This window comes from Sturnira hondurensis, unplaced genomic scaffold (assembly GCF_014824575.4).
Source record: "Sturnira hondurensis isolate 20B ecotype Veracruz unplaced genomic scaffold, ASM1482457v3 Scaffold0021214, whole genome shotgun sequence".
Classification (NCBI taxonomy): Eukaryota; Metazoa; Chordata; class Mammalia; order Chiroptera; family Phyllostomidae; genus Sturnira; species Sturnira hondurensis.
The window spans coordinates 7,459,150-7,703,224 of NW_028093845.1; the positions used below are offsets into that span (position 1 = coordinate 7,459,150).

The 244,075-nt window shown below is 43.2% G+C and overlaps 1 protein-coding gene and 1 long non-coding RNA gene across 4 annotated transcripts; one reads left to right on the plus strand and one right to left on the minus strand.

Annotated features, from left to right (window-relative positions):
* Positions 1-112,384: 112,384 nt before the first annotated feature.
* Positions 112,385-116,444, minus strand: LOC118977108 (uncharacterized). The gene is made up of 3 exons (XR_005064458.1): positions 116,292-116,444; positions 114,181-114,326; positions 112,385-113,768 (listed from the first exon to the last, which is right to left on the minus strand). It is a non-coding gene; the product is annotated as an uncharacterized LOC118977108 (long non-coding RNA).
* Positions 116,445-121,604: 5,160 nt separating this feature from the next.
* On the plus strand, positions 121,605-235,539 carry LEF1 (lymphoid enhancer binding factor 1). 3 transcript variants are annotated; one of them, XM_037031846.1, is made up of 12 exons: positions 121,605-122,238; positions 124,743-124,809; positions 126,266-126,399; positions 200,751-200,883; positions 206,621-206,711; positions 208,357-208,440; positions 210,492-210,614; positions 211,889-212,051; positions 217,280-217,387; positions 221,591-221,639; positions 222,304-222,344; positions 234,793-235,539. In XM_037031846.1, the coding sequence occupies exons 1-11, from the start codon at positions 122,026-122,028 to the stop codon at positions 222,336-222,338; spliced, it is 1,200 nt and encodes a 399-aa protein (XP_036887741.1). In that variant the 5' UTR covers positions 121,605-122,025; the 3' UTR covers positions 222,339-222,344; positions 234,793-235,539. The 3 variants fall into 3 exon arrangements, with proteins under 3 accessions (XP_036887741.1, XP_036887744.1, XP_036887742.1); XM_037031847.1 differs by lacking the exon at positions 121,605-122,238 and adding an exon at positions 123,151-123,549; XM_037031849.1 differs by lacking the exon at positions 222,304-222,344.
* Positions 235,540-244,075: the final 8,536 nt, after the last annotated feature.

The window sequence follows — 244,075 nt, forward strand, 5'->3', positions numbered from 1 at the left end:
AACAAGTCTATGGAAAAATTATAGCATCATTACTAACCAAAAAAATTCAAGTTAAAGCAACAATGGGGCACCATTTTCCAAATGTAAAATTTACAAACATTGTTTTTCGCTGTTGGTTAATGTCATAATGAAACCGTACACTCATATATTTTTGGTATCAAGGTAGAGGAACACAAATACTTAAGCCATAAAAATAAACTTCATCTGTATAAAAAACCTTGAGAATGGAAAACACAAAGGTGTTTATAGCAGTGTTTTAATTTTTGATAAAAGTTTTAAGGATTATCTAAATGTCTTAGCATAACAATGCTCTAGGAATGTCTCTAGCAAGCTTTGCCTCACTTCCTGGCCTGCTGTTTCTTTACCTTCAGATACCTCAGTATTTCGAACACTCACATGTCCAGAGCCTTTGGCACAGGCCCTGGCACACAGTAAGGGTTTAGTCATCATTGAGTGAATGAATGAATGAGTGAATGGATGAAAGAGTGGGCAAATAAAATGAATGAAATCCATGTTAAACAGTAGCAGATTGCATTAGTATGGTTCTTGATGAAATATGAAACTATTAATTTGTTAATTATGAAAATTATGTTACAACTTGGAAAAGGCTTCAGTATAGCAGCAAAAAGTGGGGAGAAAGCAGAATACATAACTGCACATATTTGATGATTGTAACTAGATAATTGTTGTAAGCACATGGACAAACCATGGGAGATAATAGGTAAATTTAATGGTTTTTGTTGGAGTCATGGGATTGTGGATATATCAGTTTTCCTATTTTTAAAAGGCATATTAACTTTTTTTTCCTTTTAGAGTTGAAAAAAAGCAGGGTGAAAAATTCACAGGCCTTGAGTCAGAATACTTGGGTACCAGTCTTGACTCTGCTATTTAATAGCTTTCTGACCTTGGACAATTTACTGGAACTCTTTGAGCCTCAGTTTCCTCATCCATTAAATGGGGACCATAATAGCAACCTCTCAGGGCTGTTGTGGGATATAAATGGCCTAATGCATGTGAAAGAGTTTTATAAACTATAAAGTGCTGTGTGAATGTGATGTCATTATTATTAAAGTAGCCTCTGTTTCCTAAGAGAAATAAACTTTATACTTCTTCCAAATGTCTATATTTGGTCATTTACACACCATGCAAAAACAATTTCAATTTCCTTGAACTACACACCATCCTGTGTTTCACGAGCTAATTCAAAACCAGCCCTAAATCTGCCTATTGGCAGTAATGGATTTCCAGCTGGGTAAGTAGAAGGGACATATGAGAGGCTGGGAATGCATGGGAACAGAGCCCAAAGTGAAATAGTTTCCCCAAGTAATCAAGTCAGGAAAGTCACAGAAATCTATCACCAACTTTTAAATGTTAATTATTTATGTTTTTGCTTAATTCTTTTTTATTATTGTTATTCTATTACAGTTGTCCCCACTCCCTTCCCTCTCACCCTCCTCTGCCCTGCCCTCCCCCAGTTCCCACAGTCAACCCTCACACTGTTGTCTATGTTCATGGGTCATTCATGCATGTTTTTTGACTGATACCTCCCCTTCTTCCCACCATCATCCTTTTCCCCTTTCCCCTCTGGCAGCTGTCAGTCCGTTACCTGTATCCATGTCTCTGGTTCTGTTTTGCTTATTATTTTATTTTTTTTCATTAGATTCCTCTTATAAGTGAAGTCATATGGAGTTTGTCTTTTACCACCTGGCTTATTTCACTTAGCACAATGTTCTCCAGTTCCATCCATGCTGTCACAAAAGGTAGGAGCTCCTTTCTTTCTGATGCACAGTATTCCATTGTGTAAATGTACCACTGCTTTTTTTATCTGCTCATCTAGTGATGTGCACTTGGGCTCTTTCTAGCACTTGAGCTCTTCCCAGCACTTGGCTATTATAAACAGTGCTGCTATGAACATAGGGGTGCCTAGGTTCTTTTGAACCAGTGTTTCAGGATTCTTAGGGTATATTCCCTGTAGTGGAATCACTGGGTCAAAAGGCAGTTCTATTTTTAATTTTTTGGGAAGACTCCATACTGTTTTCCACAGTGGCTGCACCAGTCTGCAATCCCACCAACAATGCACTATGGTTCCCTTTTCTCCACAACTTCTCCAGCACTTGTTGTTTGTTGATTTATTGATGGTAGCCATTCTGATGGGTGTGAGGTGATATCTCATTGTGGTCTTAATTGGCATCTCTCTGATGGCTACTAATGTTGAGCATTTTTTCATGTGTCTATGGGCCCTCCATATATCCTCCTTGGAGAAGTGTCTGTTCAGGTCCTTTGCCTATTTTTTAATTGGATTGTTTGTCTTCCTAGTATTGAGTCTCGAGAGTTCTTTATATATTTTGGAGATTAAATCCTTGTCAGATGTATCACTGCCATGTATATTCTCCCATACAGTCAGTTCCCTTTTAATTTTGCTGATGGTTTCTTTAGTCATGCAGAAACTTTTAATCATTTAATATTTAAAACCAAAAACCCTAAGAGAGAAGTCTTCCTTCCAATCTGTTCTTGGTCACTCAGTCATTCCTCTTCCTCCCAAATGGTGACTATTATTATTTTATTATGTGTCCTTCCAGATTTTATGCATATGTAAGCAAGCATAAATATATTAATTTTTCCTTTTCAAATGCATCCTGGTGCTTTTTACCTCTTGGCACATAAAGAGTTTCCTTACACTTTTTTTGCAGCAGTGTTCTATTTCACTGAATAGATATGCCTTTATTTTTTTTTATCAGGACCCTTTGAAAGAACACCCAGGTCATTTCCAGTCACTTGCTCTGCCCCTAAGGAAGGAGGGTCTCATCCTGCCTTAAGCAGTGACAAGGAGCAGCCATCTAGAGAGCTCATTGCTTGCTTCTCTTCCAAACAATCAACAATTGTTTTAGGCCTTTAAAACAACCCACTCACTTATTTTTCTTGCCCTGGATTGAGACCACATGGTTGGGAGAATCTATTTTAGTTAGCCCTTCTCATAATAGTCAGTATAATGCTGTATGTGGAGTCTGAAGCCAGACTACCTGGTTCCTATGCCAATCCTTCCCACTTATTCAAATTCTCTCTGCCTCAAAATGGGGATAATAACAGTATACACAACACAGGGTTTTATAAGGCTTAAGGGAGTTAACATGTGCATCAGTGACCCTTTTTATATTCAGCATCTTTCAGAGGGTAATTGGAAAGGAGCAACCAAAACAATAAAAGGTGTTTTTATCTCAAAAAATTATGCCCTAAATCAGTGGTTCTCAAAGGATGGCCTAAGGGCCAACAGTATCACCTGGAAACTTGTGAGAAATGCAAACCTACTGAATCAGAAACTCTGAGGATGAGACCCAGCAATCTGGGTTTTAACAATCCCTCTAGGTAATTCTGAATGATTTGAGACCTATTGCTCTAAAACGTACGGTTTGGCAGGGCAGGGTGGTTTTAAAGCCCATTTAGATCATAGAACACCTGAAAATCACGTTCTCCGTGGGACACCATGAATTGGTAACATAAAATTTTATGCATTTTACTAATGGAAAAATATGCACATATTATTTTGTACACTGTTTTCTGCATCTCAAAATATATACACAACTGTTTTCCAGTTTTCAATTTTAAATGTGATTTAAATTAAATCACATTTCCAGTTTTCTCTTAGCATCTGTTTGCTGCTAGTTCTGTAGCACTGATAAATTAAATAGTGGCAGGTGTCAATATATTTTAATTAAAATACAAAAGGGAAAATTCAAAACTGAAAAAGTTCTAACTATTAAACTCACTCTGTAATTACAAAATGAAATTTAACCACTATGATTTAACTTTAGTCTTTTTTTATTTGTTTATTTATTCAGCAGATGTTTTCTGAGCTTTGACTACATTGTCAAAACTGTGCTGAACATTTGGAATTCTAGTGAATAAGACAGGCTGGAGGAGATGACCTGTCCATTGATCTATCATATCCAGAGAAAATCACAGTCCAGCCTGTACTATGCCCATGTTTCCATGCCACTGGGCAGAGTTTACAGAAGGGAACAAGCCATTACTGTTCTCGTTTCTCCCTGGATTCAGCACAGTGGTTTCCCCAATGAAGAAATGCTACTGTCCTGTAGCATAAACCAGGACAATTTCAGCCAGCTGGTGGGGCCTACCTAGACCATTATTTTCAGAAAGATTCTGGGACAATATTCTGTCTGGGCAGGAAAGAGTGCTATGCAAAAGAAAGAAGGGAGTACCAACATAAGGGCTCTTCTTATTTACAACCCTTGAAGAGTGTACTTTTTCTTTCTCTTTGGAATAGGGGAGGCTATTTCTAAGCATTTCTTAGATTATAAAATCATACCATTTTCCTTGTCTACCCCTGAGGGCTCTAATATTGTTGGCCTTCTCCTTTCCCCTGTTACTTTCTTTCCCCAGAGCCATTGGGAATGACCTAGCCAAGTTCAGAGTCAGTGAACAGTGGTTTCCTGATGTCAAGCACATTAGCATGAAATGATTTTCTCTGTGGTGTTTGGGCTAAGGCCCAAGTGCCCAGCCCTGTTGCTTTCTTCCATTGGCTTCAAGTCACCTGGCTTGCTCCTGAGCATGAAGCAGCAGGATTTGTTTTGCTGAATAAGAGAGCCCACACTTTCTCCTTTACTATGCAGTTGGCATTGCACAGATGTGAACAAACCTCCCTTCATCTTCCACCTCCATGCCAACCAACCTCTTGCGGTAAACATAAAGAAGATTTCCACTGCGAGCTTTGTACAAGAGAACACAAGAGGAGACAAAGTGGGCATTATAGTCAAGAATCCACTGGTTGGGCTGGTTTTCCATTTGCTCTACAATTAAAAAGGTGTGTACAGCATTTCTAGATTGCTTTTTATTTGCTTCCATGCCTCTCTTACAAGGTAATCATGAATCTCTATTTAGGATCTATCAGGCTCATAGCTCTAGGGAAGTTTGAACCAGATCAATCTGGCTCATATGGTCAGCTAAAGCTTTAATAATACGGGATGTGTGGTGTAGAAAACCCATTTCATGCTTTAAGAAATAACAAAGACCCAGGCCCTGTCCAGGTAGCTCTGTTGATTACAGCATCATCTCTGTACACCAAGGTTGTGGGTTTGGTCCCCCGTCAGGGCACATGCAAGAATCAACCAATGACTGCATAAATAAGTGGAACAATAAATCGATGTCTCTCTCTCTCTTCCTCTCTTCCCTCTCTAAAATCAGTGAATAAAAATACTTTTTAAAAAGAAATAACAAAGACCCCGAAACTCCAAGGATTTTTTTAACCGATTTTGTTTAAGAAGAGCCAATAGGAAAGCACTATGAAGAGATTTTTCAGTTAGTCCTACTGAGAATACATGGAGATTGTATTTATTCTGATTTGCTAAAGACGTTACAAATCACTTTTCTCTCCCCCTAAAATGCTATTTTTCCTCCTGTTTTCCCTTATTTGCCTCTTTGTTCAGATCCAAATAAATTTATGATATGTACTCATCCCTTGATTTTTCAGATATTATTTGGACTCCCTTTCCTTCGCCTCCCTTTCTAAATATTTCTGTTTTCTTCAGATGACTTGAATATGCTGTATTTAATCTCTTTATTTTTCTTTCCATTCATGAAAAGGTGCATATATATGGGGTTATCTAAGTCTAAATTCTACCACAAAATGATGCTTTATAATTTCTGTGAAGTTATAAATTGGGAGTCAAACCAGTGCTCCTCACAAAATAGTTAGTTGTAAAAACATTAGGTCTTTGCCTGATGGATTCTAATTTTATACAGCTGTGACATCTGATCAAAAGATGGCCAATTAGAGACTTCCAGCCAAGATGGAGGTGTCAGTAGATACACTGTGCCTCCTCCTACAACCAAAAGAAGGACAACACACAAATTAAAAAAAATCAACCAGCACTGACAGAAAATTGATTCATGTGGAAGTCCAACAACCAAGGAGTTAAAGAAGAAACATTCACCCAGACCTGTAGGAGGTGGGGAGATGGGCAGCCAAGATGGAGAGGACTCTTGGCATGGCAGCAGCTGGGAGACCAGGCAAGGCAGTGGCTGGAGGACCAGGCAGTCCCACATGTGTGTGCGGTTAAACCTGGAGGAACAACTGGAGAGCAAGACAGACCATGCAATCCAGGGTTCCAGCATGGGGAAATAAAGTCTCAAAACTTCTGACTGAAAAAAACATGCAGGGGGTTGTGGCGATGGGAAAAACTCCCAACCTCACAGGAGAGTTCATTAGAGATCTACAGAGTCCTAGAACATACACAAACCCACCCACCTGAGAATCAGCACCAGAAGGGCCCAATTTGCTTGTAGGTAGTGAGGGAAGTCACTGAAAACTGGCCAAGAGCTGAGCAAGTGGCACTGCTCCCTCTGAGACCTCTTCCCCACACACAGCATCACAACACAGCAATGTTTGTTGCCCCAATCTAGTGAATACCTTAGGTTCTGCCCCTTATTACATAACAGGCAAGCCAAGAAAGAAAATGGCCAAAATGAAAGAACAGATGAAAGCTTCAGAAAAAAATACAACTAAGCAACGAAGAGATAGCCAACCTATCAGATGCATAGTTCAACACACTGGAAATCAGGATGCTCACAGAAATGCTTGAGTATGGTAATGAAATAGAGGGGAAAGTGAAGGCTATGAAAAGTGAAATAAAGGAAAATGTACGGAGAACCAAGAGTGATGGGAAGGAAGCCAGGACTTATATTGACAGTTTGGAGCAGAAGGAAGAAAGAAACATTCAACTGGAACACAATGAAGAAACAAGAATTCAAAAAAATGAGGAGACGCTGAGGAACCTCCAGGACAACTTTAAACATCATAGAGGTACCAGAAGGACAGGAGCAAGAGCAACAAGTGGAAAAGTTATTTGAACAAATAATAAAGGAGGAATTCCCCAATCTGGCAAAGGAAATAGACTTCCAGGAAGTCCAGGAAGCTTAGGGAGTCCCAAAAAAGTTGGACCCAAGGAAGCACATAACAAGGCACATCATAACAACATTACCCAAAATTAAAGATAAGGAGAAAAATCTTAAAAGCAGCAAGAGAAAAGGAGACAGTTGCCTACAAAGGAGTTCCCATAAGACTATAAGCTGATTTCTCAAAAGAAACCTTTCCGGCAAGAAGGGGCTGGAAAGAAGTTTTCAAAGCCACGAAAGGCAAAGACCTACCTCCAAGATTGCTCTATTCAGCAAAGCTTTCACTTAGAAGGGAAGGGTAGATAAAGTGCTTCCCAGATAAGGTCAAGCTAAAGGAGGTCATCATCACCAAGCCCTGATTATATGAAATGTTAAAAGGACTTATCTAAGAAAACGATAAAAAATGTGAACAGTAAAATGACCACAAACTCACAATGGTCAAAAACCGAACCTGGAAACAAAAACACACAAAGCGAACGACTAGAACAGGAACAGAATTGCAGAAATGTTGATCACATGGAAGGTTATCAGCGGGGAGGTTGAGGAGGGAGAATGCAGGAAAAGGTGCAGGGAATAAGAAGCATAAATGGTAGGCACAAAATAGGCAGCGGGAGGTTAAGAATAGTATAGAAAATGGAGAAGCCAAAGAATTTATATGTATGACCCATTTATTGGCATGAACTAAGGGGTGTGAATTTCTAGTGGGGAGGTGCCAGGTGGAAGGGAATAAAGGGGGGAAATGGGACAACTGTAAGAGCATAACTGTAAAAGATGGCCAATTAATTAATTCTAATAATAATCGATAGAAAGAGTACTGCAAGTTAAATTAAGCCAGAGATTACTATTTTTTATCATAATATCAATCCCTCCCCCATACACACCAGCAGGCAGGAGTGACATTAGGGGAAAATTGTCTGGCTTACTTTTTGTTGTTTTTCTTCCTGTTTCTTTTTGGAAAACAATAAACAAAGATAGTGATGGGGAGGGGAAGAGTAAAGGATGAATATCAAGAGATATATGAAAATGCCAGGAACTATCCCTAGAGAGTAAAAAAGTTGGCTTTTGTTGGGACTTTCAAGATTGTGGATGTAATATGCCATGTCCATTCACTGGCTTTAAGTACAGTTTTTATAGCCAGTCATAAAATGGAAAGTAAAGGTTCATTGTGAAACAGTTGGCACATGTTTAACAAAGGTAAGACAAGCTGGCACCACTGTAATTTATGCCCATTAGCATGGGGCTCAGTGGTGATCCTGTGGTAAAGGGCACAGCTAATAAAGAAACTTCAAAGGAAGAGAGAACAAATTATGAAATGTAGATTAGTGTAAGCAGTTTACATTTTCAACTATGGTGAAACTAAATTTAACTTGCAAAGAATAGCAAATATCACTATTAGTTTATATAAATAACTTAGAAAACTATAAACAAGTACAGATTTCCTACAAGTCCTGCCATAAAAAGACCCAATTTATCGTACCTAAAATCTATACTATTTAACTTTTTAGAGAAATGAAATGATAGCTCATGAGAGCACTTAAGAAAGGTTACCTGTCAGTCCTACACTTGTAAAGATCTTCCTTGTGAAGACAGAATTACTGGACCCCTTTGCCTCCATATTTCTAAAAATGGGAACTGACTCCATAATCCTTGGTTTTACAGTGAAAGAATTCCATCCCCATCAGCTTTTTCTTGTAGCATCCATTTTCTATATATTTGGTTATCTGATTACTTTTCTCTGGATCTTTTTCCCACTCTCACTTTTAAAATAAAATTTGGCTTCAGGAAAGATCCTTCCAAACCTTACCCAGAAACATTTGCATGTTTTCTAACTCTGTATTCTTTTCTTTAGTTGGGACAGTTCCACCAAAAAACATAACCAGACACACTTTTGAATTCCTAAGAAAAGAGATGAGAACGCAAGTCAAAGATGACAACCAAACCTCTAAAATCATAACAGCACTAATTCCTCTGTTAGTGGATGGAGGGTGTGCGAACCACATGCACTCACACTGGAGAGTGTGGCTGGAGAACCTGTGAGCTACCAGCGTTACTATCAGATAGTCTCGCTGCTTGACTTGGGTCCTGCTGGATCACCCAGTGTTTCATACAGGGTCTCTTCCTCAGTCATTCATAGTTTTGATTGTTATGTTCCACCCCCTGACCCTGGAAATTGAGTCTGCTCGTGGAAATTTTGGAATACTAGACTTCAGAACAAGCCATTCAAGTCTGTCCTATTAAGCTTCTTTCTTTTCTCTTTTCCTTATAATATAGACTTTAGAATTTGCAGTTCAATCCCCATAGGAGTGATGTTGGAAAGTCTTAATATACTTGAAACACATAAAATAGTTCCTTTTAAATTTTACCCTGCTCTAGTTTTTAAGAACCAATATTAGAAATAAAAGGTCTAGTGCACAATTTTTTCTCTTTATTCCAATAATCGTTTTCATTTCCATGATTGTACTGATTTTGTACTCATTTTAAACCTATCTCAGCTGCATTTTCAACTCATGTATAATTTGAAATCTATAATGTATCTGTTATTTGCATAAAGTGAGCCATATATTCACCTTTCCTTAAAGATGACAGCAGACAAGGAGGGGCCACATCTGGGGGTCACACAACAATTGAGCTCTGTGGCAGCCTCTGTAATATCTGGGAAAGCAGAGAAAGCAGGAAGATGTGAGAACAACCTGCAAAGAAGAAACTGAGGATCAGCTTCCTATCACTTTCTATGGATCAAGGCCAGTCCTTAAGAAATTTGTAAGACTGTGCCTATTCTACTGGGCCGACCAAGGCTAAGTTGCCAACAATGACTATGGGAACAGATTCAGGAGCGTATAATTAGATTTCTGACACAAGGCCTGAAGGTATTGAACATTGCACACCAGTGTTAGCATATACCAGAAATCCTAGCATTTATTAAAACATACAGGAAATTAACTTACTGCAAATAAGATAATACTGAAAGTAACAGAGTCTCCATATCCTAAATCTAAGTCCTAGGATTGTAGTTTCTCCATCTCCTCTTTGCTCTCTGGATACACCTAAGAATGATGCTAACTCTTCGGGGAGGCTGGATGTCTCAGAATTGTACCCCTTTAGATGAGACAGCAGAAGCCATCTTACCACCCACCACCCATGACCTTTGGATTTCTCATGTCTACCCTCTTAACCCTTTATACTTCAGTTTCTTGAATCAAGACCATCTTTTTGTTTTGTATTTTTCACTGGCTGAGTTTCTCCTTCTCTAACAGTTCTAATTCCTAATTCCAAAGAGGTAGTTTTTGTTTCCCTGACTTACGCTTAGATTAGGGTTGCACCCTCCCCCCAACAAAAGTTTACACCTTTAGAGAGATACCTCTGTTAAATGTATGGTTTCATTCATCCAGTAAAAATAGATTATGAACAGGCAGCAAAATGAATATGTTCTCTTCCCTATACCCTTCCAGCTGCCTCTTACCTACTTCTCACAGTAGGAACTGCCTTAACCAACTTTAAGTGTTGGTTAAATATGTTTAGCCATTTTTGCTCAAAGAAACAAGTCAATGCAATGGGAAAAGTATATTTTTGATAACATATCAGATTCCTTAACACATATATATATGTATGTATATCCTCAAAATATTCCATACAGGACAAATTCATGCAGAAGAATTGAGTTTTGACCAGAAACCTTTGCCCATTGATTTCTTTGGTTTAAATTTCCGATGTAGAAGAGGGGTGAGCAGATACTGTAATGAGGATACTTAACTCAGTGGTTTTTAGCGCATTATTTTAGTCGTGAGAAAGCTGAATAAGTTGAGCTCTTTCTGAGACCCTAGAGATCAAAGAGAATTCCATTAAAGGGCAATCGTTTGAAGAGCAACAACTATACTATTTTTTAGCAGAAGTTCTGTGAAATGCACACATTTCTGTGACTCCTATGCACTTGTCAATCCCAAGAAAATCAGTTGGAAAATGTAGATCTAGCCATTTAAAACTTGTATAGCCTGTCATTTTGTTTCATGACAGTAGGCTGCACCGTTATGCGAACTGAAGGTATATATTTGATGTTATTTACTAGTATAGCAATGGTCCCATCAGGCATGCCCCTCATACACACTACTGTGAAATGCTTGGTAGTCAAACGAGACTTTATCTTGTTTAACCTCAGGGACTATACTTTAGAACTGAAAGGAGAGCTATAATCCAAAAATCATAAACCCCTCTTCACTTGTCACCTGTCTTTTAGTACCCCCACACTCCAAGTGTGGGCCCCACACTAGCAGCATGGGCATCACTTGGGAGCCTGTTAGAAATGCAGAATTTCTGTCCCAACCTCAAATTTATTAAATCTATATTTTAACTACATTCCCAAGAGGTTTGTTTGCATATTGAAGTTTCAGGAACACTGCTTAACAGACAACTTTCTTTTCTTTATTTAAAAAAATGAGCTGTAAAATGATTTTTTTCATCTAAAGTTCCCTCACCGGGAAGTTAAAAATGCTAATTTAACCAAAATGTATTAATTACAAGTCTCTTGTAAGGCCATCGGCAATGCCCTCCATCTTTGGATTCATAGGGTGGCCTGTTTCACCCGAGCACTAAGGCCTGGAGGGGGGAAAAGAGTTAAAAGACAGCTCTTGGCAAGACATCAGATATATTCCCTTCCATGTTTTACCTTGTCTAGTGAGGAATCTCCCTAGAATCAGCTTCTTTATTTCATACAGTTTTCTACCATTTAGAGTCTAGAAAAACTTCAAAGGAGAGCCAGGTGCTCTAAGATTAACAGCTGTTTATTATTTTAATTAATTAACTGAAAGAGTTTAGTTCCAAAGAAGTCCCGGGGAGATTCTGAACACAACTGGAAGAGCAAGCAGCCTGTATGCCTACTCAGCACAGATCAACTCTACCCCACAACCTACAGCGAGAGCACCATAAAGGTGGGAGGAGGGGAGAATCTATTCCCAAAAGTTCTTGAAACCGTCCCTCACCTATTTCAATAACACAAGTACGGAACTGTGGGGGTCTAACTTCAGGCAGAGTGCCTCTCTCAGAAATGCTTCATGACTTCCAAACCAGCCTGGGGGTCAATTTTCTGTGACGTCAGGCACCAGGCAGGACCTCCATGGACAGAACATTTTAAGAGTAGGGTATGAGTTCTGGTGGAAAGGGGCAGATATCTAAAGACAAAGTTCCAAAGGATGTGAGAAGTAATTTCTCACAATTCTAGGTTACTTTCACTGGGAACACAACAGCAATTAGTGGCCACTCTTGCTAATTTCCCAACCTATCCCTTTTCAGAAGGTTCTTAGAGATTTTCAGGCATTTCAAGGAATCATTCATAAATGGGCTTTTAAATTTCTCCTTTGGTGTTTTTTTCTGCACAGCCTATACTGTGTAGAGGATCTGCAGACACCAGTCCGAGGACAAGTACATGATTCCTTAACATGGTACTTCCTGAAAAGTGGACCAGGAGTCACCTGGACCAGAATATTCCAGAGTGCTTGTTAAGATGCACTCATGAGTCTCCCAATCTACTTGGGAGTTGGGTCTTACAATTTACTTTTTCAACAGCCCTCTGGGTAGTTTTAGGCTTGTAAACTACTGTTTACAGTTTAAAGTAAGCTGAGTTTTGTACTATGAGAGCACTCCAGCTTGCATTAGATTCCATAAATATCTCCAACAGTTAGCCAGGGATCTCAATGAGCCTGAGGTGGTCTTACCATCTTGAGCAATCCTAACTCAGCCTAGATTTTTTTCTCCATATAGAAGTGTTAGGGGAAGAAGCAAAGTATTACTGGTGGATACCCCACTACACTGAATTGCTTTCCTGGTGTTATATTGTAGCTTCATGGACCTTCAACCCAGACACTCCCTGCACAGTTAAAAGATGTTTCCACAGCCAACTAGTTCCCAGGAGATTTTCTCAGACAGTGGGATGAGAATAATCCATGCAGGAAACAAGTGGTATGTCAGCTAGATGGACTGTAGAAACCCCCCAAATTTCACCTAGATTACCTAGAAACACACAGCATTCCAGTTAGGTATCTAATTGGTCCATGCCTGAACTCCCCTTGCAACAGATCTTGGGTTGTTTTAGAATTTGCAAAGCCACCAGAATTGTGCCTTCATTTTTTAATTTCTACATTGAAAATAATTAGATTTAAATTTCCCATTAGGATGAGTAGTGGACAGCTCTGGTTGAGCGTGCCTATTCGCCAAGCTCTAAATTTCACTGTGTTCTTATCACATTATTGGAATTTCTTTTGTTTTTCCCTGGTAGAAAGGAAACATTTATATGAATACAATGAAAAGGCAGTCCTGAAAGAGAACCACTACAAACAATGTTCTGAGTGTCTCTGAGTTTTAATACTCGATTTAATTTAAGCTCCAAAGACAATAAACAAATCAACTAGCACAAATTTTTAAACCACTTATATAGTAAAAGTTATCTTTAAATTCTATTTCTTATCAACTTAGGTTCAGTCTTCCATTGCAATAAGCAGTAATGTAACATGTCTGGCAGTGTTTTTCCACCAAAAACATATACCCAGCTCAGATTCATAAGCCGTCATCTGGACACCTACATTTTATGATCAATAGTTAACCAGTCTCATGTTTCACTTAATGTGAGACTTCCTCTTTGAGGTCCTGTATTTAAAAAGAAATACACAAAGAATTAAGTTTCGCTTCAAAGGCATAGTAAAAGGAATGTTATGCTTGGCCTAAGAACTAAATGATTTCCATTCCCATGAAAAGCAGACAGCCACAGGTATATAACCAAGTTCCTAATAGGTAATTATCAGTTTTTCTCCCTAAAATGATTGACTTTTGTCCCTATAAACTACTCAGAACAAACTACCTCAGAATGAGGTAAGCTTGACATTTTCATGGCAGGAAGTGAACCTTGAGTGACTTGTAGCCACTCTCACATTTTAATCCTTTATTGCTTGTGCTCTTTAATATCATTGATATGTAAACATAGATTTATTCTGATGACTCAAGAAAAATCTTAGTTACCCCCGTGATCTACCTATTTAGTGTTTGGTATTTCTGGATCTGAAATGTCCAGATAATCGGCCAATTCATTTAGAATATTTGAACACAACTTTGTATTCAAGCAACAAAAGGGTAAATGATGTTTGACGGTTAGTTAGAGGTTTCAAAGATTGCTTTTTTCAACACAGGCACACGCCCACCACAGTCAGATGAGAATGAGGACGGTGCTGCCTGCTCATCGGGAAGCTACACGGAGCGAAGGTGAGTGCTTGCTCCAGGTTCCCACTGCGCCTGGGCCAAGTGTGCAGTTCTCAGTGCTCATCAGTGAACAAAAGGACCGAGGGCTTGTTGGCACTTAGTTTTCCAGAGAATTGGTAGGAAATAAAATCAAAGGTTATCACTACTTATTAGATCAAAAATGAAAAACTTTTGAAATAAGCTGAATTTGCCTCTGGTTATATAATAATTTTGTGCCAAGCCTAGATTAATACTCAGATTCATGTAGAGAGGCCTAGGAAGAGGGCACAGAGTGTGTCCTCTGGGCCAATACTCTGTTATCAGCAGGACCTCATATATCATTCTTACAAAAATCCTGGGAGGTCAGTTTTCTCATACCCCTTTTACAGATGAGGAAATGGGGGCTTAGCTACCTTCCCACACCACTGGAAACTCTCAGAGCCAGGAATCAAACACAGGCCTTCTTTCTCCAAAGCCCATGTAGGTTAAGCTCTACATCTAGTTTCCCAAAATATAATGTGCACATCACTCCTCGGTGGTACATGGCAGATGACTAATGTGGCAGTTCGACTTGACTCTGAATGAGAATCACCTGTGAAGCTCATTCAACTGCAGAACCCCATAGCCTCCCCAAGAGCTTCTGAGTCAGCTCCACCTTGGTGATGTCCTAATGGTCTCACCGTGAGAAACTCACTAGGGGTGAAAATATGATTAGCACTATGAACCCACTTCACGGGCATTTTTTTAAAAATAAACTTAGAAGTAAAAAGTTTGGGAAGGGGTTATAAATTTACACACATTGTTTTTTATTTTTCATTTCACTTAATTTAAAGAAGAAAACTTTAAGGAAATGATAGTAGGAAGTGGCAGCAGACCTGTCAAAGATCGCGGAGGCATGGTCTCCAGACTGAAATCTGGGAAGCCCAGTGACTCACTGCTCTGAGGTGGAGGAAACGGATGCGCCTCTGTTCGCCCAGATGAAGGCAGGAGCTGAAAAAGCGAAGACCTGCCTGGGAGCTCAGGGGCCCTCTGCTGCTTCCATGGCCCGACGTGACCACTGAGGACACAAGAATGATCACTGAGGTGCTGTCAGCTGAAGGCACAAAGAAGCATCCTGTACCCCCACAGCGGTCCAGCAGCACGAGGCACACTACAGCCTCTTCAGGTTCTCTCTCTAAGGGTTCCAGACCGTACGAGGTCCCAAACCACTTTGGTAATTAAAAACAGCATGAGATACTTTCCCCAGGCAAATTCTCCTATAGACACATGAAAACGTATCATAGCATTGCAGGGGTTCTTCAGGCTCCTTGCAATTCATCCTCAGGCTCCAAATGTGAGAACTCCTTCTTACTGTGAAAACAAAGAGTGCATTTCTGCTCACGGCAGCCTTGTGTGAATTCCACTTACCCTTCCTCTGAGGAGTTCTTCATCTGGATTCCACGGTTCCCAGCGAGGTGGAGCTGGGGAGAGGGCGTCAGAGTTGTGCATTGTGCCCTGACTACATGAGGCAATCAGATGTTGGTACATTTTTCTAGGGAGTACTGTGATGGGAATGCCAAAGGAGCTCAAAACTGAGAAACAGGTTTTTTTAAAGGTATTTTTTAATAATTTATTTTAAAAAAACTTTTTAAATGTAAAATACAACACAAAAAAACCAGAAAACTCCCACGAACCAAAATAATGGCAGAGTAAATTATTATCAGGTGGAAAGAGAGTGCCCACCACTCGGGTGAAGAAATGGAACCTTGCCAGCCACCCAGGAGTGCCTTCGTGTGCCTCAGCCCATCACAGCCTGGCCCCCCTTCAGAAATAACCAGTGTTCTGAGATTAAGAGCAGTCATTTCCTTGTAATTCTCTCTGATTCTATCACACAAGTGTCTATCCTAAGACATTGTCACTTAATTTTGCCCATCTTTTGGTTCTTCATCCTCACCTGAGGACATTTTTTTCATTGCTTTTAGAGAGGGAAAGGGGGGAGAGAGAGAGAGAGAGACTGCCATGAGAGAAATATAGATTGACTGCGTCTCGTAGGCTTCCCTAACTGGAATTGAACCCACGACCTTTGGTGTACGGGACAACACTCCAACCAATCAGACCACACTGGCCAAAGCTCATTTTACCCATCTCTAAAATCTGGTATATATTTCCAATCTCTTTTAATCTACCAATTATCCTCTATGACTTATTTTTCTTTTTATAATATATCTTTTAAAAATATCAGGCTATTTAACTACAGTATCTCACAAGCCAGATTTTGCTGGTTGCATCCCCTTGGTGCATAACTGTATTGTGTTGCTCTGTCCCTGGTATTTCAGCAAATTGGCTGTCAGGTCCAGAGAGTGGATTAGACTCAGTTTGGCCACGTTCTGGAGGTGTTGCGCTTTTCTATCAGGAAGAAAATAATATCTCATTTTTTTACTTTTTTTTTTATGTCGGCAGCCATTGCTTTAATACCAGATCTATTAATTCATTAGGAGTTACAAAACTGTGACACTTGAATTTTAGCATTTTGTTTCTATTTGTCCACTGCAATTTTATAAGGAGATACCTGGTGGTATCATCCACAAAGACAAGCTTCCTAAATGCTTGATTCTTTCCCTTCATCTATTCAGTTTTAAAAGAGTGAGTGGGTCCCTGTTATCTCCAGAAGGTGACCAATGTGTAATCTATAAATACATATATACAAAATCATGAACTGATGGATTTAAAAATATTTGATGGATTCCAAACCTTTGTGATTCTTATCCATTTTGAAGCTCACATTAGTCAGTGGAAGCCCTGTCTTCAAGTTCGTTCTCAAGTCCATTAGCCATGACCCTAGAAGTCCTTGATCACTTCTTTGCTACCTGGTATTACAAGATGTTCAAGGCTCATCTTGTATGTCTCCTGCCCCAGACTTGGGGGATCAGCTGTTTTTGAATAAATCCTGATTTCTTTTAGGTGGGAATGGTATTTCAAGACCACATCTGAGCTCTACGGATACTCATCGTTCGTAGGCCTTTTCAGTGGACGGAGCTAGTGAATACACACACCAGATGTGCCTACATGTCTTTTTAAAATGCCATAGCTCATAAATTCCTAGTGGTATTTCCAACACTAATCCAAGACAACCAAGACTTTTACAGGGCTCATGGAACAATATTTAAAGTAGTTCCATGTTGATTCCAAGTTTTTGTGCCCTTTTTACTTGAAAGTCAGTTTTTGCTAGATGCAAAATCTTGGTACACATTTTTCTTGAGGGTCTTTACTATTTTACACCATTTTCTTCTGTCAGAAAACATTGCTGCTGTTAAGTCTGATGATCATCTAACTGTATTTTCTTTTATATCACATATTTTCTTTTTCTATATGCACAAAAGATTAATATTTTTTCCTCTTTTTCTTTAAAGTACAGGTAATTTTACAAGAATTTTTCCTGGTGTTAGTCTTTCTGGGCTGATACTCTAGGGTCCACAGTGTGCTTTTGGAAATGTTTTAATTCTCTTCTATTTCAGAAACATTTTCTGGAATTTTATATTTGCTCTATTTCTGTACATTGGTTTTCTTCTTTAGCAACTCCTGATATCTGTGTATTATCTTTTCTTTGCCTATTTTTAAATATTTGTCTCATTGTCTTGAATCTTTTTTATTTCTTTTGTCATTTCTTTTTGAGCTTTACTTTTTTCTCCTTTTCACCTCCTCTTAGGGAATTACTCATTATAGTTATGCACTGTTTTATTTTTTCTAATTTAGCCTTTGGTTTTCTTTTATTTAGGATTATTTTTGACAATCACTCCCTGACTTCTGAATTTTTCAATTTCTTTTGTTGCTTTGTCATGTTTTGAATAATATTCTAAAATCTTTATCTTGTTTTAAAATAGTATATTATAGGTTTTATCTTTTTTGCACAGCTTTCTGGTATGTTTTATTGCCTGTAGAGGTTGTATTCTGCCCTCAATTCTCTTTTTTCTTAAAGTAACTTTGTATAGGATTTGACTTCAATAATTTTCTGTTCTAATTTTTATGTAAAATTAGGTTTCCTGAACTTTTAAGAACTTTTATTCACACAACTTTCCTAATGTCACAGAGATCTCTCCTCTCTCGTTTTCACAGATTGTTTAAAACACATATGTAGCAAGTACAAATACCTGCCAAGCACTCCTCAAAAGTGCACAGGCCATGGAAAACAAGGAGAGTCTGAGACACCGGCACAGCCAAGAGGAGCCGGAGGAGGCGCGACAACAAAGTGTAAGGTGGCGGCCTGGCCGGGACCCCGCAGCATGACAAGAGATTAGGTAAAAACTAAGAAAATCTGAATGAACTGTGAACTTCAGTTAATAGCAATGTATTACTATTGGTTCATTCATTGTAAGAACTGTATCATACTAATAAAGATTTAAAGACATTAATAACAGGGGACACTGGGTGGGGAATATACGGGAACTCTGTACTATTTTCTCAATTTTTCCATAAATCTAAAACTGTTCTAAAAACAAGTCTAACGCACACACACACACACACACACACGCTCCAGCAGCAGCAACTTTTTCCCTAACATTTCCTGGCTCAGTTTTCCCCACCCACCTGTCCACTGTTACCTGAACCTTCTCTTTCCTTCACTCTTCACGCTGTTCCTGCTCCAGTCCCTTAAGCCTTGACATAGGAAACTGGTATCCCCAGCAGCTGAGACGGGCCCAACCTGACAGTTTCAACTGCTGTTACCAAACTGGCCTCCGTTTGTTCCCAGTGTCATCTCCTCTGGGATTCTTCCCTTCTCCTGTTTATCAATCCAGCCTCATCACTTCCTTCTGTTCTCTCTTACACAGATGCCAGAAAATACTGGTCTTATGGCTCCTCTTTAGGGTTCACTGGTTTACCTTGTTCCCTTGTTTTTTGTTTTTTAATACATGTTGTCCTTGGATATTTGGTTTTATTATCTGGTTGCTCTTTTGTTTTTCCCCCCCCATACTGTTTAGGATCCTGAGCTTTCAGAGAGTACACACACATACATCTTTTACAGTTTTATTGAAATATAATTCACATACAATTCACCCTGTATTTTTTGTGCAGACGTTAGGAAACCCCACAAGTCAGGCTGCCACCATTTCCCAGTATTGACACTGCGGACCACCAAGATGATGAGGATTCGTTGTAGTAGAAGATGCAATGTCTCATTCCACGACAGATGGGCTACCACAGCATGTGGGTGGCAGAGATGCGCTGCCGTACTTCTTTGTGTTTTAAAAGCAGAAATTCAAGGGCTTCCTGTCACGTGTGGCCTACCACCAGTTCACAATTATCAACAGTGCTATAGTGGCAGCATTGGCAAGGACAGTTGAAATCCAGCAACCATCCCAATAATCTCATTCATTTTACTCTTCCTGGCCTGAGTTTCTCCAACTTGACCAGTCTTTGAGGACTGAAAAGAAAACTCAAAACACACACAAGTGTTATTTCACTGCCGTCTGCCTGACCATGCGCACCCGTGTGGAATTTTCCTCCTCTCACCCAGAAACATGGCTCTGCACTGGAGGAGGTCTCTGGGAGACAACACCCAGGTAACATCAGAACCACAGATGCTGTGAAATGATACACCTTATTTCCAGGAGTCCATTTAAAAAAACCTTAAAAGAAGAAACTCATGCTCTCAGGGTCTCATCTGAAGTTCCTTCTGGTGTCCACGATTTGGGGAACTCAGAGCCTGCAGCACCTTTCTGAAGAGAGTTTCCAGGCCTGTGTAACTAGGAGCTGTGTGTGTGCCAAGGCCCCACCAGCCTCATTCTACTACCAACTCTGACAGACACGGTTAGCAGGGCCATCTCACACCAGTCTGTAAACTGCTAACTTGGCAAAATTAAAATTGTTAGGACAATTCCACTCAGCCCCCAACAACTTCTTCCCCGAAGTGTTAATAAGTTTAATATGGCCTTATACAAATTTCCTACCTTCTGTCTGCCTCTGCCCGTTCTTTAGGCAAAGTGCTAACAGGCAGCCAAGGAGAGGAAGTAGTAGGGTCCCTCCCATGATCCATAGCCTGCATAACCAAGCCCCAAATAAAGGACAATGGGCTCCATAATGCCTCATTTTAAAGCTACAACCGGGCCTTGTTGGAAGGAGACAGTGGCTCTTTCTCCCAGAACATTCTGAGGATGAGAGGCCACCCTCAGAATGCCACCCCAACACAGACTACTCCCCATGCACACCACTAGTCATGGTTTGTTTTCTTAAATAGCAAAAGTTTATTTTATTTCACTGCTCCATCAAAATTATTTATCTCATTTATCCTGCCTAGTGTGTTTTGCCAGAACTAACATGCATGAAAATTATGTTAATGGGCCTTGGACTGGTTTTAATGCACTTCATATAATCAAGAAACTAAACAAACAGAAAGGGCTCTGAAAGGTGCTCATTCTCCTCGGAAGAACCGCTCGCTCTTGTGAGACACGTTTTTGAGGAGAGTAACTGCCAAGGATCAAACCACCAGCAGTGCCCTTAGAAAAGACCTGTTTATTCAAAAAGGAAGAGGCTGAGGGAGCGATCATTGTATCGCCCCTCCGTCAAGTACCCCAGGTTTCCATGAGCCAGAGGTGGTTTCGTGAAGAGAGACTGGGAAGTGATTTGGAAAGGATTCTTAACACGTACACTGACCAAGAGAAAAAAATGTTTTGAGTGTTGAGGAGAAGCCAGCTTGGTGGACATCATCCGTTGCTGGAGGAAATCAGTGTGTGTGTACACAGGGATGTCACTATAATGCCGGCCTGGTGGTCTCCTTCCAAAGCTCACTGACGTAGGGAAAAGCCATATTATAAAGAAGTCTTTCTGCTACTACTGAGAAATGACTATCCTAGGATTTAGTGCAAGTTGGACCCACATTATCATAAATTTCCCTCCATAAATAGGTCTTATGAGAAAACTCCACTGAACTTTCTAAAGAACTGAAATTTTCAGCAGCAGTTTTAAACAGCTTTGTGATATGACTAAATATTTATACATGTGTGCTAATTTTTTATAAACAACTAAAACATTTCTTGAGAGCCAGAAATTGGGCTAGTTTCTGGGATACAACAACCACAAAAAAAAACCACACAAAAAACCCTCATTAACAATATCAAAAGAAAGATAAAACCAGAGAGAATCTATGTATGTGTCTCAAGTGAAAATAAAGATACTGGTGGGCTATTTTCAGTCATTTAAATAAAGCAACAGTATCAGATGGATTGATTGGCTTGATCAGACCTATAGAGTCGAACTTAGTGGTTAAAATGACCAAAATATGTGATCTCAAATGGATTGTAACGTGTAAAATATGTAATGTTCATTTTTATCTCAGATCTCACCCAGGACATTGGTGTCACCTGTTTCAGTGACAGGAAGAACTTTGTGCATTTCAAGGGAGAAATGAAGCTGCCTTTCAAGTTTTGTTGTTGTTGTTGTTGTTGTTTGTCTAATCTGTCCTCCACTGAGAACAAGTAGTTTCGCTTCTTTAAGAATAAGAAGGGAAGCCTTGACAGGTGTGTCTCAGTGGGTTGGGTGTTGTCCCACAAAGCTAAAGGTCACCAGTTCAATTCCCAGTTAGGGCACAGGCCTGGGTTGTGGGGCCTGGTTGGGGCAGGTATGAGAAGCAGCCAATCAATGTTTTTTTACACACATGGATGCTTCTTTTCCTCCCTTTCTCCCTCTCTCCCCTTCTCTCTAAAGTAAATAAATACATTTTTTAATAAAAAGAATAAGAAAGAAAAAACACAGCTGGATGTCACCAGCTCAGACAAGCAGGCCATGGTAAGTGTGAGAGTAGGCAGCTGGGTCAAGTTGCTGAAGCAGGGCCCTGGAGATTGCAGGCTGGCAGAGTCTACGAACCGAGTAGGGGCCTGAAACATAACATAATTTCAATAAAGCACCTTCACAGCCCATGTCTATTAGTAGACGAATGAATAAAAAAGCTGTGATATAGTTTCACAATGGAATACTACTACCAAACCATCAAAAAAGAAGGGAATCTCATCTTTCTTGACAACAATTGACGGACCTGGAGAGCACTGTGCTAAGTGAAATAAGCTAGTCAGAGAAAGACAAGTGCCATATGATTTCACTCATATGTAGAATCTAATGAACAAAACGAACTAACAAGCCAAACAAAGACAGACTCAGACAGAGAACAGGCTGACAGCTGTCAAGGTGGTGGGGGTTGAGGTGCTGAAGGTGGAGGGATTGAGAAAAAAAGAAGAAGAAACTCATGGACATGCAACAATGGTGTGGGGGTAGTTGGTAGATAAGGCATGAGGGAAGGTGGAGAAAGGTAAATGGGGAATAAATAGTGAAGGAAAGAGACCCGACTTGGTGTTCTGAACACACAATACAGTGTACAAATGACATGTTGTACAAATGACAATTGTTAATATATTAATTGTTAATGTAGAACATGTTATATGAAATGTTAAAAGGACTTATCTAAGAAATAGAAGATCAAAAATATGAACAGTAGAATGACCACAAACTCACAATGATCAAAACCTGAACCTGAAAACAAAAACAAAAACAAACTAAGCAAACAACTAGAACAGGAACAGAATCATAGAAATGGAGATCACATGGAGAGTTATCAGTGGGGAGGTTGAGGAGGGAGAATGCAGGAAAAGGTGTAGGGAATAAGAAGCATAAATGGTAGGCACAAAATAGGCAGGGGGAAGTTAAGAATCGTGTAGAAAATGGAGAAGCCAAAGAACTTCTATTCATGACCCATGGACATGAACTAATGGGGGAAATGCTGGAGAGAGGAGGGGTGCAGGGCAAAGTGAGATAAAAGGGAGAAAAATGCGACAACCGTAATAGCATAATCAATAAAATATACTTAAAAAACAGATCATAAAATAAAATAAATGGCTTACTCAAAACAGAAAATAAATTTGTTCAGTGTAACTATAGATTCAGCATAGGTAGATCCAGAAGCACAAATGATGTCATCAGGAATCTCTGTTACTCAGTTACGTCTGCCTTTGGCTTTGCTTCATACTCAGGCACATGATCCTGAGGTGGTGGCAAAGATGACAACCTAGAGCTTCAGTTTTATACTACACCAACTAAGCAAATAAAGTGGAAAGAGTTTTTTCCTTCTTGCTAGCACCAGCAATTGCTAGGCTTCACACTAGCTTGGATCAAATGCCTCCCCTGAACCTATTGGTATAGCCATGGGAAAGCAGCAATCCCATTGGCCAGAACTAAGTCACATGTTTACCTCTGCACAAATTTTGGTGGTCAGGCCTTTTGTGTGTACATCCTAAGAGCAAAAGAGGCAGGTGGGCAGGGAGTCAACAATCCCTCCCTCTCAAACCATGTAGATTTGAGAGTTGCCAAGGGGAAATCCAAATGCTATTATCAGAAAACAAGAGAAAGTTTCAGGGCAGACAAAGATAATAGCCATCCTATAATAGGGGTTCTTCATAGGGTAGGAGACAGACCTACAAAACTTATCCTGTCTCTTCTATGTTATCACTAAGTCACACTTGCTAAGTCAAGAACTAGGTACTTATTCCATAATTAAAGTCAAACTCCTGACTTTTTAGTTACTTAATCCCTTAGCTATTCAGTTATATTCAGTAATATTGACACAGAAAGTAAATTATTGAAGTAATAGCCTATTGTTCACCTCTCTTTGTAAGATTTATATAAATGGAAACCAGTGGCATGCTGGTAAAATGGTTCTCTAGAAAATAAAGCCCTGATGTATACTTCGATGTTGGCCAATTCCCATTGTGTAAATACTTCCCTAAAGGCCAGTTTCAGGCTATCAACGTGAGGTCGCTAAGCAGAGGGCTAGGAAGAGATGTGCGCACGTGTGGCTCCGGAGCTGGTGCTGTCCAGCTCCAGCACACCACTTGCCCAGCCTGTGACAAAGGATTTCAGGGGAAGGAGTCCCATTTTCTTTTTCTGTTTCATTTGAGGATAGGGTAAGAGACGAAGGATTTAAAATGTATCATAAAATATTTAAATTAAGTATATCAATTTTCCTACAGCAAATGCTGTTGACTATTACAGCAGATTTTTTTCAACTTGATATGTAATTTCCTCATGAAGTCTTCATAAAATAGTCATCATTTCTTATGGCTGAATTCGAATGATCTAACAGATACATTGCTAGCTAGTAGCTTATCATGATATCTGCAGACTCTTAAGGCCCCTCTCTACCTTACAAAAACTGGTCTACTTTTTGGTCAAAAAAAAAACCCAACCACCTAATGGGCAATAAAAGTATGTCTATAATAGTTTATCAAAGATTTGACTTATTTTGTGACAAATACACAAAAATCCCACAAAAGCAAGTACAACTATATATGAATGTCATGTGCTGAGCATTTGGCAACAAGGAAGAGACTATGAGGAAATGCACAGAAACTCTATAGGAGAGAGACTCCTGGCAGCGTATGAACCAGTATGAGCTACCCCTAGCAAAGCATCTTATTATGGTTCCTTGCAAAAGGTCTCAGTTCAAACTTTAAGCATCTTATATCCCAGATAGACAATGACGATTATCTTTTTAAAAGGAATTGCTTTTAATTGAACCTTTTTAAATATTGCAAAATAGAGTATAGCTAAATACATGTTTCTTAGTTTGTTTATAGCATCTTGTTGCAGATTATAAGAAGCCATCCAGACTGGTTAGGCCTGAGGCAGGGATCAGAATGAATGGAAGCCAGAGGTGCACAGAGGACAAGGGCAAGGGGAGCATAAGGCTGCCCAGGGAGGCCAGGAAGAGGAACTTCTGCTGCTCTCCAAAGTAGATACAGCTGCTTGTCCCACTTATCAGGTCAGAGAGAACAATGTAGATAGAACAATATCCTTTTAAAAATTAGAAATCTGAAGTTTGAAATGGGTATATTTTAAAATTTTTCTGAGGAAATTTTTGTGTATTTAAAATTTTTGTCTTTTTAAGGAAACCATAAAACCCAGAAACCATATAAAAAAAGATTGACCTATTGAACTTGCCTCAAAAATTGAAACTTCCGTAGGAAAAAGTACCACAGATAAAGTATAAAAAGGCAAACTTGAATAAAACTTTTGCAATACATACAAAAAGATCTCATAAATCAGAAGGAAGGAAGGAGGGAGGGGGGAAGGAAGGAAGGGGAAAAGAAAAGAAGGAAGGAAGGAAGGAAGGAGAAGTAGAAAGGCAAAAAGAAAAATAAACAAAAGACAAACAGGAAAAGCTTCTCATAATTTTATATACATCACTTATAATTTTAAAGTATAACATCACTAACAATTTTTAAAATGTAAATTAACATGACAATGAAGGATCCTTTTTTTAGCCTACACACCTAGAATTAAAGCAAGTATGTCATCAAGTGTGGGGTGGGAGATGAATTATGCAACTTTCCTCCAGGATAGCTTGGCAAAACACCAAAATTTAAAATGCATATATTCTTTGACTTTGTAATTTTATCTAAATCCAGAATCCAGAAAAATAAATGAAATCAGGATTTTGACTAATGAAGAAGCAAGCCACCTGAAAAATGAACACTATTGTTCCTAGATGATTTATGATATAATTTATAATATAAGAGAATATGAGCTTTCTTAGACTGAACTGATGGATCGCAGGTCCAGTTGGAAGAATATTTATGAGCAGAACTAATAATAAATTCTGTGCCTACTTTGATCTGTGACTTGCTTGAATTGGCTTTACCTTTGTCCTCCTGGAGACTGATCATCCTATAGAAAGCAAGGCTATTCAACACCCAGCATATCACTTAGGTTAGCAGCCGCTGAGCAACACTGTGCCGGAGGCCAGGGAGGGGAAGTGTGTGAGTCAGGGTAACAGAAAAGCTAGATGCTTTGTGACTGCCTGGGCGAAAGCAGCTTTATAGAAAACATCACCTGAAATGGGTCTTGAAAACCAGGGGGGAACTGATTGGAAATTCCCTGCAAATGATTAGAAAGGGCCTAGCAAGGGTAGGGGAGAATAAGACCAAGATTCAGAAATGGGCAGGGAAATGAGAGACTTGAAGACAGGCCTAGAAGGCATTGAAACAGCAGCAGTGAGTCTTGGCAGTTACCCACACCATCAGCAGATCAAGGAAAACAGAGCCCCTGGGTGGCAAGATCTTCTATATTATGTATATGCCAAACTCTATACATTCATGTGACTCTCCCTCAAAAGCTTTGTATTGACCTACAGACCTATTTACTCTAAATTTTTCCTTTAAGTCTACTTTTGTTCTCAGCCTCATCCTATGGAATAATATATGTGAAATAGCAGGTTTGATGCAGTGGAAACAGTTCCTGTAGTACAGGTCAAGTAAACCCATTGCCAATAAAAGGTTTTTAAAAGTTCACTGTAGACCACCTAACGTGATACTGTGAACCAGCCAAAAGACACACATCCCACCTTGACAAACTCCGATCTTCAGAAATAGTCACTTCTAACTGAGCCCCAGGAAAGCTGTCATTTATGTTTATATCTCATATGACAACCTAGCCCAAACATGAAGCGTGAATCTGAGGATACCAGATGGTGTTTTTAAACAGTGCTGAAGCACAAACCAGCGTCCAGGAGAACGAGAAGCTCACATTTGGTGGGGGGAGCAACTCTCAAGTGCCGTCTATGTGCTGCTTATTTCAATTTTCTTATGAATGAACATGGGGTTTACACAAAATCAGATTGTGTAACTCTCAAGTAACCTCCTAATACAGACACCTTCATATTCCAGAACCCTAACAACCTGATATTAAATATCATTTCAAAGTGGTTTTGGCTCAGTTTTGAATTCCAACCTTTGAGGAAGGTTGTTGGATCCCACTTAAAAGGACAACTGTCCTCTAAGGAGGAAGACCACAAAACCACAAGAAACAAGGAAAAAATACAACCATCAATTATCTTACAACGTTTACTAAAGGCAGGAGAGCTTTCAAAATAGTGTGGTGGCCGGTTGGAATCATGATACGGTTTCTCCTTTATCGGTTTACTTGCCTAACGTACATGGATTCATGTCTCCCACCAGCATAGATTCCAGGTGACCAAAGGTGATTTTTAACTAGGATAATAATTGTGTTAGTGAGAATCTCTCCACGTGTAAAACTAAGTGACTTGTCTTGCACTGGGGATAGAAAGGAGTCAGGGAATCATTATTGCCTTGCTGTCCTGGTTTGGGGATTCTGGCAGAGTCTGTTTCTACTCCCCTGTTTACCCCTAAACCATAACAAGAACACTCTTCATGATGCCGGTGAGGCTGAAGTGGGACAGGGCTGAAGGTACCCGGTGAAGCGTGCTCTGGGGCACTAGGAGGGAACAACCAAAATGATTAAGTGCTTGGGAAACAGTCCTCCTAGTGAAAGAAGTAAAATAATTTAGATATATTGTGTCTTAAGAGAAGACAGCTGAGGGCAATGATGTGACTCTGCTCTTAAAAGATAGGGATGGTTATTGACAGTTGGATGACAAGGATCTGTCGACCATATGCATGCAAGTGGAGCAACACTGAACTGGACAGGAGATGTTTCTTGTGAGCTGCAATTCCCTGACTGCTTTCTAGAATATTGACAGTGTATGAGGGTGAGGCAGCCAATTGTGCAGCCATGCAGACTCTGGAGTCAAACGCTGAGCCCCAGTTTCCTCCCCTGTGAAATAACAGCCACAGAGCTTTAAGTTTTTGTGAGGATTGTACTTGCTACTATAGGTAAAATGCTGACCCCGTACCTGGCACGTAAGTTCTGTGTGTTTGCTATTGTTGGGTTGTTAGTATTACATGAACTGCAAGCACTTGCTTCATTTCCATCAAGAGGAAGAAGTTTGGGACTTCCAGCCAAGATGGAGGTGTAGGTGGAAACACTGTGCCTCCTCACACAACCAAGTTTAAAGACAACAAAGATTTAATAACAAAAACGTAACCAAAACAGACAGAAAGTTGAACTGTACGGAAGTCTGGCAACAATGAACCATTCAACCAAACTGGTAAGAGGGGCGGAGTCAGCAGCTGGCAAGCGGGGTTGCGCAGGAAAAAGTGGCCAGACCGACCTAGGCTCACAGGTGATGGTTGGCGGTTGGCAGATCCCAGGTGTGCTGGCAATGGGCAGACCCAGTGAGGGCACGAGGCGGCTGGCTGACTGTAGTCACACGTTCACACTCAGATAAACCAGGCAGGCAAAGGAGCAAGCAATGAGACAGACCACACAAACCAGGGCCCCAGCACTGGAAAATAAATCCTAAAAGCACCAATGGGAAAAACTTTCAGGGGTAGAGGCTCTCAGGCTCACAGACTGTTCATTGGAGAGACCCACAGGGTCCTAGAGGGTGCACAAGCCCACACACCTGGGAACCAGCACCAGAAGGGCGCAATTTGCTTGCAGGAAGCAGCAGAGGGGACCAAAACTTGAGAGAAAGCAGAACAAACACCATTGCCCTTCTCTGACCCTGCCCCCACACACAGCATCACAACCCAGCCACTGTGTCCCCCCACCCTGGTGAACACCTAAGGCTCGGCCCCTCATATGTAACAGGCGCGAACAGACCAAAACATTATGGCTCAAGAAGAAGAACAGCTCAAAGCCCCAGAGCCAATACTTCTAAAAGACCAAGAGATAGTTAACCTATCAGATGCACAGTTCAAAATACTGGTGATCAGGATGCTCACAGAACTGGTTGATTTTAGTCACAAATTAGAGGAACATATGAAGGCTAAACTAATTTAAATGAAGGGAGATGCACAGGGAACCAATAGTGATGGAAAGGAAACTGGGACTCAAATCAAGGGAGTGGACCAGAGGGAAGAAAGAAACAACCAAACAGAAAAGAATGAAGAAACAAGAATTCAAAAAAAAATGAGGAGAGGCTTAGGAACCTCCAGGACATCTTTAAATGTTCCAACATCCGAATTATACGTGTACCAGAAGGGGAAGAGGAACAGCCACAAGTGGAAAACTTATTTGAACAAATAATAAAGGACAACTTCCCCAATCTGGCAAAGGAAATAGACTTCCAGGAAATCCAGGAAGCTCAGAGAGTGCCAAAGAAGTTGGACCCAAAAAGGAACACACCAAGGCACATCATAATTAGATTAGCCAAGATTAAAATGAAGGAGAGAATCCTAGAAGCAGCAAGAGATAAGGGGACAGTCACCTATGAAGGAGTTCCCATTAGACTGTCAGCTGATTTCTCAAAAGAGACCTTCCAGGCAAGAAGGGGCTAGAAAGAAATATTCCAAGTCATGAAATCCAAAGACCTACATCCAAGATTGCTCTGTCCATCAAAGCTTTCATTTGAATGGAAGGGCAGATAAAGTGCTTCTCAGATAAGGTCAAGTTTAAGGAGTTCTTCATCACCAAGCTCTTATTATATGAAATGTTAAAGGGACTTATCTAAGAAAAAGAAGATAAAAATATGAACAGTGAAAGGACAGCAAACTCACAGTTACTAACAACCACACCTAAAACAAAAGCAAACTAAGAGGACAGCTAGATTGGGAGAGGAGCCATAGAAATGGAGATCACGTGGAGGGTTAGCAACAGGGGAGTGGGAGGAGGAGAAGGGGGGAGAAGGTACAGAGAATAAGTAGCATAGACCATAGGTAGAAAATAGATAGAGGGGAGGGCAAGAATAGTAGGGGAAATATAGAATCTAAAGAACTTGTGACACATGGACATAAGGGAGGGAATGGTGGGGGAGGAGTGTGCAGGGTGGGGAGGAAATGAAGGGGGGAATGGGACAACTATAATGACATAATCAATAAAATATATTTTAAAAAAGAAGTTTGGGGATTAAATGAAAGTGCATAAAAATGAGGTGAGATGAACAGAACAAAATCTGTTAGGAAGAGGAAGTGGAAATCTTATTATCTTTGAGGGTTGGCCTATTTTTGTTGTTTGAGACAGTGTTCCTGCACTGGTGGTGTGAATGAACATAGTCCTTCCTAGAGGATATGAAATGACCTATTAATTCTTCCAAGCCAGCTAATATGGTATCAACAATGTAACCTCACCTGCTCTGGTTAAGAAATTTTCCCCAAATGCATCTCACGAGAAGCATCTCCTGTCAAGGGCTGTTGACTTGCATGCTGTGTTACTCACATGCATATGGCCGGCAGATCTTTGGATCCACCAGTCAATACACATGTGTGGTGGCGTCTCTTCCTATGGCAGGAGGGGGATGAAGAAGTGTCTCTGAATCCAAACTTTACAAAGGATGTGAGCGGGCTCTATGGGTCTCTGCTGTCCATGTCAGTCAATAAAATTAGATCCTTACATCTCCTTTTTCTTGAAGGCATTTAATGAGTAACATATTCTCTGTTTAAAGGAGCACACTCCAGTAACAATAAAGTTTGTGGGCAGAAAGAGAAAAAACTACTCAGGCTAGGTTCTGATGCCATAAAAACTTGGTGATAGGAAGTAACCTCAAACACTGGTGAAATCTTCTGAACGAAGTGGGAGTCGGCCTGCTGAAAGACTGCAGGATCCCCTCTGCACGGGGAGAGCTGCCTAGTGGCAGACAGATGTGGCTCAGCGGGTGTTTAAATCCTGGAAATCCCTGACATTTGCAGATCATCTATTCACAGTAGACCATTGGGGAGCAACCTCAATGGCGTCTACCACATAATCGTTTGTAATTCTGCTGCAAGGCTGGAGTTCGTGAGAGGCCACATAGCTAGTGCTGGGACATGGTGGCCTTCACAAGGACAGTCCAACATGCCAAAATTGGGGCAACTGACTTACTGTACACAGTGGAACAACGTTTGAGAATGAGAGGAGATGTTATTCATCACTACAACAGGACAAAGGGCATAAACTGAGTCTGTCCTGGGGAAATCGAAACATACAGTCACCCCCTCCCATGTCCATCTTTAGAATCCTCTATTAGTGCTAGCCTCATCTCTTTTTAATCACTTTTTTTAGAAAATGATTTTTTATTTAAAATGGCAATAAAGTGAGGGATGCATTTTTAATTCAGACTGCTTAACTTGCATGAAGTTTTACAGAAAAGGGGGAGCCATAAAAGATGTCCATTTTGACAATTCATGAAAATCTTGCCCTAAAATTATTATGAGGCTCCCCAAAGTTTGCTGAATGGTTTAACAGAACATCACTCTGAAGACCGTAGGTCCTCACCCTATTTCTATCAAATTGGGTCAGGACACTTATGTAAGGAGATGACCCCCGCCCCAAGCAAAGCCTCAGCCTCCTCCTCCCCGCCCCAGGGCTTGTTGTTACTCAGAGCACCACAGTGAATGATTATGTGGAACCCTGGTGAGATTTCCATCTTGTAAGGTTCTTACTGAACGCTGAAATTGATGAATTAACTTGGAAATTTTTTGAATTAGGAACATCATATAAAAACAACCCTACTAAGGCTTCTGGGTAAGAGGAAACAGGCAAACAGCACGTGCTACACACTCAGAATGCGCCAGGTTCTTCACTGGATTCTCTCTGTATGTGCTCTGATCAAACCTGCACAATTCTGCTTAGCAGCTTGAGAAATGAGAAAGCTTGTGTATTCGCTCAAGGAAAGTCACTCAGATTTCCAGGAAACGTTTTACACAATCATGGTCAGGAGGCAGCAGAAAGTCAACTCTCACATTCTGTTCACCTGGGAAGAGGAAGAGAAATTAATTCTTTGTTGTCTCCAAGAAACCACTGCAATTGCTCTGTTGTGCAGGACAACCTTCTAGAGTCTAAGCAGATGGAGAGGCTAAGTAGACAAACTAACCTGTCTGTCTGTCGCCTGTGATCGCGTGGCTCTATGCAATCCCCCGGACATCTGGAGGAATTCTGGGGCAGCCTGAGTGACAGCAACAGGGCAGTGATGTGCAAATATTTTACTATCAATAGTAAGAAAGCCCTATTTGGGGGAAGCTCTTTCCATCTTTGATCAAACATCTGTGCTGATTCATTAATAAAGAGGAAGGAATTGGCATTAAGGGGTGTACTGGAAAGAGACAGAAACTACAAGTTGTAGCCCAGAAATGACTGAAAGCATTTTATTACAAATGCAATGGTTGAAAAAAAAAGTGAGGCCCTGGCTGGATAGCTCAGTTGGTTACAGCATCTTCTGTTATGTCAAGGTTGCAGTTTCGATCCCCCTCAGGGCACCTGCAAGAATCAATCAATGAGTGCATAGCTAAGTGGAACAACAAATTGATGGTTCTTTCTCTCTCTTCCTTTCTCTCTCTAAAGCCAATAAATGAAAAGAGCACCCGTCTGTTTAAAAACTAGGCACCAGTCTGCAGGACACAACTCCCAGATGAACTCGCTGTAGGTGAGAAGGTGAACAGACTCAGGTTTGCACTGCAGTAATTACCTATAATTATCAATTGGATTTTTTTACATAAAAGGAGACAGGTTGTATTTATGTTGCAACAATCCACTTAAGCATAGTTTCTGTGAATTCTGTCTATGATGGGAGATGGGAGGGTGTGGGGAAGAACCCTCTTCAGTCAAAGCTTTAAATGAAAGTGTGTTTTCATGTCACCACAAGTCAGGCAAGTGCAATGATCTGGGACTTTTAATTCATGAATGAAACATTGGAAGCCCAACACTGGCAGATTTCAAAAGTAAAAGAACAATTCCACTAACCTGGCAAGATTGCCTGGATTTGTGTGTCCAACAGGGCAGTGTGTTCCAAGATGAAAAAAATGTTTTGGTTCACTTTCTCCGGGACACACCTTCACTCTGGAAAGCTCTTTTGATGGAAACAGCTTTCCTGTTCCTCCCATGGCCCCTGGCAAACTCCTGCTCCTCATTCAAATGCATCTCAAGTGTGACCTCTGCATGAGGCTTTCTCCCAACCTCTCTGTGGTCCCTTAGAGACTCCTTTGGTCCCCCGTGCAGGCATACCTGCCCACACGCCTCGCACACCACACCACCCTAGCACTTGAGAGTGATCTGCCTCCAGCATGTCACCCCTCCGGCCCCAGGGCTGACTGAATGACCTGAGGGATCAGACACCGGGTCTCTTCCTCGTTCAATATGCAAGAAGGTGATGTGTGCACCTAGTGGAAAGCTTCTGCACAGTACATGGCAAAGAAGCAGTTTGCAGGTAAGTGTTGGTTCATGTGTGGGTGTGTGTGTTTGTATATGTTGTCCACTAGGCTGTGAGTTCCTTGGGCCCAGGAACTTATTGATCTTATTGGTTTTATTGATCTTTTATGATCTGTGCTTACCTAGTACAGATCATACATGCCTCATACATCAATGTATGTTCATGCAATAAACAGCAATGAAAATAATGTAACCACTCACCTTTTCTAAAAATGCCATTTCCCAAGTTTTTGTTTTCTAAAATCCATCTAGATTTTTAAATGATCTTATTTTTACTGGAACTGAAATAGCCTCAAATTTTTAAAGGAATTCATCTTTATATTTTCAGCCCTGTGTCCCAAACATATATTAGCAACTTCCAACTTGCCTCTCCACTTGTATATCCAACAGGCATCTCAAGACTTCCCTGATCAGAATAGAACTGTGGATTTACTCCTCACCCCACCCTTGAAAGTGGTACTCCTCTCTCCACCCATCTCATTATCCTCAGTATGTATATTATCTCTTCAATTCCAAATATAACCACTGCTATCACCCTGGCCCAAGCCATTGTCATCTCACCTGAATGACTTCCATGCAGTCACATGTTCCCTACACGCAGCAACAGCTATTGTGCTCTCCTTAAAATATTATTTCCACACTCAAAAGTCTCCAATGGCTTCTTAAGATACTTGGAACAAAATCCAAAGTCCTTCTAAGGGGCTCCAATGTTCGTGGGCCCACACCCCATTGTGCTCCAGGAACCTGACCACTCATCCTCTTCTCAGGACCCATCAGGACCTGCCTCTCTGCCCGCGATGCACCGCCGGTCTTCTCCTGTCAGCTCCATCCAGTCCTCCTGCCTCAGCCTGAACATTGGCTCCTCAAAGGAGCCTTCCCCCCACCCACCCTCTAAAGTAGATCTCCAAACACTCGCCAGAACATCCTCTTATTTTATTTGCTTTGCAAATTATTTTTTTTATTGTTTCTCTCTCCACCAGAGTGCAAAGTGCTCGAGAGCTGAGAACTGGCCTGTCTCATCCAACTGTATCCAGCTCCTAGAACAGGACAGGTGCTCACTTGTGGAAAGAAGAAGGAGGAATTTTGAAAAACAGGAACAGAAAAACATGATGTCAACAAGAAATGTGAGTTTCAGTACTGTCACCAGGAAGCGGCTGCTCTGTAGGCATGTGACACTTTCTTTGTTGTCCTTCCTTGGAGCAAGAGAGGGCTGCACACAAAGAACAATCCAGTGACAAACTCGCAGCTGTTGTTCTGTGACGACATCCGCAACATGGAAGACTCTCAGCGCGCTGGGAGAACAGATGTTCCCCAAATTGCCTGAAGGGCCAACACAGCTGCGTTGGACACGTGGCCTGCTCAGAAGAGCATGGACAAGACTCTTCACCTCACAGAAGAGACTCTCACTGACTGAAAGCACTGTGACAGATCCGAAACATGCCACAGTGAAGAAACAGCCCAACCCTTCGATGCAGTGGAAGAAGGCTGAAGAACCCGTCTATTTTATAAAACACGAATCTTGAGTCTACCCTGACCCAAACCCAGGTCACGGTGGCAAATTAGCTCCCTATTTCAGATACATGTATTTGCCTCTGGCCTCTCTAATTATGACCTTCCGATACCAATCTCACCTGTGCCAACCCCTTTGTCACACAGCTCAAGTGGCATATATGAACAGACACGCCCCAAAGGCTGTCCCACAGTGAATTTCATTGCCTTTGGTCATTTCAGTGGCCAGTATGACGTGTAACGTGATCTGTGTGATGACTGTGATAACTGCTCATCACTGTGGAGTTATCAGAGCCACCAGCATGACAGTAACCGTATGGACATTAATGCGGCTGCAACTCTGCAGATTCCTCCAGCCTCCTCTGTGCTCTTGCTGGCGAATCTAAAAGACTCACTACTCTCCCTCCATAACCACCCACCAATTCATTTTAAAATATCTAATTGTGTTTTCCAGTCAATTCTAGGGAAAGAGTCTCTACCCTGCCTCTAGTTGAGTCCTTACTTTTCCGTGATGTGGAAGAACATGGGTTTGAAATCACGCACATCGTGTGACCTGGGCACGTCAGTGAACTTCTGCCATCTCGGGAGTTCCTCTCTGATGTTCCACGTCCCCGTGTTAGGCCAATTCATAATCAGCAAGTTACAGTTTGGCCGTCACCTATCATAAGCGGGAAGTGTTTACTTCGTGAACTCCCTCGGGTCACATGGCCTCTGTGCCCACAGGGGCTGCAGTGGAAAGGATCGGCCTCAGAGCTCCACGATTCGGTTACTGGGTGAGGCGGATGGAAGGCCTAGCCCATTCCTTCGGTGGCTGTGAGTGCAGCGAAGGACAACCTCCAACAGACCTTGGTTTTCAGATGAGATAGTTAGGAATTTAAGCTCTGGAATTTAAAAAATGTCCTATTCTGCCACTTACTAGCTATGTGATACCAGGTGGCTAACAACCTCTTCAACTTCCATTTCTGAAAATTAAAAAACAATGCAGCGTCTACCATGCAGGCTGATGAAAAGATTAAATTGCATCTTTAGTTATACTTATTATTTGATGACATTGCTGCAAGGTTTGGTTAAAAAGGTCAGCAGCTCCCCCTGTTCTGTGTTTCCCATGTTCCTGGAGGGTCAGCAGAGGCAGGGCCTGTGGCAGCAGAGACCGGTCCCGCAAAACCAATTACCTGGGAGTCTAGCGCACAGGCACCCTGGCACGGGGACCATGTGAAAAATAATGATGGAAGTACCCACCCCGTCAGGCAAGGTAATTCTGAGATGTAAGCAAGATAAACCAGGTGAAACTACCTAGAGTCTAAGAAGTCATTTTCTCTTCTTTCCTTTGCATGGTTTGGAAAATATTTAAAGGCTTTATTTAGTATCTCAGAAGAACATTTTTTAACCTAAAAGCTGAAGAAACTATCTCTTTCCATGATAGATTTTTAGAGTGCTCTGTGTTTATTACACTTCTTTTCCAATGCTCCCCCCTTCCTTTCACCCTGTGAGCCCCCTTCTCCCTTGTTGTCCCTCCATTGTTAGACTGATTTACATTCTGTTGCAGAGCTCTGGAACGAGAGCTTTACTGTGGCACCAGTCTCAGAATGACTTTTTTAAATATTTGATTTCTACAGAAAAAAAGTAGAATCCTAGCAGGATGCATCCTGCCACACTCCAATGGATATTCTTTTTTTTTTCCTGCATTGAAAAAGTGGCTCTTTTCGTATTCTATGCAAATGAACTTTGAGTATACGTTGGAAACACATCCAGCTGCCTCCTCAAGCAAAGATGTCTTTTCTATGTCAGAATTCTTGAAAGTCCTTGAATAAAAATTCACTTCCCTCGAGAGCTGTATTGATGTATTTTTAATATTGCTGTTTTTCTTTCATTGTTGAGTAGAATGCATTCTAATTTTATTTGTAGTTTATAATAAAAAGGAACCAAGGGAAAAACTAGCAAGGGTCTATTGAAAGAGTTAAATCGTTTCCCTACAGCTTTTCTAAGCGGAACTGATAGTCTTAGTTTGACTTAGAGAGTTGGTATAGAAAGGCTGCCAACATCTGCTTTGGTCAGAGACAGATAAAAGACACTAATTCATAGTGGGAATAACCCGTGTATGGCATTCTGTATTCCATTACCCTTTCCACAAAAACACACCCATGATATAGATAGACAGATATATTTCTACTTAAACCTTTTCACAGTGGAAACAAAAGAAAGGTAGAAGGCTCAAAAGAGTTATTGTTGATTTCTTCACGTAGAATGAAGCCAGGAGACACGGCACATCGACATCGCCACTCCGCAAGGGTGGGTCTTAGCAATTTCACAGAACAAGTCTCAAAACTTAAAATTGCAGAAAGGAAAATAAATTTTCACACACCCATGGAAACGTGGGTTAAGGCTGATATAAATGAGTGAAATGCAAGAATAAAGTAAAATCCTTATCCATTAGCATCAACCTTCTCTCCATTAATACTAATTCAAGAACTACTAATGTGTAGCCAGATGAACTTGTCTGAGACCTTCTTTTCTCACTATTGGCAAAGATGCTAGCAGGGAGGCAAGAGAAGTGCTTAGCTGTCTGGATAGTTGATAAAATGAGTAAGCCACACAGAAATAATCAGGACATGGCTTTATCTAGAGATCAACACACAAAAAAATGTTCTGCACTTGGCAGGGGTGCAGCTGAGGAGGCGGGAGGGGGATTTAGTTTCTTGAGTTGGTCAGCTGGTTGGTTGGCTGGGAATGAAGACTGTCGATTCCATTTCTTACCTAAGAACACACAAAAAGCTTCCAACACCCAGGGTCACCGAGAAACTTGTTTAACTCTGAGTTACTTCAGACAACTAACTCAGGCTTAAAATCTACTTTCCTTTTTGACACCGATCTTTGCATAATTCAAACAGTGTTGTGAAAGGAAGAGGGTTTTATGATATACATTTGACAATGACCAGGAAAACCTCAGGTCAAAGCAGCCCAGTGGATGAACTACACGCCACCCAGGACTTATGACACCCACAAGAGGAAAACTCCGCCTCTGATACTCCGAACATGGAGGGGTGGGTGCTCTTGTTTTCCTGGAGGTTGGAATTCCCATCTCCTTACTTAAAAATTAAACACAAGCCTTTCATGACTATCCTACTCTTTTGCTCTTCTTCCTCTTTCCTTCTTTCTTTTCTTCTTGGTCATCTTTCTCACCCTCTCTTTCTCTTCCATTGCCTTGGAAATGGGTCACAACCTGGGTGAGGAATGTCTTCTACCCGAATACTGAAAGCTCACTGGGGGCTGAGACTGTACAAGGAGAAGGTGACCAAATAAACACTATAATTAATAAAGTAGAATAAAATTAATACAAAGAATAAAATACAATAAAACCAGGATGACCCCCAAAGCCCTGTGCTGAGGAAGAAGCGCCCACACAGGGAGGGTGGAGCGGGTGTGGCGTACTGTTCTTTACATCTCAGAATCTGAAAACATTTGCTTATGAGCAACTGTCTTATAAATAACAACTGTAGCCTTTGATAGTCAGAACACAATACAAATGTTTTATATTTCTGGATTCTTTAAACATCTTTGAACCTTCGTTAACTGAAACTCAGTGAAATGGAACATTACCACCACCACCACTAAATCCATTTAGAAATTTTGTCATCCCACTTTTATGGAAAAGATTTAATAACTTTCAAATTACATTTTATTGATTACGCTATTACGGTTCTCCCAATTTTCCCCCTTGGTGCCCCTCTAAATGGTGCCCCAGTTTCCCCCAGGCAATCCCCACACCTTTGTTCATGTCCATGAGTTATATGTAGGTTCTATGGTTGCTCCACTTCCTATACTGTACTTTACATCCCCAGGGCTGTTCTGTAACTACCCATTTGTACTTCTTAACTCCCTCACCAGTTCAACCATTTGCCCACACCCAGTCTGGCAACCAAATGCTCTCCATATCCATGATTCTGTCTCTGTTCTTTCTGTTTGCTTAATTTGGTTTTTAGATTCAGTTGTTAATAGATATGTATTTGTTGCCATTTTATTGTTCATAGTTTTGATCTTCTTTTTCTTAAATAAGTCCTTTTAACATTTCATATAATAATTGTTTGGTGATGATGAACTCCTTTAGTTTTTTCTTGCCTGGGAAACTCTTTGTCTTCCCTTCAATTCTAAATTATAACTTCAGTGGGTTGAGCAATCTGGGCTATAGGTCCCTGCTTTTCATGATTTTGAATATTTCTTGACAATCCCTTCTTGCCTACAAAGTCTCTCTTGAGAAAGCAGCTGACAGTCTTATGGCAACTCCCCTGTAAGTAACAGATTGCTTTTTTCTTGCTGCTTTTAAAATTCTCTCTTTGTCTTTAACCTTTGCCATTTTAATTATGATGTGTCTTGAATTGAGTCTCTTTGCATCCATCTTGTTTGGGACTCCCTGTGCTTCTTCGACTTGCACGTCTATCTCTTTCACCAAATTAGGGAAGTTTTCTTTCATTGTGTTTTTTTAAACAGATTTCCAATGCCTTGCTCTTTCTCTTCTCCTTCTGGCACCCCTATGATGTGAATGTTGGAAAGCTTAAAGTTGTCCCACAGGCAGCTTACACTATTCTCCTTTCTTTGGATTCTTTTTTCTTCTTGTTTTTCTGATTGGTTGTTTTTTTGTTTCCTCATGCTAGAAATCATTGATTTGATTATCAGCTTTATCCACTCTACTGTTGATTCCCTGTAAATTGTTCTTATTTCAATTAGTGTATTCTTTCTTTCTGACTGAATCTTTTTTGCACTGTTGAGATCCTCACTAAGTTCCTTGAACATCCTAATAAACAGTGTTTCGAACATAGCATCTGATAGATTGTTCATCTCCATTTTGTTTAGTTCTTTTTCTGGAGTTTTGTTCTGTTCTTTCACTTGGGCCATGTTTCTTTGTTTCCTCATTTTGGCAGTCTCCCTGTGTTTGTTTCTATGTATCAGGTAGAGGTGCTATGACTTTTGTCTTGCTAGTGTGGCCTAATGTAGTAGGTGTCCTGTCAAGTCCCACAGTCTACCTATCACTCGAGCTGGGTACTTGAGGTGTACCCTCTATGTGGGCTGAGTACACCCTCACTTTGTAGTTGTCACTTGATTGCTATTGGCAGAACAATGGAAGGGATTTACCCAGGCCAGTCAGCTGCAAAGAACTGGTTGTGACCACTGACCACCAACTTCTGCACTCTGTGGAGGATCAGCTATGCAGGGGCATGGTGGCAGTGCTCTGACCTGGTCTGTAGCTGTCCACTGGGTGCACAGATTCTGGGGTTTCCATGGAAGTACAGGCCAAGGCCAGCCACCACATGTGTTCTGCCTGGAGCCACCCCACATGGGCTACAAAGGAATCTGAGACAGCTGCCTTTTGTACTGGACTTAGAGGTTCCCAGGTGAAGCTCATGTATGGATCTAGGCTAGCTGCTGCTAGGGCCAGGCCTAGGGCCACTTAGAAAGAGGGAAGGGGGCTGGGAGCTCTCGGAGGCCAGCTATTGCTTGTTTGAGAGGATTTAGAAAGTTGTGAAGCATGAAGTAGTCACTCATACAGAAAAGCCACTATTAGCAGTTTGAGTAGGCCCGTGAGTTGGGGGGTAGAACTTCAATGAATCACCAGCATGGGACAAATAGTGTTTGCTAGGTTGATGGAGTCTCAGATACGGCATACACCTGACAGCTCTGTGGCTTTGTGAGGGAAGGGATCAGAAAAGGTAGAATGGCCCAATGTTTTGTATGTGAGAGAGCCCTCCCCCAGCTCTCAACTTGATGCCAGATACTTCGGTTCCTCCCCTTATACTACTGGTACATTTCAAGTTTCCACCCCCATGCTGGAGCTCAGAGGGAGTGAGTCTGAGTAAGTCTATGTGTGGGTTCTTTAAGAGGAACTGCTTGGGAATCCAGCAGTTTCTTCCACTGACTCAATTCGTACTAGATTTTCCAGCCAGAAGTTATGGGGACTTATCTTCCTTTCACTAGAACCCTGGGCTAGGGGTGGGGCCTAATGTGGGTCTGGGACCCCCTGCTCTGGAGATATCCCTCCTGAACTTTTATCTACCACACGTGGGTGTGGGACCAGCCCATTTCATGTCTCCACGTCTCTTCCCCTCTGTCCTTTCTACCAGTTGGGATGGATGTGGATTCTTTAATTCCATAAGTCTCAGACTTCCATTCAACTTGATTTCTGATGGTTCTGAATGATGGTTGTTCTATAGTTCATTGTAATTTTGATGTGTTTGTATAAGCAGGTAAGCCGTATTGACCCACACCTCCACCTTGACCAGAAGTTCAGAAAGATTTAAATTTTAAGTGACTCACAGAGACAGCAGGTACAAAATGATAAAGATGTCCACATACACTTAGGACAGTACACATTCAGGCCAATCTCTTAAAGCTTCTATAGGCAGAATGTACAATGCTAAGTGTATAATGATCATCTGTATTCAGAATCTTAATCCTCAAGTAGAACAGAGCCATGATAATGGAAGAAATATTGTTTTGTCCTCTGTTCTTACTAAAGCAAGAGAAACTGCTACTGCTTTTAAGAAAGATTTTCAACAAGAGAGAATATTCTTTTTTCTTTGCATTCCAGATAATTGAATTTCTTTTTTCATGTGCCAAAGAATGTCAGTGCTCTGATACTTCTAAGAAATCTGGGAGTAGTAGCCTGGAATTATTTATGATTTATGCCTACTGCCATAAAGGATTTCAGGCCTGAGATTCAAAGAATTGATATGACCGATATGTTATACTGTGCCCTTGACTTTTTGACCAAAAACGTATGCTTCTGCTACTCTAACTGTAAAACAAAAGGACCAAGAGTCATAGGATGACAGAGTGAGAAGGGACCTTTACTACTGAAAACTGTAACTCACTCTACAGAAAACCACGTCCTAGAGAAGTAAAATAACTGTCCAGCCCAGAGGACTCTCAGTAGCAGAAGTAGGAGTAAAATAGGTCCCCTGACTAAAAATCATTTCCCACTGGCCCAGGAGTTGTTAATAGGACCATTTTTTAACGTGTGCGAATGCTGGGCAGGCTCTGGAAGAACAAAATATTAAGTCCAGTTTTCCTCTAAACACCAAATTCCACCCTGATACTTAGACTAACCCAGGTGTACTTCAAGTGGGTTACAAACTAGCATCTAAGCGGTAGCTTAGGCACTACCATGTCCCTCCTTTCTCTGCCATTGTTCCTGGGGTTACTGTCCATGGCAAAGCCACGGACCAAATGGAGTCCAAGAAGCAGCTCTGAAATCTCCAGTCCCACCATTCGGCTTCCAGGCTGCCCTGCTGTGTGGTGGAAGTGGTCATGGTGGGTGGCTCCCGTGCTGTGGGCCAGAGCTGGTGGCACTCGAAGATACCAGACCATTAGGCGGGGCGCAGGACACATAAAGAAGAAGGAGGGATAATAGGTTACAAACTAAAGAGGCAGGGAGCACATAATGGGAGATGGACGCTGGCTCCGTGGGCTGAGAGCACTAAAGGAACTGCTGTGACAGGGCAGTTCACATGAATGGCTGGATCTTTTGTTTTTCTCAGGTAGTTTTTGTTTTGTTTTGTCTTCTTTTTATGAATCACGTCCACATTTAGGACCTGAGTAGGAAGGACTAGAAAGACTGCTAGACTGTTTCTCCTTCTCTTTCAACAAAAGTGCAGTTCATTTTGTGCAGGTCCCCACAGCCCTCTCAAGCAGGCTGAGCACTTTCGTCCCGCACTTGTGCCGCGGCCCTTCTCCAGGACCTAACACAGAAGAGACTTTGCTCTGGGAAAACGGAGGCTGATTCCAAGGAGGAGTTGGAAACTCAACTTTATTAATGTGTCATAGTATGCTAGTGGAATTTAATATTCAGTTCTCCAGGGGGGGAATGTATGCATAAGTTTAACATACATTTTATGGATATAAAGAAGGTGTGGCTACAATTTATAAACATAATGAAATACACAAAATTCTGCATATAAATCCTATATACTTAGGCAAATGATTTCTCACAGAATGCTATTTTTTATTTTTATCTAATGCTTGTATCCTTAGCCAACTTATGGTTGCAATTATCAAACAAGTATAATCCCCAAAGTACCCTGATTAATAATTTTTATTTATGTTAAGGAGTAATACACAAAGGAAATGTGGGTAAGCCACTTGTTCATTGACTATGGAAGCAGTTTCTTTGCTGAATCAGTCAATAATTTTTTGAATATAGAAGACTATTTCTTCAATGCCGAGGGCTACGCACAGTGTGATGACTGTAGACACAGCTCACATTGAAGTTTGATATGCAGTGCTACCATTGTCTCCATCACTTTCTTAAGTCTATAGAATCAACAAAATGCTAAGCCAAGCCCTGATTTGCAGCCAGTTTCTGCGATGTAATACTCTCATCACGCTGATTTCCAACTCTCACTATGACGTCACCAAAGATGGGGTTGTAAAGAGACCCGCAGCGACACAGTCCTCCACCAGACTGCTGCAGTAAGTGCCAATCACCTCAAGAGCACAGATTGTATTAAAATGTAACAAAATATTTACAGAGTGTTCCGTTTGAGGTATTTTTCACCTTTGTTTTTAATATAACATGTAAGTGTAAGTTTATAGAACTTAATTTTTTAACGGCGGCTGAGTTTAAAAACTGGCTTACAGAATGCCTAAAATCTTACTAATCAGCACTCCTAGGCTGGCATAAGCTGGCCCCAGCACTCCACCTGGGGAACAGATCTCCTCTTAAAAAAAGGAAGTATCAGGAAAAGAATCCTAATTTCATAAGCTATCTGTTCATTTTAAGTTATAAGGCCATTTGTTAAGAAACTGAATTTTGAAAATCCTTGTCCAGTCAGTAGATTCTGTGCTTCTGTCCAAGCATGTGGGGGGTCAGATCCCCCCACTTCCCCCACATTAACCAGCCCCACCGCCTCTTCCTCAGACACGCACTGCACAGAAGGGATTCATTTCACACACCTCATGAGAGCTTCACCTTGTCCTATCCAAAATAACTCTTTCTGGAGCCAATTTTTTAGTGTAATTTATTCCAAGCCTTTGATGGGGAAACTTGTACTCTTGAAGCTGTTCAGATGTGCAGCCAGCGGGGAGCTCCTGGACCACATTGGCTTCTACAGCCACAGATGCTGCGGCCAGCGCCGGCACCCAGGGACACCACGTGGATTTATAACATTCCTGGGGGGATCGCAGACCCACAGCCTGTAAATGAATGCATTATGCTTATCCATGTACGTGTTTTTCATCTGTGACAGGTATTTTGTGGATTGAAGCCTTCATTTAAATGTTACATAATCCTCCCTTAATAAATAATGTGAATATTCAATGTAGTTGAAACAAGAAAGACTGCCTTTCTTTCAGCATAACGGGTTCAAAAAAATAAAAAGACTCACCACAGACTAGAGACTGTAGAGACTGATCATCAAAATGCCAGTTACATTAGAAGGTATGGACACATATCGATCAGTTGCATCATAATGAAAGAAGCACAAATAATATAAGGAGTTTTGCCTTTTTATATGGTCATCATGAACTCCTCAAACATAAGAAGTTAGAAAAATGCCCCATCTGGTCACAGTAACTAATTTGATTTAACTAAAAGAAAAGCCAGGGTGAATTAATTTTAAATGCTGAGTTAAAAAAATACTTTTTACAAAACGTGTTGTAAAGCAATTGAGGTGTATTACTCTATGGTACAAGGCATAACTGAGATTTCTGTCCAGATCATCAGATAGAGCTCTTACTTCCATGGCTTTCGTGGGTGGGCGATTGATGTCAACTAGGGAAACTGTCACCTCGTCTTAAAGAGCTCAAACCTGTAGCATTAGCACAGTGCCTGGCCAAACACTGGAAAGGAATTTCTACAATGAATAAATGAAGTTAATGTCTTAATGACTAAAGACATTTTATTAACATTATTTTATAAGTTTCTTCTATTATTTAGACTAAAGAATATGTTTGTGATTTTACTTATGACACTAATTTCTTAAATAAACATTTTATCCATTAATACTATAAAAAAATCAGGCCTTCACTAAATTAAATCCATTAAATTATTATGTTTTAGATTATGGGAGCAAATAATTAAGGAGTTATATAGCTCCTCCATGGTTCTGTCCTGTCTGAGATCCATTTCCCTTTCCGCCATTAACAACACCCCAATTGTCTCCTGGGAAATCAGCTCTCCCCTCCTCATAGTCCATCAGGGCATACATAATTTGACCCCAACCCCAGTCCACACATGAGTATATAATATCAAAACCTGGCATTTCTTCCTGCTGTCCACAGCAACTGATTTGGGCGGGGAGCATGTGACCTATTCTGGATCAATAAAATCCACTCCCCAGACTTCTGCTGGGACTGTTACGAGATAGTTGCTCCCTTGCTGCTAGTGTGCTAATCTGCTAGGGGTAAGCCTGGTGTTGATGGTAACTGCATTAAGCTTAAGGAGACAGCCAGACCAGGAATGAGGCCAGTGCAGGGGAATGCAGAGCTGAGAGATAAGGAAAGATAGAGTCCTAATGGATGAATTATCTGCATGTCTGTGCAGTGGCTAAAGGCTGCTCTAGTTTTGGATTTTTCAATTTCATAAACCTGTCATTGAGTTGGGTTTCTGTCATTAACAACCAGATGAGTCTATTCTACAAGTTTCTTCTAGGCTGATTTTCAAAGCATATTCTCCTTGGTTACATTTGAAATCCCATTGGAAGTAAATACATTTATTCAGCTGGCCATATGCATAATTTAAAGTCTTGCTAAACTTTCCAAACATTATAGTTAAAGACTTCAGTAATTCAGAAAGCCAAGAGTTATGTTTTAACAGAATCTATGAAGAAAAGGGTTTTCTGTGTAGCTTGATAGTACACAGGAGCTAAAAAGATATCTTGTTTTCAGAAAATAACTCGAATCATAGGACAGTATGATTCAAAAAGTCCTTGATACAGGACTTCTTTGTACTGTTAAATAACACCTATCGCCACCAATAGGCAGGAATCTAGAACGGCAGCATTAAGGTGGTAGAAGTACAGATTCTCAAAGCGAAAAACCTAGCAGATTGCCATTCTTCCAGGACTCATGGAATGTCTCACAAAACTCCTCAAAGTGGACTTTAAAGAAAACTATTCTTAAACAATTTCTTATCATCTCAAATACTGTTTGAGTCAGTTGCATCTATACCACAGAGTCAGTGGGGACGGAAGGGCTTGGAGAGAGAAGCCTTAGTCTGGGTATGGGTCCTACACTGGGGACTTAGCAATTGTTTGATCCAGGGTGTTATAGCCTTAGTGTCTCCATCTAGAAAATTTGGGTGATTTTTTTTTCCTCATAAGAATCAGTACAGACAGTGAACTTTAAATACTCCCAGAGCTCTATAAATGAGCTCTCAGCTATCATTTTCATCAACATACTGTTCATTTTGTTATGTTTATTGACAGAGTTTATGGACTTCAAAGAAAATCTGGTGTGGTAAGCAATTAAGTTAGTATGCAGGGAATTTATCCACAGATTCCCAGTCTGCGTACCTAAGACAGACTTAACAAGGGTTTGAGTTCTTTGCAGCAAGAAGATAGGTAGTGTGGGTGCTCCTCTGCTTTGTGAACTGTGCTTGACTGTGGGTACATGGTGAACCTTGCTTTTCTATCCACAGCTGATTCGGACTCTGGCCAGCGGGGTCCATGTGTTGTGGCTGCGATGAACAAGTTCACATGGATTACAGAAGTCCTGTGGAGAAAAAGGGACAGCATGCCACTCTCTCAGTGAGAGAGGACCCCAACCCCTTTTATTGACTTTCTGGGCACATTACACTGAGGATGGTCCTCATTTACTATGCACGGTTTGCTTTAGGTGGTTACCTTTTACAGATAGCAAAGGAGAGGATGTTGCTAACTACTTCAAAGAAAAAGGACATTTGCAAATGCAAGGGGAAAGGTGGTTGAACTGGTTACACTCCATACTTGGGAGGTTTGGCATAGATCTTATGAAGTTACTTTAAAGATATGCAGTAAACATTTCCTGCCTCAATCCAGGGTGAGGGAGTTTTAGCAAAAGCAAGCCTCATAGCAGCCTAGGTACAATGCAGGCCTCATTCCCCACGGGAGAACTGATCCGTGGGCTCAGTTCCTGTGTGCCGACTTCTCCCTACCAGTTTTCCAAATTAGGGGATGCACTACATTCACCACTGCCACGCAGAACGGTTTCCTGTATGTAGGCACAACTGAGTACTTACCAGAGCTACCACCGTGTATAAGGCAGTCTCTAATTCTAAGAGCACAGAGGCTATCTACAGAGCTAAATGTATCTTGGGCCAAACACAGCATGAGTGCTAGAACAGATGGGCAGGCAAAGGGATATCTCAGAGGCAAAAAAAAAAAGTATTAAATCCATTTGACCATCAAAAATGGGCATTTCTGCACCATTTCAAAAATGGCTTAGGATTTAACCAATGCTATGGGAGTGTCCTCACAAGAAAAAGTAAAATATGCAAAAAGGCACTGAGTAGTGCAAATGCATATGGGATTTATTCCCTAGTTAGGGATAAACTAGGAATGAAGGTTCATCAGATTGGGGAAGGCTGGGAACAGCTTGATAAAAAGGTGAGTTTTATTCCACAGGCAGTAGTGAATTATTGCATTTTTAAATGAATGAGCTACAAAATCAAGCTAAAAATTAGGAAGAAAATTCAAGCATTAATGTAAAGAGTTTCTTTTTAAAAGTATCTTTAAAAGATTTTATTATTTTATTTTTAGAAAGAGGGGAAGGGATAAAGAAAGAGAGGGAGAGAAACATGGATATGGGAGCGATACATCAATAAGTTGCCTCTCACACATCCCCAGCTGAGGACTTGGCCTGCAATCCAGGCATGTTCCATGAGTGGAATCAAACCAGTGACTTTTCAGTCCACAGGCTGGCACTCAATCCACTGACCCACACCAGCCAGGGTGTGAAGTATTTCTTGAATAGAAAAAAGTATATTGTCAGGCAGAGAAGTAAGGAGTGCTGTAATTTATCCAGTTGAGGGAATGCTAGAATATGAATTATGCAATTGCCAGTGGGCACAAAAATGAAGGAAGATATTTTAGTGACTTCTGCATATAAACTAAAAATATTACTTGATATAAAATTGGATATGGGCAATAAAGGAAAGCACCAGTACTTATTGATAGAATGACTAGGAAGTTGATGATAATAACACTAGTCAAGTAGGAAATTCAAGTAGAGAAACATGGTTAGAAATGAAGGCATACTGTGTACTTTTGGAGTTTGGGGTGGTGGTAACATAGTGTAAGAGATAGTGAAAGTCAACTGGAAATGGAGATATCTAGTCAGGATGAAGGTAAGAGCTACAGATAGAGATTTACACCTCATGAGACATTTCCCAGGGAGAAAATATTNAAGAAAGATATTTTAGTGACTAAAAACTAAACTAAAAATATTACTATAAACTAAAATAAACTATAAACTATTTAGTTTAAATATAAACTAAAAATATTACTTGATATAAAATTGGATATGGGCAATAAAGGAAAGCACCAGTACTTATTGATAGAATGACTAGGAAGTTGATAATAACACTAGTCAAGTAGGAAATTCAAGTAGAGAAACATGGTTAGAAATGAAGGCATACTGTGTACTTTTGGAGTTTGGGGTGGTGGTAACATAGTGTAAGAGATAGTGAAAGTCAACTGGAAATGGAGATATCTAGTCAGGATGAAGGTAAGAGCTACAGATAGAGATTTACACCTCATGAGACATTTCCCAGGGAGAAAATATTGAATGATACATAGGGTTATGTGTGAAAAGAAGAACCAGAACTGGCCCAGCCACTCAGAAGCAGAGGGGTGGAGAATTTTACGAAGGGAGTGGTCCTATCATAATAGGCTGCACAAAGAAGGAAGATGAAGAGAAGCATTTGCCTATTAAAAGCTCAATTTGACTTTAACTGAAAGCTTGCGATTTTTTAAAAATCCAATTGTATATATACAAATATTGTAACTTTTTTAAATCCACAAAACCAGGGCCAATTAACACACTGATTGTAAAACTAGATATTATAGCAAGGTGGTTTAAACAAGAATAATCATTTACATTTTTTAAATCCCAAGCACTCTCTCTAATGTTATTTTCCTGGTTTTTCTTTCCCCAAAGGACAAAGTAACATTAGGGATTTGGGTGATTTTTTTTTAGTGTAACATTTTTTATGTTTTGCTATTTTTTAAATATTTCAATCAACTTTATTTACAAAATACCTAGGAATTACAATTCCACAAAACATCCATTTGTAAAAATATACAGTCAGATTATGATAGATAATTCAAATTTACTTTAGGAGAAAGACAAAGGAGTTTTGGTTTCTTACTGTTTCTAGAAGCTCAGCAATGAAAGAGAATCCAATCTAAGAAGGGGAAATTGGGAAGTCCTTGTTGGGGGGATACTTATTTTGATAGAAGGATACTGCAGACAAGAAAAACTACTTTGCAAAAAAAGGTCCTCATTGTGGTTCATAAAAGTATTTTTGGAAAACAAGAAGATAGTGTCCCCTTGGATCCACCATCACCACAAACAATTAATTGGAGTTACAGGTGAAGAAGCAAAACAAAGGTGGGAATCTCAGAGGAGGGAAAGGAAGGAAAAGGTCTTCCCTCTAATCAGGGCTGACCCTTCGGGGAGGACCATGTCAGAGGACTCAGCCTGGAGCCCTAGTGGAAGAGGTCACTGGTGGTTTCATAAACTTGATTTTTTTCCCAGTGCCTACATTTCCAGAAGTATCAGTCTTTCGTTGTATCTAAATTTGACTGTTCAAATTTGTTTGCTTACTTCTTTTACTCTAAAATCTATTTCACTCTGAAAGATAAGAATTAGTTGTGGAAAAGTGAAATGGAATTAACTTCCACTGGTCACCTCCTTCTTACCCGTTCCTGATCACTCACAATTAAGAATGACACCTTTTTAGGATAACTTGTGGTTACTAAGCATTCATGTAAGTTTAAACACCTCAAAAATTTTTACATTTTCTTTCAAGTACTTTGGAAAGTTGCATAGCAAAATGTTTCCCCCTTCGTCTAGCAGCTGATTTTCAACTGAGTGAAACCTTTTGCTCAAAAGAGAGAGAGAGAGTTATCCAAAATTCAAGGATTGCTGCTCATGCCATCATTTCCCATCTGCTTTTATGAAGACCTGGACTCAGATTTCCAGATGCAACAGTCTTATACAGCTTCTCCAGAAGCTCAAGACACAAAGCCGAAGCAGTTCCAGCCTCTTTGTAGCTCTGAGGGATGGCACGGCGTTGCTGTTAGCTGCCAGTGTCCCAGGAGCCACAGCAAACCAAGCAGAACACAGAATTCAACCCAGATCCAGCCCTGCCCCTGGTAAATGGCAGAGCCCATCAGTGGAGCAGGTCAATGACACTGCCCCGTCCCCTCTTCTCTCTTCTCTCCCCCCACCCCTCCCCTCCCTGCCTCTCTCCTCTCCTCTCTCTCTTCCGTCCTTCCTTCCTCCTTTTTTCCCTTACTGTCTTCCTCCTTTCCTCCCTCTCTTTTTACAACTTCATTGAAAAGTAATTGACATATAATAAACTGCCCATATTTAAAGTGTCAATTGGATAAGCTTTGCCAAGTATGTACCCATAAAGCATCACTACAATCAAGATCACATTTCCATCGCCCCCAAAGCCTCCTGGTGGCCCTTTGCAATCCGTCTTTCCCTCCACCTCCAACCCAGGCAAACTCTGACCTGCTTTCTCTCCTATAGATTTGTTTGCATTTTCTAGAATTTTATGTAAATGGAAGCATGCAATATGCATTCCTTTTTGTCTATCTTAAAGCATAATGATTTTGATATTCATTCACGTTTTTTGTGGGTCAGTACTTTTTTTCTTTTGTGGTAGAATTCTGTTGTCTAGAAATACCATAATTTGTTTAACTATTCACCTGTTGATGAGCCCAGTTCTACAAGTGGAGTTTCTATGAGCATTTGTATATGAGTATTTGCGTAAAAATATGCTTTCCCTTCTCTTGGGTAAACACCCAGGACTAAAACATCTGGTCATAGGGTAGGTATATGTTTAACTTTTTAGGAAATTGCCAAAACATTTATATTGCAGAATTGGTATTATTTCTTCCTTACATGTGTGGTAGGACACACAAAGAAAGCCGCCTGGGCCTGGAATTTTCTTTGTGGGAAAAATTTAACTACTAATTCAATATCTTTAATAAGTATAGGATTACTTAATGTTGTTCCAATTCCTTCTCTTTATTTTTTTCTGTTTTTTCCTCTTTGTGGTCTTCTCTTTCTGTATTTCATTTTAAATAGTTTATATTTGTATGCCTTCAAACGCACTCATATTCTTTTCTGTAATGTTTAGTCTGCTATTAATTCCATCTGGTCTATAATTTATCTCAAGCATTAATTTTTCATCTCTAGAAGTTTGATTTGGGTCTTTTCTTATCTTTTCAATGTCTCTCCTTATCATGCTCATATTTTCTTCTGTTTTCTTGAACATATAAAGTGTATTTTAAATAGTTATTTTAATGTCCTTATCTATTAATCTTATGATTCATGTCATATCAGAGTCTGTTTCTATCGACTGTTTCTGTTCCTTGATATATTATATATCTTCCCATTTCTTTTCAGGCCTAGTCATTCTTTTTTCAGATGCCAGATATTGTGGATCTTTAGCTGCGGAGTGACGGATTCTTGCTCTTGTATTCCTTTGTATATTCTTGAACATTGTTCTGGGAAAGTTAAATTACTTAGAAATGGGTCAGTCCTTTCAAACTTGCTTTTAATTTTTGTCAGGCAGGGTCATAGTAACATTTAGTGACCTCACAACTAAGGAAACTCCTTTCTGAGCACTCTACGAGTATCCTGTGCGTCAAGAGGTCTGAATGGTGGAAAGGTGAACTATCCCCAACCCTGTGTGAGCTCCAGTGATTGCCCTACCTACTTCTTCCCTTTGCTTCAGAATTTTCCTCACATACATGCACTGACTAGAACTCAGCCAAAGATTTGAGGGTACCCTCTGAATATCTCCAGAACATTCTCTCTTCCCCCCACCCCCCTTTGTCTCTCTCTCTCACCCTGTAGCTCTCTGGTCTCTGGTACTCTGCCCTGTGTATTCTAGCCACCTTTGTCTTCTCAAGGTACAGACTCTCTCCTCAACTCAGTCTGGAAATGTTCATGAGGCAGTGAGCGGGGCCAATTGTAGGACGAACTTCACTAGTTTCTCTTTTCTCAGAGATCAATGTCCTCCACTATTTTAAAATAACTAAACACTATTATTGAAGCAACCTAGATGCCCATCGGTAAATGACTGGATCAAAAAGCTATGGTACATTTACACAATGGAATTCTGTGCTGCAGAAAGGAAGAAGGAGCTCCTACCTTTTGCAACATCATGAATGGAACTGGAGAGCATTATGTTGAGCAAAATAAGCCAGGCGGTGAAAGACAAATACCGTATTATCTCACCTTTAACAGGAATCTAAACAACAAAACAAACAAGCAAGCAAAATATGTCCAATGACACTCAAATACGGAACAGGCTGACAGGGTCCAGAGAGGAGAAGGGAGAGAATCATACAGGAAAAGGGGAGGGACTCACATGAACAAGTAAGTATAAAGGACACATGGACAATAATCAAGGTGCGGGGCGGAAATGGGAGGGAGGTGGGGAGCACTGGGAGGGGGCAGGGCAGGGAATATAAAACAAAAAACTGTACTTGAATAAGAATTAAATTAAAAAAATTTTAAAAACCACTATTATTGTTTTACATACTTTTGTACATTTTTAGTTGCTTAAGGCAGAAGGGTAAAAACACAGTGACAATTACTTCATCGCAGCATGACTTGTAACTCTGATTCAAGGGATTTAAGAGCAGGTTCAGAGATCTGAACTATAAATTCCAAGGGTTAAGGTTGAACAAGTTCTACAAATTTCTCAGTCTGACCCACAGCCACTAACACGTGTGAAAGGAATTCAGTGTTCCTGGTAGGAATCCTATTTTCATTTTCATAAATTAGGATTCTAATTATTAATATGTGTTGCTCCACATTTTCAAATCCTAGCCCAGAGATTCAGAGATATTTTCTCTCTCCCTCTGTGTATGTGTGTGGGGGGGGACAGTTTGGGTGGGGGTAACCAGGGAATGCTCCTGCAGACACACAAGTGTATATATTTTGTGTCTAGCTGTGTGACTGAATTTAGTCTTAAAATAAAATTGATGAGTAAACTTTGCTTAATGCACACAAACAGGAAGTTGTTACTTGTGAATTCATTCATTAGAATCCTGTTTATGACATTATTGCAAAGGATAATCCTTTGCTCACAAAAGTGAGCTCCTGCTGTCAGAATGAGAGGGAGACTGATGTTCTGTTTGGAAGCTCAGTGCACAGCCAGCCAGTTTCAGTCCAGAGCCCCTGTATCTCCCATCTCCTAAGACTGGGTCTTCCTCTCAAAGGAGTAAGCTCTTGACTGGACTGGAGCCTTTCATAAGAATTAGTCACCAATTCATCCCACCTCCCCCTTCCTCTGAATCTATTCCTGTAGCCACCTTGGCTGCCTGCCCGGACCCTTGACTTCTTCTCAAATTTGGACTCACTTTGTTTTCCATGCCTGGCTGAACCCAAGGCCCATCTACCTTTCCTTGACCTTTGGCATAAACTTTCTAGGCTCCTGTCTGCCTGCCCACCTGGCCATTGCTTGGCTTGATGCCCAGTATATGTTAAAAGCAAAAAGCAGGATATAGGAATCTATTTGTTTCCTCTGAACTATGGAAAGGCAGCCAGTGGCCAAGCGGGATGGATATGGTGCCTATTTATAATGTTAAATGAACCAAGGGCATACCTCCAGTTCAACCAAACACTACTTAAGCCAGGCACTATGCAAAGGTCTGGAAAACAAGCTGAAAACCAACACTAGCCCTGATGATGGGTGCTGACATTCTAGTTTAGGGGACAGGCAAGAAGGAGATTGTAATACAGTGTGTAAAAGAACCACAGCTTCTCTTTGCCTGTCTAGTTTCTAACACTCCACTTTTACTTACATATATGTTCGGACAACAGACTAGATACATTATTGCTAGACCACTGACACCGTGTCCAAACTGGTTTCCAACAGAAACCAGTCTATATATCTGTTTTTGTGACTCCATTATAAATTCCCAAAGGAGAGGGGCCATGTCTTACGTCTCTCTTGTCATTCCCAGTGCCTCGCACAAATTTTCCTTATATTAAAATGCATGCAATTCATACCTATAAGGGTCTACTATAAAGTAATAAATTAACTATAAAAGCAATACATAATAAACTAAAGTATGCCTTGTGATAAGTAGCAATAGTTCTATTTAAGAAAATAGAGATGGTTACGATTCACAATGGGAAGTTAATAGGTTAACTAAATGGTTAGAGGGTTAATAAAGTAAATATATTAAAGTTGCTCATGTTTGTTCTCCTTACCCCAAGCGTCATCTTTAATGTCTGTGTGTTGTAAGGTCACATCCACACACAAGCGACTCCAGCACTGCTGGTCCCAAGCACGGGGGGGATTGACGAGATGGCAGCTAGAAGTCATTTTCGAACCAGGAAAAAATTCTGCATTCTGCCATTATCAGCATTTTTCAGCATCTTTTGGAGACTACTTTGACCTACCACACCTCTGCTCTATATAAAGTTGCCTAATGGAAAGAAGATAACCCCACATAGTTTTGTGCCTAAAAAAAAGGCAGTAGTAAAGATTTAACTGGCATCCAAGGTAGGAGCAGGAGGTGGAGAGGAGGTCCAGCTGACTCTGTTGGTTGGGAATCTTCCAAGTAGCAAAAAATTAAACTCAAACTGATATAACAATAAATAAATAATAAAGGTACAATGTTTATGCTTCAGGTACAGCTAGATTCAGAGCTCAAACAACGTCACCAGAACCCCGTGTCTCCACCTCACAGTTGAGACCTCCTCTGCGTCAGCTTCACTTTCAGCCTTCATTCAGCTCACTGAACAATTCTACCTTTGAGAAAAGCTGATTGCAGTGACATATTTTCTAGGAACTTAGCATTGTATTCGATAATGAATAAAGGACGAATGAAATTGTTTTAACCACTCTCTGCTGGGTTACACTGCTATGTCAAGCTCAGGGACAAAAGTATGAAATACGATCTAACCAAGAGAGGGGCAGCCCCTTCCATGTCAGCTGTCCCTGAACTCAGTGGTACCATCAGGCCTCGTGAGCACGTGCCGGGTCACACAAAATGAAAGGTACACCATTCTGTGTGTCTTGTTGAGGGCAGTGAAACTTCATGAGCAGTACACGCTCAGTTTCTCTCCCAAAGACCATGATGTGATTTATAATTCAGTTTTTAATTGCATTTTGTGTCCTCAGTTACGCATTGTCATGGTAAAATAATATCATTTAGTTCTAGCCTTTGTCTCTGCATTGTCTTGTTTAGCACACAGAATTTCGCAAAGTCAGATTGTGTTTTAGTCAAGTACTTACCCCAAGCAGAGTACTTGGTCCAAAGTAGGTGGGCAACAAGTGTATTTTATTTTTTTAAAGATTTCATTTATTTATCTTTAGAGGGGAAGGGAAGGAGAGAGGGAGAGAAATATCAATGTATGGTTGCCTCTCGTGCATCCCATGCTGGGAACTGGACCGCAACCCAGGCTTGTGCCCTGACTGGGAATCGAACTGTGATCATCTGGCTCACAAGCCCGCGCTCAATCCACTGAGCTACACCAGCCAGGGAGCAACAAGTGTATTTTGAATGAAAGCCTCCCATCCTCAACGGTCTGGCAGTGTGGCGCTTTGCAGACGCTGCCAGCACCCACATGCCAGCTCACTAACTCACCCACCAAGTGCACACCACTGTCAGTCATACACTGTGTGCATGTGTGTGTTCTAATTGAGGTTTAACTCACGTGTAGCACAATGCACAAATCTCAAGTGCTCAAGTATAAAACTTGACGAATTTTTACCAAACGTGTGGTGATCAACCAGCTCAATAAATAAAACATTTCCAGGAAGCTTTGTTAGGCCCCTTCCTGACAGTACCCCACCAAAGATAACTGTTATCCAACCTCTGTTTCTATGGATTAGCCTTATTTTGAACTTCATATACATAAAACATACACTGTATCAGTTATCTTTGCTTTATAACAAACCACCCCCAAAACATGGTTGTTTAAAACAACCACCATTTATTGTATTTGCTCACAATTCTTTCAGTTGGCAATTTGACCTGGGCTCAGCTCTGCTGTTTGTTCCACCTTGGGTCACATATTCCAGTTCTGTCATCTGACGACTCAGTTTGGTGCTTCATGATCTAAAAGGTCCCACATAAATCTCTGGTGGCTTTTGTTGACTGTTCCTACGTACAGACTTTAGCACATGGCACTCATTTTCCAAGAGGGTGAGAGCTGCAAGCCTCTGAGGCTCAGGCTGAGAAGTGGCCCTACATTAGCTCGTCCACACTCCCTCGGTCAAAACAGGTCATAACAGCAACTGATACTCACAGGAGGAATACCCAGACTCTGTCTTCTACTGGGTGTAGGTGCAGAATATATGTGGCCTTTTTTAATTCAACACATACAACAGGTACTATTTTATGTCTGACTTCTCACATTCAACATTATGCCTACAAAATTCATACATGATATTGTGATTTTTATTAGTTTGTTCTGGAAACACTTTTCTAAGCAGTAATTGCAAAGCCTTTTGATCTAGAAGTTTCACAGTGGCCTGGAAGCCTATTTCAACACCACTACGCATGTGTCTTCTTGGGTTCTCAAACAAAACTTTGGATTTTTCCCTCTATCATATATTTCTATAATTTCTTTAATGGTAAAAAAAAAGTTTGTTTACATAGCCGTTTATTAATTATTTTAGCCTAAACAAATTTCCGTGAACAATCAAAACACAAATGCTTTTTCCGAATGGTCTAAAGACACATGGCAAAGCCAGGATGTCAATGACGGAGCGGGTGCAGTAGCCGAGTCAGACAAACATGGCCGAATCATGCCAGCACCAAAGTGGGAGACAAGGGTGAGGGGGGGGCAAGCAACCCTCATTGGAGACCTATTGTGTGAAAAGCACGGGGCTATGCACTCTGCCTGAAGGACCTCCGTGAATCTTCACAATATTGTGAGGTAGGCTTGCTTATTCCCCTTTTATAGATGAGTGAGACCCATCTACCTACCTAAAATCATTTGCCTGCAAAGTGGCAGAGCTTAGATATATATTTTCATACATGCTACCTAACATTCTATCAAACAATTGTGAAATAACATCTTCAAGATGAGGAAGATTCATGAATTACAACAAATCAGACTGAAATGAACTCGATTAGCACTTGAGTACACAGACTCAAAGAAAGCCAACTGACAGGTGCTGCAAACTTCTCAGCATGTCCTCAAAACATAAACTAAAATGCCTCATAGTTTTTTATGAATAATTTTTCAAATCAAATCCTCACATGCTTCAGGTATCCAAGGATGAAATAGCACCGCCCAGGTGCCCAGGAATGAAACCACTGTGTGGTCGAAATGAGCCAGGGTGCAAAAAGGGTATGTCCAAGCCCAGGTTCACATGTTCCATTTCCTGACACTATCCACCCATTCTAAATTGCTCTGTGCCCTTAGATGACAGCCTTCCAAGCTCCCTGTTAAAGTGCGCAGTGCTCTACTGGAGTCTCGGTTCCCACCTTCCCTGTTCACCCCTGACTCACTCTGCCCTCACAACATTGGATAAGTCTATCTCCTATGCACACCAGATACCAACCCCATAGGCCCTTCAGTCTCTGCTCAAACCTTTCACCGGGCACAAAAACAACCCATCCAAACCTGGGGCATGATTTACAATTTAAATCATGTGGTCCTTCAGTATCCACAGGGCATTTGTTCCAGGGCCCTTCTCAGATGCCAAAATCTGTAGATGCTAAAGTACCTTAATTGGACTTTCATATCCACAGGTTCTGCAAGCGTGGATATGGCGGCAGACTGAATACAGTGTGTGCTTCTTACAGTTTTGTTGCAGTAGAAAAACACTTGGTTCTGCATTGCATGCTGTCAAAACAATGTGCCTCCACACACAACTGTTAATTTTCCCATTCTTCGACACACACCGTGTGTACACACAAATGCACACACACTACTTCATGCAACAACCGCTTCATGGAAGTTAATCAATGCCCTTGTTTTTGATAGTCTCTTACTAAAAAAGGCATTTTTCTCTCCTGCCACAGCTAAATATTTTCCATAATAATCTAGACTGGCACTAATCTCCATCTAGTGCCACCGATTCTATCAACCCATGTTGCCAGTCTTACCGTATTTAAGAATCCCTAATGTGGATCTTCATCCATATTCACCTTTCTCTGTCCAAGATGCTATTACTGGAAATGTTAAAAATAAAAATAATTTAAAATTGTTGTACTTTCATCCAATGAAACCCAATCGCAGTCCCTACAAAGCCAATTGCACATCATTCCCTTTTTTCAAAGCCTCCTACCATTTTGTCTCAGCTGAGGCCACGGGCCCATTCCTCCTCAAATCATCTTTAAATATTCATCCAGCTTTTCAGCTTGCCTTCCCAGCACAGAGCACAGTTTTCTGTTTTCCAAGGCTAACCACTATACATGTGACCTTGATCTTCCAGGTCACCTCCTTGAGCAGCCAGCCTAATTGTCAGCTTACTTGACTTTCCTCTCCCTCCCTCTCCACTGGTCCTGCCTGATCAGCCTCTAAGCAAGCCGAAATTGCCCGTCCTATCCTAAAGGAGCATTCCTTTGCTATACTACCCCGTAGGCTATCGCCCATCCCCTTCCCCTCACAGCCCACTTCTTGTGTCACTGATTTTCACTCCCTGACCCACTCACTGTATCTCATGCCTGTGAACTCTGGCTTCCAGCCATGGGGCTTTAACAATATTGCTTTAGCACAGATCACCAAGAAAAATACAGGATACTAGAGAAATCACTCAAAACCAAGGATGAAATAGAATAGTTAGGCTTTCACAGTGAAATTCTCACTAAGAATTAAATACCACCAAATTCTCATGGTTGTATGTTGTTGATTTAAAAAGAAAAAAAAGTCCTTAATTGTTTTTCTGAAAGAGGAAGAAACTTCAGGATGTAAACTACAAATCATGTGAGCTCTTTTTCCTCTTTCCTAAAATACTCTAATTTTTGGAGCATAATGACAATATATAGTATTTCAGAGAACCATCTTGATTTATAATGTATGACTTTTCCATTTTTCATTAAATGAATCCTATCAGGTCTTATGGTTATACAGTATTCTTTATTTATAAAAGTACCTCCTAGGAATTAGCAATGAACCTGTTTAACTAATTCTTCCATTATTCTGAAGAAAGGAAAGAAAAGGCATGAAAGTTTAGGGAAACACATCTAGAATGAATACATAATATGTCTATAATCTTCTGTCCTTGTGATCAAAGACCACTATAGACACCCTTCTAATTACTGGAGAATGGAATTCAATATGTTTTCACAAGTTTCAGAAGGCTTTAACACATTGCTGTTTCTGCCCACACCTTTATTGTGACTCACTTTCCCTGGGATTCTGTTGACAATCTGTTCCAATGCATTGGTGAGAAGCCTAGAGAAAAACTCCTGTAGCCATCATTCCGGCTGGAATACATCTTGTCCTTGTCCGACACCGCATCTTATACAGTGTTATTCACTCACCAGAGGGAATTCTGGTTACCATGAAAACAAGCCACAGGGGCACTATAGACATTTCCCACAATTATTTGTTCCAAAGTAAATATACTTCCTTTGATTTTGACAAAACCATAAAACACAGAAGTGTATTGTGAGGCTCTGTTTAGCTGTGTGTTTACCAATACCCTGGAGGCTTCCCTCTTTGAAATGCACGATTACATCACGCTGTTTCATCTGCCATCACTGGGCACGCCTGTATGTTGTACCTAACAATCAGAAGTCAGCAGGGACAAACAAAGAACTAATTTATGAATCAGGATTCTGGCTTATATTCCATTTGTGAAGGATTATCCATGATTTAGCTTACATAAAACTCTGCCTGTATTACAGGTTTCAAAGCACAAAAAGTGTTGACCGAGCCTGGGTCCCTGGTATAACACAGGAAGCAAAAAATGTTCATACTATCTTCACCAGAGGATTGCATAGGCGCTAACTCACGCGCCATCCAGGAGAAACAACAGAGCATCCAGGAGATTGCCATTTCTAAATTGTCACCGTAACAACAACTTTGTTCTCAACTTTCTTCCCAACCGTAACAACAACTTTGTTTTCACTGTACTTTCTTGTCTCTTCCATAAAACATACACTGTATCAGTTATCAGAAAGGCCTCCAGGTGTTTGTACTCCCCACCATAATTCTACTCTCCAAAAATCAGACAGTCCCTTCAAGGGGACCCTCTGTTTTCATTTTTGATAGAAAACTTCTTTTGCTCTCTTTATCTATTCCATTAGCTGATGGGTAAAGTTGGATTGTAAAACAGCTCACAAATAAAGTTTATAGTTTCTCTTTGTGGCTATCCTTTTATTTACTCATTCATTCATTCATTCATTCACTCATTCAGTAAATGTTGAGCATCTAAAATATGTCAGGCACTGATCTTCCAAGAAACCACACAGAAGGGTCTTGTGGCTTTACGACCCCCTTCACTCTGGTTCATTTACATCCGTTCCTGTGGACACAGCTTGGGGACTGGGTCGCCCTGAACTCATAAACACAAGCCACACCTTCCTACCTATGCCCTTCTCCTGCTCTTTTCCTGTTTTCAAATATATTACTTGATATTAGTGACACCTTAATTTCTCTTCCCCTGGAGTTCTCTAAACATATCTGGATTCAGACATTCGCTTACCTAGAGTCCACAGTTAGTCTTTCCAATAACACTCTGTCCAGTACCCTTTCATTCTAGCCTCCTTTGTCCCCTCACTGATGTCCCCATGACCACCCCCAGCTCAGTCCAGTGCAACTAAACCACCGAAGGCTTGGTGGAATGGCAGGGCCCCAGGCCAAGCCCTGGCCTTCGGAATGAGTCTGCGGTGTGCAACTGCTTCTGCCAATTGCCAGCTTAATCTCCATAAGCCTCAGTTTCTCATCCCGGTGTTAGAAATAATCATAGGCTTTGTTATGAGAAATAAAGAATGGGTGTCTTAACCTTATAGCATAGATCCTCGCACATAGTAGGTATGAGTAAATGGTGACTGGCATTATTTTTTCTGTTGCTGGAAAAGAATTGCATATCCATATTGCTGATCGTCATTACAAATGTTTGAACCCCAACCTTATCTGGGCCCTCCAAAACTTCTGATCCCTCTCCATAACAGCTGTTGTGAACCTTACCACTTCCCTCAAGGGTCCCACCAGCTCCCTGCCCCACTGCCCTCAGCAAGCAGCCTAACCTCCTTCTTCACTGAGAAACGGGTACCTGTAAGCAATTGCACCTTCTTCTTCTGTCCTGATCTCCATCAGCCTTTCATCACACCTCCGCTCTCGATTTACTCCTATCTCAGGGAAAGAAGTATTTTTGCTTATGAGATCAATGACTAAATGACACAGGAAGTATTTATTGAATGCTGGCCAACCATATGTCAGGCCCTGTGCTGGGTGTCAACATGCCCTCATACATCTTTAGCTTCATGTAGAAGTCAGACCAGTAAGCAAACGAGAACCAAACAATGGGATTCGTGTTACAAGAGATGCAAAGACACGTATTAGCCAAGACTTGCAAGCAGCTAGGACAGCTTTCTGTAGGAGGTTGTACCTGAGCTAAAAACTGAAGAAAGAGTAGCCGCGTTGGGGGAAGGGGAGGGGCTTTCGGGCAAAGAAAAGAGGACATGCAGATCATGGAAAGTGGAAGAGCCAGGGGCTGGGTCTAGATTTCACGACAGACGTGATAAACCTGGAGCAAGCAGCACAGCAGAGGGATGCAGCAGCTGGACTTGAAACTTGGTTTGTGGCACTAAGTGGGTAGGAATGGAGAAGCCAGACAGACCCTCCCACCTTGCTTCAACGCAAATCTAGTGCTATAGAGGATGATCATAAAAAACCCTAATTGGGGTGTGACACTCTGTGCTGGACATGGAATGGCTTCCCCCACATATGACTCAGGGGGGACCTATTGATTATGATCCCAGTCCTTAAGAAAAATGGGCCAAAGTCACTGCACCATTTTCTATGGGAAAGAAATTGAAGTTACAACCACATTTGTTTAGAAATCCACCTTGCTTCCACCCAACCCCCGCTTTTCTTTTCTTTTTTTTTTTTTGCCTACATGCACCTCCATGAACAGATTAGAGAGAAACTTGTCCTTTTGTATCCCAAATAAGGCAAAATTAAGTTCTATGTACCTTTCAAATGTAGGCCCATGGTTTCTTCTTTGGAAAGCATAAAAAAGATTAGAGATCTTCCCAGTTTCCTAAAAAGACATCTGGGGCCAGCTTCAGTGACCTTCCAGGGCCATGGTCACCCTCTACCACCACCACCCGCCTCCCCCCTAGCTCAGGTCTGAGATCTTCCAGATAGCTGCAGATTCTCATCCTCAGGTGGAGTGTTTGTAGTGTAAATGGAGGTAGTTTGGCTTCCTAACCCAGGTGTCTGGGTAATTAAGGGGGGCAGTTTCCCATAACCTTAAGAATGGGCCTGATGTGCAGTGTTCTCACAGCCTTGAGACAGTCCCATAAACTGTTCCCACACCCTCGAGTGGGCTCACATATGGAGTATGAAACTCTGTTGCAAAAGATCTGTTGGCTTGTCTCTAGTACTTAAGCAGGTAGGGACTCCCCACTGGGTGCCATGACATGTGATACAAAAGGGGACAGGCGACATGCAGTGTGCCATGGAGGGACATGTAGGGAGACACACAACTTGCAGTGTGCATGGCTCACCCACCTTTGACTAAAGGCCTGTCAGACATCCCAGTGGCCCCATGAATATTCTTCCTTTTGCCCGAATACCGTGAACCTGCCTGGCTTTGAATGGTCACAACGTAGGGCTCAAGGCCATGTGGGTCCTATCCAAATCTTGTTTAGATATTAGTTTTGAAAGTAATGAAAGGATATGAAATCATTTAGCTGGGTTCTACCCCTTGATGCATGGAATTTTGTCTCTACGCTCAAAAGAAGTGAAGTCATCATTCCCTTGGTGGTTGTCATAGTTCCCATTTCCAACACAGAGCTTCTAAAACTCTTGGAATTTTTTAAGTGATAAGAGAGATGATAGTGTCTTTGTCAATGTTTTTCTAATTAATTTGTAAGAACTTTTGTAAGTTTTGTTTTGCCATATTGCCTACAAATAATTTTCAATCAATGAAGCATTTTTTGGTGCATAAAAGTTTTATGTCTTGGATGGATTTTATCTTTTACTAATATTGCAATGGTTCCCTCTCTTGTGCTCAGTGTATTTTGTCTTAAGTTCTTCTTTTCTCTTACAATATTTCTATTCCTAATTTTCTTTCAGCTGCATTTAAATTCTATCTTTTCATGTCTCTTTTTAAACATAGTTCTTTGTCAGTTAATTTTAATATTTTAATTTTGTATTTCTTATGAATAAAACCTAAGTGGTCTTGCTTTTTTACCCAAATGGAAAGCCTTTGCTTGTGGCTGAGTGGTATAGGAAAGAGAATAAACTTATTCATACTTATTCTAACTACTGATATATTACTACTGATTTAGTCTTATTCCTACCATCTTAATCTGTACTTGAATGTATTATACTTGCTCTTTGCTTCCTTTCTTCTTTATTACATGTTGCCCAATTTACTCTAAGAAGTATAACTGAACTTATATACCTCTATCAAAGTCAAGAATTATTCAGAATCTATAATCCATCTTCACCCAACTCATCTATCTTCAAGATCAGGTCTTCAGCAGGATCTTAATTCCTCTTCCTACTCTTAGGCTTCATTGAAGTAAACTGAAATAAATAAATAAATAAATAAATATTTCTTCTGATGTAAAAATCCTCCAAACTTGAATTTAACTTTTACAATTACAGCATCTTAGTTATAAATTTTATATTCACCATTCTATGTTATCGCCCTCAGCTTCCCTTTCTGACTTCATTATTCCAATTTGTTTTTCATTTGGCTGGAGTAATTCCCTGAGAAACTATTTTTTATGCTACTTTTATAAAAGGTATAGGTAGCATAGTTTCTGTGTTTTTACACATCTTCGCAATTGAATGATAGCTTAGTTGTGTGAGAAATTCTGGGGCTAAGGTCATTTTTCCTTAGAATCCATCATCTCTTAGCTTATAGTGTTTGTTTATGAGAAGTCAGATTCCCATCTGATTATCTTTCTTATTTTCCTGATTTTCTATTTTTTGCCCACCTAGAAGCTTAGATTGAGAATTTTCAAAGCATATGAAGTAAAAAATTACTCCAAGAGAAAACAGTAATGCCTGTCATGAGGATTTAAGGTTTCACAAAAGTGACTTAAGGATAATTTATGCTCTACTAAAATACAATGGCTAAGTTTTTTTAAAGGCATAATAATTAGTTTTTAAATGAGTAACAAAAGAGCAAACATGATTTATTTCTATTTCTATTCCTAAATGGGTTAGGCAGAATGAACTATTTTGGGGAAGTTTATAAAGTTAAGTACTACCAAGTAAGTTTCTCAAGAGTCCCTGGAATTGGGAAAGAATTCCAGGTTCAATCTTACAACATTCAGCATCAGCAGAGGGTGTGTCAGGCTCTTTACCTACACTATTCTTCATGACGAGTCGTCAAAGAAGATAAATACTTACTCAAGCCCCGGCGCTAATACTAAGTATCAGAGCTAGAATTTGAACCCAGGATTCTATGCCTTGTCTAACATCCTCTTTAAAGTACACCTTGCAAAAGTGAGTGATGAGTCCCTGACTTCAAGTTGTTATCTAGGTAGACCTTATTCCGTGTACTTAGTTTTAAAAGAAAACTAAGGAAGGCCTAGCACTTTTCTTCTTGTGATTAAAAATTAGGCCATGAGCTGTGACTGGTGTGGCTCAGTGGATTGCGCATTGTCCTGCAAAACAAAAGGTCAATTCCCAATCAGGGCACATGACTGGGTTGTGGGCCAGGACCTGTGGGCAGGGCGTGCGAGAGACAACCAATCGACATTTCTCTCAGCACATCAATGTTTCTCTCCTCTTTCTCCCTCCCTTCCCCCTCTTTAAAAATAAGTAAATAAAATCTTTGGAAACTAAATAAATAAATAAATTAGTCCACGAATCTCTGGTGAAGAAGAAAAATGTCCTTATCCAGGTGCATTTTTATACATTAGCATTTAGGGCACTTTGCCCAGAACTCCAATAGTAATTTACCTCCAGCATCTCAACCCATAGTTATTGTTGAATATTTGGCAAGCAGATTACCCTGAGGGTAATAGTCAAATTAAGAGGTCTCCTTAAAGAAAAGGTGTTAGTCTTAGGCAACAATTCAAAGCTTGGTGTTCAGAGGTGGGAGGTACTCAGAGCAGTGCCCTGGTGGTAAAGGAGGTGAGAGATTGCCTGTTTCCCTTGGCTAACCCCTGCTTAATGGATCAGTGGTAGGATCTGATGTGCAGTGGCAACAACCTTTACTTTGCACTTAAAATTATAGTGAATCATATTTTAACTCCTAACTCCAAGGTTGTCATAGCAGATTTGGGGGTGGGGGAGTGAACATTTCCAGGATCACACTTGAACTGTCTGCGAGTATGAAAAAGCGATGTGAGTTTGGCCATCCAGACAGGTCCATCCCACACCTCTCCCATGCCATTACAGCAGAACTCAAATGGATAGTTTGTTCCCATTGAACTGACAGACCCCTTGGGCCAACCAGGAAAACAATAACAATAACGATAATACCTAACTTCATTGATCATTTGCTATTCGATAAGTATATGCTAAGGGCTTTACCCTTCATTAGTCCTCACAACAATTCTGTAAGTTTATATACCTTTTCTATTAAATGAGAAAACTAAGGCCCAGTGACATTAAGTGATTTGCTGAAGATTATACAGCTGGTAAGTGGCAGATTCAGGATTCGAACCATATAAACTGACTCCTGAATATGCATAAATAACCACTGTCATTTATAAGGTTTTGTGTGATCACATCTGAACTCCAGAGAAAATATTTTTATCACTTGGATCAACGTTGCTAGGACTGAGTGAGAGTTTGATTGAGAAAGTTGACTGCTACAGGACTAACTCTTACAAAGACTCAGAAGGGATCTAGAAGACAGAATGTCAAGGAAATGTTAACACCGATATGGGACGGAGTGGAAGCCACGACTGAGGGAGCAGATCAGTACTTATCCCCAAACACAGTCTGTGGCAACAAGATTAAGTTATGTCTCACTTCCAAGTAAGGTACTGAACTTGCTTACTGTCCTGATCAGAAGTGTTTAAGAATTGGGTATAATTTATCCAAAGAAATCTAAAACACTAATTTGAAGAATGCATCTTTATGTTCATTGCAGCATTTTTTTACAATAACCAAGATATGGAAGCAACCTGAGTGTTCACTAATAGATGATTGGATGAAGAAGATATGGTACATATATAACATGAAATATTACTTAGCCATAAAAAAGAATGAAATCATACCATTTATGACAACATGGGTGGACCTAGAAGGCATTATGCTAAGTGAAATAAGAGACAGAGAAAGGCAAATACTGTATAATTTCCCTTACATGTGGAATCTAAAGAACAAAATAAATGAACAAACAGAACAGAAACAGACTCATAGGTACAGAGATCAGCTGGTGGTTGCCCGCTGGTTGGGGGCGGGGTGGAGAAGGTGAAGGAGATAAGAAGTACAAGCTGGTGGTTACAAAACAGTCGTGGGGATGTAAAGCACAGCACAGGGAACACTGTCAATATTCTGTAATAACTGTGTATGGTGCCAGGTGGGTACCAGATTTATCAGAGAGATCACTTAGTAAATTATGTAAATGTCTAACCACTTCCTGTATACCTGAGACTGATATAAAATGATATTGAATGCCAACTGTAACTTTAAAAAAGGAATGGGGTATGGCTGGGCCAAACGGAAGACACATCGGAGAGAGGCTGAGAAGGCAGAGGCTGGAAACCAGAACAAGCATAAAAGGAAAAACTTTCAGATCCATGGCCAATTCCAACTTGGGAAAATATATACTAATAATTTTCCAGTTTGAAGTAAATTTCTACTGTCTAAGATATCTGACCTACCTTAATGTCCCTTAATCATATGCATTGGGTAAAAGGAATGTGTAGTGCAAGTGTTGATTGACGTCTAGTATGAAACAGAAGGAAGGATTGCCCTTCATGTTCTCCCTGGCTCCCAGTGGTTCTCTTTTGCCAGCGAGCACCTCCCCAAATAGGACACCTACTCTTGAAAGCCTGCAGCTGTACCACGGCCAGGAGCTGGCTAGATAAGTCCAGATGGCCCAGATGAGCTTGACCCATAAGATACAGGGTGTGGCAAACCAAGGAATCAACAGTCCTACCTACGACAGCCCATGGGGCTTTTTTTTTAAATACCCACAGAAGACTGTCTCAAATTAACTAAAATTTCTCTTCAATGAAGTAGGACTGACTAGGAACCTAGAGATCAGAGCCTTAGGTATAAGCCTGCCTGGCTGGCTTTTTAACTTTATATGGCGGTGGAAGACCTGAATTTTTTTAGTTACTTTCATCTTCTTCAAGGTTTTCAGTCAAGGATGTCTCTGGCTATCTGGGGGAGATATTGGCAGCTACAAGGGGAGATTGGCTACCTTTTATTTCCATCAACTTCAGAGGCATTGCTCTTGGCCAACCTTCCCACCCCATGTGGAAGGATTCTCTTTCTTCTCCTTCTGATCCAGGTTTCTGGCAAGACGAATGTGCATTTACAGAGCACTTCTGTCCACTGGCGAAGGCACAGACTAGACACACGGCCCCATTTCTATAATCCTTTAACAGGAGACACGTGCACCAGGGTGGACAGTGGGTCTCTTGGGGTCCCATCCAGAACAGAGAAGGAGTCAGGGGGTCACGTCCTCATGGGCCACAAGTCTAGGAAAAGACATAAGCTCCATGGGACGAGGGTCTGCGCCAGTCTTGTACTGCCCGTGTCCTGGGTACTGATCATGCAGCCTGGGGTGCAGCGAGCATTCCGCAAAGGTGGTGAGTGTTCAGTAACATCTTCTATGGGACTTTCTCAGTAAACTTACTCTTGCACAGAATCTAGTGGTGCTAAATGGCAGTACATGGGATAACCTGGAACACATTCTACCCCATCTGTATTCTGAGCGGTTAACGCTATATATTATGACATCTTTCTCACATATTTTCTGGACTCTAGACTCAACAGGTACTCAGCAAAAAATCAATGTAGTCACTTGGGGTCCCAATTCATATTATTCTATTGTAGAGACCTTTCAGGCTTTCTGTAAAGAAACATGTTTTAATTTAACCCAGAATTTCTCCCCCGCCCCCACTATGGAATCTTCACCTTGCATGCATTAGTTGCTATCCCATGGAACTAGTGCCCCTCAGAACTCACCTTGTAGTTATATTCAGGAACACTGAGTTATATCATGGTTAGCTCTCTATTGCTCCCCACCATCCTTCAAATGGATATTCTAGACTTTCCTCTGAAGCCATTTATTAGGTGAGACGAAGGAGCTATAATGTCTAAGTCATCCTACATGAAAATAGGAATAAAAGCCCCCATCTTTTTCCCTATGAAGAGAGGTTAACAGTCTCTACGTACTTTGCTAAGGGCAGCTCTGTACCAGAAATTTTGCATTTTGCTGGGCCTGGAGCTTAGGGTGGCTCAGGCACCTGGTGGGAGCGGAAGTTGGACCACTGGTCACAAAGAAAGCTGGCTTCCTGTGACTGCCTGTGATGTGTCAGCCTGGCGAGGCTAAGGCACCTAGTTATAAGATTAAACACTAATCTGGGTGTTGTTGTGATGATATTTCGTAGACGTGGCTAACAATCAGGTGACTTTAAGTGAAGGAGATTATCCTCATAATCAGCCTGGGCCTCTTCCAATCAGCTGAAAGTTCTTACAAAGAAAAACTAAGGTTTTTCCTGAGGACGAAGAAATCTCACCTGAGTGTATCCAGTGTCCTGCTGGTTCTGGTTCTCAGTATAGCCCTGATTAGTGCTCACACACTTTTCAAGCAGAGTAAGGAAGGATGAACACAGCATCTTCCCCCAGGCTGCATAAAGGGTCTGCCTCAAAGCCATGGAAAATATCAGAATCTGCAGTGACAAGAAGACTAGAAAGGAGAGACAAAAAAAAAAGCCCTTTGCCCTCTACCCTGGGGAGCGTGCGCCCCCTGATCGGTCGGTGTCTTTTCCGGGCTGCTGCCCGGCAGTGGGGCGGGAGGCATTGCTCAACGTCGTTGTGTTTCCCCGTCTAGGCACAGCCGGGTGCATTAATTTGTGCAAAAGAGTGCCTGCCTTGGTTTTAACGAATATTTCACAGTTTAACAGTATCTTGGGGCATTTGTTTTGATTTCAGATGAAGAGCCTAGATTAGTATATATTGTGGAAACAGAATGCAGTTCTCGCTTCGGTGAGGAATGTGAAATCTGGCCCGTTCACTAGCACCGGCATGAGGGAGCGACAGGACACGTGCGTGCGCCTACATGGACGTTCTCTTCACGGTGCGTAAAGAGGAGTTCAATTTTCATAGTTTATGCTGAAAACATTAAAATGTGCTTACTTAGCAATTCCGGGTCTAAGATTTGCCCTGAGAATATGTGCAAAGTTATAAATTATAAAGGATTTCATTTCAATTGTAAAACATTAGAAGCCACTTAAATATTGAACATAGGAGGTTAGCAAGCTATGACCTAGCAACATACAATAGAATAAAATAAAAGTAGCTACGATTCATTTAATAGTGTCAGGCATTGTTCTACAAGGGTTTCAGATGTATTAACTCGGTCTGCACAACAAATCCGCAAGGCAGGTTCTGTCATCTTCTTTAACAGATGAGCAAACGAAGGCACAGAGCGAGTGACAGGGTAAACTGCACGAGGTCACACGGCTCGCGGATGGAGCCAGGACGCCCGCCTGAGCGTGACGCGCTGTGTCTGTGCCGTGCCTCGCCCTCGGAAGGAGGCTGTCATTTCAAACAGCCATATGTTTACATATGTATTTATAAAACAGAGTAACAGCAAAGATGGAAAGTGCTACACTTTAAAATCAGTGAGCTTCCTTTTTTATTGCTCATCTCTATATACTAATTTTTCTACAATAAATGTGTAATATTGATCACATATTTAAAAAATAAAAACAAACAAACATGTTATTGTTTTTACCGGGAGCCAGCTGGATGCAGACTGATGTTCAGAGTAGCAACTCCAGCCAGTATGTTCCAGAACACGAACCTGGCAGAGCGGGAGGGCGCAAGCTCCAGGCTGCCTGGTCACACACACTGCCCCCGAGCCAGTGAGCCAATGAACTCTCTGCTAGGGATAGAGAGCTAATCAGGGAACATCTCCTGGACCTTCCTTTAGCTAGTTTCCAAACCTCCCTTTTCTCCCCCCAGCCAAATGTTATGGTTGCCAACAGTGACCATGAATTTCAAGTCCATAATCTTTTGAAAAGTCAGGGGGGAAAAGAAGCAACACATGTGATGAGTCGGACTTCACAGAACTCTGTGGGTGTGCTCTGCGTCTTCTACAGACTGCATACCCGTTGACTGACATGAAAAGGAATCTGAAATGTCAAGTCTAGCACTGGATGGACCCTCAGAGACATAATCCAAATATCTTCATTTGACTAAGATCCCAAAGCTCAGAGGGTTGAAATAACTTGCACTGGTACCTGGATGCTGGAGGCCAAACTAGTCTTAAAACCCGAGTTTTTAGTGCCCAGTCCAATGCTCTCTCATTCAGTGTGCTGAATGGGGCCTGGACTCAGGTGAAATGAAGGAAGGAAATATTGGTGTGAAAACAATAGATATTTTATGAAACCCATGTTCTATTCACTCATTGTGCTGGCAATTTATACAAAAGAAAAGCACACAGAGTCAATCATGAAGTTTCCCCTGACTCCACACACAACTGCCCACCAGGAGCTCATTACTGCAGTCAGTAATTTGAGGTGTGACCTTCCAAACCCCTTTGCAGAATGTCCTAGATGCATTTACTAGTGCGCTAGATACCGTTCGTTCTTGTTCCTGAGAGCCAACATAACTTTTCAGGAAAGTTGTGAGCTGGTTGTTAAACACACTCATTAAAAGTTGTAAGTACTCAAAACTCATCACTTCCTCTTTTTTGCTATAGTTCACTGTCATCTACATTTTGAGGTTATTAACAGGTGTTGTATCTCTATGGTGGAAACACAAATGGTATTTCACTGTGCCTCTCTTTCCATCTTCAAGCCCAGCGATTTGGTACAATCTGCCACAGTGGGAGCATTTACACCACAGAAATTGACAAACACTGCAAATCAGGCCTCCCCTCCCTCGTCCTTCCTCCAGAGAGCCAATATTCAAGCATTTATTAGCATACCATAATAGATTTTTTCAAGTATTTTTTTATATAAAGAAACGAGGTGGGTGAACACTTGAAAGTCTGTTAAATGCATTTCTTTTCCTCAGTGGAAATAGAGAAGAAACACTCATGGAAACATGTAAAACATCTTTGCCATCCAACTGCTTTTTAAACTATAATTCTTTTCTCCCTCAATAAACTGCTCCCTTGATAATCTAGCCTTTTATTTTAACTAAATCCCAGTTCCTTTTAACTTCCCTCTTCAAGTTTAACTGCCTCCCACCTTAATTCACCCCCACACATTTCAAGCCCTCTGAAAGGGAGAAGAAGCATTTGTAATGGTAAAGGTGAACTTTTTCAAAGGTAATTACTTAATAGGCGACCAAACAAGAATGGCTGGGTTTGCTTCGCCCTGTAAGCACTAGATATTGTTAGCTGCTACTCTGAGACTCCTCGGCTGTTGAGTGTCAGAGGGAAAGCAATATACTAAAGTCCCTTTTGTTTACACACCAAAAGATTAGGTTTCCTTGAATTCCAAAGGAATTTTAGAAGATTAACTTTCAGATAGGAAACTTCACAGGCTGAGCAGGCTGAGAAAAGAAAAAAGAAAAAAAATCATGTCACCCTCAAGCAGTTCCATCAAGGGATGAAATTTTAAATCACATCATGTCTCACACCCATTTCTTAGTGCAAAATAAATCACTTGAACAGAGTGCAAGCCAATTTTTACTTTAAAAATGTTGTGTCCTAAGGCTGTCTTCTTGAACTTCAAAAGCACACTTTGTAATTACTCTACCTATCAAAGGAAACTCAACATTTCACCCCCAATCTTTTTCAGTCTGTGTTATCACTTTTAATTGTGAATAAACCACATTAATTTTAAACTGATTATTCTGTTTAGAAATTCTGCACTAAATGATAATAAATAAATGTATTTATGAACAAGCTTATCAAGTGGGTCTTTTTCTGCACCCTTCATTGGTTTTATTTTTAGTAATTTCTGCCATTTTGGAGACACAATAATTCATGCCCTTTATTTCTTAAAAGAACAGTGTTCTGGGAATGAGAAGGAAAAAGAAGTCAGGGGTTTCGCCATTGACATCATTTGATTGCCGGTTACGAGCTTGACTGCAACACTTACTTGTTTGTTTTAAGAAAAGTAAAAAGCTAAAAAACAATTTGCTGAATTCAGACTGCACTGCTAACCTATATAATTCATTCAGATTTGTTTAAACCCTGCATTTTCTTAACAAGTTTTTCCACACCTGGAATTAACCAGCTAAGTATTTCCTATTATCAACCTCTCGGTCACTGTAGATGCTGACTGTGCCTACTTGAGAAAAGCATTTGTTCACAAACCACACTTTCCCAGCCTGGCCAGTTTTCTCTCAGAGTACAAACAAAACGTCCTTGGGGTGGAAGTGTGCCATGTTCGTTCCCACTTGGACACCGAGCTCAGATTTCAGGAGCAGGGAGCCCTGGCTGCCTGACTCAGAAGCTCTCAGAACATCCTCCTCCCCACCCTCACTGGACCCATAGTGCTGAACCTTCCACCTGCTGGGCGCTCCCTCTGCTCTGCCGCCCTTCCCAACCTCCTGGAGGAAACGGACATGCCTTTCTCACACTCCCACCTGGGAGCAGCTATCAGCACCCCCCACCCCCATCAGCAGCATCCTCATCCTCTGACAAGGGCTCTCTGTGGTGCCAAGCACTGTTCTACGTGTTTTACGCCGGTTAACTGAAGTAATCCTCACCACTACCCTGTTGTAAGCACCATTATTATTCACACTTTATGCAAAAGGATGCCTGAAGTCACCCAGCCGGTAGATGACAGAGCAGGACAGCTCCAGGGACTGTGCAGTTGAGTTCTCTACCATACCGCCTTTCTGCATCGAGCTGCTTAGATACCTAGTTGTTTCTCTCAGAGGGTGGGGACCATCTCTTGTCCATTCCTACAATACCCAGAGTGCCTGCTAGAGCGCTTGGTGGATGGTAGGGACTCCTTAACTGTTAATGAAATGAATGAGTGGAGTTTTCCTATCATTTCCAGGTGTATGAATTGAGAGCTATCTCCACAAGAAGCTGGTCTGTGGCAGCATTGGGGAAAGAGCTCACCAAGCAGGGAGCTCTGGGCTCACATGGCCTGCAGCCAAGATCTGCCCACTCCTGGGCCATATGAGGTAAGCAACATAACTGACTTTGTCAATCAGGTAAACACGAGTCAATTATCACCTTCCCTAGAAAGGAAGGGGCCCAGGTGGCACCTGACAGTGCTGCAAGGCAGTGATTGACACTGGTAGAAGCGGCAGGCTCATCCTGGGTTGGTGGTAAAGAAGGGAAAGTTGCCATTAGCATATTTTGCTGTTTCTATTAGCACTCCACTAGCAAAACGATAATGTAATGTATTCAATTATTTATGCATACCCTATCCCCACCCCCCAAATGGCATATGTATTCAGCAGATTTACAAACTGGAAGTGGAAAGAAATAAAACAAAAATAGGGACAATGAATGAAACTTAAATAGGGACAATAAACAGAACAAGGAGGCTAATACAAAAAATGTGTATAATAGAGTTGTTAAATACTTTCTATGGTTAGACAAAAGATTGGAATGTATACAGTATTGTATACTGTACATTCACAAAGCTTTGCCTATTTGGATCTTCAATGTGACCATTCCCTAGAGCTAACATTACCAAGTTTAGGTTAGAGGTGAGGAACTTGAGGCTCAAAGAAATCTTGCAACTTGACCGAGTTCACAGAGAGAGTAAGTGTGACTGTAACCAAGGACCATACAAACTCTTTGGGGTGAGGAACTGTAGTTGACACTTAAACAACACAGATTTGAACTGTGTGGGTCTATTTACACACTGATTTTTTCTCAATAAATAGTGTAAATGTATCTTCCCTTCCTTATGATTTTCTTTTTTCTTCTAAGTTTTTTAATTTAATTATTGTTCAAGTACAGTTTTCTGTCTTTTACTCCCTTCCCAACCCCCCAGTGCTCCCCACTTCCTTCCCATTTCCACCCTTCTTAGTCGTTGTCCATGTGTCCTTTATACTTGTTCCTGTGAATCCTTCCCATTTTACCCTGTCATTCCCTCACCTCTCCCCTCTGGCCCCGCAGGAGTGGGGGGGCCACCAGGTTGCTTCAGGAGGGGTGAACCAGCCCAGGTTGGAAACGGAGCAGGTCAAAACTCCCATGCTGATTTTCTTAACAATGCTTTCTTCTCTTTTACTTTATCATAAGAACACAGCATATAATGCATATAACATGCAAAAAATGTGTTAATCTACTGTTTATGTTCTCGGCAAGGCTTCTGGTCAACAGTAGAGTATTCACAGTTAAGTTTTGGGGGAGTCAAAAGTTCTACTGGGATTGTAGACTGTGCAGGGGTAGGTGTCCCTGTTGCAGGTGTTTTTCTGGGAGAGTCACTTCCAAGGAAGGACCCATGTCTCACCAGCCTTGGGGGACTCTCCTCCCTCCTCGCTCTCGGCCCCTGCAGCTTCACCTCTCCCCCCATCACTTTCACTCACCGCCCCACCCCACCACCTGCCTCCGGACAGTTCCCCACCTGAGCAAACCTAAGGAAAGTGCTTCAGACACTGCCTTTCCAGAAATGTGTTTCTGAGCCTCTGCAGCTGCCATTTACAGAAGGCCCCACTGCAGGGTGCACCAGTCAACGCAGTGAACATAATCCTACACACTTAGACGTGGGATTAGTAGCAGCCAGGCACACTGAAGAACAAAACTTCCTCAGCCTCCAGCTGACTTGACCTGTGAAGGAGAGGTCCAGCTGATATGCCAGCAATCTTCCCCAAACAATGGAACAATTCAACAGTTTCTGTTTAGAGATCCAATCACCGGCAAAGGATCTTACCCATGACACAAGCACCCCGCTGCTCCCACCTTTGCTGACTCTCCTCACGTGGCCCCTTTCCGGCTGTGATAATGTATCAGCCTGTATGGATGTAGGTACTTGTCTTCAGAAAACTAATCACAGCCCAGGGTAGCTTGAAGTGCCTGAGTCCAGTGACTTTGTCCAGCTATAAAACCATCTATCAACAACAGACTGGATTTTTAATAAATGCTTGTGAAGGAAGATGAAATAAAATCCAAAGATACCTCCAAAAGAAAAGGGATTTTAGGAAATAGTTTAATCGTCTTTTTAGTCAAATACTCTAACAAGACAAGGACAACATAGCAGACAGCTCGTTTACTTTGAAGATAAAGTAGTGCACCTTCATTTTACAGATGAAGAAACTGAGGCTCAAAGAAGGCAGATGAGCATTCCAAGGTCATAGTACAAATTAGTGGGGGATGAGAAACCAGGAACAAGACAGGTAGCCGGAGAAGTACAATAGTAAAAAGAAGGCAGCTTTGAGAATCCAAGGCTGCTGGGACGACACAGTCTCCCCCATAAGTTAGAGACGCACACCCCCTGTGTCCCCCACTGGTCTCAGTGGGGATCAGCACTCCCTCCCCTCATAGCCACTGCTCACACCCCTCCACCCAGCCTGGAGCAGGTGCCATTTCACGTTTCCATCTGGGGACATTGTCACACGTGGTGAGATGCCGACTGGAGGACAGAGTCAGTTACATCCCTTTCTACACTCAATGGGTCCATTTCTCGCCCCAGGAATGGGCGAGGGAGGACAACAGTACAAGGAGCAGCAGCGGTTGCTTTATTTATCCCTATTCATGTGTGTTCCCTCCCCCCCAAAAGCAACCTGTTGCAAAAAGATTTTAAGATGACTTGCTTTCTTTAAAGCCTAAGCATGAGACGTCTAGGACCGTTAGCATTTTAAAAAATGCCCCAGTGAAAACTGAGTTCAGGATGCCATTGTCCTACTGCAGTGGGCAGCTGAAGGACCCTCTTCGGCTTGCCTACAAAAGTAAGTTAAAAAGGAATTGGAAAGAAAACTACCGAACGTGTTCACTGAGTTCTGGGTTTTAAAAAAATCAGTATTATCACTGAACAACTAGCTTCCTTTTTTCTATAGTCTGGCACTGTAGCTTGAAGTAACAATTGGCCCTTGGTGACAGTCCCCCTGGGGTGCCACATCGGCTCCTAACCATCATCGTGGAGGCTCAGGACAGAGGCTGGAGTCCTTAAGGGATTCCTGAAACCTGGATTCTAATTTACTCCCTGTTGACATGTTCACACACTCGTTTTCTGAACTCCTTTGTGATGTTTAATAATATGTAAAATTAAGTTTTACCATATAAATAAAACCGATCACCACTGCCAACTGTAGCAAAGATAACTGCTAAACTGTAGACCTGCAGAGAGGGGCAGTGTTCAGAGCCTGGACATGCAAACCAGCCTGAAACACTACGTGTAACTGAGAACATCTGGGAAGAGAAACACACGGCTGCTTCAAATACCTACTCTATTCTCTAGCACATCTGTGATGCAATTAAAGAACCTAGTGCACAATTAAAATTCAGGTCAGCACACAGCAACAATGGGGCTCTTTGATGTGAGGTCAGCTTTGGTCATCCTCACAGACTCATTAAACAGGTTAATCAACTTAGTGCAGGATACAGGACGGGAATAACCCCAAATCTAATTACCACGACTCTGAAAGCACTGGCAGAAAGATCTGTTTTATTTGTTTGACGTAGCAACCGCCGCCTCATTGTCCGCGAAAACTGGAGCTAAACGCGTCCCTTCTGCAATGGCACCCTTTCCCCCAGCTCACAAATTGTAGATGTCACGCAAATATTTGTCTGTATTTATTATTCATTAATAGGTTACAAAAATAGATGGTCTGGTGTGTGCCTTTCACTTTTTTTCCCTATACAGTTCTCTTTCCTGGCTAAAGCAACAAACCATGGGTTGTTGTAGTGTCTTCCTTCTGTTCTTTACATTTGTTTGTCTTCCCTTGAGTCAAGAAGGTGCTAATGCGATACATGCAGTTCAAACGAGTAGACTTGGTTGGAGTTCTCGTAATGTGTTTTACCCAGTACCCACAAGGAAGGACAATTAATACAGGCAAGCAGTGCCTATTATGAGTGCTTTAGTAGAAAGATCTGGACTTTAGGTCAAATAGGCTTGGATTTGAACCCAGCTCCCTGATCTCAGGTGCTCATTTGAAAACCGAAGATCATAACCTACTGTGCAGCATTGTTGTGAGGATGCAATAAAATAACAAATATAAAGTCCTCAGCGCAGTGCTTGGCACACGATAGAACTTAATGGTGACTGTTCTCATCATTGAGGAAATGCTTTCCTAAGTCACTGAAGAATCTACAACATCATTAATCAGGGTACAGTTTTCTTTCCCTCCCTTAAAGACAGTATGCAGTGCTTCTTAATACAAACCACTGGTTTTTTAATGATGAAATCGAACATACAATATACAGTCAAATTAAATAATGGGAATCGCTCACTAGACTTTTAAAAAACAGGGCTCTATGGCCTCAGTAGGAAGGCACTGTGATGTCACAGGCATCCAAAACCTTCCTGTGTCATACTCAGATAAGATATAGGGAGTCTCACCTTTGGGGAGCAGGAGGTAGCATGGGGATACTCAGGTAGCCCCAATAGCCCTGGAACATCTCTTAGGAAAGAACACTTCACTTGGTTCTCATTATTCATGGTAGTTAATGTTCCACAACATCACTGCAAATACTGAACCATTGTTCCTAGAGGAAACAGAGGATTAGGTTCTGTGAGGCTCTGTTCAAAACATTCTTGTCAATGATTGACACATAACCTTGTTTTCTACGTGTTTCTGTTTTAAAACAGAATGCATTTAATATACATTGTTGATTCATTGACATTGAACTTATGGACGACAGCCTTTCAGCTCATGACTGAATGAAGCTGATCTAACATATTTTTCTCCAGAAGGTACATCACAGCCCACCTGCACAGGAACACCAGACTGCACTGGGCAGAGACGATTTTAAACAGCAAAATCACCAACAAAAAGCAAAATAATACAAAAAATATGGCACCAAACTGACTACAAATAGGACACTTGTTTATGAAGTGTCCTATTTGTATGGACGCCTAATTATGAGAACAGAAAGAAGAACACAGATGGCTGTGTAGTTTGACCTCAGCTGGGAAACCTATGCATTAGGCAACTCAAAGTTTTCATCATTCTGTGCATGTTTATGAATGAGTGTAAAAGCACCAATATTAATTTTGGGAGTACAAACAAATGTGAACAAGTAGGTGAACTCACAGATGCAAAACTCATGAATAATGAAATCAACTATGTGAACTTGAAAATTGACATATCACCTCTCAGTACGTCCAACATAGCAAGTCTTTTCTTCAAAGTTTGAAGGAAAGCTCTTTCTTTGGGTAAGCACCAGATGAAGCTATTGTCTTGAAATTAGGAACAACTGTGCATGAAAAGCACTAGAACAATATTTTTTATTATTTAATTATTTTATTGATTATGCTATTACAGTTCTCCCAATTTTCCCCCTTTGTGCCCCTCTAAATGGTGCCCCAGTTTCCCTCAGGCAATCCCCACACCATTGTTCATGTCCATGAATCATGTGTATAAATTCTTTGGCTTCTCCATTTCCTACATTGTACTTTATATTCCCATGGCTATTCTGTAACTATCAGTCTCTATTTCTTAATTTGCTCATCTCTTCACCCATTCAACAACACACCCTCCCACCTGGCAACTATCAAAACATACTCTGTATCCATGATTCTGTCTCTGTTCTTCTTATTTGCTGAGTTTTTTTAGATTCAAATGTTGATAGATATGTATTTGTTGCCATTTTATTGTTCATAGTTTTGATCTTCTTTTTCTTAAATAAGTCCTTTTAACATTTCATATAATAATTGTTTGGTAATGATGAACTCCTTTAGTTTTTTCTTGCCTGGGAAACTCTTTGTCTTCCCTTCAATTCTAAATTATAACTTCAGTGGGTTGAGCAATCTGGGTGGTAGGTCCCTGCTTTTCATGACTTGAATATTTCTTGACAATCCCTTCTTGCCTACAAAGTCTCTTTTGAGAAGTCAGCTGACAGTCTTATGGCAACTCTCCTGTAGGCAACAACCTGCATTTTTCTCACTGCTTTTAAAATTCTTTCTTTGTCTTTAACCTTTGCCATTTTAATTATGATGTGTCTTGAAGTGAGTCTCTTTGCGTCCATTTTGGTTGGGACTCTCTGTGCTTCCTGGACTTGCATGTCTATCTCCTTCACCAAATTAGGGAAATTTTCTTTCATTATTTTTTCAAACAGATTTCCAATGTCTTGCTCTTTCTCTTCTCCTTCTGGCACTCCTATGAGGTGAATGTTGGAAAGCTTGAAGTTGTCCCACAGGCTGCTTAAATTATCCTCCTTTCTTTGGATTCTTTTTTCTTCTTGTTTTTCTAATTGGTTATTTTTTGTTCTTTATGTTCCAAATAATTGATTTGATTCTCAGCTTTGCCCACTCTACTGTTGCTTCCCTGCAAATTGTTCTTAATTTCAATTAGTGCATCCTTCATTTCTAACTGGATCTTTTTGGTGCTACTGAGATCCTCACTAAGCTCCTTGAACATCCTTATAACCAGTGTTTTGAACTCTACATCTGATAGATTTCTCATCTCCATTTTGTTTAGGTCTATTTCTAGAGTTTTGACTATTCGTTCATTTGGGCTATGTTCCTTTGTCTCCTCATTTTGGCAGCCTCCTGTATTTGTTTCTATGTATTAGGTAGAGCTTCTATGACTCCCTTCTTGGTAATGTGGCCTAATGTAGTAGGTATCCTATAGGTTCCAGTGGCACAGCCTCCCCTATCACCCAAGCTGAGTATTCGAGGTGAGTCTTTTGTGTGGGCTGAGTTCACCCTCCTCTTGTAGTTGAGCCTTGATTTCTGTTGGCAGGTCAATGGGAGAGATTCACCCAGGCCAGTCAGCCATCAGGACTGGCTGTAACCACTGGCAACCAATCTCTGCCCTCCATGGAGGATCAGCTGTGCTGGGGCAGGGTAGTGGTCCTCTGATGTGGTCTGCAGTTGTCCACTGTGTGTGCAGGCCCTGGGATTTCCTGGGTGGTGCAGGCCAAGGTCAGCCCCACCTGTGTTCTGCCTAGGGCCACCCTGCATGAGCTATAAAGCAATCTGAGATAGCTACTACTAATGCTGAGCTTAGAGATTCCCACTTGGAGCCATACTGTGTATTTCTTTTCTTTTTTTTTTCATACTGTGAATCTAGGCTGGCTACTGCTAGTGTCAGGCTTTTGGCCACTTAGCAAGTCATATGGGAGATGGGAGCTCACTGAGGCCAGCTGTTGCTTGCTTGATAGGATTTAGGTAGTTGTGAAATATGAGCCAAGACCAGCCATTCATATGGAAAAATAACAATTAACAGTTTGGGTGGTCCCATAAATTGGGTGGGAGTGGGAACAGAATCACACGTGATTTCCAAGGCAGAGCAAACAGTATTAGCCAAGTTGATGGAGCCTTGGATGTGGCACTGGCCTGCCAACTCTGTAGCTTTGTTCAGGGGAGGCTCAGAAAGAGACAATGGCCTCTGCCCACCTTTCTGTCTGAGGAAAAATTGTCCCCCAGCTTTCACCTTGTTGCCAGACACTTCATTTCCTCCCCATATGCCACTGGTGCCTTTTAAGCTGCAACCCTGGTGCTGGATCTTGGAAAGAGTGAGTCTGAATAAGTCTACGTGTGGGTTCTTTAAAGGGAACTGCTTGGAACTCCAGAAGTTTCTTCCACGGACTCAATCACACTGGGCTTTGTAGCCAGAAGTTACAGGGACTTACCTTCCTGGTACTAGTACCCTGGGCTGAGGAGCCTATTGTGGGGCTGGGACTCCTCACTCCCAAGATATCCCTCCCAAATTTTTATCTATTACACAGAAGTATGGGACCAGCCCATTCCACATCTCCATCCCTCCTACCAGTCTGGATGGGTGTGGTTTCTTTAATTATGTAGTTGTCTGGCTTCCATTCAACTCGATTTCTGACAGTTCTGAGTAATGGTTGTTCTTATTTTAGTTGTAATTTTGATGTGGTTGTGCGAGGAGGCAAGGTGTGTTTACCTGCACTGCCATCTTGACCAGAAGTCTAGAACAACATTTTAAACATTAAAACAAAAGTCTAGAGAGTCTCTGAGTGAGGAGATCTTAACTATGAGAAGCAAGAGTGAACTGAGGCCAATTAAGAGGTCAGTAAATTCAGGTCTCTTGTGACCCATTTATTATGGAATAGTAAATAAAAGAATAACAACAAAATGTAATACCTCATAATTATGCAGTATTTACTTGGTACCAGGCATGGGTCTAAGTTTAACTTATCAGTTAAATATATATTAACAAAGTAATGTATAAGTACACGTACTGTTATTATTTAAGCATTGTTGTCTTCCTCTTTTTTCTTGAGAAAAGTTGGTTTGGATGCCCAGGGAAGGAAGCCCTGGGTGACTGAAAGCAGCAAGGTGTAGTGGGAGGAAGACTAGAAGCCCTGGGTTTCTAGAAGTGTTCTCACCCCCCACAACCCCTGACATAAGAGCATCTATTGATTTATGCAGAAAACAGCCACAACTACCATATTTTGCCATGTATAATGTGCACTTTCCCCCCATATTTTTATGGAAAAATAAGAATGCACATTATACATGGATATAATAATTATATTCCATGGATATGATAATGTGTGTAATAATCCCATGTATAATGCACACAAATACATGGGTACACATCATACACAGCAAACTACAGTCATTTCAATGAGCTAACCAAATGGTATCTTTTTCAGAGAGCTAGATAATTTTAGGGTAATAAAATGTTAGACCTTGATGAGAGCCTAACAGTCACCTAATTGAACACCTTCTTTTTCAGAGGAGAAAAATGAGGCTCACAGGTGTTAAGTGACAGAGCTAATTAATAATATATATATATGACTTGATCAGTTAGAAAAATTATATTATGTCCCTAACTAGTATGGCTCAGTGGACTGGGCATCACCCTGCAAACCAAAAGCTTACCAGTTCAATTCCCAGTCAGGGTACATGCCTGATTTTTGGGCCAGGTCCCTGGTTGGGGGTGTGGAAGAAGCAACCAATCAATGTTTCTCTCGGCACATGGATGTTTCTCTCCCTTTTTTCTTCCTCCTTTCCCCCTCTAAAAAAGTAAATAAATAAGTTTTTTTAAAAAAAACAAGAAAAATTATATAATCACAACAATAGAGGTTGACAGTAATTCGATGGAGCCCACAATTAATTTAAAAGAAGAGAAATGAAGATGAGTGCTTGCCCTATTACAATTAAAATGTGTTATAAAAGCATATCATTTTAAAATATGTGGCACTGAAGAAGAATTAAACAAACAGACCAGTGCCTGAAATATTGATCGACCAAAAAGTCCACTTAAATAAAAGACACACTTTTCATTTCACCAATAACTTTATTGATTTGGATGTTTTGTATGACAGCTATCTCCTGTGTGATATAACATCGATTGTTTTCAGTTAATGTCTCGATTTGATCACTATCAACTCCAGCTGGTTGACCCGACTGTGGAGCATCGTCCAGTGAGAAATCTCCGTCATGAAACTTTGCAAACCCCTTTTGACATGTCCAATCAGTCACAGCACCTTCTCCACACACTGCACAAATCTTTCCTTGCATTTCAGTTGCATTTTTGCCTTTCTTGAAATAATAAAACCTAATATGCTGAAAATGTTACATATTTTCTTCCATCTTCAATATTAAAATGGCTACACAAAAAACTCACCAATTTTGATAAGCTTTTTTTAATGTATACTGATATGACATCTGTCACAATGCAATCTAATAAAATTGGTTTTTTTTCTAACAAAATTGTTTTGAATGAAGTTAGAGACAACTAAGTGCTACTAGAGCCATCTTATAGAAAAAAAAAGTTTTGGGCCAACCCAATATATACCCCACAAATAAATCGTAGTGTTTATATGTACATATGGGTAATTATCTGTAGCATCACTTGAAATTATTTACCAAAATAAGATATAAGTAGATTAAAAAGCTAAATATTTTTAAGAACAAGAAAATACAGATAAAATATGCATTGATATTTATCAGATCTCCATTTAAGAAGAGCATTTTAACTTTACAGTAATGGAAGAAATTATAAGAGAAAATATCTACTATGTAAGAATTTTAATTTTGTTTTAAAAATTACCAAATATTAAAATAAACAAAATGAGAAACATATTTCCGCAGACCGATGGCTGTCTAACCAATGTCCATTCTCTCCTTTTCACTTACTAACAGAACTCCAGTTTCCCCAAAGTATCAATGTATCCAATTTAAAATCCTGTTTTAGACATCTCTGCAGTGAGGTGTGGCTATGCAGTAAGTCTAGGTTGAAGGAATGTACTGAAGATTGCTAAATGAAGCCTCCAAAGAACAGAGATAACATAACAGAGACCTCTCTTCATAACAGAGACCTACCAGCGAACACTGGGTGCTCTGCCCAGACCCCCTCAGAACCCCTCTGTCCCCTCTGTGCACCCTTTTTGTCTGTGGGTTCTGATCCTAAAGCTTGGCCCCTGCTACTCTCTTTGGACAACTACTTTTGGCTGTTACAGCCTCTCTCCCCAGATATCAGAGGGCTGGGGCTTCACATCCCCGTTCCTCCTCCACTGATTGGGGCAGGAGGTGGAACACCAAGCCACTTTGCTTCAAAATGACACCAACGTGTATGACTCACCTCATAGTTCCCCTTGGCTGAAGCACTTCTTTGGCTTTGTTTCCTTTATGCTGCTTCCTTTTCTCCATTTACTGATTTCTCCTTAGAAATTCTTCCTTAGTAAATCACTAATGTATGAACAGGCCAGGGTCTGCTTCTGGGGAATCTGACCTAAGACATATTCTCAGCTGGCATACCCTTCTATCTTTTGCTGCTTTGCCCTTCACTCTGCCACCTTTTTCTTTCCTGGAGACTGGAAGAAACGCCAGAGGTTCAGCAGCCATCTGGCCACCATGAGGCAATAAGTACAGAGTCAAAGGTCCATGCACCAAGGATGGTATAGAATAAAAATGGAAAGAGCCTGAGTACCTAGTGACATAATTAAGTTATACTAGTCCTGGAATAAGACCCCTAGGCTTATTTCTGCATAAAACAAGTAAACACCTTTGTTTTCTTGACTGGTGTGGCAGATAACAATGCACATCCCTGCCCTGGCTGGTGTGGCTTAGTGGATTGAGTGCCGGCCTTCAAACCAAAGGGTCACTGGTTTGATACCAATTCAATACCAGTTTGATTCCCAGGCAGGGCACATGCCTGGTTTGCAGGCCAGGTCTCCAGTAGGGGGTACACAAGACACAAGCACCCTCTCTTTCTCCCTCCCTTCCTTTCTGTCTAAAAATAAATAAATAAAATATTTTAGAAATAATGCACGCCCCCAAGATGTCCACATCCAAATCCCTTGAACCTGTAGTTATGACCTTGAATTTGTATTTATGATAAGTTACATGACAAAGAGGAATTACAGGCAAAGATGGAATTAAGAGCAGGAAGAGTTTTACATGTGGGCCCAGTTCAATCGCAGGAATCTTTAAAAGTAGGAGAGGGAAGCAGAAGAGAGATCAGAGCCCAAGAAGATGTGGAGGTAGAAGCAGAGGTGAGAGCGATGATATGTGAAAAGGACTCAGCCTGCCCTTGCTGGCTTTGAAGAGAGAGGAAGGGGTCATCCACCAGGAATGACGGCCGACTCTAGAAACAGGAACAGGCGAGAAAACAGATTCTCTCCTCTGTTGCCTCCAGGAGGGAACACAGCCCTGCCAACACCTTGATTTCAGCCCAATGAGACCCCCTTTAGACCTCTGACCTAAAGAACTGAAAAGAATAAATTTGTGTTGTTTAAGTCACCAAGTTTATGGTAATATGTTAAAGCAACAATAGAAAACCGATACACCTGTGTTTACTGAAAATTTGCTAAGGAAGTAGGTTTGACACATTTTCATAAGAAAAAAAAGGTAACTTACTATGTGAGGTGATGGATGTGTTAATTGCCTTGATTTTGGTAATAATTGACATATACATATATCAAATCATCACCTTGTACACTTTAAATACATACATACAATTGTGTTGGTTAATTATACCTCGATAAAACTAGGGGGACCAATACACCTGATTTTCTGCTAGCTACTTGTAGCATATTTCCTTAAAATAGTACATGAAGAAGATACAGAAACCATACTGTATGTTTCCAACTATATTTTTAAAATAAGTATTGAGAAAGCCTAAAAGGAAAGATTTTTAAATGGTAAGATTTGGGGTACTTCTTCCTTCTTTCTATTACTATTTTTATAAGTCATATCCAAATGGCTACTTCTCTCACTTTATTCAACTTTCTTTAGTAGGAAAAAGAAAATAAACATTGTCTTAAAAATAATTACAACACAGAATGTTATTTGTGATAAGACATGGAAGGAAACGGAAGGCCCAGTGCTGGGATGAAGGAGGGGATAAGGCTGTGTGTCCCTGGAGCCCTGGGAAGGCCTCCCAGAGGGGCGGTAACTGAGTGGGGTCTTATCCAGGCCCACGAAGGAAGAAGGGCTCTCCAGGCAGAGGAACGGCTGTGCGCCAGCCCCAGCGTGTTGAGCGAAGTGCAAACAGCTGTGATGGCTGTCATGTGGCATGGGAAGAAGAGAGCAAGTGGAAGACTGGGCACGGACAAGTAGAAGTCAGACATGAAAGGGCTTTACATCGTGAATAGCAGAGTTTGACCTTCCCTCTACAGGGAGGTAATTTTTGGCAGGAAAGTGCCATGATCATATTTGTCATTTATAGAGATTTTTCTGCCAGTGTGAAGATGGAGAGGGGACCCAGAGGCAATGGGATAAATCAGGTCTGCCGCCATTGTCCAGGCAAGGGGTCTGAACTGAAGCACAAGCCAGGGAGATGAGAGAAAGAACAAATTCGATAGATACATGAAGAATCTATCAAACAAGAGGAATGATTTAGAGGAAATAATGGAGTTGACTCCCAGTGTTTACTGAGCATCTTTCTACCATTTCCCCCTAGTTTTAAAAATGACAGCTAACATACACACTGAAAGCAATGCAATTAAATGCATGGCATGTGCAGCTTCATGAATTATCACAAAGTAGACAAACTCAAATAATCACCACTGAACCAGTTACTTCTTGGACCATTGGGGCCTCAAAGGAAATGACATCCACTTGCTCAGGCCAAAAACCTGGAAGTCAGCTTTTACTACTTTCTACTCCTCAGATCATACATCTAAATCATCAGCAAGTCCTATCAGCTCTAACCTTCAAAATAAACCCAGAGCCCAGCCTGTTCTCACCATGTCCTGCTACTATCCTACTCAGAGCCAGCATCATTTCCAACCTGAACTCTCTCCACAGCCTCCTGCCTGTTCTCTCTCAGCCTGTCCTTGCTCCTGGCAATCTGTTCTCCACACAGCCACTGGAGTGGTCCTTCTAATGTGGGGATTGCATTCTGTTACTCCCTGTAATGAATTACCTTAGTGGCCCTAATTCTTTGCCCCTCTCTAGGCTGGTGGCGTTTGTCACTTTGCAGTGACCTGGCCCACTCACTTTGATTCAGGGGTCAGCTGTGTGATTTGCATAGTAGATATGATGCAAGCAGAAGCTTGTAAGCTTCTTGTAAGCCAGATTTGAGCATTAAGACTTTTTCTTTTCACCCTGGCTGGTGTGGCTCAGTGGGTTGAGCACCAGCCTGCAAACCAAAAGATCACCAGTTTGATTCCTATCAATGTTTCTCTCCCTCTCTTCCTCCTTCCCTTCCCCCTCTCTAAAAAATAAAATCTTTCAAGAAAAGACTTCCTTTTTGCACAATTGTGCCATACTCCAGGCTTTTCCCAAGTTAACCGAGGTCAGAATTCAAGTCTCACCAAATGCACCTGATTGGTACAACCTAATTCACATCCGCAGCTCTACTGTAAAAGCATCTATGAACAATAGGCGCTATGCTACTGCAAGAAGGACAAGAATGAAGCTACCATGAATAGAGAATGACCCCACTCAGACTACCGCCATATTTTCCTGCTCTAGTGTGCCTTTCCTGATTGCCTCTCGTAGCCTCGCCCCTGTACCTGCCATTTCTTCAGGCTCCCCGACTCTACTCTCTGGCTCTCAGGCTCCTGGCCAGTATCCCACCTTTCCCCTGGACTCTACCCTGCCCACAATGGCCCATGTTGGTCTCTGTCCCATTCTGCACAGTGCCTTTTAGCAATCTCCTCCCAAACTCCACAGCTGGTGTTAGGTAAAAGAAAATCTCCAGTTTCCCTCACTATGCACCTGTCCCCTTCCTTCCCACTTCACTCTGGACTTTTTTCAGCTGCCCATCCTATCTTCCCCTTGTCCTGGAGACCGACCACTTAGCATCACTTTATTGGCTAACTTTAAATCCCTAAGAGCCTTAGGGATACAATCTCTTCCTCTCTTGATTTTTTCCTTACTGTGTCACATGTGGCAATAGGATTGACTTATCCACTAGGGACAACAATACAATACCTGGAAGCCCACAGAAATGTTTTTATGTGAGTTTCTTTTAAAATAAAAAAGAAAATAATCATGATGAATCCAGCCTGGATTACCTTTGTCTTTGTACTACACATTTGTAAAATATATTTTTAAATATTTTTTAATGGAGGAAGGGGCCCACAAAGACAGAAAATTCCTGAGGCAATCGAAAGAGTATGTTGTTATCTTTTGTGGGTGTATATGTGTTTGATTGAACTTTAAACTCCTTAATAGAGATGGCCTCTTTTACATATTTGTTTTTGTTTTTCCTACAGAAACTTTCTTCTTATTAGAAAAACTTGTTTTAATTGGCTGACCAAGTGCAACGCGCTCCCCACAATACAGTAGGATCAGTAGTTACAGTTTCTCTTCTCCATTCTGGGGTGGAGGCCCCAGGTGGTAGACCCAGCGAGCCCCACACAGCTGCTGCATCTACATGAAGATGGTGCAGATCATTCACTTTGGGTTGAAAGTTCATGAGCAGGTAGCCTTCTCACGTGCTGTTCGCAGGAAGGGAGAGGAGGCTGTTGGTCTTCCCATTCATTCATTCATTCATTCATGTAGTGGAACCCCGGCTCCTCTCTTCTAACTAGTTGTGCGTCATAGGCAAGTAACTTAAGCTCCCTTTGCCTCAGCTTCCTGAACGAGAAGCTAGGTCATAAATACTAACTTCTGAGTGCCACGATGAAGAATGAATGAGCTAATCCACGTCAAGGCCTACAATGGAGCCTGATACACTTTAGCAAGGGTAGCTGTCAGTTCACTGGACAAAAATTTGAGTGCCAACGGGTTTACTGAGGTGACGCATGTCGGTTGAATAAACCAACACCTATCAAAAGTCCAAAGGCCTTTTCTCTGGGCCCTGTCTCTCCCCAGCCCCCTGCAGGACACAGCCTGGGCCCTTAGGTCAGCTTGACCCAGCTGTATCAGTCGAGCTTATTTCCTCCATCAGCCTCTGGTGGAATGCAGGCACCTTGAACGCATGTCTACTGACTGAGGAGAGCACTTGTCCGCATACCCATAGGACTGCAAAGTATCTCTAATAGCTGGGGCTTTATGACAAAAGCCACCTGCCGGTCTTCCCAGCCACAGTTTTGCCTCCATATCAGAATATTCTCCACAGAGCAGCGGACAGGTGCTTGTGAAGATGTGCATTAGAGCATGGCACTTCCCTGAGTATCTTTTAAAGGCTTCTCTTTGAGTCTACGGAACAAACTCTCAGTGGCTTCCCAAGCCCTCCATTTTCTACCCCAGCCTGTCTCAGCAGCATCGTCTCTCTCCCACTCTCCCTCCAACTCCCCACTCCAGACTTGACCTTGGCTTTTCAGTTTCTCAAAAAGGACCTTCCCTTTATCTCACAGATCTCCTGCCTGCCCACCCTCTCCCCACATCACACACACACCTGTGGAGTTCCCTCTGCCTCGAGTCATTGCCTCCTCACTTGGCTAATTCTCACTCCACCCCGGGAAATAACTCTGGCCCCTAGACCAGATTAGACCCCCGAGCTTTGCTCTCCTGCAGCAGCTAGTATTTCCCCAAACACCACTGCAGTCTCTTGTAATTATCTGTTATTGAATCTGTCTGTCCCACAGTTCGTGGGGTGACCATTACGCCTGTCTTGTCCATGGCTGCATCCCCGTCGCCTAATGCAGTGCTTGGCGCTTTGGATCTGTCAACACATATTTGTCCACTGAAAGTATAAATTAGTAAATTAGAGAATAAAGTCCTAAGAAACAAAACCAGAAACAAACGTCAATGCCAAGATTGAGTCTGCACTACTAAAACAACCCAGGGTTGGGACCAGAGAATAAAAGAGTTACATGGGTAACCACTCTGCTCCCCAGTTCCCTCATCTGTAAACTGGCGATATTAGAAAGCCTGTCTTACAGAGCCACTGTGATGTTTAAGCCAGGGAACAGAAACAAAACACTTAGAACAGATTGTGACATATGCTGCTGGCATTGTTTGTGGTTATTCTTTTCTTTTATCCACATGGGTCATTTTTCCTGGGTCGTGTCCTTCATTCCACACAGTGAGCATGGGGGCAGTTCACTGAGGCAAGCACGTGCAGGGACGGACCTGCCCGTCCTAGAGGAGCAGAGAGCAGAAATGGCCGAGGCTGCCACTGCTCGGAGAATCCTGTTATCTACGATACGATATAGATTAGAAAGTTATGAGCCTGCTCTGTGGAAATGCATGTAACACGCTGCTGCATTTTCAGCCCATCTGGAGAGCCGGGCCCAATGAGTATTCCGTCTTTATCCTCCCAAGTCCCCGAGAATAAGACATCAAAGAGCATGTTTGCATCCCTACAACAGATAAGAGCACTGCCATAAGCTTCAGGGTCCACACAAGCTACAGATAGAATAAATTAATAATTTCACCTATTTATAAAATATAAATTGACACAAGAAATACATAACTTTAAGTAAAACTTCTGCTTTTTAAAACTGAGCAGAGAAAGGCCCTTTGATGAAAGACACTTACGAGAAAGGCTGGTAAGTTTCCATTATATGGCATCCCCAAATTGGCATTTATCGCGTGGAATAGATCAGGCGTCCCTGATATATAGGTGTTGACACAACAGAAGCATCAGGCTACTTTGGTGCTGACAGAAAGGTTGAATTCCAGAAAACTGACTTTTTAAAATTACATTCATTATTCAGCTTTTTTTTAACAATAGGAAAGCAAGTAATATGATCAGTAAGAATTCTAGAGGCTCTAGTGCATTTACATAAGCACAGTAAATTACTCATGAAACCATGAGGCATTTACCTCTCTGTCTTTGTGTATAATATACCACGTCTGTGTGGAACCCAGTTCGCTTTGATGGTAAACAGCTATTCTCTCTGAAACCCTGCCTTCTTTTACTCTGCTTTCTGTTGAGGGGCTCCCTTAATAGCTGGACTGGTTTTCCTCGAAGAAGAAAAAGAAAGCAGTGTGAGAAATGTATTGGACTTTTTCCTTTTCTATAATAATGAAAGGAAATTTTACATTCATATGCAAAGATGTAAAGATCCATATTCCAGCTTTGCTGAGAAGCGATAAAAATGTAAAGCAGTATCTTATATTAAATATACCACAGTAGAGAAAAAAACTGTCAGTCTATTCTGCAAGGACATAATAAACTGAAAACCAGCCTTTCCTCTCCTCACGTCTCTGACCCTGAAGCAGAACAGTATGTATATGGGCAAGAATGCCATACGCATACGGTTTATTCATCATCGGGTTTGGGGATCGTTTTGTTGCTAAATAGGCTTGAGGGAGACTATGTATTATCTATGAGATGTTTTCAAACATTATTAAGGACATATCATGAGAAAAGAGAGCAACCTTGTAACTTAAGGTTCTATTTTCCTCGTAAACAAATTTTCCATCCAGAACCTGAAATGATATGATATATATATAATATATATATATATCATGTATATACACCCATAGATCAAGATATATAGATATATATATATATCAGGATTTTATAACCACGACAGAAAAAATAAGATTAAAAAGGGAAGACAATGAACCCTGGCTGGTGTAACTCAGTGGACTGAGTGCCAGCCTGTGAACCAAAATGTCACCAGTTCCATCCCAAGTCAGGGCACATGCCTGGGTTGTGGGCCAGGTCCCCAGTTGGGGGCACTCAAGAGGCAACCACACATTGATCTTTCTCTTCCTCTTTCATCTTCCTTTCCTGTCTCTCTAAAAATAAATAAATAAATAAAACCATTAAAAAAAACAGGAAGACAAAATCATTAGCATTACCTCCAGGTAAAGAAATATGTGAACTGTAATGGAAAGCCTTCACGTATAAAGCCAAGAATACTTCACCCTGTAAAATGTGTCAAGTTTTGCAGAGTTAACAGCATTGACTGAAAATGTTAGTTGTAACAAATGCCCCAGAAACATCCTGGGCTAGAACCTCTCCCTGAAGCTCAGGATGTTCCGTAGAGCAGACCAGCGAGCTTGTCCCTGTCTTTCTCTCCTGTTCTCGGGCCTTTTCTAAATGCCTCGGGTGAGCTACAACATTTCTCTTTGGCAGCCGAGCCAGGAAGCGGCAGTCAGAGGACCCGAAGTTACCCTAGAGGAAGCTCTCTAAGGTGCCCCATGGCCACAGCCATGGGAGAGCCAGCCCCAAACTCACCTGGAATCAAGCCTGTGAACTGCACTCCAGCCAGGGCCACCCAGCCTCTTGGCAGTGCCCATCTGGCCAGACACTCCAGTGCTGCAGCCACACACAGAACCACCTGAGAGACGGGAAGAGATCCTCCCTGCTCCACGGTCCCCTTCTCTCCATGCGCATCTGAGCCAATTCCATCCTTCCCGCTTGCACACCACATACAGAATAATACAGCATTGCACAGAAAGAGGTGAGGCTGGACTCTGTACTGGACAGAACCCGTCTTCCCACCCTTCTTCTCACACCTGTTCCTTCACAGCCTAACAATTACATGGGTAAATTCCAAGCTGTGGTCCTGAGGGATGGGTTGGATATAAAGCTAATTTTAGAACAGGGGAGATGGGAAATGGCCGCTGTATAAAAACAACCTCTTATTAGAAATTTGTATTGAACTAAGGGCTCTGCATGCATAAACTCTGGAAGTTTCTATGATCAGAACATTCCATTTCACAGAGGATGCAGCTCAAGCTCCAAGCCATGAAAGAACATACCCCAGGTTACACAGACGGTGAGTGTCTCGGTGAAGATTAAGCCTGGATTTTTAACAGCCCGTGATTTTAACCACAGAAACAAATCATACTGTTTATCTTTGTAGATTAGGCAAATGTAGACATTATGAAAAGAACCCATTTATTGATTTAATAAGCAATGGTTTCATCAAAATACATATGACAACCTTATCAGTAGCATTTGAAAGACAGTCATTGTAAAGCCATAAAGAAATGTTGGTTTGTCTTTATATCACACACACACACACACACACACACACACAGATTTAGGTTAAATGCATGGAATGCTGCAAATGCAGAAAGAAACATGTAGAGCAGGAACACTGTATCACGTCATTGAACAATCAGATTCTGTGGTTATGAGAGTTTTCCTCCAGCCACAGGACAGGAGCTGACGTGGTTAACCCCAGAGGCTGCGAAGAGTGGGGTTGCTGCCTCCTCTGTGGGTTAATCAAAGAGCAAGACTATGAAGTGCCAGATGGCTTCCTGACTGGATCCCAAAACAGCAATGGCATGAATGGAAATACTAGTGAGACCCAAATAAAGTCTGGGGCTTAGTTAAGTAATGTCAATGTTAATTCTCAGTTTTGACAAATACTCCACAGTTATTTAAAATATTAACATTAGGGCAAACAGGGCAAAGGTTGCATAGGAACATTTTCTGCAAATCTAAATGTGTGGAACCTTTCTGTAAATTTAAAATTATTCCAAAATAAAACATTTGGTTTAAAAAGCTAAGTCAAATTTAGATATAAAAATGAGAGAGAGAGAGAGAATGCTACAGGCCAAAAAGTCATCTTGCTGGACTCTCTCATCCAAAGGGAAAAACCATGTGGAATAATTTTGCACAAAGGTGTTTACATGTTACTAATATGGTCAGAGATGCAAGCTCACCGACTGTGTATACTTAAACAAAGGAAAAGATGATTCCCAAAGATTATAAATATACATTAGCTAAGCCAAAATCTCGCTTCGTCTGGCTAGCTCTTGGGGGAGCTTATCCCCTTGCCAGCACCTCATTAGGAAGGACGGTGTTTACTGGAGTAAGTATTAAAGGAATCTGCTACTGGTCACAAAAGAAGACTTGAAAAAAATAGCAAAAAATACCATGCTCTTGGATAAAGACTTACTGTCTTAAAATTTAACTTTTTCCTATATCAATCTGTAAACTTAACAGGTTTTCAAAAAGAAAGGCTAACTATTTTGGTGGGGAACTTCACGATCTCATTTCAATGTCCATAAGCAAGCAAGAACACCCATGAAAATTTGGAAGAAAAGAGTAATAGGAGAGAACAAGCTCTACCAGATTTCAAAATGGGTAAATAAAACTACAGTTCCGAAAATAACATGGCACTGGTGCAAGGACTAGATGAACTGATGTGTGGGATGAAACAGAATGCCCAGAAATAGACCTCAACTCATGACATAGTTTAATATACAGTAGTTCCCTGGCTGGTGTGGCTCAGTGGATTGAGTGTCAGCCTGTGAACCAAAGGGTCTCCGGTTCAATTCCCAGTCTAGACACATGCCTGGGTTGCAGGCCAGATCCCCAGAAGGGGGCACATGGGAGGCAACCACACATTGATGTTTCCCTTCCTCTCTTTCTCCCTCTCTTCCCCTCTCTAAAGATAAACAAATAAACCTTTAAAAATAATAATATAATAGAATTTTTAACATTAATAAAAATATATATTATTCAGCAAAAATGCTGTTGAGGCAAGCAGATAGCAATATGGAAAATAACAGTAAGACTGGTTTTTTTTACCATATACCTTCCACAAAAATAAATTCCAGATGTATCAAATATAAGTTCATAGACAAATAGATAAAAGTATGGAAAGATTTTAAAAATAACCTATTTTGGGAAAAGAATCTTCAAATTTAATGTAAAACCTTTATGTCATAAAAGATAAATATCTGTCAGTAGATTGAGCACAGGCCTGAGAACCAGAGGATCGCGGTTCGATCCCCAGTCAGGGCACATGCCTGGGTTGCAGGCCAGTTCCCTGCAGGCCAACGCCCAGCAGGGGACACGCGAAAGGCAACCATACATTGATGTTTCTCTCCCTCTCTCCTTCCCCTCTAAAGATAAATAAATAAATAAATAAAATCTTTTTTAAAAAGATAAATATCTGATATTTGATTACATAAAAATAAAAACTTTCTGCATAGTGATGGAGGGGGGAACTAAATAAAATAAAATGAAATACAAAAAGCAAACTGGTAAATTGATTTGTGATTCATATTCCAAAGGGAAAAAAGACTATCATTGTTAATATGTAAAGAGTTATAACAAATCAACAAGAAAAAATAACAATAGAAAAATGGGCAAAGGATATAAACATACAGTTTACAGAATACAAAATACACAGAGCTTTTTAAAGGTAGGCAAAGGTGTTCATCCTTACTTGTAAGAGAAGTTCCCTTTAATCTATACTGAGACACTGTTTTCACTTTCCAGATCGCAGTGATCCAGAAGGCTGATAACACACCGTGTTATGAAGACTGGGAGGAAACCGGCGCTCTCTCACGCGGCTGCAGGGGAATAAATTGCCTTAATCTTTATGGAAAGTGAGGCAATACAACTTCTACCCATACCACCAATGCTCATACTTCCCAATCTAGTAAACCTAGTTCTAGTTATCTCCCAGGCACACTCTCACAATCGCAAAATACCACAACTATAGGAATATTAATCATCCAATGTTGATAATGGCAAGAGATTAGAAACTACCTAAATATCTACCAATAGAGGACAGGTTAAATAAACTAGGGAACATCCGTATAATGGAATACTATGCTACAGATAAAAAGAACGAAACAGTTCTGTAGGGATTGAGAGTGAAATGCCTCCAGAATATACTATGTTAAAAAAAAAAAGCTAACAACATGCTATCGTTGAGGGGTGGTTTATAAATGAATATAAAATCTGTGTAGGTGAGTGGTTGGCTGAGGGGACAAATGTAGGAAGAGACTTGGAAGAGTTTATGACAGAACTTTGTAAATTTTCTTTCGGGCCTCTCTAATTATTTTATAATGGACATTAATTCCATTTCAATCAGGGCAAATCGACAAAGTTAATTTTGTAAGAAATCCGATCAAACAGTCCGTAACTACTCCATGGCATTTCTAAGAAAGGGAAAACAAATCAAGCCACCTGGCTCTGCAGTCCCCTCTCCCAGACCCTCCCCAGTCCCTACCTCCTCTCCCTAGGAAAGCAATGTCCTGTTAAGCCCTCAAAGCCTTCCAGCTCAGTTGTTAAGGTAATTGTGTTTACTCTTTTCCAAATGGAGTAACTTGAATCAGAAAAGTAAACGTGCTCAGTCTTCAGGTTCTTTGATGTCATCTTCCTCCTTGCTCAGCAGCCCGAGATGCGCCCAGGGCGCTGCTGCCCAGAGCGTGACACACGCATTCTGTAAGCATTGCCATAGCTACACCATTCTGCTTGTGATAACGACATGAAACAAATAAGAAAATTCAAATTGGAACTAAAACAATAGGCTTTGAAAAACACAAGCTGGGGACACTTGTGGAGATTATGAAACTATGGAGCATTTTAAAATTTCAGAACAATTTCTAGTGTGGCAAAGTCCCCGAGACAAGACTATTTTCTTTCCTGAAAATACCATCTGATCGAGGTAAATGGTATGTTTGGCGCATGAAGAGCCTGGGCTTGTGCCGCCTGAGCCTATCAGATGCTTTCCCTCTCGCTGACCCTTGTTAAACAGCACGTCAGCTCTAAACGAGATTTTAGGATTTCAGGTTCCTAAGACTCCAAAGCTGGTGGCTATTTAGTCATGCAGGCTCGACCTATGCAGGCCTAGCACAGGGCAGCCTGTGCCACACTGCATTAGATGAACCATCCGAGTCATCCCAATAAAACCCCTCATCTGTGAGACACCTACTGTGTCCTCTGCCCTAAACCACCGGCCGTTAGTGCCTTCTCCTCTGCGTGTGAGGCCCCGGGTCTACTCGCCTGAAGCTTAGGTTCTTCTTACTGTTTCCCATCAAGACACTCCTTTCCCCGCTTGCCCTTGTAACAACAAATTTGAAGTTAGACGGTTTTTAAGAAAAAAAATACAAAAAAGATTTTTTAAATATGCTAGAATTTCCTTTGCTCTTTTAATACCCTGGGGTTAAGCTTCTTTAATGGCATTTAAATCCTTGGGAGTGTTTTTTCATTACTTTATGTACTTGCAATAAAAACATTCCTTTAAACTTTAGAAATTCTAAATAAAACAAGAACAAAAGAGTGTTCTTTTTTTTTCAACTCTCCACCCAAATGTTACCATTGTAAATCAAGGTAAGAAAGTAAATTAGTTACTGGCATTTAAATGTTTGCTGTCCCAAATATTTATTCCTCCCCTCTCCCCAAAATTTGTTTTATACAAAACAATGCTCATAAAAACAATAAATATTCATTTGTTACCTACTAAAATTTGTAGATCAAAGTACTGTGTGGCCCAAATCCTGAGTAACAAAAAGTGATGCTGTTTGTTAGGCAGGAAGCCCTCCTCTTCCCAGGAGCCACCTGACCGAGTTTTGTTTCCATTTTCTCCAAGTGCGGGCAGTGTCATGCACAGACACAGTAACATAGTTATCACTCTACATTTGCATAATACGCTTAGCAAATAGTTTGACTCACACCTTCAGTGTACAGTGCACTAGAACGGGACACAATCTGGCCTCCGAACTGGGTTTGCATCCAGGTGCTGTCACTTACCTGGCAGCACACTGCCACAGCTGGGCTCAGTTTGTCATGGGTAAGAACAGAGGATGTGCCTACTCCACTGGGATGCTATGATGACTGAACGTGATAATGTGTCCACGGCAGCCGGGCCCCGGCAGGCCTGCCCACTATTGCACACGCCACGCTTGCTGTTTTCCAGTGTCGCAGGTTTGCCTCTCACTGCTAAAATGTGAACTCCTCCAAAGAGAAATTAGGTCTCCTCTACCTTTGAAGTGGACCTAAGTGTACAAGGAGCATCTGATTTTATAATTCTTTCCTTGGGCTCACCAAACTGCTACTGTGCCCCCCACACACACATCCCCAACAAGAGAGAACTAGAGCCCCCATTTTTCCTGCTGCATTCCTACTTCTCCTCCAGCCCCATTCAGTCCGCACATTTGCAGGAGCAGCGAGAGCCTCTGAGATGAGGTTCTCCCACACCCCAGTTTCGAACCAGGTGAAGTTGACACACCCACCCTTGCTCGTCCAACTTGCCCAGAGCCTCACTGCCCTCCACCAGTGGTGCTTCGCCCTGTGCACACTCACAGGCACACACAGAGGCCGTGCACACACACACACACTCACGACTCCCAGGCTCAGAGTGCCAGGCAGCCCACGGCTCCCACGCAGAGCTGCAGGATCGCCAAGGCATGCAAACCTTTCTGCCAGCCCCTCCCATCTGCCCAGAGAGAGGGAACAGCTCCATGTTTCCCTGAGGTGGAGTTCCCACCCCAGACATTTTGTGTGTGTGCCTTGTTCAGTGAGAAACCTGTTGTAATACACTTGGCAAACAACTTTAAAATGTCTCCACTCTAGGGCAGATTACCCAAGGGCAGATATGCTCTCACCCCTGCAAACTGCTCTGTCACCCTTGAGTCCCCTGGGCACCTCTTTTAGAAAGTACACGGAGACAGGATGAGGTCAGGCACTTTCGGTCAAGATGGAGGCAAAGGTGAAAAACGCTTTGCCTCCTCACCCAACTACAGCAAAAATCACAACTAGACTACAAAACAAACATCACCAGATTCATCAGAAAAGTGAGCTGTATGGAAGTCCAACAACCAAGGATATAAAGAAACTACATTCATCCAGACGGGTAGGAGGGGCAGAAATGCGAAGACACGTGGGGAGGTGGAGATGCACAGAGCTGCAGAGTGGTGCAGAGAGGCACAGAGACGTGGAATGGGTGGTCCCACATCCACATGTGGTGGATAAACATTGGGAGGCAAACCTCAGGAGCGAGGGATCCCAGCCCCAGACCAGACCACCCAACCCAGAGTTCCAGTGCCAGGAAGATAAGTCCCCATAACTTCTGGCTATAAAAACCAGTGGGGTGTGGGGTGGCGGAAGAAACAGCAGGATTCTCAGAAGACTCCTCCTAACGCACCGTAATAGACTTAGGACTTACCCAGATGCACCTGCTCTGGGATTCAGCACCAGGACAACAGCTGGAAGGGCACCAATGGCACATGGGGAGAAACTGAAGTGACTGACAACAAGGCAAGTGCCAGGAGACAACTTCCTCCTGGGCAAAACTCCAGAGGCCAGAAAGCAGCACTGTCCTCACTCTGAGCCCTCCTCCACACAGAGACAGAGCAGTGGCATAGTTTGCCCTGCCCTGCTGATTACCTAAGGCTCTGCCCCCCGCAACTTACCAGTGTGCTTTTCTACAACAGGCCGTGCTACTAAGACAGAGAGTCAAAGCAGCTCTACCTAATACACAGAAACAAACACAGGAAAACCACCAAAATGAGGAGACAAAGAACTATGACCCAAGTGAAAGAACAGAACAAAACTCCAGAAAAAGAACGAAATGAAATTGAGATATGCAACCTATCAGATGCGCAGCTCAGAACACTGGTAATCAGAATTCTTAAGGAACCCGTTGGGCACTTCAACAGCATAAAAAGATGCAGAAAGAAATGAAGGTTACACTAAGTGAAATAAAGAAAAATCTACAGGGAACCAACAGAGGGTCAGATGAAGTCAAGAATCAAATCAATGATTTGGAACATAAGGAAGAAAAAACATTCCATCAGAACAGCAAGAGGAAAAAAGAATTTTAAAAAAGTAGGATAAGCTAAGGAGACCCTGGGACATCTCTAAACATACTGACATCCAAGTCATAGGGGTGCCAGAAGGAGAAGAGGAAAAGCAAGAAATTGAAAACTTACTTGAAAAAATAATGAAAGAAAACTAATCTAATTTGGTGAAGGAAATAGACATACAAGTCCAGGGAGCACAGGGAGTCCCAAGCAAGTTGGACCCAAAGAGAGCCACACCAACACACATCATAATTAAAATGTCAAAGGTTAAAGATAAACCGAGAATCTTAAAAGCAGCAAGAGAAAAGCAGAGAGTTACCTACAAAAGAGTGCCCATAAGACTATCAGCTGATTGGTCAAAAGAAACTTTACAGGTTGCAAGGGACTGGAACAAAGTATTCATTTCAAAGTTGTGACAAGTAAGAACCTACAACCTAGACTGCTCTAGCCAGCAAAGCTTTCATTTAGAATGGAAGGGCAAATAAAGTGCTTCCCAGATACAGTAAAGTTAAAGGAGTTCATCATCACCAAGCCCTTTTTATATGAAATATTAAAGGGAATTATTCAGTGTCCAGCAGAAGTAACTTCTGCTTGTGTGTGGTTGATAGGGTAATAATATGGGTGTAATAATTTATAGTTTTAATTTGAACATTTCACCTAAAATGTCATATGGCATGCTTTAGTGTGATATTGTTATATTACAGAATTACATGTTTACGATTTTGTAATAAAAGATTTTGCAATTAAAAGGGTGCATTATTTGTGCTAGACCCTGTATAAGAAAAAGATCATAACTATGAACAGTAAAATGACAAGAAATTCACAACTACCCACAAGTGAATCTAAAACACAAACTAAGCAAATAAGCAGAACAAAAACAGATTTAGAGATATGGAGATCATTTGGAGGGTTATCAGCTGGGAGGGAGAAGGGGAAGAATACGGGGAACGTTGCAGGTATTAAGAAGTACAAGTTGGTAGGTACAGAATAGACAAGGGGAGGTTAAGAACAGTATAGGAAACAGAGTAGCCAAAGGACTTATGTGCATGACCCATGGACATGAACTAAGGAGGGATTGCTGGAGGAAATAGAGGCACTGGGTGGAGGAGGGCAAAGGGGGGGAAATTGACACAACTATAATAGCATAATCAATAAAATATATTTTAAAAATTCTTCTGGCATACCACTGTGTCATGGCACACGAGTTGAAAATTGTTAAGCTAAATTATGACCTACTTGATTATATTATTCAATGTTTACTTAAGTGGCTTGCTTTGGTGGAGTACAAAAGGCTAATGAGTCAGTAGACAGATACAGCAGAGGTTTCCAGCTCTTGATGTAGTCTAAAATTAAATAAAACTTTCTTCGTATGGATGGAAAAGAAGAGAGAAAGGATGAGGTTATTCATAAACCTGATAACTATTCCGTGGTGAAATAGGCTACTATCCCACTAAGTTATTCAGTGACACGTATTGACTGCTGGACTGTGAGCCATCGTTGTGCCGGCTGCTGTGAGTGAGACACTGGGAGACCCGGTCCCTGCCCTCAGTGCCCTCCAGGAGGGGCGGCACAGGGCAACCTTTCCACATCCCAGCACCACCGTGGACCATCTGGGCGACCCTTAGCCTAGCTCTGAGCCTTGATTTTCACTCTGTGAAATCTAGATAGGCTGCTTTGCAGACTGTCTCCAGCAGGAGAAATGATGCCGTATGTTCATGGGGCACCCAGCACAGGGGAGTGATTCAGTAAATAACAGGTCTTGTTTTGTTGGTTTTTAAGCGCTTGCTGAGAGGCACATAGGAGGAGGGGCTGACACGTAAAGAAACGGCATGGGCACCAGAGTGGACTCCTTTATAGGGTAGATTTCCAGGGTAGTGAACAGAAGATGCATGCTCACGACTTCTGGGTTGGGGAAGTCCTCATAGGAGAGGGGACAGGACGTAAGCCATCAAGGATGCTTAAGTACAGGACAAGTGGTGGAGACTGGAACGGCACCATAGATGGAGGGAATAGCACAAGCAAAGCCTGAAAAACTGCCTGTGGTTTGGAATTCCTGGAGCCCACAGCGCGAACCTGGCACACACGGCATAAGACTGTCGTGTGCTGAGGGGGAATCAGCAACAGGTACAGTGAAGTTTTAGCCTCCTGCTTGTAAGCACGGGGGCGGTTCACTGAACTTATTTCCTCTTGAAAATCTTTATCTTTATTCATTTTCATTGGTGAAATAATATATGCTAATTGTTAAAGAAAAATCCAGTTGTAGAAAAGTACCTAGAATAAAAAGCAAATGATCTTGCCCCATTCCTTAAAGAAAACAGTTCCTGTTTAGCTTTCTAGACATTTCATTGGAGATTGTTTTAAGCCAGAAAGTGTCATGAACAGATTTTGGGGTTTTTTTTAAATCACTTTGCACATAAGGTGAGGAAACTGCAGGCAGGTGACAGGGCCAGTTGTTTCCAAGGTGCTGAGTGCCTGCACGGAGGCAGTGCGGTGGGGGGGGCAGGAGGGTGGGCACAGAGTGAGGAGGCCTGACTCACTGATTTTGGCTGAGGTTGATGAGCTTGGAAGTACAGAAAAAAAACCCAGGTTGATGAGAAAACATTTTTATTATAATTTTGGGCACGATGAGTCTGATGGGGCCATGGCACATGCGGGAAAGGATGTCTTAGCTCTGGGGCGGAGGAGTGCAATCCAGCTTAAAGAAGTGGACACAGAGTGGATTTCCCAGGGTGGTGAGACTGAGGGCCTGGAGTTAAGAAGTGAGCAGAGTCCTGACCAGTGTGGCTCAGTTGGTCGGGTGTCATAGTGCAAGGCNGGGGGGGGCAGGAGGGTGGGCACAGAGTGAGGAGGTCTGACTCACCGATTTTGGCTGAGGTTGATGAGCTTGGAAGTACAGAAAAAAAAACCCAGGTTGATGAGAAAACATTTTTATTATAATTTTGGACACGATGAGTCTGATGGGGCCATGGCACATGCGGGAAAGGATGTCTTAGCTCTGGGGCGGAGGAGTGCAATCCAGCTTAAAGAAGTGGACACAGAGTGGATTTCCCAGGGTGGTGAGACTGAGGGCCTGGAGTTAAGAAGTGAGCAGAGTCCTGACCAGTGTGGCTCAGTTGGTCGGGTGTCACAGTGCAAGGCAAGGGGCCACCAGTTCAATTTCTTGTCAGGGCATACGCCTGGCTTATGGGTTCAGTCCCTGGTTGGGGTGTGTACAAAAGGCAACCAAAGGATGTTTCTCCCTTGTACTGATGTTTCTCCCCCTCTCTTTCTCCCTCACGTCCCCTCTTTCTGGAAATGAATAAACAGGTAAATAGAAATGAGCAGAGACAGATTTTTATGAGAAAAATGGAAACGGAGCAGACCCAAAAGGGGAGAGTTCTGTGTCACAATCAGTAGGCAGGACAGAACTTCAAGAAGGATCAGGAAGAAAGGAACAAGTAAAATGACTCAGGTGAAAATGGGCATCGCCCTCAGTGCTCATCACGGGGTTTTACCAGAATGGGTTCAGCTCATCACTTATGTATGTTATTAGAAAAGGACAGGAAGGAAATGTAACATAATGTCAACAGTAACTATTTCTGGGTGTTGAGATTATGGGTGATTGCTCTTTCCTTCTCTTCCAAGAAAAGAGATGAAGGATGAGGGAGGAGAAAGAAGGTATGATATTCCAAAGGGAGACATTTAAAGATTACACGGATGAAGCGAATTTATTCAACATGCTCAAGTATGTAAATCGTAAGGGAAGATACCAACTTTATGGGGAACAAGCCATAAAATAATATTGCTTCTACATATCACTTCTGGCTATTTTGTGAAGGAGGCACTTGAAGCATGGCAGGAAACTCTTCATTTCCCTCAGAGACCCGACAAAGCCAGTTAAGGAGCTACCAGGGTGTTCCCCTAAACTTCAGTCATCGAGTCCATGATTTTTGTCAAATCCCTTTATCACCAGTCCTGTTATTTAATCAACACTCAACACTTGTATAAACCAACTCACTTTTACACATGAATGGATTCACTGAATATCACAATTGTAAATAGGAAACCATTATCACAATAAATCGGTTACTGAAAAATAAGTATAATAAAAAAACAAACAGCCCTGGCTGGTGTGGCTCAGTGGATTGAGTGCCAGCCTGCAAACCAAAGGACTGACGGTTTGATTCCCAGTCGGGGCACACATTCGGGTTGCAGGCCAGGTCCCCAGTGGGGGGAGTGGGAAGAGACAACCGCACATTGATATTTCCCTCTCTTTCTCGTTCCTTTCCCCTCTCTCTAGAAATAAATAAATAAAATATGTTTTAAAAATAAAAACCAAACAACTGTCAGTAATTCCAGCAAGAAGCTCTCGAGAACCCAAGGTTTCTAGCCAGAGGCCTGAACTAGTTCTCCTGCTAACCAGAGCTCTGTAAGCACTGTAACTGGTGGAAAGCCTTACTGGTACCGCCTTGGTGTGATTTCTTCAGAAGCAAACCCTGTGACAAGAATTCAGTTGAAATGTGAAGGGAACGTGGAAACACAAATAAGGGGGTTGGAACTTGTGACAGAAAAAGGAGGGAAGTCATGAAATGATGTACCAGGCCAGCGATCTCTCGGGGAAACCGGAGCTTAATCCTCTTGGAGAAACTCTGGCAGCCAGGGCAGAGCACACCTCAGAATCAGCCCCCACCAGGGGTGAGAGCTATATACCCACTGGTATCCAAAGGTGATTCTGGGGACATCAATTCCCCAGCATTCCTGGGCTGCCTTGTGGGCGGCAAGAGAAGACCTCAGGCAGAGCGCACCACCGGTTCTGCAGCTGGGAGTCTGGCCTGAGTACACCGACCTGATAAAGGTGAGAGACACGGACCAGCAGGCAGAGGCTGCTAGACACTAAACTGAGACCAAAAGATAAAAAAGGAAACAGTTTCCCCATTATTTACATCAAAGGAATTTAAACTGGACCTACTAATCACTCAAAATCGACTTCCATGCCACTGGCCTCAGGCCTCCCCACCTAGTGAGGCCTGAGCAGCTCCAGAGGCACAGGGCCTGACCCAACCACCTCCCTGCGTCATGGCCTGGTCAAGTCTCATCCAGACCAGGCCACCGAGAAACAGAGCTTTTAAAAACCATATGGTCTTACCTTTCACTGGAGCAAAATCAACAAAAGAAAAAAGCAAGCAAAATGTAACCAGAGACACTGAAAGTAAGAATGACCTGACAGTAACCAGAAGGGAACAGGGAGGAGGCAATGGGGCAAAGGGTTTTCAGGGACATCTATAAAGGACACAGGGACAAAACCAAGGGGGAGGGTGGAAGCATGGGAGGGGTGGGGGTTGGGCTGGGGTGGGGGGAGCGGTGGGAGGAAAATGCAGACAACTGCAACTGAACAACAATAAATTAATTTTAAAAAAGAAACAAAATAAAATACATTTAAATTTAAATTTACTCTCCTCCTTATCAATGAGAAATAGCCCCATCATATCTACCTGCCCAATAGAGTTGTTGAAAAGATTCTTATCCTGGCCAGAGCTCAGCTGTTAGAACGCAGTGCCAATGTGACCAGGTTGTGGGTTCAATCCCGGGTCAGAGCACATACAAGGAGCAACCAGTGAATGCACAAGTAAGTGGAACAACAAAGCAATATTTCTCTCTTTCTCTCTCTCTCCCCTTTCCTTTCTCTAAAATCAATCAGTAAATTTTTTAAAAGATTCCTCTCTATGAAAGCAATTCATTAGGATGAAAATCTGTATTGACAATACAGACAAATGAGAACTACTGATCATTTTTAAAAGGAAATTTTATCCTCATAAAAAGACAATGATCTAATAACATTGCTGATCCATTAAAATGATTTATTTACAAATATCAAGCTACCCCATCTATAGCTCACAAGCACACAAAGGGTAAAGTGTACAGGTGCAAAGTGCTACCACACTGCGTGTATATGTGTTTAAATTTATTCCTTCATCAGCAAATACATATTGACTGTCTCTGTACCAGGAACTGTCCTAGGAGACTAGAGACATAGCGATAAAGGAAACACAAAAATCTCTCCCCTCCAACAAGCCACATTCTAGTGGGAAAGATGGTCAATAAAGAAATGAATAATATATAGAGGGTGTCAGCTGACAATAAATGCTACAAATAAAGCAGGAAAAGAGGATAAGAAGTCCCAGTGGCTGGGTAGGGGTTATGATTTTAAATAGGGTGGTCAGAGAAGGTTTTACTGACAAGAGATATTTGGAAAGACCCAAAGGAGGCGAGGGAGTAAGCCAGGTGAAAATTTGGAGAAAGATTACTAGAAGAGAAGAAACAGCCTGGGCAAAAATCCCAGGGCAAGGACATGCCTGAGACTTGAGGAGCAGCCGGAATCCTGGTAAGGCTGGCGCAGAGTGAACAAGGGAAGGGAGTTGCAGCAGGAGACCCGGCTGGAAAAGTCAGGAGTGAGAGTAGATAATGTAGGGTCTCAGAAACCACTGACATGGTGAGCGTCTGGTCAGTCCTGAGCAGAGGGGAGCCCTGAACTCAGGTTTAAGAGGATCGCTCTGCTGGCCGTGAGGACAACAGGCAGGTGTGGCGAGGCCAGGAACAGATCAGTTAGGAGGCTGCTGCTGAGATCCAGATGGAAGATGGTGGCAGGTTGAGAGCCAGGGTGATGAGAAGTCCTTGGTTTTGATTACATTTTGCAGGAAAAGGACTGGTAGCTAGATTAGGCATGGAGAGTAAGACAAAGAGACTTCGGGCCTGAGCAGCGGCAGCAGAACAGACCTGTCATTTCCTGAGAGAGAAGACTGTGGAGGAGCAGATCTGGGGAAAGACTGGTTAGATTTTGGACGTGTTGGATTTCAGATTCCTATTAGACATCCAAGTGGAGAGGTCTTAGGCAGTTGTACATGCAAGTCTGTAAGTCAGAGGCTAGGTCTAGGCCAAAGACATAACTCTAGGAGTTGCCAGTGTCTAACATATCTAAAGGCATGAGACTGGGTGAGGTCACCGAGGGAATGAATTGATGGAAAAGAAGGGGTTGAGAGGCTGGGCCACAGGGCACTCTGCCAACTTCAGGTGAGGAAGAAGATGAAGAACAAGCCAAGGAGACTGACTGACAGGCAGCCCAGGAGACCAGGAAAAAAACCAGAGCTGATGGCATCCTGGGAACAAGTGAGAAAGTGAAAAAAGAGAGATCAACTGTGTCAACTGCTGACGGTGAGTCACATAAGAATTGACCATCAGATTTAGGGAAGCACTAGGGCCCGAAGCATGTCTGAGTGTGTTCCAGAGAAAAGGCGTGAAGAGGTCCACGCCTACACTTGCTGCCCGCTCTGTGCCGATGGTGTGAGCGCTGTTAGGGACCTTTAAAAAAAGTCTGATTTTTTTCCCTGACAAAATAAAGTATAATTAAACATCACATTTAACTGGTTAATTCAGGTTAACAAAACTGCCTTCTCTTCAACAATAGGGTGTTTTGCCTAAGATATTTGATGACTGGTTTCATTTTCTGATTTATTTTTTACATGAACCAAAATATCGACCACATACTGTGATGCCTGTAGTAAATATGATGGATATTGTGCATACAGAGTCACTGCTGTGAGTGCCTTGTAGCATCTAAGTCAGTAAATAACTTTCTGCCCTTTCCTCTGTCCCCTTCTGGTATGACACCAGCGATCTGGAAGATGGGGAAAAGGAGACCGCGGGGTGAAAAAGAGGAGCAAGCAATACGTCTACACTATCTCCAACCTGGCGATGAAGTTAGTTCCATTTAAACCCAGTAGCAACGAAGTGTGTGAACACAAAGTCACATTCGTCAGTGTTCAAGTGAGGCTGGTGGCATAATTACGGATCCACGCACAGTGTGACTGGGTCATCAAAATAAAAAGAAAAGAGAAATTGCCCCCTCTTCCCTTTTAGATTTAACCTTGGGTCATGTCTATGGGAACACAATCCTGAGTTTTTAACCATAGAAATTAGTTGTAATGTCCGCAAGTATCATCCTTATTTGATTGTAAATTCCTCCTTCATCTTAGACAAGAAGAAACTATGAGGAAATAGGGTATCAGTCATCCTCCGGGTAATGAGAAGTACGGGCAGTTTTATTCAAAAGGATCATAGTCTTAAGCTAGAAATACAATTATTATTTATTTTTTTTATTTTTTCCTTTTCTTTCTTTTTCATCTTATTCTTTTCCCTCTTTTTTTCCTTCAATAACAAAGGAGCCGAGAGAGACAGCACAGCTGAAACAGAGCCACTTCCCTGAAGTGTTTCTTCCCCAGCGCTGGGAGCCCTGAGATAACAGTTCTGTATTCAAATGTGAGAGGCAGAAAATGTCATTTACTTGGAGCATTATATGAAACAGAATAGCTTTTTTTTTAAATCAACCATAGTAAAGTGAAATACTCACAGTAACGAATGTACAATGTCCATTTGATTTTCCATCTTTTTGCACTTTTAGTAGTCAGAAATAGATATAATGACAATGATTGTCATTTAAAGGTCAGTTTTGCTGTTGCTATTGTTGCAGTAATGACTATAACTAATTATAGAGCATTAACTCTTGCAAAACAAGCAAACAAATAAATGCTCTCCTTGGTCTATAAGTGAAGGGGGCAAAGGAAAATATTAATGATTAAGCAAACTTCCTCTCTTGGTTCTCTTTCACAGATTGTAACTTAACTTTTATTATTGCTCTGTTTGCCTCTTTCTTATTATCTTAATTTTCAGCTCCCTTATTATTTCTTACCTGCACGGCCACTGACCAAAGGTGTTTCTTACCTAGGCTTCTGGTGACCAATTCGCCACCTTAATTCTTAATTCTCTTCATTTTCAGGGGTCAAACTATGAAATTCTCGTGACTCGCCAGTAGAAACAGTTTGCCAAGGGATTTCACACCCCACGTGCTGCAGGGCCCGTGGAGAAAGGGGGACAGATGAAGGGCAGGGAGAGGTAGGATGGCAACTCTGGAGTATTTTGCAGTCCATCCTGGGAGTAAATCCTGAATGTGGTTTTCACATTATTGTTTTTATTTCCCTCACAGCATGCAAGGTCGTTTTGGATAGTAATCCAAGAAGTTCTGACCCTTAGCTAAGAAATCATCTGACCCGAGCCACGCGGCAATCCAGTCCACAGACGGTTGGACAATTCTGACCTGTTTACGGATCAGGTTGTTCAGGCACAGGCCTTTGAACCCATATCTAAATGGATGGAATTTTCTCCTTCCTGGAAGCCCAGGTTTATTTTCACCTAGGGGCAAGAATGGGGAGAGAACAGAGACACAGAGAGCCACTGAGAGAGGGAAGACAAGAATGTCAACTATTTCACAATAAGGGGAAAAAGCATCAGACTGCATCCCGTCTGTATTTTTTAACGCTTCCCATAAGAGAAATCCAGGAAATGCGCCCCCTTACCCCCTCCTTTTTTTTTATTTTTTACAATGAGTGCTATTTTGTGCCACAGCCAAGAGTCCCTCCTGTTAGCTTTGCTCAACTGCATGCATGCAGCTGACTAAACCAGACAGAGGCCAGAGCAGGGCTAAGCTGGGGAACATGTGCTGGAGGCCTGCGCAAACCCACCACTCTGCCCTCCTGTGTTGCTACGCCTACCACAGATCTTCACACTGCCGGGTCCCTCGGATGCAGCTGCCTCTGGAAATCACCCCGTCACTTCTTTCTCAACTCGCCCCACAGTCTCCTCCCCGAAGTGCCATGACCGGAGCGCCCCAGGCCTCTTCTGACTCTTGTGTCTGTTGGGGCCACAGACAGCATTTCATCTGTTACATTGAAAAACAATTTGTAATACAAATATCTCCCTGAATTCACATAGTGTTTCACTTGAGCATGTCAATGGCCAACCCTGCACCATGAGTTCCATTTCTGCCCTTCCTATAAAATGTAGCATTAGCACACTTTCTGGAAAGGCCTATTTTCATCAGACAGGTTTTTCAGATGGAGACAATAAATCACGTAGAATGTAAGGGATATTTCCAAAGCAGTCAGCAAGAAAATGATGATCTAACAACATAGGACATTTCACCAAAAAACGTAGCTTTAAAAGTTGCTCCAAGGTAAGTTCCTCCCATGGGGGAATTTCTGGCATGATTGAAATGTTCTGTATCTTGATCAGAGGGGTGGTTTCACAGGTGAATGTATTTGTAAGAACTCATTGAATTGTACACATAAGCCTGTACATTTCACTCTATTCAACTTTTGCCTTAAAAATAAAAAGCCCAGCCCTGGCCCATGTGGCTCAGGTGTTTTGGAGCACTGTCCCAGAACTGAAGGACTGCACATTTGATTCTTCATCTGATGAGAGCAAATACCTGGGTGGCAGGATTGATCCCTGCTCCAGGCAGGGGTGTGCACCCACCTGGACCCCTGGTCTCTGATCCCAGCGTGCAGGGAGGCAACCAATCAATGCTTCTCTCTCACATCAATGTGTCTCTCTCTCCCTTCCTCTCTCTGTCTCTAGGAGCAATGGGGAAAATCTCCCTGGATGAGGAGATAGACAGATAGAGAGACAGACAGATAGACATACACAGTCAGAGCCCCTTGCGTTGACTTCTGCACACCCACCAGTGGGCCCTGCGATGTGTCTGCTGTGACACAGCGGCTCCTACCCTGCTGCTGCTGCCTCCTCCGTGAGGACTTCATAATTTCTTTCTACTTTTTTGTTATTGTCAAAATACCCTAGGATTGGCTCTTCTATTTTTTAAACCTTTTTTATCATATTATATTTTAACATTTTAAAATTTTCTTCCTTTAATGATGTTTGTTCGTGGCATATGTTTTTAAAAGCACAAAGAAGAGGATAAAACCCACCTGTGCCCCACTATTCAGAGAAAAGTCCATCAGCACGTTAGTCTCGCCTTCTAGAGATAGCCAACAGATCTGGACTGGGTGCCCATACGTGTGGCAGGAGTTGTTCAAGGCACCAGGTACCCTGTACCAGCGAGTGTGCCCTCACAGAGCTTGCATGCTAAAGAATAACAGGTAGAATGGGATGTTAAGTATCAATACTTGTTCACTTATAATCTTTTACCACTTAACAATTTAGTCCTGCTATCTTTTCAAGAGAAAAAAATAATTATATGACATCATTTTCATAGCTGCATAACTAGGGGTTATTAAGAACCCCTAGTTCAAACAACTAGACTTTTCAAAGTTATAAACTACTCTTCTGTGAACATCCTGTTGAGAGTCTTTTGCATGTATTTTTAGTGATTTTCTTGCTGGCAAAATAATTTCAGGAGTCATTGTCAACATACTTAACTGTTTTCTTTCAAATACCCTTCACTTTGATTGTTACATAAGCTTACTCTTTAACTCTGTATTGTTGATGAAAGAATCTATAGGTCACTTTCAAAACCATGGAAAAGGATGACGTACTCATGCACTTATGTCCACACGATGCCCCTCTACCGATAAGGCACATCAAGGCTTTGAAGGCAAACCCCCCATCAGAAAATTCTTTAAATTCTTTACCCGTTTCTTCCAGAAAATTACCTTTTTATTGCATCAAGGTTTAAATCTGCGCGATGGGCAGAATGATTTTTGCAACTCTAGAATATTTGCCTAAGTCTAAGGTGAGTGCTTGATTAAGGCACCTTGTTTGAAAAAGCCAGGTACAGCACGGAGGAGACTCACCTCCTGGCCCACGTGCGGTCAAGAAGTGGCACAGGCGGAGAGCTGGAAACAAAGCCTGGGGTGTGAGTGGGAGCTCACCAGGCTCTATGTTTCTCGAGAAACCTTTGATCCTACACGGCTTGTAGGGAATGTATCCGTTTTGCAGGGGAGGAGAAAATCATTTTAGAAAATATGTTATAGGAAATCTTCACCTTATAGATTTCTAAGATTGTATCAAAATACTCAAACTATTCAGCACACACTTGAACCACAACTACTCAGTGAGCCTGTGTTATGTGCAAAGCACTATTTTAATCATTTAAGATGATTTTTACAGTCTCAAGCTAGCTCAAAAACTTATTTCACCCTCCAATGAAGTTGAAAGGAAGTTTATATTTGCCGTGAAAATAGTATGTAACATTATAATGTTCTTTGATACATGTTTGATCATCTACTGTTTTGAGAGAATTGTGCAAAGTGCAACTGTAGCAAGGGGCTTACAAAGATGATCAGACAAAAACTTGTCATGAAAGAGCTGACCCGCTACAGCTGCACTGTCTAACATGGTAGCCTCTGGCCATACATGCTGCTGATGGGTGGAAATTTGGCTACTATGAGCCGAGAGTGCTAGAAGTAAATGATACACCAAATTCAAAAACTTAATAGGAAAACAATGTAAAATATTTCTTTAATAAGTTTTGATAACAATTACATATTGAAATGGTAATATTTTGAATATTGGAGTTAATTGAAATGTATTATTAAAATTAATTTAACCTGCGTCTTTCTAGCTTTTTAATTTAAAATTGCATTTCTGTTGACAGCGTTGATCAACACAATTATACTTGCTAACCTATTCAGTGTGTATACAATGTGCCTCGTAATTTTATATTAGATAAATGTAATCTGCCACAAGAAAGGTGTTACAGATGAGGAAACTGAGGGGCAAAGGCTATATTTATTCATTATTCAACACATACCAAGGTCTGTCCAGAAAATACAGCCATGCAATATGAAAAAGAGACATTTATTGGAGAAGATACAAGATACAAGAAACACTGAACATAGGACAATGACACCTCGGTCCCCTTCAAAGCAGGCACCTTGGGACCTCACACGGTTCTCCCAGCGTCTCTTCCACTGTTCACAACACTCTGCAAAGTCCTGTGTTGGGATCACCATCAGCTGCTCCGTTATATTGTTTTGAATCTGATTGATGGTCTGAAATCTCTTCCCTTTCAAAGGTGATTTTAGTTTTGGGAAAAGCAGGAAGTCGCAGGGTGCCAAACCTGGGCTGTAGTGGGGCTGAGTCACCTGGGTGATTTGATGTTGCACCAAAAATCTCTGCACAAGATGTGCTGCATGAGCAGATATATTGTCACGATGAAGCTGCCAACCCCCAGATGCCCACAGCCACACCCTTCTGAATCATCCCAGTAATTGCTGTGGAGGAATGTTCAAGCAAAAATGGGATGCAGATTCATTCTCTGCTCCCTCAGTCATTTTGAATGCAACAGCCACACAGTACACATGCTCACTCCACGGCATCTACCGCCCCCACTGACTAGCACAGTGAAGTCATCATAGTTCACACATGCACATTCCAGTCCACTCTCCTTGGCTGCCAGGTTACACTGACATCGCAAACCATTCTCATTATATTAACAATGGCTGGACTTTTTCCAGACAGACATTGTATCTTGCTTATTTTCTGTGCACCTAGGCCTGTTGTAGGCAGTAGGTGCAAAAGTCTCTACTCCTAAGGAACAAAAGTTCCTAATACAACAAAAGTCTCTACTCCTAAGGAACTTATGTTTTAGAGGGAAAGAAAGGTAATAAATAAATAAGTATAAAAATTTGTCAGGCAGTGACAGTGAAGAAAGGTGAGGCCTATGGAAGAATATTTAGTGCCCAGAATCAGGGTGAAGTGGGATGGACTGTCTGTTAGACAACAAGGTCTGAGAAGGAATTGTCATCTGAGCAGATACATGAAGGAGGGAGTCCTGTGTGGCTTCTGGGCAGAGGCAACAGCAAGTAAGAGACAAAGGGGGTATGTGCGTGTGTGCGCGCACAAACACACCTGCATGCTTTACACACTGGAGAGCCAGCAGGAGAGCCAGCAGTGTCGGAGAGCAGTGAACAAGGAGTAGAGGGAGCGGAAGCCAGAAGTCTACTCCTGTAGCAACTTGGAAGCCACCACAACTAGGAAATACTGAAGGGTGACTTTGGCTGCCTTACGACGCGTGGACTGTTATGGGCATGCCGGCAACCCAGCAAGAGCAGAAGCCAGAGACCAGCTAAGAGGCCGCTTGCAGTAATGCAAGAGAGATTTTACAAGGTCTGTCTGACTCAGCCACCAGAGATTTGCTGTTCCTACAATACAAAGGAAAATAATCCAAAAATTATCCAGAGAATTAGACCAGCAAAGGTCAAATATCTGGATAATTGAAGCTTCAGAATATATTTGGGAGTCTGCAGAGTTATCTGAAATGGCAGTAAAAAAATCACTGTCTAACTTCATAAGATAATAATTTGTCTCTGTCTCCTGCTTTCTGCCATTTTAACCTAAGGAAAGTGGACTTGAGATCTGCAACAGGCAGAATAGGATTGCGGGACCTTTAAGTCAAATTCAGATCAGGCAGATTAGCTTTATTTTTGCCAAAGAAAAGTGTTTAGCTGAACCAGATGACAATTCTGTAGCTTGACCTATTTCCATTGTCTGTCTACCTTCTGAATTAGTGCCATAATTGCTAATTCTGAGACTGAGCATAGCTGTACATGTAAGACACAAGCTGTGTCTTGGATAAATGTAAGTATTAGTCTAGATAACCCCCGTCGATAAGTCTGTTTTGATGGACAGAAGTATGTTTAAAAAGAAAGCATCCTCAAGGTCACATGTTACGTAGGCCAAGACCCTCCTCTGAGAGATATATTAAGGTTTAAAGTAGGTACCCAGTTTCAGATGAGAACCAGTACAGAGCAATCACAGGACATCCCCTAAGTCTTGTCTTGATGAAAAGGAGGCTAAATCTTGACCCTCCAGGTGATTTATTTACTTTGGTGGCATTCACTGGAAAATTGTTCAGCTTCATGTCTCACTGTGCCTGTGTAAGGTGTGCTTTCTGGGTACTGGATGTAGTTCCTGTCAGCCAAGCAGTTTCCCGGAGAACTGAAAGGTACAGGTCACGCACATCAAAGGCAGGCTGCAACCACTTCGGCTGAAGTTTACACAAATCTGTGCTTTGAGTAACTGGATAAACAATGAAACTAATGACCTCGTTCTGCATTAATCTCCATATGACTCTGTTGGTACTGCTCTGGTCTTCCAGCAATAAGGCTATAGTTGGGCTTCTGGCCTCCAACCAGGGATTAGGCGCTGGCCCATGGCTGGCAGAGCCCAGGACTCTGCTCTTACTATACAGCCCAGGAAGCCTGAGAAGGCTACAGAGGCCATCCATCTTAGAAGGTGCCTTTGCCACCATTCAAGAAGCCCCTCCATTACCACAGCCATGGAGGAAACACATTTAAAAAAAAACAACAAGAAAATCCTTTAGTCATGCCTCTCCCTTTGGAGGGCTTACCTTCTTCAACAGAGGACCCAAGATTTCCTTGAGTATTTTCAGGGCCTTTCCACTGTTCCAACCCCTCACCCCTCAAAGGAGACGGAACTCTCAGTGCCTCGTCATGTTCTTCTTTCCACCAAGAATACATTTCAAAATGGCTGCATCTGTAAAGAACAGTGAAAGGGAGACTCAAGCTGATCAATGAACTTGATCAGCGTTCACTTCTAATCTGAGATACTTGGGGAAAGATATTTTTTAAAAAGAAGCTCTCCCTAAATGCCTTCCCCTCTGATGACCACGGAGTCCCTCCAACACCATTTGCAAAGTCTGGGGTCGCTGCCCAAAGAGGCGGAGCAGCCTTGGGCTGCAGGAAAGAAGGACAGAACACTGGGAACCAGCCCCCACTCCCACTTCACCGCTCTGCACACGGGTCACGCAGAAAACGTATACGGAGAGGTAGACCCGAGGCAATGCCTTCGTCAGCGGGGTTAGCTTCAGCTAGAAAGGGTGACATGGGAAAGAAACACACTGGACTGAAGGCCCCAAGTGCCACACACGTGAACGCTCCCGTCACTTCCCATCCAGCCCTGGCCACACATAATCTTTATTGCCTTGAAAACTCCAGATGCCTCCATCTGAGATATGCAATCATATTCTATTCTGCAACAAATTCTGGTGAGATTTACAATCCCCCCAAAACACCTCTTACATGCCTTTCTGCTCACTCTCCCTGTATTCATAGGACATTTGTTGTTTGAAAGACTTTATCCATGTATACACATTATCCCTTTCATAGGCCATCAGACTATGAAGGTTGCCATCAGACTATGAAGGCTGTTCTTATTGGGAGCTGTGTCAAATGCCTCACAAAAAAGTATTCTACTTTCAGCGTCATTTTTCTTCAACCATTTATCAGTTCATTAAGAGCCCATCATAAACAGGAGGCAGAGGTAAGGCACATTCCCTCTCTTCCTGGAATAGTCTTTCTCTCATCACAGTCACTCCCGGTAACAAGGGGCTACAGTGACTCTGGTGCCTTTGTAACACCACTGCTGCAGTTGTGGAGACAGTCACAGCAGTGGATGTGTGCGCCTGACACCGTCCCCATCCGCCCCTGTGGTAAAGGTTCCTAGTGCTTTAGAAGTTTCCTATTTTGTAACTTACAGATCTCCTCAAGAATCATCGTTGCTTTGTGGACTAACAACACCTTAGATTTGTGCATACTTTCACATGCATCATCTCATTGAACTCTTAAAACAATCTTATCAAGTAGGCAGCCATCATACCCATTTTGCAGGAAGGAAACTGAGTCCAGGAGAGGTTGAAAGTCTCTCCTAAGGCCATCACATCATGGGAGGGAGTGGCAAAGCCCACTTCCAACTCAGGATTTCTGACTCTTTCCATTACACTCTTTCAAAACTGTCTCTTTATATTGGTTACTTCTAAAACAGGAGAATACTGTTCAAGAAGCATTTCAAGAGGGGCCTTACAGTTTAACCGTCAAGACAGAAACTTTCTAGTCCTATTCTAACTGTAGGAAAAGATTTCTGAAATCTGCCAATAAAAGGACTTCAAATTAATGAGACCATTGAGATAGGGAGTGCTTTGATAAAAAAATAAATAACATGAACACTGGATCTCCAGACCCTAACTTCTGTGGGGGAAAAACTACGCGGGGCACTGTACTGTGTAGAAAAAAGCAACATTCTGCACAGTAAATACGTGCACACGTGTCGTGTCAACGTTCTCTTCCCAAATGTGGCTGCAGAAGAAAGTGTGAGGCATACTGAAATGAGACAATATTTATGGCTGAAGAAATTCGGCTTCCCATAACGGTACTTATGAACAAGATATTTTCCTTAATAAAATTACTGCAAAACAAAATCTGGAGGAACTAAGTGTTTCCCCATGTTCCCTTTATTTTATTCCACGTGCTCAAGGATGGTTGCAGGAAAGAAAGGGAGAGAGCAAAGGCAGCGGAGGGAGAAAGAGAGTCCCAGCCAGACGGTCTCTGCTGAGGGTTGGTTTTGCTTTAGAAACTGGAATGTGTCCAGGCTTGATTTTTATTTTCAATTCACATTTCAGATCCAGCTCCCCAAACTCTTTGATCTTTCTCCCTGTCTCCTTACCCGGAAGAGAACCCTTGGCCTTCTCAGCTGGGAGCTGAGAGCACACGTGGAAAGACAGGCTCGGATCCATATTCTTGCCAAATTTAGTCACACAAAGGGGCCTGCGAGGGAAAAAAGAAAGGATGAAAGCGGCAGCCGCCGGGACTTCAAAGGCCGCGCCGCCGCGCCGGGTCCCGCGCAGGCGCCGCCCTCCGCAGATATAAGGCGAAACTGGCGCGCGGGCGGCCTCTCCGCGCCGCTGCCCCGCGAGCGCCGGGCCGAGGGTGGGTGGGGGGTTCCCGCCGGGGAGGGGGGGGCGGGATCCCGGCGCCACCCGCGGGCTGCCCGAGGCCTGTCCTCAGCCAAGTCAGGGCGCTTGAGGAAAGTTCTCAGAACGTTGGGGGAAGGCTGTGCCGTCCGAGCGCCCTAGGCGAGCCGTGCTGAGGCCCGCCAGTTTGTTCCAGTTCCCATTACACTCCGTTTCAGGGACCCCCCTTCCAGACGAAATGCCAGCTCCGTGCAGGAGCGCGACCCCGAGCGAGCGGCTTCCCATCACGGAGCGGAGCAGGGAGGGCGCGTGGCAGGACTCTCCCTGGTCCAGCCTGCACCCCGCACCCTGCAGTGCGTTCCGCCCCCGCCAATCCCGTCGGGGGTCTGCCAGTGGCCTTGGTACTGGAGCCCTTGTGTCCCTCGGTTGGCAGAGGGCCTGCGAGCGAGCCCACGGATGATGGGGTGGGATGTGGCGCTCCCTCGAAGGCCGTGGGAGGACCGGGACCCCAAACTGGCGCCCCTGGGGCCGCGACCCAGCAAGACCAGGGCACCAGGCTCGGCCCGCACCGCATCCACACCCGCACCGGACGCGGGAGAAGCCCCCAGAGGCCTGAAGCGGGCTCTGTGGGCGGACCCGCCGGTCCGTGCTGGGTGGCGGAAGCCGGGTGTCCGCAGGCGGCCGGATTTGGGAACGACATTTTTACGGTCCCACGAGTTCTCTGTGGCCCCGGCGGGTGGGGGGGGTTGAGTTTGTTTGTCTTTGGAGGCGAGGAGGCGGAAGAACCCCTGGGACACAAACTGCCGCTTCCCTCCCCTCTGCCTTTCCCCTTAGTCCGTTAAACTGAAGGTGCGCACAGCTTTCGGTCTCTGGTGAGGCTGCAGTGGAAAAGCCGGGGTACCGGGCGGAGTACCGTCGCTGTGGTCCCATTCTTCGTTGTTCTCATCCTCCGCCCTCGCTTCTCTCCTTTCGAGCATCCTCTTCCGAGGGCCCCCGCCACCCTCTTCCTTCGGGTCCCAGCAAAGTTGCAGCTCGCCGGGAGCGAGTCCAGGCCACACAAAGGGGAAGACCCGAAGCCTGAGTGGGGCGGGGGTTCGGGGCCGCGGGGGCGGAGAGGGCTCTGAAGGGCACCGCGCTTTTTCTCTCCTCCCTGTAATTAAGGACTCGCTTTAGTGTTTGTAGCTGACTGGGTTTGGCAGCAAAATCGCTGGGGTGGGGGTGGACTCCAGTGTGGGTGGGGGGTCGTTTTCCTAGTTCCCCTGCCGGCACCCGCGGGGAGCTGAGCCCAGTTTGCCCTCTGGGCAGCGGGCCGCGTCTCCGCTCCCCCTCCCTTGGTTCCGGCGTGGGGTGGGCGCCTCGCCCCCCACGCGCAGCCCTGCCTGCGGCGCCCCGCGCAATAGGAAGTGTTGATATAAAACAAGTCACTGTTCGCTCGCTCCCAAACTAACCCCAACCAACCAAAGCCACCAAGAGGGGAAAAACCAACAGCAATCCAGCCAGCCCCTAGCAATTGTTTCACGGTCGGAATTAAATCACATCAAAACGCCCCCTGAAACCCACATCCTGAAGGAGTGAACCTGCAACAGCCAACCTCCAGTCCTTCGCTCGAGTTCACACGAACAACCCGCCTCTACATCCGAGGGAAGGGGGCGGCGGGGCGGCGGCGTTTCTCCCGCGCCGCACCCACCACATCCCGGACCTTGCACCCCAAGAGGCGGCTGTGTATGTTGATAACATCCCCCACACAAACTAGAGGAGACCTGCTGGCCAAAGAGATACCTCTGCCTGGAACTTCACCCAGCTTGGAGGGAGAAAGGACCCTCTCCTTAGAGCCACTTCGCCCCTCTTGCGCCCTCAACCCCCTTCCGGGGAGAGACAGGCTTCGTGTGGAAATGTCAACCTCCTTCCCAGACAGAGCTTTTGAAAACTTGGTCGAATGTTTCCTAGTAAAGCGAGCTCCTTTAAAGACATTTGCAACAATGCTAAGGACAGTCAGCCAACCTCATGCACGCCACAGGGGAGGAAACCAGTCACGCACACAGAGCCGGGCGTTGGGTGATTTCCAGGGTTACGGCCAAGTACTAAAGGCAGGCAACCACCCTCAACCCTTTTAGTAAACAGTCCCCACTAGTTATTGTTCCTCAAATTTCCATCTTCTGGAGTGCCTAATCTCCAGGACACCTAGAGTTGAGTTCCAAGTGTCTTAGGGAGTCCAGATAATTAACACGACAGAGAAAATGGGACTCGAGTGAGTTGCCACACTTAAACGGAGCGGCGGGGGGAGAAGGGGGCGCAGGGGTAAGGTACGGGGTCGTCATTTCACCTTTTTTGGTTTCCAGAAACTACCTTCTGGCCATGCCGTGGGCCCCCTCTCCCTCCTCCAGTTTGAGGAAAAGGAACGTCTACCCTGGCTGCTTTGGTGAAGCTGCATTTTTCCAGTTTTTTTTCCCCTGCCGGCAAATTGGCCCTTTTGTGAGAGGACTTTTTACCCTCTCTTCCCCACATTTCTTTCAGGAAAGAGGGTATAAACGTCTGGCGTAGCCACATGTTCCCATTTCTAGGACCTTATACTCACACTGGTACACAACCTCAAGGGAAACTGCATATGAACACCAACCAAAAAATAAAATGGGTTTCTTTCCAACCTCTTCAGTATTGCCATGTAGACACACTGCAGCAGAATCGTCATTTTATGCTTCTCCTCTAAGGCATAGCACTGCCAGCTCTGCAAAGTGGCTTTAAGGTTTTACTCTGCCTGGTTCCCTTCACCGGCCCCATGCCCCCAGAAAGAAGGGCTAGAGAATGACCACTCGCCCTTCTCTAAGTGACCTGGTGAACCCTTTAAATGACAGTTTTCAAATTCGTTTCCTAGAAAATCCCCATCCCTAGGAAGTAGTCATCGGTCGGTGAAGTTCTCCATGCTCATTTAGAGCATCGTTACCAATGTGCAGCAGCAGACACTCCTTCTTAGGGAAAGAAGAGGGATTTGGCCTGACTGTTCCTGTGTCATAGAGCTAAAGTCTGATTCTGTAGCATTTTCCTTATTTTCAAATTAAGGGAGATGTAGACACATTTCTTCCTGCCCCATGTTTACTGTTCTGAGGTTTTTACAGATGGCTACTGTATTGAGTATAATAATTTTGCCCGGATTTTTAACTGAGAGGAGTTTGAGAGCCAAGGAACAAAATGCAATGTGTTTTCAAACTTCAGCTTTGCTTATACTGTAACTTTCACAAAGCATCTCCTTAAAAGTCCTGTCCTTGTAGAAAATGCATCAGAGAGATGGTGGAGACTGGAGAGTTTTTGAGGTTGGATTCGGATTTGCAACTTCAAGGGTCCCTTTGAGCAGGCAGTCAGATGTGCCAAAAATTGCCGATCTTTTCTGCCTCTACCGGCCTGGCTCTCCTGGGTCCTTCTACCCTCTCTTCCTCCGCCCTCGGTTGCTTTGCATCCTCTATGACATTCCCACACATTGTGGGTATAATTCCGAAAATCCAGGAGAAACCTAGAGAAACTCTCTGTGTACGTCACATGGTGAGGATGTAATGTAAGAGATCTTATTTAAAAAGGGATGATTAAGATCTTCAGTTTTTTTCTTCCTGGTCCTATTACTCTCGGTAAGCCCGGAGATTTTATCTTTGCTAGCGTGTGATCCCTTGTTCCTTGGCATTACATTTAGGAAAGCCACAACTCTCTCCCTCGTCCTTCTTGCTTCCGTTCACTCATGAGTTGAACGACGTCTGTTATATTTTCTTTTCCCTTCTTCTCCCTGTCCGATTCCTGCCTCATCCGCTCGGTCAGAGCATCTATCAATGTGGTGTCGATCACAGCTGCGGCGGCTTCTCTTTCATCTTCCTCCCCTCGCCAGAGCGGGGCGGGGGGGCTGGGGCGGGGGTAGAAAGGGAGGCAGCAAGGAGATGCGGGTGAGACTGCAGAGGAGGGGGTGGGAAGGAGGTAACATGAAAAGAGATACTTAGATGATGAAATTAAAACATTCGGGGAGTTTTTTTGTCATTTCACGCAGGCAAAGCCTGAGTCTTCAATGAGTAACAAGAAGAGTCCGGTCCTTCCTTCCCCTGCCAAATTGCCTGATTCTTCCCTCCGCGAGCGCGCCCGCGCAAAGACGCGTGCGCGCACACACAAACACACCCTAAAACTAGGACTCGTCTTACAGGCTCTGGGAAAAGAAAAAAAAAAGTCCTCAATCACCACCTCCACTCGAGGTCCCCCTCCCCCCCCCCCCCACGGGCAGCCAAGGAGAGCTGGAGGCGGGGGATGGGAGGGGGAGGAGGAGACGCAAATGGGTAGCTTTTCAACGCCAGCCAGGCGCGCGAGGAGGAGAAGCGGTGGGGAGGCACAGCCGCTCACCTGCGGGGCTGGGCGCGTTGGAGGGACCCAGGCTGAGTGCTCTCACGCCAAAGAGGCCAAAGAGCGGGAAAGAGCCCGAATCCCGCACACGGCCAAGCCCGCGGCGTCCCCTCCCCTTGGCCAGGAGAATACGAGGGGTACAGCTCTTTGCTTTGACAGGGAGGCCCAGCGGAGGCGTGGAGAGCGGCGAGCGAGACAGCCCGCGAGCTAGGCTGAGAAATTCGAGCCGGGAACAAAGAGGGGTCGAGCTCTGAGTGTGCCTGTCGGCTCCAGCTCCTGGAAGAAGCATTTGGGTTCGAGGCTCCTGCTGTGACTCCCCGAGACCCCGCCGTACCCTCCACTGCCGACTCCCAGCGCTCGACGGCACAAACTTTATTCTTGGCAAACTTCTCTTTCTCTTCCCCTCCTCCTCCTCCACTAGCAGATTAAAAACGCTCCTGGAGAAGGAAAACCGAAGCGAAAGGGAAGGAAATAAGAAGCTCTAAAGAGGACATCTCCAACCCGGGTGGCTCTTTACTATTATTATTATAATTATTCTTACCCTCCAGGAAGTGAACATTTCGTTATCTTCTGATTCTCCTTGTACCTTTGCCGCTGGGTCAGACGGAGCCTTTTTTTGCTCAGCTCTCCCTTTCTTTCGGAAAACCAGTTCCCAAGGCGGCATCCGGCGTGGAGACGCGCTGAAGGACCCTGTTCCGCACTTTGGAGAGTCGCGCCTCCGCCAGAACCCGCGCCCTCCGCGCGCGTCTGCTGGGGGCGTGGGGTGGCCGCCAGGGCAGCGGAGCCTAGAGCACGCCGCGCCGCGCCACCGGCCCCAGAAGCTCCGGCTGCTGGGCCCTCGCAGCCCGGTGCCCATCGGCCTCCAGCGCGGGCGCAGGCGTCAGTCTTCGCGGAGCGGGAAGGTGCAGGCGGCCTCCGGGGCTCCGGAGCCACCGCAGCTGCTCCGGCTGCGGGCCGCCGGCCCCGCGCTAGCCGACCTCGCTTCCGCCCACTCTTGCCTCACGCATCCTTGCAATTCTTCTTTCCTCCCCCCCGCCCCGCCACTTTCGCTGACCCCCTCTCTTCCTGCTGTCGCCTCGAGTGCTCCCCCAGCGAAGCGGAGATTGCAGAGTGGTCGGGATGCCCCAACTCTCCGGGGCAGGCGGCGGCGGCGGGGGCGACCCGGAACTCTGCGCGACGGACGAGATGATTCCCTTCAAGGACGAGGGTGACCCCCAGAAGGAGAAGATCTTCGCTGAGATCAGTCACCCCGAAGAGGAAGGCGACTTGGCCGATATCAAGTCTTCCTTGGTTAACGAGTCCGAAATCATCCCGGCCGGCAATGGACACGAGGTGAGTGGGCCGCTGCCCGACCGCCGAGGGGCGTGGCGGGTCCTGGGCTGGAGCGGTAAGCGGGAGAGGCAGGGCAGGCACCCCGCAGCCTCGGCGACAGTCCCTCGTGGGTCCCTCGTTTGCTGGGGTGTGGGTGCGCCCCTGGTCAGCTTTCCTCCTTTGTGTATGTGTGTGCGCGCGCGCGTGTGCCTGCGTGTGTTGGGTGGGAGGTAGAGAGCTGTGCGGGGAAACTTATTCCAAGTGGATTCGTTTAGGGTTAGGGGCTAAATCGTTGGTTTTGGGGCGGAGAAGCTGGCTTTTAACACACAGCGTTTGTCCCTCGGACGCGGCCCTGGCGTGGAGAGGATGCCATGCTCTAAAGCGCGGATGTCTGAAGTGAGAAGTTGGCTGTAGGACGGAAAACAAAGTGCGCCTGTTATCTCGGTAGAGATCTCTGCAAAAATGCGTTAAACCACTAAAGGCTTAGGTAGAGACGAGCAGAGCCACAGGCGGAGAGGAAGGGGAGGCGGGCGTGGGCCGGGGACAGGAGGGGCCGGCCCAACCGCCACTGAGCTGGGCTCATACGAAGCCGGCCGGCCGAGGGGCGCGCGCCCCGGCAGCGGGGGCAAGGTGGGGCCCGGTCCCCGCGACCACCGGAGTCCCAGCGCCAGGCCCACTGCTCAGAGCCGTGGGCCCGCGGAACCGAGCCATCCCCCTTGCAATACCTCCCGCAACACTAGATTTCTCCAACCCGCGTCGCTTAAAAAAAAAAAAAAAGCACTTGCATTTGGGGTTAGTTTGGGCCCAGATCAGGCCTCCAATCTACACCGAAGACAGGAGAAGCAGAGTGGTGATGGGGCGGAAGCCAGGGCACCCACTCGGGGGAGGGTGGAAAGCGCTTTATCAGATCTCCTGGCCCGTGGCGGGCAATAGCGCTGGTAACTCGAGTAGAGTAAATAGAGACACGTGGGTGCCAGCGGGAGAAAGCCGAGAGCGGGGACCCCGCGGAAGGGCTATTTAAGGCCACTATAGGGCTGCAGAAAGGGGTGGGGTGGGCGGATGGACCCTGATACCGGACACTTCACTGACCACCCTAGTTCAACAGCGGGGAAACGCTTTGAAGGAAATCCGGTAGAAGCGTTCTGACCCTCAGATGCTTTCACCAACGATTCTTCCCTCCAGAGAAACTTGGAGGATATACCCTTTTTCCTTAAATGGCATCTTTCTGCCCCCAAAAAGAAAGCGTGTGGTTTTGGGGGCGGGGGCATTTTGGGTTTTAAACAACGCGTTTAAGAACACCTCAGAGTTACCTTCTTTATCCCAATGGCAGGGGTGAGTACGCATTTTAAAATGGAAGAATGGGACCTGGGTTCTAAGGAGAACATATAAGGGTGTTCATTAACCTCTGAATCTTTCTTCCCATTATACCAATTTGAGGGGGACGAGGTAGTGGGAGGTAGGGTGAACCCAACCCCATTTAAATGGTTTTGTGACTCTATGTACTGAGGGGGAGGAAGTCTTGGGGGTGTCGGGGAAGACTGCCCAAAGAACCAAAAAAACACCCAAACACTCTGGCCGAACTCCCATACTTGTGGAGGAGGCTCTTTCTCTTCCTACCCATGTTGCTCTCCTTCCTTATTTTATAAGTGAATTTGCCACCGTTTCACATTTTCTGCGTGTTTCTGCCCTGGGGAGAAGGGTGCTGTATTTGAAGCCCAGAATCCAGGTATTAGGGCTCAGTCAGTCTTGGTCCTGGAGGTAAATGGGCATGGGGCAACCCCAAGTAAGATGGTGAAGAGGGTAATACCACTGATTTGCACGTGGTTGAGCCTGGGTGGATGGTGGTTACCAGAACTGATATTAGCTGGGCTACCTTTTAGATGTCTGTAACCCGACTCTCAAATTTTCCTTTCTTTAACCACAGACCAGTTTACTTTTCTCTCGTAAGCTTGCACTCCACCAGCCATGGTAGGTTACAAGGAATGGAGCTCCTGCTGGGTCTGGCTTGGGACAGTGGCCTTAAGCCCCCATCTGGGAGTGGTTGGCCTGTTTTTATTTAAAATGACATTTTCTGTTGCAAAGCGATATTTCAGCGTGCTTTTAATCAGCTTTGATGGAAGTGAACAGTGGTGGAAGAAGCTATCAAAATGATCAACGGCATTAACGCCAACTCCTATCATATTAGGCATCCAAGTAGCTTTGATGCATTGTAGCAAACAGCCCTCCGAGCGGCATGTGGGTCTTTCCCAAATTTACTACATTGTTATTGTTTTTCCTCTTATTACCCATCCCTTTTCTACTCCTGGGCAAGATAATAATGATTCAGAAATACATGTTGAAAAGAAAAAGGCTTTCTAGTACTTAGCCCTAACCCTCCACCTCTTAGATTGCTAAAACAGGTGACTGAGTTGCACCCAACCCTCCTCCTTTACATTACCAATGGACACACGCTTGTGTTAGTATTGCCAGTACAAAAACTCTAAGGCGATTTTCTTTCTTTTGGGGGTGCGGATTTATGCTGCTAGGTGGCCAGACAAGCACAAACCTCTCAAGAGTCCTACCATGACAAGGCCAGAGAACACCCTGATGACGGTAAGACTTCATTCCACTCCTCTCACCTTAATCACTTCACAAGTGCACTTTGTGATTGTAGATACATTTTGTTGTTTTGAGTCCCCCCACCTTAAAAACAGGATCAGATGCGATAAGACTGTGCCCACTCTTTTTAATCAAATGGGGAGGAACCCAGGAAATGGAGTGCTTATCTTTAATGTGTATTTATGTAATTTTAAAACTGTCTTTGAATGAGTTAGGGGCCTTTGGATTTCATTTGGCTTCCAGATTCTTTGTGGAGGGGGAAAAGAAATAACGAGTTTTCCTCTTTTTCTTATTTTACCTACAGTTTTAACTGGCTTAGATCTTTAGCATTTGTTCCTGCATTGTTCTAAAGAGTGACAATCTAAACCAATTTATTTTCTAACATGAATAGTTTCACGTGGATTTTCATTTGTTAAAATGCTATTTCCACTTACAGTGAGAAGGCAAACAGAGAATGCACAGAATAAAGCAGAATGCCCAGTAAAGCAGAATGTAACTTATAAAAATATAAAACTTCATTTGTAAAATTAGGGGCTATGCATATGAAACATGATAGTGTGACTTCCTCCACATTTTTTATTCTTGCTCAAAACTTTAAAAATTAGACATATATTTTTTAGATTTAAGGAGAACGCTGTGTGACTTTAAAAGAATCAAAGAATCTGTAGGGTTGCCTTGTCAGATGGTCTGTTTTTCTGTTCTTTTTTGATTATTTGCAATTGGCCTGACCAGAACGAGGTGTTTGTACGTACAGTGTGTCAGCCAGAGAAGAAGGGAGAGAACTATAATATCAGGCTTCTTGCTGAGCTACAAAGTAGTTATACAGGTTAAAGAGAAGAAATGTATATACTGAACACATGCAAATTGCTTTGGCAAAATGATGTAAGAGTAGCACATAAAATTAAGCTACTGAAGTTACTCCTTATAAATTTGGGTAATTCCTCATGTACTAGTTACGGCTCTCTTCCTCAGTAAAATATAGAGATTTTCTAGAAATCTAGAAGCACAGGTAGGATTTTTGTGTTTGCCTATAAGGTGGAGAGTAACTTTAAGTGTATAGATATATATGTGTGTGATTAGCTAGATGGCCTAATATAGTACAGCTTTAGGTTTGTGTATGTTCTTTCATGTGTCTCTTTTTTTAGTTCAACTTGTTGGTATCTGAACAAATTAAATTAGATGGATAACACTTATTTTTGTAAAAACACCAGTCAGTAGTAGTAGTAAATTGAAACACATGTTTTAAAAACATCTGGTTCCCTGCTAATTTCATTTAAGAGAATAAATACTATCAATCTAAACTAGAGCATAATAATTCAGTTACAATGTTTTGTAAACAACTCTTTTATGAAAGGCCTGATTTGTCATGGAACTAGTTGATTTTCAAATAAAAAACAGTAATATAAAATGGAAGCCAGTGCATCATCAATTGTTCTTTGGATTCTCTCAGGGAAGCATCCAGATGGGGGCCTTTACAACAAGGGACCCTCCTACACGAGTTATTCCGGGTACATAATGATGCCGAATATGAATAATGACCCATACATGTCAAATGGATCTCTTTCTCCACCCATTCCAAGAACAGTGAGTAACATGCAATCTCTAACACGTTGCAGATTATTTTCAGAAGAGGAAATTGATTTGTATTTTGGCAAAATGTTGTTTTAAACACATTGGAAATGCTTTTTATTATATATGACCAGTCACTGCTAAATAAGATCTGTTATGAGGAATGGCCGCCTTAAAAGAGTTCTAACTTGGATGTCTTGTATTTGGAATTTTATCTTTTGGCTTATGGGCTTAAGATGAATAATAACAGATCACAAATTATCGTGAAATTAAGTGAAGTCAACAGATTTATAATTTTATGAGTATTTTGTTTGCTGTGCTGAAGAGAGGGAAAAAATGATTTACTCTTTCAGTTAGCTAAGTATCATACAGCTTTCACTGCCCTGACGCTCCCCGGAATCAGAGCTAATCTGGCTCGTTTGGAGCTGAACATTCAGAATGCCACTTCAGCTTCTAAACAGTGTCCTCCTTGTATTGTATTAGCTATTGTTTCTTTAATGCCAGTTGGGATGAGCTGTTGTTACTTTATTGTCAATTGTTGAGAAAATATCATTTGAAGATAACCCTATGAAAATGGTTCTTTTTATCGTGTGGTTCAGTTAACTTTTAAAGTTGTAAAAATGCAATGACATTATTTACTGCGTGGTGCAAATGCATTAACACTGTAAGGAATTCCAGATCTGTTACTTGATGGTATTTCTCTTTTGCTGGGAAGTAGAAACCTCATTTATATAAAGCAAGCATCTAAAGGGGAATGTTTAGAATGGGAATGTGAGACGTGCTGGTGATGGGGTGCCCCCTGAGAACTATCCCTGTGGCAGTGGGGATTGCTTTTTGCTGTTCCATCAATACACTTACCTTCACTCCATCTCACTCCCCCTCCACCACCTAAAAGCCAAGGAGAAGCATGTATGTCTGGGTCTTAGGGATTAGAGTTTTCCATTCTGCCTGGCCTTCCCTGAAGTCAGATTCTGATAGTAAAAAGGAACCTACGATGTTTGCCTTCTTAGCCCAGTTCTTCCACTAAGTAAGAAAAAATTAGCCACAATCATCTGGAGAAAGTAGTGACATTAATACCTCAATGAACAGACTCTGGGGTCAAGAGGATTCACCAAAATTGCCAAGAGGAATGGTTCATAGTCACAAGAGCATTTGTGTTTATCTTGATTATCCGCAGTACTCAGTTGTTGGAATTATAAGTATCTGAAATATAGCTATTTTATGTGGGCACTGTAAAATCTGTACTTTTCCATTGATTTCAAACAGATATTTGACCTTTTGTGTAGAAAATAAGATTTTTCTAGTTTTCATGTCATGGCTACAATGGTGATCTTGGAGATCTCATGGTGGTTGCTTTAGGTGATAGCAATTTCACATGTCATTCTAAAAGGCTTTTTAAATATGTAATGGTAGAGATGACTGTGTGGTAAATATGAATCTCCTACCTAAAAAGTGAGTGAACTAATAAAAACAAACATAGTTTAATATTTAGAAGCCGCCCCCAAATAAATGCTTCTCTCAAGTTTTAAAATTTGTAGGAGAGTTTGTGTTTCTTGAACTGAACGTGCAAACATACCAGATATTTCTTTTATAACTAGGATATTTGGTTTCGTTGGGTTTTTTTTTAGAGGAATGTGGAGAATATGTCTTAGGTAAGGAGTAATTGAAGATTACTGTTACAAGGCTTTTCAGAACAACAAATGATCTAACAAATCTAGATTATATTCTCTGACTTGTTAAACAATAGAAAATAGCCACCGACAATCTTATACTTTTCCAAGCTGTGCACACAGTTAATGCTTAATGAGTATTTGTGGGGATTTGTTCCATAGTGCAGCTACTTCTTCTTTCAAACATCTTAAAGACAATATAATAAAAATCTTTTGGTATTTATAAATGTTCCCTACTAATGTTGACAATAGTTTCTTCTTTTTTCTTTCAATGAGCAGTTTCTTCCTTCTTGTATTTGTCTTGTATTGTATTTCTCTCCAACTCCTCCGACCCTCATATAGTAGTCATTTAAAAATTTTGATAGAAAAGGGAAGGTATGTATTGTTAGTGTATGTATTGAAATTTTGAGGGCAGTAAATTGAACACCCATTCATTATTTAGGAAAGATTTGTGGCTGGAGTAAATGTTGGTGGGTGTGGAGTGGGGGAGAGAGGGGTGTGGTCAGGAAACAGTTACTCTACTCTCTTATCTGCTGCTTTGCTTTATTCTGTTACATTTTAGGACAGATTTATTTTAGGCACATTTTCTTGCAGATATTTTTCAGTTTGCACCGTTCCAGAAGCTTTTCTGATTTAACCACAAGGTTATGTCCAATTTTTTAATTTAAGGTTCTACCGAAATAAGTGTGATCTTTGGTGTTTAATATCTAACAGCTGTTTTTAAGGTGTCGGAGACCCAGGACACTGTCACCGGAAGGCAGCCTCTCTCCATCACCCCTAACCACACTTCTGCCTTCTCTAACTCGGTTCTTAGCAGGAGTGTTTGTGTAACCGACGTGGGTGGTGACAGGTTTTTATCAGGGGTGTCAGGAGCAGGGTGACCATTTGTGTTTGACCCAAGGTGGGAGCAGCGCCCAGGCATCCCTTTACTGGAATTTGCATTACAAACAACTGCCTGTTTACTGCATCTGCCACCTGCAGGTGTTAGGACTAGAAAAACATCTGGGGGTGGGTAAGGTCCCCACTGTCCCTTCCCACACAGCATCTTCCATTGTTGGTAACTGCAGGTAGTCCAGAGGACACCAGCTAGGGCCACAGGCACCCACAGAAATGTTTCTGCTGGTAGCTCATTCTAACAATTCTGTATGCTTTTCCTCTTTTTTAGACAAACAGTGACATGTATGATCACACAGTTTTTACAATACTTATGGCCTAAGTACAGGATTACCTGTTCAGGAGCACCTCCATCACCAATCCAGCTTTCTTCCTCCAGGAGGGAAATTTTAATGGGCTAATTACACCCTTCCACAACTGTAATTCTTAGTGGTGTGTCTGTACCACAAATCTTACAATTGGGTGTTTCACCAGATTTAAAGTAAGAATTCTTAATTTAGATCAAATGGACCTAACAAGAAAGTACCTATAGTGAAAACGCATTTGGTGTCAGAGGGAGTTCTCGAAGCCCAGCAAACCTTGGCTTGTTGTCAGAGACAGTGAGAAGATGCAGGAGCCTGTTCGAAACATCAGAGCAAAGGCCCTGGCGACTGTATTAAAAGCCTACGCTCAAGCCCTTCTTTCTCTAAGTCTCCTTTATGAAAATCCTGGTAGGCCAACGGTAAAGGTTAATATTAAAAGAAAAAACTCGTTTGTTTCCTCCTCTGTGGGGTCCTGGCACTTGTGTGCCTGAGTACCCTGTGAGCCGTGAGCTTGGCTGGCTTTAACCCAGTGAAAGTTCCCACTGGCCTACTGCACTGTGGTTATTCATCTTAGGTGTCAGGCTTCCATTTGTCCCTCACACTACCCAAATGTTTAACACCTTTGAAGAGAAACATCTCATTTCTCTTTATCTGCTTGGGGGAGGGAGGAGCAGCAGGCGTAGTGCAGGAAGCAGCAAGCGTGCAGCTGGGTCCACCGACCACAGCAGCACCTGGGCAGTGCAGCGCTGCTGGCTGCCTGTGGGTTTCTCTGTGATCTTCCTGAATGGATGTCTACGTGGGAAAGGAAGGTGTCTGTTTGCATTTTGTCTTTCTTATTTTTATTAGACACTGCTATTAAAATGTTTCAGGGGTTCCTTTTCCGTTATTTCCAACAACTCCTTAGTTTGGGTTCTAGGGTATGGTTTTTACCACAAGGGAGTCAACATTTGGATATCTGACGAACAGAATTATACCTCTCATAACTTTGTCTTAACCTCCCCCTGTGTTTGTATTTGCTTACAAGCAGCTGACATTTGATTTCTATCATTGCTTCCATCTGAAATTAAGGAACTAAGGTGGATTTGTCTAATCAGTAAGCTTACACTTAAACCACTGTACATCGCGTTCGTGTGTAGCTTTGAAAATAATCAGAGAAATAACAACTCAAGGGTAGAGGAGACTATGGTTTGTATCTTGCAAAAAGATTTTTTAAAAAGATAGTATTTATTTCGTTTTAGACAGAAGAGAAGGGAGGGAGAAAAAGAAGGAGAGAAACATCAATTTGTGGTGGCTTCTCATGTACACCCAACCAGGGACCTGGCCTGCAACCCAAACATGTGTCCTGACTAAGAATCAAACCGTCAGCCCTTCGGTTTCCAGGCCAGCACTCAGTCCACTGAGCCACACCAGCCAGGGCTTGAGCAAGATTTTTAGGAGAGTATGTCTTGCCACTTCACTGCAAGGAGCTACTTATTTTCGTTTACTGACAAGTTACTTTTAATTTTCCAGTCTAAGTTTTATACTTTTTGAAGCTAAGCATATTAAATTTTCCTCTTTACCTCAAGTGCAGGAGCAGTTAAGTTTTAGAAAGTTGTATTGTCTTTCCGATTTGAAAGAAGATATCAGAAGAAAGCTTGGGAAAATTCCTTAATGGCTCCGGACTCTTCTCTTTGATTCATTCTTAATTGTACTGCTACACATTGGGGAAAAGGTCATAATAAGAATAGCTGGGTGCTGTTGCCACCCCCCTTAGGCAATTATCTTAGATATCTTACGACCAAGAGCTTGCTTCTTCCAATGGCCCAGGCAGCATACCGCATGGGCCTGTGGGAGCTGGTGTATGACTGGTACCGCAAAAGTATGATCCTTATTCAGATATATATTTTTGAAATAATCCTAGAAACTTCTTGTTTATTTACAAGGACCTGAGAACAAACCAGTTTCGCTAAAACAAAGCCATGAAAACAACCTGCAGAAAATCTTGCTCTTTGAAGTAACCTTCTTCTGTCCCCATACAGGTCCTGGATTTGCTCTTATCAGTCCCATTGTTTTGCTTTGATCACATGAGTCTTGTGGTCAAAGACTCCTGTGGGATTTAACAGGACAGAGATAGGGCCTCACAAAGGGGTCTGTCAGAACTTGAACTTGTAGCCTCAAAAGTATCCTTCCATAATATCAACTGAGAAAATTTTGCAGCTTCTGAGTCTTTTCTTTTTTTTAAATAATCCTGTTAGTTCTTTAGATGGAACCATTTTTGGTTTACACGACTGACTTTTTTCTTAAGCAGTTAAATCATTCCATTCTTCTCTGACTCCTTTTGTTTCTCATTTATGCATTATAGATATTATTAGAATGTTATAAAGCTAGTTTCCCCTTGATATCAAAATGGACTTGGAATTTAAAGACAAAAATATGCCAGCATGGTCTGTGGGCCAGCAAAAATGCGCATCTGTTTTATTTCTGGGCAAAGTAGAGCTCAGAATTATTAGTTTGGCCAAAAAGTTCATTTGGTTTTTTGCATACAATGGCCCTAGCAGTGCTTAATTGTCTTTAACTTTACTCAGAAAGTTTTGTTAGATCGAATTGTGACAGCTGTCGTATCAGCATGCATTTAAACAACTTATCAAAATTGATGAATTTTTTGCAGCCATTTTAATATTGGAGATGGAAGAAAATATGCAACATTTATGGTGTATTACGCTTTATTATTTCAAGAAAGGTAAAAACACAACTGAAATGCAAAAAAGATTTGTACAGTATATGGAGAAGGTGCTGTGACTGATTGTATCAGAAATGGTTTGTGATGTTTCTTGGTACTATTGACATTTTGGCCAAATAACTCTTTGCTGTGGGGCTGTCTTAGGCATTGGAAGATGTTTAGCAGCACCCCTGGCCTCTACCCACGAGAAGCCAATAATAGCAGGAGATAGCTGAATACTCAAAATATCCAATAAAGTTATTGGTGAAAATGAAAATTGTATCTTTTATGGAAAAAGCTAAATGGAATTTTTGGTCAACCCAATACAGTGGTACTGCTGTTATGGGACTACGTTTTTTTAAAAAGAGAATATTCATTTAACACTTGGGTCTTTAGAGTTATTAAGTAACTGTACCAAACTGAGGCAGTTTGTGGAAGGTAATATTGCAGTAATCAAGGACTTGGTACTACTTTGTACTGTGCCGACAGGTCCTTACTCGTTTGGAGAAGGCAACCATTGGATTTTATTAAATAATTTTAAAAATATGTTTTAACTTCATGATCACTCTTTAAATATTAACTGTGACCTTATGAAGTCACAGTCTAGGAAATATAGACTCTGCTATAAGGTGTTAAGTCATTTTAGGCAAATAAATGATTCAATTTCTAAGATTTAGAGGCACAAAGCCAGAAAATGACCTACAGACGAACCACAAAGAGTGGGTGGCAGGGTTTGAAATGCACCAAAGGGAGAGGGGGGTTGAACGCCAGTAGTGAACAGGGGTTCCTAACTCGAGAGATTTTGATAATGATGTAGCCAACTTAGTCTGGACAATTCATAGACAATTAACACAGGCTCTTCAGAGGATTCAAGTCTCTAAAATAGTGTATTTGAACACAATACCTACTCTATCTAGAATTATAAACCTGCTGAGGTTATTTGTGTGTGGATCTCCTTGCTGTATGTAGATCACGTACACAGCTCACTGAGGAATGCTACTCACTTGCCTTCAGTTTGTAGTGGAAATTTGCAAGGGCATTAGGGAGCCAACAAGAGTTTTGGTTACCTGTGTCCTTTCTCCTGACTGAGAAATATGACTGGAAGAGATGTTGCAACACAGAAGGTCTAGAAATGAGTTTTATTTTTGTAGGTAATGAGAGGCAAGTAAACTCTAAAAAACATTTGATTATTGACCATTGTTTCTAGCTATGCCCACAAGCAATTCGTCATACAAATGTGTGTTGTTGTCCTCCTGGCCGCGGCCCCTTCCCCTCAACCAAGTAGCTCTCACACCAGTCTGGCCTGTGCGCAGCCCCGGGTGTCGACTCCTGCTCCAGCCATAAACAGCCCTGCAGCCTGGAGGTGACCTGTACAGCATGCGGGACATCCACAGAGCCTCGCCCCCCGTTTCTGGTGGAGAAAAGGGAAAAGCTGCCAAGGCCGCATGCTGCATGCGGCAATGCCCCTAGGGGCCTGACTCAGAAAATCACAAGATGGAAATGTAGATACCCGGGGCTTGCGTCCTCACTCACCTCAAGAAAATGCAACTAAACTATAGGACAACCACCACCCGGAATCATTAAAACTTGAGCTGTATGGAAGTCCGACAATCAAGAAATTAAAGAAATCACATCTGTCCAGATGGGTAGGAGGAGCAGAGACACAGAGACACAGAACAGGCAGTCCCATTCCCACCTGTGGTGGATAAAAATTGGGAGGGACACCTCAGAAGTGAGGGATCCCAGCCCACCCTAGACCACCCACCCAAGGTTCCATAACCAGGAAAATAAGTCCCCATAACTGCTGACTGTAAACACCAGTGGGGGCTGGGGAGGTGGAAGAAAGTGCGGGATTCTCAGGATTCTACTCTTGAAGGTCCCACAGTGGACTTAGGACTTATGCAGACTCACTCCCTCTGGGCTCCAGCACTGGGGCAGCAGCTGGAAGGGCACCAGTGGATTACAGGGAGAAACCCAAGGGTCGGGCGTCAGGACAAGTGCCAGGGGACAGCTTCCTCCTGGACAAGACTCTAGAGGCAAGGCAGTGGTCTTCGTCCCTTTAGTGAGCCCTCTCCCACACAGAGCCACAGAGTGGTGACACCATGTCTGAGACTCATCCTGCTTCCCAAGAGTTTCCCCACCCTGGTGATTATCTAAGGCTCCGCCCCATCCAACTTACATGTAAGCTTTTCTGCAAAAGGTCACACTGCTAAGACAGGGAGTTAGAACGGATCTGCTTTATACATAGAAACAAACACAGGGAGGCTGCCAAAATGAGAAGACAAAGAAACATGGCCCAAATGAACGAATAGAACAAAACTACAGAACAAGCACTAAATGAAATGGTAATAAACAACCTATCAGATGCAGAGTTCAAAACACTGGTTATTAGGATTCTTGAGGAACTCATCAGGTACTTCAACAGCATAAAAAAGACCTAGGCAGAAATAAAGGTTACAGTAAGTGAAATAAAGAAAAAAATTACAGGAAATTAACAATGGAGTGGGTGAAGCCAAGACTCAAATCAATGATTTGGAACATAAGGAAGAAAAAAAAGTTCAGTCAGAATGGCAGTAAGAAATGAGAATCCAGGAAAACAAGGGTAGGCTAAGGAGCCTCTAGGGCCACATCAAATGTACCAACATTCACATTGTAGGGGTGCCAGAAGGAGAAGAGAAATAGCAAGAAATTGGAAATCTATTTGAAAAATTAACGAGAGAAAACTTCCCTAATTTGGTGAAGGAAACATACATGCAAGTCCAGGAAGCACAGAGAGCCCCAAACAAGACAGATGCAAAGAGGTGCTCTCCAAGACACATCATAATTGTAATGCCAGCAGTTAAAGATTAAGAGAGAATCTTAAAAGCAGCAAGAGAAGTTAGTTACCTACAGGGGAGTTGCCATAAGACTGGCAGTTGGTTTCTGAAAAGAAACTGCAGACTAGAAGGGACTGGTAGGAAGTACTCTAAGTGATGAAAAGCATGGACCTACAACTTAGATTACTCTATCCAGCAAAGCTAACATTTAGCATGGAAGGGCAGATAAGGTGCTTCTCAGACGAGGTAAAGGTAAAGGAGTTCATCATCACCAAGCCATTATTATATGAAATGTTAATGGGACTTATCTAAGAAAAAGAAGAGCAAAACTATGAACATTAAAATGACAATGAATTTGCAACTATCAACAATTGAATCTAAAAAACAAACTAAGCAAATAAGGAGAACAGACATAGGTTCATAGATATGGAGATCATTTGGAGGGTTATCAGTTGGGAGGGGGAAGGGGAAGAATGGGGGAAAAGGTGCAGGGATTAAGAAGTACAAATTGGTAGGTATAGAATAGACAGGAATGTTAAGAATAGCATAGGAAATGGAGAAGCCAAGGAACTTATATGCATGACCATGGACATGAACTAAGGGGAGATTGCAAGAAGGAATGAGAGTACCAGGTGGAGAGGGGCAAAGGGTGAAAAACTGGGACAACTGTAGTAGCATAATCAATAATATATATTTTAAGAAAAGAAAAAAGAAACACTAAAAAAAGAAACATTGATGTTAAGTTCACTTTTAAAAAGAGGACTTTTGCTACTTTACTCAGCATAGAGAGAGGTTGAATGAGGGCTGGGTGGAGGAAAGCCTCTGTAATGTAGATAGAGGGGTGCCTATAGTGTAGTTTAATGTTACTTTATTATCCTCAGTTTCTGAATAAAACAGGCACTGGAGCAAAATCTTAAAAGCTGACATAGTACAATATTTTGTAAGTCCATATATTTTTATTTTTCGACAAAACCTATCAACTGTTGGTGATAGTTGATTAACTGATCAATTGATCCAAGACTACTGATAAATTATGAGGCAGTCACATTCAGCCTAGTACAGAATAGGCACTGCAGAAGATTTGCTGAATAAAAAATGTACTGGAAAATTTTCACGTAGGGTTTTGGATACTTCCGAAAGACTTCTCTTTTTCTAACCAAATGTTATGTGAAAAGCATCATCTGAATGTGTCTGCTAAATAATTCTTAGCGTTTTATTTTGCCTTTTCTGTGATTTGTTGCATCAGTGAAAAGAGCATTCAACCAATGTCTTTAATGAGGAAGTCAAAGTCGCTGCCGACAGAATGTCGACTTTCCAGCTGAAAGCAGTCTGTGCCCGAGCTTGCCATGGAGCGAAGGGATGGGAGCAGACCCTCCCAGGAGAACGGACCCTAAGAAGTGCTATTTCTTACTTAGCTCCAGAAACCCAACTGAAGGAGAGGAGATAATAGAAATGCTTTTTTTCCCCAGAAGTGTGCTTGAGATAGAAATAGAATAAAAAGAAAGCCATCTTCAAATATGTTATACTATCATATAGTTAATTGCTTTTCACTTCATTTTTATTCTTTCCCAAATAGAAAGGATTCTTTTTTTTTTCTCAGTAACACTTGAGGTATTTTTCAGTATTAAAAATTCTTTGTGTTCTTTCTGAATGCACGTGGCAGCATCAGTGCTGACTTTTCCAGGCCAGCAGCGTGTGTCGTAGTTGATTCTACCCTTCTGCGATGGGGGAAGCAGTTTCCGAGTCTTCACTGACTGAGGGTAGGCAGTCCCTGTGGAGACTGAGCCTACCCCCAAGTCCACTACTTCCCCGAGAGCCTTGGGGAAGGGGAAGAACCTCTGTCAGCCTTTGTTTCCTCATTTACAAAATGGCATATTAATGTCTGGCTTGCCTACCTTATATGGTTGATATAAAATTCAGAGGTACTCAGTTTTCTAGCAAAGGGAGCAAAGTTCGAGTCTCGGATGGTACAAGCCAGTGCTGTGGTTCCCACCTGCTGGGAATTCTGCAGCCCCAAGAGGTCCTGGCTCTAGCCAGGAAGCAACTGAGAAAGGGAAGAAGTTTTTGGTTCTTACTGTGCCACCATGCTGACATGGAATTTCAACACTGAGTGGAGGTCTTACGTTAACCTTTAAAACATGTCTGCACAAAAAAAGTTTGGGGACCTGGTATTGCATCCCTTACAAAGGTAATCTCTTGGGCTTCTTTTTCTCCTAGTTGTTAAAGCATCTGATCTTCCTCTTCAGCACCAAAGTCTTCTCATAAAGGAATGAGATGTGTGAGGGATAAGATCGCTAAACCTTATGTTTGTTAATAATCTCATATCTTTCTAATATTTGATACAGAATTTCCAGGTGATTCCTAACTCCATGGACTGGAGTGAGAATACATTTTCAGTTAGGCTGCTCTCCCCTCTCAGTGCTGTAGGAGCTGGGTTCCTTCTCCCCACTGCACAATATGTGGAGAAAGGAGAGCTCTGTAATTGTGAACGTAGAGGACAATGGGCAGGTTTTCCCCTCTCTTTGGAATTTCTTTTCACTGAAAATTTTCTAGCTTTCCTTGGCACCTACAAGGATCAGGTCCAGGGGGATGTGTTGGCTGGGCGGCAAGAGAAATCGGTGCTTTTTAATAGTCTCATGGAAAACTCCAGCTTCCATCCTTTCAAGACTTTTTTTTCTCACAGTAAAGCCCAGTGAATATTAAATATATTTCAACATGTACTCAGCTCTCTTGGTACAAAATTCTTCCTTTAAGGACTGTATGTTCCACCTTAACAGTCATTGCAATCCCAGGCACCATCGTGGGGCACTGGCTTGGAAGACTTGGTGAGGGAAAAGGGGCTGTGACCTCATCTCAGGTGTGTTGGACTTTGTCTTGACTCCTAACATCTGTATATTTTTAAAGGCTTAACCCTAAAAATCCTGGAGCAAAACCATGTTTACTGTTGACTACGGTTGGGTTAACTGAAGTTTGTTGTGTTGGAGAGGGAAAACAATTACTTTCTAAGTTGTTTTAAACTACTCCCTTGCGCCACTTCCTGTGCGAGGCAGTTTACATGGTCGTCGTATTGACTTTCACCTTCACCGAAAACTGCGGGTGGATGTGGTGGTCTCCGTACTGAGCTCAGGGCCCATCCTCAGGGACAGCAGTGACCCGCCTTGATTTAGTGAGTGTAGAGGCAGTGCCCTTCCCCAAGATCTAAAGACTTATTTTCCTTAAAACAGTCATATTTGCCTTTCAGAACACTTATTAATGAATCATAATAGTGATTAAAATGTAGAACAGCAAGCAATTAGATTGTGTTGGAAATTTCTTTTCACTAATCTTAACAACTGTTTTTAAAATTTTTTAATTTATTTATCTTTAGAGGGGAAGGGAAGGAGAAAGGGAGAGAAATATCACTGTATGGTTGCCTCTCATGAGTCCCCTGCTGGGACCTGGCCTGCAACCCAGGCCTGTGCCCTGACTGGGAATCGAACCGCGATTGTCTGGTTCGCAGGCCTGCGCCCAATCCACTGAGCTATACCAGCCAGGGCTAATCTTAGCTATTTTTAATGAAAAGAAGAACAATTCATTAAAAATCAATACATGTTCACTGGAAAACTTAGAAAACTCAGATGAGCAACCGGAATAATGAGTGTTAAGTTCCCAGGATCCACTGTCAGAGATGATCACTATTAAAATACACCTGTGGCCTTTAGAGTTATTCTCATGCACATATAGAAACATACATAAACACACACAATTTATGTTACACATTCATGGCAATGGGAGCATAGTATACCATTTTGCAACTTGCTTTCTTCCCCCACCAATGTAACAGAGTGGATATCATTTTTACTCTAATGCAATACCATTTTAAATGATTGCCTAAGCAGTTTTTTGGTAGATATTCAAATGGTATTATGTTCCCCTCCCCCAATCTTAGGCAACATTGTAATTAAATACATATTGTCTCGTTAAATCTTTGTACAAATTCTATTTCTTTATAATAAATTGCTGGAAGTAGAATTGTAGAATCAAAGGCAGTGCACTTTTTAAAGTTGTATTAGCCCGGCATTGCAATTTAGCCTTAAACACATTTATTTAAAGTATTTGAAAGTATGTACTCTCGATCGCCTTAAGCTTGGTTATGGTTGGTGTCTTGAGGATGATAATTTTTCTGCCTCCTTCCAGTCAAGAATAAGTCCAACAACAGCCAAGAAGCTGGGCAGATGGAGAGCAGACCATCAGCTTACTTATTAATAAGACTGGATTGGAGAATGTGGCTTGAACTGTGATGTAAATTTGGACTTCTTTTGATTTTCTTAAATTGAATACACTGCTCCTTGACAGAAGTAGAGGTTTACCTGTCAGAGAATTGGACATGGAAACAAGCCCCTGCTTGGGCGAGCTAGCCCCAAAAGAGAAAACCAAGACTCAGGCTGTCTTTGCCCAGTTTCTTCTCTCAATCACCAGAGATGAGTAGGCCTCCCTTGTGGAGAGTGAGTGAGGGAGTGGGAGAGAGAAAGGCTACCTCTACAGCCAAGAGGGCAGAAATTCCTGCTTTATTGACCAAGCTAAAAAGAAGGGGGGGAGGAGTGGGTGGTTATCTCCTTAGTCCTAACCACTGATCAGATTGATCGGACTGTGGGCTACGGGCCCGTAGGGGCCGCACCCCTGGGTGCGAGTGATGGGGTTGCCGCAGAGCACACTGCGTTACCGTCAGATCTGGGTCCCAGTGCACATTCCTGACTAGCTGTGTGCTCTTCAGCCAGTTAACTCTCTCTGAACCTTGGTTTCTTCACCTGTCACATAGACTGCCACCTTTCCTGCTTATAAAAGCAGACAGCATTCTGTAATCATAATACTGTGTCTGGAAGGGGAACCAAGTGCAACAAAATTACTGGGGTTCTTGTTTAAAAGGCAGAAACCTGGGCCCATGTGCAAGTGTCCTGAACTGGAAACTGCAGACAGGTCATGTGTATGCACTCTGAACTTACCTTATTGATTCTTATCTGAGGTGAGGTTGAAGAAACACTGGCCCAGTAGATGCTCAAAACTTCACTGAGATTCATATAACCTGAGTGGCTTACACAAGCTCTCACCCCAGGAAAGCAGTGGAACTTACCTCAAAGTCAGTGCTTCTGCTGGGCCCGAGCTCACTTTCCACTCAGCACTGTCTGGCCTGTCCCTCGTGGAGACTGCTGGCACTCTGTTCACGTCCAGTCAGACCTCAGGGGGTTTCATCCCCAAATGTTCTCCCCTGCCGATGAGAATAAAACCCATGTTCTTTAGTGTTATTGTCAAAGTTTTCTACAACCTGGACCATATACCGTTCAAGACTTGCCTCCTCACTTCCCTACCCTGCAGCTTACAATCAGCTACATTTCCAGACCCGCACCCGAGCCCGTTTCCCAATCCCCGTCTCCCTGAAGTGCCTCGCTAGCGCAGTCTTGTTCATCCTTAAGGGTCCGGGCCTAGTGGTGTGTCCTCTAGGAAGCTCCTCCTGATTCCGCCGCCGGTTAAGACTAAGTGTTCTTTCCTGTGGGTTCCCATAGGACCTTTTCATAACTCTGTTACCGTGTCTTACATCCTAGTTGGTCGTCTGTGTGTCTGCACTTCTCACTAGTTGTTAGTTCCTTTAGGATAAGGAGCATGTCTTACTCCCCTCCATGGCCCAAAGCCCATTGTACTACCCTGCATAGAACAGGCTCCTCCCTGGATATCTGTAGCATAAATATAGCAGAAAAATTTTTTTAAAAATCCTCACCTGAGGATATGTTTGTTCATTTTAGAGAGAGCGGAAAAGAGAGCGAGAGAGAGACTGAGAAACAGAAACGTTAATGTAAGAGTCCCATCTGGGGATCGAACTCAAAACCTTGGTATATGCCCTGACCGGGGATCAAACCTGCAACGTTTTGGTGTACAGAACAGTGCACCGACCAAGTGAGCCAACTTGCTAGGGCTAACAGAAGTTTAAAGACTTCACTAATGCAAGGCAATAACACCAGATGTCAATTCATATTTGAATGAAGACTTAAAAATATATAAACTCATACAAAATAACAAAGCTGGCATTGAGCTTAGAACTTATCTAAGCATTAAATAGAGTCCAGGGACCAGACATTAGCTATTAGTATTGAGCACTTGGTATGTGCTAAGACCTGTTCTAAGCTCATTTGATCCTCACAATAACCTGCCAGTATTCCCTAATATCCCTCTATAGATAAGACACTGGGGCATAAAGAGAGTTGAGAAGCTGAGGCACGGGGGGCATAGAAAGGGAGTGAACCAAGAAGTAGACGGTCAGGTGGAGTAGGTGCTTTGCTCGGATCACACCCCTGGTGGGTAGCAGCACCCTCATGGTGGCCCAGGCCTGACTCCTCCTGCATGGCGCCCCCTGCAGGGCGCTCCCTGCAGCCTCAGCTTCTCGCTGCCATCACTGCCACTGGCACACAGAGGAAGCTGGGTGATTGTTGAATCAGTGAATTTATTGTCAATCAGATGTCGTTGATTTGTAACTTACAGGGGTTTTGTGAGTATAAAATGAGATACAGTTTACGACATTATGAATTGCTTTAACCTAATTTTGGGTAGTAATAGCTGTTGTGCTGGTGGAGAACATGGGGTCAGAGGCGACCAGTGAGATGTGGGGGTGGGGGAGGTACAGCAGATGGAGAAGGTTCCCCCTGATGAGGGGCAGTATTAGTAGAAATAATGATTCTAGAAAGGAGCAAGTTGTAGGACAGCCTTTCGTGAGTTTAGCTTAAGGATTATCCTACGTTTTCTCTTTTATGGTAAGAAAACCAAAAAAATCGACCAATATCTGGAATGAAACATTTTACATTATGGACATCTTTTTGGTCCATGATTTATTAGGATACCTCAAAGAAATCACCTACCTTAACTCTGAAGCTATGTGGATCTTGACCAGAAGCTTCTGTATGATTGTGGGAGGCAGAGCTGCATCTTGCCTAGAGGCGAGGAAAGGAATAATAGCATCAATAACATAGTAGAATGCAATATTTATTTTTTTAAGATTTTATTTATTTATTTATTTTTAGAGGGGAAGGAGAGAGGGAGAGAAACATCAATGTATGGTTGCCCTTTGTGCATCCCCTGCTGGTAGTTAGCCTGCAAGGAACTGGTTTGCAACCCAGGCATGTGCCCTGACTGGGAATTGAACCGCGATCGTCTGGTTCTCAGGCCCGCGCTCAATCCACTGAGCTACTCCAGCCAGGCCAGGGAACGTACTTTTAAAGACTATAACACTATGGCATGAGTACCACTCATCTACCGTGTTTCTGGTAAAGAAACTGGGGCACAGAGAGGTTATTTGATTGCTACAGTCCCACAGTTTAGTAAGTGGTGGAATTTGGATTCCAAGTCAGATATCCCTGATTTAGGAGCCAGGGCCCAATTCATGAACGAGTTTCTCCCTAAAAGGGTGTTGAGAAGAATCCTTTAGTCAATGTCAACACGCTACTTTGAGGGTCGTAAAAGCATCTGTTATGTTTTTGTTTCATTAAGCGATGTAGACAGTTCAGCGTTAGTGGTGGCTTTAATAACAGGTTCTGAGAATACTTGAGAATTGTCTTCTGGTTCATTCAACCCACAGCCGTGTAATTGCTCAATGTGGTCATGAGAATTCCCAGGAAATACTGGATCCTTGGGGGTAGCAGGCACGTGTTGATAAATGTCTACTTTTTATGAAAATCCCATTGCCCGCTTCTGTGGGCCCAGGGTTCCCAAATCTGAAGGACCAGAGAGAGTATAGCCAAGCAGCTGCACTGCCAAACAGTTGGTGATTCCTGAGTTCTCTTTGGTAAATGGTGTGGCCTCCTTATTCCACGAGAACTGAGCATTTACAGACAAAAAAAAATGCTGCCAGAGAGTGTGCTTTACACAATAAGCAATTAAAATGTGGCATGTGCTCCATGTTTTAGAGCTGCTGGTGGTGATTTTCGTGGTGTCACGATGGTACGTTAAGTGGGAGAAATCACTTCGGCATTAGCTAGAACTGTGATCGTCCCTGGGAAGTTACGACAGGGAGCCTTCTTCAACAAGTGAATAAACTTGTTCAGGAGATCTTATTAGGAACAGTCTTTGCTTCTTTTTTCTTTCTCAAAAGGAAATGCCTCTTTTTGGTTGGTTTGTTTTTTAAAAAGTAATAATTTTTTTAAAAGTCAAGGGAAAACTTGTTAATTTTCCCCTGAAGTCAGAAAAAAAGTGCTTATTCAGATCGTTTCATTTACACACATACACTTTCAGATGTTCTTTTTGCATCTACACTTAACAATACAAGCATTTCTATAAATGGGTTCATTCGGTTAGTGGTTTATCATAATTTTTTCTATTAAAATATATTGTGTGCTCTTTTCATGTGAATATATATAGGTCTGTATCATCAGTTGTAATGGCTGGCTACTGTCTAATTATAGGAATATTTCAACCTACTGATTTAATCCTCAATTATGGATGTTAAAATTTTTTATTGTTTTTTTTAAACAGTGCTAAAATGAAACTCTGAAAAATACTTATTTATCTATAATCCTTTTATAGGCTACATAGATTTATATGGAAATCATGTAATCTCTAATAGAAATCAATTTAAATAGATTATAAATATGTATTTTTACATATTTTTATTTGTGATTTACATATTTATATTATGAATTGTTCCTATTTTTCTTGACTTGTGAGAACTCTTTATATATAAAGCACAGTAACCATTTTGATCTCCTGCTCTTTAAGTAATAATGGTTCAAATCTATTCTACACCAATACAATCAATGTTTTTCTCTTTTTCCTTACAATTGAGATCTGTTTACTGGTTGTTGTGTAAAATTCAATTAATGACTTGTTACGAGAAAATGCTTTCCAGCATGAGCTTGGCTCACTTTTTCTATTTATTTGAGGAGAGCAAATGCTAATACAGCTCACTTGGCCCTTGTAGGCTGGCGCAGTGACCAGAAAGGACATTTTATTCCATCTCACTCATCAGCTGACTGTCTCTGAACTAACCCAAAGTTTAGGGTTAAAGAAGTTCCCTGATAGAGTGAAGACTAATACCAGACAAAGTGGATCTTGGTACTAATTTAATCACCCATCCCAGAAATATTCACTGAAGATACCTATTTTGAAAGTCATGGTGCTGAGCCCCGTTGTGGATGTCTGACGTTCACCGCTGAATGTCTGAGAGTCACCACTCTCAAGGAGCCTACAGTGTAGTGAGGGGGAGACAGTCTGCAGATACCCAGAGCTTATCGGGGAGTGAGCAGGAGCCACGTCATCAGTACAGACCTGGGTGCAGGGTGGCAGAGACAAGCCAGGTCTTCCTGGAGTGGTGGCAGCCTCCTCCAGCGTTCCACAGGGCAGCAGTTTTTATAAAGTGCCAGTCTTCCTTTCTCTGCTTCCAATTCAGCGTCACCCTTTGGAAGTATGGTGCAGAGTATTCGGTTCACTGGTGAAAAAATGGCTCTGTAGCTAGGCCGTTGGGCCAAGAAAGTTGCTTAATAAATGCTTTTTAAATTAAAAGGTCATGCATATTAAGCAACCCAAGAATATTGAAGAAAGGACTCAGAACTACTTACAGGCATTCAGTTTTATTTATTTATTTTTAAATAGAGTTAGTTAACACACCCATCATGAAACATTTTAAATGAACACATTTATAAACATTGGTGCCAAGTGCCCTGGTGGTTGGTGGGAGTGGAGGCCAGGAGTTCGGCCCTCCCCTGCTTTGTGCTGTTGGTGCTGCGTCAGCGTTTCGTCAGCACAGCCACCAGAAACCTTGGCCTGTAAGAGACATTCGCTCTGTGCTCTCTGCAAGCATATTTTAAATAGCTGCCAGACTTGACTACAATTAGAACTAGGCAAACGGAATCTCGTGGAGGTAGATAAGTCTCCATGTATTTATATGGTACAGTGGCTGGAAACGCGTGCCCTGGACCTGGACCACCGGAGCCCAAATCCACAATCAGCCACTTGCTAGGGGTCTGATGAAAAATTACTTGTAGCTTTCTGTTTCTGTTTCTTGACTCACAAAAAGTTTGAAAAATTCTGTGATAGTTGGAAACACAGCAGGAAATGACTGCTTTGTTTCAGTCATGTGGTGTAGTTACCATATATAGGAAATCTTCGGTCAAAATCCATGGCAGGGGTCACTGCCTGCTGGGAACAGGTGCCAAGATAGACCTGTGAGGTACAGGCCTGAGGATGTTTGCTTTCATGTCTTACATACCATTTATCAAATAATTCTAAGCTAAAAGCAAAGTTAAGTAGAGCAATAGCATATTAACTAGATTTATGAGGGTTTCTTATGTAGCTAATTGGGGAAATAGTCACATTACATTTTTCAAGAAGAAATGTTTTTTCTCCCACGATGGCTGGTAATCAGGAAAGAACAGAAGTCTCTGTGCGGTTACAAGAGAAATGTGACATTTAACCTACAAATGAGGAAACACTTCATAATTCAGGGACATTTCAGATGTTTATTTATTTTTCATTATTTGTATTAGCATGAATTCAGAAATTTGTATGCAATATGCAGTTTGAAAATAATTGGCTACCTGAAGAAAATCACATTTTAAAAGGTCATTTAATACGTATTTTTTAAGTTCTGTTGTTGCTAATTTAATGGTGGAGCAAAAATACTGACGTGGAGTTAGACAGGTCATCTACCAGCTATGTGTCTTTGAGCAAGTCCCCAGCTTCTTCAGCCTCAGTTTTCTTCTCTAGCGCCTGGTAAATAGCAAGTGGTTGTTGGTGCGCTGAGGGAGGCACTGCCTAGGTGGGGTGCCTGTTCGAGCCCCGGGCTTTCCTGGTGCCCGGTCTCCTCTCAGCTGGGTCAGAGAAGGAAGCATTTGCACGGCTCCCAGTCCTGCAAGCAGCGGAATTGACCTCAGTGCTTGGGCAAAGGAGGTTTTTCTGCCCTGGGAATAAACGGGGTAGAAAATTGACCCCATACTGCTTTTCCCTGTTCTGGGAGGGTATCTCATTGTTTGTTAGTAGTTTTCTGGGGCTCCAGGACTACCAGGTAACATCTGGATCTCTGACTTGAATAGCCCCCCTTACCCTAAAGGTCTGCTTCAGGGAATCAGCCCATCCCTATTTTCTGTTCTCTTCTCACTCCCCAGTACAGTCCTAGAATTCCTCGTCCCCGACTTCTCATTCACATGCTGCCTTTTCATGTGTAAACATTGTATTGTGTTAAAGTTATCAAGTAGCTCCATGGACAAAGATTGAGCCACACAGTAGTTTTACTCAGGAAAATCCCATCCAGGAGGGTTTCCACCCTGCCGTTTAATAATTTTTTTTAATTGGGTGAAGAAGAATGTATTTACCTCTTCACTCCACAAACACTTATTCATTTGGTTACTTATTTTTTAAGTGACTTCATTGAGGTATAATTCACACACCACCCGGTTCACCCATTTAAAGTATACAGCTGAATGGTGTTTAGTATTTTCGCAGTCCGTTTTAGAACATTTTCATCACCTCAGAGAGTAACCCCGTACTCTTTAGCCATCATCTCCATATTATCCGATGCCTGTATCTACTACCCCTCTAATCTAAGAAAGATTAGTGGTCTAAGAAACCAGTGCTCTATTTTTTATCTCAATAGCTCTCTGGGAGATTTTGTAAGAGGGGAATCGTGGTATGTGGTCATTTGCTTCTGTCACTTAGTGTAATATCATCACGTTTCATTCAGGCCGTAGCATGTCTCGGTGCATCGTCCCCTTTCCCTGGCTTTTCACAGCTGCATCTCGCCTCCCAGAGGTGACGCCTTCTTGCTGATGCGGAGTGAGCACTAGCGCAGTGAGAAAAGGAGGTGGTTCCGTCTATTTTAGGAGGAAGGAAAGTCAAAATCGGTGGATAATTTAGATATAAAAATCAGTGGTGGGAAAAAAATCAGTGGTGAGAATTGTTTTCATTTCAGGTCCGTGTCAGTTAAAATTTTTGATCATTGTATAATTATTTATGAATTATATGCCCGAATTGCATAATCATCTAATAACTTAGATTACAGTGTACACTGAGGGCAGTGTTTATGGTCACTGATGGAAGCTGCAGATTCTGATTTCAAATAAAATTGATGGTTTCTAATTATTCGGGTCAGCTCCTCATCAGATCTCATTACAGATTTCTGCTCTGGTGAAAGCTCTTTATGGACTTGGTATTAGGAACATGATAACTGTTAGCCTTGCCATTTCCTTGATGTTTGCCCGTGTTTGCATTATTCAAATTTTTTCAGTCCACTTGACATTCTTGCCCATCTGACATACAGAGCAAGTGGGGGCACCAGGGATGACATATATTAAATATTTCTGTGAAGTTTAAAATAATATAAAAAAATAATTTTGACAGTGTAGTGTTTTCTTCCTGCACCACAATGGATGATACTGTGTACTTCTGTGTAGTGCAGCACAGCCCACTGCCGTAGCTTGGTGGGGAATGTGAGGGCGACTCTATTCCCGTTGGTTCCAGGGAAGTGCTTCTGACAGCCTGGCTGCTGGGCTTCCCAGGAAGGGTTTTTATGAGACCAGCAGATTGTGCAACACTCATGAAAACACTTCTGTTTCTGGCTGGTTTTGTCAGCGCCTGGCTATGGGGGTTCCTTGCAGATTGCTCAGAATCTCCGGGGGTTTGCTGCTTCATACTGGGCCATGAGCTGCATGGGTATGTGACCCCGGCGTGGCCCAGCCCAATGACATCACTTGAGGTCCTGCTTCACGCTGACCTTGCGGCTTCTCCCGCTCACCCTCCTGTGGCCCTGCCCTGCAGCAGCTGGCTGGGAATCCTGCCGCCTTCTCCCCTCCAGATTAGAATGTCTGCGGGAGGGTGTTGTCTATTTTCAACCAAAAGGGTCGTCCTGGGTGTGCTAGTGTTGAAATCCCTTGAGAAGAAAGCCCTGTGGTGTCTGAGACAGTTCTCAGTCTTTTCGTGAGCATGTTGAAAATTGGGCGCAGTTCAAACCTTGGCATAGTCTGGTGGCTGTTGATGGCAGAACTCCTTGCTAGTCCCCAGGGGGACCTGCCTGAGAAGCCAGCCATTGCACGTGGAGACCAGTTTGAAATCATCTCCGAGTATAGGACTGTTTCTTTCGCATGACTTAGTGACCAGCTCTACTCTTCACTGGAAAAACATCCAAACGAAGTGGGCTTAAATTGTTGACAGAATCTAGGTGGGAAGAAGTGCTTCTGAGGGAGGGATCTGTAAACACTGAATGGCTTATCAGAGGAAAGCATGGAATCTGATTATTTAAAGGTTTCGAGAATAAATGCTTATTTGTAGGAAGCATTATTAAATGCCTTACCTGGGGCAGGGGGGGCCCAGACCTCTCCCCCTCTCTACTTTGGAGGCAGTTCTGTTTTCTTTCCAGTCAGCAGCCTACAAACCCTCCAGGTCCTCCAAGAGATTCTGTTCCCTCCTGAAGGGAAAAATAAATAGGCCAGCATACAGATCACGCTCTGTAACGAGCCCCTCCGTGCATTCTTCCCGTGTCGTCACCCCAGTTCTCCGTTACGGCAGGTTTTGCTGAGGGGCAGTCTTAGGAGGGTGTGGAGCCCAAGGCCACGGAGGCTGCTGAGAATCTGTGAGCTTCAGTGTGTCTCTGCTCAGCCGCGCAGTGTCTCTCTCAAGGGTGGTGGCTGAGCACCCCTCAGGTGCTATTCGGGTGACCGAAATTCTAAATTGCAGTTTTTCCATGGAGATCCTTGAAGAACACTGGGCTCCCTGGAGGGAGTCTAGGAGAAGCCTGACCCGTGTTTGTGAGCAGGGGCCTGCGTTCGGTCAGCCGGCGTCAACTTCACCTTGGGTACAAATGAGAATCCTGGGATGTGTCCAGTAGCTGTTTCGCTTGTTACTTTGCTGGAGAAGGCTAAGGATAGAGTCATAAAAGAAATGGGTTTTGCCTGATAATCTCGATAAACTGAGGCCTTGGGATGTGGAAAATGTGATGAGCTTACTAGAAATGGAAACTAGAGAAAAACATTTGATAACTGGAACTTATTTCTGGCATTTTCTGCAAATGGTAAAATTAAGAAAAGACAGCATTTTTACAAGAGAAAAAGATCTAGACTTTGAAATGTTATAATTCATATTTTCTTGTAGAAATTTGCTGTTGCAGTTCTGAATTCAGGCAGTTTGCACAACTTCCTCCAAAACAAACAAAAAACAACCTCTGTACAGCACAAACATCAAAACTGAAACCTAGTAAACTGAGGTGGACAGGCTATTAAAAGAACAAGCTTTCTAGTTCAGCACAGTTTCAGACAAGTTTTTCAAAGAAAATATGTAGTTAGGTGCCTTACACCCAGGCCTGATGATTCAAAACCCTGTCAAACAGGCGGGGGCGGCTTTTGTGCACCAGTTACTTGGTGTTTCAGAACTAAGAGATTTTGTACACAGTGAAAAGAGGCCAGTTATTTTATAGTCATTTCTTTGATGTCATTAAGTTTCAGAACTTCATAGACTTGGAAAAGTAAAAGGCTGATGGTTTATTGACTAGTACCTATGTAAATAACATTTAGTCTTTGCAAAAAAAAAAGGGCTTTAATAAGTGAGATGCATTCAATTTTATAAATTCTTTAAAAATTCTGCTTTGCCACTCTCTCTTAAGCCTTGTCATGTATTACATTTGGAGTTTCTGCATAAAGCTACATACAAATTGGGGTAGACATTTTCTAAACTAGCAAGGTAAGTATTGGAATTGGAACACCGGAGAGGTTTCTGACAGCGAGGGAGTGGACATCACGGGACACACACAGCACTGTGTGTGTCCCCCTAAAGACGAGTCTCGTGATGTACGGTTGGCCCTGCTTGGTTTTTTATGCTGATTTTCAATGCAGTGATGGATCACTTGCACATCATGCTTAATAATAACGACCGAGATGCCTTAGTTACAGCTCGGGGTGAGGGGCGGGGGGTTAGGGAGTGGAAGGACGGAGCAAAAAAGAAAGAGGACTCAGGAACACAGACAACGGTGCGGTGATGCACTGAGGAGGGTGGCGGAGGTGGAAGGACGGCAGAGTGGGGATACACGGCGATGGCAAAAGTACAATAGGAAAAAAGATAGAAAAACATCAGAAATACCTTCACTCTTATTTGGTATTTTAAGAAGAGTAGAATGCTAGTGTTGATAGATTTTGATCATTGTGTCTCTAAGAACTTTTCCGCCTCAGGTTTGGTGGCCTCAGGTTTTGATTCAAGTGTCAAGGTACAATCACGGACACAGATTTGTGCCTGCATGCTTGGAGCCTGAATCAAATACCTCCTTTGACTTTTCTGTTCTTGTTCTCCTGTTAATAAGGAATTGTGCATTTACAATTTGCCAAATAACCCGGAATTCATTACAAATGCAAATTCCAGCTTGACTTAATCAGTTGGCAAGGGAGCAGGTGAGGGGGTGGGCCTGCTCTTGAGCACCTGGGCCAGTTCACCTTGCATCGGGTGCCTGCAAAGGCTTCAGATCCAATGAATGCCTGTCAGAGTCCCTCTCCCGATTGGAATCACTTACCCCATCATTTTCATTTTACCCTCTCGGCTTGAAAAAGTGTGTATTTAGCCATCAGTTCATTTTGTGTGGTCTGGGTTATAAAAATGCCCCTGCCGTTTTTTCCATATGAAAAACATGTTTTTCATTTGTGGAAACTTATATAATGTTTTTTTTTGCTGGCTTTCTTTTGTGCTGCTTTAAATTAAAAGCAAATGTACTTCCCTCCCCTTCATTCTTGCTTCCCCACCCCCATCTTTGCATGTTCCAATTACAGAGTTGTGAAAATAAGTCATCTTTCGGCTTTTGTTACTTTAAAACAGCTATCGGTGATGTCAGAGTCAATACTAAAAGCATTAAGAAGGCTGGCAGAATGTAATGCAGCTGCAATCCAACATGATGCTGGAAATGGGGTTGAGAGCATAAAGGCTTTCCATATTCCCAGGGCGCACAACTGCTTGCGGCCTTGGCTTTGATCTCTTCAAAGGCTGCTGCCTCCTCCTAGATGGAGAGACTTGGCTGCCACTCGCTTGCATTGAAAAAAGGCAGAGGTCTCTATTCAGGCAGAAATCAATCACTGTGCAGAAACAATTATGTGTAATTCAACCATCATGAAAACAGGACAAGATTACGGGTTTGTTACCTGAGTGACTGTGTGGAGACGGGGAGCAGAGAACACTGGAGTCCTGCTGACATGCCACATCTCGATGACAATTACAGACGTATGAATGATGTGGCAGGCGGGGGAGTCACGATGACAAATGCTGGTCATGCTGTCCAGCAGAGCAGAAAATGAGGTTACAATTGGGAGATAATGTTTGCATATGTAACCATATTTCATCAAGCTGAACAACTTCAGGGAACAGACCCTCAAAAACTCTTCTGGGGTTTGTCTGTGTATGTAACCCTAGCATATAAATGTGTTGTTAGCCAAATTCAGGCACAGATAACCTTAATAACTTGATCATTGTGCTGGAAGAGAGAAAGTCAGTGAAGTTTGGGTTATTACACTAGCTAATTTGGGATATATACTCCCAACATCAAACTTGGAAAACACAACTAAGTTTCTGACCTGAGTATGTGAGTCTGTCTTTCAACATCTTCTGGTTCGAGAGTAATGTTTTTGTTTTGAATTTGTTAATCTGCCTCAAAAAACCACATTACGTTTTTTTCATCTTTACTTAAGCCCTTTGGGAAATAGTTTTGTCAGTCGTACCACCTTCCCTTATTCTCAACTGTTATTTTTCTGAAGCAGCCTTCTGAAACGCGTTGGAGTTTCCTTTCATTGTGAATGAAAGCAGAGCCTCTTTTCTAGATGGGAAATAACTTTCTGCTTTAAGCAGACGTATATTTAATCTCAGAGCCCTGGCACGTAAAGCTGTCGAGGCATTTATTTTTATTTTTATTTTAACTTGCTCTTGTCACCTAACGGAGGCGTAGGAGTAACCTCACACGTGGCCAGCGAACCCCAGTAAGGGTTGGGGAGTGAGGGGCGGCGAGGCAAAATAAGATGAAAACCTAGATGGCTGATTATGAAATGGTGTTGCTGCCGCTCAGCTTGCTACCCAGGCCCAGGCTTACCTTTTATGCTGCTCCAGCTTAGACATCAGAGGCGTGAGAGCTGCTTTGAGTTACAGATCTTCAAACAATAAGTCAAAACAAAAAATCAATCCCCTCCAGTCCCTGGGTACAGTTATGGAAAGATAAAAGAGAAAAATAAAGTTATGCTAAAGCAGAGAGAGGAAAGGAGCAGATATGCCAAGGAAACTCGGAGGACAAGTGCAGAGTTGAAGTGGGCCTCGTGTGAGCCAACATCAATGAATTTTTATCTTATCAAAAAGTTTTAGGGTTGCCAGTTCTTTTCATACTGGATCCAGTCTGCTCCAGGGCTGCCTGGAGCATTGGCTTCAATAAAATAAAATGCTTCCCTGCTCTCTTTTACACATAACCACATAGGAATTAGACTGCATTTCACTCAAGGTATAAAACTTGCCACAGACTTCAACACAAATTAGGGGTTTCCATAATCCCTTGATATTTTGAATATAAATTGAGGGGAGTTTTTTTTATGTTTATTGAAAGCTGCAGATTTACATGAAAAGTCAGGCAAATCTCTATAGTGGTGTGCTTTCTCCAAGCCAGATTTCTAAGGAAGGCTGGAAAGCCCCATGAATTCTTTTTGAGGTAAGAAATCTGTATTTTTCCTGGGTTACGTGTGGGTAATGTCAGATATTTTGGGAGATTAACTTTAAGTATCTATCTAAAGCATTTTGGCCAGCATTTTGATATATGAGCCAGTATGTATTTTTGAGAATCCAAGTTATACAGTAAAGAAAAAGGCATATTTTTAGATAGTCTTCTAGAATAGTAAACCTGTTGCTCACTAATTTTATAGCTGTAAACATTTCTGATATTATTCAAGATAGAATCCCTTCCCCGGCATTCCCGAAGGTCTTTTTAACGCTGCAGCCTGCATTTCACGCTTCCCCTTCCCTCGACTTCTCTTTAGTCTCCTCCTGATAGATAGGGTATTAGTGCACCTGAACTTGTGTCGGGGGAGCCAGCTCCCCATCCGCCTCCCTGACCACTGCCTCCCTGACCACCGCCAGCCCAGTCTGCCCCTTGCTGGGTAATCAGTCCGCTTTCAGATTTTAAGGGAGCAAAGGCTAGTTTGTTTAGATCGTTAGAACTGGATGTCCTTCTGTTTAAAGACACATGTTCTCTATATAACCTATAGTTAGTCATTTGAGTAAAACCATCACAGCTTTCATTTGCATAGTTCAAATGACTCACTGTTTTGAAAATTAAATAAACTCAAACAGAAAACCACCACACACTGCGGGTTGTAACTTTTATTTCCTAGTCTAGAGTTAATGAGCAGAAAAATGGCAGAGACATTTCCAAACACCTAAGGCTTAAATATTTTCTGAAGTGTTGATGAATGTGCTTTATTACAAGCACCGAAGCTTCCAGGATGTGCTGTTGGCCCGAGAGAAGTGGAATGAAGACTCTTTCTAGTTTCTTATCGTTAAGCTGTGGTAGAGACCTGCACGCTGTATTTTTAGGCCTTTGTCCTCTGACTCTCCTTCAGGCCGGGTTCAGCTAACGTTTTCACTCCAGCCTCTCGCTGCCATTTCCTATCCTTAATCCCGTCTTGTCATCCTTCCAAACTACTTAGAGGATGTTGTTATAAGTGGCTTCAAGTTCATATTCTAGGAAGAAAAGAAGGCAGAGGAGGAAAATGGGGCAAGGTGGTGTATGCCACCCATAGGGACCTGCCCCAGCAAGCTCCGTTCAGGCCCCGTGGAAGAACCTGTGAATTCCTAACATTCCAGCCCAGAATTCTGAGCTTTTTTACTCTCATACAGGCAGGGGGTGGGTGGGTGCGCCTCGCCTCCATAATCACTGGTAATATCCTCAACCCCAAATAAACCTCTATGCTAAGTAAAGACATTCTTCAAGATAGAACCTCTAATCCCCTCTCCCAGCCAGCTTGCAGTCCCTAAGCACCTGTTAGGTAAAATGTCTATGCTGGGTAACCTGTCCGGCGTATTCAGCTGTGTGTGCATGTGTGTGTGTATGTGTACATATAATGCAGAGTTTAAAGCTCATGAATCAGATTGACTGCACGTGAATCCAAGCTCCACCACTTAATGACTGTGTGACCTTAAGCAAGTTACTTAAGGATTTTCATCCTCTGTTTCCTTATCTGTGCAATGGGAGAGTAGCCAGCCATGTGTGGCAGGGCAGATGCGCAAGGCACAGCATGCCTGACGTCTGGGTGCCAGGAGATGTTAGCTGTCATCATTGCTGTTAGGAAAGGACACGACTTCTGCATTCAATTGATGACTAACTTTTTGGGATGTACTGTTTTTTCTGTTTATGCATTTTTGATATTTGAGTTTCTTATGACCTGTTCCCTCCAGAGTAGAGTCCAGGCTCTGGAGGGAAGTGTTGAGTCCATCCTGTCTCGGGTGAGCCTGAATTTCTATTGAAGGTGCAAAAATAGGATGTTTTGTGGTGGTGGTGGTGTTAAAGGTGGTATAATCATGGGAGGAAATATGTGGTTAATAATTCGTTAATTTCTTAGGTTTCCGTAATTGGAATTTAGGGATAAAAGCACAATTTACATTTTTCTGATGCTTTTAATATTCTAAAGGAAATAGCTTATCTTTTTCAGAGGAAAAATAAACTTTAATTACATGATTGTAATATTTTTGGCATTTTATATTTAGTTGGCTATACTCCGTAGGACAATATTAAGTGCTTATTATAGAGTACACGCATACGTAATATTTGGAATGGTAAAAAGGAAAGCCATATTTCAAACATTTTGAGTCAAAGAAAATAGGAGTTATGGATCTAAACGTTATAATCAGGGATGTGGTGGGTGAGACAAGCAAGATTCAGGTCACAGGATTAGCACAGTCCCCCAGGACAAAAGCAGGCTCCGGGCAGCACAGTCGCTGGGACCCATCCTTCCCCACTCAGATGGCTCCCCTGACCCGCAGGGCCCCTGGCCTTCTGCCTGCACACCTGCCAGGAGTCAGCAGGGCCGACAGACCTTCTCTGTCCCCTCCAGGCCTTGAGGGCAGTTCTCTCTCATACAAACTCCAAATGGAAATCTAAGGTGCCGTGGGACGATAACTTTATGATATTTAAAATATTACTTGGACCTTCTGCTTTAAAAGGAAATTTCTAACTTTTATGACACCAATTTTGTAAAAACAGTTTCTAAGTAACATATTGAACAATTTCGCTCCTTTTTGCTTCAGAATTCTGTAAATTGAGAAATATTTATTTGGGGAGGGGCACTAAAATATTTTAATTAATGTTAAGTAACATCAGTTTTAAAGTATTTAAAATAAAGACACTGACTTTACAACAAGCCAAAAGAAACTTACTCTGAAATAGCTCTATCCTTAGCAGAAATGGCCAGACAGCCTCTTACTTTCCCCCCAGCTTCACTGAGGTGTAATTGACAAATAAAAATTGTGTGTATTTAAGGTGTACAGTGTGATGTTTTGGTCAGGCTCTCAGAATTTTAAAGGAACACTCAGAGCTCTTATTTGTAGTTTTCAGTGACTACATACCTATATAATATCTTCATAGAAATTTTTGGACAATATCTCCCATTTTACTCTTGGCTATTTGGAGTTAGAACATTATTTCCAAAATCTTACAAGTGTCGCAGGATAAATAATCACACATATTTATGCTTTTGGAAAAAAGTACAAATCATATTGGAGCCCAAATGACTTAATTTGACTCTTTGGGCTCTCTAAGAACTCCGGGTCACACTTCGTAAGAGGCGTGAGTCCTCGCTAACTCTGCAGTTGTGACAGTCCCAGCAGGGGACCTCTGGCGTTTGATCCTGAGTATTGATGAGCTTTCCAGATCTGACTGGGGCATCCAGGCTTGGAATGGGAGTATGTGGCATAACTATCTAGAGTTTAAAAAGGAAATGTAAGGCGATGTGCGTTATTTTGTTAGAAGTACTTGAACTGTCAGTTCAGCGCACACGTTTCTATAAAGGGTAAACCCTTTGATTTAAGAATATTTGGTTGAGTAGCCAGTAGAACTACGGTATTGAAGATTTCAGGGAGTATTTGTAGTGGAAAGACAAAGCAAAAATGACATGCCTTTTATAAAGTGCTAAGCCAACACCACATGGACATTTTAAAGGTAAGAGCTCTTTGTAGAACTTGTAGTGTTGCTTATGCATGTTAGAGAAGATGAACTGTGTTTTATAATTTTCAAGTCTTTAATATGATCATCTCCTGGAAGTGATTTTGCCTTTAAGTTCAGAGGAATTTTCCCCTTCTCCTGTCTACCACGTTTGGTTTCGTCTTTCTACCTGAATTTTAACCCCACACCATCACCTTTCTACCAGAGGTTGCACTGCTTCCAGGTAAAATGAGGCCAGTTTTCATTCCGTTGGCCTGTTTGCCCCATAATAGTGACTTTTTCTTTGTGGGTGGGCGAGGAAGTCAGCCTAAGGAATTTTTTAAGGACGCATTTAATCGCACAAACGGGTGTACATTTGGGCGTGGTGGGGGGAGGGGTGTATGTGTCATGAAGCCCAAAAGAAGAGATGCCTTGAAACCTCAGCCAGCGGGGTCAGCGGGAGGAGGGCAGGAGGAGTCGCAGGCTCCAGTGGGCCAGCCCTTCAGGGATTCAGAGTGGATAATTACCTACCCTGTAGGGCTTGAGGAGGACTACATGTCTCCGCTTGCCTACAATCTCTCCCCTGCTGGCAGTCCATTGACATGTCACTCAGCCGGCTCACTTGCTCCCAGTTCCCACTGTTACAGGTCCTCCACTGACAAAGCCTAGAGGCCCCGGTTCAGTGCCCAAGAACAGAACCTGAGGAAAGGGGGGCCTTAGAAGTGGGCTGGCCTAATACTCTGGCTGGTCGACACAGCTCTGCCTCTCCCCAGGTGAGGCCAACACCCTGCAGGAGTAACTCTTTCACCTCTCACTCTCCCACCATCCTCCACCCCCAGTGGGAGGGGTACCTGCATTTCAGGGCCTTCCTGGCAAGAAATGGAATCACTGTTCCGTATGGGTTTGAGACTGCTGTCATTGCTTTCCTCCCACCCTTTTTCACTCTTCCAGACTGAACAGATATTCTCAGTTCTTGCAAGCCTCTGGTTTGGGGACTTTTGCTGTTCTGCACCCTTCCTCATTACCTGCTTTGTTCCTGTTCCATAGAGGCTTGAGGTTCTAACGACTCAGTACTTCAGACTGGGTCCAACCCATGCGGCCCAGGGTTGGTCTGTGGCATCCCTCATTCTGGGCTTCAGAGAGGCCTATTAATGTAGCCAGAGGATTACTTTTAATCACCTTTTGATACCTGGACTCAAAGTTAATTTTATGCAACTGTAACTTCTTTCTTCCTCCCACATATTGGTGTAGGGACCCATCAACTTGTAAAGTTTTACATTAATCTGTATTAAGTTGTCCCTTCTCAATGTCACTTGGTCATGTTCAGCTGCTTCGGTTCATTTGGATCCAGCCATAGTTTTTTTATTCTTCCCATTTTCTTGTCCTCTTGGATTTTGAAAGGCAGGCGTCTTTATCCCCTTTCAAGTCATTGATCATTACTATTCCACTTACTCATGCGTTCATTGGTGGATTCCTGTATGTGCCCCAACCTGAGTCGTTGACTGAAGTGTGTGTGGAGGCCCACTGAGACGGTCACTGGGCCCTTCATCAGAGGCCTGTAGGTACATGGGAAGGATCCTGCATAGACTTTGGGATCAGATGAGAATTCTGGTTTTGCCTTTGGCTTGCTGTGTGACTTTAAGCAGTTAACTTCTCAAGGTGTTGCTTTTCTCGTGTGTGAAATGGAGACACCTCCTGCTTCACAGAGTGGTTGTAGGGATTGGAGATCATGTATGTAAATCGTCAAACATAGTGCCTGGCCCACATCGCAGTGGCCAACAAGCATCAGTTCTTCTCTCTTTTTTCTATGTTTTGGAATCACAGAGAGTTTCATTCTTTTTATTTAATTTATTTATTTTTTAGAGGGGAAGGGAAGGAGAGAAGGAGAGAAATATCAATGTATGGTTGCCTCTCATGAGTCCTCTGCTGGGAACTGGCCTGCAACCCAGGCATGTGCCCTGACTGAGAATCGAACCGCAATCATGTGGTTTGCCGGCCCGCACTCAATCCACTGAGCTACGCCAGCCAGGGCGAGAGTTTCATTCTTCACCCAGGTCTTGAATTCATCAAACCACAGTCTTGCCCCCCAGCTTCACAGTCTCTTTTTCTGAGGCTGAGAGCCACTTCTTTGGACTGCTCCTCCTCTGCTCCTACGTCACCGCACATTTGAACTTTAGGTAATGAAATAAGGCCACTTTGGATGAGAAGTTGACCTTTTTCTTAGTCCTCTTTCATTGCACTGGATTACTTTATCAGCGGATAAGTTAGAAGGATGGTGACCTGTAGGGAGATGCCACGCAGGGAAGGGGGAGGGGCGGTAGCTGTCTTCAGATAGTTGAAGGACTGCCGGCTCGGAAGGGGAAGCAGACTGACTTTGCAGAATCACAGAGGACAGAATTGTACAGGTCCACAATCCTTTCCTCATAAATTTGGGATCAAAAAATATCGGAAAATTGAGGGGGGGGGAGTTGTTTATAAATTTGGTGGCAAAATCTGACCCTAATTAATGTGAAGTTATTTATGGTCTTTATTGCATTAAGCATGCATATTTATATGCCTCACTGCACAATGAAAAATGTGTTTGATTATAGACTACTGCCTTGGACCAGACTAAGGGCTATGTGTGCCAAATACTACTTTCCTAAAGAAAAATTAATTCATAAAACATATGGTCCCAAGGGGTTCAGTTAAAGAGATTGTGGGCAATGGGTAAGTGGAAGGAAGTCTTCGAAAGACAAATACCAGCCTAGTTTAAGGAAGACTTTCACATAGTACTTCACAATAAAGTGGAGACATTTTCCAATGCGATGACATCTCAAACCCTTGGTAGGGGTGGGGAGGCACCGTGCTCAGGGTGTTGTCAGAAGAGTTCGTTGAGTAGGAGGCTGGACCTCTAGAGTCTCTCCCAACCCTGCATTTAACTTGAAAGATCCAGTTTGTTCAGCCCCAGGTGGATGAGCTCCAGTGGAGGTTTCTTTGGGAGAATGAGCCCCAGCCCATTCTAAGAATTAATTGGGGCATAAACTAAACATGGGGTACCATGCTAGAGAGTGCAGGGGCCTAATGATAGAGAGCCTGCAATTGCTTTACATCAGTTACTTACATCTCAGGATTACACAGAATTCTGTAGTCATCGTAAGCTTTAAATTATAAGTAAAGGTTGTATGATAAACTCCCGTTTCATGAGGTTGGTCTAACCCCCAGGTTCTCGGAGTGTGGTCCTGGGATCAGAAACATCAGCAGAGCCTGGAACTTCCTAGAAATTCAGATTTCTACTCCCATCCTGTGTCTCCTGAGAACTCTGTAGATGAGGCTTTCCAGGCAGTTGTGATACGTGCTGATTCAGTCACCGTTACAGACAACACACCTGGGGCGGGGTGGGACGTGATGCCTGCCCTCTGGTCCTCAAAGTGTGGTTGTGAGATAGGCCCAGGCTGCTCCCTGCCAAAGTGCTGTTTCAAAAAGGCTGTAAATGAAACCTAAAATGCAGAAGGAGAATTAGGGAGGAGTAAAGGATTCTAACTGGGACCATGAGAAAGGCTCACTGGGAAGTGTGTGCTTTAAGACATGGCAAGACTTTGGGGATACAGAATGGGGTAGCAGTCCTGCCTGAAGGGAAAGGACAGTTAACCTCTCCATTGGGGACTCAGTTGCCTCTAGAATGCCAATGTCATATAGCGCCAACGAGGGAGAAGTAGGGCAGTAACTACCAGCCAGACCACTGGAGTACATGTTGCCCATGCTCCGGAGAGGAAATCGATTCTTTCTGGACTCAAGTGCCTTACATTATTTCATTTTGCTACCATAGGCACGTAAGTCTAGTCCTGTAATTGTTACCCCATTGCCTGATTAGATCCTCATTCAAGTCATCAAAACCACTTTGAACTTGCATTTGAAATTTCCCTCCCTTTTGACCTAAATCTAAACTTCGGTTCAGTGTACTTCTTGAACTAGAAAGAAAGAATCCTGATTGTTGTCTGTAGTTTGTAAAAACAGTCTCATTGTTCTATCATCATACCCTATACAATACAATTTTTTTTTACTGGGAATTTATTACATTCTAAGCTTTTTGTTCAAGATACAGTTTATATTATATGGTAAGCTGCACAAAAGCAGGGTTGTGTCTGATTTTCAGCCTATCAGAAATCTTAAAATTTTATTTATGTTCCCAAAGGGCCTTTGCTTCACAGAGGCTTAACTGTCACTAGTAGCGTATATTGGCCGGTGCCAGCATGCCGCCCAGAACAGGGCTCCTGCGCTGGTCCTCGGAGGCCTCGTCAGGCCTCTTGGCAGTTTATGGAGACTGACTTGGGGGCTGTTGCTGGAGAGTTCAGAGTGTTGCCAAATGACTTTCTTTGGACTAAAGTTATGTCTAATGAATGATATCTGGGAGTGTGTTTTTGTAATGGCCTTTTGCGTAGTTGTGAAGGCGTGGCCTTAGGTGCCTTTGAGTGGTTTAAATTAGAGAAAACTGTGTCTGCGGGGTACCACCACCACCACCATGCAATAGTTTAAGATTGTTTAAGACAGAAAATTGGATACATAACCAATTCTCTTTCTTCGTTAGTTAGGGACAAGCCCAAGTTCCAGGAAGCAATTTGGGGAGGGTGAGGAAGGAGACACTATTTTGCTTTATTGCAAATTCACATGGGAAGCCTCTTGGTGAACTATAAACAGCCAGTAATCATAGGCTGATAACACAGCATCACAGGTCTGACAAGTAACACGAGAGAGTATTCTGGTGCCTTTAAAGATCTCATCACCTCGCAGGTAGATATCTGTCAGGCTCTTAATCACTTCCTGTCAAGAGAGTCATTGGTTCTGGTCACCTATGTTACAGGCTCTTCTTCCCCTTTTTGAACCTAAATTCCAGCTACTGTTCTGAAAGTCCTCATGTAAAGGGAGGAATTTGAAGGACTATTTTAACTCATCCTTAAACTCAAAGTGAAGTGTGTGAAGTACTATTTTTCCATAAGTGATCATTGGGGCTGAAGACGTTACGGAGAAAAGACATGAAAAGTGGATCACTCTTGAATACCTTGGTCACTGCTCAGTCTGTGAGTCGCATTGCTACCTATATCACGGCTTAGGAGAGGACCGTGTGTCTTTCCAAGACAGAAACCATTCGTTATCGGTACTCCAGACAGCAGGCTAAGAAAACTGTTCAAAGAATACACGTGTGATTCCTAGGATTATACCCTAGTAGGTATCCACCCAAACTGAAAACCCATTTTTGTGCCTTTGTATAACTTAAGATAAACTGGGTATATTTCTAATGTTGCTACATGATTAGAGGGCCAAGATGTTACATGAATTAATTGGGAATATTTTAAAAATTGTTGGATAGACTTAAAGAGAATGAAGAGAACAACCAGAGAGAGTTGTGCTGCTTTTTTGGTTTTTAAGTGGAGCACCCAATGCGGGGTTTTTGTTCTATATGTGGAATTTTCTCAGAATCCAGCAAAGTGCGATTTTACCTTGACTGTTCCCTCGCCTTCTGCCTCTCCATTATTTATGAAGGGCCATGTTTTTGAGAGCAGAGCATTCAAAATTCATGCAATCTATACATGGTTGGAGCTTCTAACTACCCGTTACAAAAATAATTATGACTCTGAGGCTTAGAGAAACTATGGTTTGGAGATATATTTTCCTCCTAAAATTATAATTTTCTTTGGGATTCTAGTACTCTTAGAATGTTAGAGACAAAGAGAGTGTTCTAGATGACCAGTGGTTGGGGGGGGGGGCGGGATTTGTTCTTCTCTCTCTCTCTCTAGTGAGTTGGTTGACTAAACCATTTGACACTGAGCAGAATTCTGTGTAATCAGAAAGACTTTGAAATGACTAGAATCCTTCAAAGGTGTTCAAGGAAACTCGGTGTTCTGTCGTCCCTCCTTTTCCCCTTGGGTGCAGGAGGGCTGGTAATGTCAGGAACCGGAGAAAGAACGGAAGCAGAGGACATGTACTGATTCAGCTTTCAGGGGGATGGGAAAGTAGTTTCACTGAGCCTTGTTTTCCTAAGCAGTGGTATTGCCTATGATTTAATTGTTTGGGAAGTGCTAATTAATTTTATCTATGATCGGATTTATTTGATTATTACAAACAACCATTTATGATAGGCTTTTTTATGGATTCTTTTCCTTCCTTTTACTTTGAATCTGTATTAAAGCAACAACAAAGGAAATGAGCTAATTCATATACAGCCTTACCACCATAATAAGTAACTTTTCATTTTTCATGATCTGTTCTAGTCCTTGCTCATGCACATGTTTTTTTTATATTTTTATAATCCCATCTGTATAGATATTTATATCTTTTCAATAAGTATGGGTGCTATATCTTTTTTTAATTTATTTAATTATTTTTCAAGTACAGTTTTCTGTTTATTACTCCCATCCCATCCCACCCCCCGTGTTCCCCCCCTCCCATTTCCACCCTTCTTATTTGTTGTCCATATATCCTTTATATTTTTTCCTCTAAATCCCTCCCTTATTTCCCCTGAAATTCCCTCCCCTCTCCCCTCTGGTCGCTGTCCCCCTGTTCTCTATTTCAGTGTCTTTGGTTATATTTTGCTTGCTTGCTTGTTTTGTTGTTTAGCTTCCTGTTCAAGGTGAAATCATATGGTATTTGTCCTTAAACACCTGGCTTATTTCACTCAGCATAATGCTTTCTAGTTCCATCCATGCTGTTGCAAAAGGTAGGAGCTCCTTCTTTCTGCTGCATAGAATTCCACTGTGTATATGTACCATAGTTTTTTGATCCATTCATTTACTGACGGGCACCTAGGTTGCTTCCAACTCTTGGCTATTGTAAATTGTGCTGCTATGAACATTGGGGTGCATATGTTCTTTAGGATTGGTGTTTTAGGGTTCTTAGGACATAATCCCAACAGTGGAATTGCTGGGTCAAAAGGCAGGTCCAATTTTAGTTTTCTGAGAAAATTCCACACTGTTTTCCTTAATGGTTGTACCAGTCTGCCATCCCACCAACAGTGAACTCGGGTCCCCTTTTCCTCACACCCTCTCCAACATTTGTTGTTTATTACTTTGTTTATGATAGCCATTCTCACCGGTGTAAAGTGGTATCTCAATGTGGTTTTAGTTTGCATCTCTCTGACAGCAAGGGATATTGAGCATCTCTTCATGTGTCTCTGGATCCTCTATATGTCCTCCTTGGAGAAGTGTCTGTTCAAGTCCTTTGCTCATTTTTTAATTGGGTTAGTTGTCTTGTTAGAGTGAAGTCGTGTGTGTTCTTTGTATATTTTGGAGATTAAACCTTTGTTTGAGGTATCATTGGCAAATATGTTTTCCCATACAGTTGGTTGTCTTTTTATTTTAATACTGTTCTCTTTAGCCATGCAGAAGCTTTTTATTTTGATGAGATACCATTTGTTTATTCTTTCCTTTATATTCCTTGCTCTAGGGTGCTATATCTTAACTATATATTCATTTTCTATTAAAGTGAACATATTCACAAATTAGAAAAGGACCCCTTTAGAGTCAGCTTTAAAATAAGTAATATCTTTCCAAAGAGCAAAAACTACTCTTGTTTACTTTGAGTCATCAGTTTATCCTCCCACCCCTAAAAAAAACACCCATCACTTTTTCCCTTGAGAATTTTAATCCCACTTTGTTTTTCATGATAACTAAGTTTCGTGATTAGCTTATAATGTCAACATTGACATTGAGGCATTCTTGCTCTGGTTTTGTTCATGTTTTTGCTATATTTCCTGAAGCCCTGGACTTGTCTTTGAGGGGCAGGACTGAAGGTTCCTGACTCCGGGACCCTGTGTGGGACTCTACAACAGGTGAGGCGAATACTCCCACTTTATAATATAGTAGGGTTTGCACGTGTATTTATTTTTGAGAGTTCTCCCTCCTGAGAGTAGTGCACACTTTATTTGCTGTTCTTCCCCAGCAATTATATATTATGAGAATATGTTCTGCATGTGTTATATTAGCAGACCTCCAATAGCTGTGCCCTTAAAGAAATAGGGTTTGTGAGATTAAAACAGAGCATAGACTCAGGACCATGGAGGGAAGCTCCAGAAAAAGGGGCATAAGGACAGGCCCCCAGCCCTTGACCTAGTTCTTTGTGTGGCCCCAAACACTTGAAACTTGAATTCCGATTTCCCACAGTCCACCTTTTACTATTGTACAAGTTATAGTCCTTACATCCATAAGTCCTCTGTGACTTCGACTTTCCCACTGTTTCTATTCCTAAGATCTCTGGCCCCGTGCTGTGGTAGGGGCACTACAGCGCCTCTTCTGCTTACCTGAGACAGGGCTGCAGGACATGGTTGGTCCAGGGAGGTGAGATGCGCTATCAAGCCAGTTCCGGAGACTCGTTGAGGTAGTTTGACTGGCGGTCTTCAAATACATGGAGAGAAGGAGAAATAACATAAAATTTATGATATCACAGTAGTAATTATAATAATTTTTTTATCATCAGTGAATCCCTGGGCTTGCTCCTTTCTGGCCACCATACTCTCCAGTTCTCTTCAGCCTCTCATGGGAGGCTCACAGCTTCAAAATGGAATCAGTCATTTTTAGGTATCTTTCATTTCTTTAATTCCCCCCACCCCCAGCTTCTGGAGTTTTGGGATAACATAAGAAGTCCTCCTGGAGTACAACTGCAGAAGTCCCAAGTACCTGCCAGAACCTTGCCTGCTATTGGTGTGCTGTTCCAGTCTCTGGGCCTTGCCTGGTTCTTTTTTCTGCCAAAATACTTTTTCCACAGGCTAACTTTGGCCCAGCCACTGACCCATCTCACAGGCCCCATCTCCTGGAGCCGTAGGTGGCCTTATCTACTCCCATAGTATTGAATTCAAGCCTCACTTAGAACATTTTTCACATTGTATCGAAAGTGATTAATTTACATCTCATCCCTATCATTAGACAGTGTACAGATTCTTCACTCAGGGCAGGGACCACCTTTATGTTATTATCCCCTAAAACAGAGCCACATATCCACAACTGAACAAGTAATGGAGCAAATGAGCAGCAGCCTCGCCTCATCTTTTTTAAAGGCTAAAAAAATCAGGAGATGAATATGTTGAGAAACTATTAAACTATAGTCAGTTTAAATCCTGGTAAGGGACTTAGATGAAAAGTTTTGATTGGGGAAGTTGACATAATTGACTAAAATAACTTCTGAACACTTGCTAAAAATATGCATATCTGTTTTTCATTATTTTCAAAAATATAGAATTGGCTTTTTATGCACATGCATATATAAAATTTATTTCAATTTAAGAAACTTATAATTGGAGCTTCAAGTCCTTAGTGGAAAATGAGAGTTTCAGAACATAATTAAAACCACTGGACTCTGTAACAGGACCACTTCCTGAAACAAACAAACAACAAGAAACTACTCCACTCCAGTAAAGAGGCCTTGAGTCCGACCAGAAACTTAAACATTTAAAATTGGCAGTTACTGGATAGTTTGGGTACAGTTTGGTAATAAATAATGTGATCAGTGTTCACATTGTTATGATGAGTAACTAACAATGCAACATAATACACTTAGGATTACCTCCTACGTAAATCACAATGGATTTAAGCAGCTTTGTGGATTTCATTGACTTGAAGTCCCAGGTGAGCCGTGGTTTCTCCGCCCTTGTGGTAAGAGTGCACACTCAGGCTGCTGCACTTAACCATCTATTGTGGGTCAGTTTCCAGGATTTGACTAGTAGGACTTCTGGCCAAGATGGGGGTGTAGGCTGATAAATCACACCTCCTCACACAACCAAAAGAAGGACAACAACAAATTTCAAAACAAAAAACAACCAGAACTTCCAGAAAATCGAACTGTATGGAAGTCCGACAACCAAGCAGTTAAAGAAGAAACATTCTTTCAGACTGGGAGGAGGGGCAGAGGTGGGCAGCCAGGGCAGAGAGGATGCTGGGCAAGGTGGCAGCTGGTGAAGTGGGCGGTCCCACATTCGCGTGTGGATAAACTGGTGGAATACTGCGGGAGGGAGGTGGCAGTGAAACATGCCGCACAACCCAGGGATCCAGTGCAGGGAAACAAAGCCTCAAAACCTCTGGCTGTAAAAACCTGTGGGGGTTGAGGTGGTAGAAGAAACTCCCAGCCTCATAGGAGACTTCGTTGGAGAGACCCACAGGGTCCTAGAATGTACACAAGCCTACACCCCCGGGAATCAGCATCAGAAGGGCCCAATTTGCTTGTGGGTAGTGGAGGAAGTGACTGCAAGCTGCCTGAGAGCTGAGCAAGAAGTATTGTTCCCTCTCTGACCCCTCCCCCACAGATAGTGCCACAACAAAGTGGGTTGCCAGCCCTGGAGAATACCTTAGGCTCTGCCCCTTAATATATCATAGACACACCCAGATAAAAAAAATATGGTGCAAATGAAAGAACAGAACAAAGCTCCAAAAATAGGACTACTTGATGAAGAGATAGCCAACCTATCAGATGCACAGTTCAAAACACTGGTAATCAGGGTGCTCACAGAAATGGTTTGAGTATGGATGAAAAATAGAGGAAGAAGTGAAGGCTATGCAAAGTGAAATAAAAATAAATGTATGGGGAACCAATAGTGACAGAAGGAAACTGGGACTCAAATCAACAGTTTGGACCAGAAAGAAGAAATAAACATTCAACCAGAACAGAAGGAAGAAATGAGAATTCAAAAAAAATGAGGGGAGGCTTAGGAACCTCTGGGTTCAATTTTAAATGTTCCAACATCCTTAGTGTTAAAACAAAAAAAAAAGAGTTCCAACATCCAAATCGTAGGGATACTGGAAGGAGAAGAGGAAGAGCAAAAAATTGAAAACGTATTTGAAAACTGCGTTTTCAAAGTAACGAAGGAGAACTTCTTTAATCTGGAGGGGAATAGACTTCCAGAAAGTCTAGGAAGCGCAGAAAGTACCACACACCAAGGCACACCATAATTAAATTACACAAGATGAAAGATAAGGAGAGAATCTGAAAAGCAGCCAGAGAAAAGGAGACAGCTACCTGTCAAGGAGTTCCCATAAGGTTATCTAGATGATTTCTCAAATAAACTATCAATAATATATACATATCTGCTGAACTTTCATAAGTTTTCACTAAATAAATTTTCACCATCAAATGAATGCTAAAACACTAAATATTTTACCTGAAATGGTGGGAAATTTAAAAATGATGATGTGTAGAGGGATGCGTTTAAAAGAACTAGAGTTCTACCACTGGAAACAGTATTGATAAGATAGTGACTGAACTCTATTGAATTGGTAAGTGCAATGCATACTTAGTAAGCTCGGTGCATTAGTCCAGAGAAAAATAATTGCTAGTTTATAATGGGAAAACATGTTGTGTATGAGAATTCTAAGTTGGGAAGAGCTAAATTCTACGCGATTCACCTTCCAATAAAGAATTCTTTGCAGATTTAACAAGTGGGAAATAATGTTTCCCACAGCTTGGTCCAATTCGTGCTACACGTACGTGTGTAGAACAAAGCTGGGGATACCTGGACAGGAGTGGTGAGTGTTGTAGAAAACATGAGTGTTAGTTCTAGGTCCAAGCTGGACTCTGGACAGATCGCTTGCATATAAAAGAATGTGGAAATTTTAAAAAGCTCTGAAATCTGACACTGTTTTTATAACTTCCTTGGTGGCCAAAATTTGATGCGAGACTTTCTATAGCCTTCGTTTACCCTGCTTCGTCTGCCTGCTTTTGAGTTTTGCCGAAGTAAAAGGTGAACACCTCCGATGATGGGGCGCCACTCTGGACTTCTCGGGGCATTCTACATTGCATAGTTTATGTCCCGTGTTCCTCTTCCTATGTATGAAAATTCTGTAAACTAAAAACTGCTTGGCTCCACGGGTTTCATTCCTATAACACACACAGTGTGGACTAGAACCTCGTTACTTTGTGTAAATTAGATGAACAATACTATACTGTTTTGCTAACTGGAGAGTGTTTGACGCCAGACAAATCTGGGTTTGAATCTGCCTTTGCCTGTGAGGGACAGACAGGTTATTACTCTGAAAGGATAAAGCTTAGTGTGTAGGGTTATTTATTTTCAAAGTTTTCAAACACTGCTAAAGCACAGTGTTTGGTAGGTGATAAGTCAAAATACTCCTTAAATTGTAGCTTTGATGATTAATTTCAGATTTAAAACTGATTACCAGGCCCCCAACAGTTGATGAGATCTAATTCAGGCATCATGCTTGCTGATATGCTCTCACCACCCATTTTGCTAAATTAAAATAAGCTAACATTACAGATACAAAGTGAGCCTGTCACTTTCATGGAAATAGTTATATTTGTTAGCAGTGATAAAGCTCAGACTTGCATGCACAAATTAGAATTTTGGAAATTCTGTATCCTTCACCATAAGCTTCGGTCCTTAAAGATCTGTATAATGAGCTCTTTGGTGATACTAACAATTGCAATTATGATTTTGTATAATGAAATATGTCGGTATTTGAAGGTCCGCATAACTCAGTAAACCAACATTCTCCAAATGCTCAGTACTTGTTACAGAATCACACAAAGCTGAAAGATTTATTTGAGGTACAGGACAGACTAATGAATTTCAATGCGACAGAGCAGGGAAGTTCACTGGTACGGTCTCCAGTTCCATATTACGGCAAACCTTGTGAAACCATCATTTGTCCAGTGCAGTACTAAAGAGAATGCTCACCATTATCTAAAAAGTCTATTAAAGGAATTCTTTCCCAACTGCATTTCTGCGTGAGGCTAGATTTTTCTACGTGTACTTCAACCCAAGTAACGCGTCACCACAGATTTTACACAGAAGCAGATACGAGGATGCAGCTGTGTTCGATTAAGCCAGATGTAGAAGGATTTTCAGAAATGTGTAACAGTGGCACCTATTCTCCATAAAAATGTTATTTGTAGTCACGCACAGTGGGTTTACTATTGTTTTTGTAAACAAATTAATCTTTTCAATGTTCTTAGTTTTAATTTCTAAAACAGTAAATATTAGTAGATAAAACCCACATAAAGAAAGCTCTTTGAGTCCTCAGTGATTTTTAAGAGTCAAGGTATCCTGAAACCAAAAGGTTGAGAACTACTAGGTAGCAAGTCGAACTTCCAGGCTCCCGAATAGGGAAGACTTGAGGCTGCCCAACGCCCAGACACACACATGGCTTTTTATTTGTGATAAAGGCCACTGGTGGTGAAAGACACCATTCAACGTAATCCCAAATGGGTCGCATTGGCAAGGACCGTAAAACCTTTTATTGAGCATTTGAACTATTTTTTTTTGCATTGCAGGGGGATTTTTTTGTAAGCGTGGGTAGTTCTCACTGTCATTTTGAACATGACTGTAATATTCTTAAATGACACATTGAGTACCATAAATCTGAACCGTATCATATATTTAAAGGAGATTCAAATTTCCTGAGTGAAACTTGGTAAGAATCGGTCATGTCCCTATTAGCTCATACTTAATTAAAGCAAAACAAAACTTCAGTATGAGCGTTCAAAGGAGATCAAGAATAGAAATAGTCTATTCTAAATGAAAGGAAAAAGAAAATTTCCCCATTTTAACAGAAACAAAGACAAATGATTTAGAAACCCAAAGACTTGCTTTTCTCAGTGTGTGATTTTCGGGAACCTGGTGTTCGAGCTTTCATCTGAATGTGGGAGTTTGCCTGCAACCTCTACAGGAGGGGTTGTGATCACAGCCTTCCCCTTGGCCTTTAGACCTCAGAATCCCACAAGCACATCTAAAGAGAGCTGGGAGCAGGAAAGAGGAGAACTCATCTTACTGTGTATCCATCCAGTATTCTGCAGAGTGAAAAAGGAAACCGTCAGGACTGGGAAACCCGCCTCTCTGCGTAATTTCCACCTATAATCAACATAGTTGACTATGGAAAAGGCGGGGAGATTGCGTAATAAACCCCTCCTTTTTAAAATTAATTATGTTTTTTGTATAAATCACTTGAATGTTATATGATTGCAAACCCCGTGACATGAAGTGTCGCTCTCTCCCGATGATACATAGCTGTCATATACACACAAAACGTGTTTTTCCTTCAATCAAAAAGGGACTCAAGAACAGATGAGGCCGAAACACCAAATGTGTGTAAAACAAAATGCAGAAAACAGGTCGGCGGATGTTGTGTTATACCGTCTCATTAAAGAAAATGAGTCAAGATTGATCTAATTAACTCACACCGATTCAGCACATTTACCCACTACCCAGGAGGCTCTGGCCATCTCCTGCAACAGCTGTTTAAACTGCTCAGATGACTCATTCTGAGAAGAGACTCTGCCTTTAAGAAAATAAGTAAACAAACTAGTTGAAAAAATTGTCCTCTACCTGATAATCATCTAAGAGAAGCATTGTAATTATGTACTTGGGAGAGTCTCTGGCCTGAGGCTGTTCCAAACCTGAAGTGGCCTCAGAGAAGTGGAGAAGTTTCCATTTGTCCGTCAGTGAAGGCACAATGTTGTTCCAGTCTCTCACCTCCCTGCTAGTTCAGCTACAGTGTAGCATTGCAGTTGGCAGTGCACCTTCAGACTAAACCTTACACTCAAGCCATTATCAAAACTATTCTCATGCAAAACGTGTGGAGGTTGACTACTGGCAAATTGATCTGAGTAATTTATGTCACTGTTTAGCAAACGCAGAAATGTGGATTTGTGAAAAGACTCAAGAGATGAAAGTGTGAATTTCTTTGCCACCTTCTACACTAGCAGTGAGGACCAAGAAGCTCATCTTTTTAAAGCTAATGTAATGAAAATAAAAATAATTATGCACTCTGACCAGATGCTTGGAAGAAGCCTTAGCTCAGTGTCAGACAGACCTGGATTTGGTTCCTGCCTCTCCCACTTACTAACCGTGGCATCTTAGGCAACTCGGTTAGTCTTTCTCAGCCTTATCCTAAAATGGGGGATAATTACAGCAATCGCACAAGGTGCTTGTTGCGATCAAATAGTTGTTCAGCACAGTACACGCAGTAAATGTTCCAACCGGTGGTAATAGTCATTGTGACTGTTATCTTTGCTAATACTAAGTTGTATTTCACAAGTAATTAAGTCCTGTTATCTCCCTGAGTCTTGAGGTTCTCTTATTTCTAAAATGGGGGATTGGTAGGTGAGCTCTAAGATTCTCTCAGCGGGACCTTCTGAGTGGCTCAGGAGCCTGGAGCGCTGCCCAGTGGAGGGGCCTTCAAGCATCCTGCTCCCCTCCCCTTCTCCTTTCTCTCCCTTGAGCAGCCCTGGCCAGTGAGCGCGGCCGGAGGAGGCTGCAGGATCAAAGCCCCGGGAAAGGTCAGGCATTCCTGGAGCTGTGGGGTTCAGCCGGCTGCAGTGCCCGCCCTTCCCTAATCTAGTACGGAAGAAGCTCCCGCCCAGGGTAGAGAGGCTTTTCTGGAAGGCTTTTTCTGAGCACTGGGCTCAGCTGAACTGTGCAGAATTTAAGGGACAGTGAGTACCCGCTGGGGCGGGGGGGGGGGGGGGGGGGGTCCCCATCCAAAGCCTTCATTGTAATGCTTTTGTTCTCTTTGGGGATATGTAAAAGATGCCAATAGGAAGGTAGGGGTCAAGTCTCATCATCAAGATGCTAACAAGTGGTAAATGAGAGTAGAATCAAACAGTGCAACCATTAAAAAGGGTGTCGCAAAGCATTAATCCACAAGGGAACATATTCAAGTGTATCAGATAAAAATACTAGAAGACAAAACATCACAGACTTTTTAAAATAAATGTATACATATAAAACCATAATCGAGAAAAAAGATAAAGACGTCTTACTGTGTCAGAGCTTTCTCTGGGTGGCAGTGTCCGGCAGTTTTTGTTTAACTTTTATTTGTATTTTCTAAATAGTTTGCATGAGTTAAGAATTCTAATAAAGAAAAAAAGCTGATTTTTTTTTTTTAAAGAAAGAAACCAAATTGTCTTTCGGATGAAAAGCTTAACCTTTTCAGAGAAAAGAGGATGTGTGGATGTGAGTCGTGTGCCCTGGGGCCTCACAGCGCCTGCCGCCTGCGTTCACATGTTGCCGCCCCCAGGGCCGTGGGCTGGAAACCAGGGATGCAGCCAGGTCTCCCACTTGTGAAGCAGTGCTCACCGTGTGTCCAGCGCTCTCACAGCCCTCTAGATTCGGTACCGGTGTAAAGAAGACCCTCTTATCTGTACTGTGTGGGAAACTGAAGCACCGGGGAGGTCAACACAGTCAGTGAGAAGGAAAGCCAGGATGCAAACCCAGACCCCAGACTCCAGCCACATGCCGTCTGGGCCGCCCTGGGCTCAGACTCTGCCAGCATTCCTGGCCAGCTGCTTTCCAGGTGGAGTCATACACGTGTCATGGCCAGGTGAATTGGGGTGCTGCGGGTATGTTCAGTTATGAGTGGACGCAAAGGCTTTTGGACCCTTTTACTGGTTGATTCTCTGCCCGGTCGCCTGAGTTCAGCCATTATGCCCCTGAACTCTTCACTGGGTCTGGATCCCAATCCCACTACAGCCTGGGTTATCAGGATCTACTACTTATTTTACCTGAGAGGCAAAATCTTACCAGTCAAAATCTTACCTGGCTGTGAGTACAGCAATGTGTCTATAGCGTCATTTGACATTATAAAACCGCCATTTCTTTTTAAAGTGTTTTGTTTATTTATTTTTAGAGAGAGGGGACAGGAAGGAGAAAGAGTGGGAGGGAAACATCAATGTGTGGTTGCCTCATGTGTTCCCCACTGGGGACCTGGCCTGCAACCCAGGCATGTGCCCTGACTGGGAATCGAACTGGGGACCCTGTGCTTCACAGGCCCTCGCTTAATCCACTGAGCTACACCAGCCAGGGCTAGCCATTTCTTTTCCTTCTGCATAGTGAGAGGTTTCACTTGTCCGTACAAAAACAACTTTTCCATAAGTGCTTCTCAAAAGATGGAGCAAAGCAAGGTCAAGAGGCTAGACCCCTGGCATGGGGCCTTCACACTGAAGGGGTGCCAAAGCCACTTGTGTCTGTGACGGACTGACCTTTTCATCTCTCTGGGCCTAGTTTCCTTCACTGGAAAAAATCAAGGACAGAATTACATGAATTTCAAGGTCTCTCACTGTGTCCCAGTTCTTTGAAAAGCTTCAGTGCCATCTCTCAACATTTTCTGTTACAGATTGTTTTTTCTAGTATATTTCTGAAGCAGAGAGAAGTTAGAGTATTATTATATATTTGTGCAACAGCTACTAATTCTTTTGTGACTTAAACTTCCAGTCTGGTAGGTATCTCGGCTGTGTCTTATTGGCTTGACAGCAATTATCTATCATGTGGCATCAGTTACTAATTTATTTTTGATGGAGAACTCAGAGTTAAACAATTCTCGGATTAGCAAAATTGTTTCTAGGAAGGCTATTATCTCTTCAAAGCAAACCACCTTAAAGTAACATTTAAATAGAAATGTTTTCAATGTTACAAAGCAGAGGAATGATACGGGCTCACCACAGCCACATGGAGAAGCGGTAACTTCCCCATCCGAAACCAAATTATAGCTCACTGACTTCCCTTTACCAGGTCTTTTGACTGTTTCTACTTACTCCCGTTCTCACCCTCAGGTTGACATACATGTGAAACTGTGCTCGTTGGTCTGACCGCTTTGGACAAGTCACGTTCAGTTTGTGCAGTCGGGTGTTTGCATGGCCACTGGAGACTTTCTGTCCCCAGCAGAAGATATACCAGTTGCACCAGTGTGTGCATATGTGTGCACATCTGTGGATATACCTTTAGTTGATGCCTGTAATCTACAATGGACAATAAAATGCGTTAAATTCAGCCTCTTGGACTTAGGTTGTCCAAAACAAGGCAGTGGAACGCAGTTCGCACGCCACCTTCCCCCGCCCCTTTCTTCCCAGGCAGCTGACTCCCTCCTCCCACCACGTCCCCGACTGCTTGCTGCCTGGGGTGTGACACCATCGGGGGTGGCCGAGGGGCAGGGGGCTCCGGAGTTTCTCTTCACAAAAGTGACAGGCCTCTTCAGACTGGACAGTAGTTCTCTGAGACATTGCAGATCGTCAGTTTGATGTGAGTTGATGGTGACATGTTGTGTGTCACAGGTGAGGGGTGCCTCTAACTGTGGTCCTAGTAACTGTCCTCATTAAACCCTTTCCAGGGTGGAAGGCATTTCTCCTGTCCTTCGGCTGCCGCTCTCTCGTAGTCGTGTTCTCTCCCGAAACATGAAGTCCCGTGTCTTCAGCTCAGGACCTCGTCTGCTCACAGGCACCAGAATTATCTCTACATTTCCTGTAGAACCCTGGTTTTTGTACCACTTGGGGACATTTACCCAAACTGCGTAACTTTTCAGCTTCTCTGTTTTCCCCATTTTGTCCTCTCCCTGTAATCACAGGGCCCTTTGGCCGGGGGATGTGTGATGAAAACCTTCTTTCTGCCGTAACCACTTGCTGGCCCCGTGGACGTCTCTCATTGTGCTGCCATGCGACAGCAGAGGTGGCCGTGACGATGGGGCCACCTGTGCGGCTCTTTGCATCTAAGATGCCTTTTCCTCCATCATTTAGGCCTGCTTGGTAGTTCTACCTGGCTTGTTCTTACACCTTCCTTTATCCGACCCTGACATGCTGTTTAGGCTGGTTTGCTTACCAAATAGTGAACTATAAAGGAGAGAGAAAAATCTCCGAAGGACAGTTTTTCTGTTTCTTGTTTGTTTGTATGCTAACTACGCTGGGCTATTACAGAATCACAAAGCTTGAATGCCTGCAGCTACTGAACTGGATATAGGCTTACGATGAAAATATGGATTTTTTGTAACGTAATAAAACAGGTAAAAAGTGTTTGAGTCATTTTCAATTTCCTGAAGTTTCCCTCGCAGTCTCTTGCCTTTTAAAACAAACAAACAACGAAAAAGCAGTCCAGATTGCTTTAAACGTATTTGTTGCCTTTCTTTTGTTCTCTGTCTTCACGTACTAGTTTTTGATGACTTGAGTGTCCAGAGCTCAAACTTTTACAGCTGGTAGCAGGACAAACTGTTTAACTCGAATCCGTCTTGCCTTTTTATTCTCCGCCGTGGTGGCAGAGGGTGCCCACAGGGCAGAAACAGCCGTCCGCTGCTCGTCCTCCTGGCCCTCGTTCTCCCTCGGCACACGCACCTGCGGCTCACTCGTGGCCCTGGCCTCCCGACTCGGGGCTTACTGTTTGGCAGTTGTCCTCCCTCCCTCCTAGAGCGCCAGGGAAGTCCTGCTGAATTCTCTGAAGAGCAGATTTGTAGGTGTCTTCTGTTTTGATATTTTGACAGCACTAGGTGCTGACTTGGGTTCAAAGTGCTTGTGATCTGTGGCAAAAACAGGATGTTTTAGGTGAGCCCGACTATATAGGTGGTAGGCTTGTGGCTGGGTGGGTGCTCCCTGCTTTGGTCCCCATTTCCCCCTCCACGCCCACAACAATTCGATTTCTTTGTGTGCAGGCTAGTTTCAGGACTTGGCAAGGGACAGAGGTTCAGTAGGTGCTCCCTTCTGCCCCTCACACAGCTCCCTGGTCCCCCGACCCAAACACAAGCAGCTCCCTGACCCCCTCTCCCCTGCACCCCATCACAGCGGCACTGAGCCCTGTGGGCCTCCTCCACCGTCTCCTTTGTGCTGTCCTCAGATCGTCTTCCATCCCATGTGCTCTCACCGATTTCCAAATTCTGGGTTAGTGGATTTACTGGTCCCTGCATTTCTTCTCCATTGGTGAGTGATACCAGACAGAGAGAATGGTTTCCATCAGTATCATCAATTAAACACACAGCGTATGGTTCCCCTCAGTAACATCTCCCCTGTAGAGCGTGTCCCCCAGGTCACCATGTGGAGACTCGTGGCAGCACCAGGCTCTCATTTCCAGGCTCCTGACCCTCCTGGAGTCTCACTCCAAGCAGGCGATTTCTCACAGTGGGGTTTTGACTTCTTGGCCCAACAGTGCCCTTTATGGGTCTGTGGGGGTGTCTTAGGGACAGAGCATTTTGCTTTGTGGAGGTAGGTCCCGGCTTGATTCTGCCTGTTCTGAGAGGGCTGCTTCTCTGAAAGGGCCAAGGTTTCAAACAAGGAGCACAAACCAGTCGTGCTCATGCTCAGTCATTGGTGCTGGGTCCCAATGACACTCAGTCGCTGTGCCACAGACAGCGACTTATTTTCACATTTTATCTATTTAACAAACATTATTATAAGCCAGGAACTGATTTGGACACTTGAATAATAGTTGCTCACTTAATCCTTAACCATCCTGTAGACTACACACCATTATCATGATCCTTATTTTCAGATGAGGCTCTGAAAGAAGACGCAACTTGCCCAAGGTCGTACAACTTTCCCCGTGGATGTGTGCCTGCAGCTGGGTGGGCTGGCCAAGCACTGTGCTGGGTCCCACTTCAAGACACATTCTCTTTGCCTGTGAGACACCAGGACCAGCATCCTCCATGCAGGGGATTGGAGCACACAGTGAAAAAAACAGCCCTTTGGCCTAGAAACTCTTTGTACTGGAGTCAAGCTTTCCTGGGCCTCTTCTAGTGGAAGCAGATGCCTCATGTGTTCATCTGGCCACACCAACACCATCGTAGGCTCACAGAGTGGGGTTCCAGGGACGGGAGTTTCTAAAGCTGCAGCTGCGTATGCCGTGCACAGTTCCTGACTTGTCCGTGGGGCCTGCCCTGGCTGGTGCCAGCCCCACATTCCAGCACCACTGGACCCCTGATAGGTCATTACCACTCTTCCTTATTGCCTCCACACAACCCAGCTCTTTGCCTCCCACTCCAGCCACTAGTTGTTGACCCCTGAGGGGCAATTAGGGCGGGGCTCGATTTCATGGATGGGACGTTGTGCCCATAGTGCACCTTAAACATAGGGTCTAAATCTGTCTGCCACTGTTTTGTATGCCAGCATCGTTCTTTCTCATCTTGTCTTCCTCCAGCTCCTCCTACCTTCACTCTCCCTCTTGTTAAATAAGGTGATGGGGATAAATGACAAATTCGGGGCTAGGAATTTATCCAGTAGCTGCAGAAGGGAAAGACTAAAGACTCTTTTTTTGTAGCCATCTCTTGTTTTTTCTTCTCTCTTCCCCTCAAGCAGCAGTGTGGGGAACTCTGCAGTGCAGCCTGGCTGCTGAAACATGACTTAGCTGACAGAGTCATTCATTGGCTGGGTCCCCAAGGTACACTCAGCAGGTGGCACTTTCAAAATGAGCTATAGGCCAATGTGCTGGGAATCAAGATAAAAGTACAGCTTCTGCAAAATCACCAAAGCTTTAGGCACATTCAGAAAAGAAAATGGGAATGGAAGGAAGGTAGAGAGCCCAGTCTGCACAGGGGCGCCTCACAGGTGAGTGTCTGTAGGTGCCTTCACAGGGGTTCTGTTCAGATCATCACCATGAATAATCTTTTCTTCCTCTTTTTCTGTCACATGTGTTCCTTGGTGTATTTTATGGAAATATTAGGTGAGGTGGGGGGATAATGTCTCCATTAGCCTTATACCCTACCTAAGAAGAAGTTAGGAAATTATTTGCCCAAATTTTCCTTATTGCTAGGAATTTCAGCATATAGAATGATGGCCCACATTTCCCCCAATTTAATGAATGTTCAGTCTGGGAAGATCCCAGAGACTTCATAGTTATAGGACCATCCTGGGTTTGTGGTAGGAGGAATTATTGCCATGAGTTTATTGAGAAGCTGCTAAGTGCTGTTAATTGTATATATTTTTTCCTTACTCCTTATCAAAACATTATATGGTAGATACTAACATCTCCATTTTACGGTGGAAGAAATCGAGAGGTTAAGTAACTAGAGAAGGACTACAAAGGTGTAGGGTGAAGATTTGAACCCAGACCCGTCCTTCCTGCCTCACACCAGGAGGCCTGCGTGCAGTGCCTTGCCCCCCAGAAGCATAGATTAGCTGGGCTGATTTCCTGTGAGAAGTGGAGGGAGGAGCATTCTTAGAAGGGCAAAGACCTAAAGGACATTGATATGTCTATCTCTTTATTGGAAAACAACCTCCTCTGTTTGTTTTATTATTATTATTATTATTATTATTATTAAACATCAGTAGCAGAAGTTCAGTCTCAGAGACAACTATAATCATTCTATTAGCAACCTTCTAGGCAACCAGTGGTTGTATCACCAGGGACAGATTGAAGCTATTAAGCTGTAGAGATCGGAAGTGCCCACACTGTATGATGCTTGTGAGAAATTCTGACTTTGGAGAAATGAGAATAAAATATTGAAATGTGTTAATTTTAGAAAGTGGAAATGTGTCCCATAAGGAAATGATTATAATACTTAGTGACCTGAGTTGCTGTACTCAAAATAGCAGGCAGAAAATTTTGACAATTAAGCATTGTTTGGAGGATGTTAATTTTCTACCTGGAAACCTGTTTAGCCAACATTGCCCCCTGCCTTCCCCTCCCCCCTCCTCCTCCCCGCTGGAGGTGCCTCACCTTGGCTGCCTACACACAATGGAAACGTAAGGCTGTTCTAATACAAATCCTCATTACTTTCCCTTTCACACCCCTCCCCCAGTAGACTTTAGAAGTGATAATTGCTTGAAATACGGGGAGAAAGTAATTTGTCTTTGTAAATCTCTGATGAACCTCAAACAAACCTGCATTCCATAATAGTGACTTCTTTTAATTATGGGGCTGGGCAAATGGGTACTTCTGTGGACCTGCTGCATCTGATCCCCCACCCCTGCCTTCACCCCGAGAGCTTGGGCCTCGGTGACAGAAAATCACTTGTCTGGATCTTTAACCATTTGTGTACAACAGGAGGTCGTAATTCGGAAGCTCAGGGGATGAATATCTTAGTATTCGGGACCCTGAATGTTTTGGTTTCTGTTCTCTAGGGTAAATTTTACAGTAGACAGTAGTAGTATCTAATGCTTATTGGCCACTAGTCTAAGCACCTCATATACATTTACTTTTGTTTAACACACGGTACTTACCATAGACCAGGCACCGTTCTAAGTAGTTTGCAAATATTAATGCATGTGCTCCTCACATGGTTCTTCAAGGGTACTTCTGTTTTGGTTCCCACTTTCCAAATGAGGAAACGGGGGCACGTGGGGAAGGGCTGACCCGCTAGAGTCGCCCAGCTGGTAAGTGGCAGAAGAGATGTTCAGACCCAGGCAGTCTGGCTCCAGAGTTAGTGCCTAATCACATTACTGCACTGGGCGACGCCGAGTCTCCTCCTAGTTTTCAGGGGCCTTCCACAGCCTTCAGCAAGTGAACAGCATTTAGCTTTCATCTGTTAATCATTGAAACAAATTGAGCACCGAGGAAGTGCTCAGGCTAAAACACGAAGGAGGAATCGTTGATGGCCTTACAAAGGAGTGGATTTCTCTACTTTCCCCCAATTTAATTAGTTCTTCCACACAGGTGCCAACTCATGCCTAAAGATTGCATGCCTCCAGCAGATAAGTAGCTTCTAGCAGATTCAACAAATTATCCTTTGCCTGCCAAGCTCCTTTGTTATCAAAACTACATCCCTGGGTAGAAATGTAAGTTTTTACACATCAAAGTTTGCCTGCTAAGCTGGGGATACACACAGGAGGGACCTGTTGAATCTGATGCTTGGTCTGGATCCAATCCTGTGTTCCTGGTTCCAGATAGAAAATGAAAAACACACGTAAGTCGGCTCTAATTATTCGTGAGATCTTCACTTCAGATCCTTTTAATGTAATTAAGAGGGTTAATAAGGGTAGGAGTGCGAGGGAGGAGAGGAGCTGGCCGCTCAACAGGAAGGGCTTGTTTGCTTGTTTTCTGTTTATTTTTAAACCTCATATTTAGCTGTTAATCCTAACCCCGTGAGTATACCTTATAAAAAGGAAATTGAGAAGGCAGTGATTATTGGCGTGGGTCTCCCAGGTGAAACTGTCTGCCTCCTAGAAGAGATCGGTCACGTGGAGTGGGACCCTCCTGCTGCTCCTGACCACGTGGCTGCTTTCACTTGATGGGAGTGTCTCCAGGCCGAAGGCCGTGAGGCATCTCCCAGGTTTCATGTGATTTCCATACATGCAGAAGGAAAATAACTATTTTCGTGCGTGTCTTTGCTGTAGTTTGGATAGGAAAAACTGAGGCCAGTAAGACGTGAGTGCTGCACCTCTGAGCCAGGGCAGGTTGCAGGGAGAAAGGGTGAGTGAGTCAAATCCAGAAGCTGAAAGTAAAAAAGGTGCCGTGACAAACTGATCGCAGATAAGATGATGATACACTGAGCCCTTTTCATTACCAGCGCAGTGTATGGCTTGTTACAAAACCGTCATCTGTTGCACAGCACCTGAAGGGTGATGTGGAAAATCTGAGCCATTTAGAGAGGAAACCTCAAAGCGAAGCACGCTGTTAGGAAGCCGCGCATCGAGGTCGTGGTCCCTTGCAGCTACACATTTTCCAGAATCAGTGAATGTAGATGGTCGGGTCTTGTCGATACTTCCATCTCTCTCTTGAATTCAAGCGCAGATGAGTTTTCACTTGATGGTTTGTTTTGGGGGGTTTTGGCTTACCTGTCCCTGTCCAGGCAGCCTGTCCCTTTGTAGCCAGCTTAGCGCTCTGGATGACTGGCTGTGAATGGTCAGAGGTGTGCTTTCTGAGAATATGCCGGCTCCCATTATGAGACCTCCCTGTGGTAATTGTCCCCATGAGTTACGTGTCTGCACTAGGTTTTCTGTATCTTGTCTTTTACTTACAGGGGAAGTGGCAGTGAGAGGCAGCAGGGTGCGAGGCAGTGAGGAGTGAAACTGGGAAAGTGGACTGTGTGGCTCCACTGTAGTCAGAGGACATAACACCCACTTTGTTTTCCTTTGATGGACCTAAAATGTGTGTGTGTGTGTGTGAAGGCAATCAGCTAGTTCACTGAAACGGGGAACTTATGTGAGAAACCTAAAAATATACTTGTGAGGCTGACTTCAGCAGCTGTCCAAAATAAAATTCATAGTATATGATTTCTTTATATAAAAAAAGCTCAGGTAGCACTAAAATTTCCTTTTGTTTTGTAAAATAAAACTATTTTTCTTGGATTATAATACAAATGCTTAATATTGTTGGTAGAAATTTTGGAACATACAGAGAAAAGCACAAGAGTCAAAAATGGCCTCTAGTTCTCCCAAGTTAACATTGGGATTAATGTTGCAGTGCATATATGTCCAGCCTTTTTGCTGTTTGTATACATTACTGTGTATAAAATTTTATTTTCCCCAGAACTAAGGCTGCTAAATCTGCGTGATCTTTCTCTTTTCTATTTTAAACAACCCTTTCTCTCTCTGTGCCCATAAACTCCACCAGGTTTGCCTGCAGAGGCCACTGACCCCAGCCCTTCTCCCTGGTGTCAGTCTGTGCATTTGTGGGAAATAAAGGTGATGGGGACAGAGAGAGCAGACTGCCTACAGGCCCAGTCGGCCTTCCCACTGAGACCAGTGAGCCTTGTTATCTCAATAGGCATGTGAGGTGTGGATTTGGTGTCTCTCTTTTTAGTGTCTTCTAGTCAGGGTCGAGTTACCAGCGGTTTGCCTGGCCTGCTTTCTGATTTCTCCTCATTCTCTGCCATTACTCAGCCTGTCTGCTTCCTCACTCAGATGAGTTTCTTTTTCAGAGCATGCACAGAAGTTGGGAGTATAAACCTGTGTAAAATGCCCTTTATCATCAAGTGTTTTTTGATGATCATGTGGTGTCTCATTTTCTTTTGTATTTTTAGCAGTTTTCCCTATTTATGCAACTAGTCTTTGAAACTCATCCCCTACCGAGGTAACAGTATAGGGCTGTAGTGTGGCCAGGGACCAGAAGTCCAGCCCTGGAGTCTGGCCTTGGTTCTCCCAATTTTCTAGCCCAGTAACCTCATGCAAGGTTAACTTCGTTGCATGAGATGACAACAAAAATACCCTCATTGGTGCATGAACATATGGCTTTGTTGTCGCTGGCTTGTTTCTAGTAAACAGAGCCCCTTATCATTCCTCTCCCACCTCCCTTCCCCATCCTCATCCACAGAGGCAGCCTTACGGTTCTCTGGGGCTTCTAGTTGGGAAGCCTGGAAGCCTTTCCTGGCCCATCTTCTCTGACACCACACCCACTGCCTCACCGCCTTGGGCCTCTCGGCCTCTTCAGCGGCGCTCAGTGCGCAGCGTTCCCCCTGTCACTGCTGTCCCTCATCATGCTGTCTCCTGCTGGCCCTGCTGCTCTCCCCGCCGGCCAAGCTGGGCTTTGGACACTCCACGTTACAGTTACTTGTGAACACATCATACCTCCTTGAGCAGATTCTTAGTTTCTGGTGTGATGAGATTTTATTTATCTCCGTCCCCTTTTTCTTGCTTCCTTGTCCGGCACCGCACCTTAACATGGTAGACACTCAGTTTAAAGCTGATTGAGTTGGGTAGAAGTAAACTGCCCTGACTGGACTATTTACTCTCCTGAAGCCAGTGCTGGGCTGAGGTTTGGGCCTTTTGGCTGCTCTGGTGGTGGCGTGGTGGCCTCGGGGCAGCACTGGATTTGGGGAGGATCTGGAGTCTGACTGCAGAGAACCAGCCACTAACTTCCCTGGACAACACTTTCCTCGATGGCTGACTGGGGGTAGTCAGGCTTGCGAGCCCTCAGGCCCCTTTCAGCTCTCGAATTTCATTTTAATAAACTGCTTTGCACTTGATCACTTTGAAGTGGCAGTTTTCTTCCTCTCGGATGAGATAAAATGAATATTTCATCTCAAGCCCAGGAGCCATTTTGCACATGCCTATGATAGGAGGCTAATGAAAGCCCCAACAGAGACTTTACATGGAAAGAGGTGGGATCATTCCCATCGCTCTAGCGTGAGATTGGACCAGATTGTCTGTAGAGAAATGTGTTAGAAGACTTAACATTCCATTCACAACACTAAAACACTGTAACTTGAAACATTATTGAAGTTAATTTCAAAACCATTTGGGAAAATGGAGATATTTGAAGTGAAAACAATTTTTAAAATTCTACAAGAGTGGCCTTTCAGGTTTTTATTCCAATCCCAGCACTCCCCTTCACGGGTGACTATTACATTGAAGTGGATTCTTCACGCAATTCTAAATTTTTAAAAATGCTGCACTTTAAAATATTTAAACCATAGTACTTGGCACCCCAGGTTAAAATGTTTAGTTTCGAAGTTACTGATGACTCTGAACCCGGTGTGGCAACAGGGCCAGCAGATGCCCCGGGAGCCCTGCAGCGCCTGCCTTGAGGCACAGTCTTCAGGTGGGCTCTGAGGGCACGCACCTGTCTGTCCACCTGGCAGCCGAGAGCAGGGGGGAAGACAGTGCCAGTTCCCAGGAGCTCTGCACACACCCTGCTCATCTTCTGGCAGGTTGGAGAATACCTGAGAAGGCACGCCTTCAGCTCCCAACTGTCAGTTCACTGGAAGTGCCTCCAGTGAGTCAGACTGATGCCATTTAAGGACCAACTCCTGAGAGAGCCCCTGAGAGGGGTGGGTGGCAATGGGCGAGTAGCAGCCTTAGCCCCCCATCCCTGTGAGACGGGCCCAGGAACTGTGTCTGTGTGGGAAGCTGGAAGGCTTGCTCCTAGACTAACATCCTAAAGATGATAATACAGGTGTCATCTGTGTTTGTAACCATATACAGTATGACGTACTTGTGCTGTGGACTGCTTAGACGATATTTAATTCCAGGTTTAGCCTTCTGAGATTCCCCAGTCAGCACTGATGTAGAATTACAAAGTTCAGAGATAGGGTAGACACAAGTAAAATTTCACTTGACTTTGCCTTACGTATAAAATAAAATTAGCCTTTATTCAGTCCCGATCCGTGGTGCCTTTTGTTTATCTCATTCCAGAGCGTTTCCATCACCCCAAGAAGAAGCTTTTCACCTGCTAACACTCACTCCCAGTCTTCCCTCCCCTCAGCCTCAGGCGACTACTCACCTACTTTCTGCCTCCATGAATTTGCCTATTCTGGACATGTCATGGAAACGGAATCATAAAATATGTGGCCTTGTGTTTATTTCTGGTTTATTTCACTTAGCATAGTTTTCAAGGCTCATCCATATTCTAGCATATCAGAACTCATTTTTATGGCTGAATGATATTCCATTATGTGGATGGATATATAGGCATACTCCGGAGCTACTGTAGGTTCAGTTCCAGAGCGTGGCATGTAGTGAGTATTGCAATAAAGCGGGTCAGTCTTTTTGCCGATGGAGGGTTTTGCCTTCATTTTGTAAAAAATGTAACATCTGTGAAGTACGGTAAAGCAAAGTGCCATACAGTGAGGTATGCCTTACCACAATTTGTTTATCCATTTATCAGTTGATGGGCATTTGGGTTGCTTCCACTTTCTGGCTGTTACCAACAGTGCTGCAGTGAACATTTGTGCCTAAGTATTTATGTGAACATATGCTTTCAGTTCTCTTGGGTGTCTACCTGGCAGTGGAATTTCTAGGTCATATGGTAATTCTATGTTTAACTTTTCTGAGGAACTGAAAAAGTATTTCTCTATTTATTTTAAATACTTAAAATTCCTAAATATCACCTAATTTAAAAAATGTTCAAGGGAGGCGGGGTGTCAAGGCAACACACCTGGTTAGAGAAAACACTACTCAATTAGTAGTAAGTTGAGGAGGAAAATTTCACGCCATGCTAAACAAACAAAAAATGTATTATTTACAGCAGTTCATGTCATCTCCGCCTGTACATATTAAAAGTGGTTTAAATAGGGTTGGATGGGAAGATGAATTCCTGCAGATTTTTAATAGACATATTTAAACTCTGCTAAAATAAAGTTTGTTTTCAAGAATTACCAGTAACGGCGAAGGTTGAGAAGATATCCTGAGCATTGCTAATTAGCGAGAAGGGTTGCGAGCCTGAGGGAATGACCAATATTAACGAACACAAGCTGGAAAATTGAAAGTGAAAAAAACAAAGATGCACCTTTCTTAAAATGATTATTTCTTGTTTTATGGACAGGAGTTTTCTAAATAGGATGATGGCTTACATTCCTTTTTGACATTGAATTCTTCAGCTTAACTTGGGGATCACGGGCTTGTGAATAATCCATACTGGTTTCTAGCGTTCTATTAAGATGGTATTGCACAACCACTTCTGAAACATAGCGCAGGTGGCGATAGCGATGATCCCATGTTAAGAGGGAGGGAAGGTTCTGTGTTGATTTCTAGTTTGGTTACACAGTTACAGCTTGACACTTCCTGGGTCTGCCTCTGAGGCCTCTGTGGCCCATCTTTAGGGAACGGCCCAGGGTCCGGTCAGAGGGCCGGTTGGCCACTGCATACACAGAAAATAGGCTGCATCGTGGTGTGGTGAGTCCAGCTGCTCTTATTTGCTGCGTGACGTTGGGCTCTTCTGAGCATTAAAAACAATTTTTTAAACATGGGGATAATAATAATACTTTCCTTACAGAGTAAGGATGACATCCAATTGAGATGAAGAGCATGAAAACACTTCATAAACTAATGTAAATTTGGTTGTTTTTGTTATAGTCCAGTTCTGGCTCCCCGCCCCACCCACCCCAAGACATCAGCCTCTCCTTGGAGTGGCTTATTCATAGCCAGACCCTAAGTTGAGACTCGTGTTCTCCAGAGAGAATTTATGTCGTGTTTCTTGAGTGAACATGCTGCGAAGGCAACAGCCTCTCACCTCCCTCTTTGTTAATCTCTAGTCCAGTGCCAGGCCCCGTGTAGTTGGCCGAGGTCATTGCATCCTGATACGCTGCCTCGTGTGGGAAGCTGCGTACTTTAGTACACAGATGACAGGCTCAGCTATTTGCAAATAATGTGTGTAAAAGTCATTTGTTATGGATAACTTTCGACAAAATTACATTAAGGATTTTACACTTAAAAAAACTACTACATTAACTATTTCCTTGCAAAGAGGAAAGAACAAGCTGATGAATCTTCCACACATCTCTTCTCACTGCTGTGCGGTGAGGCCTCTCCTGTCTGCAGACTCAAACCCAGGGCTGTGTGAGCCCAGAGGCAGTGTGAGCCCACAGGCAGTGTGAGCCCACCAGGGACCGATGGCCACATACTCCTGCCGTGTGGGCAGGACCTGGGGCACACATCGGGTCATCCTAGGTCATGTGGGATGATGCTCCTTGAACTGTCTTGATCTGGAATGGTTTCAGACAAAGATGAAGGTTATTTTCCTATTGCTTGTCAAAGAGAAATAAGGAAAGAAAAGTTTGTTGCACCTAGTAATTCAGGAAAAGGTTCAGTGTTGGCCAGTGATATGCTGGTGTGTGTTTAACAACTGGTTTGGGGGAAAACAGCACTGGCTTTTCACATTTGCCAGTTTCCATGGAGTAAATAATCCCACCATGACAATTTAAAGTTACCAACATAGTATTAACAAGCTCTCAATATTGGTGAAAATTTTATAATCAGCTTTGGAAAGCCAGTACAAGCAGCCAGCACACTGCTGGAAATTAAGGGTAACCTAGCTGGTCTTGGGGAAAGATTTATAGATCAGGAATCTAGTTATCTACTTTGATTTCATTGGCATGTTCCCACCAAAAAGATGCAAAATAAAATTCAGGAAAAAATTTCTATTCACAATAAGTGGTTAAAAATGAAATTTACCTTTGACTGTATGGTAACAGAAGCATCTTTTTTCACTAGCAGAGAACAGCTCTTGCCATCTTTGCTGCTGTGGTTTTCTGACTGGCTATCTAACGTTTTTCTTTTAGAGTCTGTACATAGAATTAAGAATCTTTTGAAAGGTCTTTACATTTTCTTCCTCTTTTGATACCATTGAAACAAATGGTGGGTCTTAAGGAAAGTTTTCTATTCTAGAGGGCTTACTTGAGGGCTTTAAAAAGGTGAATTAAAATGTGAAAAATTACATAAAACCCAATTTTTATAAGCTTTGTTATTTAAGTTTTCTGCTTTAATTTTCAACTCATTTCAGGATTTTGCTTTTAAATCCAAAACAAAAGGTTCTTTTTTTCCTTGACTCATAAAAGTATATCCTGTGAGTAGTGATGTCTACAGCATCATTTTCACCAGAGATAAGCTCTGGGCTTCCCCCCCAAATAATATGCTCTGTTGTGATATGGAAAAGATGGTTACCTGTCAAAGAGTGAGTTAATCATTAATTTTCAGTGAATCTAAAAATGTTTATTAGGTGTTTTTAAAAGTAATCTGAGCTGACTGAGAAGTTGAAGAAGTTGCATAAACCACTGCGCAACAAACCATGTATTCAAAAAGCTTTCTCAAACCTGTAAAACACAGATATTTAGTAATTTTTTCATACCATAATATAAACTATTATAGGTTTATACTACTTGTCATATAAATATTAAACTTACTGACTTAGCCCCCAATATGGGGCTTTGAAGTCCAACGTGTGATCACCAGACCTGCCACTAAACATTTCTGATTTTTAGTTTCCTCATCCAGAAGTTTCCTTCTCCATAAAAGGAACTTTTGTTAACAAGTGTGCCTGTTTGTTTTGTTTGTTCAGGTCAAATTGGACTATAGCTGGGAAAGGAGCAATCTCGCCTGTGGATTTTCCAGCTGTAAAGCCAGGCTACCTGGCAGAAACATAATGCAAGTTGCAAATGCAATTTATATATGAAATTTAAATTTTTTAGTAGCCGCATAAAAAAACAAATAAAAACATAAAATTAGTTTTAGTAATTATTACTTCATTTAATGCACTATAGCCAAGATATTATCTCAATGTATAATCAGTATTAACTAGTGGTGTTATTTTTTTAAGATTTCATTTATTTTGAGAGATGGAGAAGGGAAGCAGAAAGAGAGGGAGAGAAACATCATTGGGTGAGAGAAATATTGACCAGTTTCTTCTTGCACGTCCTCAGCCAGGACCTGGCCCTTAACCCAGGCACGTGCCCTGACCAGGAATTGAACCGGGGGCCTTTCAGTTTGTAGGCTGGCACTCAGTCCACTGAGCCACACCAGCCGGGGCCACTGTTAAATATCATTGAGATGTTCTACATTCTTCCTTTAACGTTAAATGTTTGAAATCAGTATATGCTTCACGTTTAACCCACACCTCCATTTGGATGAGGCACACTTCAAGCTCCGAAAGCAAGTGACCGATGGCTACCGTGTTGGACAGTGCAGCTCTGTGCAAGAGGCTCATCGCTTTCTTGCCTGTAAATATTGCGGTTATACAGTCATAGAGATGATCTGAATTTCCTAACAAACTTTAGCTCTCAGCTGAAGTTCGACTCTTCGTAACTGAATGCAAAATAATATTATTTGTTGCATTTTTCCCTTTAGGTTTCTGACACTTCAAATTTTATAGAACAATGAGGATCCCTACAGACTTAAATATTGCTCTTTTCACTTTTTAAAGCACTCAGTTTTGAGCAAAGAATATTTTACACGTGTGGCACTTGATTAAAATCATGATGGCTTGGAGGGACAAAATTGGTACCTAAGCCTTCTTATTCAGCTGGTTGGCAAATGCTTCACACCTGATCTTAAAACAAAAATCGATTTTGTTTAAAATGAGGCCGATGCTTTTCATAGTTACTTTAAATGTGAATGGTCCCTTTTCAACATGAAATTATTAGGTTTAAGTCTGTTGTCTTTGTCCCTATGGAATTTTGCCCTTCCATTTACAGCCTGAACATCTGGGTAGCTGTGGGACTTCCCTGACCGCGACGGCCATGAAGGCTCCAGACACCCTTCCTGCTCAGGAGACCTAGCTCTAGTTTCCTGGGGCCCCAAACAGTCTTCCTTTCCCCCTGGACAGTCTGAGTGCCAGTGTGGAGCTTCCAACTCTATGAAACTGGGGGACCAGAGGTGCTGCTGCAGGGAGGCAACCCTTCCCTTTACATATGCCATCCCCAGGCAGTGGTACAGAAAGCGGGCAACGTGGGCTCGACTGGGTCTGTCCAGGCTGGACCACCGACGAGGTTCAGAGAGCTGGGAGTTCGCTCACCTCACAGCAGTACCCTCTCCCGGGTTCTGAGCCAGGAGTTGCCTCATTCTGTTCATCCTCTTGCCTGCTGTCATTCGTCAACCCTGTCCCCGGGCCCTGGGGCCTCTGCTCTCAGCACTGGTAGACAGCACGCTCTTGCTCCTGACATGTCACTCACCTTCACTGACTTGTTTACTTTCTTTCCCAGTGACCTACACAAATAGGACTTTCGACAAGCTGACTAACCTCCGGCTTATTCATAATAATGAATGATTATGCAGTAATTGCCAAGCACCTTTCTCTGGGAATGGGGCAGCAGTTTTTAATGTAGAGTCCATGTTCTCCCCTATAAACACTGCAGCCTCCACCCCAATCTACTGATGTGTGATTGTATTTGTGTATAAAAACGTTTGCACACAGCCTTCATCAGATCACAAGGCTTGCAATCCAGAAAGTGTTAGGAACCACTGGAATCTTGTTCTACCACATGCCCTCTCCACTGTGCAATTTTACAAACACCCGACCCCCACAGAACCCCTTCTGCAGCTCGAGGTCCAGCAGACGCCTCGTCCCTCCTGCCTCTGTAGAATCGAGCCATCTTGCTCTCACCTGGGCCCCATCCCTTTACTGCACCTCTGGACTTGCAGTATTTTACCGCTAGCACTTGTTTTGTTTTTTGGTTTGTTTATCCTGAATGACTCCAGTTCGTTCCTTTAATTTTCAAAGGACAGTCTTCACACGGACAAAAAAACAGTCTGTAACATGAAAACTAAATGCAGCACCGAGAGAATTAGGGGTGTGTGATGCAAGTGTGGTGAAATCGATTAAATAATAGGATAGTGCAATGTTTCACAATTAGAAGTCATTCTCCCTTTTTCTCTGGTCTTTGCTTAACTTCCAACTTTAACCCCAGTCCCTCTATTTGAAGACTTCAGTTACTGGAAGGTGGTGGTGGGGAGCCCCTCCTGGGTCCCTTTGGCTCCGGGCGTGAGTTACTCCCTTTTGTAGCCGTTCTTTTCAGCAGTTCACAGAGAAAAGTTTATCTGTCCGGGATAAAACAGATGTGTAATTAATCCAAGTTCAGCCATTTACAGGTTGACCTGTGTGACCTGGGATGAAACTTAACCTTTCTAAGTTTCGGTTTGTTTCCTCGTTTGAAAATAGGGGAGTAAACTTGATCACAAATACGAAAGCATCATTTGTAGTTCCTACAATAAATATTCAGTGAATCGTCTCTTACCTTTCTCACTCAGGCATCCACATTTTAATTTTTGAGACCTATATTTCCTCTCTTTTCAATTAATTGCCTTTCTTTGATGTATTTCTCTTCTGTGTTTACTTCATACAGCATTTAGTACACTATTAATAATTAATGAGTTTTAAGACAACTTAAAGTGTCAAATAATTCAGTTAAAATAAAACTTAAGGTTATGCGTAGCCATATGATAGAAGAGGTGTGCTGAAATATAAAGTAATGATTTTTCTAAAACTGTTCTTGAAAGGCAAATGATTGGCCAAAATTTGATAGGCTGGTTGTTAATGTTGGTGAGAAAGCCAAAGGTTTTTAAAACTTTTCCTCAAAATAAACTAGAGATTGCCCTTTTCCGTTTCATCAGCAGAGACCCGCAGTTACTGTGGGGCTCTCCCTGCTTCCCTGGTGTCGGGAGGAGGGAGGGGCAGGCGTGCTAATCCTGACTCTGCCCTTCCCCTCTGAACTGCAGCTCCCCGCAGCTTTGATGTGTGAGGTACGTACTCTTGACTTTGTGGCCCCTGGATAAAGGGAAGAACAAAAGAAGAGAAAAACAGAAAACTAACTTCAGAACTTTATAATGTAATCAGAATAACTATGACATTACCATGTAATAATGTTCGTAATGGCACTACATGTTTATCTGCTAAAGATGAATTGGTGATAACATTTTGTGGATGAGAGAAAAGAATACAAAAAAGTTAAGTGGGTTATCTTTGTCTTATTATATGGTATTAGGCCTTGCAGCACCCTGCGCTTATCATAGCTGCCCTGTCCCTCCTCCGCTCTTCACTCTCGCTGTTGACTTTTGGAAAGAGAGATTGTGGGGAAGGCCCGGCACAGTCACATGAGTCCTTAAAAAGCAGACAGGTTTCTCCACTGGTCATAGAAGAGGAAGTCAGAGATCCAAAATAAGAAGCATTCAAAATAAGCACCATTGCTGGCTCTAAGATTGTGTGTGTGTGTGTGTGTGTGTCCTTTTTTTCTTCCCGCTCCTCCTCCCAACACCAGGGAGGCAGGGAGAGTTCCGAAGTAACTGTGGGTCATGGCTGAAGAAATGGAAAAGGGCAATCCCTAAACAAAGCCGAGGATCCAAATAAATTTACTTTGAGGAAAAATTTTTTTAAAGTTTTGGCTTTCTGACATTAATAACCAACAGGTCAGATGTTGGCCAATAACATTTGCCTTTGAAGACAAGTTTTAGAAAAATTATTATTTTATATTTAAGTACAGCTCCTTATTACAAGGTCACTGACCAGGGAATGTGAGTGGCCCCCACCTGATGACCAGCAAGGAAATGGGGACAGACCACCAGGGACTGAATTGTGCTAACGACCAAAGTGACCTTACTGCAGGGTCCCAGCTGACCAACACCCTGTGATTCCCTGAGCAGAGGACCCCCTCACACCATGCTGGAATCCTGCCCATGGGATCTGTGAGATAATTAAGCTGGGAATAAGTTTGTGGTGATTTTTTATGCAGCAATAGAAAATAAAAGGGTCAATCCCTGTTTTTCTTATATAAAGGCATGAATTTTTTTCTTGAAAGGAATTGGCTTCTTAGTATTGAAAACCTCATTTAGGCAGTTAGTCGTAAGAAATAGGTATTGAATATCTCTGCTTTGCCCAGACCTGCCCCAGATGCTGGGGGTGGTTGCGAAGTCACGGCCTCTCTCTGGTTCACCAAAACAGAGGCACAAACAAACAGTAGCAGCACAGTGTGGTCAGTGCAGAAAGAGTCACGTGTGAGGGGTTGTAAGTACAGAGCAGATGACGAGGGATTGGACAGGAGGGAGTAAAGAAGGCTTCTTAGCACCAAAGGGTGCAGATCTGCATTCATAGCTGTTGTATGTCAAGAATCCTTTTGAAGAAAGTAACTCAAAATCTAATAAAAGGACATAATTCCAGGGTTCTATACTGAATTAAATTAAAGGAGTTTCAAGAATTTAAATATTATTTAAATGATATTTTTGTTTGCTTTTCAGATTCCCCTTTTTTTCCCCAAAAATTTTATTTATTTATTTTTAGAGAGAAAGAAGGGAGGAAGAAAAAGAAGGAGAAACACCAATGTGTGGTTGCCTCTCACACGCCCCCTACTGGGGACCTGGCCTGCAACCCAGGCATGTGCTCTGACCAGGAATTGAACTGGCAACCCTTCGGTTCGCGCAGGCCAGCACTCAGTCCACTGAGCCACACCAGCCAGGGTAGCTTTTCAGATTCCTCTTCATTTGACAGTTAGAATACTAGGAAATAAGAGGGGGAAAACGATAGCTTAGAACATCACAAAAACATTTCATCTTTGTAGTTCATAATCAATTCTTCTCTGAATTCCACATAACTTTTCAATATTAGGTTTTTTAAAGATTTTATTTATTTATCTTTAGAGGGGAAGGGAAGGAGAGAGGGAGAGAAATATCAATGCATGGTTGCCTCTCATGTGTCCCCCACTGGGAACTGGCCTGCAACCCAGGCATGTGCCCTGACTGGGAATCGAACAATACTCTGGTTCGCAGGTCCGCATTCAATCCACTGAGCTACACGAGCCAGGGCTCAATATTAGTTTTTACTTCATTAGCTTGGGTCACTCAGTCAACAACTGTTTCTGTTCCATGACTTTACTGTAGGCATCTGTTCTTAAAAGTAGTCTGTGGACCCCTAGGGCTCCCTGAAGTAGGGGGTCCATGAGGTCAGACCCCTCTTGTGGTAACACTAGTGCAGGGCATGCTTCTTCACCGTGCTGACGTTTGCAGCGAGGGTGCAGGTGCCTGGGCACCCAGGGGGGCTGTGAGCGGTCGTCGAATCCCATGCCACGGCAGCCACCCACGAAAGGAAACGCCAGTGCCACTTCCGAATGTCCCCAGTGAAGCAGGAAAAATTACAAATGTTACTGAATTTTGACCTTCGAATGCATAACTGGCAAAGTATAGTTTCTTCTGATTTGGGTACTTGGCAGATATTTTCCCACAAATGAGCAGAGTCTCTCTTTTCAATGAAAACAATTGGCAGCATTTGTGGCCAGTGATAAAGTTTGAGCTTTGGAGCAAAAATTAGAATTTTAGAAATTTGTGTCCATTGCCTTGGGCTTGATAGCTTCTTAAATTCTTAGAGCTTTTCTGAGATTGGTGATGATAGGAATACATGTGATTTTTATAATGTATAATGAAATATGTCAGCTCAGTGAGCCCATACTTCAGCTGACTAAGGCAGAGTGTTACTCAGTGATACATGGGTAAATTCATAGTGTGAGGTAGACCAGTGGGCGTTAATGTAAGAGTAGGAAAAGAATATTGATATGGTTTTTGATTCTACATTGCAATATGATAGAAACCTACCACTCGTTGAGTTTTGGTATAATATCAAAGAAGAGGATTCACAGTTATCTGAAAAAAAAAGCTGTTAAAATCATTCTTCCCTTTCCAATAACATGTCTTTGTGAGGTCAGATTTTCTTCATATACTTCAACCAAATAATATCCAGAAGGAGACTTGAATGCGAAAGGAAGTAAGAGAACCCTGTTGTCTTCATTAAACTAGTTGCTAAAAAGATCCACCAGCCCTGGCTGGTGTAGCTCAGTGGATTGAGCCCTGGCCTGAGAACCAAAAGGTCTCCAGTTCAGTTCCCAGTCAGGACACATGCTTGTGTTGTGGGCCACGTCCCCAGCAGGGGATGGTGTAAAAGGCAACCAAACATTAATGTTTCTCTCCTCTCTCTCCCTTCCCCTCTCTCTGCAAATAAGTAAAATCTTTTAAAAAATCTCCAGAACTGTAAAACTAATTTTCACCCTTCTCATTTAATGTTTTTGTTTCAGAAAATGGTAATTACTCATAGAAATATTTTTATGTTAACATGCAGTGGTTTGTAATTTTTAAATGAACTAGTAAATACTTTTAAATTTCTCATTTTAATCTCTAATATGATAAGTATTTATAAATACACCAACACAAACAAAAGCTCATTGAGATCCTCAATGATTTTTAAGAGTGTTAAGGTGTCCTGAGATTAAAAAGTTTGAGAACTGCTGCTGTAAGAGATTTTTTAAATGAAGAAACATACATTGTCTTATCTATTAAATTATAATCTAATAGGAGAAATAAAGCAGGCACATAGAAAAACCTATGTGTACATGAATGCATAGCAAGTTCTACACCAGAACATTCTGCATGGTTAAGGTTTCAAGCCACAGGTGCCACTTAGGATGAATCCTGAAGGTGGGGGGGATTTCCATGAGCAGTGACGAGAGGAAGTTGTTGAGGTCACAGACACTTTCGACCAGAACTAACGTTGGCAGAATAGGGCAGGGAGAATAGGGCAGGGAGAGTTTGGTGGGCAGTTCACCTGAAAGAAAGCAGGGTTCTGAATTCTAAAATTTACTGTATCTTAGAGATGAGTGATTGAAATTTGGGGGAGCAGAGTAATTTATTTATTGGCCCTTTTTTTGTCTTTTTTTACCCATTCCACAAATATTTATTGAGCGTATATTATGTGCCAGGACCTGAGTTAGATGTTTTGTTTGCATTGCTCATTAGTCCCCACCTTAACCCTGTGAGATATTATTTTACCCATTTCATGTATGAAACTGATTTTCGGAAAATGAAGTGAATTACCTGAGCTTAGAAACTAAGTGGCATTTAAATGTTTGGGACTCGAACTCTCTGCCTTCAGTGCCCATGTACTTGAATTTTAAACTGTGTTATCACTCGCCTCTTCCACTTGGCAATCAGAGGATGCCAGGACTGTCTTTTTTAGGTCTGTAGAAAACAAGCTGTTTTCTCCAGCACCACCAGCCTGAGTCAACTCCTGCTGCTGCTACTTAACATCCTGTGTAATCTCGTATAAGTCACTTCCCATCTCAGAACCTGGGTTTTCTTCTCTGTGACAGAGAAATCTTCACACCTACCTTGGAGGGGGATTTCAGGATAAAATGAGGCAGTGTATGGAAAGCATCACTTTGTCGAGAACTGGGAAGATGGTGGGTGATCCACGCCTCTTCTTTTTAGCAGCTCTTCCAGCAGTCTGTCTGTAGTCCTGCTAGTGACATCAGGTTTCCCCACCTGGTCAGTTGTCCCGATGCTGCCTGGCTGTTGAGCCCATGGCAGGACACGCTCGCCTGGCAGGGTGGTTTGGAACAGAAGTGGAGAAAGATGCTGAGTGGTGAGCAGCATGGGGCAGGAAGAGCAGAGACTTAGTATCGAACAACGCCAGCACAAGTCCTGTCGACTAATTATTACTGAGTTATGTGTCCAGAAGGACTCGGCCTTCTCACCTGTAAGCAGAGTGATACTGCCTACTTATGTGGACCAGTGCAAGAAAATGTTAAGGTATGGCCATAACCGTAGGCACTTACTGGGTGTCTGGTTCATATTAACTCCTTTCCCTGTGACATGTGCCTCCCCCTCTTAGGAAAACTTCCCAGTGTCCGCTGATGGGACCCCTCTGCCTCCAGAGTTGGGCTCATGGACTGTTTGTCCCTTACAACTTTACCAGTGAGCTCCTGCTCAGGAGAGCCTGCAGAGCCCAGGGCCTCATCATGGTCTGAAAAGAGCGATGGCGTCACAAGCAGTAGTGGTCTTCCATTTGAAAGCCACATCAGACCTGAATCAGGGGTTTAGCTTTGGTGGGTCTTAGGAAAGGTGTCCAATACGAAATGTCACTTTCGAGGTTTGGTTGATGCAAGGACGTTGTTCTCCTTTTGGAGCAAATCAAACCTGCTTCTCTCTGTGGGGAGGCTTAAGATACTCGGACTCTCACAGGAGGAGGGAAGGCACACGATGACATTACACGGCTTCTATTGCACTTCATGAGTACCAGACTTCCTCAGAGTTCAATAAAAAGTTAAATGCCACCGTAATGATCGAAGCCAGATGAAATCTCTCGGCTAAGTTGGTGGAGTGCTACAATTTCCCTGGCTTCAGCTATACCAGGAGGATCATTGATAAAACACACAGCCAACTGGTAATGGGACTCAGGTCCTTCCTGCAGAGCTGGATTCTGTGCTGTGGGTTGAGTTGAAATCCAGAGATGTGCAGGTTGGGGACCAGCTACCCGGCCAGCAGGCTGCCCCCCCTCCACGCAGCACAACAGGCCCACACCTTAGCCAGGGGGGAGCTGAGCCGCTTTTTAGTCCTTGCAGAACCGCATCCTCAGAGGCTGACAGCTTTCACGGCAGCTTGAGTTATGCCAGTGGGGCAGTGGGGCATTTTTGGGAACATTGCTGTGAGGGGGACTCTCAGGATCCCCAAGGGGCACCCACGCTGTGTCAGCAGGAGGTGTGGCTGTTTGGGAACTCTGATGCCACGGGGGGTTAGACCTGCAGGGAGCAGCCTGGGTGGCAGCCACGCAGGCTTCTGGGAGAGCTTGCCGGACGTGGGGAGAGAGGTGGCAGTTGAGTCTCTGCAGGTCTAACCGCTTCCACTGAGGTGCCTCTTTGTCAGAGATGGTTCCTGTGCTCGGGACAGAGACCACACAGCCATTTCATGGATGCACATCCTGTTGGGTATGACCCAGACGGTTGACTCAGTGTCCAAGGTTTTATGAACTTGGCTCTTCAGGGAGGCTGTGTGGTGTGCTGGTAATGAATGTGGCCTCTAGAACCAGACTTCCTATGTTTGAGTCCTGGCTTTGCCATTTATTCACTCTATACCATTGGGAAAGTTGTTTAACTTTTCCATGCCTTAATTTACCTGCCTCAAAGGTACCCCATAGTGCTTGGTAAGTATTAGTTGCTATAATAATTAATGATGTGCTTTGTGGGTAGAATTGCCTGATGGCGGGGAGGGGGGGTTCAAGTTTGAAAAAGGCTTGCTGGCTTCTTACTGAACGTGTGGGTGCTGAGTGTAGGTGGGAGAGCTGCCTTCTAGAGCCCATCCTTTATATTTTACACCCCTTTCCTGGTGCCCACTCTTTCCATCTTTGAATTTTTGTTTTGCACACCTGACTGGTCACCTGCCTAAGAGTACAGAATGTGTGGTGTAGTTGGAATCAAAAGATCGGGGTCCGTGGCCTCACTCAGCCACTTAACTGCCCTGTGAGCTCAGACCTAAGTTCCTGCACCTCTTCAGCAGCGTTGGAGTTTTCCAGATGACACAAGGATCCTGGAAATCTCATAAAGGTGGAGTAATTGTACGCGCTGTTACCCTGGGCAAATGAAACAAAGGGCAAACATTGGGAATTCCTGGTGCTCTCCATTGGAATCTAAAACTTACCTGACTGTACACATGAATGAAAAAGAATCAAAGCAATGGTTTACTCTCCCCGCCTTATAGGGAGACGTGGAGTGGGAAAAGCCCCAGAGCGGGCGTCTGGAGACTTGGGTTTTGTTAAGTGAGGTCCTAGGTGCACAGAGCAGGAGCTAAAAAGATGGAGCTTCTCTGCTACTTGGTCCCCTGTATTGCGTGACTCGGGGGTTTCCACCTGCATTGCACTCAGCGCCCCTGTGTTACTGGAGCTGTGTGTGAGCAGCCCTCTTGTTTCAAGTGCTGAAAACAGTAGCGGCTTCATCAGCCGTTCCCTGGTGACCTCTGTTTCCTGTTGTAGAAAATAAGGATTTTAGACTATTTAAACGGTTGGTTTCTTATAGGGTTAATGTGACGCTGAGGCATGTAATTAGCTCTACACTCTCTCTCATATCACCGGGTTTCTTTTTTTAATAGTGTTCTGTGTGAATAGTCCTCTCACATTTTGCTTGTTGTCATTTTGTGTTTGCATAGTTGTTCCTTGTCTCCAATACCCCCACCACCATTTCTAGGCCCCTACAAAGGAAGGTGCATAAAAATAGGGACCTTGTCTGTGTCGCCCATCAGTGCTAAAAGAGTGCTTGGCACGTCTTAGGTGCATAAATATACACGTGTGCTCACACACACATGCGTAACCATATATTATAATGTACTTACATAAATTTGTCTGTAAAGACTAGGTAGTCACTTGGTTATTCCTCCTCCTCCCCATCCTTGGCCCCACCCCAAGATCCACCACATTGTTATTTGGAGATCTGAGGACTGGAATTAGAAATGGTTACATCGTCTGTCTTAAAACTTGCTCCAAGTGGCAATGCCTGGTTCTGGCCTTATATGCGCATTAGTGTCAAAGGACAGAACCCCGTGCAGTCAGGGGCAGCCCACAGCGTTGGGCCAAGGTCACTTGGCCGTGATGGTGATGGGTGGTGTAGGTTGGTTCTGTTTACATGCATAGAGGAGGAGGTCAGCAGGAGCCAAATATAAACCTTAGAATTGCAGTCACACATATTATTGAGATTTCATATTGCTTTTATTATTTGTCCACAAAAATGGACATAATCCTTGTTGGCTTTAACACACTGCTAGTAGGCTATCCATCTTGCAAAATATAAGACAAGGCCAGAGCTTAAATTAAAATCCTTGGCTTCTTATCTCCTTTCCACAGGAAAGCAAATCTGTGTTGAAAACCGTAAAATTAAGAGAGGAGAGCAAGGAGAGCATAATTTAGCAAAAATTCATGGCACTAGATTCTGAGCTATATGACTGGAGGGATAGGTGAGACATTCAGAAGATGCTGCCTGCTAATGCAACTTCCTTAAGATGGTGCTCTGAAATAAGAAAGGCATGAAAAAAATATATATATACATGTTCATATATATTTTTCAGACAATTTCTGTAATGCTTATTCTTCATAACTGCCCTAAGAAGATATCTTTTTAGATTGTTTGGCAATTATACTTCTTATGAGACTTTTGATATAAAAATCAAAGCTGTTACTCTATAGTTGAAACATATTCATTTTAGCACTTGGGTGTTGAGATTTTTGTCTCCATTTCAAAAAGGGTTTATAACAATATCATCCCATCCCTGCAGCCACCGGTCCACCAGCCCCTCCCTCCTCTAGCATTCTGAATTCCTGGTATTTAAGAAGCTCATCTGTGTAGCTGGCAGACTGCATCATTAACACTTGAAAAGCACTGAAACATTTTTTTAACCTTTTACACATTTATATGCACAGATGTGTGTGCTGAGGTATATAGAAAAAAGGCATGTGGCTTCGATAATGGCGCTCTATTTAATAAATGCCAAGGGCGTTATGAGCTATGCAAGTTCTGCCATTAGAGAGGAGATGTAATTATAAAATAGGGAAAATCTACTATGGAAATTATATCATTGTCTAAAGAAGGGTGATTTTTTTTCCCTTTGCTTTTTTCCCCCATGTGTCTTTTGGGTGCATGCAGGTTGTAATGATAGAGTACAGAGAATTACTGTTACTGGCTGCAAAGAGAGCAAGTGTTACTAGGATAATTGTTCCTAATTTTCCTGAGGGTAGACCTCCTTGTTGGAGCCACATACCTCTTATACCTAATTTGTGAAAAACATCAAGTACAAAATTATGTCTGTCACAGGTGCGGCTACCATGCACCAGCGTTACGGGTCCTCACCATTCACACATGGACCTGTATTGTAAGGGGTTTTTGCTGTGCGCTGCAGTTTTCAGGCATTTCCTCAAATTTTTAAATACAGATATTTGCTCCTGGAGAGAGAGATTTCATATGCATTTTGGTTTATAGTACAGTAAAAACCTCATTAATTCACACCATGGTGAAGTCACGTCTGAAATAGTGAATCAAAGAATATTCAAAATTCATTATATCCTGTTCCTCTTAAATTCACAATTACTCATTACTATCGTGTTTATAAATGGAGAACTTTGTGATACTGCTTTAATTAGTATATGTGTTTAAAACATATATTTTGTGTGCATATAATTGTATTGAGTTACTTTCTTTTGCAGGTGAGGAGGTTTTTCATAAAAAACTATGTCCTTAATTAGGTTAAACTGACTCTTGTTTATATTACTGATTTGCTTAGTAATCACTTTCTTGGGGGTCGGGAGCCAGGGGGATTCAACCTCAACCAGACAAAAGAATCGCAGATTTCAAATTGATGAAGTCCAAATAAATAACCTGTACCTTTAAAAGTATTGTTATATAGCTTTAGACTTCCAATTTAAATAAAATTATTTTTAAACAAATGTAAGATAAAATATGTTCAAATATATAAGATGTTAACGATTTAAAGTGTTTTTATGCGCTGTATTTTGTATTATGCATTTAAACTCAAGATTGGAAATTCCCTTTTATCAATTAAGTCATCTCAAAACTAGATGAACTGAGCAAGGCCAAGCATAATGGGTGGTCAGCTTTGATTCACAAGGCCGTAAAACACTGAAAATACTATATCATGGTTCTTAATAAATGCACAGTTATACAAGTGTGAGTGCTGTAAACTTAAGGGAATATTAATACAGCAGTTTATGTTTATTGGTGTTTTTTAATTTGCCCTTCAAATTGGCAATATTTATTCATGTATTTGTTTATTGAAAGACATTTATTGAGTGCATTTTTATTGCCAGATATGCATAATGAATAAAGCACTTATAAACTTATAAAGCACTTATAAAGCATTCAAAACTTTTGCTTCAGTAACTCTTTGCTGAGCCCAACCTGAAGAAATCATTTAAAAGGGAATGTAAATATGTATGCACAGAGATTCATGTCATATGAAATCATCGTAATCAACCTAAATCTCCAAAGGGGAGCTGATCAGATCACGGACAGTCCTCCGATGGGGTATTCAAACACTGGAGGAGTTCCTAGCATGGTCAAAGTCTGAAGATGTAGATGAGCATCGCATACGATTTCAGTTGTCCGGGTCTGGAGAAGATTCCTGGATTGTGCCGATGCGCAGTTACTGTGATTGTGTAGCTTTTTCTCTGGGAGAGGGGACAGGAGCTGGGTATCCATTACTAACTGTTGGCCTGTGGTTACTTTGCAGTCAAATAAAGTGCCCGTGGTGCAGCCATCCCATGCGGTTCATCCTCTCACCCCCCTCATCACTTACAGCGACGAGCACTTTTCTCCGGGATCACACCCGTCACACATCCCATCAGATGTCAATTCCAAACAAGGTGAGAGCCCTGCCCTCCGGGGCCTTTTTCAGTTAAGGAGGAGCCATGCCCCGTCAGTCCGAGGGACCTTGCAGGTGCCTTCGCTTCATGTCCCTGTGTGGACCCAAATACATTTGTAGGGGACAGGAGTAATTTATTTGATAGCACTTTTAATAAGCCATGAGAATTTGTTGTTGCTTCTTTTATGTTTCAGGATTTTTTTTAAAAGGCAAAAGCCCTGGCTGGTGTAGCTCAGTGGACTGAGCGCGGGCCTGCGGACCACATGATCGCGGTTCAATTCCCAGTCAGGGCACACGCCTGGGTTGCAGGCCAGTTCCTGGCAGGGGACAAAACCAGAGGCAACCACACATTGATGTTTCTCTCTCTCTCTCCCTCCCTTCCCCTCTAAAGATAAATAAAAATAAAAAAAAAGACAAGAAACCTACAAGGGTTATTTTCAAAGTGACAGCTCTGAAATCTAGGATCCACACTATAATCTAGTTCAGTTATACAAATATACTAAAAACCCAACCCTGGGTGGCCACTGTCATTCATTACTCATTTACTTCAGCGTGTACTAGGTGTTGATGGTAGTGTTAAAAGAAATGTTAGAAAAGGGACAAAGGAGGAGGTTTTTGCTTTCAAAAGTTACCTTTTTGACCCTTCAGTGATTTGTGTTGGTTTAAATTACATCCCTGTTAGCTTTTATCCTCGTTTTATTATCTACCGGCACCAACTTAGATGTAAGTGACAGAGTACGAAACCGTAACATGAATCTGACTTCTCTACGCCATTCGCAAGCCCTGCTTCTGTGTCGTTTACAGAAAAACACACAGCGTAGAGGCCTGAAAAGTCGGAACACCCAGGGGTGGGGTGGTGGCTTTGGGACGCAGGGTCAGGCCCTCCCAGTCCGCTGCCGCCATGCGCTGAGAGCACACTGAGGATGGACTGATTCACAGGGTGGCCTGTCTTCTCTCCACGTGCATAATGCACTTGGACCTCAAGGGGGTGTTCTCAGGAGTTCAAAATAAAAGATCCCATATACCTGAAACTAATATAATGTTGAATGCCAACTGAACTTGAAAAAAGAGAGAGAGCGAGAAATAAAAGATCCAATAAAACCAAATGAAGGCAGAGAATAGACAGCACCTCACCATTTTGATCTCACGTGGATAACAAAGTTTATTAAGTTTGTAAAAAAGAGTGGAGTTTGGAGGCTGGGTGTTTTTAGGTTAAAGACGAAACACCTTCATTTCCCTCCCTGGTTAACATATGCAACTTATTTGAGGATCTAGTTACTATTGGACTTTGACTTGAGTGGAGCCCAAGTCCCTTCATGTAGAAAAGGTAAGAAGCGCCTATGCAGAGGTTTCCAGATTTGCCTCTTGTTTTAGTTCTCATCTCTAGTTCCTTCCTTCCTTGACCAAGGACCTCTAAAGGATAAGAAACATCAAAGACAGGTCTAGGGATTTATAGTGAGAATGGGAACTGAGGCAGCTTAGGAAGAAGGCCAAGTTTGAGAGGGAGGCCACGACTGCAACCTTTGCCCTGGTGAGTTTGAGATCTCCAAAGGGAAACTCGAGTCAGGCGATTTAAACGCCCCAGTCCTGCCCCTCACCGGTGATACACACCTGGGAACTGCGGAGGTGTGGGCGACTGTTTAAAGTAGATGTAAAAACTCAGACAGGCTGTTAACAAAAAGAACCCAACAGTGTATTTTATCAAGTGTTTAACTATTTATTTATTTAAGTTCCATGGTGCTTTCTCTGTCCCAGGCCCTGTTCTAAGCACTTCAACATGAACTCATTTAAAAGAATAACATGTGTTGGTCTAGTAGTTTTTCTCTTAAGAATTGTAGGACAGCTCCATTTTTTTAAAGAGGCAAGTTCGTGACCAGCGACCGATTCTATTTTATCTTCCGTTTCCATCCCTTCCTGCTACCTCACCTTGTTTTGCCTTACCGGTTGTAATTGTATCATTGCTTCTCGAAACTTTTTTTTTAATGAACTCTCCAGAACTTGAGAAGGCCCAGTGGGCATGACCAAAAGTTGTCTGTTTACAGCTTCTTTGAAGACTTTATTTCACCCTAAGAATGTGTGTTATTTTTGAGTTCTACTCCATACACTTTGTGTAGCTTTTAAGCTAAAGATCTTTTGAATTACTTTTTGACCTGGACTTCATGTACCTCATCACCCTGTATCTCAGGATATGCAAACTTTGATTTGGAAAGAGCAAATTTATGTGATTTTGAATTTACATTTTTCCGTTTGAGTACATTCATCACTGAAAAAAATACAGGGAAGGAGCATACTAGGTTCCTTGCTTTCACCCCTTTGCCCCTTCGGTATGTCTGCCTTTTGGCTTTACAACGTAGCACAGCTAGTTAGAACATGGTACTGAGGCCAGAGTCACTGGTTTCACAGGTCCCAGGGGGCTGGGTAGCTTTATTTAAAAAAAGAGTAGCATGGCCCTGGCTGGTGTAGCTCAGTGGATTGAGCGCAAGCCTGTGAACCAGAGGATCTTGGTTCGATTCCCAGTCAGGGCACATGCCTGGGTTGCAGGCCGGTTCCCTGCAGGCCAACTCCCAGCAGGGGATGCATGAAAGGCAACCATACATTGATGTATGTTTCTCTGCCTCTCTTCTTCCCCTCTAAAGATAAATAAATAAATAAAATCTTTTAAAAAAAAGAGTAGCATGTTAATACTCTAATGCCAGGCAGAACCATCCAATAAATATAAACTGTTTGTCAGCAGAAGCCATTTGCATTTTTAAGAACAGAACTTTAGATGAATGTTCCATTGGGAAGCACATTAGTTTTTACCTTTCCCTCAGTGTGTTGGTGGGGGAGGGGGGTGTAGGTGTCGAAAAAGAAAAGGAAGATAGTACCAATCATTTCTTTATGCCTGGTAGAAATGGAAAAGAGCTTTTGGTAAATGGTAAGAGGAAGGAGCTCTCAGGAAATACTGGGTTCATATACCTATTTATATCTTTGTACTCTTCATTGTATCCTGATAAATAACTACAAAGACATACCACTTATACTGTGTGCCGAGCACTTTTCTGTACTGCCTATATTAATGCATTTATTCTGCACAACCTCTATTCCATTTTTATTCTGGTTTTATACAATAATAACAACTTCCTCAAAGATACATAGTTGAGTGGCAAAAATTGATAGAACCACACAGTCTGACTCCAAAATCATTTTATCTTTATTTACTAGTTACTTACACAAGATTAACAATTTTTACGGGTATGCCGTCTACAGCCTACAGCGCATAAAACGTTCAATAAATACCAGTTGAATGAGTGATGGTAAATGTACCTTTAGTAGACACATTTCTACTCCACAGCGGAGCTGATGGAGTCACACACTTGTCGGAATCTTAAAGGGGATCTTAAAAGAACAATAAGCTGTTTAAAAAACAGATCCATTTTTGGTTCACGTAGTGACCAGAGCCCCATCATGTACTTGTTATGTGCTTGCCACATGGTTGATGGTGCTAACCCAGCATGGGGAGTGGGTCTGTTTAAACAGTTTTTTGTTCACTCGTTCATTTGTTCGGTCATTCAGCAGGATTTACGGAGAGCCTCCTGTGGAGACAACCACGGTGTGACGCATTGACTGGTACGACATGGGGTTTTTTTCCAAGCAGCATTTAAACTCACGCAGGAAATCCTTCGCACAAACTAACAATAAAACAAAATGAAGAACATCTTTATTACCATGTTAAAAGTACAAATAAAGTCTTGTAGATGCAAAGAAGAAAGAGATTTCTCAGAGCTATAACGTTAGTATTCCATGAGAAAGGGATATTTGAAATATGAACACAGTTTTAGTAGAAACAGTCAAATTAAATGACTAAGATAGGAAGTAGCGTGTAGTAGGTGCTAAGTAAATGGTAGTTTCCGCCTTCCTCCTTCAGAACAGTAAAAGCAAATGAAACTAATTTATATTCTTTGTTCTGCTGAGTCACTCCTACACAGAGTCACCGATGTGTTCTAAGCATGTTCAGAACAGGGAGTAACATAGGGAACGAAGTTTTAAGCTCATCTGCTTAGAGGCATGTGACTGAAGCCAGTCAGGTGCCTAGTGCCGAGAGCCCAGGATACACGTGTGTGTGCCCCACCAGACACTGCACTTCCCCAACAGAGCGGTTAAAGGCGACAGACAGTTCAGGTAGCCTGTCCCCTCTAACCATGATTTTCGAGTTTGTATTTTTGCTAAGTTTCCAAAGTCCTTCTCGGTTGGTCTGGTTTTTATTCTCAAAACCGAGCGATCCTCCTGCAGACCCTGAGGTTTGGGGAAGTACCGGGATCTCGGGTGAGGGTGCTGGCTCGCTGGGAAAGTCCTCAGTGACCCTGACAGGCCGTGAACGCCACTGTAGGCTCCCTAGGGTCACCCGTGCTGCTCGGACCCACCCAGACCCATGAAGAAAGTCCAGAGTATGAAAAGAAGCAGTACATGTAGCCAAAAAAGGGGGATTTGAAAAACATTCTTTTAGAAACAGCAAAACATAAGATGATCATGTAAAAACATGTAAACTCTACTGAGCGAGAGATTAAAGAACTTTCTCTGTCCTATCTACTCTCTACAAGTGAGAAATAGATTGTCCTACCTTCAAAGTCAAATAAATATCAACTTCAAAGGCAACATTTCTTAAGTCATTCCCATATGTTTAAGGCCTTCTGTCTTTTAAGATTCAAATGACACTCATAACCAATCTGGACAGTAGAAAAGCAGAATACAGAAAGAGCATCTCCCATGTGCCCACCCAATTCCACACACTGGCCAGTGAATGTATTTACAGCCACTGAATGCGTCCTCTAAGTCCTCAATTGCAAAGGTGTGTTTCTATATGGAGATATCCTTATAAAGTCGGAGTAGCTGTATAAGGAAACTGTTGTAGCTTTTTTCTATTCAGAATCCCTCCCATTTCCCCAAAACATGGAATCCAAGTGCTGATATTTATATGTTTTTATACAAGTGTCTTACTCCTTTTTGGCACCCAAGGTAAGATATAAACAAAGAGATGTTATTTGGGACTGGGATTAGGTATAATCTGTAGGTGGTTTTGACAGTTCGAGGAGAGTGTACTCCAGGGAGTGTGAGCTCAGGAAACCATTTGGTGGCTCTCTCGCTGTCAGTGGAATACAACTAATCCAGAACAGCTTGACCTTGGAGCGCAGAGGACTCAACTGGATGAGGAGCTTTGCTGGAGCTGAAGTGGCAGAGACCGAATGAATCGTATCAAGTGTGACCATTATGGGGCTGGAGATGATTCCTAATTAATCTTGGATTCTCCGAGGCATCCCATTTCCCAAATCTGTGGGTCCATAAGGGAGCCACCACACATATGAAAGGGGCAATTTACCTAATCCGTGAGCACAGGGCAGGCCGTCTACTTGGGAAGGCCTCTTCTCCTTTCCCGTTCTGCACAGAAACAACGGCCCTCCGTTTTCTTAACCAGATGCAATAATGCAGGCAAGCTAAATAATTTAAAAGTTTTATTTTGATGGCTTTTATTAGCAGCATATTTACTCTTTCAGGAATTCCTCAAGATGTATTGTTTTAAAACCTGTTTTCTCAAATGTTGACATCTGAAAAGATAGCAGACCGACTGCTGTTCAACAGATCTGATAAAGAAACGTTTCATTTTAGAATATAAGAAGTATGGCGTTAAGCGTTCTGTTGCCTTTCTGTTGCTGTAAGAGTCAAATGTCCTGAACACTCTCCTTCTCCATTCTCTTTAATAGGCATGTCCAGACACCCTCCTGCTCCTGAGATCCCTACCTTCTACCCGCTGTCTCCTGGTGGTGTTGGACAGATTACCCCACCTCTTGGCTGGTAAGAGCCTTCCTGCAAACTCCAGCCAAGCACTCAAACGCCTGTTCTACTCCCCACTTATTGAAATTAGCTTTATGAATGATAACATTTGTGGAGTTGAGGAAATTTTGCAATAACAAGCAAGGTGGCAACTTTATTTCATTTCAATTTAGAAGATTAAAAAACACACAGACTTTGAAATGGATTGAATCCGTTTGCTTATATGTGTAGAAAATGACTGTAGTAGCATTTGCTTTGAAGCTTATAGTTGTATGGATTCAATTTGTGGCTTTGGACATTTGCTATGCCTGTACAAAGTGCTCAGTGTGGTTTTTCCTTTCTGTTTTATTTATGAAAACTTATATTTTTGAAAGAAACTGAAACACATTGAATATCTACAAGTATGTACTATCTTTGCTTATAAATGGCAAGTGATGTAAATGACATAGAAAGAAATTTTAACATAACAAAAGCATCTTTTGAATTTTAATGAAGTAAGCTCCAGCTTAAGTTCAGAGAAGTAAAAAACTAATGTTTGGGCTTTTTCCACCCCCAAATCCTATTGCTCTTTGTTCGTGCTAAAAAATTCTTAACCGTAGCCTTTAAGTTTTCTAAATTATAAAGGTAAGGGAAAGGAAATAGATCTTAGGAAGAAAGAATCATTTTCTGTAGTGTAGCCTACCTTTATAATTTTATTGTGAGCACACATCTTTCCCTGTTCCCACTCCTGTCCCTTCTCCGTCCCTTCCTCCCCAGTGCTCACTCCGTGGAAACGGGGCTCGGACTGGGGCAGAGCTTTCTCTCTGTAACCGACTATCGGGCCCCTTCAGGCCCCAGGTCCTTGCCCCAGTCTCTCTGCCTTGACATCCGTGCAGTATCTCTTCTTCAGCGGGAAGGGGTCATCCTGCCAGGGAGATTCACCTCACTCTCTTTAGTGTTAGATCTCTTAGTGGATAACCTGACTTAATGGATTGTGCGCACCTGTTGGGCCCCACACCAGTCGTTCAGTCTGACACCACTGGTTCCTTAGGGGCGATGCTCCTGAGCCAGCAGTGTTGGTGGTGGGGGAAGAGGTGACGTTACAGTGAAAAATGTGAGATACAGGAACCGGGGGAGGTGGACTTCTCAGAGTGGAGGGGGAATTATTCCAATGAATTCATCTCTTATTTTTTGACTCTTACATGGGGATACGGTGGGAGGAGGAGCGGTGTTTTGAAAATATTTGTTCAGTCTTACATAAATATGAAGTTTTATTTCCTTCTTTCTTTTTTTTCCCCTGAAATTCTCAAAGATAAAGAATCCGCTAACCTTCTCTGAAAGGAGTATTTCACCATTCTCGGGGTTCTGTTATAGTAAATAAACATTTGTCCCATGCCTACTTTGTTCAAAGCATTCATGGGGTTGGAAGAGGGGAGGGGACACAGGTAATTCGTGAACTGGTTTGTTTTTAAAGTCGAGGGTGGGAGATTTTCTTCAAGGCCAACGATACTTTGATTGGGTGGAGGATAAGGAAGGGAGGCAACTGGATAACTGAAGAAATGCTGTGGCCTGTGATATTCCAAAAATTCTGTGTGAATACCTTGCCTTTCTACCCTCGTCAAACTCTTACTGCTGGTTGGTAACTCATGTTTTGTCATTGATGGGTTCCTTTCTTCTGTGACCTCAGGCAAGGTCAGCCTGTATATCCCATCACGGGAGGATTCAGGCAACCCTACCCATCCTCACTGTCAGTCGACACTTCCATGGCCAGGTAGGTGGCGGTGGAAACCGGGCACCCAGGACAAGTTGCTCTTCCTGCGCTTGCATCTTGTGCGCCTCTGCTTGCCTCTCAGTTGGCTAGGAGGGTGCATAGCTCAGCCATGTGTCTGTCTGCGCAGCGTGCCTGGCTCCCACACTAGGTGTTGTAGAGATTTCTGGGTAGGAGCCACACTCCGCGCCCCCACACCAAGCACCAGCCACACCCACCAGGGGGATGGACTCAGTCACAGGGGCAGCTGTGCCTCAAGAAGACTTCACTGGCTGCAGGAAGTGACACATCCCCAAAATGGACATCATAAGAGATTGTTATTCAAAATACGCTGGGGGTGTGGTGAAGGGGAAGGTAAAGACTGGTTTGGTCTGAGTTCTACCATTTCCTTTCTTTGAGGAAAGTTGTGTAGGTTTGATGTGACAGTGTTTGAAAATGCCCAGTTAGTCGAGAGCCTTCCTGGACCAAGGATGTCGGAAGAGAAAGAATGGTGCTTATTGGCCCTCAGGCCTTACGGGGTTGTGTCCTAGTGTGTGAATCAGGCCCTGTGGGGACACAGTGCCGGCCAGGCTCTGTGAGGTCTGCTGCCGCCCTGCGCTGTGTAACGCTTGCTTCTGGAGAGGACGGCTTCTGTGCCCTGTGCTTGACACACACACACACTTGTGGTGTGTCATCTGTGTGTTTGATGTTGCTTTTTCAAGGGGCCTGGCATTATTTGCGCTGGAGTCAAACTTTGGGGTTAATAACTGGTTGTGAATCTTTACTTTTTACGTAGGTATGAAATTCACAGTTTCTGTGGTGAATTTCCGATTTAAAAAAAAAAAACATTGTTTGCTTAGCAAATTGTAAATCTAGCCGGGTGGAAGGGGATGAAATTAATATCCTTCCCCTGAAACACGTTTTTACATTTTTCAACATTGTGAGAACCATCTGATGACAGGAGTTTCTCACAGGCATCAAGTCTTTTTGCAAATGGTACATTTAGCGAAGAATTATTATTTGCTCAAATATTTGTATTTTTACCATGCCACCTTAATTTTTTAAAATTCGTTTCCAAAATATCACATAGCCAAGCAGTCCTTCCGTCCTTCCCAGATGAAGGAATAAATTGTACGTACGGGCTGTGATGAAAGACCTGAGAATGTTGTTCTTGCTGAATTAAATGTTTACTTTAAAAGAGTTTGAAAAGCAAAGAGTTCTAAAGCATGACCAAATTTATCCAAAGTTCTTGTTGAAAGTAGTCTTTATTTATTTTATTTTTCTTGCATGGCAGTTTCCCTCCTTTGTGTTGGATGGTGGCGGCTACTTCGAGATTATTTTTTTTATACTCTGCAAGCATATTTAGGAAAAAGCCTTTGTTCGGCGAGTGCAGGTTTTACCTTGATGTGGGGCTTCACGGACTCTGCCCTTTGATTAGGCCCTTCCCTTGGTTTTGTCACCAGTTTTCCGTAAGGCTAGATCTCCCAGACATTCTCTGCAGAAAATTACTCTGGGTGATGTTGAGGGCAACCTTATTAAACTGGGGACTGAAAAAAATATCTTCCTGTCCCTTATTTTCTCCGTTGTTCTCTCCTAATATTAGTAAAGAAGCCAACAATATGCGAAGACTCTTAAAGTGAGGGTTTCACTGGGAGTATAGGCGGAGGTTTGTAAATGTAATTTCTTTAGCTTTAATTTTTAAAATCTTTCAAAAGCTAAATCTTAATACAGTGTTATATTTCCCATACAATTGTTATTACTGGAATTACTTGAAAACTGCTTTGCAAGAAAAGTGACTCGATTGTTTTTTCTTTTATCCTCTGGCCTAGGGTGTCCCAGGAGAAGTGCCAGATTCTACTATTAGTTTGGGAAAAAAATGTTTTTATTCAAGCCATAATTATAAATGTGTTTCACCTGAACACAGAAAGGAACAAAACTATCAGCCCACTCTGACTGACGGTTAACACGCCCCTGTGCCACAGCCAGTAGCAGTTAGGGGACTGGTTCAAAATTCCATCCAGACTTTGCTCCAACAGCCACTGGCACGGATCGTTTCTTCTCTTTCCTTCCTTCAGGTTTTCCCATCACATGATTCCTGGTCCTCCTGGTCCCCACACCACTGGCATCCCTCACCCTGCTATTGTGACACCTCAGGTCAAACAAGAGCACCCCCACACCGACGGCGACCTGATGCACGTGTAAGTATGCTGTGTTTCCCCCCACCCCGGAATGCCCGAAGATGCTGAGGGTTTCAATGGACCTTCTCCCGCTCTTTTAGTCTGGAAGCCAGTGCGGCTCTGCTTTGAAAGCTCTGCCCCTGAGGACTTTTAGTCAGCTCGATTCTCACTGCCAGCTGATTGTGATTCTGAGATTGGAAAGGAGAACAGACCTCAAAAGGCTAAGGGAACCTCCCCCAAAATGGAGTGACATTCAGGGCACAGGCATTGGATATCTTGAGCCCCATGGCCATTACTACCAGATATCAGTGGGTTCGGACGGCTGGGAGCCCCTGGTGGTCCCTGAAGTGGACAGGAGAGTTCAGTGCATGCCCAGGAGGAGCGTCCCTGTTTCCAGGCTTTCAAAGCACAGAAGTCAAGGGAAAGGGGCAAACCTGCCCAGGATCGGCTCTGGCTGTGTACCTGCGCCAGGGGCTAAATTCCTTGAAGAAGTTAGGAATTGAGTTTCTTAATCTAGGGTTTGCAGACTGGGGCAGGAAGACAGGATAGCAGGAAACACGAGATAGTCTATAAAATCCCTGTGAATGTAGCCCTGGCTGGTGGCTCAGTAGATGGGTATGTTGTCCCATAAACTGAAAGGTCAAGGGTTCAATTTCTTGGTTGGGGCACATGCTTGGGTTTTGGTTTTGGTCCCAGGTCCCAGGTGAGTGCAAGAAGCAACCCTCCCATCCACCAGTGTTTCTCTCCCTGCCTTCCCCTCTCTCTAGTTAAAAAACAACCAACCAACCAAACAAACAAACAAACAAACAAAAAATCCTGCAAATGTAGGCAAAGCCAACGTGCATTTGTTTGGGGGAGAGAGTCTGAAGTTTTATTAGCTCTTTAACTGCCTCCTACATTGGCCTGCCCCCCCACCCCCCCACCCCCGCCAAAAAAAAGTTAGGAACCTCCCCTGCAAGAGGACTGGCCACTTATTTACACTATGGAGGTGGCTTTCCCCAGGTGACCCAGTTGCTCAGCCTCCTGGCCCTAAACAGAGTAGCTCTACACAGGCACCCCATTTTGTGTTAAACACTTGTGTAGCCCCAGGCGGACTTTCACTGATGGCAGGAAGGATACTCCCCCAGAGTTGCTCTCCTGAGTTGACGGTGTTCAGGCTTGTGGAGAGCTGGGGGGTTGCCCCAGCCCAGGTTTGACTGGTGATGTGAACAGACCCTCTGCTTCTCTCCTCCCCCCTCCCGTCTCTTCCTCGTGCTGCCCACCCCTCCTGCAACACCACCACACCCACCTTTTAGGAAGCCTCAGCATGAACAGAGAAAGGAGCAGGAGCCAAAAAGACCTCACATTAAGAAGCCTCTGAATGCTTTTATGTTATACATGAAAGAAATGAGAGCCAATGTCGTGGCTGAGTGCACCCTGAAAGAAAGTGCAGCTATCAACCAGATTCTAGGCAGAAGGGTAAGTAGTGGTTCGGTAAATAAATGTTTACGGGAACTTTCTGTGGAGCTGCTTCATTAAAACCTGCCCAAATGCACTTGCGTATCAGGTGGTCACAGTGTGCGGGTTTGGGGGAATCACCAGCCACTTGGGGGAGTAAGAAAGACAACAGGATAAGTGATCATCTTTCGGAGGATTCAACGACGTAAAGCATTGTAAACAACTTAGTTGTCTCTGGCACATAAATGACTTCCTGGAAATGATAACCCCTTTTCCTGTTACCACTCTGTAAACAACATCAGTTATTGTCTTTTATGTGCCAGGCACTGTAGTTAGGCAATTAGGTAACAGTTGCTGAAAAATGTAGATACGGTCCTTGTCTTCATGGAGTTTAAGGTTTTGTGACATGATACTGATATTAGGCAAGTAATTACTTAATAAATGTGTAATTAAAATTGTGATGTATACTGCGAATATAAAGAACAGCTTCTATGAGAAAGAACAGCTTCTATGAGAAAGAACAGCTTCTATGAGAAAGAACAGCTTCTATGAGAAAGAACAGCTTCTATGAGAAAGAACAGCAGGAAGCTGGGGAAACAGTATGTAAGCTGAGACCCGAGGCGTGAGTAGGGGACCAAGTGCCGAGGGGGAGAGGCGGGCGCCCTCCAGACGGAGCCCCGAGCCTGCAGACTCAGGTCTGAGGCAGGAAAGCCCTGCGCCTGCACAGAGAGCAACGCAAAGGTCTCGACCGACCAGGGTGCTTCCGGATGAACCCTGGCAAGTGTGGCCACATTTCCCACGATAATCTGTGTTCCTCAGAAATTCGAAGTGGAAGAATTTATATGAGCCAGAGAAATCTTTGTTCTAGAAAAACCACTGTCTGATTCTTAAAGTGTGCCTGGGCCAGCTTTCTGGATTGCCCCTTTTCTTTTCATCCCTTCTGTCGTCCTCCCTACAATATTTTTGTGAGCACATATTATGTACCAGGCACTGGGCTGCCACTAGAACAGACACTAAGATTTTTGCAATCCAACCACCAGTCAAAAGGTTAGTCAGTTTTTTCAGGTACTTATCTCAGGATTGAAATGTTTTTATTTAGGTATGTGAAGAGTGGCGAAAAAAATTGAACTTTTTAATTCAAATAACATTTTCTCTGTAGTTACGTTGTAATTTTAGAAAAGCTCCATCATAGTTGTTGATGCTCACCATAAATGTGTGAGGGTTTCTTAATTATCCATGTGTGCATTTGATTTTGCAACCTCTCGAGAAATTTACAATTTGCAAATGAACATTTGCTTATGGAGGTCTAACAACCTTTGTGAAACTCAGAGGACCCTGTTTCAGCTGTTATTGGTGATGATTTTTACCATGTTTGTTACAAACCTAATAATACATTTCAGCATTCATAAGAGAAAGCATTCGGAAGACTTCAGGCAGAGAGGAGTAGGCTTTCTTGCATTATCGATTCCTGTTGGGTAGCAAAAAATGCGGCTGTTTCCAGTCTGCAAGACACCAGGGTTTCAGGGTTAGGGTGCGGTGACAGATTATAGCTTTTTGGTGCCCTGCATACAATACTCTATCTCCCTGTGGATTCTTAAACACTTAATAACAATAATTACAGTGATTTCCCAAGCCAGATCATAGCAGATGAGTGATTCCCATCATCTTTGAAGAACTCTGCCTTAAAAGCTTAGAGACTGATGACCGTTTCCCCTGGCCCTTTAAAAGAAGAAACCAGAGGGAAAAAGTTAATGCTTTTATTTCAGCCTGTGTAAAACTATTAGCTTTTTTTTTCTCCTTTTTTTGAGTTAAAGATCCCCTGTCCCTCCAGCAGGAACTCTTTTCCTTCTCAAGAGAGTAAGTAAGGGTATGAAATGGAGATATGATTCCTATTTTTAATGCACAGTTCCCACAATTGCTACTTTCTCAGCTCCCTTAACAGCCCCCAGACCGGAGCATGTGTCCTACGGGATGGTTCTCATTTGGGGTTTCTCTCTGTCTTTGATTTGGACACCTGTTTCTATTTATAGGTCTCTGAGATCTTTGATTAAGATCAGGTTCTCTGTCCTTTCATAACTCCCCTCTGGCAGGGTAGTCCTTGCTAGTTCTTTAAAGTTCCTGGCTTTAAAAAGATGAAGTTTTACACCGGGGATAATTATAATTCTTAAAAGTGGGACTTCAACCTCTGAACATTATATCTCTTGACTTTTTATGCAACTTTACTGTATCTCTACGATAGAAATATTCATTCATATGAATTAATCAGTTTTCTTCTTTGTATTATAAATAATAACACAAATCTTACTTTAAGATAAACTTTTTAAAAGACCTTCCAGGCTATTAAAGGAAGTCTATTTATTGTAAATGTATTCTCAGAATTTTTAAATCTTGGAACTGTATAAATTTCTTCAAATTAAGTGGGTATTTTCTGAACAATTTGGTAAAATCCTGACAATGAAATTTAATTTTAAAAAATTAGCAATTAATTTTTCAGTAAGCAAAAGCAATAGAAAAGCATTTGTAGTATGTTGTGTTTCAGAAATTCCCATAAATAAAGACCAACTTTCTGGTGTGTATGAAACTTTATTTTTGTTTCAGTGCAAAACTTTTTTACCATTCGACCTACTGTTTTACTCTGGTAAATGATCTTTTATTTGTGAGTAGATTTGGTGCATTAGAAATATCAGGAACCTAAAAGTGATGGAAAACACAAGTAAGTAGTTGGCGGCCTGCTTTTTTCTCCTTGCAGTTTGCTCAGTTTTCTTAGCTCAGGTCTTTTTATCAACCTATTTTCTCCTTTAACTGAAAAACACCTGATTGTTTGGATAGAAAGACCCAACTTCCCAAATCTTGGGAGATAAGTTATTTTAAAAATAATCCTTACCCAAGGACATGCTTATTGATTTCAGAGAGAGGGGACGGGAGGAAGAGAGGGAGGGAAAGAAGCATCCACATGAGGGAGAAACATCCATAGGTTGCCTCTCACACACGCCCCGACCAGGGACCGAACCAGAAATTAAACCATGACCCTTCGGTCTACTGGACGATGCTCCAGCTGTCTGAGCCACATTGGCCAGGGTGAGAGGTACGTCCTATAAAACTTATTTTAGGTTTTCTTAGCAAGTTATGAAGCTGCCATAAATTATATAAAATTCTATTGCTATATTGTGGTAGCATAATTACTTGTCAAATGAATAAACAAATTTATAAAGACTTCTTTTGTTACTTTATTTCCTTTTTGTCTTTTTTCATTCCTTTTTGTTAACACTCTGCCTCCTGCCAGTCACATTCACTGAATATCAGATGTGTGTAAACATTAATGCTTAGTCTTTTTCTGAAAAAAAGAAACAACCGAGGCCGACCTCTTCACTGCACCCGGTCTGTTTCTCCCTGTGAAGGTCCCCAGCTCCAGGCCAGGCTCTCAGCTTCAGGAAAGCTGTGGGTAGACAGAGGACATGTCACTTTTCTTGCCTAGCTCACACTTCCACAGCTGACCCAGCCGTGCTCCTTCCTAGGCTCCATTTGACTTACTGTGTTTACTCTGCTAGTACAAAGAAAAGAACGGGGTCTCAGGTAATTTTCCAGGTGTTTTCTTCTTTCTTCTACTCCTCCCACAACTCTTTTTTAAGAAAAGTATATTACCTGATTTAGGTTCAGGCCAAGTCCCGCTGTCTGTTGTACTTAACTTGACACTGCACTTCTACAGCAATTGAGAAAACAAACCATCTACCCTGTCCAACGCAGAGGCCTTGGGTTTCAAGGGGCTTTCAAAGGAAATGGAGTCAGTTGACCTCCTGGAGGCTGGAGTGGTGGGTAGGCCGTGGCAAAGGGTGCTTCCATGCTCCTGTTGAGATCCGCGGGCCTGTTTCCCCCGGGGGGGGGCTGGGGAAACGGAAACTCCAGGGCCGGGCGCATGAGGAGGACCTAGACTGCGCCACCTCCTGGGGAACTCTGGTCAACCTCTCCCCCTCGCTCCTCCTTCCTTTCCCCAAACCAGCCACACCTGTCTGTTGGTTTTTTTCTTGTGTTATCATTTTAAAAAACAAGGACAGGGGAATTAAAGTCAATATTCGGGGCGGACATGAATGAGAACGACTCGCCTAGCCTTGAATGGAAGGAGTGAAGGGGGAAGCTCCACGCTCTAAAGCTGGGGAGAACAGGAGTCGGATGCGCGGCTCACCCAGAGTTTGGCCTCGGAATGTGCGCGTGCGCGAATGTGCCGGCTCCGGTCCACTCCTACAGCCGGCCAGTGAGTCCCCTAAAGCTTAACCAATTCTATGGAAGGTTCTGTTTACAGATCCCGGCACTGAGGAAGTAGGGAAAATACTTGAAAACTGCCTACTGGTGGTGGGGAGACTGGGGCAAGTTGTGTGCAAATGTATGCAAAGCAATATGCAAATACAAGCTGCCTAAAATCTCAAGTGGATACCCTACCTATATGAGCTATTTCCCTATATATGATATATATCAGTGATATAAAAGGGAAACGGAAAGTTTGCAGGCTATCAGCCACTGTATTCTCCAAAGTAAGTACTATAGCCTCAAATTCTAGATGGCACAATAAGCTTAGACAGTGCTCCTCGCTTTCCATCAGAAGGAAGTGGAAAACAGTCACCAAGAAGTGTGCATGTGTGACCATGACTGTGCAGTGTTATCAGTGTTGTCCTGTAGACAGTTAGTGTTCCCGGGAGAGTGGGTGGGGCGGGGCACTGAGACAGACTAACTTGGTGTCTTGCTTTATAGAGACAGGATCAAGCAATGAAGCTTTTGGGCTCTTCCTAGGACAGTGTGGGAGGGTGTCCATGCGAAGTGAAGATGCATCTGTGGAAGAGACATGTAGAAATGATCATATTTGCCTAAATAAGTGGCAGTAAAGCTCGTTATCAGAATATACTGCAAACGATGAAAAGGGCTAAGCTGAGCATTGAGGTTCAGGGGTGAAAGTTCTTTTTCGTTTATATTGGACATGAGAAAGGGCGGGTGGCAGATCATGTACTCTGGGTACTGTGATTGACTGGGATGAGGTTCATGCGTCATCAGAGAACAGGACAGAGAGCCCAAGTGTGAGTGTCTCACTAACCACCAGACTCCAACTGGATTTTTGATGCGCTTGGCCTTCTGCCATTTAAAAATAAATCAGTGTTTAAACACGTAACATATTCATTCTTCAGTGTTTGGGACATGAAATGTATATTAATTTCTACATTGCTTACTCTTATTTGTTTTTCCCCCTCCCCTTTGTGTTTCAGTGGCATGCCCTCTCCCGTGAAGAGCAGGCTAAATATTATGAATTAGCGCGGAAGGAAAGACAGCTACATATGCAGCTTTATCCGGGCTGGTCTGCAAGAGACAATTACGTAAGGCCCTCTGCGTATGACGCCTGTCTGCTTTGGCCCCTTCTTTCCTTCTCCGACTTTCATGAGGGAAATACGGCTTATAGTTTATTTTGTGTCCTGTTTCTGGAAGTTAGTAGACATTGTAATGAAGATTTCATGGGTATATCAAATGTCAAAAGCTTTGAGCTGTCAGGTTTTTTTTTTTTTTGGCCATGAATTTTTTAAGTGAAACTTTTAAAATAAAAAAAACCTTATGTTTACTTTTACCCTCCCAAAAAAAGTATCATTAAAATGTTCGTGAAGATTTTTTAAGCCTATAAACTCATCTTAAAGTCAACATTAGTGATAACTAATTACATTGCCTTGCAGTATTTTTTCTGTGCCTGTAATTTTTTTTTTTACTTGAATGTGTGTGTGTACCTACCCTTTTGTGTCATGCTCTTATATATAAGCATTTTTTGTTGTGGCATAGTACTTGTATATGTTGGTCGTAATGTGGCTGTACAATATTTCATTGAGTGAATGTCACAATTAACCATTTTCCCTGCTTTTAGACCTTTAAGTTGCTACCTCTTTTTTTACAATTATAAAAAATTCTGCAGGCCTGGCTGGTGTGGCTCAGTGGATTGAGCGCAGGCCTGCAAACCACGTGATCGTGGTTCGATTCCCAGTCAGGGCACATGCCGAGGTTGCAGGCCAGTTCCCAGCAGAAGACTCATGAGAGGCAACCATACATTTCTCTCCTTCTCTTCCCTTCTAAAGATAAATAAATGAAATCTTTAAAAAAAATTCTGCAGTGACCATATCTGGGCATAACAATTTTCTGTATTTAGGACTATTGTTTCTGTAGGATAGATTCACAATAGTTGAATTGTTGAGTTCAAGTATATAAATATTTTAAAGACTTTTGATATATGTTGTCAAATTGCTTTCTAAAAGGCATATATTACTTTACAATTCTTATTTATGTTGTAATCAAGTGACTACTTTGTTGCAGGCTAATCAGTATTGGGGAGAAATTTTTTTGTTTTGTGTTGATGTGCTTTGATGTCTATTATGATTTCATTCAGAACAGGTATTATTATATTTTTAAAGTTGTACTCTAAGTACTTCCTTTATATTGCCAGTTATATTACTGCTGTAGAGTATGAACATCTTACTAATGTAATCTTAATACAGCAAAGAATATTTCAGTATAAGTATATTATAAATAATATGTGATATAGGGGAACAATTTTGATTATTTAAACTTTTAATTAAAAAATTTGAAGATCATTTCCACTTTTCTTGTGAAATGAGCCTTAGAAATGAAGTGCCAGCTAAGACTGTCTTAAGTGAATGGCCCCTTTTTATAAAGGCCTGAGTGACACCATTAATCAATATGTAATTTAACATGTGGCTATTGCTGTGGATAGTCCTATGGGGCCACGTGTCTGAAGCCATTTGTCCCACATGATGAGACACCAGGACTTTGGGACACATCGTGTCTGGTAACGTGCTCCCGCGGAGAACTCACTGCTGGGCAGGGTTTGGCGCGGAGCCCTTGGCTGCTGCAGGACAAAAGCCCAACTGTGCGCCACTTACGAGTAGCAGCACGTGGGCTCCCTGAGTTGTAGTAACTACCGTGTGCCCATTGCGAAGAACTGTCGGAATGCCTTCTGTGTTGTTTTCCAATCCTTATAATACTCCCGTAGCAGAAATAGTATTACTGCCTTTTACAGAGGAGGGAATTTGAGGCGTTGGGGAGACTAAGGAGTTTGTTGTTGGCCACGGGCAGAGGCCTGGGTGCGGGTCACACCCAGTCTCCCTGGCTGCACCCGCTCCAGAGCAGACTTAGCTCAGCCCTCCGGTGCCTTCTTAAGAAGACTGATTACGCTGAAGCATTTTCTCCCCTGAACCGGGCTTCACTTCTCCTGGCGACAATTAACATCTTCTGGGTAGAGCCTTTGCGGGGGGGCCTTTAAGGGGGAGTCAGTTTCCACTTAAAACCTTTCAAAAATGTCCTCTGGTGACCCTGCCCTGGATCTCTTGTGGATGTGGTTTGGCTGGAGGGGAGAGTGGACCCGCCCTCCCTGCCCCATGGGAGAGCTTTGCTGTGCTATGAATTTGTGTAGATTGAGTTAGGGTTGCTTGTCGAACGTGTTTGAGTGAAGTTTCTGGTTCTGATCCTTAAGTAGAGAAGTTAATTTTTACTTTTAAAAAAAGGTAAAAGAAACATATTCTCCCTCTTTTTCTCTCCTCTTCTTCCCATGTGGAGAGATGGAGAGAAACTTTGAAAGAAAGCCAGTGTCATGGGAATTTGCCTTGAAGGATTTTCCTCTGCCCATTTTTTAAAGAAAATTGTTATGTATAATTCGATCTTAGGATCATCTTGAATGCAGGAGACACCCAGCTTTGTTGCATACAGTTTTTATAATAAGTCAAAATAGGCCTGTTTATTAATAAGGCAAACAGAAGTCAATCAAGTGATAGCACTTTAGCTAAAGATATTCTTTAAATAACAGTGTAAGGATAGTCTAAACTAGTCTTACCGTATCTCAGCACTTAGTGACGGAATGTTACCCTGACCCTCACTGAGGTCATATTACATATATCCCAGTGACTTACTGTGAAAATGCCCTATTCTATGGGATTGTGGATGTTATAACCAATTTGTTTTCATAACTTGTATCATGGAAGTTTTCATAAATCAACAACAATGCATGCATTTTCTTAGGTGAGATCAGCCAAATATTTATATTGCTAGAGTGTTCAAATTTAGTGCCTAATAACCGCAGTATTAGGTATGATTTTATGAAAAATATTTTTATGCTTGCCACACATGAATTTTTTGTATAAGTTGGCATGAATACATCCAAGCTACTTAGCTCTTCTTGCTTACTGTAACTTTATGTTCTTTTGAAACACCTGTCCATCCCCGGAATGTAGTGTAGGTTGTTTCACAAAGGCCGTAGTCACACGTCCCAGGCCCGAGCTGGGTGGCAGAGACGTGCTGACGCAGGAGGCGCTCTGGTGGGCCCAGCTGTGCAGAGGGGCACAGCCCAGCACAGCACCAGGGGCGAGGGAGGTGGTGAGCTCTGCCTGAGGGCAGAGCGGGTTGGGACAGAGAAGAGGTGACACTGGAGGCGAATATTAAAGGACAGATGGAAGGTAGGAGGAGAGGGCGAGGAAGCTGGTTCCAGATATGAAATAAACTCACAGCACCTGTGAGATAAAACCACAGCGATTCCGTTTGGAAGGGGGACAGTGGAGGCCTGTGAGATGCGTGCTCTCCCTGTCTGCCCCCTCCGCCAGAGCACCTCGAGTAGTCTTGACGCCCAGTATGTTTATATGTGTATTCACACAATATATTCAGTACAATTTCATAGTTTTATGTTTTGTTATTTGTTAAAGTGATTATACTGCAGACGTGAGATAGAGATACTGGATGTGATATGTGTTCTGTTACAGTTATTTGAAAGTCCCAGCCTAATCCAGGTTGGTCATTTACTATCCATATAAATCAAATAGGTGCTGTGTCTATGCCCTATTACAATTATTTTTTGAGAGGGAAGTAGCTATGATGAAAAACAGAAAACTAGAGCACTACAAATGGGACCTAAAGTTTTCCGTTTGTGATTAAGATGACTTTGGAACATATTCAAAATTGCATGCGTATCCATATTATTGTGTCTGTTTTAGGAAGCAAGCTCCTGAACTGTCAGAAATCAGTCTTTGAGATTACCTTTCGTTTTCTCAGTCTCGATCTTACACTTTAGCCCCTTGTCCTCGGTCACATCATGTCTACCACGGGGACTGAGGGTCCTCAGTTAACATCCCGAACTTCTAAGTGTGTGGTGGGACTCACAGTAAGGAAATGTATCACACACAAAGCTCCACCTCCATGAGTGGGTTTTCCCTGAGGGCGGTGCTGGGGCCACCCCCTAGGGCATCCCCCTCCCCATGTGTGCGTGAGGCCCTCCCGGTGCCAATGCTGCTGCTGTTCGTATGAGGCTGTAGACACAGAGCTCACAAAGAACTAAGAACTCGCTTTCCTTCTCTGGCTTTCTGACTGTACCCAGGTCCGGATGCTGGGAGGGAAGGAAAGGGGGTGGGGGAGAGAGAGAAGTGAACCCCAGGCGTCTTTGTCCCTCTGTTGATCAATCACCTGCTTGCATTTCTGTGCCACACTCCCCCCGAGGGCCCGCACGGGATGTAACACGACAATGTGCTGTCTTCTTCCAGGGTAAGAAGAAGAAGAGGAAGAGAGAGAAACTGCAGGAATCGACATCAGGTAGGCCCCGTGTGGCTTTTCAGTCAGTTCTCACGCTTCTGACAAACACCTTTAAAGTAGTTTGCGTCTTTCTGTGTACACACTGCTTTATTCTGCAGCTGTAACTTGCGATACTTCAACTCCGCTTTTCCTCCTGAAATTCTTTAAAGATGTTTTCAGAGACCTTTCTTTTCAATGTGGCTGTGGGAAGGCACATCCAAAAACTCCTTTCCCCAAGCCTGCCGGTCACCTGGAATCCTGGTTAACGGTGGTTGTTTGTTTTGTTTTTGCTTCTTTGTCTTTGTTCTCTTTGCTTTATTAACACTTCAGTTCTTGTATTCGTATAACTATAGTACAAATTTTTATGATGATTCTATAGTATGCTACTGTATATCCCCTTGAGAGTCTTTTCTGAGGTTTAGGTTATTTAAAAAAATAGAAAACATGATGATAGGGTTTGCCTTTCCTATCCATTAATTCAAGGCATCAGTCAGTGAGGTCCTATTTAGTTCCCTCTTTTCTTTCATTAAAAGTAAGGCCACTTGGACTGCACACATAAAAATGGCTGGTATAAGAACCATAAAAAGTAAAGCGAACAAGTCCACGTGATGTTGTAGCTGCTACGTATTTGGAATGTTCAACAGCCTCTTCAGTCACCATTTGTTAAAGACACAATTTTCTGCAGGTACAGGCCCGAGAATGACAGCTGCCTACATCTGAAACATGGTAAGGACGACTCTCTGGCCCTATTGCTGACCCTAGTGGTGAACAAAGGCACTGGCTTGTGAATCTTCTTGCTCACACCGATGCCATTCCCCATTGCTCCTTTGAAGAGGAAACGCCACCAAAATCAAATGAGCGCTTTAAAAAATCTGATGGTTTTTATACCGGCTATGTATTTGCAATATAGTATGCCTTGATCTCTCCCTTTCTTCCCCCTCTGCCCCTTTCATCTTTCTCCGTTCCCTTTTCCTTAATTCTCTTCTCACTCACGCCTTACTCTGATGAGCGGCATCCCTGCCTGCTTAAAACACAAACAAACAACAACACAGACCAGCGAGCAAAACACGATTCCCTCAGCACGCCCAGGGCCGGGTGTGAGGAGCCCAGGCCTGCGCCATATCCAGACTCAGCCCTTTTTGCTCTTTAGAGATGACGTTCCAATTGAGAAGATACAGAGATACTTGAAAGTAATGTATTTGCTTCTCGTGAGAAAGAAAGATGTGCTTTATTTGTTTTTTGAAATACGGCATGGGGACTACTGAATTACCTCTGTGCCGCTCTAAGGTGTTTTCTTTACTGGCCATCATTGCCAGATCTTTCTCTAGTATTTGTAAGTAATATTCATTTCATTTCTTTGGGGTCTAATTTTATTTTTGGACGCGTAAGCACCAGCCCGGGGAACCTGGCTCTCTGTGTCGCTGTGGTCGTTGCTGAGCTTTGATCCCACAGTGCCTGCGCTTTCTCTCGGTGGCAGTTCTTTTCCGAGAGGCCACCTTGGGTTCTGCCCTCTCCAGCAGCCACATCCGGGTCCCGCCAGGTCCACCTCTGGGGTCTGTCTGGCTTTCCTCTCGCACTCAGCCCATCTCAGGAGCACAGACTTTTCCATCCGGATTATTTAACAGCCTTTGGGTCATTATCCGGCCTCCAGGCTTTCTTGCCAGCTCCCGGAGGGGTTGGCTAAAATAAGCAGATTGGCTGGGTCTCTTCCTGGCTGGAAACGGTCAAGGCTCTTCCCCATCTGAAGGATAAAGCACAAACCACCTGGCCAAGCTCCCCCCCAGCCCTCTCCTCAGGGCTCTGCCTTTAGTCTCTCCTGCTCTCCACGCCTCCGTACGGGTCCTGTGCTCAGTCCACGCAGGAACTCTCAGCAGTCCCCCTGGACGGTGGAGGCCACTGCACACACTGCCCAGTGCCCGGAAAGCCTGTGTCCTCTGCCTGAGGGAGAGACCCGTCTGCAGCGTGCCTGTGGCGAGCACTGGCCTGCACGTCATTAGTGCTTGACCAGAACCAGTTCACTCCAACTCAATCTTTAGAACCGAATTTTGGTGCCAAAATGTCAGTGGACTTTCCCAAAGGAGACAGCAGAGGTTTGGGTACTAAATAGGTCAGAATTTTTTTTTATCCTCACCTGAGGATAAGTTCATTAATTTTAGAGAAAGAGGAAGGAAGGGAGACCGAGACATGGATTGAGGAACATCGATTGGTTGCCTCCTCCCGTACATGCCCCAACAGGGGCTCCAACCAGAATGGGGATTGAACCTGCAACTTCTTGGTGTATGAGACAGTGCTCCAACCAATAGGGCCACCTGGCCAGGGCCAGGTCTGAATTTTAAACCCCGAGGTTTGCCTGGGCAATCTACTTCAGCTTTGTAATCTTCCTTCTTCCCGTCTATGAAATGGGAATGGTGACACCTGCCGCCCGCAGGTGTCTCTGCGCCATGGAAGCCTGCCTTCTGCCGTCACCCTCGCTGCCCCCTCCACCCCCCAGCTCAGGTGCCCTCTGCCTGGTGCAGCAGCGTCCTGATCTCACTTGGGTTCCTCGGCTTCTCCAGAACTCCACCCCTGGAGTTTGATGCTACCATTAAACACATGTCAAGTGGGAGGCTTTGCTCCAAGTGAAAATGGAATCATCCCTCCGTCTAGGTGTCCAAACATGGTACCAAAAAAACGTCACAGATACCCCTATGTCATTCCACCTAGAGACTATTATATTTAAGGACCTCTTCTGAGCAGGTCTCCCGGCTTGGTTATTAGGAGCAGAGAGATGACGTCACTCCTGCCACTAGAAGCTCCCGTCGTAATGGAAGTATAGTAGCAATCCCATACACCAGCGTTGTGGGGTCGTTGCCTTCTTTGTGAAAGAATGCTGTTCTTTTAACTACCGCGTGCAGGTCCGGACAGCAGCCCTCGCTCCCCTGCTCTTCCCTGTACGGAAGACCCTCCGACGCGCAAAGTGCCGAGGGCTGACATGGACTGATTTATTCCATCTTCTGCTTGCTCCAGAATCTTCAGTGCTGTTTCTATTAAAAGTCATTTAAAAATGTACTTCTTTATTTCAAAGTTTGTTATTTGATTCTGTGTCCCTATTAACCTTACATAGTATTTTAAAGTAGAACATTAAGCTAATTACATTTTTGTCCGAGACTGTATCTCAAACATCTTTAAAAATAAGTCACAGCTATCACTGTACTTATTTTTCGGACTATAAAGATGCATTCCCCCCCAAATCTGGGAGGAATAATGGTTGTTAATGCTGCTGTTGAGTTCTGTTTAATTTACATAGGTGAAATATTATTGTATTTATGTTATTAAATATTTGACCACATATTTTGCTTCAAATTTTTTTCCTATTTTCCTCCTCTAAAACCTAGGTGCATCTTATGGTCCGAAAAATACGGTATTTGTTTTTAGAAAACCTGAACTTTAATCTCTCTCTAATCCTCTCCATTTTGTCCCAAAAAACTTAAGAAAGTGCCCCCTACCCTCCACAAGAGAAAATTCTCACCAGTTGCTGGGCGAGGCTGCAGACGGTGGGACTTCTTCCCCTACTCAGAATCTCTAGTGATGCTCTGAGGCCCGTTCCTCCACCTTCACAGTCGCTGTCCTCCTCACCTGAGAACAGCACTGGTTGTCGTTAGACAAGATTTATTGAGCAACGAGGAGCTAAGATTTGCACTCATAAAGATTTCAGTGAATTAGAAATGATAATATTCCTACTCTCCCCCCACCTCTTTCCTTGTTTTTGGGTATCAGAGACCTTGGTATGTGTAGTCACTGACTTGTTTCATCATCATTCAGCATTTATTGAGCACCTAATAATTGCCATGTTGCGTTTTAAGACCTGGAAATAGGGGTTAAATGAGGCAAATGAGCTCCCAGCTCTCATAGTGCTTACACTGCTGTGTGGTGGGTGCTGAAGAATAAACAGGAAAGTATATGTGCTATAATCAAAATAAAATGCGGATTGGGCTTGGTGGTCTGCTTTCAGTGGGCTGGTCAGGAAGGGCCCTTCCCAAGGAGGTGACATTTGATAATACCCAGTCATTACTCTTGAAAAATGGATGGTATTCTGTGCGTGGTTCTGGCACAGAGCAGTCGCAGAGAAACGAAAGACAAAGAAAATAGCCGCTGTTGCAGAAAAAGCTTAGAGGAGGAGGGAGGCCCCATGTAAGCTGTGTGGCCTGGGGCAAGTCATTTAGAGCCAGTGGACCTCTGGTTCCCCAGGCGGCAGCGGGACTGAAAGGGCTGGACCCATGGCCTCTAGGGTCCCCCATTGTCTCAGGTCCAGCTTCCGAGCTTGCTTTGCTCAGCGTGGTCTACACTGCCTCCCGGTGTTGTTAAAGAGACTTGGGTCTCTTTTATATGCACTCATTTGTATGCTTGGTTCTATGCCTGTGGTTTTGTGAAACTGTTAAAAGCCGTGTGACCTCAAGAATGACTCGTACACAGTGTGGATGCTCAGTCCCCTGCAGGTCACTCCTCCCCAGAACTGGGGAGGCCGGGATTTCTGCTGACACAGTCACATGGCTCCTTGTTTGCCGGACGATGGTCATGCCGGTGCTGGCCTCAGCTTAGATACAAACCAAAGGCATAGAATATTTGATTGGAATCAATCCCGTGCGCAGTGTGATGTGAAATCTCACGTGACTGGTGTTCACTTCTGAACACACGTTGCTGAGTGTTATCTACACCCTTGCGTGCCCCTCTTTGGGCAGGTCGAGCTGATGGAACACAGGCCCAGGCAGGGGAGACATCACGACTCCCACAGGAAGCGGTTTTTTGAGATGCTTTATTTCTCTTACGAGAAACCTAATGCTGTTTGGGTGTCCTTAAAAATCCTGCCTCCGTGTCCGTAGCTCCAATGCTGGGCAAGTCTTTACTCTGAGCTACTGTGGAATAAGAAGCTGTGAGGAAAATGGCCCTGCTACTGAGGAAGACTCCCCTCAGCAAATGAGAAAACCCTCTGAAAACTTGTGGGTCTGCTCTTTAAAAGGTAGATGTTTCCCCTGAAGCTCCCTGTTTGAGGGGAAGTGCCATTGCAGTGGCCTCATGCAGACCCAGGTAGAAATCGGCCCACGGGGTGGTTCCTCATACACCTAGCTGGGTCCCTGTCTCCCCGTGTGTTCCTCCTTCGTGTGCTGTAAGAGTATTTACTCCGGTGAAATCATGTCGAGACAAAGAAATTAGCACTCATCCAATCTCTATACCTTGCAACAACTTCCAGGACAATTAGACGTGGGATTCACAACAGACACTCCTCCAGGTTGGAGGGGATTCCCAAGCTGTGGGTCTTTCATGAAAGCCAAGTTCATACTTAGCTCTTGGACTTGTGGGAATGCTGGTAGCCCAGGGACAGAGGGAGTGAGGCTGCCCACATTCTCTTGCATCCGGCTGGAAGGCTGGTGTCACAAATGCCAGGTGTTAGTTGATTCGTGTTGCAAACGTACAGTGAGGACCAGCCCCTCGAGTCTAGAAGTGCACTAGGCAGTGGGAGTGTTTGCTAACTGGACCCTGTTCCTTCCTGGAGTGTCAGTTTAACAAGATACAGACATACAAATGGGTAATTATAAAGTAATACATTTTATGCTATGAAGGAGGTGCGTGCTGTACATCATGTAAATGTAAAGAGCAGGAAGTATTTAAATCAGCGTGAGATCAAGGAAGGCCTCCTGGAGGAGGTCACACTTGAGCTGTCTGTCACGAGGGAATTCTGGGGTTTGATAGAACAGTGATTACGTTGCTGTGAGTTTCCAGTGTTTTGGTACACGCTTGATTTGTAATACATAATATCTTGAGCTTATCAGGAGTCAAAGATTATTATCAAATACTGAACTTCCCTTCCTGACTTAATTAAGATTCATAAGGAATTAAAGAAGCAAAGATGTAGAATTTTTGAAAAGATAAAAAGGATTATCATTCTGAGTTTACTAATTTAAAAATACAACTTGACAAATTGGTTAGTAACTTTAGCAAAACAAATACAAAAAGTCCACCATCTTAAATTATATAGATTGTTATATTCTTTTGATATTTTAATGTATTTTCTTTGATTTTATAACATCAAAGAACTAGTTTTAAAAAAAACCTATCTTTTTTTTAAAAAAGCATGAAACCTCTGGTTAAACATGGGGACTCAGACACTCACAGGCACTCGGCTGCGCACACTCACACGCCGGCCCTGGCGCCGTCTTCATCTCCTGCGCTTGCTGAACTGAGAAATTAAAATGTGTTTTTACTTCAGCCTTTATTTTCCTGGAGCCGAGAGGTATGCCTGTGAGAGAGGCACTTTCTAGTACAGCACAGTGCACACCAGTTAGTTGTGCGGCACTTGGACGTACACCTTTAAAAAGAGCGTCTCTTGCTTTCCATTTGAAGGTGGTGTTTGTGAGCCCGGTGAGGCGGTCAGGGCTTGGGAACTCGGGGCCCCTGGGTGCTGGGAGGCCTCCCTGCAGAGCTGACTGGCTGCAGTGTGGGGCAGGGGGCATCTTCAGGAGGGGTGACCCCGAAGGTCTCTCAGGAGCAGCCTGACCCAAGGCGAGAGGGGCCCCTGCCCTTGCGGTCAGGGCACAGTCTGGATATTTTCACTGGTCTTGTTGAAAAAATGTTTATTTCATATAGTCTCTGAAGTTCACCCCGCTGAGTTGGACTCTGCTGCCCACACTTTGCTCTAACCTGTCTTCAGTGTGACTGCGGTCACCCCATTAAGTGCCAATAAGCCTCTGGGTGTTGGCTTCTGTGCTGGTGTGTCCAGTTAGAAAATGCAGCCGTGCTCTTACCAAGTAATAGAGTGGGAAGCAGCTGGAAAAGTCTTGTCAAAGTCTCATAGTAAAAATTAAATTAAGGTTTTGACAATTAGAAAGTAGAAAAATGGCATTCTGTTTTCTATTCTTCATCCTTTTGTCACGCACTTAGGCACCAAGTGTGTCCAACACTGAGGAAGCCCCTGGCCCAGAGTTGTCACTAAATAAGGAAGAGACACATGAGGCTGAGGGGCTCCCAGAAAGGGAGCTGGGGGGGGGGGGAGGGTGTCTACGGGGGGGGGGGGTGTCTGCCGGGGGGGGAGGGGTGACCATCAGACCAGGGAGACCCAGGGATGACACAGTGGCCCTGGTGGCGGGGGCTGTGCGGCTTCCAGGGCCCGGGTCAGCATTTCCCAGGAAAGTGCACGTGCCTGCTGCCCTGTCTTGGAAAGCGGCCCTTCCAATGCAGGCCTCGCCCAGGGGCCCTTCTGCTTGCCCTTTGCCACAGCGATCAGATCCGATTCATCTTGGATGACATCATTCATCTTGCCAGGGTCGATGGTTCAGTCAGCCCAGGAATGGAGTTCTCGGTGGCCAGGAGAGGCCTGCGCTCCCCCCGTCCCTGTGTGTGTTCCTGCCTGAGATGCTAGCCTGCCTGTGCCTCCCCTCCTCCTGTGTGTGTCCTCAAATCCCTGCTCAACCCCCCATGGATGGCACTTGACTGCGATGTTCCTTACTAGGGACTCCACAGAAGGAACATTCCACAAGGAAAATCGACATCTGAAACTAAGGGCAGGCTTGGTCCCACTGTCCTTGATGGCCACGGCTGCTTAATGACACTGTGTCTAGACTGTGTTGTGTGTGGACTGCAGGCTTTCAAACTCTGCCCCTTCTGGAGGGCGCATCATTCATTCTCCTGAGATGGGGGCCGTCAGGTCACATGTGAGCTCAGGCAGGGTAGGAACACTGTTTTACGGGCACAGGTGCATCTAGAGGAAGCCGAAGACAGTGGGGCAGAGAAAAGCACTAGAAAAGGGCCTGGGAAAGTTGTCCAAATGATCTCCCTGCCCCTTACGCAGGCCATGCCCTGAAAATTGCTTCATCCTCCTTCCTACAGATAGAGTCCCCGAGCTCTCTGATCAACTAGTGCAGAATGCCCACGCCTGTGGGTCATCCCAGTATCGCTGTTCCAAAGAGACAGCGCTGCCTCCGAGTTCCAGAGAAGGGCCTCTGGGGGGCCCAGCGTGGTCAGACTGCTGCCCCGAGCCACTGTGAGCTGTGGCCAGAGGCGATGGTCACCCTGCAGATGGCTGTCAGGGCCCACTGCTCCGACCATGGGTGTGAGGAGTGGGCATGAGAGGAGCACCGGGCAGCAGCCTGGCAGGTGTACGCTGCAGCTCAGTGGCCAGCTGTGGCTGGGCCCATCCAACTCACAGATGGGGCGGTTCTGTCTAGACAGCTGTGCATTAGCGAAGAGGTTGGGAGGGGACTGTGCACGTGGTGAAAACTTTAAAAATCTCTTCTGTGCTGCAGTGTCCTGGCCACCCATTCCTCATCCTTCTTCTGCGGTCAGAAGAACTAGAATTGTGAGTTGCGTTGGGTGAGAGGAACAGGGAACTGGACCCTTGGCCATCAGAGATGATCATATGTCAATAGATACAGGAGAGGGACGGAAATATGAGGCTCATTAAAACCTTCTTGAGACATGTAATATTTAGTATTGTTCATGAACATGAATTAAGATCAATGCACAGGAATGGCTGATAGAATTGAAAATGTATTTGCGACAAATTTTGTTTAATTGCCTGTTTTTCTCACTGAGCCGTCTGGAACAATAGAGAAAAACCGTCCTGCTGAATAATGGGGTTCCCCAGAGAATGCTAGGTTTACCTCTTATTTAAGTTCACAGAGCATGGAGTGTTTTACTTTTGGGGGCGTAACTCTGTCTTCAGCAGAGAATACATTGAAATTAAGTCTTTCTTCACACCTCCTGCATCATCCCACAGTGCGTGCCGTGGGGTGTGTTTCCCGTGCGGACAGGGAAAGGGTGCTGTCGGCAACAGCTCCTTTTTTCCTTAAAATCTTTCGAAACCTTGGTTGGCTCTCTGCCACTATCCTTAATGACCCCAGGTCACGTTGGATTTTTTAAAAATCCGCTCTTTAAACATTCTGTTTATCCCTTTTCTGATTGCGACTGTGCCTCTCCCATACAGTAATACGTCCCTCTGACATGGTGTGAATTTGAGAATGAGAAACCAAAGCTTATTTCAATAAAGTAAAAGTGAAAAGTGACTGGCGCCCAAGTTGGTGCGTGGAGGCGGCTCTGGTGAGGAGGGTGAGGCAGTGTCCGTGAGTGCCCTTCCCGACAGCACGGGGACAGCGGGGGGCGCCGTCCCTGTTTTCCTCGGCGGCTGCGTGCTTGTCCCCCGAGGCTGCCCGGTTGTGCGATGCCCAGGTGCGTGAGGTGGCCCTGCTGAAGCTGCCCGTGAGCTTCCGGAAAGCCGCTTTATTGTTTTGGGCAGAATGAGGAGAAAGGCGAGGTGGAGAGAACATACATTAAGGGCCCAAAAGCTCATCCTGCCGTCCACTGGTTGGGTGACCTCAGGCAGGCAGGTTAACCTCACACAGTCCCAACGGCCTTGTCTGTAAATGGACCGAAATCCGTGGAGCTGGGGGGTGGCAACGAGACGCCGGACATGTGAGGAGCTTGTCCCCGTGCTCGGTGGACACTGCTTTTCCTCCCCTGTCCCCAGCTCCTTGCGGACAAGACCGCCACAGAATCGACAAGGCGGTGACCCACCTGGAACCAGGAGGCCTAGGCGCCCTTGAGGCGGGTCCCTGGGACCAGTCCCTCAGACCGAGTGCAGGGGGCGCTCAGGCCGGCGGGAGTCTGCCCCTCTCCTCGCCCGCACCCCGCACCCCGCACCCCGCACCCGTGACGCTGCTGCGGAAGGCGAGCGCTCATGCTTGGACGTGACAGGCTTTGGTCGGCCGGCCGCGTGGCGGGGCTGAAACTTGGGCAGTCGGGGTAAAGTGTGTAGTGTGCTTAAAGTCTGCCTCTGTTCAGAACATATCTCTGATACCACTCCTCAAATTTCATGTCATAACTTAAAAACATTTAAAGTTCCTGTTCCTCACTAGTAACATTGGGGTGGGGGATAAAGGAAGGATCTTTTCTTCCAACCCGCCTTTTTGGGTTCCTCACCATTTCTGAACAAGGCTGTGATTGTGATATTACCTGACACTAGTTGTGGGGGTCGGGGCAGATCTTCACATATATTCCTGCCAACCCCTCTGCTGTCCCCTGCGCCACCCCCACCCCCCCACTAGCTGTGCCAGTCAGGACAGAGCACCACCCTGGGGAAGGGGGCTGGGCTGTGGAACCATGGGGTATGGGCTGGCAAAGCACTCAGCTTCCTCTCTTAGAGCTAGTGGAGCAGGAATTACCCCCTTTTCCTTTCTTTGCTTCTTTTAAGTCAAGGCCTAGAAAGAAAGCTCTCAGAGTTAGTGCTATTTATCTCCCCCAAACAGGTCCATCTGGAAATCTTCAGATTTTCCTTTGGGCTCCTGATAAATGATTCTGCCCATTTGAGTTTCTGGTTCCGTTTGGTTAGTGGGATATTTTGGGGTTTGGTCCAGGAAAGAGAACATCATGGGTTTCAGCCGGGGGGAGGGGGCCATCCTGTGCCTCCCTGAAATCCACTGTGCACGCCGCAGCCATAGTGACTCCTGCTGGAGGGAACCTGAGCTTTAACTGACTCCCTTTGAAGCCGGAGCAGTAATTGCGGCTTTGATTGCACCAACTTCACTGGTGGGTTGGGCTGTGCTGGGGCTCGCCTGGCCCGGCCCGGCCTCGCCACAGCCTCCCGGTGAAGCCTTAGATGTGGGAAGTCTCCAGTCTCCGAGCGTCATGCCTGTGGTTTCTTGAAAAGACTCTTGATCTGACCAGTTTTATATCTGTGAAGCAACACCGTCAGGCCCCCATCTGTCTCGTCTGGAGCCAAGCCTTGGTCCACCCCGACAACCTTGTATTCATAGGAGCAACCAGGTTCAGACTGCCTTATCTAATAGGGAGATGGTTTCTTTGCCAACTTACTTAAATGCCGGTTCCACTGTTAGGAAAGTGTCCGGTGGGGGATGAGTTGCTTTTCTGGTTGACACTCGTACAGAGTTGTTCTGAAGTCCGCTTCTCAGGAGGATTTGTAAGAAGACACTGAGATAATGAAATAATTGTGGGGAAATGTGCAACTACTTGGAAAGAAATGGCTTTAGTAGATGTTGAGATTCTTTCTGGAAGTACACATCATCTCTGCGGCAAATAGCCCCTCTGGACAGCCAAGTTTGTTTCAGCAATTACGCTAGTCCTATGCTCAGCTCACCAAGGGAGGAGGAGGCTCTGTGGGGTAAGGCCAGAGGGGAAGGGCGCCTTGGTGAGCACAGGTGCGGGCTGCTGCAGACTGCCCGCTCGAGCAGTGGGACCACAGCAGCGGAGGCCTTGACCTCAAGACCTCAGAGTCAGGCTGCGCCTGGGATTAGGGGCAGATCCCAACAGAGGGACAGTTTGTCCCCCTCAGCCTGCAGACCTGGCTTCTAATGCCAGTCCATTCTGAGCCACAGCACTTGTCTTCAGCAGCTGTGAGCCCCTAGGCTAGTGCTGCAAGGCCATCCCTCCGGCGGAGGAGCAGCCTGGAGCAAACCCTTGGAGATCTGGGCTGCAGAACCACAGTGCCCTCCCCTCTCTCTGAGCCTGACTCCTTTCTCCTATGAAAGAGGTTCCTGAGGCACTCCAATCCTCCAGGGTGAAAGGTCAGTAGGGGGAAAGGCACTCCGATCCTCCAGGGTGAAAGGTCAGTAGGTACCCTGCTTACATTTGGAGAACCACAACACTGAGTGTGTGTTTTCCTGTTGAACAGGGAAAGGGTAATTTTGCAGGAGAAAAGACTCGAAATTGTCTTTGAAGACCTCCTAGGGTGACAGCACCCTATGGCTTTTTTCCTTCTGTTTTTGGTTTCAGACAGCTTCTCCAGTTTCAGTGAGTCATTTCGAGGGCCAGCATTGGTGGTGTCGCGTCATCACAGTGACAGCCAACACGTTCCGGGCTCCCTGGGCCCTGCGCGTGCGCAGTGGGTCTTAGCCGCTCCTCCCGGCGCCGTTCCCGTCTCACTGAGCTCTCCTTCCGTAAACAGTGCTTTGCAACTGTAACCCCCTTACCCGAAGTTTAGCTTTTATTGGTAAACTGTTTCAAAGCAGCCTTCTGTTTCTCCTCTGATGTCTCTTTCCACTCACTTAAAAGCGTGAAGACGNCCCTGGGCCCTGCGCGTGCGCAGTGGGTCTTAGCCGCTCCTCCCGGCGCCGTTCCGTCTCACTGAGCTCTCCTTCCGTAAACAGTGCTTTGCAACTGTAACCCCCTTACCCGAAGTTTAGCTTTTATTGGTAAACTGTTTCAAAGCAGCCTTCTGTTTCTCCTCCGATGTCTCTTTCCACTCACTTAAAAGCGTGAAGACGTTCAAGATTACAATGAATTTTTAAAGAAAACTGCTAGTGACAAGGACAGCACAGACACAGAAGGTTGGGATTCCCCCGAGAGCGTCAGGCACCTGCCTCCCCAAGTTCAAAGCAGGGGAGGCAGGTGTTCTCCCGGGTGAAGGAACCAAACTTTGGGACGCTTTTGCTTTTGTCTTTGTCTCATCCCGTTACGAAGTTATATTTTATTTTTAATTGCTTATTAAAATGTCATCTCATTTTGGGATTTGGGGGTTTTCCTTTGTGAAAAAAAATCATTGTCATCAGCAATATTAACCAACAATTACTTCAGTGCTTGTCAGGTGTACATTCCAAGGCTAACATTAGAGATCCTAGCTATCAGGAAGGAAAAAATCGTGAGAATTATAAAAGCTTCAGTAAAATTGGAGAAGACTGTGCACCTTGGACTGAATGCAGTGAACCGGGCACACCCTGGGCGCGGGGGCTTGTGATGGGCGTGCGTGTGCCTGGGCTGGTTGTGGTGCGGTTTGGTCCCGTGTAGTAGAATCATACAATGGGCGCCTGCAGTGGACTCACAAGCCCACACCCTTTATTTACATGACGGTTCTTTCCCTGATTTAGGTGTTACCCACCATTACAATCCATGTTTGGCCATGATCCAAAGTAGTAAATGTATTTTTTAAAACTCTACCTCACATCATACATACATACATATGTACATACATAGACACATGCATGGGACAAAAAAATTTTCAGTAAAATACACTTGCCTCTCACGTAGTCTGGGGATTTGGGGCTACCGTGCAGTTTGTTTTAACCATCACTAAATTGAAAAGTGGATTAAGTGCAGACACCTTAAGTCATGGACTGTAGTCGGTAGAGGTTAAAACCTTTTCAAGGCCTGTGGCAAATTCACATTAACAGCATTTCATGTGTTCCTTCCTGAGGTGGAAAACGAAGCTCATTCCCAACGTGCAAAGCCAAGGCAGCGGCCCCGGGACCTCTTCTGGAGATGGAAGCTTGTTGAAACCCAGACTGTCTCCACAGCTTGCCCAGTCGACCCCAAATGAGAACCGACACCAACTTCACTCTGAGGTCACTGCCAGAGACACTGATCCATAGAGACAATCACTGCCAACCCCCGTCCATCTGCTGCGAGAGCCAAGTTCCAAAATAAAGCGTTAAAGGTTTTTTAAAAGAAAATTGAAAAGCACACGAGTTTGCTCACAGGCCCTGGGCCCGCTGAGCAGCTCGCCTCCCTCACGCCCGCCGTGCCCTTCCCAGAGCATCTCACATCCAGACCTGTCACCTTCTGGCCAGGACAGTCACTTGGCTGCTGCGGCTGCCACCAGCAACTGGAGCCGGCAGTCTGCATGCCCCCGCGTCCCAGTGGGGACCTTGTGGAAGAGTCCCCTCTTTGTCTCCGTCTTTGCCTTTCTTTCTCCTCCTTTCTCCTAATGCTTTTATTTAACAGTGCAAAAAGATCAATCTTAACGTTTGCTTTTTTTTAAACTTGAATTTTTTTTAAATTTACACTTTTTAGTTTTAATTTTCTTGTATATTTTGCTAGCTATGAGCTTTTAAGTAAAATTCAAAGATCTGGAAAAGTTTGAAATAAAAATGAAATGAAATGAAGCCACCTTTGTTTCGAGCAGCATCTTGCCCAGTGAGTGGCTTCTCTGTGAATGACTTGTCACAAATAGTGGCCTCTGTCTCCGAAGGTGTTCGATAGAGCTAAGTGAACCCAACAGCCAGATCCACTCTGTTGGTCGCAGTGGGCAGTACTACGTGTTTCATTTTATTTTTCTTCTGATCTCGTCTCCTTTTTTTAATGGTAAACCTTAACAGATACTTTCCGTAGACCACTTTGCAGTGAATTTTCATTTCTTCTCACCCCTTCTTGTAAAAAGCCCAGCACTTGAATTGTTATTACTTTCAATGTTCTGTATTTGTATCTGTTTCTATTAGCCAGTTAGTGGAATTTTATGCCACTTGTTAAAATGATCATTGACGTGCCCATTTTTTTAAACAGCAAGGCACAGCCTTTGCCCCAAACTGTCACCTAATGTCTGTCATTCCAGTTTGAGTTAACGTGCTGAGCATTTTTTAAAAGCTTTGTAATAAAACGTTTTTTAAACTGTAATATTTTAAAAGAGTGAACTTCCTGCTAATCTGGAGTTGGTAATGGTGAACTAAACCCACGGGCCAGGCCAGAGCTGGTCTCAGGTGCTGCGGGCGCAGTTCCCCCTCGAAGGTGCTTGTGTGGCATGGGCGCCCCGCCACCCCCCCCCCCCCCGGTCCCCAGGTGTAGACGGAAATCAGCACCCAAGTGAGTGCAGGGTGTCACCGGGATTCAGATGGGGCCGACCGGTGGTTTCCCATCCATCGAGCTAGCGGGAGGACCCTTCATACTACGGGTGTAACAAATCTCTTGCTGAAATTCTATCTCCTCTTTCCAACCTTCAGTACAGCTGGGGAACAGCTGGCTGCCATACTTGTAGTCCTCCACATACTGTAGTTGAAGACTGCCGTTAAATCACCCCTCAGATTTCTCTTCTCCAGGCTAAGTAATCCCAAGTCCTTGAACCTTTCATCATCAGTCCTTTAATCATTTTTATTGCTGTCCTCTGGAACCACTCCAGTTCCTCTTCATTTAGTCCTGAACTTGAACCAGGGAAAAATGTCTATTTTGTGTTCAGGGGACCTACTTGTTACAAAGGTTTCATATTCATCTGAAACATCTCAAGTTTTAAAAAATATTTTTTCTTTATTTACTTTCAGAGATGGGAAGGGAGAAAGGGAATCATCGATGTGTGGGAAGTACATTCACAGGTTGCCTCTCACACACCCACTACTGGCCCGCAACCCAGGCATGTGCCCTGACAGGGACTTGAACCAGAGACCCTGTGGTTCTCAGGCCCATGCTCAAACCACTGAGCCACACCAGCCAGGGCTCTTCGGGGTTTTTAAAATGTGTGTGAACCAAGTAGTTAAAATTGTCTGAAGCCCCCATTGTGCTCTTTTCAGGCGTTGACTAGAAAATCCAACAAAATGATGTAAGAAGTGATACTTAAGTGTTACTTTTTGGGGGGTTGGGGGTCAGCAAAGGTTGTTGCAACAATGTACTGATGGGGTCTTCTGGATTTTGGAAAGAAACCTATCAGTGAGAAAATTCTCTCCATGACGTAAACAGCAAGGATATAAATCTGAGACTCAGGCCTTGCCCAAAGCCCACTTAAGTCTTCTCCCTTGGTTCCTCCTCCTCCACATTTTTGACACAAAAAAATGAATAAATAATGTTGAAAGAAATGGGTTGTCCGCATCCTCTCTGAACCGGAAGTTCCTTCCCTCCATTCAGTCCCCTCCTTTTTCATACTTGCTTTCAGAATAACGTTTCCCAGAGAACTTCACAGTTGCTTTCTGCAGACGGTGATTCTGGGGAAGGAGAGTCAGGAGCCCCCTAGAGGCCCCGACCACGGAAGCTCCCTGGGGGCGGGTGGGGGGGGGGGTCACCCAGCCACTGCTTCTCTTCGTCTGGGAGCCTTGAGGCTTCCTTCCCAGCCCCAGGCTCCGAGCTCAACAGTGTGCCCTGAGGAGGAGGATGGGTCTGCCTTTTTCTAGGAAGCGACCTTTCTCTTAGATCATAGTTGGCACACTGGCCCTTAGAAGGGGTGTTTCCAGACACTTTCATGACTTCAGCTGTCCTAAGTATGGTACTGTTTCTTCTGGAGTTTGGTCTAAGGCTACAACAATGTGGAACCTCTAATCGGGGTCCATGAGCACTAACACGATGTCTGTGTGGCTTTCCTCTTAAGACAAGTCACAAGGGAGTAACACATGGTTCTGATAGAAAAGGGGAAAACGCCACACGATGGAGTAGCTGTACAAATCACACTTACTACACATGCCATGGCATGTTATTTTTATACATAATTTTAAGAGCTGCCTTACTTCCAGGGATACGTGCAGACATACACACAAAATTTTGAACTGTTTTTTAATAGAAACTGAATAGTTTGCAATTAAACATCTTAATACTAAGAGAGTGTGATTCAAAATGCTGCTTATATAGGTGTATTAAGGGAAAGAATAGGATCATTGATTTTGTTGGCTTTCTCTTAGTAAATACCATTTTGGAAGCTGCTAAACTTCCCATTAGAGAGGGGAAAACCTGTATAATCCTCTCCTGCAGCCAAAACTGGTTCTGAGAGAGGCCAGGGAATGGGGGTAGCAAGCAGTTGTTAAACATCACTCACATAAATAAACCTAAGTTAGAGTTTTATACATACTAGGTAATATGGAATTAATAATTTGTGGTAAAACCTGAATAACTCAAGTGGAAACTGGCTGTTTACTCCCCTGCCCATTTGAGAGAAAAATGCTTGTGTTTACCACTGGGCAGGGCTGTGGGCCAGTGACTGGTGTAAAAAGAAAGGCCCAGTGTGCCCTCACTCAGTCCATTTCATGGTGCACCTGCCATAAGCTATGCTGAAATAATTGTACACCAGAAAAAATGTTGCTGTTTATAAGCTTATTCACCACCTGCGTTTGTTATAACATGCAAACATCCTTTTCCTGAGTGGTAATTTGGATTTAAAAACCAGGCTCCGCGTTAGGAAGGAGGTGACGCAGCAGGAGAAGCCCAGGTTCGGGGTCGCACTGAGCTGGACAACAACCCCCCCCCACCACTGTTGGGCGCTGTGCACCTACCCCTCCGAGCACACCTCCTTGTGGGCTCCATGAGATCACTGACCTGTACAAAGGTATGGTGAGTGGCACAGAAGACAGACACCTGGCACACAGGAAATAGCTAATAAATGAATTTCCCTTTGAATTGTTCCATAAGTGGATATTAAACATACTTTTTTCTGCCCACTGTAAAAAAATTCCATGTGTATTGCCATAGGGCCATGAGCACACTTCTTCTGCCCATGGACTTGACAGGCAGCCAGGTCCGGCCAGTCTGTTCTAGACCAAAGACCAAGGAAATACTTACAGAAAACAGGCCGAGTTTGAATTGTACTGAGTCATCTACACAGATTTGTTTTAAGTATTTTTCTTACTCTGCAATAGCTTGTTACTCCAACTCACATGCTGAAGCTTCAGGATGACCATCTCTGTGCCCCTCAGTTTCCGCCACCCGCATGCCCCAGAACAGTAGGGATGGGGAAGGCCAAGGTCAGGAGCACTGGAGTGCAGTCCTGAGAAGGCTGTGGCCACTGGGGAGGGGCCGGGGCTGCAACTGCAGGTCCATGAATGAGCTCTGCTTTCCCCAGTGACCGCCCAGCATTTGACATACCTGTGATTTTGGCAGAAGGCCCCTAAAAACTAGTTCTCTCCTAACAAAGAAAACCCCTGGCACACAGGAAACTTAACAGGAAAGGGGAAATAACAGAGAAAAATCAAGACAAAAACATTAATGATGACCCCAGGCCTGTGAGTGAAGCATGCCATGCGAGCTACTGGCGGAATCCATGGGAGACCGAGCGCTGAAAGGGCAGCGGGTCTGGCACCGGGATGTAGGTGGGGAAGCTCGAGTCTCTACCAGCCGTGCGGACTCTGCTCCTTACCCCTCCCTCCCTCCCTCCCTCCCTCGCTCCCTCCCTCATGCGCCACCCTGTTCTCTGGCAGCTGTGGAGCAAGAGCTGCTCACCTGGGGAGCAGCCTGCTGGCAGCCATCTCTTCCCCAGACGACCCACAGAGCTGACCCGGCAGGGACAGACAGTGGTGCTCCTGCCACATGCCGACGCGGTGCCACCACCACCTTTCCGAACTTGGACATGGGGGCTGACGGGCCCTGCTAATCCACCTTCCCGGGAGTGTATGCCAAATCCTCCACACGGCTCCAGGATGAGGCACTTAGGGTCCAGCACTTGAAACTGCCCCAAGCAGCTGCTTAGTTCAAACACGTCTTCTTCCCGGCGCTGGTTTGGGAAGCTTCTCAGTTCCCTGTCCTCTAAACCCAGTGGAATGGATGGCTGTTTAAGAGGAAGCAGGACCCAGAGCTCTCATTCTGGAGGTTTTCCCTTCTCATACCTGCTCGCCTAAAAACCGACTCCAGCTTTGGGGTGGAATATCCAAGTAAGCGGGCTGAGATGTCTCGCTGAGGCCGGGAGCCCCACATTCACACGGCAGCTTCTCCAGTGAGGAGGCCTGCGTCCTCACCCACCACGCCAAGCGGCTTTGCCTTGACAAATCACACTACGGTAGGGCAGTTTCTCTTCTGTTCACATTCTACCATTTCCCTAAATTTTGGGACCCTCTCCCCTATATATCTGCTTTTTTTCTGGGGTCATAAATTATCCCATCTACCGCCTGTACATGAAATGTAACCTACTCCGGCACAGGCGCCTCCAGCAGCTCACAGGTTTCCTGCACGCTCTCCCCTCCGGGGTCCCCTGCCAGCACCTCCCCAGAAGTCTGGGAAGCTCTTCCACAGCGGCTGGGGGTGGGGTGTGGAGCTCCAGAACTTATCTTTTACCCAGGTGGAGCCCCAGCTTAACTTCTAAGACTCTTTTATAAGACTCTGGGGCTGTTCCCAACTCAGCTCTCTCCCCTCGAGTGTGAGATGTCCAGGCTCTCTGTAAGCCGTAGGCACTGGGAAGGAACTGTGGCCTCCTTCCCCACTGGGCAAAGGAGGCTGTCATAGTTGCTGTAGTATGCAACACAGTGCGTTCAACACGCGATGCCCGTCATCTCGGTCTTTAACAGCACTATGGAATCCGGGCCGTCACTCTGCCCATTCTCCCAGACAGACCCAGGAGTCTGGGAGACCCAGGAGTCTGAGCCCCCCGGGACTGCACAAGCAAAGGGGCTGGAGCTGAGCACCAGAACCCAAGTCTGATTAATTCTGAAGCCCATGGTATTAATCATTTACCAGGTTGCAGGGCTGGTTGATTCTGCAACAGCTACATCTGGTGATTTTAAATAAAACAGCAAATTATGGGGGTTTTGTCTTTCAGTAGTTAAAATTTGGTCTGCCGTAGAAATAAAAACCGTGGTTATGAAATATTGAGACTGATTTTAAAAGTAGAATTTCTACAACCAAATGAAAACAGTAATGCTTCCATTGTTCAAAGCATTTTTTGTTACTATTTAGGTAGCATCGATACCTGTTTAGAAAAAAATTAGTCCCACAAAATTATAGTCATACCTTGTATTTTTAGTAGACTTAATTGGTTACTTTGGTTGAAATGTCAATAGGATTAAAATAAAGGCAGAACAAGACAAAAGCTTGTTTCAAATGTGTGAAAAGTGTAATTGAAAAACCAAGAGAGAAAGCAGAAAGTACGTTGTATAAGCCACGACTAACATATTGGTTCTACCCTCTCTGTCAGTCAGTGGTTGAGTCTGCAACAAGCTTCTAAAAGCTGACCTGTTAATCAGGTCAGCTATTTGAAAGTTTTCTATTTCCTCACGGAGTGAGGAATCATTTTGTACCAGTTTCCCAGTTCCAAAATCTGGTCCCATCTTTCCCCCATGCCGCACCACTTAACAATCCCCAAAACGGAAATACAATTTATACCTGATGTCAAAAGAAGCTAGCCAACCATTTCCCCACATGAAACCGTTATCAACAGTGCATCTTATGCACATTGAAGGTACACAATTTTTATTTACAAAGACGTCTTCCTAAGCATTGAAACTATCCTTCAGGGAATAAGGACTTCCAGCCAAGAAGAAGGCATAGGAAGATATGCTTTGCTTCCTTCCACAACCAAAAGGCAACAACGAATTTAAAAACAAAAACAGCCAGAACTGCCAGAAAATCGAACTGTATGGAAGTCTGACAACCAAGGAGTTAAAGAAGAAACATTCATCCAGACTGGTGTGCCAAGACAAAGAAATATGGCCCAAATGAAGGAAAAGATCAAAACTCCAGAAAAAGAACTAAGGGACGAAGAGATAGCCAACCTATCAGATGCACAGTTCAAAATACTGGTAATCAAGATGCTCAGAGTACTGACTGAATTAGCCACAAAATAAAGAAGTGAAGGCCATACAAAGTGAAATACAACAAAATATACAGGGAACCAACAGTGAAGGGAAGGAAACCAGGACTCAGATGAATGGTTTGGACCAGAAGGAAGAAATAAGCATTCAACCAGAAGAAAATGAAGAAACAAGCTTTCGGAGTAATGAGGCTTAGGAACCTCTGGAACAACTTTAAACCTGTCAACATGTGAATAATAGGGGTGTCCTAAGGAGAAGAGGAAGAGCAAGAAGTTGAAAACTTATTTGAAAAAATAATGAAGAACTTCCCCAATCTGGCAAAGGAAATAGACATGCAAGTCTAGGAAGCTCAGAGTGGCAAAGAAATTGGACCCAAGGAAGCACACACCAAGACACATAATTACCCAAGATTAAAGATAAGGAGAGAATCTGAAAAGCAACAAGAGAAAAGCAGACAGTTACCTACAAAGGAGTTCCCATAAGACTATAAGCTGATTTCTCAAAAGAAACTTTGGCAAGCAATAGGAGGCTGGAAAGAAGTATTCAAAGTCATGAAAGGCAAGGACCTACATCCAAGATTGCTCTATCCAGCAAAGCTTCCATTTAGAATGAAGGACAGATAAGTGCTTCCCAGATAAGGAGTTCATCATCACCAAGCTCTTATTCTATGAAATGTTAAAGGGACTTGTCTAAAAAGATCAAAACTATGAACAGTAAAATGATAACAAACTCAGAACTATCAACAACTGAACTTAAAAAAAAACCAAAGCAAACAACTAGAATAGGAACAGAATCAGACACAGAAATGCGATCACACAGAGGGTTCAAAGCAAGAAGGAGCGGAGGGAGAATGGGGGAAAAGGTACAAGGAATAAGAAGCATAATTGGTAGGGACAAAATAGAGGGAGGTTAAGAAAAGTATAGGAAATGGAGAACCCAAAGAACTTGTATGTATAGCCCATGGACATGAACTGAGAGGGGGAGAATGCTGGAGGGAGTGGGGTGCAGGGCAGAGGAGGAGAAAAAGAAATGGGACAACTACAATAGCATAATCAGTAAGATACACTTAAAAAAAAACTATTCTCAGAGACCACCACCTTACTAAGCCCAACTGAGGTCTAGGTGATAGCTATGCTGATGCTCACTCAATCTTTTTTAACAAGCCATTTCATCAGTGTTGTGGTTTTCCTTCCAATCTCAAATTTTCATTTCTACAATAGGAATATAATCACTAAGAAGGGAGTAAAGAGAAGGGGGGTGGGTAGTGTCCTTTTGACCTAAACCCTGGGAGTTACTGAGGACACCACTCTCAACTAAGGCATTTGTGAGGATGTTCAAGATGCCTTCCCATTCACAAACAAGAGGCACAGAAAGATTTTTTGGAAATGATAGAAGAATGTTCAGAGGCTAGGGTTTTGACTCGCTGGTAGGCTGGAAGCACATTTACGAATCTTAGCCAGAAAAAGACTGCTGTGACCCCAACCCCCACATCCCGGCAGGCTGGTGGTCACACTGAGGCATTCACTCTCTTCCTTGAAGTTCAGAGGTCAAGAAAGAGTCCTGCCATTTTCGGGACAAGGGCCCACATCCTGTGGGCAGTCCGGTCAGTGCGAAGGAAATGAAGCCCCTCCTAAGGCCAGAACACACATCAAAGGTCGAGAGCCAGCCCCGGAGTGAGTGGGTGGCGGGACCACAAGGGTGACCTTGAGTCACGGAAACGGCGGTGGCATCACAGGTGCTTCCTTTTCTTCGTTAGGAAATGTTTTATAAGAATAACCTACAAGTTTCCTCACCAAGCTCTGTGTGTGGCAGAAATGTACATTTTTATTTTCCTATTATGCTATAGCTAGATCCAAGAAAAAAAGATTAAGAAGCTCCCTTCTGTTGGGAGGTGGGGGGAATCTCTCAACCATTAGGCTTATGACCCAGGCCACCAAACAAGGATGCCCATGTTGGGGACACTCCTGTTTGAAAGTCTGGATTTGCTGTTTTGTATTCAATTTGATCATCAAAGCCTAGTTCTAATGCGGGCTCTGCTACGAAACCTCTGGGCCTTGGGCACATAACTTAGGGACTTTGTTATGAGGTCACTGGATCGCAGGGTTTCTGATGTGTCTCTAGCTTCCAAATTCTACCTTGGGAGACACACCCACAAGCCAATGATTCAGAGAAGCTACGAAAAAGGAAAAGGACTCGCGGACCCAGACAACACTGTGGTGACCGCAGAGGGGAGCGGGCACGTGGAGACTAAATGGTAGTGGGAAAGAATACAATAAA

What these genes read in the sequence shown, in the direction of transcription:
- LEF1 (XM_037031849.1), top strand. Translation starts at nt 122,026, where the DNA reads ATGCCCCAACTCTCCGGGGCAGGCGGCGGCGGCGGGGGCGACCCGGAA. An exon ending in GGTCTGCAAGAGACAATTAC is followed by an intron (nt 217,388 to 221,590) that starts GTAAGGCCCTCT and finishes GTCTTCTTCCAG; the next exon opens with GGTAAGAAGAAGAAGAGGAA. An exon ending in ACTGCAGGAATCGACATCAG is followed by an intron (nt 221,640 to 234,792) that starts GTAGGCCCCGTG and finishes TTCCTTCCTGAG; the next exon opens with GTGGAAAACGAAGCTCATTC.